The following is a 245,031-nucleotide window of genomic DNA, read 5'->3' as shown; positions in this document are numbered from 1 at the left end:
CAAATGGACTCAAGATCAGTGCAACTTCAGATCACAATATAGTTTGTTATTTTGTTCAGTGAAACTTGTTTTATAAAAACATTGTCATTGATTTGTATTGTGGTTACAGTATTATTACTGAATACTCAACCGTTTTTAGTTGTGTACTGTATGTATTTACAGTGTATTCTGGGAAAATATTACTGTAAATCTAAACACGGTAATACTTCAAAAACAACCAGACCTCCATCTTAAAGGTGCAATATGCAAAGACGTCTACTTGTTGAGTTGCCTTGATATCTGCTGACGTTAGCATGCTAACCAGCTAGCCTCAGCCCTCCTTTTCCATGATCCTGAAATGGTGCAGGCCATGATCCTTTTGCATGATTTTTTATATTTTAATTAGCCAGTGAGTTCTGCAGTACAATTACTGAAGTACTGTTGCCTACTTATGCCTACTTTACTTGAGAATTTCCATTTTCTGCTACTTCATACCTCCACTTCACTACATTTTAGAGGCAAATATTGTACTTTTTACTCCGCCACAACTATCTGATAACTTTAGTTACTAGTTACTTTGCAGATTACACGCTGCATTAGAGCTAAATTAGGACATTTTTAAATTTATTTTATCGGCAATCAGATGAACGAAAAAGAAACACTTCTGACAATTGAATAATGCAGACTTGAATAAACGATCCACCTGCAGTATACACGGTATATACATGTAAATATGATCCACTGGGGTTTGCTCTTCACCGCCTTCACCCAGAAGAGAAGCACTGCTGGTATCTTCCCTTTTTAAAAAAACAAACAAAAACCTACATACAGTATAATAGATAAACTTGAGGTTGTTCATCGTATTTATTTTAATAATCTCACAGGCCTGCAGTTCTCCGACCTCTGGCTTCTTTACAAATAGCTTCAAACATGCAATTATTCAACTGCCACCGAAAAATCTGGATCCCCTATCACTCAGGCTAATTACAGACCAATTTCTAAATTATTGTTATGAAAGAAGAAAAGTATCTTTATTTATCACATGCAGTCATACAATAAACAATGTTGTGAACCTGCTTTTGAGCCATCACTCACAGACCAGCTCCACATCAGCGGGCAGACTTGTTTCCAGTACCATCTGTCGATGTCAAACATAGTCCAACTGTTTTTGGGCCTCATCATCCTACAACTTTCCTTGCTGAATGTTTGTGCTGCCCTCTGCTGGCTGCTGGAGGCTCCAGACTGTTTGGCTTATTAAGATCTTGCCTTGTCTATTTTGCTTGGCAGGTTGGGCAGTCCATTTAGGTGCAAGGGTTTTATAGGCCGTGCTCTGTCTGATGGGTGTATCGCTCAGTGTATTGTATGTAGATACATACTGAGTCAGCCTCAGCTAGCCTGTTCTTGGCTCCTCCAGCTGCTGTTTGTCTCTTCAGCTGTCACAATTCTTGGTTGCGACACACGACCTCATGTGGTCGAGCCCATAAAATATCAGATAAAGTAAATATCTGAACATAATTAGTAAAAGTATGTGAAAAATATCTGCAGTCAGTGTTGGACTGTGAGCTGCAGCCTGAAGCTGCTTTATTGATCCTGAAGAGATTTATGACTGATCAGTGAATCAATCTGTCTGAGGATGCTAATGTCTCTTTACCTCTCTCTCTCTCTGTCTCTCTCACACACACCACTTTATTTAATCAGCTTTACTGCAAAACACACACACACACACACACACACACACACACACACACACACACACACACACACTTGACAAAACGAGTGAAAAAAAACACAAAAAGACCTTTTTCTGTGTGTGTGTGCATGCCTCTCTCTCTCTCTTTAGCTGTGTGTGTCTGTGTGTGTGTGTGTGTGTGTGTGTGTGTGTCTATGTGTGTTGGACTTGGTTCACTTCCTGTCAGAGGGAGAAGAGGGAGGGAGGGCAAACGACAGAGAGACAGATTGAAAACAGACGTTCTCTCTCTCTCCCTCTCTCTCCCTCTCCCTCTCTCCCACTCTCTCTCTCCTCCTCTCGCTCTCCCACTGTGAGTCAGTCTGTTGGTTTCCATGCGTCGCCCGTCTGGAATGAACTCAGACTAAAGACTAAAGAGGAGTGAGGGGAAGGAGAGAGGAGACCACTGAAAAAGAAAAAGAAGAAGAAAAGAAGAAGAAGAAGAAGAGGAGGAAGAAGAGGAGGAGGAAGAAGAAGAAGAGGAGGAGGAGGAGGAGGAAAGAGAAGAGGAGCAGCAGCATCAGAAGGTTTGCACAGACCAAATGTCTCATTCTTATTTTGCTGATTTGTCCGTGTCTGAGACTTTGTGTCCTCCCATCAAACCCTGCAGTAAAACTCTCAGTACCTCGGCGTACAAATACTGTGTACGCTGCAGTACAGCACACAGTATTATGAGTTAGATGTATGCAGAATGATTATTCGTTATGACTGCTGCATTACTGAAAAGAAGCTTTAATGTGCAGCTTTTTGCACAAGATTGGCTCACATTTTATAAACCGGTCACATTTTATTAGATCACTGTGTTTTGTGAAGATTTGTTGTAGTTCACTTTCAGAGAGCATAACACACCTTTCACTTCATGATCACGTTTAAAAACATCAGCTGTGATGTCATTAATCTTAAAGGTATCTGGATATTTGTTTTTACTAAAGCAGATCATTGTTGTCAGGACAGCAACTCTGTTTTTCTTGTATATTAGTTGAAATGATCACATATTTACTGTTAATAATGATTCAACAAGGCACAACACACTGAAAACTCCACTCTGATGATGAATTAAACACTTTATCTTTTCATTGTTGAAGTCAAAACAAACAGAAATATTCAAACGAGCATTCTCATACAAATTTGATCTAATCAGTGTTGATCATTGTATCAATTTTCTTTCTCACTGTGAAAACATACATACAGAGGGATTGATAATCTGATTCATACACTCACATTTCATCACAAAGTTTCACATTTAATGCAAAAGTTTTCATGTTGAGTCAATGTGGATAAATTATATAACAGTCTGATTAAATTAAATAAATCCAGACTTATTGAAGAAACACATATGTATGTACTAGTTCCGGTTTAAAGGTTTATGTATGTTTATTAAGTTTTCTATATAAAAGTATTGCATTTCACATTCGTTAGTCTGTCATGTAATAAATCACACATCTACTTATTTTATTTATACACTTTGACTCAGCATTATAGTAAAACTTTGCATTGATCAGAATCATAAATAGATGAAAAATGTACATCTAATTTTAAATTCTTAAAGTCAATCATTAAGGCAAGTCATGTTTCTCAGTGCATGTGACAGCAGGTTCACATGAACTCACAGAATAACCACTTCTGCTCTGAAACAAAGAAAGTTTGTTTTTTATTTTTATTTTAATAGTTTTGTTATTTTAAACATGTTTACAGTCTTTAAAAAAAAGCCAAAAGATTAAAAAAAAAATTAAAAAGTCTTTAATGAAAGCCAACTTTCAACAAAATATGTGAAAAGGTAGAGATCCTGCTCTTTGCTTTTATTGTGAAACACCTGCAGGAAGAGAGTTTCATGGACTTCCAGTCTGTGTGTGTGTCTTACCTGCCAACATTTAGCAGCTGTCTGAACACAGGTTCAACTGATTTCACAATTTACACTACATTTACAAAAGAAGACTTTTTTATTGATGTAAACATGTCAAATTTTGCAAAAACATTCACAGTAATCAATACAGGCTACTTCTTTGTCTCCTGTGGAGAAAGTCCCCAGACTCCCTTTGAAAATCGCTCATTTTTGTGAGCTGCTGAGCTGGAGGACACTTTATAAACATTGTGAAATGCTGTCTCTGATAAATTCTTAATTATTAGGGCCTTCTTGTAAATTCAGCAAATATTATCTATGAAGATTGTGTATAAACACTGCATCCATTTGCATGTTTATTTGTATATAGAGTAGGACCTGACAGACCTTTTTCTCGTGTTAATTGAAATGATCACATATTTAATCGTTCTTAAAACAAACTGAGAAATATTCAAACTAATATTCTTTTCAAGACCATAAACACCAAGAAAATTACAGAGCCAGAAAAAATAAGAGAGAGCTTAAAAAAGAGCTTAACAGCCACAAACACAGATTTATGTACTTTTCTTTATGAGCTGACGCTCAATAAAATTGGTAAAAGTTTGTTGTTGAAGTGAACAGTTTTGGCTCCATGAATCATGTGACTGTATATTTATTAAAACCTTTGTTTTCTGTGTCTTCCTAAAGGTAGGAGGTCACTGGCATCAGACTGTGGGAGATAGAAAAACAACTTTCAACATGCAGGAGTGACGTACAGGTGAGACACCTGTAGCTCAGCTGAGTGTGATGTCAGAGCTGCTCTGTTGTTTTCATTGTTCATTTATTTGTCATTTTACCACACAAGGTTGTCCAATGAAATGCAAGTTGTAGTCCTTTTTATGCTACACACAAACAAAAATCTATATTTTTTTTATATTGGAGTGTTAAAGAGTCCATCAGAGCTCTCGCCGGCGATGAAATGGTTGATATCCAATCCGATCCGATCCACGCTCTGGGTCAGGAGAACAGCCCGTAGAAAAAGGTCCAGTCTGGCGGTGATGACGTTTATGATGTACTGGAGACACACACACACACACACACACACACACACACACACACAAACACACACACACACACACACACACACACACACACACACACACACACACACACACACACACAGAGAACACAGTTCATCTCTTGTATCCATAAATAAGAGATGAACTGTGATTTCCATGTTTACTGAGCCCTGATTGGTTGCACACATTGGCAGCAACTCAACGTGTGACATCACAGTTTGATGTGTGTCTAGGACCCTGTTCAGACCTGGTATCAACATCCGTCCTGAGGGATCCGATCACAAGTGGTCAGCTCTAACTACAGGTGGGAATGGCACCAAGACACATTGAGGATGTATTTGAGATCTGATCACCCAGACCTCGTTTGGAGGTGGTCAAAACAAACGTGGTGAAACAGCCACAGCAAAATCTAAATAATTTATTCCTTCTTGTAAATTCGGCATTAAATGTAATACTTTAAGTTGTTTCTGTCCCTGTAAAAAGTGTCACTTTGTTGTGGCAACAGCAGCGACTTGAGGCTTACCTGCCAACACTAAGGAGCTGTCTGAACAGTTTCACCTGATTTCATCATGTTCTGTAAGTCTACAAAAATAGACATTTTCATTGATGTAAACAGGTCATCAGGTTTTATAAATGCAGTAAACAGCAACCAATACACTACATCTTTGTCGCATGTGGAGAAAGTCCCCAGACTCCCTTAAGAAAATGCTTAATTTTGTGAGTTGTTGAGCGAGGGGAAACATTATGAACATTGTGAAACACTGTCTATGACAAATTCTTAATCATTCATGCTTTCTCGTAAATTCAGCATTAAATGTAATACTTGGAGTTGTTTCGTTCCTTGTAAAAAAAGAAACACTAACTTCCTTGTCAGTTAGTCATGCATTGCTGTTCCAGCCTGTTTATGCCTTACCTGCCAACATTGAGCAGCTGTTTAAACACACAGTTTCAACTGATTTCACCATTTTCAATAAATAGGCTTAAATAGACATTGTATTGATGTGAACTGGCACATTTTTACAATAGCGTAAACAATAACCAATATAGGCTTCTTCTTTGTTGTTTGTGGAGAAAGTCCCCAGACTCCCTTAAAAAAATGCTCAATTTTGTGAGTTGTTGAGTTAGGAGAGAGTTGACTGTCTCTTTTCTTAATTTTATGGGCCTTCTTGTAAATTTCTTTATTTGTACATTTGCACCAGCGATGCCCATGTTTATTACACATCACTGACAGGCTTCGAGATGTCCACTTGTGATCGGATCACTCAGGACGGATGTTAAAACCAGGTCTGATCAGCCCCAAAGTAGTCAAATCTTTCAGTCCAGTCAACCCTGTAACTGGGAACCTGAAACTTGACTGGACCTGTCTGGCTGCCCTCATGCCTCTTACACATTGAGTTCCTTCTCTTCAGACTTTTTTTTTACTGCTGCTTGCAAGCTTATGTAAGCTGAACAGTTCCTGTGTGTGCCAGCCTGACACTGTTGCTTCAAAGGAGCCTTTAAACAACTCGAAATCCTCCACAACCTCGCGTCAGATGTTTGGTATTCAACACATGTAGAAATGGAAAACGAGACTCTGCTGGATTTACTGAAAATTCAACAGTTAGCTTAGCATTAGCCTCAGTGACTGCACACAGCTCTGCAGACCTCAGCTGCACAAAACCTCTAAATCTGAACAAAACCAGGTGACTCCTGAAGGTAACTCACATGTTGCTATTGTTAGCATGCTCAACCCTTCCATGACGTCTGCAAACGCATCACAACATGGCAGTAGATGAGTGACATAATCAGTGACATCACTGTGGTCGTGCAGCACTGAACTCAGATTCAACAGAAGCTGAGACAGCGGCGGAGCTGTGATTGGCTGAAAACTGTGATGAACTGAATTTAAAGTCGTGTTGGAAAGACTCCTCTTGGCTGCCCACAGGAAATACTTTCCTGTTTATTTTCTTCTTCGGTGGTCGACTCGCATTCCTCCCTCACCCGAGATCGGTTGGCTGAGATCCCCAAGGACACACTCGGATTGGGTGACTGGATTCAGTCTTCTCTTTTTCTTTGGAGGAAAGAGAGTGAGAGAAAAAAAGAAAAAAAAAGCCAAAATCCCCCTGTGAAAACACACACGCGCTCACACACACACACAGAGGAATGTGTTCAGGTCTGTTTGAACCATCGCAGCTTCAAATGATTTAACAGATTTAACAGACTGTTTCTGTTGAACTGACTTCAGACTTCAGAGTGTCTGAGGCATCCAGCAGTTGTCAGTGACGGATTAAAAACAGGATGGCCAAAGAGTTTTAGTTCAGAAACTCCGGATCGCTCATTTCTGATGCACAAAAGTTGCTTTTATAAATTAGACATGCAGATACTTTGACGCACTTTGATGTTTGGATCGCAGCTTTGACAAGTTTGTTTTGTGACCTTACTTCCCCTCCACTACATTTCAAATATTGAAGCAAGCACTTTTTCTCCTTTACATTTATTTGATAACCTTAGTTACCATATGGTGGCCGTTGAGAACGGGTAAAACAGTAAGACACATGAGAGTCAAAACTCAGTGCTAACATTATTTGTATTTGTGAATTCAGCTGTCTGTCATTAGGGGAAAAAAACATAATGACTGACTGCGTTGTATGTCGGCCAAACAGTGTGTAAGTCACTATCCATAACACCCATAACATAAAATACAAATTATTTTTATTCATGAACTCAAATGTCTGTCATCAAGAAGGAAACAATGGCCCTGTTTTTTTTTGTTTTGTTTTATTATAACTGTCACAATGTTCCCCGGCAGCAGCTGTTTCAATTCATGGCTCCACTCCAACATACAACAGCCATAATTCATGTAGGATCAAACTGCTGTAGCCAGTTGCAGGGTGACACCAACAAAAATTGCAGTCAGTATTTCATGTTTTATTAGGCTATAACGGATCAAAACTCTTCTATTTAGGGACCGTTACGAATTTTTCAGGACGTCTGGTCACATCTGGTAGCGCAACCGTAAGAGAAAATAGTAAATAAACTAAATAATAAACTTTTTACAACACCCTCAGGCTTACCCCCATTCAAGTGGATCAATGACCCAACACAGTGGGCAGACATCTTTGAACTAAACTCATTAAACACTGAGAGGTCTGTTTCTATGGGTATCAGGTCGCTGTTCTACTTTTACAGCATCACATCTTTGATGAATTAGCCAGCTTTAACTTTCACTATTCAACATCTAATCATAACCCAGCACAGTGGCTCTTAACATTTTAAAGCTGATACAGTCCTCAAAGTGCCAAAATGAAAAAAGTAAGATGCAGCATCACTGATGAAAGACAGACCAGCTCATCCTCTGCTGGTTAGACGGAGCGAAACTTTTAATTGTTGTTGTTGTTGTTTGTCAGGATCATCGGCCAATAATGGCGTACATCAGAGGACGAACAGGAAGTCTGAACGTGCTGCACTTCCTGTTGGGTGAGTATACCAACGTTAAAACATCCATCAGACTTTACAGGTAGACTGACACCTGTCTGTCTGTCTGTCTGTCTGCAGGTGTGTTCCTGGTTTGTCCTGAAGGGGCTGTCTGTCTGGAGCTGATGCCTTCTTCCTCTGAAGTTCTGCTTAACTCAAACGCCAACTTCACCGTGGTCAGTAAACACCTGTCTGTCTTTGCCCAGACCTTGTTGTGTCTCCACACATACCTGTCTGACGCCACGGTTACCTGTCCCGCCCGTCATTGCAGGTGTGTTCAAGTACCAGTCTGTCTCCTCAGGTGTGTTCAGGAAGGAGAGAGGTACCTGTCTGTCTCCTCAGGTGTGTTTGGGGTTGGATCAGGTACCTTTCTGTCTCTTCAGGTGTGATTAATGGAGTCAGGTACCTGTCTGTCTCTGCAGAGTTGTTCAGGTAACTGTCTGCCTCCTCAGGTGTATTCGTGAAGGAGACAGGTACCTGTCTGTCTCCTCAGGTGTGTTTGTAGTTGGCTTAGGCACCTGTCTGTTTTCCAGGTGTGTTTGGGATGGAGTCAGGTATTTGTCTTTCTTTTCTGGTGTTTTCAGGGTTGTTCAGGTACCTGTTTGTCTCGGCAGGTATATTTTAGGTTGGTTCAGGTACCTGTCTGTCTCTTCACGTGGGTTCAGGGTTGGATCATGTACCTGTCTATCTTCTCAGGTGTGTTTAGGGTTGGATTAGGTACCTCTCTGTTTCTTCAGGTGTGTTCGGGATTGGATCATTACCTGTCTGTCCTCTCAGGTATGTTTGGGGTTGCTTCAGGCACCTGTTTGTCCCCTCGGGTGTTTCTGATGCAGTCAGGGACCTACCTTACTCCTCAGGTGTGTTTGGGGTTGGTTCAGGTACTTGTCTGTCACTGTAGGTTTGTTCAGGTACCCATCTGTTTCTCCAGGTGTTCAGGGTTGGTCTGGTGTGTTCGGGATTAGATCATGTATCTGTCTATCTTCTCAGGTCTATTTGGGGTTGATTCAGGTACCTGTCTCTGTCTTTTGGCGTATTCAGGTTTGGATCAGGTACCTTTTTGTCCCCTCAGGTGTGTCTGGGTTCGGTTTAGGTACCTGTCTGTCTCAAATGGGGTTGTCTCAGGTACTTGTTGGTCCAAATGGCTTATCCAGATATCTGTATGTCTCTACAGGTGTGTTTAGGTACCTATCTGTCTCCTCAGGTGTGTTTGGGTACCTGTCTGTCTCCTCAGGTGTTCAGGGTTGGTTCAGGTACCTGTCTGTCTCTCCAGGTGTGTTCAGGCTGGAGTCAGGTGACATGGCGGTTACCTCAGGACACATCGGTGGACGGGGTTGTTGTGGAGAATCAGGGATCCAGCAGCGTCCTGCAGCTCTTTAACGCCACCTGGAAGAATTCTGGGAGATACACGTGTGAAGAGGCCTCGTCCTATCAGAGCAGAGAGATCGACATCTTCATACCTGGTCAAGGTGATGATGAAATTTCTCATATATTGATCATATCTTGTGAGACCTTTACCTCCTGATGTTTCAATCCTACTTGTCCCCCCTTCAGGTCCAGAGGAATGGTTTGTCCCACTGGGTCCAGGTGTGGTCATGAAGGAGGCAGAGGAAGATACCATCCCCTGTGTGGTGTCCGACCCACAGCTCAACGTCTCGCTGTACGAACGTCCCAGCAGGACACCTGTTACGGGGACAAAGTACGAGCCGGGCCACGGCTTCACGGGTCGTCTGAACGACACATCATACGTGTGCTTGGCCGCCCGTGGGGACGAGGAGAGAGAGTCACAGGTGTACTATGTCTTCAGCATCATCGGTGAGGGGATTATTCTGTAATAGTAGTTGCTCTTAAAGTCTGACTTTGTTTCACCTAACTGAAGGATCTGAATCATCACTCCACATGTAAAATGTTTGCTCCAGGAAAGAACATTTGGTACTACTTTAAGGCCTTTTGGGCCATTTTCAGAGAAAATATGTTGGAAATTTGCCATTTGGTTATTTACCTTTACAAAATGTCCTGCTCAAATGTAATCGAGTTTGGCAATCTTCCTGTGCAGGAATACAGAAGAGCTAAACGATGTGAAGGAAGACTCATTTTGGGCGAGGCAACAACATACAAAATATCACTGAAAATGAACACTTAATATATTTTTTTCTAAGGAAATATTCAGGTGCCTGGCTAAAAAATGCCTCTTTGTGACCTCACAATACCCTTAATATTTACCCCTTATTCACACTAACTTTAGGCATATAAAATACTGCTTCGGTGGTTCCTCTTTTTTATCTCAACCACACACCTGCCACATGCAAGTTGCCATGGTCATATTGGGGAACAGTGGTAGCCTAACCCTTATCTTATCCCAGGACTGGCAGCCCTTGCCCCTCCCCCATTACCACCACTGAGGGGCCCTTGAGCAAGGCCCTTTGAATTAAGGTTACAAAGATTTAGACCAGATTAAATTTGGTGAGTTTAACTATGAGCTTCGTTAGTTTGGATTAAACCAAATATACTACATTCTTGTCTTACATCAGACCTGTCTGTCTGTCCACCTGTCTGTCTCTCAGTTCCAAAGGTGATGGAGGTGGATCTGACGGTGTCCAGCAGCGTGTTGAAGCAGGGGGAGGCTCTGATTGTAAACTGCACTGTCAAAGACACTGAGATGGTCTACTTCTCCTGGGACTTCCCTCGCAAAGAGGTACCTGTCTCACTCTTCATCTGCCTGTCTGTCTGAACTGTGATGTCATCAAACTGTATTGCCTCAAAGGTTTTTTCAAAATAAAAACGTTAAAGTTTTCTCTTGTGTTGCTTCAGGAAATCGAGCCTCTGACCGACTTTCTGCCCAATCGGATCCGCTCCTTCCTTAACATCTCCGAGGCAACAGTGGCAGATTCTGGTAGGTCACTAAGGAAAATGTCTGCTGCTTCCTGTTTTGTTTTTTCATAATGGCAAAGTAATGAGTTACAATTATTGGTTACTATGGTAATTTTGAATCGACTGTTCTGGTTGTTTGGTTTTTGGGTAACCAGAGCGATGGGAATGTGTGTGTATGTGTTTCCTGTAGGTGCGTATGTGTGTGTGGTGAAGGAGACAACGCAGGGGCAAACTGTGGCGAAAAACATCACGGTGAGAGTACTGGGTGAGTACACACACACACACGCATGCACACACACACACACACACCCACAAACACACACTCACACACACGTTAACTATCTCTCTCTCTCTCTGCAGATCGAGGTTATGTCTACCTGTGGCCTTCAGGTGAAACCAATGTGTCATCTCTCCTTCATCACACGGTGGAGTTCAGTGTGGATATCGACGCCCACCCCGCCCCCACTGTCCTCTGGACCAAAGACAACCAGACCGTCGCCACGGACACCACCTCCATCACCACCAGACACCTGACAGGAAGCAGGTAGATCAAAGGTCATCTTTAGAGTTCAAGAGGAAACCTTCTTGTCCATCTGATTGATTGATTGATTGATTGAATGAGTGATTGATTGAATAATTGATTGATTGATGTGCAGGTATGTGAGCACACTGACGCTGGTTCGAGTCCAGATGGATCAGACTGGAAGATACACAGCGACTGCTTCCAACGATGACGACGTTGAGGAGGGCATCTTCAACCTGGAGGTCAAAGGTCAGACAGAGAGCGAGAGACAGGATGATAAACAGGCTTCACATAACATGTGTGTGTGTTAATCTTTGTGTGTGTGTGTGTGTGTGTGTGTGTGTGTGTTAACCTGTGTGTGTTTACCTGCGTGTGTGCAGCGCCCCCCAGGATCACGTCTCTGTCGGAGGTCGGCAGTAAGGCGGTGCAGTGTGTCAGTGAGGGAGCTCCGCCCCCATCTATCACCTGGTACACCTGTCAGAGCTCACACAGGTAAACACACACACACACACACACACACACAGGTAACAGGACTCATGCTGTCATAGTAACCGTGTTTGTCTCCTGCAGGTGCAATAATTTGACGGGCGGCTGGAGGAGCCTATCAGCCTCGGAGGGCAGGGCTCTGCAGGACAACATCACTGAAGTGGAGGAGAGAGGCGTTACTAAGGTAACCAGTGATGTCATCAGAATGATGTCATCAGTTAGGGGGGAGACAAAGTGTCATCATATGAAGATGATTGACAGCTGTGTGTGTGTGTCACCTGTACAGGTACGCAGTGTGTTGACTCTGCAGAGTCTCAGCGCTCTGTCAGCTGTTCGCTGTGAGGCCAAAAACTCTGCAGGACGACGAGCCAGAGACCTGCGAATACTGTCCAACTGTACGTACTAATACTGCAATACTACTATAGTACACTACTATACTGTACCACTGCAGTAATGTTCATGACATAATGTCTCTCTCTCTGACTGCCTGTCTGTCTCTCACTGTCTGCTTCTCTCTCTGTCTCTCTCTCTCTCTCTGTCTGTCTCCAGCTCTCCTGTCTCAGGTCGCAGTGTTGGCAGCAGTTCTGGTTCTGGTCATCCTCGCCGTCATCTTCCTCATCATCCTCATCCTCCTCTGGAGAAAAGTCAGTATCCAGTGTAGTACTACTGTTAATATTAACTGCAGTTTTAGTTGTACAGTCGTGGCCAGTAGTGTAGAAGTAGAACTGCAGTATTGGTTGTATTTGTGTTGTTAGAAACCTCGTTATGAAGTTCGTTGGAAGGTGATCGAGTCAGTGAGTCCTGACGGACAGCAGTACACCTACCTCGACCCCGCCCACCTGCCCTACAACTCCACCTGGGAAGTACCACGAGACAACATAGTGATAGGTAATACTCTGAGACAACATAGTACTAGGTAATACTTTGAGACAATGTAGTACTAAGTAATACTTTGAGACAACGTAGTACTAGGTAATACTTTGCTTTTTCAAAATAACTGACTCAGTCAACTTTGTTCTTGTAAGAAAACATACATTTTCTCAGTCCGTCAGCCGCACTCACCCCGTCCATCTGTCTGTCTGTCTCTCTGCCTGTCTCTCTCTCCAGGTCAGGTGTTGGGTTCAGGTGCATTTGGTCGTGTTGTCGAGGCAACAGTCTCTGGTCTGCTTCACTCTCATTCATCAACTAAAGTAGCCATCAAGATGGTGAAACGTACGTACATGTCCGTCTGTCTGTCAGTCAATCTGATTGATTATTGGTATAATCATTTCAGGCCTGAAATCATAAAAAATGAAAAACGTTGTGTTTTTCTGTGTGTGGGTTCAGCCAACAGCGGTGCAGTCCAGTCTCTGATGTCAGAGTTGAAGGTTTTGGTTCATCTCGGTCCTCACCTGAATGTCGTAAATCTGCTGGGAGCGAGCACGAGAGGAGGTGAACCCTTAAATCCTGACTTAATCCTGCTCTGAATCTAAACTAATACTGACTTAATCCTGATTTAATCCTGCTCTGAATCTAAACTAATACTGACTTAATCCTGATTTAATCCTGCTCTGAATATAAACTAATACTGACTTAATCCTGATTTAATCCTGCTCTGAATCTAAACTAATATCGATTTAATCCTGATTTAATCCTGCTCTGAATCTAAATTTAGTCCTCATCTGATACTAAAATAATCCTGTCTCAATCCTAAACTGAGTCCTAGTCTGATTCTAAGAGTGTTTTAAACTAATCCTGATTCATCCCAAACAAATCTGAACCTTCTCACTCTCTGTTTCAGTGTGTCGGTGTGACACATGACGTCAGATTTTAATCCTGCTGCTGCTCTTTGCTTACATTTCACTCCTTCAAAATAAAAGCCCTCCATGATGATAACTTTAATGCTTCATCTGAAGATGATTAGTTCAAATTTATTGTAAATTAAATGTTATGACTGTCTAGTGACCTGAGGGTACACAAACTACACACCTGACCTCAGACCAGGTGTATTGATTACAGGATTATTCCACTTGGAGGGAATCTAAAACGGGATTCAATTATCATGTTCGTGCTTCTGTCTCAGACACATGCTGTCTGCATAATAATAATAATAATAATAATAATAATAATAATAATAGAAATAATCTTTGTGTGTCTGTCTGTCCAGGTCCTGTCTATCTGATCACTGAGTTCTGTCGCCATGGAGACTTGGTGAACTACCTGCAGAGGAACAAACACACCTTCTTACAGAGCGACACGCACACCAAGAGGTCAACACAACACACACACACACACACACACACACAACATACACACATTCTGCCGTGTTGATATAAGTTGTTATCCCTCTGTATTGAGTGTGTGTCTCTCGTCCTGCAGTGACAGTGATGGAGGTTACATGGACATGAATAAGGAGGAGAACGCTCAGTACGTCGCCATGAAGGAGCTCAGCTATGCCGACATCGAGCCTGCGGTGTACGAGACGCCTTACACAGCACCAGGTAATACATGTGGTGCACTGTGTGTAAGCGCTGCCTCTCTATAATGTGAATACATTGATAATTCCATTTAATTGGAATATTTCAGTTTAAACACATCAATGAGTAACAATCACAAACAGATTATAGATTATAGATTATAGAATGAGCTGAGTCATAATGACAGATTAGTTGAAATGATCACAAACAAATTTATTACTAGGATCTGATAAATAAATGATTTCTTAGTTTATCTGTCAGTCTTAAAATGCTAGATTTATTATTTGTTATTTATAAACAAACTGTAATTTTATCCTCTAAATTAGAAATGTATTCAGTATCTCATAATTGTAATTAAAATTTTATAATAGTTTATTCGTCCTCAGGATATGACATTTAGTTATATGCATTATGGTATGTATATCTCAAGTAAGAAGTTTTCGTCTGTCAGCCTCGGTGACTCGTCCTCTCGTTCTCTCTCAGACCAGCAGGAGGCGTCGCTCCTCCTCAGTGACTCTCCTCTCCTGACTCTCCATGACCTCCTCAGCTTCTCCTTCCAGGTCTCTAAGGCCATGGACTTCCTCTCCACCAGAAACGTACGATTACTCATCAATACATCACTGATCAATTCATCATTCTCACACGACTGTTGTTGTTTCAAGAACTTGGATTAACGCTCACGTTGTGTTTCCTACAGTGCGTCCACAGAGACCTGGCGGCGAGGAACGTCCTGGTCTGTGAGGGGAAGCTGGTGAAGGTCGGTGACTTTGGTTTGGCCAGAGACCTGATGAAGGATCAGGACTACATCGCCAGAGGAAATGTCAGTATAAATTAATGAATAAAATTGTTATAATTAGCTGACAGTGTTCATCACTTTACAGACCTGGAAAATTGTAAACTCATCCTTTTAATTTGTGCTTTTAATGTTTAAGAGCTTCCTGCCAGTGAAGTGGATGTCTCCAGAGAGTATTTTCCAGAACATTTACAGCTGTCAGAGTGACGTCTGGTCCTACGGAGTCTTACTATGGGAAATTTTCTCTCTGGGTAAGCTGGTCTAAACCAGTATACATCTGCACCCACCAGTCTGTACGTCTCCATCAGTGCAGTATATTGTGTGTTTTGTCCCAGGTGGGAGCCCGTACCCTGACCTCCCCATGACCCAGGAGTTTTACTCGGCTCTGAAGAGAGGATACAGAATGAGTCGACCTGACCACGCTCCTCACAACATGTATGACACACAGGTCACCATCACATGTTTTACACATGTGAGGATGGAGTTGTTCAGATACCTTCACACAGCAGCTTTTCTTTTACATTATGACATTTGAGCCCACCTCCTTGAATCCACTAATCCGGCTAGTCAACCTTAACTCTACCAGATTAGTATACAAAAGATCACAATGTGATTGTCCCGACATATATTAGCTTTGATTTCAGTTTCCTATGGCAATCATGGGATATGGTGGGGAAGAGAACAAATCATGGTTTGAGTTACAATAGCTCTATCCCAACCTTGTCCTTTGTCTTTTACATACTTAATATCTGAATCAAAACCTATCCAAGTAGTTCTTGTAGCCTTTGCAGCATCGTAAAGGTCTGTTCTAAAGTAATTGGCGTCCAGCAGAGGGACTTGGGGTCCTTGTGGGAAAGGCAGGTGGTTCAGAAAGCTAAAGTAATAATTTCCCAGTATGGCCACATCCTGTCCTCTGAGTTCACGACGATGCCTTCGGGCCGCCGTGTTATAGCACCTATCAGGAGGACAAATAGGTATGCCAATTCCTTTATCCCATCTGTAATTAAGCTCCTGAACATGGACAGTGGCAGCCACTCTTTGTAACATTGTTACTTTGTGTCCTTGTAACTTAATGTGCCACTTATTTATCTATTATTACTTTATTCTTATTCCTCGTCTCTGTTATTTAATTGTGCCACTCCACACAATTATGTGATAGTGGCCTATGTGCCTTGGCCCCCCTGGGGATATGTACTGATACTGATCTGCATATTGTACTCCTGTTTGTCGCCTGCTGCTCGTTGTTATGCCATGGTTGTTGTTTGTGTTTTGTCTTTTTTTTACGCCAGAACTGCTTGAACTGAATTGCCCCCCGGGGACTAATAAAGTTGTCTGAACTGAACTGAACTGAAACCAAAACTGTGACTATTCCGCTACGTCAGCTTCTTAACGTAGCTCATTTAATGTCACAGATAAGCTTGTTTCTGACCGTGTTGTTGGCAACAAGCATATCTTGATTTTAGAGGTGCTCCTCTGTGAGCCTCTGTGACCTGCAGTTACCCATAATACCCTTCTCTGTAAAGGTCCGTGGACATGTTTATGTTTATCTGCAGAGAAGCACAACTTCAACACAACTCTGACGAGTTCATTAATGTCTGATATTTTGTCTCTAAACATGTCCGACTCCTCTGACAGTGTGCTCTGTCTTCAGTTTTGATCTGATGAAACAGTGTTGGGAGGAAAAACCTCAGTCCAGACCTTCTTTCTCCTCACTGGTCGTCTCCGTGGGAAACATGTTGACTGACGACTATCAAAAGGTACCAAATCAACTTATTGTGTTTAATCCTGCTGGAGTTTCTGTGAAAGAAGAAAAGATTCCCATGGTTTCAAACTCACAAAAATAACCTCCATTACAGACAGTCACATCTGTAACCGCTCAGTGTTTCCTGGAGACTCCTCTTAACAGGGTGCATGTCTCTCAGCTGTGAGCTGCTTCAGTCTGACTGTTTTTTAGTTTCTGTGTTCTTTTTAGAACCACACTCAGAACCAGAACACATTCACCTCTCTGTTCCTGCTTTGGTTCATGCAGTCAGTAACTGTTTTTCGTTGTTGTTGTGTGTCAGAGTTACCTCCAGCTGACTGAGAACTTCCTGAAAGGTGAAAATCCAGCTGTTGTCCGATCCAGGATGAGTTCATCCAGAGCTGCTGAAGATCAAACAGATATACTTACGGACACGAACGGTCAGATCCACGATAACACACAGATACTGATCAAAAAGCTAAACTCAAAAGATTTGACATTCAACTTTCTCAATGTTGTTAACAGGAAGTCCCGCCCCTCAGGAGAATGTTTACCTCTTGGAGGCGGAGCCTGTGGAGGCCGGACCCTCCCATGGCACTTACATCATCCCCATCACTGACATTACCATAGAAACCAGCAACGGCGCTGCGCTGGACGCAGTCAGGTACGAACACTGAATGGTCTTCCAATGTTATATAATGTTATGTTACGTTAAACACCATATGTTACTATTATTGACTTATTTAATGTTGTTGTCTTAGTTGTAAAAACTATATTTCCCATAATGCACTTTTCTTTATCCGGAATATTACATTATTCAGCACACTTTGTCCATGTGACTGTAAGTTTTTTTTATTTTTTTTATAACCAGCATCAGTAAGTTGTGTTGTTAAAAGCATGTTTTAGTTTTTGAATGTGCATTTCATGGTCCAGCTGCTGTTTTTATCAACAGGCCCAGTTTGGTCACTGTGTAGGCTTACAGAACCCTCTGGTGGCTGCTTCAAGTATCACATATTTAACTGAGCTTTGTGTTTTAATGGCGTCGAGGGTCAGATTACCTCACCCGCGGTCTTTTCCCTCAAAGAAAATAAAAATAATGACGATGATGTTGATTTCTCTCCTCGGCAGCCCTCAGCTGTCAGAATCTCAGGACGTAGCGGGAGCACAGGAAGTGAAAACATCAGAGGACAAACAGGAAATTGAGGCGCCTCCTGCTCCAGAGGAGGAGAGCTGCCTGTGAAGAGTTCAGCTGCCTTTCAGACCTGATGGAGGGTTTAATTAATAATGAGGTATCTGGCAGATTCATCCATCCAGGCAACGCAGAGGGCTGTAATACCCTTTGATATCTGCCACAGCTGGAGCATTCATTCATAAAAGGAGGACATCATCACCAGACAGTGCCGAGGTTCTGCTGAGCAAGGCAGTCGATAATGGGGTTATTTTACCCCCAGTGTTGACTGTAAGGCTGCCAAAGGAAATATGTTTTCTTTTAAATGTTTTTTAAAATCACGTTTGTTTCAATATTCCTGTTGAAATGGTACAGAGTTGTGTTTACAGTAAACTGCGCAGATTTATAACTATAATATTCAGTTTTATATTCTCATGTATTCATATTATTCTGTAGTGTCTGTATTATATCTGAACTATTATCTGCTTCATGTTTATTCAAACTGCTCTGAATCATCTCAGAACTAAAGCTCTTTATCTAAATAAATATCAAAATACAATTCAGTAGTTCATCTCTTTGTTTTTTTATATCAAACTCCAGTCAAGCTTCAGTTTTATTGTTTTCATCAGTGATCAAAACATTTATTTTCTCAGAAGTGGCCTTACGGAAGAGGAATGGGGCCCACATGTGAAAAAATCTATTTAAATCAGAAATCTGAGGGAGTTTTTTACTCCAAATTCTGCTTCATGAGAACAAAAATCTGAATTCTGAGAAAAGAAAAGAAAGGATCTGTCAACAGGAGGCGGTGTTTCACTCAGTTTGGGCTCCGGTGGCTCCGCCCCGACTCCGGTCCGTCTGACTGTGCCACCGCCGGACAGTGCTTTTTTTATACTTCTGTTGTAATGTGGAACTTCAGAAAAGTGCTGAATGTCAGAAAAAAATGTTTCCTCAGGCAGAAACTCAAACTGACTCACTTTAAGTTTTTCTTCCTCTTTTTTTATTTGGAAGTTCAAAAACATCAAGTTTGAATAAACTGACGATCAGCTGAAAAAAACTTGTTTAAATTTACTCCTTTAAATAATAGAAATCACAGATTCATCGGCAGGAGTGAAATGTAACAAAGTACATTTACTTGAGTTGAGGTTCTTACTGTATTTGAGTATTTCCATTTTACGTAACTTTCTGCTTCTACTCAACTACATCTGAAAGGTGAATGTACTTTTTACTCCACTTCAATACTTAATTACTAACTTGACAGGTCACAGTTTTACTTCCCCTCTAGACATCTATCTCCAGATGTGTTGATGTTGAATGTTTGTGATAAACTGAAGGATGAAGTGCTCCATTATAAGTTGAGAAAAGTCTCCTCCTTAAGTTAAATAAACTCTTTTAAAACCCCTCTAAGTTTAGCTGGACGATGCATCGCAAAGCTGGAAAAAGGCTGTTTTGAACCATGAAAGTTGTTCTTTTCTGAGATACATTGTTCTCACAGGCAGTGATGTAATGTATTCAAGTGCCTTACTTAAATACAATCTTTAGGTACTTGTACTTTAGTAAGTAAGTATTTCCATTTTCTGCTACGTTATACTTCCACTCACTACATTTTGGAGGCATAAATTGTACTTTTTATTGTACTATAGAAGAAAACTTGAAACTATTGATTGAGACCATAAACTCATCAGGAAACTGAGATTGTAAATCAAGTGATGAGTAGGGTCACTTTTTCATAAGCTTACATACAATCTGACTTGTTTTTGAAACCAGAGGAGTCACCCCCTGCTGGCCATTTGGAAGAATGCAGGTTTAAGGCACCTGCTCCATCCACATTGTTAATGGTAGGGAGCTTTGAAGTACGATGACATCAGCATCCGTCATCCTGCCTGTGAAGCTCTGATTGGCCGGTGGTTTCTCCAAACAGGTGAGCAGATGTTAATGAACAGCACACCTGTCAATCTTGACCAGAACCACAGGAAGACTTCACTTTTTGACCGGTTTCAAAATAAAATAAATCAATGTGAGTCTGATCTCGATGAAAGAAAGAGCTGATGACATCATAACGTCTGTGATGCACTTTGATTTCATTTGATTTATTTGAAGTATTTCATGATTTTTATCAGGCAGTAAGAGTCTGAAAGCAGCACGAAGCCTGCTTCACTTTCTTCTCTTGCTTCCCTCAGAACGCAGGGTGGTGTGGGTGGTGTCTTGTCAGGTGGAGGGTGGGTGGTGTGGGTGGAGTGTAGCTGCTGTTGACACAGAGGAAGTTTGGCTCCTTCAGTTTGACTTCAACAGTCACCAGAGACAGAAAGAGAAAGATGAAGATTTATTTTGTGGTGCTGTCGATCGCCCTCAGTGGCTGCTACTCTGCTAAAGGTCAGAAAAACAAACTTTATTTACCCTTAAATAACTTTTTATTAACCAGGTATCAATGCTTCTTTAAGGGTTTAGTATCTGTATTCATGTGTGAATCAAGACATGTACAGAAATTAAAGCATGCACAACATTTCACTTCATCCATGGACGATGAAGTTGTACTAATTAGTAATGATAAATGTTATTGAATATTTATCACATACGTATATATAAGCATATATATTACTGTTGTCAGATGTAAATCTCGTATCTGTGTGTCAGATGGTCATAAAGTACCATAATGAACTGACAACACAACACTTTTGTGGTTGTGGTGGTTTCTTAATGGTTATAGACGCATCAATAATAATTATAAACACTTTTTACACCTGTTAATCAACAGTAATTAACTGTTTGGCAAAAGTGACCATTTATTATCCGTTAATTACTGCTCATTAACAGTTATTGAATGTTATTTACCAGGTATCAATGCTTCTTTAAGGGTTTAGTATCTTTATTAATGTTTGAAGGAAAACAAGTAAAAAGCATGTCGCAACATTTCACAATAAAACGATTCATGAACAATAAGGTTAAAGTTGTAACTATACTAATTAGTAATGATAAATGTTAGTTAATATCAAACAACAGTTTGTAGGCATATGTCTACTGTTGTAAGATGTAAAGCTCATATCTGTGTGTCAGATGTTCATAAGTACCATTATTAACATTAATGAACTGCTAACAAACTATTTTATATCCCCATAAATCAGCTATAATTGTTAATAAAAGTTAATTAAGTAACGCTTTATAATGACCATAATTAATACATGGTAAGTGTATAGTTAATTAAATGTTAGCTAATAGTTATCGGACTGTTAACAATGAAATTTTTTGTTCATTACTTGTCAAATAATGACACTTTGGGATTGCAGCAGATCCGTCCTACAATCCCAAAGTGTCAGTTTTTGACGAGTTGGGACTGAGACTCAAAATTCAACGTTTTCTTTATCGACAATGATATGTTATGATTTCTTTCTTGTGACAAATGTACTTATTGTAAGACGCTTTGGATAAAGGCGTCTGCTCAATGCCCTAAATTTTATTAACATCTGACACACACTGTCAAATGAAGTAATTAAGTAATCTGGACGGAGCAGGGGAATATACAGAATATACAAAATATGTATTCAAATACATATAAATATAGACAAATATATGTTATGATGCAAAAAGCAACAAACAGATGAATCAGGCTCCTCTCATGAAATAAACAAGGAACATTTCTTCAACACTTTACACACAAATATAAAATCATAATTGCTGCCGCTTTATGTAATCTTCTTCCTTATCCTCCTCCTCCTTCTTCTTCTTCTTCTTCCTTATCCTCCTTCCTCTTCTCCATAATCTCCTTCTTCTGTCTTCTTCCAATCTGCCCTCTTCTTCATTTTCTTCCTCTTTTTTTCGCCATCATCATCTTCTTCTCCATCTTATTCTTTGTCGTCTTCTGCGTTTTCATGATCTTCCACATCTTCTTCTTCGCCTTCAGTTTCTTATACTTCTTCTTCCATGTCTTCATCATCATCTCCTTCATCTTCCTCCTCTTCTTCTCCCTCTTCTTCCTCCTCTCCCTCTTCTTCTTCTACTACAAGACGGTTGTGGATGTAAACATGTTGCTGTGGTGACCAGTTCCTCACCACTCCCACAGAGTTCTAACAAAGAAGAAGTGAGACAAGGAAGTAAAGGGACCCCCCAACACACACATTACCCGTAGTGTGTGTGAGTGTGTGTGTGTGTGTGTGTGTGTGTGTGTGTGTGTGTGTGTGTGTGTGTGTGTGTGTGTGTGTGGTCTCTGGTAGAAAATGTGTTTCCTGACTTTCTGAGGTTTCATCACACCGACCCCCCCGACACTGAAACCTTTTAACTGCAGGATTTTTTCCAAAACAGGACTCAGATCTGTTGATATAAAAACCTCACATCTCCGTGTTTTCAGTCGATTAGAGAATTACATTTAAAACTCTGATCATCAGTAATCATTGAAGCTATTAATCCATCAAACTCACAGAGGTTTTGTTTCTGTTTTGAATCGTTGTGTTGCAACTCTGAGACGTTTTCACATGTTGTTTTATAAACCAAACAATGAATCGCTTCTTGTGTGAACTCACCTGAACCAACACACTTCCTGCTCAGGTCTGACAAGGTTTTTCAACAGAAACTAATACAAATGCTTCAATTTTTAACCCTTAAATAAACTGTGCAGTCAGCCAAATCTATCTGTTCCTGAAAAGAGAAACGGTGGAGTTACAAGGTTTAACTCTCCAACATGAAATATTAAAACAGATTTTCTCAGTCAATATATTGTCTTCTGTTTTAAATATCTTTATATCATGATGTGACATAAATGTCGTCTGTTCTTGGTTTCATTTCATGTCATTTCCTGAACTCAACAGACTGTTCTACTTGTTCTAATACTCGTCTTCACCCACTCAGTCATTATATCAACATTACTGATGATTATTGATCAGAAAGCTCTTTGTGTTAATATTTTGTCAAAGTACCAATAGCCAGCCCTACGATATTGTTGCAATATCGATATTGAAGTAGGGCCTATTTGGTGATGTTTTAAATAAACATTAAAAGGCCAAAGAAAAAAAAAAGACAAGACCTCTTAAGTAAAGATATAAAGTACAGGCTCTAAAATGTACGTAAATGTAAGTATAAAAGTAAAAAGTGTCCCTCTGAAGGACATTTCTACCAACCATTTCTGTGCAAAACTAACTGAAGCTCACGTCATATTTATATAATTCAAAGACTATTAAACTTAAAGGTAGAATCAGTAGGATTTGTCCCAGCTGTTCCTAAACGCACCACAAAGAAAATTGATTGTTGAGTCTCATTCCCAGGAAGTCAAATAGCAACATTTTGTGTTGGTAAAGCATTGTAAATAATGATGATCGATAATTCTCCTCAAGTGCATTAAAACTTAAGTAACAAGTAAGAAAAAACATACTTGATACTTAATTATAAGCCTGTTCACTGACCCTGAAGAGTTGTTATAATGATGCTGCTGATGTGGATGTGAAATATTGAGTCATGCGCCACTAACGCAGTCGGAAAGTCTTAAATTGCTCAATGTCTTCATCATGAAGTGGTTCAAAGGCTCTGATGCTGCTCAGTGTTTCCCAGCATGCTTCAGGTGGGATCTTGATAGCTGATGGTAATGAGAGTAAAAGTTTACTCCTACTTGGGTTTTTTACTTTCTAATTTGAGGTTTACACACGCTGAAGGTGGAAGTGAATCATGTAGAGTCAAATATGAACAGAGCCTTCAGGAGCTGCAGCTTCCTGAAACATAACAACCTGTTTATGAAGCCTTTGTGTGATTTTACATTGATCAGTTGATCAATCAAAATAACGTTAATAACAATAATGTTGATTAAAGGAGCAGTTTGTAACCTTTGTATTTTGTGTGTGTGTATATATACACATATAAATAACCTCACAAAATGTAAATAAATGAAATACTCTTACTTCTGTGCTCCTTCAAAAACAGAAAAATACAACTGTACACCGTCAAAACTCAGTTGCCTTGTTAACTCATCGTTAAACCTGGTAGGAAGTCAAAAAAATTCCAAGTATCAATTTGGAAACTTTGAATGAGTCAAAATAAATTTTACAGTATCAGGCAAGTCTGCTGGACTTTCCTGAAAACATTCAAGGCGACAGCCCCATACATCTGACCCGGCCCAGGTCCAACCAGAGGAAAACCAAGAACAAGGCAAAAAAAGAAGAGTAAGAGACAAAGAAGAGCAGGAAATCAAAAAATAAAGATGACATCCAGCTAGTTTAGAGTCAATCACAGTATGAAACGTACAAAAGGGACATGTTGTGTGCAACCGTTTTAGATTCTGGATTTTGACATGAGGGAGACAGAATATTTAACTGGTTTATTTAACTTTCTTTGTTAAAAAGCAAAAAGCAAATCAGATGCAAACATTACGACATGTTGAGTTAAACATGTGGTGGATCATTTAAGATAGAAATGGACAAACAACTTCTTGTTACAGTTAAAAAAACTCTTCAACTCTCTGAACTTTGTCTTTATTTCATAAAGCAGCAGGAGCATGCTGCCAGACTGCTGACACACACACACACACACACACACACACACACACACACACACACACACACACTGCTGACTGTTTCACTTCTTGTTCTGATTGTGAAACCCAATGACACGCATCTTCAACTGTCACATGAAGCTTCACAACAAATCCGGCTGATTAAATCTAATTATTGATCAAATCAGTGATCAACCAGGGACACCTGATGAACACTGATGATCTTAATTCATTTCAAGATGACGACTCTGTTATCAGGTTGAACGGTGGTTCTTAACTCATCTTTTCAATTAACATTTTCCTGATTGCCTGAAATACGTTTGAGATCGGGGCTGACAGAGTTACAGCAGCACATGTTCATGATGTATTTCCTGTGTCTCACTACAAGAACAGACAGATCACTTTATTAAACTAAATTTGATTGCTGGAGGCTCAGATTTTGCCCGTAGGCTGCTGTTTGCTAACCGCTGCTGTAAAAGATGGAGGATTAAATCCAAAGTTAAGCATCATGAGTTCCTCCACATGTTAACAGAAGACAATTAGAGGTTTCTGTTATTCTAATAATCTTATGAACATGTTATTCATCAGGTTGAAAGCAGACATGTACAGTTGGTTTCGTGAATCTGACTTTCGAAAAACAAATGTCACAGGAAGTGATGTCGGAGATTTGAGAGATGAATAGAAAATAGAATAAAGGTCATTAAGTTTCTGTAGTTTATGGTTGCAGAGTTTATATGTCTTCGTGGATAGAAAGTGTTTATTTTATTGGGACAAATCTTAATGCGTTTCTTTACTCTGCTGTTGACTCTTTGACTTTTATTAGCGACCATATGTTTAGTATGTTAGCAGCTGTTTGGAGGCCTACACCTGCAGGTTGGCCTTCACAATGAGCGATGGTGTGTCGTGTTCATTGTTTCTCTGACTTGTTAATTAGATATGTGGTGCTATATTGAGCTAAGATCACTTTAACTGAGGTGTTAGGGCATTTTACCCTTGACTCAGTCTGAGAGGAGGTGTAATATGTATTTATCTATTTGTTATATTTTGTTCTTGTTTATTTTGGTAAATCAGTTGACGAGAATGTCTGACTATACAAGATGGAAGCAGGAAATGCTGTGTTGCAATCGTCACCCTAAAATATTATTTTTATATTTTGCAGCATATTAAATGTGTCACACCAGTTTGAGCCTGCGAGACATCTTTCTGGGCACCGCTACATAAGGAACGTGCACAGATCTGCAGCTATGTAACATGGCTGTTGTGTCGATCAAAACAAACACATCTCTAAACATCTCCATTAATTGAAAATCAGAGGAACGTGAGTGTAAAAACTGAAGTTTTGACTTCAGTCGTCTTCACTGCAGGTGACCACCATGACATCGAACCCGCTGCCATGACGATGGGCGCTGCCCAGTCAGACGCCCACTCACAGCCAAAGCTGTTGGAACTGGTCCAGAGTCAGCAGCAGGAGCAGCCGTGGAAGACGGAGGTCCTGGATCTCCTGAAAGAGCTGGTCCTAATCCAGAAGGAGCTCTCTAAGAGCCAAGTCCAGGTGGTTGAACTGCTTGGGACACTGGGAACTCAGGTGGGTCGAGTTTGGTTCAGTTTAGGTCAAGTTAAGTTAAGTTAAGTTAAATTAAGTTAAGTTAAGTTAAGTTTTATTTAGGTCATGTTTAGTTTAGCTTAATTTAGTTCAGCTTAGTTTAGGTTTAGTTTACTGTATTTCCTCAAATAAAAGCCAGATCTCAAATAATGGCCGGGAGCATTTTTGACACAAATAAATACAAGCTATTGATAAAAACAAGGGTGAATAAACTACTGTCACCGCCATTTATGTAATTAAATGTAATTTAAGAACAACTATAGCTTATAGTAATGACAAAGTACCGATAGATGGCAGTAGCTGCACCTGATGTATTGTAATGGATCAGTGCAAGTCGTTGAGTTTTCCACAACAAATTTCTGCAAATAAAAGCCTTGTTAGAAATTGAAGGGACTTTTAATTTGAAACAAATCCGTACTAACTAATTTATCTCAGGTTTATTTATTTAAATAAGATTAAGACAAGGTTTAGTTTAATTTATCTCAGGTTTATTTAGTTTAGATAGGGTTTGAAAAGGTTTAGTGAAGTTTATATGAGTAGGATTTTTAAAGTCTTACTTAAAGATCACATTTGAATTATATCATCATCTACATCTGACATCTAATCTGACTCTAACTGAGCTAACGTTCTGACGTTGTGTCCTCAGGGTTCCCAGCAGATCCAGGATCTGCAGAACGTGGCTCGTCATCAGAGTCTGCTGGTTGAAAACCACCAGGCTTTACTGCTGCAGACATCCCGCATCGCCACCCACCTGCAGGACATGAACAAGAAACCTCCGGCCCTGGATGTCACTGTTCCGGGACATTAAGATCCTCTGATTGTCCACAGGCAGCCAATGAGATCCTCCGTTTGTACTGACAGTGGGATATGTTCTGAGCCAGCCAATAAGGTTGATTTGTTCTGACTGAGCTGGCCAATGATTTACATCTTCTAGCAGCTAACCAATGAGATTGCCTGTTATTAACCAGTCAGTTAATCAATGGTAATCAGTATGCTGACATTGATGATCAAAGCATTAATACTTGTTTTTCTTGAAATAAGATTTAGAAAATTGCATTAACCAAATACATTGTTTCATGAAATCAAAAATAGAAGTGAAGAAGCATCACTGGATGAGCTAACAAGCAGCTTGTTGTAATGTCAGTGAGATATCCTTGATTTTTCATCTGTGAACTGTTTTACATCTTCTCTGTTGTATCCTCTTTCTTCTCTGATTTTAAATAAAATTATGTTATATCATCCATCCATTGTACCGTTTCTGTTTTCTTCTCTGTCTATTGTTAGTGTATCACAGCAGTAATATTCAGTATTGTGTGCGGTTTTACTCAACACTGTCCTTTTGGCTGGAGCACAACAAAGTTGAACACATAGGTCTGTCCCACTGAGTGATGAAGTAACACCATTGATTGTTTGATTGTAGTTTCTCCACTGGTCGCTGCTCTCTTAAACATTATTTTTATTTTTGTGGCAGTCATATGCTCAGTTGTATTGGAATGAAATAAAGTCAATAAAGTGAGAAAAGAAAAACAAACAAAAAAAGAAAATTGGAGCCCATTCATCTTGAGTTTAAAGATGCAATGATTTCACTTTTGCCATGTGTACCCTCACAGCAAAACACTGTTGAGCATTAAAAAAAGTTCTACAGCAAGGTGCAGAGGGCCCAGGAGCACATTGGCCATACACGCTCCAACCACTAGGTTTCAACCTAGTCCTGTTCGTTTAAACTCAATTTTTATTCAGGCTAACTGCATAGCTCCATGGATGGCCACCACTTTCACTCAGTCTTAAATGTCTCGACAACTGGTGAATGGATTGTGATGAAGTTCATTTAACACATTATTGTTCCCCTCACGATGAATAGTAATGACACTGGTGATCAATATATCCTTATCATGTGAAATGATCAGGGAAAATCAAAATGTGCCGGACGGATCATAGAGTTTGGTTCAGACATTCATTGTTTGCCAAAGTTATTCAATTAATTTACTGTTTGATTGTTTCAGAGCCTCCTGGTCCTCCATTGGTCCGTCTGAACTCTGACCTCCTACCAAACCAAACTGAGGTGGTTCTGACAGCTGGTACCCCCTTCAGCCTCAGTTGTCATGGTAACGGCTCGGTCCGATGGTCCTCTACTGCGTTCAGTCTTATGTTCGATGACAATCTGCAGGATCTGGTGCAAGTACAGAAGTCGATCCCCAGGCACACCGGGACATACCGCTGTGGGTACACCAACCGGAGCCTGGAACACCTGCACACATGGATCCACCTGTATGTCAAAGGTAAGATGAGCTGAGGTCACGACCCCTGCCAGAGTCAGACAGATTAATTCAGTTTTCTTAAAATTACCTTCATTTCCCATAATGCCCTTCTCTCAGATCCTGCTCGCCCCAGCAGCGTTTTCATCACACCTCGCAGAGCCCCTGATTTCAAGGAAGACCAGGACTCCCTATTCAGATGTCTACTGACTGACCCTTCAGTCACTAACCTCACCCTCCAATCCGAGGGCAGCAGTGGGGGAAGGCGGCAAGGCCTGCCTCGGGGCATGAATGTGACTCTTGACCCCAAGAGAGGAGCCTTGATTCGAGACCTGCAGAGGTCGTTCAACGGACGCTACTTTTGTTCAGGCTGGAAGGACGGACAGCAGTTCAAATCCGAAGCTGTTGACCTTCGGGTGGTCCCCAGTAAGACCTGTCTTACTACCTGTCTCTGTCTGTTTACCTGTCTGTCTGTACCCCGGTCTATTCACCTGTGGACCTGCCGGTGCTTCCCTAAAAAGTTCTGACTGTGACTTTCTGTAAAGTTGGTGGTGGTCCACAGTGATACCCGTCTCTCTGTTGGTCTGTCTTGGGTTATGTCCAATTCTGCTTGTCTCCCAAGTGACCTGTCTGTCTACCTATCTGTCTGCAGGGTTGCGTCATCCTCCCTCCGTGTCTGTCAGTCAGGCTGTAGTGGTCCGTCTGGAAGGAGAGAAGTTTGAGGTCACCTGTCTGAGCAGTAACCCCAACCATTTCCACAACCTCACCTGGACAGACCCGAACAAAAAGGTCAGAGATCAGAGGTCACCTCTGTGTCTTTACACCCGACAAACTGTCTGTTCTGATTTTCATTGGTTGTTTGTTTTTTCCAGAAGCTAAATGTCCCTGTTAAACGTAAACCGTTTGACAGCCGCCATTGCATGGAAAGCACTGTGACGGTCTCTGCTGTCAATCGGACACACAGTGGGACCTACACCTGCACAGCTATCAATGACGCTGGCATCGCCACGGCTACCACACAGCTCAAAGTTCTGGGTATAAACATTTGGTGACAACACAAGATAATAAACTTGTGGGATTAATATTTATTAATCTGGAATTAGATAATAATGAGAACTCAGGAATAAAATTAAGAAACAAAAATTTGTTGGAGTAACATAAAAATTCAAGGGAATAACATTACTTTAAGAGACAAAATAACTTGATCAAGTGATAGCGTGATCAAGATAATAAGTTTGGGTGAAAAATATATTTTTGTACTGGTTTCAGTTCCAAATGAGTCTCTGCATCAACATGGATAAACTGATCTTAGTGTGATATTTACTTTCTCTCCTCTTTTCCTACCAGATGGCCCCTACCTGTGGATCTACCTGCAGCCGATGCAGCATGCTAACACTAACAACAAGACCACAGAAGTCAATGAGGAACTGGTTGCTAACATTAGCAGCATGCCAATGAAGATGCAAGGAAAGCTTGAAGCTAAAATTAGCAGTGGTTCACAAGTGAACAAGGAATTAATATCGAATGTTAGCACCAATAGAATGGATGCAGAAGGGGATAGCAGTGCTAATATCAGCGGCAGCAGCACGGTCGAGGTCTACGAAGGTCGAGATGTGATGCTGACGTTTGTGATGCAGTCGTATCCTCCAATCAGGAACCAGCGCTGGATGATACCAAACGTCAACAACAACAACACAGTGTACCAAGAGAGCTACACTACTTACAGCTACAGGTTAGCATGCTAAGAGCTACAGGCTAGCATTATGAGACTTCTACCATAGATCAGGAAAAGACCTGCTACACCAACAATATCACCTTAAGGTTTGTTATTGTTGATGTTACGGTGATATTGTTTATTTAAGATTTGTCAAGCTACAGCAGCCAGACTTGTTTGTTAAGATTGCATTGTTGGTGATGTTATCAGGCCCAGCAGCTTTACACATATTCATGCCATTGTTAAAGGTGGTATTGTTGGCAATAAGGTGGTGTTTGTCATGGTTAAGGTCGGAAGCAAGTTTGCTGTTGCCGCGAGTTCGTCAGGAGGATCGAGGTCGATACTCATTCCACTTCTCCAACTCATTCTTCAGCGGCTCACAGAACATCGACCTCCGAATTTTCCGTGAGAAACTTTGAATTGTCTTTTTTTCTATTTGCTTTTTCTTCTCCTCTTCTTCATCCTCTTCTTTTTCTTCCTCTTTCTGGCAACCTGTAAATCTTTAAATCTGTCATTGATTTCATAACGGTAAGGAGAAATAATTTATTATCAGATAAAACAATGTGAAGTTTTACTTTGTTACATTTTTTTCTGCCACTGTTGTAATCTTCTGAGTTTAAGAAACAAAAAAAATGTACTTTATCTTCCAGGTTCTCCGAGTGCCGCTATCAGTTCGGAGAATGACACTCTGACCTGCAGAAGCTCTGGACATCCACTACCCACAATCCTCTGGTACACCTGCCCAGGGATCCAGGACACGTATGTACAAACCAGATTGACAGTGATAACTGCTCCCAGCACCCCCTACAGGCTGCAAAGTTCAGCAACACCCTGATGATTTATCTGTTTATCTGAAGCAAAAATACATATAATATTAAACCTTATTCATAATTTTCAAAGCAGAATTGCAAAGTGCTTTATGTGAGAAAATCAAGATAAAACATTTCTGTACAGTTAATTAAAATAAATCAGAGAGAGAATGAAATAGAATAAAATAACCAATAAAATAAGGAGAAATTAATAAACAACAAAAAACACCAAACAAAGCTCCAAAGACCCTGATCTTCACCTTCTCCTCCTCCTCTGCAGGTGTGGAGATGTCTCCACCTACCAGGTTTCCCCAGATGATGTGACCTCACAGGAGGACGAGGAGGAAGTCAGAAAACACCTGACCCTTCCTCTGTCAGCTGGTAATGATGTCACTGCAGAGTGTGTCGCTTACAACCATGTGGGAGAGTCTCGTGAAGTCTTTTATCCTCGTAAGTGTCAGAGTATGTTGTTTTTAGAAATACCTCATATATGACTAAACATGTGGTCTTGTTGTTGTTGAATAAATGTGTTGTGATGTTTTTTGGTTCTGCAGGATCACCTAAAACACTCTTCACGAAGCCTCTGATTGGAGCTTTGAGTGCTGCTGCCGTACTTCTCCTGCTTTTATTGGTTGTCTTTTACAAGTGGAGACAGGTACGTTTGTTTATTATTACAGGGGTAGTATAGAAGTATACCTGCATAATAGACCAGTGCTATATACCATGTCCTATTCTGTTTCGTCATGCCCATCACTGATGAACACTTATACAAATACACGAAATCCAAATCAATGATGTTGTGAACAAGATATTAACCGTTGGAAACAGGATAATAAAAGAGATGAGAACACATTGGAATAAAAATCACAACTGAGAACTACTGACATGTTTCTCAATTTATAGATCTGAACAACATGAGTTTTAAAATCTTGCTGTTAGAAATTGTTGATCCTGTGATAACTGGGTGAAACTTGAGGAAATAGATCTGATAGAAAAATATATCAGAGTATCATCTGCATAAATGTTTAACCTCCGTTATTTGATTCTGGTATATTATTAATATATAAACTAAAGAAAATGAAATCATGTGGAATTACCTCTTGAAATGTTCATCACATAAACACTGACGGATACGTTTCTTAACATGGATTCATTCATCATCACTGCTTCATTCTCAAACTGCTGCCATGTTTTTACTTCTTCTCTTAGAAACCCAAATATGAGATTCGTTGGAAGATCATCGAGAGCACTGATGGAAACAACTACACCTTTGTTGACCCCACCCAGCTGCCGTACAACTACAAGTGGGAGTTTCCCAGAGACAAACTCCGCCTTGGTACGAGACAGTGTCTAATTCAACATCAGATACTACAATATTAAAGTCAGTTTAACTCTAAACACTATCAGGCTTAAGCCAGGATTTTTACTGAGGTCAATAGTCATGATGTGGGACATTACCATAGTGTTTAACTTTACCTTCTCTCAGTAAAGTTTATTTAGTTTTTATTCTGCAGTGTAGTTTGACCCTGCTCTCTCTGTCAGGTGGTGTTTTGGGATCGGGGGCCTTTGGGAAAGTCGTCGAAGCAACAGCGTACGGTCTGGGAAAGGACAACGACGTCACACGGGTCGCCGTCAAGATGCTCAAACGTCCGTCAACAAATCCTCATCTTCATCATCATTACGTGTACCAAACATTATCGTTGTGATGACACAGACTTATGTTTCATGTGTTGATGAACAGCGAGCGCTCTCTCTGTGGAACGTGAAGCTCTGATGTCGGAGCTGAAGATCCTCAGCCATCTTGGTTACCATGACAACATTGTGAACCTATTGGGCGCCTGCACACAAGGAGGTGATGACGGTTTTAATTGTTAACCACAAATATATAACAATCAGTATCAAACTACAACCATGTCACAAAAGTAGGGATGTGACAATCAAACATATAAATGTGACTTCTATTTACTGCCAATAATACGAATGTGGATCAGTCCGCTGCTGAAAATAGTCCCAATATATACAACAACTGCAGTGGGCATAATCTTTCTAAATTTTAACCTTTGACCTCTCTATATCCCATCAGGCCCCATGTTGATGATCACAGAGTACTGTAGCCATGGCGACTTACTCAACTTCCTGCGGGCTCACGCTCAGGACTTCATGGAGTCCTTTCTGAGTGTTGGTGAAGTGGAGGGGGAGGCCTTCTATAAGAACATGGCCGCCCAGCATGCGCGGCTCAGGAGGTCTGAAGCTTTTTGTCTTTACATTAACTGAATAAAATGTTTAAACAGCTGCAACAAAAACACATATTTATACAATGTTTATAGTTTATATTAGGCTGATTGAAGAGAGCATGACGTCATCTTTAGCTTCAGTTCATAATGATCTGTATATTTTCTTTATTGTAAAGACAAAAATAATTAATCGATAAATGAAAATGACTTGCAGCCCTCCCTCTGTACTGATGTCACTATGTGTGTGTGTGTGTGTTGTGTGTGTTGTGTATTGCAGTGATAGTGGTATATCCTGCTCTTCAGACTATCAGGAGATGCAGCCAGTTCTGAGTCCAGGACAAACAAACCTGGGTAAATGCCTGAACACACATTGAAACTCACCTTAACTCCCCAGAACTTATCTGAACACATTCAACTGTTTTTTGTGTCCGAGGTCAAACCTGTCTAACTTCCTGTCTGACTCTCTCTCAGGTGTGCAGACAGGCAGTCTGTTTGTTGGTGACCTCATGAGGTTTTCCCACCAGGTGGCTCAGGGTCTGGACTTCCTGTCCACCAGGAATGTAAGAACACGTACATATGTTTTTCATTCTACATTCGCGAGGACCTTAACTGTCAGAGATGCATTCCCTAGCCCTACTATTTAAGTAAGTTGAAGTTGTGTGTGCAGAAAAGTCCTACAATGCAAAAGTGTTCTTGCAATGCAGGGCTATGCTAAGCCCTCGGCTATCAGTTGATCCTGGGATAACCCTTTTCACAAACAGATTGTTAACCCAGGTTTACCCTCAAGCCAGGGGCTATACCATTCACACCACACTTGTACTCGCCCTGGCTAAGGGTTGTGGTACATTCTAGAAAGTTGTGTTACTACTCTGTTTACTTTAGCACTGTTTCACACTGGCACCTCAAAGCCCCGTTTTTAAAAGATTTTCTGGGGATAACCCCACAAAGTTTGGGCTAACCTGCTCTTATTACAACCACTGATAAGGACTTAGTTCGAACGGTCTCTCTTTGTGCACCCGTCTCTGTCCTTCTCCGTCCACCTGTCTGCCTCTAAGTCACCTGTCTCTCTCTGTCTTTCCACCTGTCTGTCTGTCAGTGTATCCACAGAGATGTAGCAGCGAGGAACGTCCTGCTGACTGATCATTGTGTTGCAAAGATCTGTGACTTCGGTTTGGCCCGGGACATCCGCAACGACGACAGCTACATCGTACAGGGAAATGTTAGTGTTAAACACAAATGCAGATGCTCAGCTGTTTACTGAAACGAAGTAAACGTTAATAAACCAATAGAACAAATGTACTATCACTTCTGCTTCCTGTTTGTTTTATTTTGACATTTTCTGTGTTTTATTGTGACAGGCTCGTCTCCCTGTGAAGTGGATGGCTCCAGAGAGCATCTTTCAGTGTGTTTACACCGTCCAGAGTGACGTCTGGTCCTACGGAGTCTTACTGTGGGAGATCTTCTCTCTGGGTAACCATGGCAACACGTGACATCCAGTCATAATACAGCTCTGATTAGGACCAATATTGATTATTGATTGTGACACTGAATTTTTGAGTGGAGGTCGTCAGGTATAAATGTTGTAACGTCTCTCCAGACTACAGCGCCCATGAGTTTTAGCGACATCGTGGTGACATCACACTCAGTCAGAACAACTGAAGCTGTGATTGGATGCTTCTGACAGCAATGCACTCTGGTACTTGTAGTTGACGTCTTTTACCTCTGTGTGTGTGTCTGCCCATACAGGTAAGAGCCCCTACCCAAACGTTGTCGTGGATACCCACTTTTACAAGATGATCAAAGATGGCGGCCACATGAATCAGCCAGACTTCGCTCCAGCAGAGATGTGAGAACACAGACAGACATTTCTTTTAATGTTAACAAAGTTCTTATGAATCTAACACCTGTCCTCTCAGGTATCAGCTGATGACGCACTGCTGGAGTTTGGAGCCCACAGACAGACCAACGTTTAAAATGATTGCTCAGATCATTAACAGGCTCCTGCCCTCCACCAGTGACACGTCACCATATCACAGCGACCAGGTGAGGATGAATCAAACACCTGTTGTGTGAGCTGGGCCCTCAGCTCCGTCTGACAGGCCGATCGCTTAATTTCTCTTCCTCTCGTCAGACGTACAGGAACATCGATGAGTGCAGAGAAGAAGAGGAAGAGGAGATCACAGGAATAAACACACTGAAGAGAGGAGAAGAAGAAGAGCGCCATGACGACGGTGATGATAAGGAGGAGGAGTCAGTGATGAGGAACATCTACCAGCTGTCCTGATCCTCCCCTCCAGTCGAACTGTGTTTCAGTTTCTCATGTTGTTTCCACTGTCCGTTCAAAATGAAACCTTTATTCAAACATTCAGAGTGAACAACACGAAAACACCTCAACTGTCAACAAAGATGTTGATGAAGGTTCTCAGTCATCCAGGTCGTGGTACTTCTAAGGTGCTAATACGTAGGCAAGTGCCTTGTTTCAATTTCTTGAAGACAAAGATACAACTGTGTCAACAAAGATCAAACTTTCCTGGACCACAAACCAAACTCTGTGTCATTTTCTTTAAAAAGAAAAAAGTTATGGGGGTGCTATGCCAAAGTATTGTTTTTTTATTTACATAATCTCACACACTTTTTCTCTGTAAATTAAATCCTTAGTAAGATGTCTTTCTTATTCTAAATGTACCTTTTATTGGGCTTATTGTAAAGATAGAAATGAATCGGCGTCATAAAACCACACCTATGCAGCTGCAGCACAATATGACCTTTTATTGATTTCAGTAAAGGTCATAAATTCTACAGAGCAAATGATCTTAAAGGTTAGATTACAAATTAAAAGTCAGGTACAGAAGCAGAGACTAACACTGACCGGATCAGTCTGATCAGGTCTGAACTTTGATTTCAGCAACTTGAAGAGAAGTTTGATTTAGTTTTTTTAAACTTTACATTTCATTGTTTAATCTTTATAAATCCACGCTTTCTCCTCTGTGATTGATCTGAAGTGTGATTTTTATTTTTTGTATTTTTGCTGTCACTTTTGTAAAAAAAAAAAAAAAAATTTAAAAATAAAAATAAATTCAAACTAACAAAAGAGATTGTTTTCACATTCACCTGCTGAAGGAGACTCATCACAAGACATAAAGACGTATATACACAGAGAAGACATGTTTATCGTTTATAATCAGTTTATTATGTATGACACACACTATAATGAAGTTGTTGGCAGATTAAAGTGTTTCTGAATGTTTTTGTTATATAACTCCTGTGGACAAACATACAGAGGCTGCTGTGTAACCAGATAATGAATGGTAATGTATTAAAACACAGCTACATTAGCAGGATATATTTTCTTCCCCTGTCAACTATCTAAACATTACACAAAAATTTAATTTCAATGAATATTGGATGATTGAGTGCACATCACTTGTCACGTACGTGCAGAAGTGTTGGGGCCAATAAAGTCCAGCACCTGACAGGTTTATTGTTGCTGAACTTTGGAGTCTAATAAACAAGGAACATTTATATAGTTGAGCCTGCTTATCAAGTAGCATTAACCTTTACCGAGCGGATGAGGCAGGTAACATTTGATCCACGCATCTCTTCTCAGGTCTCAGGTCGTGGCTCAGTTCTTGACTCTGAGGAATAATCCAATCTTTTTTTGTGTATATTATAATATGAAGCCGTTTATCTCATCTGACTTGTTGCTCCATTGGCAGAAACAATGAATGATTATCAGTAACTGTATTAATCAGCGTCTGTCATGATTATGAGCCATTAGTCCTTTTCAGTTTGATAAAAGCTGATCGTGAGCCGATTAAGAGTCCAAGAGGACAAACAGTGAAGTAAACAGGTGAAGCAGAAAAGAGACAGAGGAGCTGCTCTGAAGTCTGCAGCAGGTAAACTCAAACAGGTGAGTCTGTTTCTGACAGGAAGTACAAGCTGAAGTTACCTTTCACGGTTTAAGAGAGGTACTACTTAAAAATGAAGGTCAGATTATGTTTGTTTGTGACGGTGATGTGTACAATTATCGTTCTAGTTCAGAGCGTTTGAATGTTTGGAGTGATTTAATATTCAGTCAGCTGTTGGTATTAAAAGTGAGGCAGATTTTTATGATTGTAATCGTTCTGTTCACACTGAACACGAACGGATCACAACAGGAAGTGATGAAAATGAAAAATCAAACCTCAAGAAATTATCTTTGAAAGTTTATGGATCATGGACTGATTTATTGATTGGCGTATTGATTGATTCTGTGTTGCAGCCGTCAGTATGATTCGCAAACTGTCGTCTCTGGAGATACTCCTCACCATCGTGTCGGCTCTTCTTCTTATCTGCTGTATTTCACTGAGTGTAGTATCATGGCTCGGCTTTCAGCCTGAAGGTAAACACACAGTTTTAATAAACTGATCAGGTGTCAGCAGGTGTAATTGATCGGTATGTTCTTATTGTTTGTGTGCCTAGATCCTGTCGAGCCCACAGTGCTGAGTGGTCGGATGGAGATCATAGCTCGTTTCTCTCATGAGCTGAAAAACTCCAGCAGTCTGAAGTTCAAATCTTTGGCCTTCGACATCGAAAACCAGGTGAGATCACAGGCTTTTAATTTGAAAATAACAGGTAGTTGTAACCTTAAGCAAGTGGTTACAGCTTTTATTATGAAAGGCAGCAAAGAAAGGGGCTCAGAAGTATCGATCAATGTATCAGTGTGTTTGTCGTTTGATTTAACAGAACGTTTGGACAATAGAGAGCCAAATTCACATCTCTCCGGTCTGCCCCATGGGACCTTGTTTCATAAAAACTTTGTTCGGTAGTGAATAAAGAAAGACAAATCATTTTTTGATCTTGTTTGAATTGTGCCATGAATCACACATATGATGTTTGTCAATTTAAAAGATAATTGTCCAAGTCAATAAAGTCAAAGTTTGTCATAAAAGTAATGAATTATCAGATTGTGAAAATACGTAATTATAAAGACTACACACCCAACAGTCGCATTAGTGACGTCATCTCGTTGAACCAGAACCCGTAACTTAAACACAGAACTGACCAAGTCTCCTTTCACATAGGATTTTCCTCTTTTCTAGTACCTTTTCTGAGCCGAGTCTGCGGCCATGTTGGTGTTGGTGACGAGACGATGTAGTTCACTGAGCGGTTTCACTCACAACTAGATTTTACTTTAATTACGACAAATTACAACTTCTTGAAAAATGGAAATTCAAGCAGGATCAACATTTTATTTGTCTCTCTCCGTTCACTACTGTACAGTTTTTTGTCCATGGGGTCCATCCGGGCGGGGGGGTGACTCCGGCTCTCTATATAAACTACACAGTGTGTCTGCAGGTTTCTCTGTAAAGTCACCTGATCACAGTCTGCCCTCTGATTGGTCGACAGATATCTGAGGCATACAGTCTCACCGAGCTGAGGCTTCTCTACATGACCAGCCAGGTGTTATACTTCAGGTCAGATATCTGATCAATCACACCATTACTAATCAATATACTAATCAGCAGCTGTTGGCAGCAGTATTATTTAGTGGTTGATTGATTCATTGATTAATCAGGAATTGATTCTGCCAAATGTTACTGATTATCAAATCTTTATCGATGTGTGTGTTCTCAGTCAGGCTCAGGGAATCCGTGTGGCGGTGAACTTTGACCTCTGGTTCAATCGGCCGGTCGATGCAGAGGAGGCGGAGAGGCAGCTGGTGAGGGGGATCACTGAGGCCGGGGACACGGAATTGGTGATCGCCACGTTCACTATCCAGATCACAGGTGACACTCTGAGATCACGGTTGTCTCTAGAAATTCAAACTCTGATTCAATTCATTTTAAAGGAACAGTTCACCCAAAAATTAATATTCAGTCATTACCTCCTCACCCTCATGCTGACGGAAAGTCGGGTGAAGTTTCTTGGTTTTGAACAATTGTTATTGCTCACGCTAGCTAACGCCATTAGCTAGCTAGCTAACATTAGGGCAGTATAGTATGTTGGGTGCATCCCCAAGACTGTTGATGCTGACGAAACACAGATACCATGTGATACCAACGGTGTTATACTACTCGCTGACAAACCTTGTTCTTACAGAGATAAACAAAACAAACATTTTGGACCTAACAAACATTTTGAAATTATTAATTTACAATCATAATTATGTTTTTAAGGAAAAGAGATACTTTTGCTGCATCTTTATTATATTTAAACAATGATTTGTCTACATAAAAATGTTATCAAAATGGCCTTTAATGTCACATAATGTCCAGTTCTCTTACTTATAAACAAGCCCGTTTATGTTTGCATGAAACAACCAAAGCTGAAAACAGCAGAAACTAAATATCAGAATAATTTTCTTCTTCTCCTGCAGAGAAAAAAGACCAGACAACAGCTGCACCGACGACCGCCACAACTACAGCCCGTGAGAAAACTCTCTCTATATATATGTTTTTATATATTATTATATTTATATCCACAATACAAACTTCGTCTGTCTCTATCAAAGGTCTGCTACTTAAAGAGCTTCTCCTGCCAACCAACATCAGAATTATCAGTGGTAGATGTAACTATCGTTGCTGTTTTCTTCTCATATGTAGTTACAGTCAATTATTAATCTTTATATTGTTTTTGTGTGATGTTCAGCTTTATGGACGCTGTTGAGGATCTAAATATAAAATAAAGGTGATCTAAAGCGAGATACACCAAAACACATCAGGTTAAGAGGCTCCAGTTTATTAGTTGTTGAGAAGTCTGCCATGTTTGTCTCATGTCTCACTTTGTGTCCACAGTAACGTGTAAGCCTTATCAGACGAAATGTGCAGATGGATCGAAGTGTGTTTTGAGCTACAACTTGTGTGACGGAGTAGATGACTGTCCTGATGCCTCTGATGAAGACGCTGCTACCTGTGGTCAGTCGTGTTTATATTAAAGGGGCAATACGTAAGATTTGGCCAGAATTTTTGTCCAAAAATAAACATGATCAACCGAATGTAAAGACACAACAGTGATGACATTATGTCAAAGATGTCTATGTATTGTGTTGCAGAGATGGTGACTGAAGTTAGCATGCTAACCAGTTACCTCTGGATTGTCCTGTCTCATAATACCACTTTGTGCGAGTCATTTTTCAGGGTTAGCTTATGGAAAAAAGGCCTTGTGGTCCCACTACATCATGTGACAGTTTACACAGTTTGGCCACTACAAAAGTTGTCTTTAGAGCCTGGCGCTCTTCCTGGGGGGCTTGGCAGGTAGTCAAGCTACAGCAAAGTGTATAGTGAGCAGCAGTTAGCGGTTATGCTGCCCCCTGTAGTTTTGGAGCTACCTTCACCAGGTGGCCACATCCGAACACTTACAGGAGCTGCAGGTTACAGTTTAACTGACATAAAGTGAATCAGCAGCTTTTAATAATGTATTTGTTCTTAATTGTTGTTGAACTTCCTGTGACATCATCATGATCTCCATAGCAATATGCGACGGACAGTTCGTGCTGACAGGTCCCAGCGGTTCCTTCAACTCATCAGGCACCTCAGAGAGCAGCAACAAGGACTGTCGCTGGATCATCAGGTACACACACACACACACACAAACACACACACACACACACACACACACACACACACACACACACACACACACACACACACACACACACACACAGTACCCAAAAGTCATACTTGAATAAAAGTCAAGATATTGTGTTAAAATATTAATTTGTTGAATGTGAAAGTCACCCATATGAACAGTACTTTAGTGAAAGTCTTAAAAGTGTTTGATATAAAATGTAATTAAGTACCAAAAGTAATCCTCTGGCAATAAATGGAGTAAAGTACAAGTGAAAGTAAATAATACATATATTCCCATGTATGCATATATTGAATACTATGAGTCGACAGATTATCACACTGGCCAATTATTGGATCGGATATTAAGCAGTTTCTGATTATTGATTTTTTTAATCACATTGCCAATCAAAATTATTAAATAAAAATGCATTACTTTGGCATGTAATCTCCAAAGTAACTAGTAACTAAAGTTAAAATAAATACAATGGAGTTAAAGGTACAATATTTGCCTCTACAATGGCGTGGAGTTGAAGTAGCAGAAAATGGAAATACTCAAGTTAAGCACAATGACGTCAAAATTGTATTAAGTACAGCACTTGAGTAAATGTATTTAGTTACATTACATCAATACATACAAATACACACACACTGCTGCACTTCCTCTCACGTCCACCACATGCTGCTCTGATCAAACTGTGGCTGTACTGACGTGAATGTGAGAAACTTCCAACCTCGACAGCACAGAGACTTTCACAATAAAGGTTTTAAGGCTAAAACAGGAAGTTTAAACAGAATAGTTTGCACATTAACTCTGTTGTTGTTGTTGTTGTTTTTAGGGTCGAACGAGGACTTTCTGTTCAGATCGACATCCAGTTTATAGCAGGAAACCAAGACATTCTGAGATTTTATGAAGGGGTCGGAGATGACAAAACCCTGACAGGTAAACTTCAGACACACACACACACGCACAGTCAATGTTGTAACAGATCTCAGGTGTAGCAGACTCATTAACCCATTTAAATATGATCTGCAGCTCAGATCACCCCCACCGCACCTTCCTGGATTGTGTGGATGCTGACCGACCAATCAACTGTAGAATTTTTATACAATGACTTCAGCACTCAATCAGGGTTCAGCGCCACCTACAGGGCCGCTAACACCTCCAACCTCTCAGGTACCTTTACTACACCTCAAACAGGATGTATAAAACTGTAGTCAGTGTGTTACTGTACCTGACCTATGTGTGTGTGTGTGTGTGTGTGTGTGTGTATGTTCAGACGAGCAGAAGCTGACATGTAACTTTGAGCAGGGTATGTGTTTCTGGAGGCAGCCACAGGACGACAGTGGAGAGTGGGAGCGAGTCAGGGGCTCCACGTTTCCTCCATTGACCGGCCCGAGTGTCGATCACACGCTGGGCAACAGCTCAGGTGGGTTTTACATTATAATGATATCAAAAGTGTAAGTACAGTCAAAACTGCATAAAACAAAAAGAACAACAAGAACATTAAACCAAGACAGAACATAATTATAAACAGGAAGTAGTGAAGATAAAATAAATATAAAAGTAAAAAAATAATTCTGTAATGATATGATCATTATTCACGTTGTTCTTGTTGTTTTTGTTGTAATAATATCAGTAGTATTGGTATTATAATCAGAAGCATTGATTAGTTTTTGTGTGTCTCTGTCAGGTTTCTACATCACCACACCTATGAGTCCTGGCAACTTCCCGAAGAGTTTCAGGATCCAGAGCCTCCCTCTTACTCCGACCACAGAGCCCAAGTGTCTGAGCTTCTGGTAAGCAACTGGAAAATAAAAAAATAAACAAATAGGCATGTAAATGACTGGAAAATAAACAGATTAGCATGTAAGTAACTTGAAACATAAACAAATAAGCATGTAAACAACTAGAAAACAAACAAGTACGCATGTATACAACCGAAAAGTAAACAAATAGCCATGTACACAACCACAAAATAAACAAGTAAGCAAAATAACAAGATGAGAATAAACAAATAAACCTGTGAATGAATAAATATGTAAACAGGAAGTAACCTGGCTGTTTGTAGGTATCACATGTTTGGAGAGGACGTCCACCGTCTCAATGTCCTGCTGGCCGAACCGTCTCAATCAACTGGCGGTATCGTGGTGTTCCAGAAAGATGGTAACTATGGCGACAACTGGAACTACGGCCAGGTGACCCTCTACCTGACGACAGAGGTCATGGTCAGTGACATCACACAGCAAGTCCACAAACTGATAAGCAATATGTGTAATGAGTCAGCTGTTCAGTGTGACCTCTGACCTCTGCAGGTGGTGTTTGAAGCTCTGAAGAAAGGCGGGCATTATAGGGATGACATCGCTCTGGATGACATCGCAGTGACTTCTGGTCCATGTGGCCCCGCCCCCCCTGAACCAACCAATGTACCGCCTCCAACAATCATACCAGGTAACACACAGACCACGCCCTCTATATCAGGTAACACACAGACCACGCCCTCTATACCAGGTAGCACACAGTCTGACTCTGCTCTCTCTGCTCTGATTGGTCCAGTTGACTGTGGAGGACCCTTTGACCTCTGGGAGACAAACTCCACCTTCAGCTCCCCAAATTACCCACATTCCTATGGAGAAAAGTCTAAGTGTGAGTACACCTGTCCTATACTTGTACTTATCTTTTACTCATACCTGTACATGTTCACCTGATGTTTCACCCTCACCAGTAGCCTGTGTGGTGTTTCTGTAAATACCCATAATCCTTTGCTGCTTCAGGTCTGTGGACTCTCCATGCCAACGAGGGTCAGAACATCCAGCTCCACTTCATGGACTTTGACATTGAAACGGTCTATGATGTCGTAGAGGTGCGGGATGGGGCGGAGCCAAACTCCCCCTTACTGGGTGAGGATGGGATTCACCCAGAATCCATTTCAGCTTCGTTCTCACTACATGTGTGAACGTCTGACTTCATTCCAGTTTATTCTGCTTCAGGTTTTAACTTGCTTTGTTTTCTCAGCTATCCTCACGGGTAGTGATGGCACCGCCCGCGATGTGTTCTCAAAAACCAATCAGATGGCGGTCTGGTTCTTTACGGATGACACACAATACGGCCGAGGATTCAGAGCCAACTTCACCACCGGGGTCAACCTGGGTGTACCAGGTGAGGTCAAAGGGTTGACGTTGTTGAGACAGTAAACACAAGTATTATTGATAGATTAGTATTGTTAATTATTGATTATTAATTGCACTGACGTGTCATGTCGTTTGTGAATAGCTCCATGTGCTGTCGGTCAGTTCCGGTGCCAGACAGGAAGTTGTATCTACGGTGACGGGTATTGTAACGGCGTGGTCGACTGTCCTGACGCCTCTGATGAAGCTGACTGTGGTGAGTCCGTCAGCTGGAGCTTCTCTGATGATCAATCCTGATGTCACAGATATTAATCTCAGTGTTTTCATCTGATTAGAAACTGCAGTGCACTCATCACATCATTTCACTCCTTTACATTAGCAGTGATGTGACGTATAACCTAACCTTTCCTATCGTGCACCTTTGTGTACTGCTGATGCAGTTTCTTTATCTTCAGATGGCATCGCTGTCCTTACTTCTATCCTTTCCCTTTCATCCTCTCGGAAAACAATTTAAAAAGTCTCATAACATAATATATTTCTATGTTAAACTAACGTTACCATGCGTCAAACTGGTGGTGTGGTCAGCGGACTTGATGGACTCTCAGGTGTCCGCATAGACACTGTGTGATACTCTGATTGACGTGCTAATTGACGTTGTGGGTGTGTCTGTGTGTGTTTCAGTCATGTTGCAGGGGAATAATTCCAGTCGTCTCCAGATCCAAATTGATTCCTCTCCACACACCGTATGTGCTGACACCTGGAACTCACAGCTGTCTCTCTCCACCTGCCAGTACCTGGGATACAGGTAAAGTTCACACTACAAGATTTTAGCCCCGATGGTTTTAGGAGATTGTCGACAGAAGTCCCCCGATCAGTGGCAGATCAGACAAACAACCTGAAATGTTTGGATCACGTGAACTAAATAAAGGTTCTTGTAGGAGACAGAAATATAAAGACATCTCAGTTACAGATGCAGAGTCAGACCTGGTCTTTGTTCCTGACTCTCTACAGGTTCGGGGAGGCCACACTGCTGCCAGCTCAGCCACAGGATTCACCGTTTGCAACCATCACAGTCACCAGCAACGGAACAGTGGAAACCAGTGTCAGGTACCAATGACCAGACCCAAAACCAGATCTAAAAACGCATACCGTAAACAATTAAACCAGAACTACATGCAAAAACTGAAGTCGAACTAGAACCAGTCAGAAGAACTGAGTTTAGTGACAGTCTGAGGACTAATAATGGTTGTTTTGTTTTTTACAGCGAAACCTGCAACAGTGAGGAAGTAGTTTCTCTGAGCTGTGACAACCAACGTGAGAACTGACTCTTGTTCATGTAATTTAAAGATTGCTTATGTGTTACATGCAGTGACTGATGAAGCCTCTGTGTGTTTTAGCTTGTGGTGTTCGACAGGTCGCTAATGTCAGAAGGGAGATTGACCAATCAGCAGAGAGCATACCAGGTCAAGGTAAAAGTTTAAATACGGTTTTCTGTTAATAGGAAATCGATCCGTTTTATTTTTTTTCAGACTGACTGTTGTTAGTGTTTGTTGTTACCTGTCAGGTGAGGGCAGAGTGGTGGGCGGGGTCGATGCTGTGAAGGGGGCGTGGCCGTGGACTGTGTCTCTACAGTTAAGGAGGAGACATATGTGTGGAGGCTCACTGATTGGCAGAGATTGGGTCCTGACCGCTGCACACTGCGTCTACGGGTGAGACCGTGATGACAGATCATTTATTTTTTAGCATTGAAAAGCAAGAACTCTCTTTGTTTTAACTATGTTTTTACACAATTCAGTTGTTACGCGTTTAGAAAACTGCATATAAATCAAATGATTATTATCAGTAGTATTGTGAAATATAATTTTTCAAATCTCAAATATGAAACTTAACATTTTCTTCCATTTTTATATGATCAATGGATGTAACATCTTTACCGGTGAAGTAAAAAAGTGTTTCTGTTATCAAGCTATCGTTATGTTTTAAATGTTGACCTGTGTGAAACATAAGAGGCAGACATGTTTTTGTTCCACAGGAAGAACGTCCTCAGTTGGTGGTCAGTTGTTTCCGGTCTTCACTCTCAAACTGATCAAAACTCTGTGGACGTTCAGACCCGACGAGTCGATCGCATCATCATCAACAAACAGTACAACAGACTAACTAAACAGGCTGACATCGCCTTGATGCATCTGGAGCAGCCAGTCAACTTCACCCGTCAGTAACAACAACGTTTTTTTTTTGTTTTTTTTTTACAGGTTGAGCCTCTGACTCAAACTATTGGGTGGTTCATACAGAAAAACAACATAGCAGCACGTAAAAGCATTAACACATCATCATTATGGAAGTAATTCACAATTATAAATGTGAGAGTATAGTTTTTAATAATTAACTCAAACTATATTAGTCCATTCAATGGAGCTTTTTGACAGTTCCTGTAACTGGGTGAATAGTTGTTATCTGACATTAAAGGAGACATATTCATGGCAGACTGATGGAAGAAGAGTTTATGAACACAAAAATTGATCTCTGAAGTGTTTTAAACAAGTTTTTAACTGTCCAGAGCAATTATGAATGTAGTTGTGGCACAAAAATAGTACTACCGTCTATTTTTGGTTGTAAAATGTGAGTCTTCATGTTCATAATGAAATCAGAAATCTTTGACATTTTGACATTGTATCAGGTCCTTTAAATATTTTTTTTTTAAAAGAAAATTGTCAACAGAGTAGAAATGTTTTTGTTGTAATAAATAATCTTCTAAACTTAGATTGACGCTTTCATGAAACATCCGGTCGTTATAAACAGAAGTACTGTGTTTTACAGAGACCGTCCAGCCGGTGTGTTTACCTCCTGAGGGTCAGGACTTCACAGCAGGAAGAAAATGTTTCATTGCTGGATGGGGACGGCTCGCTGAGCAGGGTTAGAAACATCAGGCCTCCACCTGTCTCTATTTCTCTCACCTGTCTCTCTCTCTCTATACTTATCTGCCTCTCTACCTGTCTCTCTGAACACTTACTTCTCTCTCTCACCTGTCTCTCTCTCTCATCTGTTTATCTCTCTCTCACCTGTCTGTCTTTCTCTCTCCTGTCTCTCTCTCACACACACCTGTCTGTGTTGCTTACTACCTGTCTCTCTCTCTCTCTCTCTCACCTGTCTGTCTCTTTCAGGTTCTTTACCTGACATTCTCCAGGAGGCCGAGGTTCCTCTGGTGGCTCAGGATCAGTGTCAGCATTGGTTACCTGAGTACAAGATCACCTCCAGCATGCTGTGTGCCGGATACACAGAGGGAGGGATCGACTCCTGCCAGGTAACGACTCATCTGGACTCTACAGTCCACCAACCATCCCACTCTGATCCAAACCAGCCTTTTAGATGAACCAAGACAGCCTGAACATATTTAGTCCTGACAGTCAGAGCGCAGGTGATAGTGAACACCTGAGTGACATCAACACACCTGATGACAGGTGTTTATTCACCATCAGCTGATTTCTGTGTAGAAAAGCCAACATCACAAACAGGAAATGTGATGATTTAGCTTCAACACTATTAAAATGATATTCTTAACATTGAAATTGTTTCCAGGGCGACTCTGGAGGTCCACTGATGTGCCTGGACGATGGACACTGGACTGTCATTGGTCAGTTACACACACACACACACACACACACACACACACACACACACACACACACACTATGATGCAGATGAGGTCAGAGGGAACAACTTATTCTCATTGTTTTCTGACAGGTGTGACATCATTTGGGTTTGGCTGTGGGCGTCCTGAGAGACCTGGAGTCTACGCCCGAGTCTCAGCCTTTACGTCCTGGATCGCTGAGGCCAGACGCTCCAACTCTTCCTCCTCCACCTCCCTCCTCTGAGACTGTTAATATATTTGATAGATTAATATTATTTTAACTGATGAAGAAGAAGTTTAAAAGCTTCCTCACTCTGATATTGAGGTCTGAGACTCTCAGTAAGCAATAACCAAATGTTATTTGATTGTTTTTCAATCATGAATTTTGAATAAAAAACTTAAAAATAGTAATAAAAAAAAAAAAAGTGTATTCATTTCTGGTACTCATGTGTTCAACAACAGACTTTATGTTTTGCTCCATAGGTCTTGAATTATACGTCTCTTTCCTGCATTCTGTGGATCCAAACCAATCTATCCATATGAGCCACACCGATTTGAGCCTGGAAAGCATTTCTGCCATTTTGAATTTTGTCCAAATTTGTTTGCTATTCCTCCTTCAAATTTTGAGCAATCGGCATCAAAATCAGCACATAACATATGTGGACCAATTAAATAAATTAAAATAAAAGTGCTTTTTCCGATTTTGTGATATTCCATATGGCTTTGAAATTAAACACTTTTAAAATTGTGTCTGAATTACACATAGACGCTCATAAATCAAAATTGGCTCCATGTACCAGTGTGTAGGTTTTGGTCTGTGGACATTGCTCTATATATCTATTTTTTATTTTAAATCCCGTCAAACCTTCAGGTTTTATTCACAGCTGAAAGCTGCCTTTATCTCGCTGCACAAACAAACAATACTTACGTTACAAAAACTGTGATATCTTCTAAACACAATAGTGCTATTCCAACCAAATTTGTTGGAGGTGTGATGTCTCAGCGACCATAACAAATGTGGTGACATTTGGCCAGTAGGTGAAGCTGTAGCAGCATCATATGTTTAAATAGCCATTATTCTCCTGTTTGTCCTGCGTCATTTTAATGCCTCTTATTGTGAGAAAGTGCTTAATAAAGCATATCCTCAGTGGCTAAACGTGTATGTCAAAACACACACACACACACACACACACACACACACACACACACACACACACACACACACACACACAAGTTTATGTCTGCTATTTAAGCTTCCCCAGCTCTCCTCTTCTCTAAAACTGTACATTGTGCTTTTATTGTTTTACCTCCATCCATACTAATAAGCACAATAGTTAATTCAACTTTAAAAAAGGTTTTATTCCATTAGAAATCAAAAGTATTGATTATATAATATGTTGTATGGTTTATATCATATATTTGCATTATTTTATGTTTGATTTTTTTAAAGTAAGAAGGTTGATGTCGAGTTATTATGAACAAACTGCTGTCGGATCAGATTTGCTCCAGCAGGGGGCGGAAATGAAGTGTAACAGACTTAAAAGTACCAGAAGAAGAAACGGGTCAAATACCCGGAAGTGATATGACAGAGCGGATCCTCGCAGGCTAACCGGTGTTAGCAGGTACGAATATAAATCATCTCGTTTTTAATGTTTTATTAGTTTAATGTTCAATAAACTGTCCGACTGATGACCTCACACTGACATGTGACGTATCAGACGGTTGACAACATGATTACAGTCCGGAGCTGACTGTTAGCCTAGCTGTTAGCAGTTAGCTGTGTGTTCGCAGTTAGCTGTTTACAGTATTAGCTCCGTCACAGAAGCTTTTAATGTTTCTGTGAAGGAACAAATCAAACTGTTTGTTACTTTTTGCAGTTTTTCTGACGGTCTCTGTCAAACTGTCAGTTCAGAACTTCCATTTAAAAACTGCTGATTTAACGCCGCAGCTGGAACATTCTAGAGCTGATACAGAGGAGGATATTAACATATTAATATATATATATAAGCATATTAACACTGCAAACAAGCACCTGTGATTTTGTGAACAACATGCACTTGAGTAAAAGTAAAATTAAAGTTAGTAAAATTAAAGTTTATTTTAATGAATAAATTGGAGGAGCTGAGGCTGTGGCAAAGTGCATTATTATTGTTACTGTAGACTGTAAACCATAACTGTAAAACTGTCATTAATTACATTTATAGATATCCTCAAAACATTAACACATAGACTAAATAAGGATTTTTTTAAAAATAAAATAAAAGGATCAAGACTATACATCGGCAATTTCAATGTCTAGCAAAACAAAGAGTTCTTCGGTTCATTTCGTTTTTAATAATTTCATGAACTTAATATAGAGTTGACTTTCATTATAATAATACCTGAAGATGGGTCTGGTTTTTGTAATTTGAGCTATCAAAACATTAACTATAAGGTCCAATTTTGGCTCTTTTAATAATTTCTTTAATAAGAAAACATAAATTATACTCTCTAATATGATCTACAGTTCTAATTTAAAACCTGTTGCCTCTGATGAATGAAGTAACCTTCAGTGTTTATAAACTATTACTGATGATGTTTAACCAACAAGGTAAGGTGGTGACAACAGGGACTGCATCAGAGCCAAAGAACTTTAACCTTATCTTTATTTTGTGTCGCAGAGCTTCAATATGAGCAGCCGAGGAGCTGGAAAACCCAGAGAGCAGGAGAAGGAGGAGGAGGAGAACTTCTACGACTGTGAGGAGACTCTGGAACCTTCAGACCGAAAAGGAGCGAGGGAGGGGAAGGAAGAGACCCGACAGGATGAAGGAGGGTCGGAGGTCTTTCACACAGAAACAGACAGACTGACTGACCGAACAGACGTCTCAGATAGTGAGGAGGGCGGGCAGGAGGAGGAGCAGAGTAAAAGGCTGCAGGAGGAGGCGTCTGGCGACAGGCTGCAGGGCGAAAAGTTGCAGGAGGACGCACAGGGAGACAGGCTGCAGGGCGACAGGTTGCAGCAGGAAGCACTGAGCGACGAGCTCCAGGATGACGGGCAGCAGGAGGAGGCACAGGGCAGCTTGTTGGAGGACGATTCAGATTCAGAGCTGAAGGAGGAGAAAATCCAGGAGGTCGAGTTTGATGATGACTACCTGAGGGAAGTGGAGAAGGATCTGACAGAGGAGGAAAAGGAGGTAACACCTTCATCTGTTCACCTGTTAATCTGAATCTGTAGTGGTGAACTATAACACAAAGTGATGCCCCTTACAAACCAGGACGATGTCCTTAAAAACTAGAATGAGGTCCTTTACAAACCACAATAACGTCTTTACATACCAAAACGACATTCATAGGAACCAGAACATTTGCAGTGACATCGTGCTCTCAGGCAGTCTTAATTTAAGGTGTAGAAAAGAGGCGTTCGGGGTTCAGATGTGATGCTAGTTTTCTTCTTTTGTTTCAGAGTCGACGGCAGCAAAGTTTAACTCTGAAGGAAAAAGGCAACAGCCAGTTCAAAGCTGGAAGTGAGTGACATCATCATCGCAGTATGTCCAGTATATAAACCTGCACAAACCGGTATAAACCTGTGTCAACATATCTTCCTGCAGACTGGTCGGAGGCAGAGCTGAGCTACAAGGAGGCGTTGGATTTATGTCCAGTTTGTTTCAGCAAAGAGAGAGCTGTGCTGTTCTCCAACAGAGCTGCTGCAAGACTGCACCTGGTAACAGACGGCTAACACCATGCTAATACAGGGATTAACAACACATGAACACTGACGCTAGTAACACATTAAGAACATACGCTGACGCTACCAACATGCTAATAGTAACATTATGTGTCTCTCTCTGTCAGGATCTGAAGGATCAGGCAATATCAGACTGCACCAGAGGTGAGTAATAACATTATTTTCTCCCTGTACAGCACTGATTGATCTGTGTATTGATTGGTTGCCTTGTTTCACAGCAATAGAGCTAAATCCTGACTATGTACGGGCGTTGCTGAGGAGGGCAGAGCTTTATGAGCAGACGGACAAGCTCGACGAGGCGCTAGACGACTACAAGAAGGTTCTCGAACTAGACCCCAACCAGGCCAACGCAAGACAGGCCTGCATGGTGAGTTCACAGACTGCTGGGACGGACGAGAACCAGACAGTCCTGCTAGTGTGTCTGCAGTGTTCACGACAAGCAACTCTTTTTGTGGCTGATATGATCATCAATCATATTTCTGTGGCAGACGCAGAAAGGAAGATAATAGAAACGAACGGAACCAGAGTTCAGAACACTTAGAGACAGATTGCTTAAAATTGCATTAAAAATGGCCTCCTTCTCAGTCACTGAGTCAGATCTGAACACACAGACATGAAACGCATATTGATCTCATTTAGTGTGACTTACACTTCTCGGATGATGTCTTTCTGTGTTGTAACATCAAGGATAAATGTCCATAAACCCACTTAGAAAAAATACAATTCGGAACTTTGTTTATGTTATGAACTTGTGTTTTTTAAGTTTTCTTTAGTATCAAAGTAATCCAGTGACGGTTGTCTGTACATCCATGGATACACTGCAGAGAGGAACTTTTAAGGGAGCCAAGTTGACAAAATGTAAACAAATGTTGGCTTAAAACACCATAGGGATCAGGATGTAGCTCGCTGTCAACTCACTGTCTCCATGGCAACATTATACTTCCTGTTTACATCCCCCAAATAAAAGACAGACAAAGAACAGTTTACAAAATAACTTATCATTGATATGAACTCTCGCTCTTTCTGTCTCTCTCTCTACCTGTCTGTCTCTCAGAGGTTACCTCAGCAGATTCATGAAAGGAATGAGAAGTTGAAGGAGGAAATGATGAGTACGTACTGCACCCGAACACACCACCTTAAAGAAACAGTACACGGTTTACTAATAGTTCAGCTCATCAACTAACCAATAATCAATAAGTATAACAAATCAGTCATATTCATAGATGAGATCAGATTTGTTCCAGTATTTTCTCAATAGAAGGCACAATTATCAAAGATCATTTCAGATTTAAGTAAAATATGTTGTTATTAATGATCTGAATCAATTCTTGCTGTGACCTTTGACCCCCTCTTCTTCAGGTAAACTGAAGGACCTGGGGAACTTGGTCCTGAGACCTTTCGGACTTTCAACCAACAACTTCCAGGTGAACCAGGACACCAACACCGGCTCCTACTCCATCAACTTTGTCCAGAGCCCAAACAACAACAACAGATGACATCACAGCCAGCACAGTGATGACATCACAGCCAGTACATTGATGACGTCACAGCCTGTACAGTAACATGTCAATTTATCTGTGTGTGTTCAGAGGAAAATAAAAGCTGATTGTCTCATGCTTCTGTTGTTTGTGAAGCTTTTTGCGGGTTAACTGCTGTTTTCTGGTACCCATGGTAACCTGGATCACTGAACTCCTCTCTACACCTGCAGCAGGTAGCATCGTGTTACAGGCCGGATCAACATACTCTGCAGATCATTTTAAACTTAAAACTTACGTCACTTCTATAATGAATAAACTGAGAATCAGAAGAATATTCAAATTTTACAACAAAAAAGTTCTGATAGAAACAAAATATATATATAACAATAAATATTTTAAGTTTGTCTTCATGAACCTACAAAGCAGAGTCTTATTCAGAAGATAAAACAGTTTGTTTTAGAGTGAAGTCTGGTGTTTGCTGCCAGCAGCTGGCTCCGCTGTACAATCATCTGCATCTAAATAACTAATTGCTAATTATTGTTTATTATCTGGTTTAACAGCACAGTTATCAACTTCATTTAAATTATTACGCAGTGTCAGAGTAAAAACAAGATGAAACAGGTTTCCTGTTGTAAAATTTGATGAAAAAATTGATTTTATAAAAAAAATAAATCTTATTTATTTATAACCTCCTTTTAGTACTTTTATTATTAATTATTGTTTGACTCACATAACCTTTGAGCATAAGTTGTACAGATTTCAGGGATATAAAGCATTTAAAGATACTCCAGGAAATGACTTCAGCCAGCAGAAATACCAATGAAGGCACTGGTGAATAATTTCAATTGCAGAGTTCAAAGGTTAATATTTAAATTTAAAATTAAAATTATGCAAAAAATAATGTTAATGTAAAGATAGTTGTCACTCAGCTTTAGAATACTGAAGACATAACTGAAACCCCTCCAACCAAACATTCATTTTTCAGTAAAGTTTTTTAACTTTACTACATGGTGGTCTGCTGACACTCTGCTGTATATACTGAATTTAGTGAGAGTTTAGTTTGATTTATTTCAGCTTGTTCTTGCATTCAATTGTCAAATTTGGTCAATAAAAATCAGTCAGCCTTTAAAATAACAAACAAATTCTTCTTCACGTGTTTTAATTGAAGTCAAACATACAGTGAACAGACTGAAGGTTCAACATTTTAATATGAACAACTAACAAAAACAGTTACTGACATAAATACATGTGTTTTCGATAACAGATGACTGGTGAGTGTATCAATGCATTACTAATCGTGTGAAAGTGTTATTGGTTAATTATAGACGATTGATCACTGAGTTCTCCTGGACATCAGCATCTCTCTGATGTTGTCTTCTGCTTCTTTCACGCTGCGTTCAAGGTACACCTTCTTCTGCTGTAGAAAAAAAAAATAAAAAAATCACACAACAGTCAGACCACTGACACCCCTGAACACACACTGCAGGTAAAACATGTCTGTGTGTATTTTTTTTGTGTATTTCAGTGTGTATTTGTACCTCGAGTTCTTTGATTTTCTCGTCAGCTGTTTTCTGTTTGTCCATCAGCTGATTGTTGATATCCTCCTTTGACTGAAGAATGAACCTGAACACACACACAAACACACAAGATCACACTGAGTGATGATGACACACCTGTATGTAGTTTTACCTAATCAAAAACAGTTTACTTCCTGTTTCTGTTGAATAGTCTTTTTTTAACATCCTGGTTGTCATGGAGACTCACATGCGTCCGACTCCCTCATACAGTCGCGTGTTGTCTGGCAGCGTTGTGATCTCAGCGTGAGTTAACTTGGTGTGTTTCTGAACCCGAGTCAGCTGATCGATCTGCAGGTCAGCCAGCTTCACCTTCTGCTGCGTGTCGATCATCTTCACCTGCAGCTCCGAAAAGGCCTATAAGAGAGAGATATCACTGTGATTAAAAACATCTTAAGCATCTTTCACCTGCAGCTTCAAGAAGACCTACAGGAGAGACGTATCACTCTGATCAAAAAACACCTCAACGTCAATCTGAAAAGGACGGTTAAACTCTTCATTGTAATTCTTTCTGTGCCTGTTTGTTAGAATAATTTAATAAAAAGGTTGACAAATATAAACTTATTTCAATTTTAATTAAAAAGCCAAATTCTTCATTTAAAGAAACATAGAGCCTGCTGTTTCGTGTCACAGATTTACAGTTAATATTGAATATAAAGACTGAATAAAAAATAAGTGGTTAAAGTAATAAGTCATCTTATAGTGATGATTCTGTTGTTTTTTCATCTTTGCGGAAGAGGACAACACGTCTTCATGTATTGTCCCCATCAGAAGAGGCGTTCAGGAAGAGTCAGCTTCCTCGGATTTAGTTTATTTCGATCAGTATCATATCTGAGCTGATTTCTGACATATTCACATTTTCATCTACAAGCTGTGAACTTCCGTTTCTGGTCAGTCAGACGATATAACACCTGTGTAACAACCAACAAACATGAACCTGCAAACAGGTGTGTCTTCTTCTCTTCAGTTCAATTTGAAAATCATGTTTAATATTTCTAAAACATTCCCAATTTAATTACTTTTGGGAATTGCCGTGTGTGTTTTTGTGTGTGTGTGCAGCGTGGGTTATCACTGTTAGCTCATCATGCTAACCGTCAGCTCCGGTGTAGCTGCAGTGCTCCTACCGGAGATTATTAAACAGCTGTTAGTTTATCTTCGCAGCTCTTCCTTTAACACAGAAAGCACATGACAGACAGATAAGATCGGTTTAGACATTAAAACACTCTGTTACCTTCTTCAGCTCCAGGTCTATGGGCGCAGCCATCTTCACTAATGAACCAGATCAGCACGCTCTGCGCATGTGCGAAGACCTACTTCTTCCTCTTCCTCCTCCTCCTCCTCCTCTTCTTCTTCTTCTTCTTCTTCGAAACCATTCGATTGTACACAACCACACACTGTTCAAAGTATGTAGAGATCATTTTTTGGCGATAATAACAAAGTAAAAAAAAACTTTTTGATTGAGGGACGGTTTGCAGCCACTTCAGGACAGTTAAAGGATAATAATAATAATAATAATAATTTCCCATCCCTCATTTATTACTCACATACCGATGAAAAGTCGGGTGAAGTTTTGTAGTCCACAAAACATTTCTGGAGCTTCACAGCAGCATTGTAATAATAATAATAATAATAATAATAATAATAATAATAAAAAACACACAAAAAAAAACTCAATACAGCTCTCCAGAGTCTCCAAGTCTCCAGAAGCCCAGATAACCCCAATTGATGTGAAAAGTAATTGTTTATAGCCTTGTTAATGCGGAAATCTGTGAAAATCTGAAGCTCCACAAATGTTTTGTGGACCAACTTTCCACCAGCATGGGGTTGAATAGATAATTTAGTAATTTTCCTTTTTTGGTGAACTTATCCTTTAAGGTTGTGATGGTGGCTAAAGTTCTGGATCCCTGCAGCTTGCTCTGCCATCTCACCAATGAGATAAGCAATTATGAAACCTAATTTTCTTAGTTTTTTATTCATTATGATCGGATGGTTATCTAGATGTGGACACTGTGTAAAGCTTTGTGTCATATTTCCGTGGAGCCACATATGGAAACGGGCGCAGAGTGAGACATCTGTATTTTAGCTCTGGAAAAGGGTGCAGAGTGAGACATTTTCCCAGCTGCCTTGTCGTGAACTATCTGTGCTCCCTTTTAGTCCCGCCCCCGGAAGCTGATCTTCATCCGCGCGCGGGATTTAATTTAAGAAGCAGCTGGCGGGCAGTACAGACCGTCTGCGCGAGAGGAGAGAGTACAAACCAACGAACAACAACAACAACACAACCTGTGTCTACCTCCCTGTCAGGATAAACAACCTTGAAGAGATTGTTTTAAACATGGCGACTCCACCGAAGAGGCCGTTCCGTCTGTCCGGCAGTCCGCAGCTCAACGACAGCTTCTCCCGCAGGCACAAGAAGATCTCCATCGAGGGGAACATCGGTGAGTTCTGACACCGAAGCGCACTGATCACCGCTGAGTTTAGTACCAGCAGAGTGTTTGGTGATCTCTTGTTTAAAACGGTTAAAAACTCTCCGTCCTGCTGCTAACGACAGTTTACTGACAGCTGGGAGCAACATGGAGGACTGTAGTTTTTAAACGGTTTCAGTTAAAAGTCCATCCCGCCTTGACGGAGCTGATTGGCGCCAAATTGAACCGGTCAGATAAACAAAACAGTCACAACATGTTTTTTTTGGCAATAATCGATCATCTGTAAAGCTTTCACTTCTGGTCAGGTTGGGTTTTTTAAATTGTTAAATGAATACATTGATGTGCTCAAACTCTATTAAATGGAAAAAGTCCAACATTGTTACTCAAGTAAAAGTAGAAAAGTAGTATCAGCTAAATATTGCGTTACTCAAAAGTAAAAGTACTCATCGTACAGTACAATGTAAGCTGTGTATGACTACATACTGTTGTATTTTGGGATTTTAACTGTATCGTGCATGAACGTGTCCAGCACTTAAATGTAGTACTTGATGTACAATAGAAGGTACAGCATGTACTGTGTGCTGACAATGGTGGAATGTAACTTAGGACATTCACTCAAGTACTGTACTCGATTACAATTTTGAGGTACTTGTATTTAACTTCAGTATTTTCACTTCCTCTTCCATTCCCCTACATTTTTGGGAAAATATTCTACGTTTGCTCCACTTCATGTATTTTATTACTTGGGTTATTAGTTACTTTGCAGATTACATTCTGCTTAGAGCCAAAGTAGCACGTTTCTAAATTAATTTAATGCATTTTATACATTATATGTTTTGTATACTTGTTTTGTTTTATGCCTACATACATTTATTGGCAGTAAATTACTTGTGATACTTAAGTACAGTTGATATCATACTTTAAGACTCTTCCTTAAGTATTATTTATATGGAAGACTTTTACCAAAGTAATATTTTAACACTATATCTTTAACTCAAGTGTGACTTTTGGATACTTATTTACAAAACAGTGTGCTGGTTTAATCTGTAACAAAACTTAATATTTTATCATATGAGTGTATTTTTACGCTGTAGCGCAAAAGCAGGTGATAGTTAAAATCCTCTGGTACAAGTACCATAAAACTGTATTTAAGTACTGAGTGTTTGTCTCTCAGCTGCCGGGAAGTCCACCTTCGTGCGTCTCCTTGAGGGGGCGTCAGAGGAGTGGGAGGTGATTCCTGAACCCATCGGGAAATGGTGCAACGTCCAGAACGACAGCGATGACGTTTACCAGGTGAATATACAGCCCCAGAACACAACTATAGCTGCAATGAATCTATTTTTGATAAAGCAATTGAAGGAAAAAAGGCAAATATTCTCTTGACTATGAAGATTTTCTGGTTTATTTACCCCTTTTATGACTGTAAAGTGATTATCATTCGGTTGTGGAGGGAAAAAAGACATTTGAGGACGTCATCTTGGGCTTTGGGAAACACTGATTGACATTTTTTTCACCATTTTCTGACATTTATAGACAATCAATCAATCAGCACAAAAATCATTACGAATTGCAGCCCAAAAACAACATGGTTTACTATGACATCATTATATTAAGAGTTTTATAAAAGAGTTCCTCTCCTTCCAGTTTAAAAGCTTTATTCATATACTTGCTTCTTCCACGACTGACGAACACACAGATGGCAGCCAGCTACCATCAGGACAAAATTGGGGTTCAGTGTCTTGCCCAGGGACATTTGATACAACTACAAAGATATCACATGTGCACCTTTCTGTCTGCAGGAGTTGAGTTCCTCTCAGAAGAGTGGAGGAAACCTGCTGCAGATGTTGTATGATAAACCGAGCCGCTGGTCCTACACCTTCCAGGTAACTACACCTGACTCTGCACATTCAAATGGTGCTGGTGAGCAATAGGAGGAGCTGTTTCACAACCACTAACCTTCCACCCGTCTGTCTTTATCCTTCTGTCTGTCAGAGTTACGCCTGTCTCAGCAGAGTTCGCTCTCAACTTCAGTCTCCGTCGGTCAAACTTCAGCAGGCTGAAAGCCCCGTTCAGTTCTACGAACGCTCTGTCTACTCAGACAGGTAACTACACACACACACACACACACACACACACACACACACCTGAGACAGGGTTAGGGTACCTAAGTTAACCTTGTGTATTGTGTGTACAGGTACGTGTTTGCATCCAACCTGTTTGAGTGTGGTAACCTGACAGAAACAGAGTGGAGTGTTTATCAGGACTGGCACACCTGGCTACTGAACCAGTTTGAACCTGACCTCGCCCTCGACGCCATCATCTACCTGAGGGCTCAGCCACAGGTACTACTGCTGCTACTAGTACTATTACTATTACTACTGTTACCACTGCTACTACTGCAACTTCTATTACTACTACTATTAATGCAGCTACTGCTATTTTTTACTACAACTGCTGTTATTACTACTATTAATACTACTACCACTGCTTATGTTTCCAATACTACTACTACTTCTGCTCTTTCTATTACTGCAACTGCCTCTTCTATTATTACTGCTACTCTTTCTACTACTACTCTTGCTGCTGCTGCTGCTTATAATCGCTACTATTACTACTACTGCTACTCTTACTACTACTCCTACTGCTAATGATACTACTACTACTCTTGTAGGGCTTTAACGGTTCTTGCTACCTCGTTACTACATGCTACTACAGTGTTAACACTTGTTATATGTCAGTGTTTCTAGTACATATGAATAGCAGCGGCGGCGGCTGCTGTGGAGGAGGGGGACAGAGGAGAGTGTATAGAGGGCTGCGTTTTATCTCTGACGTTATGTCATTTTGTGCTATGGACACTTCATATGCGAGTAAAACGAAGGAACGGAGAGGAGTGGACTCCGTCCGATAACGTTAGAGACTCAAGCTAAAAATGTTTCTTGCTACTGACGCAAATTAACTTAATGCGTACCTGATTATGTCAGCTCAACAACATTGGGTAAATGTCAACACTTGAAGCAATCAATGCTGGGCAGGATTCATAAAAGATAATCATGAATTAAGTTTATTTTATTACTGCAATATCATTAAATTTAAGTAAATTAACACTGTTTGATAATGCAAATTAATTTTAGGGAAAAAGGAGAGGTAAGAATTTATAATTAGGAGGATGAATTGATGGCAGTTAGCTCGTTGCTAGCTAACATCCAGTGGATGTAAATGGTCACCCAGTGGGTGAAGGGGGTCGCAAAATAATATTGTGTTCAATTTCATCCTAGGGGAAACACTGTATGTTGTAGCGCTGCCTTCAGGCTCACACTGTTTCTCTGTAAATTTCAGCGGTGTATGCAGCGGTTGCTCCACCGGGGCAGGGAGGAGGAGCAGGGGATTCCTCTGGAGTATCTTGAACAGCTTCACTTCAAACATGAGTCCTGGCTCTTCCACAGGAACCTCAGGTAAACGGCACTACCGAGCATGCTCACAACACAGCACAGGGAAGCCACTCAAAGGCTCGCTCCATTTGCAATTTTTACCCCTCCCCCTTTTTTTCAAGCGCCCTCTTGCCCCTCAGAACAGAGTTACGAGAGGTATTGGTTGAAATCTCTCCCAAATAAAGGAGACAGCCTTTAAAGTCCCTCGTATGTCATTACTTCTTGCCGATGGGGTTTACTGCAATGAACGCAACAAATGTTAATAACTGTATAAATAATGTGTGTTTGTGTGTGTTCAGGTTGGACTTTGAGTACTTGAATGACCTCCCTGTTCTCATTCTGGACGTCGACGACGACTTCAAGAATGATCGGATCAAACAGGAAGCCATCATTGACAAGGTTCTATTTTTACTTCACTTGTCTCTACTTTGTTCTGTTCTTTTTCAATTCTAAAGAACTTTATTCTGCAATGTTATCTGACCTGGAGTCTGTTTTCTCCTGCAGGTCAGAGAGTTTCTCACCACGCTATAGAAATTCATGCGATGTGTGCAGGGGGATTTGCTGATTGGATGACCCAGTTACATATTGTAAATGTTTCTTGTTGGATTGTCAAAATTTCTTGTGTTTTTTTTAACTCTGTTAGTCTGACCTTTTCTGGGTCAGTGAGTGTGGTGTAATGAATGCAAAACTCCACTAAAAAACAGTTTTTTGCTGCAGAGTTTTAACCTTTTACTCCACTTCATGTATATTTTTATTTTTACTCCCATTTTTGTAGATATCTATTGAAATGTTATTGGTAGCATATGTGTATGAGTGTATATGAGTGTGTGTGCGCGTGTGTGTTGTGAATACACTATGTATTTTAATGAATTACTTTGATATTTATGCTTCAGTCTGAATCATATCCTCATATATCTCAGTGCTTTTTTGTCATGACAGTGATGTGTCATTGAACTCACCATGATCCCTTCAGGGACGAACAACTGTTTTCTCTGTAAATATGACTGAATAAAGAAATGCAGACTGATTTTGTCTAAAATGTTTGATTTAACATTTGAAATGTTGTCCCACCAAACTTCATTTTAAAATAATAAAATAATCATGTACAGATCAAGCAAAATGGCCCCATAGTGGTAGTATTAACTGTATACAGGACTGTGTATACTCATGCTGACAGCATTTTGTCAGTTGATTATTATTTTCGGATTTGAACACTTGAAGACTTTCTGGCTGTTGTAGTTTTTGTTCCGTTTCTCGTCACATCAAACTTCATTCAAAAATGAGTTTTAAAACTACACAACCGAACAAACTTGTGTTGTGGAAAATTGAAGACTTTACTACAGTGTGTACATGCAACAGTATTATAAGACAGAACTGACAGTATTTTGTCAGTAGGTCTATGTTCTTTTCCTAATTGGCAACAATTTAATTGCAAATTTATTATCTGGAAAGTTTTTTGTTGCAGTGTGATATTAATCATGTCTGTCTGTTTTATATGCTTCAGTATTACTGCAATATAATATATGGTATACTGTAATACTGTCAAAGATGATGACTTAACTATTTTTTATACAAACTTAAATATAGTAGAAAAAATAGTTTGGAGCACTTTTTTAATGCAGAACTGAACAACAATAAAAATAAATCATGTTAAAGGGTAAATAAAACATTAGAGGCAAGACAGTTATTAAATATAATAAACATAACATTGAACATTTTAAATTTGATGCAGGAGATCTGAATGGTTTAAATGTTACATTTCATTTTGTATTTTGAACATCTTTTTAAACATTTGATCTGCTGTGTCACAAAAAATGAAGGTCACAGGACATTTTGTACTAACATGCAAACAGCAGCTGACAATGATTGTAGTTGAGTTCAACTTTAACGTGTTAATGTTCAACATTTAAAGTCAATGTTTTGTTGTTCATCATGAGTCAACATGATGTTTGCCTTGATGTAATTCAGCCATAAAACACATGATGTAGATCATTGATGAAAGAAAAGCACTTGGAGAAAGAATTCTAAAAAGCTTTGAAGCTGCATATTGTAATATAATTAGAATTAATTAGTAGGGTTAAACAATAATGTGTTAAAAAATACCATTGTTAATGTGTTTCATATGATTGTTTGTTTTTCTATATGTTAATGTAAAAAAGAGCTATTAAAAGCATAGAAAGCATTGAACAAGTTGCTTCCTATAAATGATTGTTAACAACAAATTATATTATTCAATTTTGACTGTTCTCTAAAAGAAGACATCCTAAATGATATCTTCATATGTTAATGTTTTACATAATTGTTTTATGTTAATGTGTTTTATATATTATTTTTTCTAAATATTTTAATTTGTTTTTATTCCCTGTTAATGTGTTTCTCATATATTATTTCTCATTTATGGACATTTTCTTATGTTTTACAGATTATATTACTTATTCGTGTATGTGTGATTTTGTTTTATATCGCAGGTGATTCGATCTATGTTATTGTTTATGTAAATATTGATTGTTATTGATGTGTTCTATGCATGTGTGTATATGTTATGTGTTTTATATATGTGGTTGCTTAATGTGTTCCATATATTATTGTTTCTTTATGTGTGTGTTAATGCATGTATATGTGTTTATATTTATAGGCTATATATTTTTCAACAAGTTTGTTGCATACACAATGTGTTTTTATGTGTTTCATTTCGCAGTATGTTTCATATGTGTTGAACACGTGTCTGTCCCTTTAGTCCCTCTGCTGTGTCCTTGTCGTGTCGCCTGGAGCTGAAACCTGCTGAGACGTTTGTTGTTTGAAACTCAGTCGGATGAATTCCAGGAGAGAAAAACTTCAGAGACTCAGCGAGAAGCTGGGACATGAAAACAAACTCAGAGGAGGAGTTTTTCACGAGTCAAAACCCTGCAGGAGGAGGTCTAGGAGAGCTTTGATCAAATGAGATGTTACACTTCCGGTTGCTGCTCGCGAATGAACTGTGTGAGGCCTCTATTGTGAAAAACTCACCGGAAGTCCTGGGCTGACAGTCTGCAGCTTCACTCATTCTGGTTTTATTAAGGTTAAGATTCTTTTATCAGACCGAAGATAGAGAGAGGGAACACGCAACCATTAACTGAAACACAAATGATTGTCAAACCAGGTAAACAAATGGGGTCAGTTGTGTAAACAGTGTCTCTCAAACACAGATAGAAGACACCAGGAGAGAGACAGACAGGCAGACAGACAGGGAGTTGGTGCAGTCACTTATTAATGTTCATGTGTCTGTCAACTACATCTTCACACTCTCCACCCATCTTTCCACCTGTCTCTCCGTCTCAGACCTCCAGTCACCCGTCAGCCTGCAAACTGTGAGTATGTTTTCACTCATTTCTAGAGAAAATCCTCTTTTCATTCTGTTTTCATTTAGTTGCAGCTACAGTAATCCTTTAAGAACTCTCACCAGACTCCATGCAAATATTTCACCTTTTTAGAGTTCACTGTAAACCACTGCTGCAGCACTTCTGCTGAGTGAGTGATAGATAGATAGATAGATAGATAGATAGATAGATAGATAAATAGATAGATAGATAGATAGCTTAAGTATCTGTCAAATAAAATACTGAGGTAGAAGATAAAAGGTAAGAGGAACATACGGTGCAGTGTTTACAGTAATAATTATTTAAAGCGCATTATTTGTGCGTTATGGAGTGTGCGTAATAAAGTCTGATGGCACCAGGAGGATTTCCTGTGCCGTTCCTTTAGACAGCGGGGTTGAATGAGTCTGTTGCTGAAGCTGCTCTTAAACTTGTCCAGAGTTTTGTGGAGGGGGTGAGAGGCATTGCCCATTATTGGCAGCAGTTTTGCCAGCATCCTGTCCTCCGCCAGGGTGACACGCTAAGAGCCAACAACAGACTCTGCCTTCTTGATGAGTTTGTTCAGTCTGTTGGCGTCCCTTGCATTGATGCCTGCACCTCAGGACATAAGGAGACGACAAACGTGCGACAAAGCTTTTTGAAGGACTGATACAGACCGTGCATTGAAATGTCTGAGGTTTGGAATAGTTTGGAAAAGGTTTTAAATGGTTGTGGACAAAGTTTGGGATAGCTTGGTGGAGGTTCGGAAAAGTTTTTGCGTTTCACTGTTTCACCTTTGAATACTTGTTTTGTATTTTTTTTTTTTTTTTTTTTTTTTTTTCATTTTTATACATTTGTCTTGTGCTCAGGTTCATTCAGTTGGAACCGGACCTCAAATCCTGAAAACACAAGACATCTGTTTGTATTATTATTATTATTGTTGTTATTATTATTATTATTATCATCATCATCGTCATTATTATTGTTATTATTGTTATTGTTATTATTAAATGAACACGTGTTGGTGGAGGAGCTAAAGACATGAACAATAAGTTTTAGAAAATATTTTAATACATTTAAATTTGCACCTAAAAATATAAGAACGACACTAAACTGAAGACATTGGACTGAAGAGATGGGCTTCGGTGATCTGCTGGAGCAGGTGAGTGACTGTGCTGTTCCTAATTATTCTGAAATTAGTTCAACTGAACACTGGTCCAGGTGGACCAGGTGTGATGCAGGTGTGTAACATGTGCTTACTGTCCCTTCTGGTTGCCATGGTGAGGTGGGCGGGTTTGGCAGGTACCAGTGGCTCCACGTGACTCTGATTAGTTTACCTGGTTTGATGATGGCGAGTCAGAACCTGCTGAACAACTTCATCTCAGGAATCCCCACCCACCACTGCAGCCTGCCGGCCAATCACAGCCTCTACAACCTGTCGCACCAACAGGTAACCTGTCTGTCTGAAATTACATGACACTACCAGGTGACCTGTCTGTCTGAGCCAGTCTGACATTACCAGGTAACCTGTCTTAAGACAAGGTAACCTGTCTGACACCTGTCTCACTACTTGGTAATCTGTCTTACTACCACGTAACCTGTTCGACGCTAGCAGGTAACCTGTCTCATGACAGGATAACCTGTCTGACACCTGTCACACTACTTGATAACCTGCCTGACACTACCATGTTACCAGTCTCACTACCAGGTAACCTGTCTTACCACCACGTTACCTACCTGACACTACCAAGTCACCTGTCTCACAACCAGGTAACCTGTCTCACAAGCAGGTAACCTGTCTGACACTACCAGGTGACCTCTCTCACTACCAGGTGACCTGTCTCACTTCCTGGTTACCTGTCTCACTACTAGGTGACCTATCTGTCTGATCTGATTAAGAAATGAATCAGCTATTACGGTGATGGCTGAATGTGATTGGTTTGGTTCATTGGCTGAATGTGATTGGTTTGGTTCTTTGGATGAACGTGATTGGTTTGGTTCTTTGGATGAACGTGATTGGTTTGGTTCTTTGGCTGAATGTGATTGGTTTGGTTCTTTGGATGAACGTGATTGGTTTGGTTCTTTGGATGAACGTGATTGGTTTGGTTCTTTGGATGAACGATTGGTTTGGTTCTTTGGATGAACGATTGGTTTGGTTCTTTGGATGAACGTGATTGGTTTGGTTCTTTGGATGAACATGATTGGTTGTTTCAGGTGGATGACGGGCAGCTGCTGAAAGCTTTCATCCCACTGGACTCTTCAGGAAATAGACTGGACCGCTGCAGGAGGTAAAAGCTTTTCTGTTTTGTTCATTCTCTCTGTGTTGCATTGTGTTGATGACTACATTTCCTCTGACATCACAGCCTGTTCCACTTGTGGTTGTTTTTTATTCAGGTATGTAGAGCCTCAGTGGCAGCTGTTAGTTGCCAACAACTCAGTTAATGTTAGCCAGCTAGAGACAGAAGGATGTTTGGACGGATGGACGTTCGACAGGTCCGAGTTCTTTGCCACCACCGTCTCTGAGGTAACTGCTCACTTCACTTCATTCATCAATGCTGAGGCTAATGAGGTGATGTTTGTTAACAGGAAGTTGTAGTGATCTTTAAGAAGGCTGAATTGATCCTTTAGGACACTTACATTCATTTCACTGTTTCTCTATCTCCCTGTCTGTCTCTCAGTGGGAGCTGGTGTGTTCTCTACGTCCTCTGAAACAGATGATTCAGACCATCTATATGGGCGGAGTTTTAGCAGGAGCCATCATCTACGGAGGCCTGTCAGATAGGTGATACTCACCAGTTCAAACTGTAAACACACATATAACCATCAACCAGTAATGATTGTAGGAATGTTTCCATGTTTAAGTTGCATCTTCTGTCCTGAGCGTCTGTTGTAGGCACACTGAAAAATCAAACCAATCAGAATCTTTCTCTCTGTCCCTCTCTTTCTCTCAGGTTCGGTCGGCGGTCGGTCCTTATTTGGTCGTACCTGCAGCTTGGTGTGCTTGGTTGTAGCTCCGCCCTCTCGCCTTCATACTCCGTCTACTGTATTTTGAGATTCCTGTCTGGGATGGCGGTGTCAGGAATCATCCTCAATGGAGTCTCACTGAGTACCTATCTACCTTTCTGTCTGTCTTAAACTTAAGGTTTAGTCTTCAACCCGATTACATGTCCTCAGAGGTCAATCTACCTGTCTGTCTATCTACCTGTCTGTCTCCAGAGGTGGAGTGGATCCCGACCAGAGAGAGGACATTAGTGGGCACGCTCACCTCCTTCTTCTTCACATTCGGTCAGATGGTCCTAGCAGGGCTTGCCTATTGGCTGAGAGACTGGAGGAAGCTGCAGTTAACTGTCTGTGCCCCCCATTTCTTGTTCTTCGCCTACAGCTGGTCAGTGTGGACTTTCAAAATAAATGTCTATATGTCTACATGTTTGTTCTAATTTTATTGCTCTCTGATTGGTCAGGTGGTACTCCGAGTCAGCTCGTTGGTTGGTTCTGAAACGTCGATCTGATGAGGCATTAAAGACTCTTCACCGAGTCGCTCGAATCAACGGAAAAGCAGAGATAATTGATAAGTTAACACTGGAGGTAACCTGTCCATTTGTTTGACTAACTACCTGTCTGTTTGTCACATACATAGAGTTTTGTGCTACCCAATCAGAAGCTGAGATCAGTCCTGTGTCACCTGCAGGTTCTACACTCTCACATGCACAAGGAGATCGAGTCGAGTCGTTCTTCATTTACAGCATACGACCTGCTGAAGACCAGAGGGATGAGACGTATCTCCATCTGTCTGGTTGCTGTCTGGTCAGAAAATACACCTGCTTCACCTGTGTTTATTCCCATTTATTCATTTACACTTATTTATTTGTTTATCTATTCAGCAACAACAAATACAGCTTCAATCTAAACCACAATAGACAACAGAAAAGATTTGAGAATCAGCAGTTTGTCTTCCTCTGCAGGTTCTCAACCAGTTTTGCGTACTATGGTTTGGCAATGGACCTGCAGAAGTTCGGGGTGAGTCACCTGATTGAAATTCAAATCACATAGTATGATCAGTATGGATGGGAAATATTATCATGGTGACAACTTTTAAGTGAGTCTAATGTAGTCACCTGTCTACCTTTGCTCTCCTCTTATTGGCTGGTAAATACGGATTTCTCTTCCTATTGGTTGTTTCAGGTGAATATCTACCTGATGCAGATCATCTTTGGAGCTGTTGATTTCCCCTTCAAACTAATAGCTCTGGCTTCGCTCACTTACCTGGGGAGGAGGGTCACTCAGGCAGCCTGTCTCTTCATGTCTGCCCTCATCATCTTCGCCAACATCTTCGTCCCCTCAGGTAACGAACACTAATCCACCGTAATACATAGAGTGCCTGCCTCCAAGGCTGCTGTGACGTCTCCGTTGTGAGAAGTGCAGGAGACCGGAGATGAAGACGTTAATGTCTCTGCGTGTTCAGTAGTTTTGTTGTTTGAAGTTTGTTTTCTCTCCTTCGTCCCCGTTTGTACGTTCAGATATCTGCTGTATTTTACTAGTTCGCTTTTAGCTCTTTCAGGAGTTGTTAAGTTAACATTTCACAGGTTTTTTGCTACATAATAAAAGCTTTTCTGTAACTAAATAATGGGGGGCTTTTATTGTGAAGAATTTATAGGAAATTAAATGTGTTTTTTAATGAATTAGTGAAGCTGCTTTTCTTCCATAATATTGTGGGAAGGAAGTATTTACAGCTGCTACTTTGACCATTATTAAAGACACACCTCCAAGCAGGTAGCCTGGAATTTCAGTCCAGGAGCTGACTGTTCAAGAACCTGCTGTCTTTGTAAATCGGGAGCTGAACACATTCAAAGCAAACCACTTTGTACACCGTCACTGCACTGATCCAAATTCTAACCTGAGCCCCGATACCCCCTGAATCCTCTCCTACCGTCCCTACCCTAGACATGCAGACCCTCAGGACCACTTTGGCATGTCTTGGGAAAGGCTTCACCTCATCTTCCTTCACCGTCGTCTACTTGTACACTGGAGAGCTCTACCCCACGATCATCAGGTGAAACTAATGGTTCAGATCCCCAGAAACCCACTGACACAAATCTTTGGTTTGGCATGTAGGAGAAAAAACACCAAGATAAAAACCAACCTAGTGCTGGATCAATCTGTAAATGTATAGATCTCATGATGTGTGTGTGTGTTCTGTGTTTTCAGGCAGACAGGAATGGGCTTCGTCTCCACCATGGCGAGAATCGGCAGCATGGCGGCCCCTGCTGTTCTCATCCTCGACGAGGTGACGTCACTTATCACAACCTCATTAACAATTCACAATATTAACGTAATTGATTAATGAATATAGGTTTTCTTCATATAATCAATGTCATCAGTGGTGTCATCGAAATGCAAAAACAGGTTAGTAATGCATGAATAATCAATAGACCAAATTCTCACGGCGGCCATTTTACAAATGTTGTACGGCTGTGTTCTAGGGTTCAAGTCATATAAATGTAGGTAATCTTAAATTGTTATCAATGTACTCTTTCCTGATTGATTAGCAACTGTAAAGACAATGGAAAGTTAAAACCGGAGGGACATCAGACCATATTTCAAATTAAAACTACAGGTTGGATAACGACTGACTAGCTTCAATTAGACAACTGCTAACATAAGCATTCAACCACATTCTAGGTATAGATTAATTCAGAAATATCAACACACATCTTGGAGACATTTGTCTAAACCTGGAAGTGAAACACACAGTATGTAATCAAATGGTAATGTTAGCTAGGAAGCTTTTGATTGCTGACATCAGCTAACGAGTTATCAAATATGTTGTTTTTTTACCTTGGAGCCGAATGACGGTCCGCCTGCTGTCATGAGCAGCTCTTTAACTTTCTGTCTAAACAAAATCAGCTCATTGAATCTCTGCATTTGTACTGAGATCAGTCCTGGTAACTAATGCTAACAGTACTGATGGACTGGCTACATTTCCCAGGTACTCCCTGCTCTGCCCAGTGTGGTGTATGGGGGGGCGGCGGTGTTGGCTGGCTGCTTTGCTTGCTTCCTGCCCGAGACATTGAATATTCCGCTTCCAGACACCATCGAGGATGTAGAGGAGAAATGGTGAGCAAGCAGCTAGCATCAGAAGCTTCATTAGCAGCTGTGTTAGCATCATTAGCATCATTAACAGCTTTAGCTTCATTAGCAATGTTGGCTTCGACCACCACTGAAATATCAGCGCATAGTGATGCTAATGCTAACTAGCTGCTGGGCTAGTTACAGTGCTGGTCTTTGTCATCTTGTACCTGATCAATGTGTAATAAATTATTAAACGTCGTTAATTGGAAATTGTCTGTGTGAAGGTCTGGAAGAAAGCCCGCCACCCAACAACAAGAGGGCGTGTCATTACATGAAGGCGGAGCCTCTGAGAGTGGGGGTGTGGTCTCAACGGAAGGCGTGGCTTTAAAAGAGCTGAAGGATGCAGAAGGGACTGGACTCAATGCCCTCTGACCAATCAGACAACACCGGACAAAGCCAATGACAGCTGGATTGACCCTTGACCAATCAGATGGCTGGACTGAAACTTGACCAATCAGAAGGCTGAAGTCGTAAATGAACCAATGAGAATCAAAGAGAGGCACACTTCAGTAGCAAAGTTTTTCTATGTTCCAGAAAATTAATTTTACCGAAAAAAATTAACACAATTTATAACATTTCATTAAATAAATGAAATCAGATATTTGATTTTTTTTAAATTTTTATTAGATGTAAATGAAGTCACATCACAGATGGTGTTATATTGTCTGAAACACCTTTTAAACCGTTTCTGTCAACATTAATCAGTAACTCGCTCTAACACACAACAGAACTGTGATTAATATCAGATTAGACGATTGTTGTAGTTTCACACTGTAAGAACCAGTTTTCAGAGATAAATATTAATTAGATCAGATGTGTATCCGTCATTGTCTCTGGTGTGGCGCTGTCTGCGGTGTCTGCATCTGCGGAGACTCTGCCATCTGCCTGTATTTTCTTATTTGGTTAGCATTAATACTGTGTACAGGATATTTCTGGACATCAGCATTCTGGAGAAAGATATGCCAACGTGCCGATGTTTGATGACCTGGGCATGACACTCAACAATCAGTTATCTTTCTCCAGAATCACTTACTGCCTCTGGTCCGTTTACAAACAAGCAACTGAATAAATCCTGCGCAGTGTGCCTTTAATACTGCTCGTCTATATTGATGTTCTGTGATGTTTGTGTGTTTGGGAATGTTGAGAGAAAGGACGCAGTGCTCAAGACTGTCTAATATAAAACTATTTTGAACAAAATATCAATAGCAGCTGTGAGGCTACTAATATAACTATACTGTAAGTACGGTTCAAACAGCAGGTGGTACCAAACTGTTTTCTGTTCATTAGATTAAACACAACTTTATTTATTTTAATTCAGGTTTTAGATGTTGACACACAGGATGTCTCACAATGGTTCATTATTTATTCTGTCTCTTAATTAATTCAACATGTTCAGACAGTTTGTTTAGAAGAAGAAACTGCTGGCAAGTTTGTGTTTTTGTGCTCAGATTATTTTCACAACTACATAAAAATACTACGCTGATACTTTGTTTTACAGGTAATCAGATTACCTGTTTACCTCTACTTTATCAATGTATTGACGATGAAATGTGCTTTGAGACAGTAAGACACTGATGACAATGAACAACAACAAAGTCAAGGATAACAATAATACACACAATTTATATAAAAATAATAGACACAATTATTCACTTTTTGAATTGTTAATAAAATCAAAATACATGATAAATGTTGCTGTTAAATACTATCAGGTTAAGAAAAGGTCTCAGTTCAGATTCTTCAGTCAGGTAAAAGTACAAATACTATAATGTATAAATACTCAATACACAAGTACTTGCTTCAAAATGTACTTAAAGATTAAAATGTTCCCTTTGGTTTTAATGGCTTTATTTTAGCATGAGATGCTTAATTTTGATGTAATAACATGCAATCAGTACTTCAAAGTAACAGGAAATGGAAATCCTGTCGTAAAGAACCTTAGAGTTATACCTGGGTACAAAACTGTAGTCAATATACTTAGTTACTTTCACTACTGGATATTCTAGATAAATTGATTTTTGTATTTTCACACAAAACAAACAGAAGGTAACCCAGAAATAAACCAAATAAACAGGTAAACTAAAATGTTTGTTGTTTATATGTAAAGTGTTCGTAGTGTTTATACATTTATATAGAAGAGTTCCTTCACAAGAGCAGATAAAAGCCCTTAAAAAGAATAAATCAACACCAGTTGATTGAAATTTCCTACAGTGCACAATAAATAAAAATGTTAAATGTTTACCTGGAGTGCACACAAAAAACACGAGTTAGGAAAAATAAGAACAAAGATATCTGTTTTTGCAAATTAACCCTTCAATGTAAATGTTTGGACCTGAACATGATGATGTCTGAGGGGACACCGCCCTCTGCTGGTCCACACATGCAGTGGATTCATCATCAAGGATCCTAACATGTTATTAATGAAGGAGTTTTCGTTCCCCAGGTGGACCAATTAGAAAGATCCTACTAACCTGACAAAATATAAATACACATTTGAATGTGTTTGCAATTTGTCATAACTCACTCTAAACCTTTTACAGCTGAGAGCATCATGACTGTAGGATGTGGTGTCTTCAGTGTTTTGTCAACCAAACAATGAATCAGTTAAGAAAATAATCAGCAGATTAATCGATTTATTAATTACTTCAACCTTTATTTAAATCTCGAAAAATCATTGGGCATACCCTCATTTCCACTGATTATTACATTTTCTTATGATAATGTGATACCTGATATGAAGGTTAGCAAGGTGCAAAGGTTGATGTGAAAACATTTGAGATGTCTAAATGAATGTGAGAATCATTAGCTATATCTTCACATGACAATCGAATAGTAATAATCAGTTGGTGTCTGACTAATATTCGGCCTGGCTGATGGTCACTGTTATGACTTTTGATCAGTATTTTTTATTTAGTGTAATAACCTTAACAACTCATAATATTAAAACATAACCTCCCATTGATTATATCCACAGTTTAGTCATATATATCCACGAACAAAAGCTCACAGTTCATTGATCTGCATTGGTTTGATGAATTCTGCCTGTCTGATTATATCAACTATGTTGATTATTTTACATCAGGTTGTTGAGTCACAGTGTTAGATAAATCATAAGGGAAATACAGAAAAATCACCAGAACTATACTTTATTATACTTGTTTTGTGTTAAACTTCACATCAGCAGCTGGTTTTCCTTTAATTTTACGGTATTAGGGACTGGTTTTTTGATCAAAATGTTTTTTTGTTTTTTTAAATTGTTAGACATTGATTTTTTTTTTTTTTTTTTTTATCTGACTGAACTTAAGCTGCTGTGAACACTGCTAGAAATATTTGTATTGATCAGCTGTTAACTGATCAGCTGCAGACTGACCACCAGGTACTGGTTGATCAGATATTGGCTGTTTTTTTGCCTCTAGTGTTTTTGTTTCTTGTAAAAACAAACGCCCCCTGGCGGCTGGCTCACGCCTCACAGACTTGGACAAAATCATCCAATCAGAGATCACGCTCGCCGTCGTTTCATTTGAGTGACAGGAACTCAGGCCAATGGCAGTGCGCCTGCGCAGCTGGCAGTGTTGTGGGAGGGCGGGGCGAGGCGCTGCTCGGCAGCATAGCGGAAGAAAATGGCGGCCGTGGCTGCAGAGCCAGGAGCTGCGGCGGTTCAGACAACAACAATAACCGCGGCTGCGGACGACGAAGGCCCATCAGAACCGGGCCTGGACGGCCAGGGACTCTCAGGATCCCTGCTGGAGACCGACGAGCCGCGGGAGTACGGCCCGGGTGTGGAGTTGGTCGTCCCCCGGGTGGAGGATGGTGGGGACGGGGAGGAGCGCCGCCATGTCAGGCCGGAGCTGGAGCCCGCGGCGGGAAAAGCGCTCTCTGATAACGCCGTTAACGATGAGCTGATTAACAGCTTCCCAGTGGATAGGGTCAGCATGGACCGGTTCTCCCCCGGAGTACCGGGAGATCCAGAGGGCGGCGGGAACGTATCGGTGCAGGCGGCGTACCGCAGCATCCTGGCGGACCCGCAGCCTTCCGCCGTCTTCCTGCACTCCTTCCCGGCTCCCCCACCCGTTACCGAGGCCGGGCTATCTTTGGCGGAACCGGCGGAACCGACCACCAACGTTACGACGGACAGGGCTGAGACCGCGGATCGAGACAGAGGATACACGGCTCTGGTTCAACCGGAGCTTAGGCCCGACCCCGCGGAGGACGCCATGTACGACAGTAACGCGGAGCGGTTGTCGGTTCTGGACAATCTGGATCCAGACATGGGGTACGGCAAAAACTCAGCCGGTACCGAGGAGATGCCGGGCCGCGGGTTGCGGGACTCCTCCCCGCCCTGCCGATCCCCGAAGAGGCGACTAATGATGGACACCGTGAAGCAAGAGAAATCCGCTGGAGAAGACTCTTCCCGGCCGGAGCCTGGATCGGAACACGGTCTCGGTGCTCCGCCCTTCGCCTCTGTGCAGGATCTGAGTCCTGGGTCCGAGGTCCGGGTCTCCTTGGACCACGTCATTGATGACGCGCTGGTGGTGTCCTTCCGGTTGGGTGAGAAAGTGTTCTCCGGGGTGCTGATGGATGTTTCCAAAAGGTAAAGTTTTGTTAAAATAAGATGTTAAGTTACTGAATTATATAGTTTTTAATCATATAAACATGGTCTAATCTGATTTTATTGAAACGTCAACAATTCGTTTAATAAATAATATTTTTTCTAATTGCCTCTTCAATCTGAACATATTGTGTTTTTCTATGTTTAATGAACTAAGTAGTTTGTAATCGCTCGTTTTATTGATGTTTTTGTCTTTCCTAATGGCTATTGTACTATAGAAACGGTAGACTATCACTCAGATACTGAATGTAGTCATATCTGAATATTTTGTGGGCCTCAAAGGGACAATATTTAGGTGATTAAAACCTCCATTTAACATGAAAGACCATAACTCCTCATGTGCATTTTGACTGCACCACGTCCAGTTTCTGTGGCAGGTGGTTCCTTACTTTTGAACAGTTGTGTATAATGTAATGTATAATATGACATTCATTATAATTCATTTGAAGATATCATTGAGATGGATATTTTCCCTATTTTTTGGCATGAGGATGATCAGAAGTATCATTTTTATCATCATTAATCTGTATTTTCTGTATTAACGTCTTGTTCTAAAAAATGTTACTGATCAAACCAACAATCCAAAAATACTCTGTTTACAATCACACAGTTGTCTCAATTGATTCATTGATTATGAAAATACCTACTGGTATTTACGTACGGGCTGATTAATTATTGATATTTCCAATTCCAGCATTATTAAATCTTCCATTGCGGTGTACATCATCAAACATTTAAACTGATTACCAAAGAAACCCTCTCTACTGCAGTTCAAAGCCTCCTTAGGTTGAGAAAAGGCTTTAGTGAGGAAAAGTAAGGACAAACCAAGTGACTAGGTGAGGGCTCAGTGGGTGAATGGGCTCAAATGTGAGAAAATATGAATGTTAACTAATATCCTATATGTATTCATATCAAATATATATACATGTGAAGTATAAAATGTCCTAATTTAATCTGTTTAACCAGAGGTTTAGTTCCAGTCAAGAGTTTTAGTTTTAAGATCAGATCTCAGGTTCTCATACCAAATCAGCCCCTTTATTTGAGTTCTCACCCGGTTTGTGTGTGTGTGTTTAGGTTTGGACCATACGGTATTCCCATCACGGTGTTTCCCAGACGGGACGACCGGAATCACCCTCCGATGCCTATGCAGTCACAGCCAGTTACCAGCGACGACCCGTCCACCAAACAAGAAGAGGTCACCACCAAACCCGCATCCTCACCCCCTCCCCATCCTCACCCCTGGACCTCCAAACAGCCACCGCTGTTCCAGGAGGGTGCACCATACCCTCCTCCTCTGTTCATCAGGGACACCTACAACCAGGCCTTACCTCAGCCACTGCCACGCAAGATCAAGCGGCCAAAGCGACGCTACCGCTGCGAGGAGCCAACCTCTATCATGAACGCCATTAAGCTCCGCCCCCGCCAGGTGCTCTGCGACAAGTGCAAAAGCGTGGTAGCATCTGGCGGGCACAGGGAGGCCCGACGGGGTCCAGTGGATCTGAGGGGTGAGGAGGCGTCCCGGCGGCGGCGACCAGCTGACGGCCCAATCTCCTCAGAGCTCAAACGGCTTAGGAGCGACGACAAAGGGGGACGTACTGCAGTAGACAGACGCTCATCATCGGGGATACGTGTGTCATCTTCATCATCATCTTCCTCTCGTCGTGTCCTGAGAGGTGTGGCTTCATCTTCATCCTCGTCGCAATCCTCATCCAACCGCATGTGTCTGAAGCTGAACTCTAAGAAGGTTCTGTCCAAAGGTTCTGCTGTCGATCGCTCCAAAGCACGGCAGGTTCTCAAGAAACTAGCGAGGAATTCTCAGCCACCGCCGACACATCGACGGCCCAAAGATCAGAACCAGAATCAAAACCAGGGTCAGACCCAGAGCCAGAACCAGGACCATACCAAGGCTGTGACCCGAGCTGCAGCCCTGCAGAACCACAACCAGAAGGTCCACTTCACCCGCCGCCAGCACCTCAGCGGCGCCACCGTCAGCTCGAGCTCCCACACGCCTCTTCCACCAAGAATGCGTCTCAAACCCCAAAGGTATCGTACCGACGATAGCCAGGTGCCCTGCTCCTCCTCCTCCTCCTCCTCCCCGACAAAACAGAGCTTACGCTCGTCGCCTCCCAAACCTGCTTTAAGCCCCACCCTCACACCCACATCTAGCACAGCCCTGCACGAAGCCCCGCCCCCGCCCTCAACCACAGCTCCTCCTCCAATGCCCGAATCCACTGCAGCCAGTGTTGCCATGGAGTCACAGGAGGTCTGTCCCCCTGAGGAGGAGGGGGCGGAGCAGGCGGAGCAGGGAGAAGGAGGAGATGATGGGCAGGTGGAGGATCCTCCTCCCCGATCCTCCTCCCTGGACTCCTCTCACTCAGAGTGCAGCTCCACAGAGACCTTTGATCTCCCTACACATGGAGAACCAACCTCCTCCTCCCCCCCTGTTCCCACTCCCCCTCCCTCCTCTTCCTCCTCCTCTTCCTCCTCCTCCTCCTCGTTAGGGCATAAGTGTCCCACCTCCTCCTACCCTGCCATCCCTCCCCCCAGAGCTGATGGCGAGGAGATGCAGGCCGCTGGCGAAGAGGAGGATGGAGGTGAAGTGAAGAGGCGTCGCAAGTCTTCCACGTCCTCCTCCTCCTCCTCGTCTTCGTCCTCCTCCTCTGTGTTCTCCAAGTTGGTGTCCAAGTGTTTGCTCCCTGATGGGCGGACAGTGTGCGTCGGCGACATTGTCTGGGCAAAGATCTACGGTTTCCCTTGGTGGCCGGCGCGTGTGCTTGGCATCACAGTGTCGCGGCGTGGTGACACGGGGCTGGCAGTGCAGCAGGAGGCACGGGTGTCCTGGTTTGGCTCCCCCACCACCTCCTTCCTGCCGCTCACCCAGCTGTCACCCTTCCTGGAGAGCTTTCAGTCACGCTTTGACAGGAAGAGGAAGGGGCCGTACCGTCGCGCCATTGCCGAGGCTGCCAGTGCAGCCAAACAGCTGACGCCTGAAGTCCGGGCGCTGCTCACTCAGTTCGAAACGTAGCATCAGCTACTGCTTTCCCACCTCCCCACCCCTTCAACACATGCCACGCCCCTTCCCCTTTGCCCGCCCACTACAGGAAGTAGGAGGAGCTTGTCGTTCCCCCTCCTCAGACTGATACCTGTCTGTCTGTCAGAGACTAATGCAGACAGATGGACAGTGCTCATGTTTCTGTTTCCTGTTCTTCCAGTTTGGAGGAGGGGGCGGATGTTCAGAGTTACTTGTCAGTGTTCAGGGGAGCTGTGGGCAGGGCTTACTTCTAGGGTTACCTTCCCGGTCTTCATAGAGGTCATCAGTTTCAGGCAGGTGTCAGTCAGCAGCAGCGTTTCCAATCGCCTCAGTGTCACAGCGTTGTCGATTAACAAAGTTCAAACCCCAGTGAAAAAAAAAAGAATTTATCAGGCTACATATGTCTAATTTACAGTGTGGTTTAAAGAGTAGGCTGTGTCAAGCAGTGAGGCTCTAATGAAAGACACTGTACAGATGTGTTCATGGGAAATGTAGGATCCAGTCTATTGTTATCTGACTTAAATCACTGGAGCCCTGCCCTGAAAACTGAGCCTGATGATTGGCTGACGGAGCTGCGAGAAATGATCAATCAGCTGTATCAAGATAATGTCACACATTTTACATCGATTAGAATCAGCGATGTATTAAAAAACACTAATTAAGATCCATATGGTAGCCCTAAGCTGACACTGGCTAAACCATGCTCAGCTGTACTGAATGCAATGAGTTGATTATTTTAAATACGATTGTTTAAAACGATTGATCAGACAAATGTCAGACATCAGAATCTCAGATTTAAATTACTCTGTAAGTCCTGAGTCAATGCTGTAGAGGGCTTCGGCTCAACATGCTTACCCCTCATTGGTCTGGCGGTGTGAAACGCTGTGACATGCTGACATGTCACTTCCTGTTGTGTTGGTTCTCCTGAACTCCCACAGACTAAAAACATTTACTTTATATTATGTTTCTATTTACTTAAAACTGTGAAACACATGGTTATCCAAACTGAGGCCAGGGGGCCCAAACAGGGTCCATATTTCTTCTGATTGATACAAACATGAAGTGTTTGGTAAGCTGGGTCAGATACTCTCACACAGTCCGCGGTTCAGTTCCCATGGCAACAGAGCTCCTACTGAAACAATGCAGACTACGAGCAAAACTGAAACAAGTTTAAATCAAGTCCCTGTATCGGATCAAGTCCCTGTAATGCTGTATGAAATCAGGTCCCTGTATCGGAGTAAGTCCCTGTAGTGCTGTATGAAACCAGGTCCCTCTATCAGATCAGGTCCCTGTAGTGCTGTATCAAATCCTTTTTGTCAGATTCCTGAGAATGTCTCCGGTCACCAGTCTGTTACAAAGCTACTCATGTTTGATCAATCAGATTTTATGATCAATTATCAAACTAAGTAATGGTCACAGATGATCAGTGTGTCATTGATTAGAGAAAGAGTCTCTTAATTTGAAGCTCAGAGATGTTTTATGCAGGTGATGTCGATGATGTCTCCATCGCTCTGTGTTTGAGACCCTGGACCTCAGTTTATTAACATTTGACTGACAGACGGACAGGTAGGACAGGTAGGACACACTGACTGTTAGACAGGACAGCTGCTCTGCTCTCATGACGATGATGATGATGAAGATGAAGGTGGATTTTCCCTCTCTGCTGTTTGTAGTGTCAGCTGTCAGACTCTTTTTACCGTCTGTTTGCAGATCAGAGATCCTGAATTTAAAACAAAAAAACTGTTGGGACAAAATAAGTGAAACACACGGACAAAAATAAAAATGAAAGAGAATCCGTCTGAGAGTCGATCTGTGTACTTGTTTTTTTCTGATGTTTTAAATCTATTAAAAAAATTGTCAAACTTCTCTTTGAATCGTCATCGTCGTCATTTAAAGCTTCATTCTTATTCTGTGGGGATTTTACCGCAGGGGTCACAGCGGTGCCTTGCTCAGCAGCACGCTGGTTGCATACCTCGGTCAGATTTTCTCACCTGCAAACAGATGTTTGGTAAACGGGTCTCCAGAGTTGTTTTTACCAAAAATATCAGCAACGTTAGAATAATGTTTCTGTTTTTGTCTTCAGACCTGTTCAGAACTCTGAAATTGAAATGTCTCGATTTTAGAGACAAACTTGATTTAATGATACTGAAGAAAAAAAAACAACTAAATTATCAGCTTGATTAAAAGTGTTAACATTTACATAATGTGTTGCTGATTTTAAGTGAAAAACATCTCTGATGGTAAGAGTGGGAAAATACTGCTCGTTATCAGCAGGTATGGGTTAAATTGCAAACTGCTGGATGTGTAGATAAGCAACTTTTTGCTGTTAAGTTCAACATATCACTTTCAAAGTGATATGTTTATGATGTGTTTTTTAAACACTAAAACATCAGTTAGCTTTAACTAATGTTAATATAATGATATATGTATCAAACATATACATCAGCAATCTGGAATTAACTGAACAGAATATTAGCGGGTTATAAGTGCAACAGCTACAGCTTCACATCCATTAATCAACAATCAGGTAGCATCAAGGAAAATATTAAAACAGTTTAAAGTTTTAGTCTCATTACAGAAAGATTAATTATCTCAGGTGAAGTTCAATTTAAAAGAGAAATGGTTTACATTAAATCTCTTTATCGCTCTCTCTGATGACATATCAGTGATGTAATTTCTTTTCCCCAGTATGGCAAAGTCATGACCCTTCATATTTTGCCTCTTAGTACTTGTTGCCCTGATTAATTTGGTTGATTATGTTAAGGCATGACGAGTGAGATTTTTATTTGCTTTGATTCGCGTCTGTGCGACCGTAGCTTCAGAATATCAGAGTTAACCAATCAGAGGCGGAGAATGGCGGGTAAAGTCTTTGCCATCCTGGAAAAAAAAACTCTGGTGACATCATCGGTGACACCTCTCTCTTTGTCTTTCTGCAGCACGACTCTGAAGAGCTGCTGATGCTGAGAATCCTGCGCTGTGATTGGCTAAGAGGCTGTGGGCGGAGCTAGAGCAACTGATGACCAATCACATGGACATAAATAATCAATAATTATTTAAGTGAAGAGTTTATATTTATAAAGAGAAGGAAGCTTATGCATCAGTTTTGTCTGATCACTGAGCGTTTCCATGGATACTAGACTCAAACCAATGACATCAGATGTTTTATTTTGCGACCTCCAATCGGCAATCAGACCATTAATCTACCAATCAATCAGCTCACAGATTAATGTTTATTGTTAAGCGATAGGTCAGGACATCTTAGCTTAGCTTAGCACAGAAACTGGCAATGGGGGTTAGCTGTTAGCCAAGCTTAGCAGAGTGTGGCAGTCGGGGGAAAATGTTAGCATAGCTCCAGTCAGTATGATTGACAGGTGGTTTTTTCACCCATCAGGTGTAGAGACAGAAATGTTCTTCAGCTTCATGTGTCAACAGGTGTATTCTGCCCCCTGCTGTGGGATATTAAAACGTTGCTATAAAGTTAATATAAATATAATAATTGTCCTTGAATATGCTTGAATAATTTCAGAGAAAACCTCACGTTGAATTTTAGCTTGAGTTTTTTTAGCAATTTAGAAATTAAACTGTTGATCATTGACGAAACATCAATGACGCATGATACCAAGAACGTTATACTATTGGCTCATTCACCTTGTTAGAAGCTGGAACCAGCTGAATTCTTACATAGATGGAGATGGACAAAACAATCATTTTGAACCCAACAATTTTTATTTTAATTATTGATTCACAATCATAATGATGTTTTTAAGCAAAAGAGTATCTATGTATTACTTCTTTTTAAATGATTGGTCCACATAAAAATGTTATCAATATGACCTTTAATGAATTTTGATGTGCCAATATGCAATTTATTTCCTGCTATAAGTATCTACTCTGACCTCATACGATCATCTCATTACGTTGCCTCAAAGTTGAAGACTATGACTGAGCCCTTATGTCCCACCACTTTTAAACCACAAAGTGACGCCCTTGTAAATCGCCTCCTGGTCATACAGACTTTCTAACTTTTTACGCAGACCTTAAAGATTCTTATCTCATCTAAATCCTGCTCCAACAGAGATCTAGATTCAGATTAATTCAATAACCAGCTGTTTTTTGTTTGTTTGTTTTTGATCTGAACAAACCCCAAATTGATGGAGTTAACCTGCTGTTGACTTTTAATGATTAATATATAAAATTGTGACAGTTTATAAAACACAGGAACCTGGTCCTGTAGAGGAAACAGGTTCAGAGTTTGAACATTTTTGTTTCTACACCCAGGAAACAACTGTCGGTTGCAACAGCTGTTCATAAGTTCAAATTTAGCCTCATACTAACGTTAGCGCCAACAAAGTGTTCTATCATAACTAAAACAGGTTGCAGCTCACAAACTAGTTACATATCGAAATTATGAAATAATTACACCCACTAACCTCCAGGTGTAGCTAATACCGCTTTTCCACCAAAATTAGCGGGTCGGCACAGGTGTTTTAAATGCAGGTCATCCAGCTAAAAATTGCCTATTAACCCCATTCCCACACCCTGCAGGCAAGGCAGCCTGTCTGTGATTTTTATCTAAAGCGTGACGTGACGTTGTACGTCACTGACGTCATATTCAATGTCACGAATGTGCCAGAAACAATTGTAACAGGAGAGAAAACAACAATAGTGAAAGAAAACGCTGTAAAACGCTGGATAAATTATTTGGAGCGTCACAACCCCGCAAATTGACTCATTTCACTATCATAATTTGAGCCATTCGGTCCAATAACTTGGAAAGTCTAGAAGAGCCGCACAATTCAGGCGATTCAGGTATTTTTATACACAGGAAGTCGAGTTTTGTTGGCTTATTTATGGCTTATTTATTTACGCGCCACAACCGAATGTTGATAATGCATCATCACTTCGCACAGCGGTATTTAGCGTGTTTACCCGGGTCTTACATTTATATCAAAGCCGAGCCGACGTGATAATAACCCGGGTGTACTGCAGAGTCAATTGACCCGGGTGTAAATGCTGAGTTTACACACTCCCATTGCACACAAAAGCATGATCTGGGTGGGTTTAGGTGGTATTTTTGACCAGTGGAAAAGGGGTATAACTGAAACGACCAACAAAGCTAACATAAGCATGCTAATGTCTGACCCATTTAGAGTAAAAGAGGTAGGCTTTAAAAGGAGTACAGTCGACATATCTTGACCCTGAAACTTGATAAATCCTGTTTAATAACGATAAAATCTGGAAGATTATATATTACATTTCAGGAAATTACACCTCAAACTATTAAATGTTATGCTAATAATGTTTGACTAAATAAGTAGCTAAATTTCACTAGTTAAGCTTGCTAAAATCAGATATTTCCCTCTGACTGTAAAGTTTATGAGTACTACTAACTCTGAACACACCGGTTTGTCCATTTATGCACACTAAAATTAAACAAATGCATACATTTACAAAGAGTTGGTTAAATCTCTGAAACTTTTTTATTTATTTTTTTTACTTTGGAAATTATACTAGCAGATGTCTCCTAGCCACAGATTTACACATCACTAGTCTTTATCAGCTGAGACATTTCTTAAGTTGAAACGGTGCAACCTGATTTAGTAAATGATTCATTCTAAGTCAGTAGTCACTGAAAACTTATATTGGCCATTTTTTGTTCAGGATTTATGAAGAGCTGCTGCAACGCAGAGTCCTGATCTGCAGTCTGAACAGGTTTAAACTGGTCTGAACTGGTTATCTGAAGGTTATTCTTGGTTTGAATCATCTGTCCGTCCTCAGGCGTTTTATTGCTCTGCTCTGAAAATGATGCAAATATGTGACGAAAATCATAGAAATTATTATTATTATTATTATTATTGTAATATTGTGTATAAACTTCAGATGATAAATGCAATAAAAAGGCTGCATGTGTGAAACCAGTTTTGTTGGATTATTGATCAGTTTTGTATTGAATTTGTTTTTTATTTTTATTAGTTGATTTAATCACGTTTTCTTGGCAGAGCTGTGTTTTGTTGTGATGGGGGAACAGGGATCCAATCAATGTGGATAACGAGAATGTTCATTAAAAATGCAAGGAATAAACACAAAGGCAAGATCAGATCGTTTATTATCTAGATAACGTATTGGGATACAGATCCAACTCAAATACCACATTCAAACGGGAGTGAATAAAGTCTTATTAACATAAGTAACATGATCATAAAGTGTCATTAACATAAAGTCACATGATCATAAAGTCTCATTAGCATAAAGTAACATGATCATAAAGTATCATTAACATAAAGTCACATGATCATAAAGTCTCATTAACAAAGTCACATGGTCATGAAGTCTTATTAACATAAAGTCACATGGTCAAAGTGTTATTAACATAAAGTGTCATTGACATAAAATCACAAAGTCTCATTAACATAAAGTCACAAAGTCTTATTAACATAAGTCACATGATCATAAAGTCTTATTAACATAAAGTCACATGGTCATAAAGTGTTATTAACATAAAGTGTCATTGACATAAAATCACAAAGTCTCATTAACATAAAGTCACAAAGTCTTATTAACATAAGTCACATGATCATAAAGTCTTATTAACATAAAGTCACATGATCATAAAGTCTTAGTAACATAAAGTCACATATCATTAAAATAAAGTCCCATTAACATAAAGTGACAAGGTCTTATTAACATAAAGTCACATGATTATAAAGTCTTAGTAACATAAAGTCACAAATCATTAACATAAAGTCACAAATCGTTAACATAAAGTGACAAGGTCTTATAAACATAAAGTCACATGATCATAAAGTCTTAGTAACATAAAGTCACAAATCATTAACATAAAGTCTCATTAACATAAAGTCACAAAGTCTTATTAATAAAGTCAAAGTCTCATTGACATAAAGTGACTGTCTTATTAACATAAGGTCACATGATCATAAAGTCTCATTAACATAAAGTCACATATCATTAACATAAAGTCACACAGTCTCATTAACATAAATTCACAAAGTCTTTTTAACATAAGTCACATGGTCATAAAGTCCTATTAACATAAAGTCACATATCATTAATATAAAGTCACACAGTCTCATTAACATAAAGTCACAGTCTCATTAAAATAAAGTCACATGATCATAAAAGTCTTATTAAAATAAAGTCACATGATCATAATGTATCATTAACAAAGACAAATGATCATAATGTCTCATTAACGTAAAGTCACATCATATTACTGACAATTAAGTCACAGATTGAGAGCAGGAAATGCTGACACTGGAACTGAACTCAGGTAGAGTAAAAACACCTGTGAACATACCGTAAGTGTTGATGGTGGTTGAGAAGAATTAATGATTATTGGACCCTTTATCTCCATCAAACAAGTGCTCAAGTGTTAGAAACAACTTTAAACAGAGTGCTGAGTGTGAATGACAGCCGTAACAACCACAGAAGCAGTCGGGGCCTCAGTGATAACCTGTAATCAGTAATCGATAATCAGTGATCATAAACTGCTGCCTCAGTGAAAGTGACACACCTGAAGAGGTGAGTACATTTCCGTCACATGGAGGTGTGTGTGTGTGTGAGAGAGAGAGAGAGAGATGGTTAATAATCTGTTGTTAATCTCTGTGGACTTTCACCTGAAAAGCACACTCTCTCTTCTTCTCTCTCTTCCTCTCTCTCTCTCTCTCTGTCTCTCTCTCTCTTCAATATTCACTGCTCGATCATCCAGCAGGAAGTCAGACAGCTGCAGGTGAAATGGAAGACGACCGTAAGGTAAACTGATCATTAAATATTGACTGATTATTTAAAGCAATCTGGTTGTTTCTGTCAGTGAAAAAATCGAGTTGCCAGCCACTGTCTCGCTGAGTTAAGACAGATGGACTGGAGGACAGGTGATGAACAGGTGAACGTTTCAGTGAAATCACCTCAGAATATTTTGTTAATTTGGTTGAAGTTTTAAGAACAAACTTGGTTCAAACTCTCAGAAATGTATTTAAATCTAGTGAAGATTCAAAAGTCTCAAACCTTGAGACTTGATTTTGGTCAAGTCAGTCAATTTTATCAATTTAGTGCCAAGTAAATAATGATGCTTTTCAATTGGAGCAGGTCTAGACCATTCTCTTAAAAGGTGTCTTAATGAGGCAGAAGATGAAACATAAAAATTTAAAAGCATCAGAGATACGTAAGTAAGTACTTACAAGCAAAACTCCAAAAAACCTTTTTGACATATACTCAATTGAAAACAGTACAAAGACAATATAATTAATGTTTTACCTCATGGACTTCATTGATTCGGAATTTGACATGTTTCAAACAAGTTGTGACAGGAGGAACAAACAACTGGGAAAAACCACCTGTTTGTTTGTAACATTCCACTGGTAAACAGTTTATTGGTAACAGGTGAAAGTATCATGATAGAGTATTAAAGTGATAAGTGACATCACTTGAGGACCTTGTGTGTCCTTGAGTGTTATTGTCTATAGGAGCCATGTGACGTTTCTTCTGGGTCACTGTGACACCATGTTTCATAGAAAAGGCACGCGTGTGTGTGTGTGTGTGTGTGTGTGTGTGTGTGTGTGTGTGTGTGTGTCTGTGTGTGTGTGTGTGTGTGTGTGTAAAACTGCTGAACAATGAATGAATTCCAAGGTTTATTGGAAAACGTGAGCCAGTAAAACTCGTGAACTCTCAGTTCTTTTACATAGATTTTACTATTAGTAGTATTTGTTAGTGTAATGTAATGTTTTTATCCTGTGTGTAAGTTTGCAAGGGACAATAAAGTTTTTTCTGATTGTGATGATGATTTTATATGAAAGTTAATCTACGTGCTGGTTTCTTAGGAGGACACCTAACATGCTTTCCCTCATTTTCTGTCTTAAATGTAACGTTACAGGGTGACTGCTCTGAATGCAACATCTCCAATGTTTTCTCAACTTGTAACGCCAATCTGATGACATTTTCTTATCAGCTAATTTATCAGCACACCCACTCTACTCACATGCACCAATTATGTGCTCTTCCTGGGGGCTTGACTGTAACGTTAGCTGTGGCTAGCTAGTTCGCTCAGTTAGCCGTGCAGTTAGTGGTCCTATTGCCTGACACTCAGTGCTGACAAATTGTTACATTTGTGACCAAATGTTATAAATGATCCATCTGAGGAGGCCATCCAAGCTGTAATTATTCGTTTCTCTTAATGTGCATTACTTCAGGATTTCGTTCTCCTATTGTTTTTTTTTTTTAATGAAAATATTTTAACCTGATTTGGGTGTGTCATTTATAATCATATTTTATGACTCCAATCCACTTTGATCCGGTATTTCTTGTTTTTATTACTTTGCGACTTGTGCTAGTGCTGCAGTTACCTTTACTAACAGGTGTGTCTGTCTGTCCAATCAGAGTCATGACTACCTGGCGGAGGAGCGGGGCCACAAGGCAGACATGGTTATCCCTCCATTGGGTGAAGGCGGAGAGAATAAACAGCCAGTAGGATTGCCGAAGGCGGGATCAGACATGATTTACACTATCGAAGATGTCCCACCCTGGTACCTGTGTATTCTACTGGGACTACAGGTACAACTGGGATTAGATGGGGATTACATTTATTTAATTCAGGTTAGACCAGGATTAGACAATGATCAGGTTTTATTTACATACATACATTTACAGGATTTATGATGGGATTAGACTGGTCTGATCCAGTTTAGAATGATTAGATTCGGATTAGACTGGTAATAGATTAGTCTGATGTGTTTTAGACTGGTTAGATTAGGTTTCAGACTAGGTTTAGACTCATCTGAGTTTGGTTTAGATTGGTTAGATTCGGCTTTAGACTGGAATTAGACTGGGATTAGATGTGTCTGATTTGGTTTAGACTGGTTAGATACAGTTTTGGACTGGGATTAGACTGGTCTGAATTTGGTTTACACTGGTTAGATTTGGTGTTAGACTGGGATTGGACTGGGTTTGTACCGGGTTAATTTGCTGGGATAAGATTGGTTTTATTTGGTTTCGACTGGTTAGATTCAGTTTTAGGTTGGGTGTAGACTGGTCTGGGATGTTTCTGGGTTTTATACGAACAGTTTTGTCATTGTTTGGGTGTGAATCATGACTCAGCATTTGCAGGTTTGGTGGATGGTTAAATAGAAGTCCTGTTTTTTTTACTTTGACCATCACAAGCGTGGAAGGATTGATATTTATGTCACCTGTTGCACTCTATCCTCAGCATTACCTGACATGTTTCAGCGGCACTATAGCAGTACCATTTCTTCTGGCTGAAGCCATGTGTGTCGGACAAGACCAGAACACCATCAGTCAGCTAATTGGGACCATTTTTTCCACCGTTGGAATCACAACTCTGATCCAGACCACAGTGGGAGTCAGGTGAGTCTGTGAGAGTCAGGCAAGACTGGGTTGGCAGGTGAGACTGGGAGTCAGGTTAGATTAATGTGTTTGTACTTTTTTGTGTTTCTGTGTGTACAGACTTCCTCTGTTCCAGGCCAGTGCATTTGCTTTCCTGGTGCCTGCACAAGCCATCCTCAGTCTGGACCGCTGGAAGTGTCCCAGTGAGGGTGAGACAGTCAGTCTGTCTGTCAATCTTCTGTAATTAAATGAAAAAAAATGATGACTATGATGATAAAGACAGTTTTTGTTTATTTCGTCTGCAGAGGAGATTTATGGGAACTGGAGTCTTCCACTCAACACCTCGCACATCTGGCAGCCACGCATCAGAGAGGTATGAGAGAGGATTTTGCTGCGGTCACTGAGATAATTAAATTGAGAACAATTTAAAACATTTTTTGTGTGTGTGTTTCAGATCCAGGGGGCTATCATCATTTCCAGTGTTGTGGAGCTTGTGATTGGTCTGTGTGGGTTGCCAGGTTTGCTGCTGGAGTACATTGGCCCGCTCACCATCACTCCGACTGTCTCACTGATTGGCTTGTCTGTTTTTAAAACAGCTGGAGACAGAGCCGGGTCCCACTGGGGCCTGTCAGCACTGTGAGAAACCTGTTTTTTCTCCTTCTTACCTGTCTCAAATACTGAATATACATGAACTACAACATTTTTGGCAGACAAACACTTATCTCTCTCTCTCTCTCTTTCTGAATCTCTGCAGGTGTATTTTCTTTATCTTGCTATTTGCTCAGTACCTGAGATCGACATCAGTTCCTGTTCCTTTTTACAGCAGAAAGAAAGGACTGACCACCACCAGAGTGCAAATCTTCAAGATGTTCCCTGTAAATACAAAAAATACAAATACACAAACGAAAACAGAACCAGGTGATAGTGTCAGTAGATGATGTTAGTCAGTCCGTCAAACTGGTATTTATGAAATTGTGTATTGTCCAGATAACAGTGTTACAAAATGTTGTATTTCTCAAAGGAGAAGCATATATAATGAATGTACTACCTTTCAGATAGGGTGTAAACCATTATAAACCCTAATAGCACACATACGTCTTGCCATCATTGGCATGAGTAACATTGGGAAGACGTTGCCGAGACGTTGACCAAATAATGTCGTCTCGCCACCTTCATGGTCGATTGTGTCAAATGATGCAAAAAGATCGAGCAAGGCTAAAATGCAGAAGGGCAAGAGTCTACAGAGAGAAGGATATCTATATGTACCTGCAGCTGAGCAGATTTTGTGATACGCAGTGCTCTAAACCCAGATTGAAATTTGTCAAAGATGTTGAAAGAGTTCAAATAGTAGGCAACCTGACAGACAACTTTTTCCAAAATCTTAGAGATAAGCGGTAGCCTGGAAGGTGGTCACATGGGTTTAGGTTAGGTGTCTTAGGTAAAGATTATACAATAGCATATTTAAAACTACATGGGACGACTTCATGGGTTCAACAGTTATTCATTACAGCCAAGATAAGGGGGTAGATTGTATCAAAACTTGCTTGAAAAAGTGTGACGGTATAATGTCCAAAGGACAATAGGTGGGATTCAGGTGCACGTCAAACAGCTGTGAACGACACTGTACCAACAATGTCAGTCTCAGATTTCAGTTCTTTAACTGAACTTCTTTAAATCTCTGAACTTTTAGAAACAAAAAGTTATTTTCAGTTTAATTTCATGTCTCTCTCAGATCATCCTCGCCATCCTGTTGGTTTGGCTTGTTTGCTACATCTTCACTCTGACCAACCTGTTGCCGACCAACCCCAATTACTACGGATACAAGGCCCGGACCGATGCCCGCGGTGACATCATTGCTTCAGCACCCTGGTTCAGAGTCCCCTACCCCTGTAAGACACAGTAGGCTACTAGGCAATCACAGGCTTCAGAGCTGATTGTCATTGATTGTCTATCCTTCAAAGAACTTCCTTTGTACTTGAACATAGGAACATGAGTTTAAAATTGGACAGAAACAGTCAGTGAGTAATCAAAGATCAGAAGTCACAGCTAGACAAGTTAAATCTTCTGTGTGGTCACAGGTGATGATGATGAGTGAAGGTGGAGAGTTATTTTCTTGAGTAAAATGGACTTCCCCTTTTCTCTGGTCTCTGACAGGCCAGTGGGGGTTGCCGGTGATAACGGTTGCCGGGGTTCTGGGAATGCTGAGTGCAACCACGGCAGGTATTGTGGAGTCCATTGGTGATTATTACGCCTGTGCTCGTTTGTCTGGAGCCACGCCCCCTCCGATCCATGCCATCAACAGGTGAGATGGAAAGTAATATTATCTTACCTGACAGACTCCGCCCACACAGGTGTTTGATGGTTTTTGTTTGTTTGTTTCAGGGGAATCTTCACGGAGGGTGTCTGCTGCATCATTGCCGGCCTTTTAGGGACAGGAAATGGCTCCACCTCCTCCAGTCCAAATATAGGCGTTCTGGGCATCACCAAGGTAACTGAGGCCCTGCCCACCTGCAACAGTTTCGTTTAATTGGAATTAACTGGGTCTGGACGAGAGCTGATTGATTACAGATTGGCTGGTGTTTTCTGATGTTTCCTGATCATGAAGGACCAGCATGCTCAGGCTTCTGCAACTAGTGCCAAAACCTGTGGAACTAGTTCCCTGGAAAAGCAACTAGTCCTCAGACCTTTAGCTAGTGCCCAGACTTTTGCAACTAGTTTCCAGCCCTATGTCCTATTTAACTATTCCCAAGGTCTCTATGACAAGTTTCAGACCTCTGCAGCTAGTTCTAAGACTTGTGTAACTAGAGTCCAGACCTCTGCAAATAGTTCCCAGCCCTCTACAACTAATCATCAGACTTTTGCAACCAGTCCCCAGGTCTCTAAAACTTGTCCCCAGGCCACTGCATCTAATCCATAGTCCCCTGCAACTAGTGCTCAGACCTCTCCAATTTGTGCTAAGACCTGTACCACTAGTGCAAGAACTCTGCAAATATTCCAAAGTCATCTGCAACTAGTCCTTAGCCCTTTGCAACTGGTCCCCAGATCTCTCCAATTAGTGCCCACACCCATGCAACTAGTCCCCTAGTCCCCAGCCATCTCTAACTAGTCCTGGGCACTAGTCCTAGCCTTGTTACCATTCCCCAGGTCTGTACAACAGGTCCCAAGGTCTCTGCAACTAGTCCTCAGACCTCCGCAACTAGTGCCCAGACCTGTGCAATTAGTACCAGACGTTTGCAACTAGTACCAAGCCATCTCAGCTAGTCCCTTAGAGCTTTGTAACCATTCCCCAGGTCTCTACAACTACAACCCACCCCTAGGCATCTGTGACTAGTCCCAGGTCAGTACAGCTATCCCACGAATCTTTTTAATTAGTGCCCAGACCTCTGCAACTAGTCCCCAGGTCTCTTCAATGAGTTCTCAGACCTCATGAGTCACGTGACCTCTAATCTGTATTCCTGACATCTGCAGAAATGTCCTCTACAGTCAGTTCATGACATGAATGTTTAAATTGTTGAGTCTGTGTGCAGGTAGGTAGCAGGCGGGTGGTGCAGTATGGAGCAGGCATCATGTTCCTGTTGGGATCAGTCGGAAAGTTCACAGCTCTCTTCGCCTCGCTGCCAGATCCGATCCTTGGAGGAATGTTCTGCACACTGTTTGGTGAGTCACAGATACAGGTAACATGTGTAAATAGAGGTGTGTTAGTGATGTAATAATAATTCAGGTGTGTTGGTGTCTTTCAGGTATGATCACAGCTGTCGGTCTCTCTAACCTGCAGCTGGTGGATTTGAACTCGTCCAGAAATCTTTTTGTTCTTGGGTTCTCGATATTCTTCGGTCTGACTCTGCCAACGTATATGGACACACACCCCAACTCCATCAAAACAGGTGTGTGTGCTTGTGTATGTGTAATGTAGATCAGCTGTTAGATGTGGCTCCTACAGATAATTTCTGTGTGTTCAGGTCTTGCAGAACTTGATCAGATTCTGACTGTTCTTCTGTCCACCGAGATGTTTGTTGGAGGTTTTCTGGCTTTTTGTCTCGACAACACAATACCAGGTAAAGCACTTACACACAAAAATACACAGACATACACAGGGACACGCTATAAACACTGTGTGTATGTGTGTGTGTCTTCAGGTTCCAGAGAAGAGCGAGGTTTAGTCCAATGGAGGTCTTCCTCCTCCTCCTCCTCTTCCTCGTATGATTTTCCTCTGGGGATGGATGCAGTCAAGCGAATTCGATGGCTCAGACGGTTTCCCATCAGCCCCACCTTCACAGGTTTCAGGGAGTCAGACAACCCATCAACAACCGAGCAGGAAGAGCAAGAGGAACCCGCTGACATCAGCCTGCCCAGTACCAAGGTGTGACTGAGCAGGAATCAAACCTGTGACTGAATTTAAATGAAATCTGCAGTCATATCAGACGTTAAAATGTTTTAGAGATTTATTTATCAGCTGATGCTGCGATAACTTTCAATCAGACGAATCAGAGAAGCTGTTGTGTTGGAGTTTAATTCAGAGATTGATTAATGTGTAGCAGTGATGATGTCACTGGGTGTGAAGTGTAGGTAGATTTTTCAGTGTTTCTCATTGACAATGTTACAGTTTAGATCAACATGACGCTTTTGCAGTTGCCATATCAGAACAAAAGATGAACAACTATGTTACAGCTTTTTTGCTTCTTTGCCTGTGGACATACAAACTGAAGGACAGGAGTGGTCTACAACTTCCATGGTACATTTCACGAACAAACATCCAATCACAGAGTTTCATATTCTGTCACATGCTCCATTAACAGCCGATCATCAGAAACTTTCAGAAGTTTCATCAAAGGAACAAGCTGCTCTTCACATGTACAAAGTCTACAGTCAACTAACTGCTCATGTTTAACAAGGCAACCAGAACTGTCCCTCAGTGTGATATCACAGCATGATGATAACCATTATAACGTTAACGGACGAGGGGGTGTACTGCACAACTGCTTTTTTGTAATGTCTTTTATTAAATTGTATTTTAACTCAGGACAACAAACAATCTGCTGTAAATTGCTCAGTGTTTTCATGACCTCACGGAACTGTGCAAGAAACTGAGATACAAGTTCTTACTTTTTATTTGTTTTTATTTACAACATCAAAAAATAAATAGTGTTTTGTTGTGTGTAAGAGTAAGCACTGTAAAAAAAATTGTGCAAAAAGTGACAAAAAACATTTTTATTGACAAATCTATTGTAGAATTTTCATTTTTATTACAATTGTTAAAGTCTAAACTTCTTTTTATCCAATTTGAAAGGACTGTAATTGTGCACATCATTTAATGTTGTGATTATTTTCTGTTCTTAATAAACAGTAATGCCAATATGCTCCTGAGCAAGTTATTTATTTATTATTACTCTTTACCTGCTCTTCATGTGTTTCACATTGTAAACTTTCAGGGAAAAATCAGTAAAAAGCACCAAACGTCTGTAAAAACTGTGTAAAAAATAAAAACAAACAACCCAAAACAATTTGAGGTGAAATAATGTCATAGTGAGAGGTGAACATTGGCTTTGAGGGCAAACAAATACATCACTATCAATAATCAATAAACACAGTGACAACAAGCAGTTTGCTGTTACATTAGCTGCTGCATCAGCTTACAGTACATGACAGTTCATTGGTATTTTTTTTAACATAATATCACCTCCTTATCTCAACATCGGGTAACTATAGCTGGTTTTATTTAAGATCAACAGATTTGTCTCTGGTGCTAATGACTTTATTGTCAATTATCAAACCTTTTGTTTTTGTTTCAAGAGCCAGAAGTGTCAAACTTTTATACATTCATCAACTGTTTCAGCTCATCAATACTTCTGAATTCTGTATTAAAAAGAGAGTAAGGATTTGTATTCAATAAAGTGCGATCAAACCCCACATGTATAATACAGCATGCTCACAAAACTCATATAGACACACATGAATAAATAAATACATGAATAAAAGGTGCCAATACAAAATACCACATAGCCTCTGAAGGATAAGGAGTTCGGTGGGTATTGGTGGTGGGTATGAAAAGAGAGAGGTAGCAGTGATGGAAGTATTGAGTCCTGCATTCAAAATCTTGCTTAAATAAAAATATGTAATCAAGACAATGTGCTGAAAGTGTTCGTATTCACTCACGCAGCCAAATGGGAGCTTTAGTCGTTACATTATTATAAATCATAATGTCAGAAAATTATTGATGTAATAACATGTAAGATACATTTTAAGGTTGCAGCTGGTTGCAGTAAAGTTCATTTGATTTACTTTTATACTGTTGGGTGGTTGAATTTAATGTATAGCGACATATTCTCATTCTAGCCTTAAACAACTTCATATCACACCAAACCATGTAATAGACCTGTGGGTCAACCTTATCACTGTCTCGTTTGGCCCTACTACCCCTGAAAACAACACCGACACATTCCTTGGTCATTAATAAACATGCAACATCCGGTCAGACTTTAAAAATAAATGCACCTCAACAATTTGGTTAGGTTTAGGAAAAGGTCATAGTTTTGCTTATAATTGCTATTTCCTGAAAACAGTCACCACAGACCAGTGTTTCTCAAACTTTTTCAGACCAAGAACCGCAATGAAAAAAACTTCAAGGACCACCTAACTTCCCAACATCACTGAAAACAATTGGCCTACTTCAGCAGTATATATCGGATTACAGCCCATTCAGATGACGGTCTTACAAAATATTCACTCATCATTGTCTCTGTTGGAGACATTGTCCTGCTTTTTCTGAGACATTAGTGAAGCACTGTCTGCCTTTAAAATAAAGATTTTAAGTCTCACAAAACCCAATGAATTGATATTTTTTTAAATAAATCATAACACCAACAAACTTATGTGGCAGTTAGCTACATTGCTGAAACCTGACAACACAGCAAAACAGCCAATTCAAATATTAATAGTCTATATACATTTTGATTAATAAATTAATTTAAATATTGACTACTTCATTTCTTATGCAGCATCCTCTCTCCCTCTTCGTAGTCTCCACTTTGTGGTCTCACTCAATACCCGACCACAACACGATCTGAATGGTTATTCATCACAAATACTAGCCTAACAACACTGAATTATCTGAATCTGCAAAGTAACTACTAACTAAATTTGTCAAATAAATACAGTGGCGTGGAAGTGTAGCAGAAAAGTACTATACTCCAGTAGGCTATCTAAAGTACCTCAAACAAATTCACCACTATGATTTTTATTTTTTCTGCAAATGTATATTGCTTCTAAATAGTCGTTATTGGTCTCCTTGATTATTAATAATCGTGTCAGGCCTAAAAAAAAACATATCGACTAGCCAACTCCAATCCAACACAAACTTTCTGGCTCTTTCTACTAAGTTCATCCTCATCCTACATCATTACCACGCCCTGCTGGTACTGCATTTTCAGACATGCATGTACTTCTGTTACTATTGCACGCTGACCTCAATCAGATTGGTGGGTCTATTATATGCTTTAGCGTGAGTCTGGGCTGTTTCATTTTCAAAGTAATAATAACTTAGTCTTCAAATAAATGTGGTGAAGTAAAAAGTTAAATGTTTTCTTTTGAAATGTAGTGGAAGAGAAGTAGGAAGTAGTACTTAACTGCAGTACTTTAGTAAATGTAACTTTCAACCACTTGTGAGGGAAATTAAATTTCAAGCTGCAGATAAACATGGCATGTCATCATACTTGTAATCATACAGTCTGTGATGTCATCATGGTGCTGTATGTGTGAAGTGGACTGATGGTGTGTGCAGGGTGAAGGGGAGGCATGGGGTGGCATACATAGGTGACATAGCAACCGTCGGCTGGAACTGCATCACTGACAAGACAGTGGGGGCAGGGTTTATCATAGAAGGGGCAAAACGGGCTGGGTTCGCACAGCGCACTGGGAACACACCATTGTTGGGGGCAGAGCTGGCTGCAGGTAGGAACACCTGGACGAACTGACCAGTTTCTGGATCCAGCAGCATCTTTCTCTGAGGCTGTGGGGGCATGTCCACATAGAAGCACTGCCCACTTTTAGGGTCTAACATTACATGACAGGGGGTGGGGCCACTGACGAGGGTCCCAGGTGCTGCATTGGAACCTGTGATGTCCATGAGTAAGTCACTACCCACCTGTGCAGGTAGAAAACCCTGAACGCTACACAGAAACGGCTGCTGCTGATGTTTCTGTTGCTCGTGTTGCTCATCTGTTGCAGGTGACACTGTGTTGCTGTTGCTCTCATGGTCGCCTGTGACCCTGGTCTGTTGAGGTGGGTAGGTCTTAATGAAGCGGTCTGGCTCGTCGGGGGTGTTTCCAGTAGACCTGCTCTGGTTCTCCTCAGACCTCCTCAGCAGATGGAGTGTGGGAGCAGGTGGAGGCTGCAGCCGGGTCTGAATGTAGCTCAGGGGGGTGTGCACGTAGCTGACCTTCCCCACGTGAGGGTGTAGGGTAGGGGGGAAAGCAGGCAGGGGGGTGGGGGTGTAGAAACAAGGGTGGAAGATCTGCTGGGAGGAGTTGGGGGCAAACTGAGAGGTCACACCCATGATGGAGGCATGTTCCTGGGCAGAGAGCAGAGGCTGGGTGCTCTCGGGGTGTCTGGAGGTCGAGGGGGGACGAGGAAGGGAGGTCGCTGCCTGGTGACTCACACCTCCCACTCTCTCTGATTGGCTGAGCTGTGAGAGGTGTTTGCTGGTGGGTGAGTTGGTTGGAGGATCTAACAACTCAACCGGCCAGGTGACATCATCCACCTTAGTTCTGTTTATTATTGGTTCACTGCCTCGTCTCTGCTGTGTGATTGGACGACTGAACGTTTTGCTCTGCTTTCTGTCCTGTGATTGGCTGAGAGATGCAGCGACCTTGGTGATGTGTCCTCCAGTGGAGCTACTGTGAACTGAAGCCTTACAGTTCCTCTTTGTTTCATCATGATCTTTGACCCCCACAGCCTGCTGATACGTAGGCGGGGGGCTTTCCTCCTGACCAATCACCTTGAAGCTTGTTGGCTTGTTGTTGTTCTCAGCATTGGAGAAGGAGAGGCTACGGATGTTTTTAACTAAACTCCTCACATCTCTCACCACATGAACTGGAGCTTTAGGAATACCTCCACCTGTCTTGCCTCCTCCCCCCTCCCTCACCCTCTGCTGGTCTGCAGGCTGGGGGAGGCTGGTTAACACTGCAGGTTTCTTCTGCAGATGGGAGGTTTTAGAGTTCTTTTGCTCCGCCTGCATCTTCTTGGACAGAATGCTCTTGATGATGCAGGAAGCCATCTTTGTTTTGGTTTCATCCAAAGACAAGGACTTCTGCAGCCGCTGCCTTGAGTTTCCTCCACCAGGTAACCCTAAAAACAACAAACAGTGTAACTACCTGGCATGTTTCTATACCAAACTGAAAACTACTATTACATTTTTTTACCAGGGATGGTGAAGGCATGCTTTCACTGGTTGGTTTGGTTAGGATTTGAGGTAGTGAGATGGTGATTGGTTAGGGTTAGGGTAAGAATATCAGTGTAAGCCAGTCAGAGGCAAAGGGGGGTGGGTGATGCCTTCATAATCCTAGCAAAGGAAAATTTGTTTGGTTTTAAATCTAAACCAGACTTTACCTTAACAAGGTATTAGAGGTCAACTGAACATTTTTATCTTATCAGCTGCTTCTGTTATTACACTTCTCCCTATAAAAAGGAGGGACGGGGCTTACTGACAAGTACAGGCAGTAGGGGGTGGAGCTTTCTGAGAAGCACAGGTATTATTACCTTGATTGGCCCCTGCAACCAGGCCCTTGTAAACCCTGTGGCTGTCGACATCACCACTGATCGTTGAGTGCGCCTGGAGAGCAGCGGGCATACTGTGCTGACGTAGCAATAGATCAGGGCGCTGACGGACCACAGGACATAGCAACTCATTGGCTGACACCTCACTGTTAGAAACTGGCCCATCCTTCAGTATCACCTGTACATGTGGACAGGTAAACAGACAGACAGGTAGGCAGACAAGTTGAGAATGGTGAACAGATAGGAGACTTACCTGCAGTTTCTCAGCTTTCTCCTTCTCGGTGTCTGTCTTCTTCTTCAGTTGAATCTGTCGTTTGGGGACCATCTTTAGCCCCTCCCCCTCGTGACTGTTCACCTGAATACAATAGATTGATCAATAAGAAGACCAAATGATTAAATTTGACTGGTAGTTAGTTTGTTTGTTACTTAGTCTGTTAGTTATAAAACTCACCAGTGTTTCCATGGTGATGTCGACACACTCAAAGCCGCTCTCTGGATCAGACTCATCGTCTGATGGGAGGATGACGGAGGGTGAGAAGTGGAGTGAAAGATCCTCCTCTGACCACTCGCTGATACTCCCCTCTTCCTCCTCCTCTTCCTCCTCCTCCTCCTCTTCCTCAGAGTGAGAGGTGGAGGAGACATCCAGGTAATTCACCTCGGACGGCCCTTTACAAGTGACCTTAGGGTTCTTCACAGAAGAGACTATTGAACATGGCGGAGTTATCTGTGTCTCTGAGTTGTGAGGAGGCAGCATGTCGACTTCGGGACAGCGGTGACTGCTGAGGAAGAACTCCCTCGCTCCTCTTTCTCCTCCTCTTCTGTTCAGTCCAGTGCTCATAGTTTATAGTTTCTGATTATTCAGAATATTTGATCTGATGGATTATTTAATACTGAGACTCCACCTGTATGCAGACGATACAGTCATTTACTATCCAGATTCCACTTGTATGCAATTGATAGTGTTATTTACTAGCCTACTCAAAATCCACCTATACGCAGATGATGCCAATATCTACTACTTTCTTCCCACAGGCCATCAATCAAATGACGTATATCCATCATTCATTATAGACTAGATTTTTACAGTTTTAAAGGCTCAGTTTTTAACATGTACATATCATCATGCACTATCAATAATAAATCCTGCTTGCTGTATATATAAACTGTATACAGCAGGCTTATTCAACTACTTTCTTTGAAGGGCCAGATTTAAAAAAAGTTAAGTGTCAGGGGCCAGAATGAGGTTGTTAAAGGAGTGCATTGCTGACAGTTGAATTGGTCTGGTATATAGACATGTATACATATAGATGCTGTACATAATAATTCTCTTTATTTATATAAATTCAGATTTTATTTCTTTGCACTATTTGTATTGTTTACAAGTAACAGTACACTTGTACATATACACAGACATTTCACTTATGTTGTTGTTCATTACTGCTTTTTTATGCATTTATATTCATTGGTAGAATGTAACTGAGTACATTAACTTAAATATTATAGTATCAAGTATTGTATTTAAATAAAATGTTGAGGTACTTGTACTGTACTTGAGTATTTAAATGTTTTGTCACCACATACTTTCACTCCATTTAATTTAGGAGGAAATCATTGTACTTTTACTCCACTACATTACGTTGATAACTTTAGTTAGTTACTTTGTATGCTGCATCAGAGACAGAAGTGATGCATTTTCTTATGAATTTATTTCATTGGTAATTGCCAAAATCGAATTGGATAATTTGTCAGGTCGTGATAGCTATTTTACAGTATATAAAGTACATTATTGCCAGAAAATTACTTTTGATACCAAACTACATTTAATATCAGACACTTTAAGTACTACTTGTATTGCTGATTTTCAGTTTTACAAAAGTAATATTTAAACAAAATATTTACTTTGACTTAAGTATGACTGTTGGGTACATTTTACAATGTATTTAACAACATTAGTTACAAGTTAATTTACAGATTAATCTGTATCTGTATTATTATAGATTGAGATACTCAACAGTATAAAGTAGTATTTTAGTAATGCTAACTCATTAATGCATCAACAATTATCAATTATAATCCATTAATGTATTAATCTGAACTGTGCCATTTAGTACTTTTACTTTCAGTACTCTTATATTTTAATGACAGTACTTATGTACTTTTACCTAAGGTCCGAATACTTTTTCACCATTGTTTATATACACTGTATATATTTATACATATACCTATTTTTTCTGGCTATTCTTTGTCTTATTTGTTCAGCTTTTGTTGTCTTTCTTCACAGCTGTTATTTACATATATTCTTGTGTATTGCGTGAAATGAAAACAATCTGATTAAAATAGCTTGTTTGTGTTCACATACTTGGCCAGTGAAGTTTATTATGATTCTGATTCTTACCTCTAAATTTCCTCAATCAAACTCAGAATCAGGATCAGGATCTGGTGAAGAACAGGGTTATCCTGGTTCTGGTTCCTGGTTAAAGATGAGGTTGGTGGTCAGATTCAAGGATTAGGTCCAGTCCAGTTTCAGGTACTGTTGGGCGATTCGGTCTCTCAGACAGGTCTGTGTGTGAGCCTGTTTGTTTCAGTTCAGTCCTCAACAGTGGCTCGGGGCAACGACACCAACTGTCCTGCAGGAGGGAGAGTGAGAGGTTGAGTGTTAGTGACAGACTGCAGGCTTAGAGAGAGAGAGAGGACGGTCAAGAGACATAAAGATAAACAGAGAGAGAGAGCCGGTATCAGACTGCAGGTTTCTATTTTAGGAGGTGATTGACAGACGAGGCTGCAGCTCGACCCCCCACCACCCCCACCACCCTGTGTGTGTGTGTGTGTGTGTGTGTCTCAACACCTCGATCACATGTAGCTGATGTTTAACCCTCCAAGTCAAAGTGTCCCTCACCTGTCACCATGACAACACTGTGGTGTTGGATGCAGAACACGGCAACAGTAGTTCCTGCCGATCATTGGCTCCTAAAGTGGGGTATGGGAACCCCCAGGGAACTTCGCGGGGTTTCCCTAGCAAAAAGCCAAATATTTTTATACCTCCACACCAGTGACAGTGCCACTGTTATGTTTTCTGTCCTTCCGTCCGTCTGTCCATCCATCAGTATGTCTGTCCATATGTACATACTACATCTCATTATTGTGAATGTGATATCTCAAGAACTGCTGGAGGGAATTTCTTCAAATTTGGCACAAATTTCCACTTGGACTTGTGGATGAACTGATTAGATTTTGGTGGTCAAAGGTCAAAGCCACTGGGACCTTATGGCATTGCATTCTCATGAACACCATATCTCAAGAGCACCCTGTGGAAATGTCTTAAAATTTGACACAGACATCCCATTGGACTCAAGGATAAACTGATTAATTAAATTTAATTAATAAACTGAATTTGGTGGTCAAAGGTCAAGGTCACTGTGACCTCACCTTTCTGGCCATTACTTAACAATTTTCTTCATCTTGTAAATCAGTGCCTCAAAAAGAAAAAAAAAAATCATATGCCTCAAAAAGTTATTTAAATGACACATTTTCAAGTAGATTATAGAGATGCCTTGAGAATATTACTTAGGAGATCTAGATGGAATAGAGCAAGTGAAATGTTTGTTGCTGCAGGAGTCAGTGCTTTCCAGGCTGTTTTAAGAAATCTTATGTATACATTTATTTGCTGCCTTAATGTGGCTACATGTACTTGGCCAATAAAGCTGATTCTGATTTCCCTCTGAACTATCGTGGAGTAGAAGAATAAAGCAGAAAAAAATCTGAAATACATATAGACATATCTCGAAATTGTACTAAAGTACAGTACTTGATTACATGTGCTTAGTTACCTTCAACCAATACATACCATTGACCGACACACTCCGATACAGTAGGTGGCGGTGTTCATCAAGTTAGTTTGCGATCCGCCAATAAATAGGAAGACGAAGAAGAAAAGCAGGAACAGCAGAAGAAGAAGAGTGTGTTTATGGGAGTAACGGACTGTTTAAAATACTCTGCTGCACTGGGAGGATTTCTGCTGGTCTGAACTGGTCAGTGAGCTCGATCAGATGCCTGGATTTGATTTAGGAGGATCGGAGGTAAATTCACGGCTTGTGTTTTCAGCAGCCTCAGCTCAAACACGGGTGTTGTGAGAAAAACTGTCACTGTGTTAATTCTGGTCTCGGATCGGTTTATTCAGCTTTTAGCATAGACGTATATGTTTATGGGTTTTTAGTGCCAGTGTAATCCACTACACGGAGTCCGGGTCAAAAAACAGATAATAAGAACTGCGTCATTCCCATTTCCGTTTATTTCTCATTATTCCGTTTGTCATCGCTGACATCTGTTAGCCTGTTAGCCTGTATGCTAACCGGCTAGAATCACCGCGACAGCTGCTTTACGGCAAACAGCTCATCGCTGAGAGCGGAAGCGGAAGAGAGAAAACAAACTGCGCATCAGAAAATCAGAGAGCAGCTGAGTGATAGATATCGATCAATAACAAATCATAAATATCAGCAACACATCTTGTCAGACAGAGGAGATATGAGCCGTGAACTGAAGATTATGTTCAGCCCGGGCCGCGTGCAGCTGGTTCAGGTAAATACTCACCTGTAAACAGCTAGAATGCTAACGGCTAACAGAGGGAGGTGCACCTGTAGCAGGTCCTGGGAATGTTTGGATTATTTAACAAGTGTCATTTAAACTGAAGTAGAGTTTATTTCTCAACATTAAGATTTAGAACATCAGCTGGAGAAATATTGATCGATTGTTTCACTGTAAATAGAACCACCCACTGTGGTGCTTCAGTTTTCTACTTACTTTTCAGTAAAGTTTAATGACCATAGACATTTCAATTTATTTTTCAAAACCTAGATATAGGTAAAAAATCTATCTCATCCTCCCTCTCGCTGTCTCACTACCTGCCTGTCTCTCCTCTCTCTGCCTGTCTCACCACTTGTCTGTCTCTCCTCTCTAAATATATAAATTAGTTAATTAATCACTACATTACTCTGATATTTGTGCACTACTTTATCTGTGAGACTCTTAACAGGAAGCACATGTTGTGCTGATGGATTAGTGATGATATTGATCGATTGATTGCACTGATATTGATGTAGTTCTGATGTAGTACTGTTTACTCCAGGACGAGGCTATGGGCCCAGCTCCAAAGGTCCTGGTTACCGGTGCCACGGGTCTTCTGGGTCGAGCCGTCTGCAGAGAGTTTCAGAACAATGGCTGGTTGGTTATCGGGACTGGATACAGGAGAGCCAGGCCCCGCCTCCTTCGCTGTGACCTCACAGATGAGGACGCCATCAGAGGACTACTGCATGAATACAAGGTACTGCACTCTGTAGTACTCCACCCTACACTGCAGTACAGGGCTACACAGTGATGTTAAAAGCAGACCGTGGAGCTGGACGAGCTAATTACATTTCACATAAATATGTTTCAGCCTGATGTAATCGTCCACTGTGCAGCAGAGAGACGTCCAGATGTTGTGGAGAGACACACTGAAGCAGCTGTGAATCTCAATGTGCATGCCACAAGCACGCTGGCCAAGGAGGCAGGTAGGTGATCCACCTGTTGTTGTTCTCATGTTCCTTTCATCATTACAATAAATACATTAAATTTTAATCTGTTGTTATTTATCAGGGTGGCTGTGTAACTAACTCTGATGTATTTACAGGGAGTTTATTAACTTCTATTATGTCAGACTGAAGTTCAGTGATAATGATTTGATGATGAAATTAATTTAATGGCGCATCATTTTACTGATAATGATTATCAGATTATCACTTAACTTTGATATATTGTCAGCAGTCCTAACATTTAATGCTAATTTAAGAACCTGATATTATTATTCACCTCTGTCTCTCTTTAACTGTGTGTGTGTGTGTGTGTGTGTGTGTGATGCAGCTGTGTGTGGGGCGTTCTTCCTCTACATCAGCACCGACTACGTGTTTGATGGGAGGAATCCTCCATACGGAGAAGACGACAGTCCCAATCCTCTCAACGTTTATGGACGCAGCAAACTGGAGGGAGAGAGAGAGACACTCAGACACTGTCCAGGTACCTGTCTGTCTGTCAACTGTCTGTTCTTACCTGTCTTTGTCTCACCTGTCTGTCTCTCACCTGCCCTTCTCTCACCTGTCTGTCTCTCACCGGCCCTTCTCTCACCTGTCTGTGTGTCAGGTGCGGTGGTGCTGCGGGTGCCGGTTCTGTTCGGGGAGGTGGAATCGGTGTCTGAGAGCGCCGTGACATCACTGTGGCTCAAAGTCCAGGAGGCGACAGAGAGCTGCACCCTGGATCACTGCCAGCAGAGGTTCCCCACCGACACACGAGACGTTGCTGCTGTCTGCAGGAAACTGTCTGAGAGAGCAAGACAGGTGCATAACTGTCTGTGTGTCTGAGAGAGAGAGACAGGTAACTGTATGACTGTCTGAGAGAGAGGGAGAGAGAGAGAGAGAGAGTCTTGCCACCTGTCTCTCCTCACCCTGCCTGTCTCACCACCTGTCTGTCTACTATCTGCCTCTCTCACCACCTATCTTTCCCTCCCCTCTGCATGACTCACCACCTGTCTCATCATATGTCCGTCTCTGCTCACTCTACCTTTCTAACTACCTGTATGTCTCTCCCCTTTTCACCTGTCTCACCACCTGACTGTCTCCCCTCTATCTGGTTCTCACCATCTACCTGTCTCACCCCTTCATCCTATTTCTGCCGCCTCTCCTCTAACCACCTGCCAGCCTCTCGTTTCTCTTCCTGTCTCACAACCTGTCTGCCTCTCTTCCAGGACCCGTCTATCAGAGGAATCTTTCACTTCTCAGCCAAAGAGCAGATGACCAAATATGAGATGGCCGTTGCGATCGCTCAGGCCTTCAACCTGCCGTCCAACCACCTCATTCCTGTAAGTGGACATTGATCAATATATTGATTGATATACCTCTATATGTAAAGTCCCATGCATTAACAGATGATCGATTATTCACTTCACCTGCCTGTGGCTTTTACTGTTGTGGCTAATCAGTGAAGTACTTGTAGTGTAAATTATTTCTAGTATGAATACATTACAGTATTTGTAGTATTTAAGTATTGTTAATGTCTGTCTGCAGCTGACGGAGCAGCTGGCGGCGTCGACTCTTCGTCCAATGAACAGCCAGTTAAACTGCTCTCGTCTGGAGCTGCTGAACCTGAGCGTTGAACCGCGACCGTTCACGACAGCCATCACCGACTGTCTGTGGCCGTTCACGCCTGATAAACGCTGGAGACAGACCGTCTTCCACTGACAGAACTCAGGTAGAGAAAGACAGACAGACAGATAGACAGACAGACAGGCAGGCGGGTAGAAAAGGAAAGCAAGTAGAAACGGATTGACTGACAGTTACAGACAGGAAGATAGAGAGAGACAGACAGGTTGACACAGACAGGCTGTTACAAACAGGCAGGTAAAGAGAGACAGACAGACAGATGGGTAGAAAATACAGACTGTTAGAGACAGGTAAATACAGACAAGACAGCCGGGTAGACGCAGACAGGTTTAGACAGACAGTTAAAAAGAGACAGGGAGACACAGAGTGGGTAGAAAGTGACAGAGAGGTAAAAACAGACCGACAGTTACAGACAGGCAGACAGAAAACAGTTTAAAAAAACAGACTTATTTACAGACAGACGGTTACAGGTACAGACAGACGGGTGGCGACAGACATGGAGAGGCAGACAGACCGCTTAGATGCAAGACACACACACACAGACAGACAGGTAGACGTTTTCACCATCTACTGTCTCTAGTTGCGTAACATTTCAGGCTCCACCCCCTGCAGTCCAATGACATCATAATAAATGTACAAGGTTTCGACCAATCCAAAGGCTCTGCTGATAAACAAGTCTTTACTTGAACCAGTCTGTCCTTCTGACCTACGTATCGCACAATCCTCTGGGCTGTTTGTTGATGCATTCAGGTGCTCTCATCAACTCGTATGTTTATTAAATGATGATCTCAGCAGGTGTCTCTCAGGTAACAAGTATCCCAAGTGGACCAATCAAAACACACATCTACTGTTCCCCTGCTGATTTACAGCTGTCATAGGCCACGGCCAACTGTGTGGGTGGAACCTGAGGTGAGACAGATGTGACAGAGAGAGACAGGTGGACTGACAGACATAAACTGATGTGCCACTATATCTACAGTATACAGTATTTGCCATATATTAACAATATATGTGTGTAGTGATTACTCATTAAACCCAGAGTTCTGTCTGCGGGTTCAAGTTAAAATCAGGTTGTTGTTGGATTTGAATCTGACGGGTTGTTGTTCCCGTGGAGACGGAGCGGTCTGTAACAGTGGGAACAAACTGAGACCAACTGAATCTACAAATATACAATATACACTTCATTGTGTGTTCGTGTGCTTGTGTGTCTGAGGAGTCGTAAATGTAATGTTTTTTTAGTTTGGGTGCGAATGAAGTGTTTTAACTACTGATGTATTTTGCAAAATTAAGGTTGTCACAGTTCAAAGAGACTTCTTGATTTCTGTTCAACAGTTCATTAAATGAAGAATTGTATTTGACTTGAGATCTACGGTATCCTACAGAGGACAAATTCCACTTGCTGGTTTCAGCATATTTAATTTAAATGCAGAAAATTACACGTGTATTCTACTGTTATTATATTATAGTTGATGTTGGCTGTTTGTTGTTGTAAATGACTCAGCTGCTCACATTAAACATCTGAAATACTGAATCTGAGTTTTTGTTTTGACTTCATTCAAATCAAACTTTTTATAATGGAGGCTCAGGAGAGACAAAACAAACTGTAGCAGGATCAGTCTGTCTGAAGTGCACAGTATGTGTTTTCTGCCACTAGAGGGCCCTAAATCAAACCAAAAAATATGTACAGGTAAGTCATGTGGGATCATGTGAGTTGTTGTCTCCATTGTTAAGCAACCACCAATGTCAATTAAAATGTCAGTTCTGTCACCTGGCCTGTGAAGACTGGGCCACAGTGGAATTCATTTTGCCTGCAGGTGGGAGAGTTGGCTTCTGGAAACCTGACAATGAATTGGAGTCGTGGAAATGACGGATCCAATTTTTTTTTCTAGTCAAAGGACAAAGTGTATTCAAGGTATTTGGTTCAAAGTACAATCTGGCAAGATCTTGAAAGTCAAAGTTTAGATAAGAGTCTAAATATTTTACTGTACTCTACATCACAACACTCACCAGCAACAGCAAATCTAATGTTGGGAGTTGTCTATTGAGAATATCTTAGAAGACCAAACAAAACAGTCGACCAAAACTAACAGTTGAAACAGATATCCTCAATGATAACCTCAAAATGGAGAATATCTACTCAAATTTAGAGACTCCTTGTACTACTTTGTTTGAAATTGGCAAGATGTCTTCAAACACACAAGAATAACGGTAAATATCGCGAGAAAATCTGGAGCAAGCTGTGGTTATGAAGCCAACACAAGGAAACAATGTTTGCTGTTGTTGGAGAATGTTTGGTTGGTGTGTGATAAGGACTTCAACATTGTTCCAAGTGAAGGCATTTCAGTCTTGAGGAAATACAAGTGTTTTTTGTTTGTTTGTTTGTTTGTTTAACTAATTTTGGTATTTCACTAATTCAGATAAGTTCAGATACTGATCTCTTTTTAAAAGAAAGGTTAACAGGAAATTAGTTTGTGGATTTCAAAGTGAATTTATCTGTTTTTTGTTTGTTTGTTTGTTTGTTTTTTTAGTAGTACTATTTGAATTAGTTAAGTGTTATGAGATTTCAGCTAGGGATGAAAATTTTAAGCAAATTCTTCAATTGACAGTCGGCAGACTTAATCGATTACTGGTTTATTCATTAATAATATAGGAAATTGTTGGAAGTTTTTCTCATTTGTATTTTTTGAATGACAAATTACTTAAGGCACTAGCCTGTATATTAAAGGGTATGGTGCCCTTTATTTTGTTTATATTTTTGCCGATTGAGGAAAAGTCATTTAATAAATTATTTAAATGATGACGCACATACATACACACACACCTTCCATGCTCATAAAGAAAACAAAACATGATGTCTAATGTCAGCCACCCAACCACAAGGCACTCTCCAGCTGTTCTGGTAGTCACTGAGGTATTTTTACCTACCTATTTATTTTTGTGAATAGGAAGCTGTATTAATACCTTAATTCCCTGAATTTGTCTTTCAAACCTGAACAAGCCATGAACAAGCCTTTTCCCGTTGGAAGGTTTATTAACGTTGGAAAGCCTTTTGGCAAGTCTATCCTGCAGCTGCAGACAAGCGACTACGTAGGAGCCATCTGCCCAGTGGAGAATGACAGAGAAACATGTAAACAAGTGCTTGGATATCTAGAAAACTAGGAGAGACTGTATTTCTTTCACTGGAGTTTGTGAACCAAAACAGAGGCTTGCAGCTGTGTGACTCATTGAACCAGAGTTCCCTATTTCAACACCTCTATGCTTCATCTGACTTCGTTTCTGACAAGTGCACAAATGCCCACAAGCCTGCAAAAGATACAAATTGTTAGACATAAAACCATAGTGTCCACTCAACTGATGTACTTGTGATCTACCCACACTCACATTGCCTTAGATAGCTTGGCAATCTGTGCAGTGAAGGACATCCTCTGTCCTTAGACCTTCGATTATAGTAAGGAAAAAATAACCTTTTCTAACAGGGCAGACAAATGTAAGAAACCTCAGAGAGAAATGCAATAGATACAGACCACAATATGATACAAGTAGACTAGATTATATAAAATATGTGATAAAATATACAGATTTAAGAAGCTTGTAAAACAGAAGTGAGATATACTTTGTTTAAAATCTTTATTATAACATGATTGTACCACAGCTTCTCCTTTTGTTACACCTTTTGTCTTTACACAGTGTTTTGTCTTGATCTCTGCTTTATATTCGTTTTTAATGATTTGCCTATTTGTATTACACAACACAAAATTAGTGAGGGATATTGGGATATTTTAGTCTTTCACTTGACTGTGTATTCTGTAACATATCTGAATTTATATTTTGTGAATATTTTTTGTCCCCGAAAATAATGCAACACATTTCATTTGACTTTTATTTCATATCCATACACATGCATACATGCGCCCATATCCCAATATCTCTAGCTAACTGTGAGATGATGAAGTTGGAAAGAAAGAACATGTTCACCTGGATTCACCTGATGTGACGGTGTGTTTGCGTCACTGTGGCAACAGGTGGGAGTCGGTGATACAGAGGTCTGGTGTAGGGCATCAGCAGCAACACGCGTAAAGAGAAACACTATTCACACTAACCATTTCCGCTACGATTTTCAAAATAAAAGCAGTTTCTTCTTTCATTTAGTCAAGTCTTCGCTTTCCCATCGCATTGCTGTATTTATTTGCCACAATGAGTCACAATATTAGTTGTTAGCCTTTATAACAATGTTTGTGTTTCCTCTAAAACGTTCTCTGTGCTGCATATAATGTCAGTTTAATGTGGAAAACATCACTGATTCAGTCACATTAAGGTAAAGCATACAAGATGGCGATGCTGGCTAAAATGTCATTGTAGCCAGATGTTCGTTAATGCCATCCAGATGTGACCTTTAAATACATTCTCCAGATTAAAAGCTGCAAGTTTAAGTGGAAACATTTTACATCCGGTGCCCGTGTGAGTAACTCCGGTGAGCTTGACACAACCTCATCCTCCGAGGCCACCGGCTCCACATCGGGTTACCGAGGAAGAACTGCGCACTGCGGCTTCTTCTCTGCCGTTGATCGGGAGGAAGAACCGGCCTGGAGGTAAGATAACTAACGGTACATGTTGATATTAGAATAATGTTTGGCCACATCAACGATACTGAACCTGCTTTTTGGCATCGATGTGTTTCGGGTGATGATCAGCTTCATGTTTTAGCTCCAACTAGGTCTCAATAGGTCCCGTTCTCTCTTTTCTGTAGAGTGAATCACCAGACTGAATTATAAAAATCCGTCATTTTGAGATTAACGCGCTTGCTGGCCAAACTGGATAGCGGATTATATTTAATCAACAGGTTTTTACGAAGGACTAGGATGCCGACATTAATTCGGCTGACATACAACACATGCTTGGGATGTATATCAGATCTATAAATTGTTTTTTACGATTTTTGATGAAACGTTTGACCATAATATGTGTGCAGGATTTACTAACATAACAGCAGGTTGGTAATGCTAATTTCTGTTGTGGTTATGCCTATAAGAAAAACAACACTGAATTGTGATTGATTGATTGATTGATTGATTGATTGATTGATTGATTGATGATTGAATAGAATTTGACGACCTGTTCATACCCTAAAGCACCTTCAGAGCAAAGACTGACACCACCGACAGGTTTGTGTTACTTAGACTGCAGCTATGCATTAATAATCATTTATGTAAACAACAGGTTATTGTTTTTGGTTAAAACATGACTTAATAGTTATAACCTCCCACAGCAGGTGTCATGGCAGGCAGAGCACAAATACTAACAGGTCTACAGGAAGAAATTACCAAGACAAAAGTACAAACTCCAGTAGTTCAACATTTATTCCATTCTGAGTTGTGTTTAACAGTATAACCTGTGTGCATATACTTTATTTTAGTATGATACTACAGTATACAGTATATTCACGCTGCAACTAGTGATTATCCAGTAATCTGCCAATTATTTTCAAAATTAAAAAGTTCCTCTTTTGACCAACAACCAACAACCAACTGTCCAAAACCCAAAATTTCATTGTGTTTTATCATTAATAACAAAAAAAAAAAATATATCAGCAAGTTGTTACATTTAAGAAGTTGGAACCAGTAAATCTTTGACAGCAAAGATAATGACCTGAAACACTCCCGAGTTGCACAAGAGCTGGGAAGACGGTCAAGGTCGACACAAATGAATGAGGTTTCTGTAAATCTGAAACTTCTCTGGAAGCTGCAACAAAGCACCGCTAAATTCCTGCTTAAAAAAACAAAGAGTAGTCCAAAAGGACAGACTTCTGGCCGCCTTAAGCCGAGTTTCAGCAGATTACCTACTGAGACTTACCTGTTTCAAGTCTGCACAGAAATATTACAGAATGCGTTGTCATTATCTAAGTAAGTGTACTTATTTAAATGTTTCGTCTTTATTAAAGTGTAACACTTTATTATGTCTGTGTAGGAGTATTATGGTGGTATTTCGTAAGAGATTCCCACGTGACTTTGTTGTGTTTCAGTGAGCAGGATGGAAGGTGTGTCAGAGTGTTTATGAGCACATGGCGTCCACGATATCCCAGCTGCAGTTCGGCCGGCTGCGTGGTCTTCGTGCTAAACTGCTGCGGCGCTACGAGCACCAGCCTTTGGTGTCGTGTCTGGCCGGTCTGTACGGCTGCCAGTGGAGACGCTATGAAAGGAACTGCACTCAGCCGGGGGACTGCTGCTGCAGCAAGGTCAGACCAACGTCCAACACCAGAGGTGCACTGGCCACATCTGGTCCACTCATTGTGCATCTCAGTTTGCAAAATGATGAAATAATGGGCTTCAAGTGAGAGTTTTAGTTTCCAATGATGATCTAAGTACTCTTCAAGAATTTTTTACAGTCTTACCAAAATAAAAGTCTGGAGAAACTAACTTATTCATCTTTTGCAAACTAGTTAATTAGCCAGATGCCTTCTGTCATCTTAAGCCAAAGGAGAAAATGAAAAACTCAACTAATGAATTCATGTATGAGAATATAAAGCATCACTGAGAGCTGGAGAACAACTGAACACGTCAATAAAACAGTGAAATATAAAGGAAGACAAGGGTAATTATATCTTATTGTTTTTTTTTTTAGATTTCTCACAGTTTGTTTGCATCAGTTTCAAGTCAAAGTCAGTTTAAGTCAGTTTTTAAACAACAGTTTAACTCAGTCATGACTGAACTGCCCACAGTCAGAGCTTTCTTACACTCACAGCCACTAGAGAGCTTTCCTGTTTAAATTCCTCTCTCAGCCTAGAGGTCAAAGACCAGTCCGCTGTTTCCAAGAAACGAGGCAATAAATGGAGAGAAAACGCTTTGTGTAAATGTGCTATTTAAAACAACTTGAGTTTCATGTTTTGTTGTTTCTGACAGTTGGAAGGCATCAGCTTCGCTCTGCTTGTGGCGGCCTTCTGCCTAACGCTGGTGTTTCTCTACTTCTGGGGACAAGCAAAGAACGACTACAATGACTTCGACTGGTGCGTTGAGTCATACCCGCAGTTTATAGTGCAATCATGTGTAATCACCTCGCTGGAGCCACAGTAGTGTTGACCCGTTCCAAGAGCAGCTGAAATCACATTAAGGCCTCATCATGTGGGCTGTGTGCTTTGAGGTGTGTTTTCCCGAGAACAGTTCAGTTAAATTAGCACAACACAGTTTAACTCACAGTAAATCTGGAGCTCTGTGGACCGTCGTCTGTTTTCCCTGCTGGTAATCCAACCTCAGCTGCAGCCGTAAAAAAGGCCTGCAGGAGAAATCAGATTTTACGAGTCTTTGTTTAAAGATGTTCACACCAGATGAGCCTTTGACTTCAACTAAAACTGGATTTAAACAATAATGAGTAGCATGCAGCCACATGACACAACAGTGAGTAGTTGTCGGTGTATGTAGAAAGTCAAACCAGGGCAGTAGCATGAGAGATGTATTCCCTTTCCCTCCTAAAAGGTCCCTGCTTGGTGAAAAGGGACTTTTGGTGGTGGCTCTTGCAGCGATTAACATTAATGATTGTTTGAGTACTTGCAGCATTTGAATTCATCCACCATTTTTAAAAATCTGCAGCTGCAAACCAGTTTGTTTTATGATAATTGTGCTTTGACACATCAACACAGAGTTGCAAAGGAAAGTGTACGACTGATGGACTGACAACAAAGTCTCTTGTAGTCACATGCAGAATCATGTGTACAAACAGCCGTTGCTTTTTTATACGTGAGCAGAATAACATGCCAAATCCTCACGGGTCTTCTGTTTTGTCTGTTGCATTGTGGTTTCCATCACTAACAGTCTTTCTGACTCGGCTCTCGATTGTGCAGGTTTAACTTTGGGAACCTGGGCTTCTGGTTTCCCTGGTCTGTGGTGCTGCTGGTCATTGCTGCAGGCTTCTTCACCTACATCACTGTACTCATGGTGAGGAAAAGACACAACACTGACACTTTCACTGATAAAAGAGCCTTTTGTGACAAATTGGATCAATGTTTGTTTCTTAAAAGTGGTTGTTTCAGTTTTGCACAGCCAGTCATTTTGTGAGGCTGGATAATATTTTCTGCGAGTGGTGGCTATTTTTGTTTGATAGGAATGTTTGACATCTTGTAAAATAGCTAATTCACTTTGCTGCAGAGAGTTAGATGAGAGGATCGATACTACAGTCATGTCTGTGCGTTATTTATGGAGCTAATCAACTGACAGTTGGGGAGAACAGCTAGCCTGGCTCCGTCCAAAGTTCAGAAATATACGTAACCATTAATATGAAGATCACTGATTTGTTTATTTAAGACAGACTCAGACTGGATGTTTCTCCCCTGCTTCCAGTCTTAATGCTAGGCTAAGCTAAGAGCCTCTCAGCTCTGGTTAAATATGTGATATGCAGATATGAAAGTGGTGTAAATTTCATCATCTTTACTCTGCAAAAACTGCTTTCCTCTGAACAAGATACAGGGATGTCTCAGTCGGTCTTGAGCACAGTAGATGTGACTGTAGTGATGTAGTCATATCTGTCTGAATACCAGGAAGAGGCTTCAGAGTGTGATATTATGAACTGCGTTGTAAATATTAGCCTGTGCTGTGACTGCTACTGCAGTTATACTATGGCTGTGTACAGTTAATCAGATGTAACGTGTGTCTTATCCTGTGCAGCTGCTGGCTGTGTGTTTGTTGTCAGAGGGCCAGAAACTCCATTTACACTGGAGTCACAAGGTAAATAAAGGATTATTATTATTACACTCTCCTTGTCTCACCTGCAAGTCCAGTTTTTATATCGACTGCAGAATCAACATGTTTATTTAAAGGTCAAAATGTTATGTGTCGCTGTCAGATCGGGATCCTGGTGAGCCTGATGTTCTCCATCGTAGCCACGGCCGTCCTGTCTGACCTGTGGAGTAAAGAATGGAAGACTTTACTACTTTCCTTCCAGGTGACTCTCCTCCTCCTCCTCCTCCTCCTCCTCCTCCTCCATCAGTCTTCATTTGTTCTCAGTGTGGTTCACAGTCCTGACACCTGTTTTTGTTTCATAACCTGACCAGGTGACGGCACCTTATTTACATTTGGGTGGAGTGTTGCTGATGACGGCGCTGGCTTGGCCGATAGCTTTGCATTTCTTTCGTATGAACAGCAGAGGTGAGGTGCACATGTTTGATTTGAATGAAAGTTTCGCCAGTGTCAAAAAAATAAATAAATAAAGCCCTCTCTAGACTACAGAAATGATGAAACATTTTGGGAAATATGCTTATTTGATTTCTTGATGAGAGAAGATGAGAAGATCTGTTTTCTAAATATGAAACTGGTGTCAGCAAACGCTTAGTTTGACAAAAAGAATGGAAACAAGGGAACAGCTAGCTTCGCTCAGTCCAAAGGTAAAGCCACATGCCAGCAGCTATAAAACTCACTTATTAACAGGTTATGTCTTATTTAACCTTTACAAAAGTTGTGTAAAAATCTTCGTTCTTTTTTTTTGCCCAGACCTAACAGTGAATTTTAATTTTTACACTTGCTCTTGTCTTGTAACTTTAAAATTAACAAGGGTCTTTCCCAGAATACCAAACTAGACCCTTAAGAAGCAATTACTGAACCTGTCTCACTCTTTTAAAATTAAATTTGACCTGTTTTGAAGATAACACTGGTAAATAACTGTATCTACATGTGTCAGACTCTTGAATTTAATGCTTCTAAGGACCTTTTTAAGATTATTTTAACCAACTTTGCGACAGTTTTTTGGACAAATCTTATTTTTCTTATGCAAGCATTGCAGGTAAGTGTGGTTATTAGAGTGAGGTAATCTACATTTTGCCAACAGGTTAGTAAGTGGAAATATAAAGTAAAAAGACAATATTAGGTTCAGTGGTAGGTTAAAATATTTTTAACAACACACATGTGGACTCACGCAGAAGAGATTCTGACATGAAGAAATAAAGACAGATGAATGAAATATGGTTAAATGTTAAAAAACACTTTTTAGGACCTGCAGACACCCTGATCCAGATAATGTGACTCGATTAATAAGATATTAACAAGTAAACTTGCATTTGAACTAAGAGCGAGTGTGGTTTGTGTTTCAGTAAGGCGGGGCCTGATCATGGGGGTCTACCTCAGCGTCCTGTCTGCTCTCTACTTGGTGCCCCTCGGTTTGTATTCTCCTTGCATCAAAAAGGAGGGGACCCTGGGCCCTGCACCGGCCCTCATCGGCCACAGAGGAGCCCCCATGGTGAGCAATAGTCCGATGAGACACTTAACACTGTAAGAGAAGCACAACTATGGTCATTAATTCTCTTGTAATTGTCTTGTTGAGCTGTTTTTCCATGATGTTTTACTGACGGCAGTATGCGACACTGGCACCCTGATCTAGTCCAGACTCGAGTCTTCTGAAGAAAATCAGGAATGCAAAGAAAATTACTACAATAATGAATATTTCTTAAATCAATCTGGAAAAGTTTTTTTATCTTTTTACACCAGCAAAATGTCCTGGTAGGGCAGCAGAATAAGTTTCCTGCGTTCTGCGATACTGTGTGTTCCTGGTGTTTGGATACAGGAACCCTCTCACATCCTGTTGTTTGTAGTCCGGTCACGATGCTTCCCTTCAGCTCTATACACTGTAAACAGTGCTGACAAAATGTTTACACTTCTTAGTGCGTATCCCCTACATGTACTGAGCACAGATATAAGTTGCAACACCATCATGTGAACGTACAGATGACGTATTGATTCATCATCGTGTGTAACTCCACTTGCAGCTGGCTCCAGAAAACACACTGATGTCGTTTCAGAAGGCTGTGGAAACAGGAAGTGGAGGTCTGGAGACTGATGTCACCATCAGGTCAGTCAGCAGCTCACTGCATAAAAAATGTACATGTATATTATATATGTGTGGTCGATCCACTTTTCCAAACTGAGACTTGGTTTCTTTATCGGAGACATTAAGATTTCTCTGTTACATTGTCCGCTCTTGTCACTACTGTTGTCATGTCTTGGTTGCAGCTCTGATGGAGTTCCCTTCCTGATGCACGACCACACCCTCCAACGGACCACCAACGTCCACGAGGTTTTCCCCAACCGGACCGACAACCCGGCTGCCATATTCACCTGGGCTGAACTGGAGAGCCTGAACGCCGGGGCCTGGTTCCTCTCAGTGAGTTCCTCACAGTAGAGTTTATCTCAGTCTGCTCTGTTTTGGTGGTTATTACTGTTTATTCCACAGCCACAGAAGATATAATAAAGTTGTTTTCACATGCTGAACAGTAGGACTGAAACATTCATCTTTGAATCAATCAATTCGTTGATTGACAGAAAATGAATCTGCAGTTTGAACAATAAAGTAATGTTTTAAGTCTTTTTTTCCAGGCAAAGATACCAAACAAACTTCCAGCATCTTGGTTAAATTATAATGTGTTGGTTTTTGACTGTCGGTCAGGCAAAACAGGCTATTTTTAAGGCTTAGCTTCGGGAAATTTAGGTATTTTTTAGAATTTTTTGACATTTTATTGACCAAAAGTTTCATCAATAAATCAAGACAATAACTGTTTAATGCATCATAATCTAATGTAATTATTAGCTGAAGCCCAACAGTGTTATTCTCCGCAAGATGATCGAACTGGCTCGGTAATAGTTAAAAGGTGGAGTTCACCTTTAAAATCAAACTGGAAAAAAAGCAAAAACTATTTTTAATGTGTGCGTGTGAATACTTGACTTGAGTTAGAGTTTCATGACGTAGAAATTGACTTAAAGAGACAACCGTGAAGAAGATGTGCACACTGTACACGTTTAAATACAACTTCAGACACACAATCAAACGACTTAACATGTAAAAAATATACAAAACAGGCAGAATGGTAAACAAACATACACAGTGGCATCACATCAGCTGGTAGATGAGGAACATATTGAGCAGCGCGTTATGTCACAGTATTAATTAGATATTGATGGTCGTCCCCTCCAGCACGATCCGTTCGGTACGGTCGGTTCTCTGGGAGCGGACGAGCGACGGGAGGCTGGAACGCAGCCTGTGTGCAGCCTGCGGACCTTCCTCCAGCTGGCAGCTCAGAAAGACAAACTGGTGATCTTTGACCTTTACCGTCCACCCAGAGGTCACCCGTACAGAGACACCTGGATCCAACGCACGCTGGAGGTCATCCAGAACGAGTCTTCCATTCACTCCTCGCAGGTGAGGCTGTGGGATGGTTGATGGAGCATGTCAGGTATAGAAAACATTACAATAAAAATCTAAACCAGAAATCCCAGTCCCCCCATGATGACACTTCAGGTACAGTCTGATTGACCACTTCCTGTCCACTCACATGTGTGTTTCTGTGTGTGTTTCTCCAGGTGCTGTGGCTGCCGTCAGACCTGCGGGCTCTCGTCCACGAGATGGATCCTGAGCTCCAGCAGACGTCAGGCAGTCGGCTCCCCCTAGAGGAGCTCCAGAGGAACCACATCGTCAAACTCAACCTGCACTACAGCTCCATGTCCACTGAGCTCGTCAGGTCAGTGTGTGTCTGCGTGTGTGTGTGTATCAAAGACTGTTTATTTTGTGACGCATCATGACTTTTCCTCCTCTTTGTGTGCAGGGAGTACGCTGCAGTGAACATCACCACCAACCTGTATGTGATCAGCCAGCCGTGGCTCTACTCTCTGGCCTGGTGCAGTGGAGTCCACTCGGTCACCACCAACGCTCCACAGCTCCTCAGCACCATGAGGTCGCCCCTCTTCCTCATGGTAACTATAACTATAGTTTAATTTATTACCTTTGTATTCACCTGTACGTGTAAACAGTGCGTATGAAACACTGACCTCTCTGCTCCCTCGTTATCTGTCTGTGTCTCAGAGTCCAGACGAGTATAACCTGATGTGGATTCTCACTGACCTGTTGTCCCTCCTGCTGATCTTCATCATCTTCATCTTTCACTGGTGAGTCACACACGCGCAGTCAAAAACTAAGCAGTTAGCAGGAAGATGCTAGCTGTCTGCAGGTGTGGCAGTGACCCGAGCAGGCAGCTGGATCTGTGTGAAACAGGAGTCACGTGTTGTGTTCTCTGGCAGGTGGAGAGAGCGAGGACTGGCTTTCTGCTCGGGCAGCAAAATCGCACTGGACAATGGCACTTACAGCAAGTTTAAAACAGGTGAGCTGCTGTGAAGAAGTGTGATGAAAGGTTGCATCAGACAGTTCATCCTTCAAATATTCCTTTGATTTGGTCTCTTGCTTTGGTCCCAGGTAAACGACTACAAACGGTGTCAGTGCTGCAGTGTTTTTCTTTTGTTTCATACCTACGCACCAAGTTTTTTTTATGGGTGTCTACGTACTTGTCAACCTCCGGTCGTTAAAAATAGGGAGGATTAAAAAAAACAAAACCCTGAGATTTGGAGACTGTGTTTCCTACAGTGTGCTGTCTCTTAACCAATTAAGACTAGATGCAACGTTTGCTTCTCTCCCTTTAGAGCCTGAAGCGACGTGTTACACAGCATTTTTTGTAAAATACTTTAATTTGCACTTTTAATTCTTAGTAAATAATGCAGAATAAGTTGCTCCTCTTGCGTGAATCTGTCGCATAAACTAATCTTCATTCATTCATTGTTCGCCCCTCTGCTGCCCGCTTGCGTTTGTTAGCCTCTCGATGGTGATTGTCGTCGGTGCGACTCCTGTGATTGACAGAAAAATCAACGCTGCAGATTTAGCAGAATGCACGCCCCTTTCCTTTAAAACTTTCTGTAAGAAATAGGAATTCTTCTTTCCAGGAAGGGGAGGACAAGGTGTAGCAGAACAGTAGACCACATGCTGTACAATACCAGAGACAAGTTGTGATAACTAAAGGGGGAAAGGGTGTAAATATTTGTCATAAATTAGGAGAAATGCAGGAGAATTGTGACCCTGGGAGCAAAGTGGACGAGGGTAATGAAAAACTGGGAGTCTCTTGGGAAAGTTGGGGAGGGTTGGCAAGTATGAGTATCTGGTTCAGTCTTCTTGTTGGCATCCTGGACTTTTACGACTGTCCTCTTCCTTAATACTGTCACATGAGATGTGACTGTTTTTGTATTTCATCGTATTTTAATGCTGAAGCTTTTCCTTCTTCGGTGGCGTCCATTACTGTCTTCACGTGTCTGAAATCAAACAATCTTTTGCTTTTCCGTCTCCCATCACAGAGATGAGTGACATCTGGTCGGTCTCCAGTGCGAACTCCCAAGCGGAGAGGACACTCAACCTGGCGACTGTGACTGAACACTGACCATCTGCCAACCTGGCAACCCTGAGCCTCATACTGCCAACCTGTAAGATCTCACCATAATACTGTGTCAAATGCACTTTAATGAAATAAAAGTGATGGAAACATTTCTTCACTTTGTTAGCAGCTGTTTTATCACAGACGATTTTCTAAGTCGAATGTTTGTAAAAGTGATTTTTAACACAGAAATGAAAGATTTAGCTTTTTGGAGGACCACTTTTATATCTATTAAATTACATTCAGCGACTGGTTAGCTTAGCATAGTGCAAACAAATGAAATGCACCATTGCACAAATAAAATTAGATTTCTCTGGTTTCAACATCATTGGAAACATTTGGCACAGTGCAAATACACAACTGAACAAAATATGACAAAGGTCTGGTTGTTTGTAGACATTTTAATGCAAAAATGTTACATATATCCTCAAATGACACTTATAACGTATATTGTTTGTTTTATCGGTACAAAAACTGATTATTGCATATTTTTCCAACCAAAAATCTCCATGTATAGAATAAACTGCATCGTAAGAGCCAATAAAAAGATCCCTCTAAGATTTAAGTTCATAATCTGGCATATCAAAATTAAAGAATATTTTCAAACATTATTTACGTCTTTATTTACGCTCCTCTGTCTCCGTCTACAGCAGCTCTTATTTAAGAGAAATTAACGTCTCTGTTCTCTTTGCAAAATGTCATTTATTCATGTCTACATCAGGAAATGTGGATGAAACAACTCCTCCTTAATATAAACAAAGATTTATGATTATGACCTGACGCTTAAAAATCAACACTAATGGTTCAGTACGTTTAGAAAATAAGACATAAAATCAGTCACTGTCTACTTTACCTGCTCATCTAAAGCTAACTACTGTGGATCAACATACACAGAGGTGGTGTTTGAACTTTGTGGCACACATTCGGACATCCATGACTAACAATGCAATTAAAAAAAAAGGTTATGTTTAAATACGTTTAAATCCAGATTAACTCACAACAGTTCACAGCACTGGAGTTTCTTCTTCATACGCTCAAGTTTGACTGCATGAACTGACAAACAAACAAACTGATGACATGAAAGAAAACAAAAAGAAGACTAACGGTCATTTAACGAGTGATGGGTTTCTTTTGGTGTCTATTTTTTAAGAGATTTGATCTAAAACACTCAGAAGAGACTATAATTGATGCTGGATTGGTGGACTGATAACAAAGCTACTTACAAGAAAAACAAATGAACAAATCTGTTTTGGTCATCAGCGACAGTGAGAGATCAGATTGTGTTTGTAAACCAAACTAAAGTCTAGGATATTGTTTTGATGTCTTGATGCTGGCAATTAAAAAAAAAAAAAAAATGGGGCGATAAATTCTGTCTCAAAAAGTCTAATAATTGTATTGAAAGCTCCAAACTTTACAGCTCAAAGACAATAAACCGGGAGCCTCCCTGATCAAACAGTTTACAGTGTTTTTAATGCTTATTGAAAGAAATCCAAATTGCCGATGGTGGGAAAAGATCATTTAAAGGCAATATGTGAGATTTAAGACAGGGCCGATACATAACAACATGAATGAAAACGTTGGCATTACAGTGTCACAGTTAACCACCGATGAACTGCCTTGAAAACACTTTGTAGGACAATTTAAAGAACGCACAGTCCGTGTATGAGATAAGTTTGTATCCACGCTGTGAGTGAGTGAAGTGCATTGATTGACCGTAATCGATGAGTTTCCAGCCGCCTGCTCACTTGCTGTTGCCTCGGGACGTTCGCTGTTTGGTCATGGTCGTCAGCATCTGGCTGATGTAAGAGGTCAGCAGGTCGTCCATTTTGTAGCCCTGAAAGGTCGAGGTCAAAGGTCAGACAGCCTGTACTAAATTACTAATTATTTCACTGGATCACTGCAGAGATTTTAAGGCCTTGGCTACATATATGACTACTTTTCTGATTGGATATTTTACCACTATGTTTTAAAAAAGAAAAATCTCTGTCCACATGACCTTCATTTTACAAAAGATCTCTGTCTACACAGAAGACAAATATTTTTAAATATGAGGATAATGGTGCGTTCAGTGTCTCACCAGTGAGGTCTCACACAGCAGTTTGCTGCCTCGGACCAGGTTTCCGATGGTGATGTGGAAATACGTGTTTCCACTGCTCCAGTTGGAGATCTTAGTGAAGGGGTGAGTGGTGAGGATGTCCTGCAGGAAATAAAACAAGTCAGATGAGCTCAGATACAGTACTGAACATATACACTACGGGTAATGAAGTCCTTCATTTTTTTGACAAATTGAGCAGGAGAAGCCAGATTACAAAACTCAGACCCCAACACAGTTTTAACCCAGACTGTTGACAAACTACACAACTGATTTCAGACGAGGAATACTCAACAGATTATCTTGGACCGGAGTAAATGATTGCAATATTCAACAAAACCACATGAGATGTGGACGCACCTTAGACTTGGGATCAATGAGACTGACTCCATGTTTGTTGATCGCTATCAGGAGGGTTTCTGGGTAGTTTGGATCAGTTGTTTGCTGCAGAACAAAGAACAAAAAGTTAAAGAAAACTGTGGAAAAAAGTGGTGAAAAGTACATTTATACATTTTGGTTCAATTTTGAGGAACTTGAGGTAGAAATTCTATTTTCTGCTTCTTTATACTCCTACTCTGCTACAGTTCTCCACTACATTGCTTTGAAAGTGTTGGTTACCAGTATTAATACAAAACATAAATCAACTAATAAATGATAATAGTTTATTATAGATTAAACTACCCAGCAGTACATAAAGTAGTTCAAATTAGCTCCGTCTTTACCAGCTGCAACATTAATGCATCAATAATTATAATCCAGTGATAGAATATTCTTTATTTTGAAACTGACCTGCGTGAAGATTATTTTTAATTTAATGCTACTAGTTTTGTACCTTTTTATGGAAGTACAACCCTGAATGCTTGACTTTTGCTGCTTGAATTGAGTACTTCTTTCACCACTTACAGTAAAAAGAAAAAAAGAAAACAATATAACAACATAAAAATATGCAGCAGCAGCAAACGTGTTTACCTTGACTTCAAAAAAGGCAGAGCCGAACGTGGGCCACTTGTAAATGATCTTGAGGAAGGATTGTTTTGCTTCTTCTCGAGTTTTTCCTGAGTGCTTGTTGAACAGCGTCATGATGGACTGAGAGGGAGAAACAAGAAGATATAAACACGTCACTCTGAAGGTTGGTTCAATATTAGAATGTATCCTTGTTTGTTGGACTGTTCTGCCATGAACCCTTGGTTGTATTTAGGTTTTTTGCTGCTCACCCTCTTCCAGTCTTCGGGGGACAGATGTCTGATCTGGTCCTGAGGGACGAGCTCCTTCAGGATCTTGGGAATATTCTGGAAGTTTGATTTATCCTCCTCAAACTTCACCCTGTAGATCAGCGCTGCCAGCTGGTGCACCTCCTCCTTCGGACACTTGTGGTAGCCTCGCAGATACTTGGGCAGCTCCTGTAGAGAGAAGACGAGATACAGTATTGTCAGAGTTGTATTAGTACTTTTACTTAAAGGATCTGAATGCTGACACTCACTTGGTAGTAGTGGAAGATGGAGTCAGCCATGGAGTCTTTCCCTGGCATGGTGTTCGTCCACAGCTTCTTCATGAAGAACACCTGATACGTCAGTGAAGGAACCACACCTACACACCCAACAGATAACAGTTAGAGGAAGATAAACCAGTGAGAAATATAAAACACATGCGCTTTAAAGAAAAGATCATCTTCTGTACCGTCTTTCACATGTCTGGCTTTCTTGATCCAGTCGGTCAGGTGCCTCACAAAGTCGAAGAAGAAGTCGCCGTCAGGAACACTGATGACCTGGAGAGCCAGAAAATCAGCATGTTACCATGTTTATGTGTGAGATGAGTGTTAAAAACATCAACAAAACAATCAGCAGAAGTCTGTACATGACTATCACTACATAAAATATCTTGTTTTATTTGTCATCTTGTGGTGGCCGAAGGTATTAAATCTATATTTAGTAGAAAGAGGTCGTCACCTTGTCTGTGATCTTCACAAACAGACTGAAGCCTTCGGAGGATTTGAGCAGAAGACGTCCGGAGATGTTGTGGCAGAAATCTTTGGCCTTGGTGCTCGACTCCACTTCAAACACCTGCGAACACAAACAGCTGCTTGATGAAAATACTGCGAGAGCCAAATGAGTCAGAGTGTAAAACCGTGAGGAAAATGTGTATTTATATGGCAAATATGTTTAACAGTAGCAGGTTTACAGAAGGGCCAAATATAAAATGTTGATGATGTCTCACCCAACATTTTTTGTTGTTGCTGTTTTTTTTTGTAATTTAAATCTGATTACCGATAAAATTAAATTATCTTAACATTGCTTTCATTTGACTCTGATGCAGCATGTAATCTGCAAAGTAACTAGTAACTAAAGTTATTAATGTTAGTGGAGTGGAAGTATTAAGTAGCAGAAAATGGAAACATGAGTGAGAGTTGAACTTCATTTATAAAAAAAAAAAATTCTTCCTTTAAAAGTCAAATGTTCTCAATTTAACTGCTTAACATGTAAAACCAGGATGTTGTTAATGACGAGCGATATAGACCGAACCATTAACTTTCCCGTTATTAAAAATTATTTATATTTCAGTCGTCACTGACCTCGTCTGAGTCGTCGGGGAAATAAACTTTGTGGAAGATCTGAGTGGTTTTGTGCTGGATGGCCTCCACCTCCACCAGGTGAGGAGGGTACTTCCTCGATCCATTTCTACAAACGAATAACAGAGATTAGAGAAGAAACTGAGCATGACAGAAGAAGAAGCGCGTGTGTGTGCATGCGTGTGTGATACCGTAAGGCTTTCTGCAGCCGCTGCATGCAGTCTGGAGCCAGCGGATAATGTTTCTTGGCCTGGAGGAACTTCTGGACGTGAGGCAGCAGGATGTTACTGGGAGGAAACAAACCAGTGCAGAGCCACAGCAGCTCCCAGCCCTTCTCCTCACTGTACCTGCACACACACACACACACACACACACACACATACACACCAATTATGTCAGAAAAACCAAACTTTGACCACCATGTTGTTTAAATCCTGTTTGTGTGTGTGTTTCGGGCGTACTTTATGTGATTATCAGTGAGCTGTTTGAGGATCTGACAGAAGATCTCGTCTTTGAGCGGCTCGGCCTTCAGCGCTCCTTCAAAGATCAGATCCGTGAGCTCGTTGACTGAACGGACCCGTTTGGACGGGTAGTCGCCCATGTACTTCATCACAGGTGCAGCTGAAGTCAAGGACAACAGGGACGAGTATCTGATGTTGGAGCAGAAAATCTATCGGACCTGATATTGGCAGCTACAGTGCAGGAGATATGGTTGTTTGGCAATAACCCCTTAAACACATTCAGAAAACACACACACGCACACACACACTATCCATTAAAGGATATCCATGAAGGCGAGGCAGGCCTCCTGGCAGAGCTCCTCGTGAGCCAGGACTTTCTTCAGCAGAGGCTGTTTGAGAGGCTCCCTGGTGCAGCTCCACAGACGCTCCTTCCCTCTGGACTTGGAGATCATCACCCTGCTCAGAGTGCTCTTAGGAGGAGGCCTGTAGAAGATGAAACACAGATTAGGTTGTAATCACGCTGGCAAGGCAATGATACACTTCACATACATGAGTAAAGGATCATGAAACACACCTGAAGTAGTCGTAGGAGAACTCCTCCAGTGTGTAGGCTTTAGTTTTATCCTCCTTGTCAGAAGGGTTCATGTTGGACAAACCGATGGATTCTCTCCTCTGATCAGGAGTCATGGTCACAAGAGCCTGAGAGGGAGGAGGAGAGTGAAGGAGGGATTGAAGAGTTATGAGACAAAGAATGTCCACAGATTTTTTTCTGTTCAAGGTAGAAACACAATATATCTACCGTCGAAACTGTCCAAACATGGCCAAAAAATTTGGTTTCACATATTATACATACAGCAGCCCTGAGGGGCAAGGGGGGCAAACTTTTTCTCAAAATTCTGACTTTTTCCCCCTCTAATTTTCTCTCAAAATTCTGACTTTTCAAACTAACTTTTTCAAAATGTTCTATTCTAACTATTCTTTTAAAATTTAGACTTTTTTCCCCTCCAATTTTCTCATAAAAGTTTTACTTTTTCGCTATATTTTTTTTATTCAAAATTCTGACTTTTGTTCTAAACTTTTCCTCAATATTCTGACTTTTTTCTCCCCAAATTTTTATGAAAATTCAAACTTTTCCCTCAATTTTTTTTCAAAGATTTTCTTTCTCTTCCCATAAATTTTTTCTCAAAATTCTGACTTTTCACCCCTCAAATTTCTGTCAAATTTCTGACTTTTTCCCTCAAATTTTCTCTTAAAATTGTGATTTTTTTCACCAAATTTTAATCTAAAATTCAGATTAAAAATAAAAAATAAAGTCTGAATTTTGAGAAAAAATTTTGAGGAAATTTTTTTTTTTTCAATGTTTTTGTGGGGGGAGTCAGAAATTTGAGAAAAAGTTTGGAAAAAAGGCAGAATTTTAGAGAAAAAAATCACAATTTTAAGAGAAAATTTGAGGGAAAAAAGTCACAATTTTATTGGAACATTTGAGGGAAAAAAGTTACAATTTTACGAGAAAAGTTTGAGAAAGTTAGACTTAAAAGTCAGAATTTTGGAGGAAAATTTAAGGGAAAAAGTCAGAATTTTGAGAAAAAGTTTTAAACAAAAGTCAGAATTTTGAAAAATTTGAGGTAAAAAAGTTATAAATTTGAGAAAGAATTTGTAAAAACAGAAACTTGAGAAAAAGTTTAGAAAAAGTCAGAATTTTGAGAAAAAGTTAGAAGAAAAGGTCAGAATTTTAGAGAGAAAATTGGAAAAAAAAATCACAATTTAAAGAGAACATTTGAGGGAAATCAGAATTTTAAGATATTTTTTTTTTAAAAAGTCTGAGTTTAGAGAAAAAAATGGCAAAAAAGTCAGAACTTTAAGAGAAAATTTGAAATAAAAGTCAGAATTTTGAAAAAAAATGAGGGAAAAGTTAGAATTTTCAGAAAAATTTGAGGGAAAAAAAGTTAGAATTTTGAGAAAAAGTCTAAATTTGAGGAGAATCTTTTCGCGGGGGTCAGAAATTTGAGAATTTTTTTGGAAAAAAGGCACAATTTTAAGAGAAATTTTGAGGGGAAAAAAGTCACAATTGTAAGAGAAAAGTTTGAAAAAAGTTAGTCTGAAAAGTCAGAATTTTAAGATATTTTTTTAAAAAAGTCTGAGTTTAGAGAAAAAAATGGCAAAAAAGTCAGAACTTTAAGAGAAAATTTGAAATAAAAGTCAGAATTTTGAAAAAAAATGAGGGAAAAGTTAGAATTTTCAGAAAAATTTGAGGGAAAAAAGTCACAATTGTAAGAGAAAAGTTTGAAAAAAGTTAGTCTGAAAAGTCAGAATTTTGAGAGAAAGTTTGAAAAAAGTCAAAATTTTGAGAAAAAAATGGTAGATTTTTCTAAAAAAAAAAAAAGTCTAAATGATTTGACAAGCCAAATATCAGTTTTACACTGAATTAAAGCTCATATTATTTTAGGATTGTTAGTTGATGACTGTTGTTGTCTAACTCACCACTAAGTCGTACTGAGGTCGGGTGATTGTGGGCAGTACATAGACGCAGTCAGCAGGGAAGTCCCCTCTCTGTTTGGTCCTGTCGTTGATGCCGTGAGCCCAGCCGGAGTTCATCACGTGCTCTCCGTCATGTTCGTCTAGGATGATCAGATCCCCCTTAGAGAAACTCAGGAATGTGGAGTCGACTCCTGCTGCAAGATGAATATCACAGACATTTTAAAAAGAAAAAAAAGGACATTTATGGTTCAGTTTAATGCTCTTAAACAAAGAAAAATATCAAAGCATGTTTCTTTTTTAAAATCATCGTCGGGTCTTACCGGGGTTGGGACAGTCCAGCAGTCCCACCACATACTTGGACCTCTTCCTCAGACCCTCGAGGAAGGCCACCACCAGATCTCGGATGTCCTCGGCGTTGTTTGAGGTGAACGTGTACTCGTCTCCTTTCATGGTGGCCAAAGTAAAACTCTGGCCCTGGAGTTTACCCCCTCTGGAAGAGGAAATTCTACTTTAACCCAAGACTGTTCACCATGTATGACAAAGAAAACTACCAAACTCTTCCCTTTAATTAAGGAGAAATATGTGGACCATAATTAAAATAATTATTCTGTTGTTTTTGTTGATGTCAGCTTTCCTTTACTTTTGTACTCCACATCCAGCACACTCTCACAGGACAGTAAAACATGTCTGGGTGTTTTCCCCTCAGGTTAGTACCTGCTACTGGACACAGCAGTGATCTCTGGGAACGAGAGCTCCAGAAGGACCTGCTCCTGCTCATCTACAAAGTAAACTCCAGTCCAGTTCACCGCCACGATCACGTCATTCTTGGGCAGACTCGGTCCTGTGGACAGACAGAGTCATATATCCATGAAAACACCCACAGTTACCTACAGCAGACACAGTGAGACTGCTTTCTGCTTTCATGTTACCAACCTGAGAATTTGAAGGCCTCGTAGAAGCGTGAGAAGAGTAAAGGCCACTTTAAACGAGCAAAATCCACCACGTCCTCCTTCACCCTCTGCATGTTCAGCCTCCTTTTGGTGTGTAATCCCTGAACAGAAGGGTGTGATTAGTTACTGTCGCACAAGCTGCTCAGAAAGCAGCAGAGAGGAGTCAGTTCTGATACCTTTTTGTGGGCGTTGATGATCAGCTGGACCCACTTCTCTGCAGTCTTAGTGGAGGTGATTTCTCTGTCGGGGATGTAGGACGGGATGAGGCCGAGCAGGCGGTCCTGGAGGATCTCAGAGCCGTAGTCCACATAGTACTGCTGAGAGGCCAGCTCGGCCAGGTCCTCCTCCTGAAGAACAGACACAGGCCAAAGAGACGATCATGGATCTGATGACTGACAACTTTCTGTTTCTTTACAGACTTCTTGTGCAGAAAAATCAGCCATTTATTCACTAGATTCTGGTTGACATGAGTCAGTTTCTATGAAAATGTTTACGACCTTTTTAAGTAAAACATCTAGAATATGGGAGAAATATTCATATAGATCACGTGGAAGAACCTAAACTGCACATATTTTACCCTCAGAAGGGTTTTATTGAGCTAATTTAATGTTTAATGTTCAATATTTTCTCGTACTATGCTAATTTGAAATTTTTGCTTTTTAAGGAAGATTTTCACCACAACTTTAAATATCTTTGTGAGGTACTGGATCCAAATTTAGATTTTAAGAAAGTTGTTAAATAAATTATAAATACGGTTAAAACCATTCAGTATGCTATGATCCTTTGTCCTATTGCATTATATGTTTTTTTTCAATTTCATATGTACATAATGTTTTTATTGTTTTTATAATATGTAACTGTACATTTGTCTTGTTTTCTGTTTATGCTTCCTGACTTGCAGTATTTGCTTTTGTCTTGTACTTTGCCTGTAAGGCAAATTCCTTGTTTGTGAAAATGCATTCTGCAATAAATATGATTTTAGTTCTGATTCAGATTTTGAGGGAAGACAGGAAGCTATTAATGAAAAAGCACCTTCATATTTATAGACTACTGGTGGTCTTTTCACTCTTAACAGCTTGAAAGAGGAGATCCAAACACTGACTTGCTTCTTTCTTTTTAATATAGATTTCTTCTTTATTCAGACGTGACATTTCAGCGTGCGTCTTCATCAGGAGCCAAATCGGAATAACGTGATAATGTGTTAAAAATGACTTTCTTTACATTCAAACAGTTTTAAAGATTACTTTTCTCCCTTGTGGCTTCATTTCAATACGACAGGCGAGATGTTGGAGGAAGAGAGAGAGTGGATGACATGCAGCAAAGGGATCCTGTAGGATAACTGCATCATTCAGTAATCTGTCCACCAGCTGTCTCACCGAGACTTTGTCCCTGTAGCACAACCTTTCCAGTCTAAGCTTTAAAAGGCATTGAGAACTACACTTGAGATGTTTTTATATAAATTCAGTTGAACTTTTATCATTTAGATTTGATACATAATGTTGGAAATTACACTGGAGTTTGTTTTATTGCTTCTTCTTTTGGTTGCTTTGTTCTGATTTAACCACAAGATGGAGCCATGACCTGCAAAGCAAAGAAGGGGAACAACACAGCTGATACAGATGACGACTTTTATTCTATAAAATGCTGTTTGAATAAAGAAGTCTATAAAAAGAGAAAGTCTGTGTTCAGTCCTCCTCCTTTAATAACTTTCACAATATGTTTGTGTTGTTTCAAACCTTTTAATCTTTGGAAATTACCAATCCAGGAATCCTGCATAGAGATATTTTTTGTCCTCTCCTCAGAGTTTTCTGTGCGACTTGCACTTTAAAGACTTTAAACTCGCTGAGCTGACTCGTCATTCTCACTATTAAAGGCAGATGTTCATCTTTATTGGAAACTTGGATTGGAGGCATCATTGATTTCCACAAAGTTATCTGCTCTATAAACTCTAAAGTGGTTATTTTCATTAAAGCGTGCAGAGAACGTGACATGCACACCAACACCAGCTGGAAAATTCAGTGTCTTCATTTTGATCATCGATCTCCTCTATTAACAAATCAATGAACTACCTTCAGACACACCTGCTGCATGTTAAACCAAACACAGCAGCTCACCCTCTCACAGCGGTACTCTCCAAATTTCACCCCTCGGACGATCTGCTGGTAGATGAGGTTGGTGGCGACGTAGTCTTCGGCCGGGTTGTGCCAGGGGTTGAAGATCTCCTTCCTGAAGAACAGCCTCCAGGGGGCGTTCCTCTCCTGGGCGCCCTGCTCCTTCGCATACTGCTCACACTGAGAGACGGCGTCCATGACGTGGTCGCTCCCGCTGCCCAGTGACGACACCTGAACAAAGCATCAAACAGAGAACATCTATCAGACCACACTGACTTTTAATAAGTCAACATATAAGCTGTTTCAATGAGTTTTAAATCTTAAGTGTGTGAAGGAACATGTGGTTTTTACTTTGTCGAACAGGGCGATGTACAGCGAGAACCCGAATCGATCTCTCAGGTTGATCTTGTCTGCCAGAGCGTTGCAGAGCTCGCTGGCTGTGGTGGCCGAGTCTGCCAGGAGAGTCTTAGTGGTGCCGTCCATAAACGTTACCGGTAACATGATGGGCTTCTTAGATTTAGTGGCCTGAGGAGCAAAACACTAAAGTTCAAGTACTTAATTCCACAGCGATTTATTTTAATGTCCTACAAATGTCACTTTTAAGCAGGTGTGTAACACTGTAAAATTTAATCTGAGGACCTTCAACCCTTAACTGATGCAAACTGTAAGGGCACGCAATGAATTTTTTACACATCTCTGCATCACAAGCTGATTAAAAGATGGAAAAACAACACCTGCACGTCCTCACAAACAAACATTCAAGGCACTGGACAAAAAGCCATCAAGTTACCATCATTGTCACATCATTCAGAAGTAAAATCTCCCAACTTTTGACTGTTTTATGTGTCTTGTTGGTGTTTGTTTAGTGTACAAGATGATCAACAAAAGGGTTCATAACACAAAGTTCAGTTAATTGGAGGAAAATGAGGACAACCATCAGAGGTGGTGTTAGTCAGTGTGAAGTTATATGAGAGAGTGCTGATTTTAAATTCATGGTGAAATCGCGGCTAAAATAGATCCAATCATGAACTGATCCCAGCATAAAAGCAAATGTTTAATCTCATATAATGTGGTTGTTTTGTTGTTTCTAATATTGTTCTTGTATTGTGAATATGTATTGGACCTTGATACACATCGATGGCTTAACTACTTAAAAATGGTTCATTAAAAAATGTGTTTAAAGTCTCCTAACAGGTTCAGTCAGACACAAAAACATTACATTTTTTTGAGTAAACTGAATTTAATGCTTTTTAAGACTTCTCAGGACCTGCTGATAAAAAGACCAGATAGCATGTTCAGCACCTGTAACTCCAACCAAGATGGCGGCTGGGTCCTCGTGCGGTTGACAAACGTCCTCCTCAACCTTTCCTCACAATATGGAGCATAACCAGGAGGACCGTTAACTAGAAATGTCCTTAAGTACTGAAACACAGAGGACGGAGAATTAGGAATTTCATCAAATCACAAACATGACGAAGCATGAAAATACCAAACAGATTCAGCTGGAAATCCCAGCTGACCAATAAAAAACTGGTGTCTTTTTCTGAATGAGGGGATAAAGGCCATCTGAAACATTAACTGCAAAATGTTATACTTCAAAAAATTAACAATCACATTAAAATCATAAGCATTTGCATCAAAAGATGAAATTTATTCCCAATCAGGGCTGCAGCTAACGAATATTTTAAGTTTTGATCAATCTGCTGCTAACTTTTCTTAATTAATCAATTACTCATTTAGTCGATAAAATTGAGAAAATTGTGTAAAAGTCTGAGACGACGTCTTCAGACATCTTGTTTTCTCTGAACAACAAAATATAATCAGTTTACTGTTTCACAACACAAAGAAACGGAGCAAATCCTCACGATAACGAGCCGAAACCAGGAGATGTAGTTTTAAATCTTTGTCGATCGAGTAATATTTTGGGATGGATTTTTCCTTTAAGAGCTTCACTTCTCTTCACGCCTTTAGTGTTTTTTAGGAATTGATCCGTCCCGTCTGCACACTCGATTGGATTCTAATGAATCTTTTGTACAGAGAAACAAAGGAGAAACAAAAAACAGAAGAACAAAAGAAAGTATTTATTTCCTCGGCTCTCTTCAGTCTGGATTTCTCTGTGTGACATAGCCGCTTTTATAGCTTGTATTATGTTTTGTTTTTTAAAAAATATTTTTTCACAGCATGAATTGCTTTTGATTATTGGGATAAATGAAGACGAGACAATAAAAAAAAAAGAATTATAGTCAATAAAGCAACAGCCGGACGCGCTCTGATGCTTCTAGACAACAAACACCACCTGAACTCTTTGGACTCAATCCCATCTCAGTAAAAGATTATTGCAGAGAATAAGAGACAAGGACAATTCTGGGTCAGACCTGACAAATCAGGAGGTCGTGGATGAATTGCAGTATTCAAAGCTTTAGTATCATCGTATACTGAGTGGTCTCTCAACGTAACAAAGTGATTTAGAGGTTTCTTACTTTGACAAACTTCTCTGAGGGGGCGAAGCAGCCGACGCAGAGCGACAGCAGGATCCAGCCGCGGGCGTGGCTGCTCTTGGACGGATTCTGAGTGAGCTGCTTGCAGATCTGACAGTAGATCTCATCCCTGAGACGGAGAGAGAGACAGCAGCTGAACAAAACCAGGTCCACAACATGGTAAACCAGAGTTAGCTGATGTCAAATGTTATGCTAGTAGGAGCTGATGTAGCCTCCAGATAATGCTGATAATGACTTTTGATTTTAACAACCTGACGGCCTTTTCTTAAGCTCAATCCTCAGGAAAAAACTTCAGTTGCTCACCTGAGGGCGGGCCGTAAGATGCCGTTGCCGATGATGAAGTGAAGTTTCTCCAGGTTGGAGGTGGGTCGGTCCTCCAGCATGCTGTTCCCCGCGAGGCCGTAGTCGCCTTCAGTCAGCCGCCGGGTCACCTGACGCAGACGATGAAGAGAAACAACTCTTTAACTGAACTTCTCCGCTCTGAAATGAATTATCCAGTCCATTAACGGGTCCCTCTGCTTCTTAAGAATGGTGTTCAAATCAACCACATGTGTAACGACGGGTGAAGATTGATAAATGACCCACTTTTTGTAGACTAGACGGGACAAAGAACCTTTATAGTAACTTAAGACCTATGTGTCAACCGAAGGAACCGGGGACTTTGGTGTTTTAAAGGGTTGTTTCTGATCAACTAACATGTTAAAACACCAAAGACACACAACAACACAAACAAGGAAGTGTGAGACCAATATCTCCCGTGTTCTGAGAGGTACAACGACTATTTTTGTCAAAGGGTTTGGTTGCGTTGAAGCGATACAACAGCTTCAGTTCTTGATGGAAAGGGCTGTCTGACGGCGAGGTAAAGCTGGGAAAATACTCTAAATATAACACACAGCTTAAACAGCACAGTCTGGTGTTAACTTTAGAATAAGTTTCTGGTTTGTTTCTCACCTCCTCAGTGATCTTCGATTTCCTCTTCAGAGTCAGAGACACAAGTTTGTGTCTGACGCTGTTCCTCTTCTGGGTGTCGATGGAGCTGTTCTGTAAAGACAAACATGGACATTTCATTGAACACATCACAGACTTGAGCATCAGTAACGCTCAACGATCATGTAAAGCTCAGGTGAGACCCTTCAGCTTCGGCTCACCTCTCCTTCCACCTGCAGCTCCTGCAGCTCCCTCTTGTAGGTCCTCTTGCCGAGGGTTTCGTAGATTTTGGTCATGACTGGAATCTTTTCGCTGCCGTCGTTTATCACCATCTGACATTTTGGCTCCGGGAGGTCTCCCATGAACCTTAACACAGTTATCCACACTGCTAACGCAGCCTGGAGGACGGGACAGGATTTTAAAATAAGCAGTGAAGACGAAAAGCAAATAATTGTTTCGCCCCAAAGTTTGAGCTAAAAGTGGTGGATCTGCAGTCCCAACCAACACAAAAACAGATATTACTCAGTGGATGGCTGAAAGGCGACGAGGGCTTTGGTTTCTCACCAGCTGGTCTCCTTCGTCCTCGTGAAACAGCAGAGGTTGTTTCAGCGGCCGTCTGATGTAGGTGTGAGTGGAAACACCCTGGAAGTAGGTGGCGGCAAACTTGGAGAACTTGTACTCGGACAAATCCTCGTCTTCCTCATCAGGTAACGGCGGAGCCTCATTCAGCACCTCCTCTTCAGCCTCCTCACCGCGAGGAATGTTCTCCAAGTCCTGAACGAGATAAACACGCTTGATAAAGTAAATGTGGAATTGAAATAGAAACAGTAGACAGACAAAGTTAGCAAGCGGCTAATGAAAAAGCTGAACATTCAGCGGCTGTAGAGATGTTTTTCTCAGGAATCAGTGGAGACCAAACAAAGTTCAGAGAGAAAAGGAGAGTTAAGAGACGCAGCTTCAGTGTGTTTTACAATATTGCTTTACAGCAGCAACTTTTTCCCTTGGTGGCCACAAAGGAAACACATACTGTTTGTTTGTTAAGATGCAAAATGGTACAAGCATCCCGAGTTCCCTTAATTGACTGACTTCCTGTGCAAAGTTTGACTCTGCCGTGCTCAGATTATGAAGAATAATAATAAGGGATCCCGTTTGCAGAGCATTTACCTCAGCAGGTGCAGCATAAACAGCAGTTTATATTATATTATATATATTTATTATTAATTTTTCAGGTCATTAACTGAAGTACTGAACAAATAAAAACTTTCACCAGATGATGGCGCTACAGGAAAGTCGGGGATCACCAAAGTCATAGAATTTATCTCTCAGGGGACGTGAATGTCCGAACAACTGACATACAGTAAACGAAGATGGACGACATGACGCCCCCTGGTGTCATAACCCTGTCCCCCTCCATGTTAACAGATGGGACGCATGTTCATGTTTGTTTATTTTCCTGGTGAGTTTAGTTTAAAATTAGTTATTTGATGCTATTAAAAAAAAGGGGTGGGACGTCATGATCGACAGCTGAACTTCAGGCAGATGTTTGGGCGGGAACTCCTGAACTCCTACAGCTCGAGGAGAAATCACCGGATTACGAGAATGGATTGGACCGAGTGACAGATCTCATCCTCTTCCATCTCTAGAGCCATGCTGCCAACACGGCTCAAAATTAAATCTAATCAGAACAAAAACTGGTTCGTGCAGCTTTATTGCACTATAGAAACAGTAAACACATACTTCGAAACCAGCTGGCGCTTGTCCGTCCTGGTTGGGCAGCGGCCCCGAGTTCCCCAGGAAACCGAACATGCGGTCGACCATGTCGGAGTGATCCACGGGCTGCTCCTTCTCCCTCTCCATCTGCTCCAGCAGCTCCTTCTTCCTCCTCGCCTCCTCCTTCTCCTCCCTCTCCCTCTCCTCCTGCTGCTGGGCCAGTTGGACGAGCCTCTCCTGGTGTTTCCTCTCGGCCTCTGCCTTGGCCCGCCGAGCCGTCATCTGGTTCCGCAGCTTCTCCTCCTCGGCGAGGCGCTGCCGCTCGGCCTCCTGTCGATGCTGCAGCTGTGAGGGGAGAGTGGAAACAGAGCGAGAGGGTTCACAGAGGCAGGGAGGGGGTGATCATCACGAGCATGTTATTTTACTTAAAACTACAGCAGAGGAACTGAAGGGAAACATTAGAGGTTACTTTTCGATATTATAAGTCTTAAGAATGCAGGTCTAGATATATAAAGAGCATAAAATATAAAATATTCTTTAAAGCTCAACAGAACTTTTATATCTATTCAGTATTTAAAGGCTCTTCCAGTGAGTGCTACAGCAGAATTAACGTAAACTTCTACAAGCTAACATGACAAGCGGCCGATAAAACACAAATTAACAGACGACATTGACAACATGTAGCAGCAGCCGCCTCCGGTCCGTCCTCGAAGCGGCTCGGCTTCTAAAGAGCTCATCCACTTAACTTCTTTGTTGTCGGGTCAGTAGGACTGTAGACTCACTCGGGATTATTGTTTGATAGCTCTCTGAAAGCTATTTGTATCTTATCAAGTCGATAACAAACTGAGATTAAGCAAACATTTACAGAACAAGTTATTTATTTAACATTGTCTTTCAGAACAGGAAGAGAGAGAAGAAACGTGCAACAGCAGCAGATGAAACGGCATTTTTTACTAAAAACAAAAAGCTCACAAACATTTCCATATTGAACAAACAGACATCCAACCAAACATTCAAACAAGTAATTTAAAAAAAATGTATAAAAATATGTAAAAGAAGGTTTTCATGGTGACATAGTTTGGCTTGGATCACAGGCCAGTTGGGATGCACCGTGTTTACACGTCTCAGTGTGCTTCGAACAAACCCTCTCTCAGATGGGGGAATCAGAATCAAGGAGACGGCTGACAGACAATCTTTACATTTATACCCGCTTTACACAGTGACTGGCCACCAGGGCAGAGATGTAAAAGTAGGCAGGGTCTGAACTTCAAATACATCTGTGTCTGCTCACCTGAGTGCAACACCAAGAGGGCGGGAGGTAGAAAAGGCAATAAAGTCACAACTTGTAACATGTTAAAGGTCCCACACTGCTCATTCTCAAACTTTTATTTGTAGAAAATGTTTACATGCTTTAATGTTTAAAAAACACATTCTTTTTTCAAACTATCTGCTGTAGCACCTCTATTCATCCTCTGTCTGAATCTGATTGGTCGTCTCTGACAGGCCTGAGCCTGTGCTGAGGGCCTGGCTGTGCAGTTGTGACACTTTATGAAGGCACAGTCTGTGCGTGTTTCTTCGTGGACTGAGTTTTTTGATACTTTCACAGTATATATAAAGCACCTGGAATTTCTTTATCATAAAAAAGCAAAGAAAATCTCACTTTCTACAATATGGGACCTTTAACTAATGAGGTTTAGAAATTGTTTTGCTTTTGGAGACAAAGTATGGAAGTGAGGACTTTTTCTGGTGATCCATTTTTGAAGTTTGACGTATTATTTTCTCTCCTGTGTTTATGACTTCTGGTGGGAAAAAAGTTTTGCCAGGATAATCTTTCTCAGTTCCTTAATTTATTTTTCTATCTGTGAAAGCATGTGCAAATGTTTTTTTTCATGTGTGAAACCGAGTGAAAATCTTTTTCCAAGAGAATTTTTTTTTCTGTGGGTTTGACCGAGAAAAATATTTTTCTGTGTGAAACTGTAGGTTTTAGTAAGTTTTTTTCTCATTCTTGTGAAATATTCTTTTTCCAGTGTTTCACACATAGACAAAACAAAAAAATAATGGCAAATTTTTTTTCATGTGTAGTACTTTTTTTTCCCACAAGATTTTTTTTTTCTTGTATGTGGGGAACCGAGAGTAAAAAAAATATTTCCCACATGAAAAAAAAATGATAATGGCGCAGGTTTTTTCATGTGTGAAACCTAGTGAAAACACGTTTTGCGTGTGAAAAAACTTTTTTCTTGTTAAAAAAACTGTTTTTTTTTTTGAGAAAATTTTTTTTTTCTTTTGAGAAAAACTTTTTTTTCTTGTGAAAAAACTTTTTTTCTTTTGAGAAAAACTTTTTTTTTCTTTTGAGAATTTTTTTTTTTTTTTTTCACGAGAAAGATTTTGGCAAAAAAAACCCAACAAAAAAACAAAAACATGTTTTTTCTCTTGAAAAAAAAATTTTTATAGAAAGAAGAGCCTGGCAATGTTTTTTTCCCACCAGATCACAATTCATAAACACAGGAGCGAAGATAATTTAGATTGGACAAAAAACGTCTCACGTGCCCCTTCTCTTCTCTGTAGAAAAGCTATAGACTTTCTCCTGTTTCCAGTCTTTCTGCTGTTGTGCTGCTTTTCCACCTGCACAGCACAGACCGATTACAGCTCACTGAAGTGGAGTTTAAAATGACATAGCTTTTCTTTTTACTTCAAATTTCACGCTATAGACTGAGATGGACGTACGAGGCAGAGGGTCAATGCACAATGTCACGATATCATTGTATGTCCCAACTGTATACATACAGTTACTTAATAGGGCACCTGCAGTGCAAAATATGCAGTCTGGAACACAACTTAACTCTCAACAAGAAAAGCAAATTTCACAAAATGTCAAACTATTCTTTTAAGGTCAGCTAACCATAAATAATTGCACAAGTTGTTGGTGTTGGACAAGAAAAACCTCCTAAAGTATCTAACCATGGCGCTACATAAACAAATATATTAAGGCTTCACAGTTTCTTTAAGCAAAATAAATATGTGACATGTACGTTATTCTTCACGTCAGCCCTCAGCACCAGTGGTCCCCTCCTTCTGGCTGGTCAGCAACATGATTTAAGTAGCAGTAGTAAATATAATGACTGTTGTTTACCTCTGCCCTGAGCCTCTGGCAGAGGCGTCTGGCTATCATGCCCCTGGTGTAGGCCTGAAGGGTCAACACGGCACGAAGACGCCGCCAAAATGTCCGCCGGATCAGGAAGCCGCGGCAACGGGCTTGGATGAGTTTTACACGAAGGCGCGTCGTCTGGTAGCTTCTGTAGTACTTCCTCGACCTGTAGACCGCCTGGAGGCGCAAGAAGCCAGACTTCATCTGAAGGAGAGAAGAGTGGAGTCATGTCAGTGTGCTGTGAAGGAGACAGTGGACCTGCGCAGCTCATATGAACAAGAGAAAATGGGGATTTTGCAGAAGAAACATAACGCATACTTTCAGGTTCAACGCATACTACAAAACTATGCATCAAAGGTGCAAAGAACTCACAATTTGGTAATTCTTCCTGCACTGATAACCCCTCCAGACCTTCTGGATAAAGGTCACAGCACTCTTCAGTCTGAGAAAGTTTGTCCTACAAAGAAACAGGAAGTGGAACATGGAGGTTCACTCATCAAACACAGGCCTAAATAGTCAGAACAGGAACAACAAAGAACATGCAGAGCGCCCGAAGTCCTGAAAGATTTATATTTTTTACAAACACTTTTTTTTTTTTTACCTCTCTTTGAGTCCACGCACGGCCTTCTGGATGAGGATGACCTTGTCGGTGAGCCCCTTGTCCCTCTCGATCTCCAGCTGCATGTCGTGGTGGTCCTGACAACGGAGACAAACCGGCAAATAAATAAGAGGTATATATTCATCCAGACTGGATTACCAAAGTGGGTAATAGTCCACAGGATATCTCTCTCATTTGCAGCCCTGTAAGTAATGACAATCCAACCGTCCAGATTTTGAATCCTAGATATTAAACATGTTTGATATTTATGGGGGCAGCCGCGAGGAGTCTGGATCTGTACAGCCCTCACATTCACAGATAACCTGGGCCGACCTTTGGGACCGACCAAACTCTCCGCCCAGATTTCTCCTCCGATTGTCAGGAGGGGCTGTTAAATTTACCCAGCCTAAGACAACTCAGCCCTCCAGGAATCAGCAAGATAACTCAACACACACACACACACACACAAAAAACAACCTTTAAGAAAATCTTGGTCTTTCCGATCTGCCAGTCATCATGTTTCCCCAGACGGGCCAGGACGATCCGCTGGCAGGTCCCTCGGAGGTCTTCCTGGAAGGAGAAATAACCACGTCTAAGTGACGACCCCTGGACCAGTAATGAGTTTTTGTAAGGCTCATCAGATACTGTATGATGTCAAAAACTGATATGGTCCGCATCAGGGAAATTAAAGTTACAGTCTCATGGTGGACAAAATACATTCAGCTTTTTAATTCGGTTAAAGCTTTAAAGTGTTTCTCTGAACTTTATAGAAGCTGTTTTCGCTTGCTGAGGATGTTTCCACCAACACAAATATATTTTCATTTGCATCAGCAAAAATCTAAGCAAGCCAAGTAGAAAAACGAGTCTTTGGGTGAACTGGCTGTTTAATAATATTACTGGAAGCCCCTGAAATCAGGTGAAATCAGGACTAAAAATGACAACAGATAAAGAAACAGTGGTTGTGTTGTGGACCTGTATGTGCGCAGGTTTGATGCCGGGCATGAGGACTCGGTAACGCTCCACAAACTCAGCAAACGTGTATCTGATTGGGTAACCGGCCCGCCTGATCCTGATGGTCTCCATCATGCCGGAGTATCGCAGCTGACGGATACACAGCTCTCTGTCGAATATCTGAGGAAGAAAGTAGAGACACAGACGTGCATCAGTAAAAGCAGAGCAATAACAGCAGCATGCCCTGCTTCAGAGGGCAGCGTGACATTTTACAAAAGCTGAGGCAAAAAGAAAGTCAGTGTGCTCGAGTTTAAACGAGACTACAGATTATCAAGGTCGATCTGAACAGGTGTTTATACTTTGTTGTTCTGTGAAATAATTCCACATTTTGGGATATTTCACTTTCTTGCAGAGAGTTAAATGAGAAGATTGATGCCACTTTTGTGTCCGTGCGGTAAATGAGAAGCTAAAGGAGGCTAACAGGCGAACTTCTTACACACAAACTCATAAAAACTGGTCTCACCATGGGTTTTTTGAGCTCGTTGGGTTTTATACAGCGAATGAAGAACGGCTGACAAACACTGAGAGTCCTCATCAACATCTCCAGAGAGCGTTTGAACTGACTGCTCAGAGTGGGAGAGCGCTTCCTCGTCTCAACGCCCTGCAAACACACACAAGGTAGAAATACATAAAAATATGTTTCAACGATGCAAACGAGCAATTGTCTATGACACAAAGAAATGCTGATATACAGTATTTAGTCTGAACCGATCAAAAGAGGTAAAACCAAATGAAACAAAAGGTAACTGGTTTACAGATTTCTGTTAAGAAACTATTAAACGTGGCCAAATGATTTTTAGACACATATCAAGACAAAACGTCTCTTTCTCAGCAGAGATTGATCACTTAATTCAACGAAGAGAAGCTGCTGAAAACAGAATCAATCACTATGAAGGAGCGTCTGCTGTAGGAATACTAAACAGAAAGATTCAATCCAAGAAAACTTTAAAAAATTAAGCTTCGAGATTTGTTCGATTAATAACAACAAATCACTTGACAAGTTTCAAAAGTTCCCTCAGGACGCAAAAACATTTAGATATGAAACACTGATTAGATATTTAAATCTAAGTAGTTTTAATTTTTTTCCCTGTTATTCATCAAACCAGAAAAAAACCAAAAAAAAGTCTCAACGACCTGTCAGCAGTGTCGAGTATGACTAATATCCCAGTGTTTATAATTTATTACAATTGCTTTTTCTTCTGCAGAATTAAAAACACAAACCAGCCTCACACTGTTTGAGACACGCAGGATTTAATTTTTGTCACAATTAAAGGGAAACTTTACACAAATTTACACATTAAAGTGTGTGTATGAACAGGGCACACATTCTCTCCTCAAGTAGAAGTGTAAAAAATAGACTCTGCTAAAAGTAGAAGTACTGATTCAACTTCTGTACTCTAGTAAAAGTAATAAAGTACAGGCTCTGAGATGTACTCAAAGTATAGAAGTAAAAAGTTTCCCTCCAAAGAACATTTCTGGTCAAAGCTAACTGAAGCTCACGTTACATTAACATAATTTAAAGACTATTAAACCTAAAGGTTGAACCAGTAGGATTTGTCCCAGCTGTTCCTAAACGCACCACAAAGATAGTTGATTGTTGAGTCTCATTCTCAGGACGTCAAATAGCCACATTTTGTGTTGGTAGAGCGTCCCGAGCAGCAACAAAGTGAGAAAATAAGAAAATCCAAGCAGAGGGCTGCAGGGTCTCTTCTCGTTACATCTTTGACTTTGTTTCGTCGCGCTACGTCTGCCGTGCATGATGAGCACTGACAGGTTGAAATCAGCAATACAATGATGCAAAAATAAAAAGAATCGATAATTCCCCCTTAAATGCATTCAAACTAAAGCAATGAGCCTGTTTTGAAAATGTAACGAGTAGATATTTGTGATAAAATTTAGAGAGGAAAAGTAAAAAGCTGTCAGAAAAATAAATGTTCAAGTAGTACTACACACGCTTTAATGTGTAAAATTGGCGGAGTCACCCTTTAATGGTATCTTGACAAACAGCAGACACAGACAACACAAGCACAGGGTGCACACAAACACACACGACTGCTACTGAACACAACAGGAACAGGAAACAGCACAAAGTCTCTGACAGCTGTCGGCACTGAAATCCTCTCAGTGACGCCAAACAGAAACATGCTAGAGGACTGAACGCGTGTCAGAGAGTTTGCGTTAAGCTAAATCTTATCCAATAAACACACTTTCCCCTCTGGTTTCTGCTACAACAAACTGCACACCTGTCAGATAAAAAGAAGAGTTTTAAGGAAGGGGGTGGGTTTACTTCACATTACGAGAACACACACAGGGTTTCTGAGTGACCACATGTTGCGAGAGGCCGTTGATTACCTTGGGAGTAGGGGTGCTGGGCTGCTGATAGCCACACAGAAACTGATGTGAGAGGAAGAGACAGAGGAAACAGAGAAGAGACAGCAGAGTGAGACGAGGGGTGGGACATGAGTAAAAGGCCGACACCGCGGGGAGAAAAGCTGAAGGGAGGCAAAAGTCATCAGTGACATTATCGCTTGGAGACAGCAACACCTTCGAAGTCACAGCACAAGGAGGTGAAAATTATTAGCGTTACGAGTATTCGTGCAAAGTAAAAGATCTGAAGTTGTCTCACCATGGCGACGTCGGCCTGGAAGATCTGCTTGATGAACTTGTTCTTGGACGAGTGGACGAGCTGGATGATGTCGGTGTGGAGGCTGTCCCGGTTTTTCTCCAGGAAGCCTGGAGGAGGGACGGAGAGAGAGAGACTTGGTTGTCTTTTAGTTCTGGTCCAGGTTGTGTTCATACTGGCTTTTTCACCAGCAAACCAAGAGCTGTGTGTTAATGTAATTCCTCATTGACTCGTTCAGCGTCCTCTGAGGAACGACTGGCAGCTACACGTGTGGTTTAGATGTGACAACCTGCAGGAGAAGCGACTGTTTGTTTGAAAACAACAATGTCCGCTCCTCAAGAGGTCAGTGCAGCTGCTACAGCCTCAGTTATATCAGAACTGGGGAGTTTATTTCACCGAGACAGTGAAGGCTTTTTCTCTGCTGGACGTAGCGCTCTCCTACTGTTGATTTGACTGGTTAAAGTTAGCCTGAATATCCCTGAATAACAGATATCTGGGCCTAGACTTCCTCTTCTGGGCGCTTGTGATTGTTTATAGTCCAATTAGCAGCTTCAGCTTCACTCAGTGTTCATAGGATCAATGTTAAACAGGTGGAACAGCTTTTAGTTTCTGTGCTCCTCACCTGAGGAACAAGCTTCCTGAATACGTGCGGTCTGCTCATTTAAATCAGGGCATAACAGACTACTGTTTATCGGTAACTTCTTTTTAGTCTGTAACTATTTATTTGCTTGATTTTGGTTTTGTTTATATTGTTTTTAACACAGTTTTAATGTATGTTTCATGTACTTCTATGCCTCTGTAAAACACATTTTACATTCATATGCAGACGTGTTAATCGAGGTAATATGTTGGTGCATTATGTCGTTGGTGTTCAGGTCTGCTTCTCACATCTCATCTGACCTTTATTTTACCAGAATCCTCTCCTGAGAGTCTGAGCCAAACATAATGAATCACAAGGAGTGAGACAAGAAGGAGCCTTAAATAAATCGTGAAACAGAACGAACCTCTGGTCTCGTAATGCACCACACCGGCAAAGTGTTGGATGCCAAACTGGGTTTCGTAGCTGTTTTTGGGAGGGATGTAGTTGGCGTTGAGCTTGTGCTGCGAGTTGAGCTTGTAAAGCATCGTAGCATCAGTTCCCTTTTAAAAGACAAAGAAACAGGCATCATTTATAAAGAACAGCTACATAAATCTGTTAACTATATCATAGTTATAGATGTTAGAAGTTAAAATACTTCAATATATCTTGTAAAATGACCAACATGAGCCCAGCACATCAGCATGACCAAACACCGTCCATCGTATCGTACCTTCGGGAACTTGCTCTCTTCATCGATGAGGGAGATGATGTTCATGGGTTTGTTGGCGATCATGTCCAGAGCGTCCTGGTTGTCCGTGAACTCGATGTGCTGCCAGCTGATGTCCTCCAGGTTGTACTCCTCCTGCTCCAGTTTGAAGACGTGCCGGACGAAGAACTGCTGCAGGTTCTCGTTGGCGAAGTTGATGCAAAGCTGCTCGAAGCTACAGAGAAGGAAAATCAGTAGACGAGAGAAGGATTTAACAACAATGACAGCAGAAACTACAGTTCAAACAAGATTTTCCTCGTCAGATGAATGAACCAATAATGACGGTTTCTGATCTAATGACCGAGAATAAATCACCTGTTGACGATGAAGTTCTCAAAACCAAAGATGTCGAGCAGCCCGATCGACCTGCGTATTAAGTTACTCTCGCAGGACGGAGGTCTGAAGATGGCAGCATTGATCTTATCAACAATCCAGACAAACAGCCGCCCGTAGATCCCCTGAAGAAGAAACTCATGTTCAGTAAGAGTACAGATCTTCAGTTTTTAATGGTATGCCTACAGTAGGCCCGGGCGATGTCCAACATTTCATATCACGATGTCGTCCAGCCCAAATATTGAGATAGACGGTGTTATCGTCTCACGGCAAAGACGGCATATAGCCTCATTCAAATCCTTTGGCTAGTAGTTTTCTCAAGTTTTAAACCAAAAATATTGCTAAACCGGCGAGCTGGTGTTCTTCTTAGAGACTAAGTCATCCATGTCTGTATGTGAAAGCTGTGCGCATGCCAAAATAGGTTAAAAACAAAATGAATACAAGGTGTTTCTTGATTGTAATAAATAAAATCTGGCCGTGGAACAAACAAAGATTGTATGAAAACAAGTTCAATTTATTTCAAAATCTGAAAAAAATTGAGTTTTTGCAGTGTTGAATATTTGAGTCATTTTAGGCAAATATGTCAACATTTATCTGGTTCCATGTTGGATGTTTTCTGTATTTGTGGTTAAAGCTCAGCACCTTTACGAAGGCGTCTCTGACATCCAGGCCTTGTTCCACACTGAGAGGCGTGGCGACACTTTCACCGCGAGTGATCAGGGTTCGTGTGGTTAAACACACCATCACGTCCTTCGGCTCCACCTGCAGAGCACAAGGAACAGTGGAAACATTAAGAAACAAAGAACACCAGTGATGGACACAGAAGTGGTGAAAATGGACAGTTTAAAGCAGCTTCATGTCTTTCTCTCTTGTAAGACTGAAGACCAAAGTGCTGCATCACCCTGCATGCCAATGAACCCATTATGCAGATATACTGTCGAATATCAAGCAGGCGATTACGTTTTCTGATATTTATTCATTTGGTTTTTCATTCCCAAAACTAGTGTGTTAACCTCTAGTAACACACACATATTAACACACCTCCATGAGTGAAGCAGCAGTGACCAGGTCAGGAGATCTCACCACCACGCAGGCGTCCAGGTTGTCATAAGTACGAGCTGCGGAAAATAATTGTAATGTAATATAATTTTATGTTTTTCACAGACATAATAAAAGAAAAAATCATTGAATCATTAAGCTGCTTGTATTTTGGTTCGTCGTACCCTCGAAGCGCAGGTTGCCCATGTGCAGGATGGCAGCCAGCAGCTTGGAGATCTCCCAGTTCTCAGTCTCAGTGAACATGAGGACCTTCATGGCCGACAGGATGCTGGAGTAATCGTTCAGGTCGTCGCGACCGTCACACGCCGTACAGCTCCCCTGCGAGATAAAACACACCGAGATCTTTATCTTCGCTGTTTTTCTTACGTTCAAAAGATGTGTGTCCTATCTGTGATGGAATAAAATGTTCCAGCGTGTTTTGAGAGCATTTTCCATCGACAGACGCACCACGGTGAGGTAGGAGTAGTCTGTGGCGAGGCCCAGGCCCAGCTTGGCCTTCATCTCTGGAGCCATCCCTCTTAGCATACAGTAAAAGATGTGGTAGTTCCTCTCATCTGGATTCTGGAGGAAAGAAATAAGTTAAATCAAGTGGCTTGTTAAACATTATGCTGTAGTTGTATGCATATCAAAGTGTTTACTAATGTATTTGTCAACATCCATACGTGTTGACTGCTGTATAAACAATAATAACAAACGACAATATAATAAAACAGAAACAACTCATCAGTGAGCCGCTCGTTGTGTTTGATCGGGACAGAGTTGTGTTCACTATGGTCTCACCTGTCGACACACACGGGACTTCTCCAGCAGGTACTGCTCGATCTTGGCTCCTTCGATGGCTCCTCGCTTGTTGAAGTGGATGTCGATATACTTCCCGAAGCGACTGGAGTTGTCGTTACGAATGGTCTTGGCGTTGCCGAAGGCTGAATTCATTGTACAGTGAGGTGATGGGAACAAGCAGGAGGTCAGAACAAGAAAAAGCTTGGTGGTTCACAGTGACTGACATTTAGATGTTCGTGTTCATACGAGGCGATATTTTGTGCAAAAACACTGCAGCTGTCTGACCTTCGAGGATGGGCGTGGCCTCCAGGACTTGCTGCTCGATCCAGGAGTGTTGACCACTGATGGCTGCGAGGAACTGCAGGATCAGCTTTGTGCTCTCTGTCTTCCCAGCTCCAGACTCACCGCTGCAACACACACAGGACTGTTACACACTCGTACAACACACACAGGACTGTTACACACTTGTACAACAAACACAGGACTGTTACACACTCATACAACACAGACGCACACACTCTCTCTGTCTCGGTTCTCTTTCTGCGGATCTGTGAAACTACAACGTCTTTCATAATGTTTTTATTTCATAATTTTGACTTTCTATATCATGATTTTGATTTTTAAATCTGAGAATTTTGACTTTTTTATGCCATAATTTGATTTTTAATCTCATAATAATCTCATACTTTGGATGTTGTATATCATAACTTTGACCTTTCATCTGAGAATTTTGACTTTCTATATCATAATTTTGATTTTTAATCTCCTAATTTCGCTTTTTATCTCATCATTTTGACTTTTGAGCTAATAATTTAGATTTTTAAGCCCATCATTTTGATTTTTTTATCTCATAATTCTGATTTAAAATGGGATTTTTTAATAATTTTTTTCACTGGTGGAAATGGGCTTCCACAGAAACTAAACATACAGATTTTACTTGTGTTAGTTCATTAATATTGCATTTCATATATTTTTTATTCACATATTTCCTGTTTCTGTGACTTCTTGTTGTTGTGCTTCACTTTGAGCCCATCTTCACTGCATGTTCACACACACCTGATGATGCAGCACTGGTCCTTGTTGTTCCGCTGCATGTTGAAGTAACAGTTGTCCGCGATGGCGAATATGTGCGGCGGCAACTCGCCTATCTTCTTATTGGTGTAGAGGCGGATTTGGTCGGGAGTGTAGATCGGCAGGAGCTGGTAGGGATTCACTGCCACCAGGATTGAGCCTGTGTACGTCTGCAGGAACACAAAACCAGGAGAGTGAACACCAAAAACATTTACATTAACTATCATGCATCTTGGAGACAGAACATCTAAATATGTTTACAAATCAACAAGTATAATTGCAGATATGATCTTTATGTTGACAGCGTTTGTCTTCTATTTGATTCATTGGTATTTCTTGTGTCAATTTTTACTCTAATAATTGTAATTTTCATTTAACTGATTGGGGTAAACTTGAGGAACTTGATCACATGAAACTGTAACTCTTGGAGTAAATTTAAACCTTCTAAAATCATCATAGTGATGTATTATCGTGGGTATAATAAATCAAATTTGTTTAAAAAGCAAAAAAAAGTTCCTGAGTAAACAAGTAAGAATTAAAATCAGTCATTAATAAAGCAAGAAAAGGTTGTAAAGTATAGAAACCATGAGAAGCCATGAATGAAACCATCATTTTACGTTAATGTTAAAATCAAGACAATGACTGAAAATGCCTCGCAGAACCGTGTTAGCGTATTTTTGGTTTTCAGTTTCTTTCTTATACTCACCCTTCCACCACAATTCGTCTATAGAGAAAGAAAACAAAACTATTATATAAATAACTTGGAGGCACTCTCAAAGGAATACACACAAGTTCAAGTTTTAGGAGCTTGACCCTTTGGTCACTTGAGCTGTTAAGCACCAACTACTAGACGATATCCAGCGTAAACCATTTTAAGCCTGCTTGGTGTTTATATAAAGTTCTTACACAGGTGTGACCAGCAGCAGCGTGCCGCAGATCAGCTCAGTTAAGTGGGACTTTGTCACTGAGATACGTGGATGGTATTATTATTACAACTGATATTAAACAGGCGATAGTTCAGGCAGAAATCCCTCTGACCTGCTCACTTTGTCGCTTTGTTTTTCAGGAGCATCTCACCAAGATCAGAAGTTACACATCTGAAATGTGTCCAAGTCTTCAAGAATCAAATCTATTTTTAAGCACATTGAGTCTACGCCTGTTGCATGAAATGTTTTATATAAATAAACTTGACTTGATCTGTCAAATGTTAGCAAAGTGTGAAAAAACACACACTAAAGGATATTTACTTTACATTTAGAGTTCATCTTTGAAACGATGCCCCTTCACAGTGTTCAAAAGTCATACATCCGAACTATTGAACACCCAAAGTTAACAGATGCACACACAAATCTTCAGGACAGAGCTAATTAATCTCAGTTTCAACAGTTCACACCGACCATGTCAACAACATAACTAACGTTTAGCCTACTGGTTGCTTGGATGAAGGCCAGTAGGTCGAAACGCTATCTTGTTTGTTGACATGGCTGCAGTAAATTGGTGAATATTTACCAGAAAATATAAGAAAAATTCAACATTTATAAAAAATCTTGGACAATTTTTCAATTTATCCAAATATTTGCAAATTAATTTTCTCTCAATCAAATAATCGGCTGATTGTTGCGGCTCTAATTATGAGATACAGAATTGTTTCTTTAGGAAACACATGTAGAAATCGTTGTAACCACCCCGTCAAAGGTAAACCAGAGGCAGGTGAGGTCATTGTGTTAACTGCTTTATTTAAAGTAACAAATAAACTCAACTGCAGGGTGTTGGAGGTACAAGTAAACAGATTAACCTGAGGACTTAACTGAGTTGTGGTTACTTCAGGTTACTCCCTCCATGTAAAGTCTCTTTATGCTGCTCTGTAGGTGACTGTAAACATTCGTGTGCTCCGTGTGGGTAAGAGCTCGGGGGTACTTACGTAGATGACGCGCTCATTGTAGCGGATGAGCAGGTTGCGGAGGATGCCGGCTTCGTTGAGGTCGCCCAGACGGATCATGTCCTCCACCCCGTGGATGGAGGTCGGGTGCATGGGTTTGATGTTGGTGGCATTCTGAGGGGAAATCGAGTGTTCCTGTGTGAGAGGGAAGAAGTCAGAGAAGATGAGAGGGATGGTGGTCTAGTTTATTATAACTTTTAGTCTTTTTGGCCATTATTTATTGGCTATGATAACGTTGTACTGCGATGTGGGAGCTCATGAGTCTAACAGCTCGAAAACACGAGCATTCAGATGTTAAGACAGGCGGTAAACAGTTTATCCAGATCTAAACCACTCTGTGTGAAAGTAAAAACGTGAGCACACCTGAAATGTTGTTAATAATCCCACATTGCTGAAGGACATGGCAGTAAAGTACAAGCGGACCTGCGCAGACACAGAAAACCTCAGGACGAGGAGTCAGAAGACGTTCACTCATGCTCGTCTCGTTGCAGTACCACTGTCTTTGGTTCAAACCTTTATTCTTTAACTATAATTTAATTACATTGTCTTACAATTTTTACACATATACAGTGGGGTCCAAAAGTCTGAGACCACATGGACAAGCTCAAATATTGTCATGTAAACCTGGAAATAATCAGATATTTGAGGATTTAGACAGTAAATGAAGGTTTCAGAAGTCACATTGTTATTCCAAGCAAAGAGGTTTGTGTTTCGTGACATCATGGCTATGATCAGGGTTTCTGAGCGGTCAGTGAATGTTACTCCAAACTGCACCTAAGTCAGCAGATCAATACATTACGCTTCGTTCCCCGAGAGACAGAAGAGGAACTTCATCAAAGACACAGACAGTTTGCTGAATATACGTTTAAGTTTTTCAATGATTCAACTGTTCAACACTCAAACTGTTGAGCTGAAGTTAAAAATAGTATTAAATTTGAAACAAATCAAAATAAAAGCATCTTGACTAACGTGACGATGTCAGTGTAGCATATGATGAAGATAAAGATGGATTTTAGGCTCGTGACACAGATCATATCTTATTGGGTCTAGTGATGATAATATGGTTCTCATCCTCAAATCAAAATTTCAAAAAGCAGCAGTGTACTTCCCGTTGTGCTGTTCACTCACCCTGCCTTCATCATCCAGAACCTGGATCGGTCCAGAGTCGCACAGTTTGACCACGGCTCCCACGGGGACGTCAAACTCTCGGCCCGTTTTAAGGTCCAGCCACACATAGTCCCCCTGCACCAGGTTAAATATAGACAATTTTACCAAGAGTTAGCATTAGAAGTGGAAGTGAATAAAGTAACAGTTGTAATGAATGTTTCATTTCAAGTCCCTGTGAGACTGAAACCTTTAAAACTTGCTGTTTTAAACTTATATATCTGCCTAAATGACTGTGACTTTGACTGTCGTCTTACTCACACAAGGTCCATCAAACTAACGAAAAAACAAACATGAACCCGTCTTAACAGCAGCCAGGAGTGAGTCTGTGTTAGCTTCAGGTCACTTGCTCTCTTATTACCTGACTGTTTTTGTGCCGCTGGTTATTTCATTATAAAAAGGAAACATCACAGTTGCATCACACAGCCACAGTTGCCTACTTTCTCCACTGCCAACTCTCTGAATGGGAGGATTAAGTCTGAAAAAAGGCTTAAACCTGAGAACCACCTTCAGTCCAGTGTGGGCGTGATGTAACCTCTGACCTCTGTAACACTGAGAAAGGCTACATTAAGAGGTGCAGCTGTAATACTTATTTGTAATAAAGTGACAAGCAAGCCAAATGTGTCACTGCAGCAGTTATTCCCATGTAAATCATATAATGTGGGTTCTGACCTCACCAATGGTTTAATAGCAGCTGACTGGAAAGTGAGCGCCACTGTTTCAGAAACTATCACCATCCATACTAACACATCAACGCTATTTCTATTAAAACACTCAGCAGTCGCTTTTTCCCTCGCACATGAAATAATAATGATGCTACAGTACACACACTGATGAGGCCCAATCAGAAAGAGAACGTGGCTATTTGAGAGTATTGGGCCGATGACTGATGCCATCGTCCATCGCTGATGGCTGTCAGTCATTGACTACTGAGCCTTGACCACCGTAACACTGTGATTTAAAAGCCCCCTTCACCATAGAACACAATAAAGTAGCGTGTCTCCTCAGAGTTGCTGTAAAGAGGAGTTGTTGTAAAAAACTGAAACTAATTTTTTACTCGTTTCTAGTTTTGTGTCTTAACATATTTTTCAATCAGGTGAAAATGCTCCTAAAAATTACTTAATCATAGCTGACACAACATCGACCCTGATATACGTGGCTTATATGCTCTTAGCTCCTTAGACATTAACTGTTTCCTCTGACAGTTGATGACAAAGTGTCAGGGATCACCTGAGGTAACTTACATGCTACTTTCTAAAAACAGCCACAGACTTCCTGTTTGTTTAGACGCTAATCATAAAGAAAACACTGCAGCACACATCTCAGTATTCACCCCGACCGTCTGTGACCTTAAAGATGCTATTTTTGTTTCCGTTTAACGACATCCAGATGTCACCCGGTGAATGAGATTCATAGCGGAGGCTCTGAGCTGAGATTAAAACAGTGCGGCGTCTCTGAGTCGTGCCCCGCAGGACTCCGGGGACAGAAAGGCACCAGGATCTAGTTATCGAGTAGAAACTATTGATGGCCTGATATGAAGTAAACCACGTCAGACTGTGTGAGGAGACGACGTCTGCTATATTTAGTCTGCTGGGACTCTGAAGCGCCACTGAAATGTGAAACAACAGTGCATGAATTTTATTTTCTCACTTGATTCGTACTGCATATGTTTACTTTTTACACAAACCACTTCTAGGGCAGAAATCTAAAAAAACCTGGGCGATCAGTCCAAATGACTCGTCTTTTTTCAGGTGAACTGACCCTTTAACACACGCGTTTATGTTTAACACCCTGCTTTTGCTTTATAATTGATCTATTGTAATTTAATTTGCTGTATCTGACTTTGCTCTTGCAAGAATCTCGTTTATTTATCGACTTCCATCTAATCTTTCACTGATATTATAATTGCCTTCTTCTTATCTGGGCTCTAAGAAGGCTTTTCATGAGCGGTGTCACCTACAAGGGTAAAGCTTAAAGAGCGAACAGAGAGGGGAATCTGCAAGAGGAAAATAAAAGAGAAACTTTCCGCCCTCGATCCTCAGACACCCTCGAAACAGGCAGACACAAAGCAGGTGTCAGTGTGCGAATGAATGTTGACTGTAAAACTAATCTAAAGCGGTGCGCGAGAGGGAATGAACAGCCTGTAACACGATAACCAAAATGGATTTGACCGTTCGCTGACCCCGGCCTGAAACAGTGATTGTTCAATAACAGCTTAGCAACAGCTCTGCGCGTCTACACATTTTCGTCAGAAAGATACTGAAGAGTTTGGAGCGTGGTGTCACCTTTCCGAAAACCCAAAACACAAAACTAATGTTTCTTCTAACTGAATTATAAATCTAACCCTATGGGACTATCTATCTAGCTGTTAACTTGCAACACACAAATAATGTTGCCCCGTGTTTTCATCATCAGCTGGTGAGGATGACTTTTTTCCAGGGACATAAAGCTTTAGCTTCACCTTTTAGCATGATATCATGTACAGTATACAACCATCAAGCTCTTGGTTTTAAACGTTTCAGATGGAAAAATAAAAAAGTCGGCAGCAGACATTTTTAAACCCTCTGAGTTCGGTTTGTTAGCTTGCTACAGTTGATATAATCTGCCCGCAACAGTTGTCATTTCAGCCCACAAACTCCACAGTTGCAGGTAGAAATTAGACACAACAATTACTAAGGGAAGCAGCAAGTGTAGACTGTAGATATTCAAAGACTGAGGTGAGAGGAGAAGAAGTATAAAATGAAAGCAGCTACTGATGCCCAGCGTGACCTACCTGCTGCAGAATGACCATGGTTCAGCTTCAGGTCGATACCAGGACATCAGAAGTCACCATGTGTTGCCTCTGCAGGGGAGAAAAGTCAAAGACATTCAATAGAGAGAGCAAAAAGCTTCTTCAAAATGAATTACTCATAAGTGTATATACACATTTAAGACACTGACAACAATCTGAAATCTACTTAGAATAAATAGACGCATTTCTCTCATTTAACTTGAAGCTGCATCTACAGCATTGATTATGTGGACACTGGAGCAGCAACACAACATTTGACTGAGTTTCTGTAAACATGCCAGCAAACAGCTGCCTAGAAAACATCCGGCAGGTACGGAGCAACATTAGCAATAACTTGGACTTTTGTTTCTAGTCTTCTTTAAGCTCCGTTTTTGGTCTCCACCACCGCCAGAGGAAAATATCTGGATATTTATCTGCCAAATTCTCCAATCTGTCCAAAAGCTAGCTGCTAACTTTGTCAGTTCACTGTCCTTCATTGTTTTTATTTGTTTATTATGTTTTTGTTTTTTTTTATCTTTTATTCTATTAATCTGTTTATAATTCCTCTATTATTTCTAACTATTTTTATTATTATTATTATTATTATATGCAGTGGAATTTTTACTTCACAAATTAAGGACATGGCGAGATTAAGATCACATACGTCCTCCATAATTATTACCAACTACTAGAGGTCCCCAGGTGACACTAGTCCTGTGCAAAATGCAAATAGGGCTCAGGAGACTAAAACATTGACCTAAAACATCAAAAGACATTTGATCAACTGTACAGTACATGTATACATCTTTACACAATGACTGGTCGAGAGAAATAAAATGGTGTGTGAATACAGGGGAGCCAATAATGCATCAATGACATGTGGATGTGTTTGCTGTCTATATGAGCCTGAAATTAACCATGAGGTTCAGCCGGACGTTGGAGACCAGTGAGGGAAAGGGCGGGGGCACTGAGGGGTTAAAGGGTCGGGTGGTGGCTGTTGAAGGCTTACTTGGATTCCTGGGGCTAATCCCATCTCTTAAGTACGTGCCGTAGTTGTTGCAGTTATGACTGCTGAATGAAGATACCCATGTAAATGGGGGAAGGGCTAAGTGCATTAATGATCCATTAGCGGTTTGATAAGCAGATTAACATTTAGTTGGATGTTCCTCGCTGCAAACCACAGGAATCTGCATGTAAGACAAAATGTATATATCCAAAAAGTCCGCAGATTAATCGAACAAGAACAGGAAGTAAACCTTTTGGAAAGCAGCAACATGCAGTTCATTTCCAACCAAGTGTATCCAAACTGTACGCAGCAAGTCACAATGTGCTCAGCTGATGACAAGACAGAGCTTCTTATCCAGAGCTACAGGGTGCTAATCTGGCAACTGTCTCAAACACAGACCTATAGATCTGTAATTACATTTACAGTCGGACTGTATCCACGGCCCCATTTCACAACTTACAAACCACGTGAGTCTACAACCCTACTGAAGATCGTCTGCAAGTGAAGTGAACAGCGTGCAGGAGGTTTTTACTGATTTTGTCTTCTCCTATGCACCTGTCGATCCACAGGTGTGCAAAAGCTGTACTGTGTGCCAACGCACAAACTAAAATGCACTGTGAAAGATAAAAAGCATGATGATTTTTAAAATGATTTTCAACCAGAGTATCCGTCAGCAGTACTCCTACGCCTGCTCTGAATAAAGTGTGTCATGACATAAATATTGTTCAGATTTTGCACACAAAAACACAGCTGAGGCTGATGTGAATGTAATTTTACAGCTTTTTGGTCAAAAACCAAAGGATTTAAATTAAACTATTGACCTGATGATGGTGGTAGATGAAAAACCAGAGGATCATCAAAGTTATTTGGACACACCTTCTGTCTTTACAAAAAGTTCATGCTAATCCATCCGGTAGTTGTTGAGATGTATTGTTAATTCTTTCAGTCAGTACAGCGTTTGATGCTGATCCATTTGTAGATGTTGAGCTAGTTCATCTCTCTCTTCATTTCTCTGCCTGCTGTCTTTCACTGATCGTTAACTCTTTAATTATTGTTGTCAATAATTGTATTGGTTAGCATGAAAAGGTTAGCAACAAATACATCTCTTCAAGCGCTGAACCCACAGCAGTTCAACACTTCAACTCAAAACTCAAAACTCAAAACCTCGACTCTCCGTCGTCGCAGCTCACGAGAGCCCAACTCAACCTGCTCAGAGGTTTTCATCTAATGGCCAAAAGCAATCTTGCTAATGCCTTGGCTGCTAATCTGTGTGTGTGTTGCCTTTAATGCTATTGTAACAGGCACATGTACTGTATGTATATGAGTTGTGACTCACATGGCAGTGATTCAGAGGCACAGAGAGGCGTGAAACGTTCATCGTCCACCAACAAACTTTAATGTTTCCACGTCGTCCATGAGTCTCTGCAAGGAAACAACACAGAAGTCAATCTTGACTTTATAATATCAACGCTATTGAGGCAGAATTTAGTGCATCTGAGATATTTGTGCTGTAATAAAGAATTTACATTTGAGTTTGATGAAATTTTATACTTACGTCACTTAAGAGTCACTTAAAAGGCATATATAGAACTTTGAACTGATTTTTTCCTACAGCTATAGGTAGCAGCTTCTTGTCAGACACAGATTTTGTTCCACTTATTTCTTTACTAAATAACAACAGAAACTGTTTGGGAGATAAATTGTTTTGACTTTACATGTAGCTGCGTTCTGACGTTGCTGTTTTGAGTGATTTTAGCCAATTTTTCCAACAGTTGTGCTTCTTAAGGTCTTTCTTTAACAAATATTAAACATTGTAGATTTGTGACTATGGAGCTGTTTTTCCCCCCCCAACTCCTCACAGACCGTTTTAACCTCGCCATTAATAGTATTTTAAGCAAATATCTGTCTCTTCTTATTACACCTTCAGAAAAATAAAACAAATAAAGCACGGTTACGTCGGTTACTTTTGCTTTCATACCTTTTCCAAAGCAGTACTAAAAAGTTGAGTCAACAAACGATTCACACTCTCCCCAATATATTTGACGACTATGTAAACGTTAACTTTGCAGAGACTTAAATGACTTGATTGATCCTAATCTCATGTCTGTCTGTTAAACACAGACTGTAAAAGTGAAGTGCATCAAACCTGCACTCTTTCTAATGACCAGCAGGGGGCGACTCCACTGGTTGCAAAAAGGCGTCCGATTGTATAAGCTTATGAAAAAAATGACCCTACAAAAAGCTTTCTAATTAGTTTATTGTCTCAATCTCTAGTTTCAAGTCTTCTACAATCCAGCATGATGTTGATTCTGTACATTATGTTTCCATTTAGAGTAAAATAGATGATAAAGCAGGTTATGTTTTATTAAAGTAAACGCTCCCAGGCTCCACCCTCTCGTCCAAATATGGTCACTTCTGGCTCAAGCTGGCGACGGCCATAACTCCAAACTGGAGGCTTTAAATGGTCGTCCACAAACCATTGGGGGACGTCAAAAAGTTAAAAAAGGTTCATGTTAAATGCCACTAAAAGGGACAACTGCACCATCTGCAGTCATAATTTTTACGTGCATTGATACTAATAGCAAAGGATCATGGGAAAACCTCAAAGCTACGGAGGATGTGTCACAAGGTAACAAGTCTGTGAGTGTTGACCAACTAGAAAAGCACATTGTAGTTAAACTGGTTTTATTTGGGTTTAATATTATTTCTCCTGACTTATCCTCAGTAAGAAAACATCTCTCCAGTACAGCTAGCTAACATGAATGTGATGCCGTCTTTCCAGACAGAACGTTCGCTGTTTGTCCACAAGAGATGTCGATTCTACTCTCTTTGTTATAAAATGCAGATGTGAAATTAACCAGCTCCAGGAGGTTCATTTAGGGAAGAAGACACATCACACAGGTCACATTAGCTTAGCATAAAGACTGGAAACCGCTAGCCTGGCTAACAGAACAATAATCGCCTCTAAAACTCACAAATTAACACGTCAAAACTCTGTGAACTGAACTGAATACTGAAAATGACGTGTTCTTTTTGGTTTTTAAAGGGTCACCTGTTTCCTCCTGATTCCAGTCTTAATGCTGAACTAAGCTAAACATCTGCTGGCTGTAACTTCATATCAAACACAGAGACAAGAGAGTGGCATCAATCTTCTCAACTAACTGTGTGCAAAAAAGCAAATATGCGCAAATTATTCCTTTAACCAAACTCCAGCAGCCTTACGAGGGGTTATCTGTGAGGAGAATGACAGCAGATGTAATATTAAGCTCATGGTGGGTCATCTCATTCTTAAAAAAATGATAATAACTGGCAGCAGTGGACCCGATTTTAGTATTAATTATCGGTGGATGAAATGCTGCGGCTCAGAGGGGAGAGGCAGTGGTGCTGAACTGGTGCTTTGTTTGAAGCTAATTCACATTTTTCTGAGCTCAACTGCAGTAACAGAGAGGCCCAGGCCAAACTAGGAAGTGTGTCACAATACAGGGTTCATTATATGGTCAGCATTATGTAAAATCACTGATTCCATTGTGCAACCTCAAGACATTTTTAGCAAACGCTACTGACGGTTTAAGGATATTTTTGGTCATATTCTCAGCTGTTACATCACGTCTGTAACGTTTCTTGATTTGGTACGTATAAAGTTTATTCCGACTCCCTCGTCTTTACTTCAGGTCCGTTTAATAAGGTTTCAGGAGTGTTTAAGTGCATCTCAAGCTCACAAAAAAGCTAAAAAACTGGAAACCTTCTGTCAAACAATGTTTTGGGCAATCAACAGAAAAATAATCAGCAACTACTTGAATGATCTGTTAGTCGATTCAGTCATTTTTCAAACAAAAATAGAGAAAAATCGACCATTATTCTCTGGTTTCAGCTGCTCAAATGAGATGATCATCGTCATAATTGACTGTAAACTAAATATACTTTTGTTCGAACAAAACAAGACACCTAAAGACATCACCCTGGGCTCTGGGAAGTTGCAATGGGTATTTTTTTTTACAATTTTGTTATTTTATAAACCTGAGAATAACCGTTCGTTGCAGTTCTACTCAAGTTAGGATCCTCAAATATATTTTTTCCTGTTCTGTTCCGTTGACAGTTTTGACATGTTCACCATATTTTACTGTCTCCTTCTGATTCCTACCTTTTACTCTACTTAATATAATCATTTTTATTGACTCATACATGTACTGTATGTCCCTTCTGTCTGCTTCAGGAGACACTTTAAACTGCCGTGTTATCTGGCAAAAGGAAATCTCTAATGGAATATAAATTAGAAGTAAAGAAACCATTCAGACACACACACAGGCTACAGCCTACTGTACTGTACGTACTTGAGGGTACATAATGGCTCCTTTAAGTGCTGGCACAGGACGAGGAGCAGTAAGAGGCTTTGGCCTAAAGCTACAGCAGAGCAGCAACACTGTGGCCTGACTGTAGCCTAAGCCCTCGGCCCCGACCCACGTTTACCTGCCCCACTTACCCCTAAACACACTTCTTCCTCCTCCTGCTCTTCTCTGCTTGGGTTTTGTTTTCAGTGTTGTGTTTCCTGAGGAGGCGTGAGGAGGCCCAGGGTTGACAGGATGGCTGATCAAGATGATGGAGGACTAGTGACGAAGCTGGAGGATGGTCTCTCTGCTCCAGTCTGTGTGCGTCACTCCACCTTCTTCGTTAAAAATCTTCCCCACAGCCTTCACCTACGTCGTTCGTCCCCTTGTGGTCCCTGGCCTCCTGTACGTGGTCCAGTGCTCGCAGGCAAGTTACAGTTTGATGTCTGGGTCAGTGACGGGGCGCTCCAGACTCTCGCTGTGTCTCATTCATGGCTGCTTATCCTGATTAGCTGGGAGGTGGAGCCTGTTGGTGGCAGATACAGAGACCAGCTGGGTGGTGGAGAGGGAGGTGACCGAGGTCATGATTTCCAAGTTGTTGCTCGTTACCACGTACTAACAAATTGTTACGGGTCAGTCCGCAGATAATACCAGAGAAAACTTTCTCACTTACTTTCAGTGGCACCTCGTGTTTTTACTTGTCCAGGTTATCTTTAGTGTCTTAAAGATTTCTGCCTCCACTATAAAAAGATGCCCATGGTGCCTCCATCATTAGAAAATAACAATCAAATGCTTGATAGCAACCTCTGAATCCAGAAGCAGCACTTTTGCTAATTAAAGACACTTAAAATGTTGCTTCTACTTATCATCCTGAAGTAAATTCTAGGGATGGGCGACACCAAACTGTTTCTTTTCGGTTATTATCCGACTACAAAGTTCAATAAAATGATGACAAACACAGAGTAGGTTTTCCTGTTTTATTTCAAAGTCATGCCACAAGTTGACATTAAATACAAAAGAAAAAATAATAATTTCAGATCGTAGCTATAAAATAACCACAGTGTAACCGAGAACCAAATCCAACGAACACGCATTGATAAAGGAAAACGAAAGCTCACGCTGAAAATAACACACAGACGAGCACACGGTACAGAACATACAGCACAGCTCTCTGAAACCTAGCTATCAGTAAACATACCAGTTTGGAACGCAGGGTAAAGTGGATATATAAAATTAACAAGGTTATAAAATACTGATAAAAGGTACTTGTTATAAAGACCGTAGCATCTTCTAGAAGTGTCACCATGCAGTAGGTATTCCAGTCTCCAGTTAATAAACATCAGCAGAAAAATACAAGAAGAATCACAAGCTCATTCCTTGAGTGGACAAGACTCGACCTCGGATAAAAATGTCAATGACAAGAATGCAGAAGGTTGTCCGGTGACCAAATTCAGCACGGTCTACAAAATACTGTCATCGAGTTAAACAACACCTGGTGTTACTCTTTCTTGAGCTCCATCACCAGTGTCTCGTAACATCAGACACATGCAGCGGTATCTATAAGATCAGCAGGCAAGCAAACCTCAGCTGCGATCGTGTCATTGTTCTGACTAGAAGTGACAAACAGGGGAAAGCCTCTTAAATAATCACAAAAAAAAAACCACTCAGAATACCTTAGATTTTCAGTTTTGTCTATAACGTCTTCCTAGTCCCGTGATACACTGTATGCTACAGGTGTCCTACCTTTTCTTAGAGATTTTAGGGAAGTATATGATCCTGTCACAGCTTAAACAAGGTGAGCATACGGTACCTCGGCCTCCTTTTAGCAATTCGGTGGGAGAACAACCTGGAGAAGTGGCCTCGGATAACATGCGGTCGCATTTTTTGCTACTTTGTGGGAGAATTTTGCTTCAACAGAATGTGAAGTGATGAAACAGTGACTTTAAAGTCCAACATCACTCTGTAGGGGGAACAGACACACATCTGTTGAGCGGGACGACTGACTGGATTGGACGAGTTGGACCAGAGTACATTTCAGTCTGGGTCAGCTGGTGTTGACAGTCTGCAGATAATATCATACAGTTCGTGATATGATAAGAATTCTGGTCTGACTCTAAACTCAGATCCAGACGCTCACCCATTTACATTTACATGTTTTTGACGGGGTTTACAATGCAAATCCGGTGGCAAGGATGTTTTGATAGGGCCAGGCTGGTGTAACCAACAGACTGATGAGCTTTCCAACCATTGTATCCGTGTTTTCAATTGAGCTGCCCCAAAGTAACTGTAGTTAAAAACATCTTAGAAATTAGGCTTCGTATAACGTGCTTATATTCCGGACCGATACTATCATGGTACTTCGATGCCACTTTAATGTAGAAACCGATTGAATGAATAAAAAATGGGCAGTCTTTTACTCCCTAATACTCATCCCTAATGTAACTGCACATTGCAGACCGCGAGACTGTGATTGGTCCGTTTGGTAGCAACATAACCAGCTTCTCCTCCAGTGCTAAGCAGGGGTGCTGATACAGGGGGATTGTGGCTTACACTTTCCCCAGTAAACACACCGACCTCTTCAGTCGTTGCATGTTTCTCCTGGCTGGCCGGCTGTTGCTCTTCTTGGGTCATGCTCCTCCTCTGGAGGGAGCGGACAGGCTGGATGTCCAAAGTGCGGGCTGCCCCTCCATGAGAGTCCCGCGTCCAAGCCCGTGTTGTATGGAGGAGCAGCCCTCCATGTGGACACTCTGCCTGTCCACACTGCCTACCCCAGAGACACAGCTAAGAGCGCTGTGAGTTAACAGGGGTACGGTTGTATCACCACCAGCAGCAACACAGACATGCCATCACATGTGATAATGCTTGCAGCAGCGTAGGCCACTTGCATAGGTAACAGCGTGGGCTTTAGTCAACTGAAGTACAATATAAAACAACTGGCAAGTTCCTTCAACATAAATTTGGTCGTTGTTTAAATTTTTCAGCTTGGTCAGCTGGTTTCGTTTGTTCGCTGCTCTGCTATCGGCGTATAAAGTTCACAATGTGCTTCACGTTCGTCACACAAAGGCCATTTTTGATTCATTAAATCTAAATACGCTATGCAATTATGCACCTTTTCACCTTGTGCTGCACACAGATGCTGGTCACATCCATGTTTGTTTGGGTACGAGCTAACTGTCTGCTGGTGGTGGCTTCATATCGACTGTACACACACAACAGTTGGATCGATCTTCTCGTCCAGCTCTTGGCCAAAAAAACAGTTAGTGTCCTTCTTTCTGACAGGCTCCGTTTCAAAATTGCTTTCCCCAAATTTCTAAGAAAACTGAAGACACCTGTAGCATACCGCTAACTCTCACAGGCTCAGTGAAGGAATAACAGGAAGTCACTCCCATAATTCACACAAGGTATGAATAAGGTGAATAATTCACTTGATTCCTCTTAAGTATTCTCGCTGATAACTAGAGGTATTGAAGAACATCTCCGTCTTGAAATAAAAGTCTAGAATATACTTTATATCATCCATCAAAACATGGATCCCATAGTAATAATAACTGATAAATCAAGTTGCTGCTACTTTTATATACATACTGTTCACTGCAGGTTACTGGATACAAAATATTAGAAAACTGGATACTGTTTTTTTAACGCATGCAAGTGTGCAACATAAGCCTTCTACTCCACACAGTATGTTTATCAAAGTAGCAACAGCGGATTATGTTTTCACGACACACTCTGAGAAACAAAAATATATATTCTGTGGTTTGTAATGGTGCGAGCAGATTTGAAGCGGTTTTGCTACATGCACTGGCATTTTTGGATTTCGTACAAAAGTCACAACCGTTTTGCGCAGTTCAGCTTCATTCGAATGGTTTCATGTTCCTAAAACCTGCTTTGGCATGGCCGTGCGGAAAATATGTACAGAAAACCGATTTAAGCTTTACAGCAACTGTCAAAAAAAACCAGTCAAGGTCCGTAAACTCCAACCAAGCCTGGTTAGTCTAGTAGCTGGAGTGTTTGTGTGTATATGTTTGTGTGTGTGTGTGTGTGTGTGTGTGTGGTTAACAGTGAAAGCCGTAACACTTTTGGCAAAAATCACAATGTGCGACAATGAGAATCACTTCATGACAAAGACAGAAACAATTTAAAAAAAGGACATGAAGGGGGAACAAAGGAAGTATAAAAAAACTCAAAGTTCACCTGTCTCACATTTGTCCAACAGTTACATGGCAAACATCTTCACACATCATCATCATCATCACCCAAAGCTTCATTTTCAACAGATCAGTCATCTTCTTGGCACTGCTGTGGCACATGAGCAGAAGCTTGAAGAGGAACAGTTAACAGTGATTTTGGCTCCTCGCTCACTGCTTCTGTGGGACTTTTAGTGACTCTGAAGCCCAAATGCTTCCATATATCAAAGCTGTCAGGTTGTGTGTTAGCCGTTATATTTCTGTGCCACCTCCATAGAAATAAAAAAATAGGAAGCCATAAAATAACACGACTGAGGTCGCGTGAGACCTCAAAGTGAAATATGGTTCTGGCATCCGGATTATTTCATCTATAATGTAAACAAAACCCAATAACATGGCACACTCATGAATACTAATTCACTCCTTGTCAGCCTTAATTTGACTTAACAGGTAAACACAGCATCAGTTCATTTACACATTTTGTACAAATCAAAGAATATTTCAAACAAATGGTTTTAATTGTGCTCACGGATCAATTAATTAGCTCCTAATGTCGACCTCAAGCTCACCAGTTGCTACATAGTTATCTGATTACTGTTCAGCACACAGCTTCATCTGTGAAACACGGATGCAACAGCTTGTAGCCAATGGAAATATCTTCGCTATGCTCGCTTCTCATTGGAGGCTTCTTAACACTGTTTAAGGTTTCTTTGTTGACCTCCTCAGCTACGGCACATCCAACCTCATCATATTTTGTTTCTTGAGCCGTCGCTTTGACCCCTGCATAATGAAAACTAAAGTACAATCCATCACACAAATTTACATGGAGAGTAAGGAGCAGTTTTTCGATTAAAAAAGAAACCTAGTGCTATAAATAAAGGTTGAACTGTAGGCACTGTTATACAGCTGAGATAATGGCACAGATATCACTTCAAACACTGACTGAAATCAGGAAATAAGTTTGAAATGGCATTCATGAATGTACCACGTAGCATTTATTAGCCTAAAGTCACTTCTGATTAATATGTCTATGATAAAATCCTTATTGGGTCCTTGACAGTCTGTAAATTGTGATGTAAAATGTCCATGTTTTATTATATATAAAGCAATTAATTATCTTAAAGTTTTGTGTAATGAATGAATTTCCACAATCATTCAAGACTCTTCTCACCGTCTGGATGAAACCGGCTAAAAATCATCATTCAAATTCATTAGAAATGTGATTCTGCCAGGTGAGCCTTTTTTTGTTTGTGTTCATTTTTCATTAAAACTTTAAATGGAAATAATAGAAACATTTCATTTAATCTACATTGTTGGACAGAATTCAGGGAAAATTTGATAAATAAGTTAATTTGTGTTTTATGAGACGCTGCTGCACTTGATCACTATTATCATTATGATTCAAATACAGCTCGATGTCTGTCTGATTTTCAGTATCCATCGTCTTATTACAGTAGTTGCAGATCAATTAGGAGGCAATTTAACCATTTTTCAGATTCTCTACATTTCTAGGACATACATCCTGGGACACAGAAGGACCATATTTGGGCTTCCCACCATGAGCGTGATGTCAGAGGAAAGTTGCCGCTGTGAATATGGTCTATTTTATTAACATAAAAAATATTTCAAGTGACCAGGAGAGGATTATTTTCATACAGATGTCGAAAGAGTCTTTGAGGATTTTGGTAATTCCTTCAGAACAACACTAAGTTTTGTTAATTGACCTTCGTTTTAAAGTTTATTTTCCAGAAAGCTGGACGCTGATTGCAGCTCCGTGACTCAAACAGTAAAACATGAGATGACTCAAACTGGAGCTAGTGTCGCCTCCTCCTTTGTGTTCTGTCAATTTCATGAAATCCAAGACGCATCCGACGCCTTTGGCACCAAAAATCTCTCACTTCAACTCTTCCTTTCACCCTCAGTTCACCATTACACGCTGATTTTGAACATATTCTTGTATAATGTGCAGCCACACATGGCCACTACGAGGCTGGTTAGGACTTAGTGTCTTACGCAAGGACACTTCAACAGTTCTCAGAGAGGGAGGAGGAGGGCGTCTTTCTTTTCCCACCTGGTCTGTAAATAAAAACCAGCAGCTATCCAGGCACATGCTCACATCCGACACTGCTTGGCACTACAGTTTCTTACACTGTCTTACGTTTCCTAAATTGTTACGTTCCCCAACACTCATGTTCTGCCCCGCTGTCAGACTGAAAACTATATAAAAAGAGCACATAGAAGATAAATAGCACCTAAATAGTTCAACAACTGCTGCTAATGTTCACCGATGCTAGAGGCATTATGAATGCATCACTGTAGTACAAGACATAACTGTTTCAAACCTGTTGATATGATCAGACTGACATGAGGTGCATTAGTGTAGACATGCTGACTGCTCAAAACTAGCATTTCCAAGACTTTTTGAGAAAGAATAAATATATATAGTAACAATTGAACAGTACAATACAAGGCCATGAACATATTGGAAAATAACCCATGCAAGACACATTTATAAAGATGCTGTACACAAAGGTGTGTGATCGATTGAATGCCGTGTGTGACAGTTCAAGTAATGGAAAAAGGCGCTGAAAAATCAGGAGAATGGACTTGATAGTTTGAGAGAACTGTCTTACATTCAAAGGAAATGTCTTGATAATGAAAATGTAACTTACATTTTTAATTCTTCTTATGAAACACGGGGAGAAATAAAAAAAAGACTGAGACATACCAAAAGTCAGTAAAACCTGGAATGAATAGTCTCTGCAATGATATTGCACTTCTGAAAAAAAGCGAAACACAAGTTGTGATTTTTCTGTCGGGGCTTCTGTCAACGAGACGCCTCGGCGCTAAAAGGTCAAACCGGATGGCCACATGATCGATGCAAGAAATGCCATCGGAGATAAATTACATTGTACCAGTGTTGGTTCAATATGCAAAAGCCATCTGAAATCACTACTTCATCAAATGTCCCATGTTGTTTTCCTGCTGTGGAGGCAAAGCCAGGACCAAGGCGATGGCACAGGTTGTTTGGCAGGATGTCTCCTCGGCGCTCCCTCCTCGCTCGTTCATCCTTGAGGGTCTTTTTTCCCGCTTTGAAATTAAATAAAGTGCAAGGTGTGTGTTCCCCTGAAGGGATCTTTATCCTGTCGGTTCACACCTTTCCTCGGAAATCATTTTCTTCCAGGTACAACGCTGATTAGCAGATTTACATTCACCCCCAAACACTCACCATTCAGAGCAAGGCTGGCGGGAAACACACACACACTCTCTCTCTCTCTCTCACACACACACACTCTCTCTCTCTCTCTCTCTCTCACACACAAACACACACACTCTCTCTCTCTCTCACACACGCACACACGCCTGTTCTGTGCCATCAGCAGAAGCACAGCTGCTGTCTCTCAGGGTCACGTGGCATGAGTCTGTGGCCCGGGCCAACAGACTCAAGTCAGAGGAAGCGTCAGGCAGTGGTGTTGCCGTTAAGAGATGATGTGGCACAGGGGGTGGTGGTTTGTAGCTAGGCTTGGGCCAGGCCAGGCCGGGCCGGGGGGGCCGGGCCAGGGCGGTCCGAAAGGGACTAAGAGAGCGGAGGGTCTGGCTCATCTTTGGTCCCATAAAGCACTTGATTATGTCAGGGTGAATCTTTGCACTCCGCTGGGCTGGGAAGTTGTACACGTGGGTGGAGGGGGATCAGAGAGGGAGGGGAGCTCTATCAAAAGCACCGGCTGCTAAGCTACGACCGGTAACATGTGCAGCACAGGCAAAGAGTTCAGTTTAGTTTTTGTTTTTTTTAAGCCATGCAGTTTTTAGATCGTCCATAGCAACCGGCAGAAAGCGTCTCGGGGAGTCTGAAATGGTGCTAGTGATGGAAGACGGGAGGCAAGATTTCACACATGAGCGCGCTCACAGAACAACACAGAAAAGCTCTGAGTCGAGGGAGAGAATAGCTGCTGTTGGCTATCGTTTGTAAAGTCCACAGTAAAAAGAGACAGACAGTGCTGCATGCGCTCCAAAGCACCGGCAAACTGGTGAAGACTTGAGGTGTCTGGGTGAGCCGACCGGGCGGGACGAGTTATCCACACATATAAAAGAGTATACATCATGTCAGTATATAGGAGAGAGAAACCGAAACTATGACGGAAAGCAGGGTGTGATGGAGAGTTAACGAATGGAGGCTGTGCTAACGCTGAGGACAGGGAAGAGAAAGAGTATTTAATATGACCCCCCCCTCGCCTCCTCAAGGTGGAGAGACGGACTCGACCTTAAGGCAATGCATAGCCCTTGGAAACATTGGCACATGCATGGAGAGTGCAGAGATGTCTGCATATGTACGAGAGCGTGAGAGTGTATGCAGAAAGAAAACAAGACGTTTGTAAGATCAGGATCGGACGGATTGATTTGATCAAACTGTAGCTCAGTAGCTGATGCAGATTCTGGCTACAGAACCTATTTTAAAGGGACAGTTCACCCCGAAAACATTTATCCTTCTACATGTGGTGCTATTAATCCATCTAGATAGTTTTAGTGTGAGTTGGAGAGTTTAGGAGATGTCTGCCTTCTCTTGAATGTAACAGAACTGGATGGCACTCAGCTTGTTCTGCTCCAAAAGCTCAACAGCAATGTCTCTCTCCAGGAATCTTGAACTGGTTACTCGAGGTAATCAACAGACCTTGTTGTGAGCAGTTTGTTGTCAGAACTTTTTTCTTTCTGCTGAGCTTCACCTGACAACAGTATGGCTGAGCTCTAACATTAGCTAGCTTAGTTAGCTAGCCTCTCACCCACGAGTATTTGCAGAGACATTATAGAGAACTAAACTATTTAAAGCATTTTAAATAGAAAAGTCTGTAACGCCGGAGATGGTGGTTGTATGACACATATCAGATATAACATAAAGACATCAGCCGATCGAGTTGTTGCACTGACGCGAGCGCACAGTTGAGATTCACAAGGGAAGAGGACAATATCACGCTACTGCACAGAATAACCAAGACAGGCGAGGTTATTCAAAGACTAGACATTGAACTCGCTTTCCTTTAAGTGCTCTGGTGGGATGTGCTGACGGCATCACGCTGCGTCACTCTGGATTGAGCTGTGAAGTAAGTCAGCGTCGTGAAACTGTGCGTATGTGTCGTAGAAGTATAACCTGTGGGGAAACACTGCATTTTAAACCATGGAGTTATGGCTCTATCCCCATTCACTTGGATAGAGGCCTTATCTTGTTAGCCCGAATTAACTGCATGGGGACGTTGCCAAGATGGCTGTCCAGTTGCCTAATAGGACTTTGGTAATTGCACAATTCCTTTTGCTCGGTGATACGATTGGAGTTGAAAGAAAATAGTTCCTTGATGAGGCCGACTAATGTTAGAGCTCAGCGGTGATACGGCTGTCAGGTGTAGTATGGTAGAAAGAAAATAGCTCCAACATGAAGCTGCTCACAAAAAGGTCTGTGGATTATCTTGAGTAACCTGTCATGATTTCGGGAAAGAGACTTTGCTGTTGAGTTTTTTTCAAACATGTTTTTTTGGCGCTTTGGTGCCGACACTGACCTTTTTTAGCTGATTGGTAATCGGTGAAACGTCCCCAATCTACATTCAGACAACAAGCGTAAAAGCTTAGTGCTGCCTCAGATCTTCGTTTACTGCTTGTAAAAAGGGTTTTCTCACTCACATCAAAGAATTACACCAAAATTCATTCATTGGATTAAAGAACTGTCCTGTGGATTATCAGGAGTAACCAGGTCATGATTTATGTAAAGAGACATCGTTGTTAAGACCAAAACGATCCAGATGGATAAACAGCATTACAGGTGAGAGGAAACATATGTATTTTTTAGTTTGGGTTGCACTGTCCCTTTAAGAACACATTTCTGATGCAAACCCTAAATAAAGGACTAATTTGGCAGGAATGTGTTCAAATGCGAGCCCCTAATATAGTCTGTGGACACCTTCCATCCAGACATGAAGGTAAAGGCCTTAAAAAAAACCCACGTGAGAAAGCTGAAATGAAATGCCGAAGCAAAAAAGGGAAACGATAAGAGACGAAGAGAGCGAAAGCGGCTGAAGACACAGTGAGCTCCTGTGATGGTCTGAACGGTGAACGTGAACGGCGGGCACGATGGAACGCCACCTTGAGAGTTGATCGTTATAATTGTACAAACGATCGCCTCAGATGTTGTTGAGCATGGTCGAGGTGATGAGGCGCACAGTGAGCGTGCCCGGGAGGTCGTTGTCCTGGCGGCTGCCCTTGTCGCGGAGGTGAAGCGTGTGCTGCTCCTGCCGCTCGTTTGGGTCGCTGAACAGGATCACCTGACCCAGGAAGGTGTCCACGATCATGTTCTTGTTGTAGATCTGTTCGCCGCTCGTGGGAGGAAGGCAGACATCCGAAAAATCGAAATGAGGGGGGGAGGGGGGAGGAGGAGCAGGAAAAGAGAGGAGAGAAAAGAGAAAAGGCAATAAGCAGTCACAAAAGAGAAAACTACAGGAGGAAATACACGAGGGACAGAAGTTAGAGAGCGAAGATGAATGAGGAAGAAGAAGAAGTGCTGATGTACTGAAGTTTGAAGCAATAACTGAAAAATAATAAACCTGACTTACAGCGCACTCTTCAATGAGAATTAACTTATAAAACACTTTATATCTGATTAAAAAAAATATAGAAGATCTAAAAATAGATGAGTGTGAAACTTTTTCTGAAAAAAGGAACAAAACTCTGCTTTCAGTGATTATGAGATCATTTAACCAACACTGGATGTACAGAGATAAGATTTGCAACAACGGGTTTATCCTTCTTCACGGTCAGGTTGCACTGATCTGATCTATCACATGGTGTCGACATTGACATTTTTAAACCGATCAGGCATCGACACGTCCACCTCTACTTTAAACACGGTTATCTGAAGCCTCTGTCTGCTCCATCCTCGCCTCCAAAGCTTCAAAAGTCAACTCAACGAGTGAGCGAGTTGAGGGTTGAGCTTATGTTTGTCACAGCTCCGTCCTCCCAGGACTGCATTTATTATTACATCACACAAAAGTGCCCTCTGGAAAGGCTGTTTTTTCTGCCAGCACACACTATTAACACAATTAAATATCATGGAGTGGCTTTATTTCTCGCTTTTCATCAATCTTTTTCGGTGGTGCCGACACAAAGTCCCCTCTACACACAAAAAACATGATACTGAGCCTGTTGCTATGAAGTTAATGTACTGGACTGATGCAACAAACCTAAGAAGCATGTTGGTGATCTGCCTCATGTTGGCTTACACGTATTTTAATCTGTTCGACACAGAGAGCTGAAAACATTTTACGCTCTGGGGAAGGAGTATCGAATTCAGCGTTAGTGTCCGGGTAGAAAAAGGACATTTGGTGCATCACTTCAACAGAGCAGCACACTTCTGCCTCCTTCCACTGAGATACAGAGGTGATGCAATTTCACAGGTCTGATTGAGTAAATTCAACATCACATTACCGACAATAATTCCCTAACAAGTACACCGGCTCGCACATATTGCCTGATATTGAGCCTGTAAGCGATTGGTTATGGATGTTCAGCAGATTTCCCTTAGCGGCCCGGCTCTCATGTGATGCAGTCACACACTCAGAGATGACGAAGGGGAACTGGATGGAAAAGGCAGGTGAGAAATATGGTGATAGGGTTCAAAATAAAATAAAAAAAGACAGCTTTAAAAGTGTACAGCTGTGTGTGATAATGAGTTTTGCATCATGCTGAGACAAAGACAACCTGTCGCCAAACTTTCCCCTGAGAGGAACTCAAGAGCTCGACCTGCACCAAAGGAACTGATGATTATGTTCAGCTCCAGGAGTAAAAAAGTACTTTGGAAAGGTCCGACATCTTTAAAGGTGAAGTCTGCGGTTTCTGAAACATCTATGATTGGTCAAACACAGAGCTATATTGTTTCTTGTCTTTCCTTTGCTGGAGTTTGTACGATACTGTACATAACAATGCCAAATAACTAACTCTCCTCAATCTCTTCTATTCTGCTCTTCATTTCTGCATCTAGATTTCACGTGTCATCAAAATCATGTGACTACAAACAACGTGTTGGTCTTCACAGTTCTTCAGATGAGGTGGAAACTCAAACAGGAATGTGTAAAAGTAAGACTTTTCTTTCCCAGTTTAATATGTTTAGTTTAGTTGCACAGTTCGTGGACCTTTTGGGTCAAATGGGGCTATCAGCCTCTGCAGCCTCACTCAAACACAACAAACATGAAAGAAAAAACATAAAGCAGCAACAACCCAATGATCCAGACACCACACAGCCACCGGAGAGCAGGACAGGACCAGGACAATGAAGAAGGAAAGCTCTGATTGTGTCCTGCATCAGGAACTAAACAGTAGTGCAGAGATGTGCGCCTGTTACACAGATAATCAATGTGTTTTCCCTGTCCTGTTTACTGCTGCCATTTTAAAAACACACCGCACATTCTGGTCATCAATTTAAGCTCTCGAGGAGATGGAGGGTTAAAGAGACGGTTCACAGAAATTACAGACACACTGCTCCGTGGATCTCTGAGGCTGGTGTCTTTAAACCTAAACAAAACTATCCGCCAGGCTCGACGACACTGGAGGTCGCTGTGAACAGATGACTGTCTGGTCTTTTGATGCCTGACAGCCACCACTCACATGCTGGGGTAGTTCTCAGCGTTCAGGCCGCAGAGTGACAGCTCACCTCGATGTGGATGCCCTCCTTGGGTTTCTTGCGGTAAAACAGGCCTTTGATGTCGAAGCTTGGGCACCGTGTGTCCTTGTGAACTGGTGAACGAACCCTCTCTCCTTCACAGTTGATGATCACGTAGGGATCTACAGCTGAGGGAGGAGAACGTTTTGAGATCAGGAGCTGATCACACAGTGGGATGGATTTGTCTGCGTACATCTACCTCAGATAATAAATGTATAATTTCGTTATCAGTTCATCTTCAGGTGGTAAGTTCAATAAATTTCTTGCAAACCATAAAGTCTTATCAACACTGGACTTGAAAAGAAAACAAACATCACCTGAACTAATTTTATTATCACAGCGTTTTAGATCTTTGTCAAGGTCTTTGTTTTTCTTAAGTTGTATTAATTAATCTGACAATCGTTTTCTCGATCAGTAGATTTATATAGTTCCTGTCCTGCAGGTCAGATTGACGTCTACAAGTTGCTTGTTTCCTGCAGCCAACTGTTGAAAACTTGATGATTATCAATTTTCAATCATATAAAACAAAGAAAAGCAGCAAATTCTCACCCTTGAGAAGCTAGAAACAAGTAATATTTGGCAAAATAAAGAAAAATGAGTCGATCAACATTCATCATAAAGTGTCTAAAAAGATTGAGAAGCTCCGTTCTGCTAATGACGTCAAACCTAAATGAGTCATAATTCATCAAAAATGATTATTTGTCTTATGAACAAGTGTCTGATCAAACACTGCAGACTGTCACTTTATTAACAATGTTCCAGTTAAACGTTCCCTGTTTACTTTAATTGGAAGTGCTCAGTACAGAGTTTTGTTAATTACAAGAAGAACTCATTGGCCTTAATTTGTACGGATGTCAGGGAGGGGCTGCTGGCGCCCTCCGATTGGTGTTTTTCCCCCTGAGCTTTGGTAATATATGTAAAGTCTATGGTTGGGAAGCTGTTTGTCTACATTAATTTCACCTGATTGAAGTCTGGGGACTGAAATGTTAATAAGTGATTGACGGAGTGCAAACCAATCTCTTCAACTACACCTGAACTACAATATCATAGTCACACTCTGCTGGAAATTATCTAATTTTACTGAAGTACTAGTACTTTGCTTGAAAGGTAACTCCACCAATTTTACACATGACAGTGTTTACAGGCCCGGGGGGAGTACGACTGCATATGTGGAAAAAGTAGTATAAAGCCTTTTGTGGCTCCAGAGGAAGCCTCATGTAATCTGATAAATTGCCTCCAGTGTTGGCACTCAGTGGCTCCATTGCATTGTGGGTAATGTAGGCTCCAGGTTTTGGAAAGGAAGAAGAATGTGTGGGGGAAAAAAAGCCAAAATCTCTGGTTGTGTTGTATCGATTTTCATCACTTATTGTTAAATTGTACGAAATGAGCCTAACAGTGATAGACCAGTGGACTGCTTTTCGAAACCTGGCATCTACATTACCCACAATGCAGTGCAGCCACTGAGTGTCATGATAGGAGGCAATTTTTCAGATATGCATTTGTACCCCACAAGACCTGTGAACGCACTTTAATGTGTAAAATTGGTGGAGTTACCCTTTAAAGCCACTATGTGGAGGATATCAACATTCCTGACCTTGGTGCCACCCGGTGGACACTGTGGCAGTCACCACGAGGATCTGACCCGGTAATACACAATGAATAATCTGACAGCACTGCAAGGACTGCATCAGTTTTCATTAGGATTGTCTCATTTCTACGTTATTATGACATCAGAATTATGAGCTATAATTAATCTACACATAGTGGCTTTAAAGTTGGGTAAAGTGTAAAAGTTAAAGGTTTGTGCACACAGGAGCTATAAGGGGGTAAAGACTGTTTACTGCAGACTACAGCTACATAAGCGACTACAGTTTCAGCAGATGGTGCTGTGGTACCTCGTGCTTTGCTCAGAAGTCTTTCCTTACTGGGATTGAGGCAGTGAAGCTCTGTGGGTGTTCACACGAGTTTACAACACAAGAACGTAAACAACAACGTGCAAAAACAATGCACCAAGTCGAGCCGGGATACAGCTCTGTGCACACTGGTCCTACCTCCATTGGAGTCCTGTCCCTGCAGACCCTCAGCGTTCAGTACATGGACCTGAGTGACCAGCTGAGGGTAGCCACACATCCCCGTCCAACATGTCTGAGGAGGCTCGTCCAGAGTCAGCTCTCTGGGAGACAAAGAGTGGACGTGACTGTTAGAGAACTGAAGAAGCCAACTGGAGTGAAGTGCTTTACTTTAATCTATCCTGCATTAGACCTTCCAGCCAGTGTTTCTTGAACAGTATACACGAGAGCCAAATTAGTATGCAGTGACACAAACTAAACTACACAACAAAGTCCTTGTCCTGGGAACTAAAATAAGAGCAGAACTTGAAAGTCTGCCGTCTTCTGGGAAATGAAGTCAGAAGAGCAGCTAGCAGAAAGTGGGAGTTGGTCGATGGCTCCGCAGATAAAGGTTCGCAGTGTTTAAAGGTTGCCTTAAAACAATATTCAGGTGCCCATTTAAAATGTTTTTGTAGTATTCCCGCCGTTCAAACTGGCCATCAGAGCTGCAACGATTAATCTATTAATCATTTTTCATCAACGATTTTGCTAAAACCATCACAGCCCACGGCGTCATTCGACCATCCACCCTGACCGCCTGGACGGCCCCAGAGAGGAAGAGAGTCGGAAGAGAGTCAGAGTGCTAATCCAGCGTGGTTCAAGGCTGCTCCTGGCTAATGTCCGGTCACAGGAAAGGGAAACAGACAAATAGGACTTGTGTCTCCCCCACAACAACTCAGATGAAGCTGCTGAACTCGACAGGTGGACCGCGTTTGTAGCCGACGGAGTGCAGGACTACAGCTGGACGAGGAGAGGTGGACTCTGTGTTTATAACATCGATGCTTGGTGCTCACACACAGTCAAAGTCGATGGACAGTGTTTGCTAGATGTCTGACTTTTGATATGAAGATGCTGACCACATTCTCATCACTGTCTTGTTGCTGATGTTTAAATTCACCTTGACGCAGATTCAAAGGATGCACAATGTGTTAATGTATATTTCTATATTAGTACCTGTAGGTACAATCTGTAATTTGTGTAGCCTGAAGAAAAAAAAATCTAAATCATCTGATTCCAGCTTCTTAACCCTGATATTTCTACTTTCTTTCCTCCTCTCTGACAGTGAACTGAAATACCTTTTGGTTGTGGACGAAGCAACATTTGAGGACGTCATCTTCGGCTTTGAGAAACACTGAATGACATTTTTCCACCATTTTCTGACATTTGACTTTATCATGACAGCTTCTAACCATGTGAATAACTCTCTCATCGCTGTCACTCTCGGTGCTGCTCTTCAGTAGATTTAAACTGTTAGACTTCTTGTGTTCAGTGGTGAGATATCAGATTTACTTGCAGTCTGAAGGCACATCAGTGAAGACACGGAGCAGGAAGTCGCCCTGCTGCCCGGGGTCAAAGGTTGTGGGAATGATGACGTAACGGCCCTCCTTCAGCTCCTTCCTGAGGAAGACGCAGCGGGAGTTGATGTAGATGGAGCCCGCTACTTTCTGCTGGGCTGAGTGCATACGGTACTTCCGATTAAGCTCCACCTGCAAGATGAGAAGAGGTTCAAGACAGGAATCTGTCTGTCTGAGGTATTTGTGCCTCGTGTGTGTGTTTTCTGTGTGTGTTCCTACCCGGTGAATGTCAAAGCCTATGGCGAGGTTTTCCCCTTTGCCCTCTTTGGGTGTGGCCCTCTTTTCTTTTTGCTGTAAGCAGATCAGCACCTCGTCTTCCACCTTCTTCACATCAAAAACGTACTGTGGAGAGAGAGACCCCACGTCACACTCCAGCCCGGGTCACACATCTCTCTATAAACACACATGAACACAAGCACTAACCTGGGGGTTCTGCAGGAAGGTGGCCTTGTGATTGATGCAGCCTCCGGACCGGTTGCGAAGGGGGTCCTGGCGGTGGACCCAGGAGCCCCTCATCACCTCCTCCTCCCAGGTTTTGTGGATGCTCAGGTAGGAGGTGTTGATGAGGCGGCACAGGATCAGGTCCGTGAAGTACTGGCAGAAGTCGTCGAACGTCATCCTGCAGGAGGGCAGGAACAGGAGAGAAGAGAGCAGAGAGAGTGGATACCAACGAGAGGGAGAAGCTTGAAAGGAGAAAACCTTTGACAGGTTCAAAAATAGAGGAAATGAGACCAGGAACAAAGAAAAGGGTCACATGTTAAAGGGAGGTAAGGATTTCTGGTGCTGACATGGGATGAGATTAAATGTTGACAGATATGGGTTTTTAAAAAACTGTAGCATAACTTTCATTCGACCATTTTAATGCCAACAAACGCCCGAAATCTACAGACGGTCAGTGTTTCACCCAGGACTTTAAAACAAGAGTTAGACCTTCTGCAAATGACTCTTTTGTTTCTTGCTGTTTAATGAGCAGATCAGTACCACTCTCATGTCTACCACTCTCAATATGATGCTAAGCTAAGCTAACTGGAGGAAACCTGATTTTCATTTGTCTGATAGAGTGCATATTTCTCAAAACTGGTACAATCAGCCCAAAGTGTCGGTCAGTTCAGGTGAGAGGGTTCCCATACACAACAGTATTAATCAATTATTCAATAACCTGTACTCATTCAAATGTAACTTTCATTTCTACCAGGCCAGCACCGCATCAATAAATGGGTCTAAGATGAGGAGAAAAAAACAAAATTGCTTGCACTTAAACGGTTCTCACCAGAACTCGCCGTCGTCCTGCACGGTGACGCCGAGCTTTTCTCTCTCGCTCTTGCTCACCTTGTTCCACTCCTCCGAACTGCAGCGAGCAAAGAAATCAGAATAAAACACAAACCAATTAACGGCGAGATATTTAGCTGTGAGTCTTTCAACAATCAAAGTAATTGTGAATTTAAATTCTCTGTGTCAAGCTCTGATGAATAAATGATGAATGTGTCCGTCCCTCGTGGGCACCATCGTGTTAAAATCTCTGCATGTGTATTTGTTGGTGTGAATCATCGCTAAACATCAAGGTCCGATTTGTATTCACTGCTCAGGGGAAACAAGCACATTTACTGGATGCATTAGCTCTGTGTTTATGTCCTAGTATTTATGATTCACTGACAACGTCCACATCTCAACAGCCTGTCAGGCTCCATTTACAGTAACGGGTTTTAACAAACATATGAATAAATTATTCAGCGAGTGATTGAGGAAGAAGAGAGATGACTCACATCTCTTTAATAACATCTTTCTCTCTTTCTGGCCTGATCAATAATTCAGACTCCATTATGATCCTGCTTTACCACCTCCCTGTTTGTTTCACAGAGTCCGGTAGCTAACAATTTAAAGACAGAAATGTCGAGGGGGCAACTTTATCTCGGCCTTACCAATTCCCTTGTGTCGGGTTGCAGAAATGGGATGAAACGCTCTTGTCAGGGGAGAAATAACAGCTTTGTCTTCCTGATTGAAAGGCCACTTTTGCAAACCGGTCATTTCGATTCACCTAGACATATGAATTGAAGGGTTACTCAGCTCAATTTTGGCCCGTCTGTGATGATATCTGAGCCGCGCCGCCGTTGATATTGCCCTCTAAAAACAAGCTCCAACAGGGCCGAATGCAGCCATTCGTCTTTGCTCCGTGGCCCATTAGCTTGATTGCATATCCATTTTTCATTGTCTACATGACATTTCTCATTGTGCAGCTTTCTTGTCTAGGTTGTGGGCATTAAATATGGGCCAGTCTTTGTTCAGTTGTTTGTTGTTTACTCATTTATCACACACAAGCTCTCAGAGATTTTAAGGAGAGGAAGGGGACCAGTGCACATTTTAAAAATTAAATTAGCGAAATCAGTTAAATTGGTCCAGGTCGCAGTAAGGTCATGTAGGGAAGGAAGGACAAATGCATCGTTTGTGTTGTGCTGGAAATGTTCCACGTCTGACTCATCTAGATCACCGGGCGAAATTGGGACAGATGGATGATGGCGGCTCAATGAGCCTCAGTGGCCCTGTTCAGACCCGGTATTAACATCTGTCCTGAGCGATCCGATCACAAGTGGACAGCTGTAAGTACAGGTGGAAATGCCCCCAAGATGCTTTGAGGAAGCAGTGTCACAGTGATTGAGATCCAATCACTGTGACCACATTTCGAGGTGGTTTTGACCGCATGTGACCAATATTTAATTAATTTTTTTTGCAGTGTGTATGCACACGTGTCCCTCAACATACAATCCTCTGCAAACAAGAAGAAGCCACAACAACAGATCTGATTCCATGTGGTTCACTTTAAAGCAGATTACATGTTTGGGCCAATGTTAGCAGCAGATGCTTGTGAAAACACAGATCCGAACGAATGTCCCCAGAACACCTCAACCAGTCGTGATTTTGAGAACGAGAAACTTTAAAAACTTTGTGTAACGGCTACGGCAAATTCTAAAACATTATTAATTCAGCGTAAGTTGTTTCTTAAGATCTTATCCTGCTGGGGGTGGAGATGCAGCTCCTCACATGATCTCATGCGGAAACATTAATACTTTGTCGTGAGAAAAAAACTAAAGCAGCATGGGAAAACACTTGGGGGACGCGGTCGTGCATGCTTCCAGGATATCTCTCTCACCGGCTTTCGTGAAAGTACTGATGTAATGATAATTGTGATCGTCTAGATTTTAAATTCGGGTGGCCCAGTGAGTCTACGAGCAGGTCGTTAAAACTGGATCTGTGAAGCCTTCATTTCACATTACCTGATAATCTGGGCTGAGCATCGTTACCGATGATCTTGGACCAGATTTATCCTCCGATTGTCAGTAGGGGGACGAATTGCGTACACTTATTTATCATTTATGAAAGAAAACAACATTTTATTGACTGTTAACATGTCAAATTTGACAAATACATTAAACAGTAACCAAAGTAGGCTACTGCTTTGTTGAATGTGGAGAAAGTCGCCAGACTTCCTTAAAAAACGCTGCAATTTTGTTAATTGTTGCGTTAGGAGAGACTTTATAAACTTTGTCAAAAACTGTTGACGATAAATTCTTAATCATTTGGGCCTTCTTGTAAATTCGGCAAATGTCAGGTGTGTTAAAAACTTAATTTTCTGTTTGTCACATTCATGTATGTGTTCACTCAAGATACACGTTAAAGCCAGATGTGAACTGACGGGCTCAGAGCTGTCCACTTGTAATCGTATCACCGGTAATAACAGGCCCTCAGTGAGCCTCAATAAGAGGAGATGAGCTGCAGTGGTCTTCCCGTGCCTGTAGGTGGCAGTATTGTAGTTACCTGTCACTCCAGGGGCCGCTCCACTCCTTCTCTCCCCAGGGGTTCCTCATCCGGATCATATGCAGCTTCTCCGATTTGAAGAAGGCCAGCAGTCCGTGACCTAGCCGCACTTTCCGTACGTCTGTCACAGCGTAGGCGTGACCTTTGACCAGGCCACAGTCCAGCCGTGCCTCCATGTCCTCGATCGTGGTCGCCTGCAAAAACAGCAAAAACAGGCCGGTTGAAAACAGATGCTTTTGTGGATCTCTAGAAATATGTAAAAGAGGGAGGCTGGCACAGTTCCCTGGGAAATTATAAACAGGTAGGTGTTTAGTAAAAGGCAAACAGGGACACTGTTGCGGTTTGCAGTAGAAACACAAAAAAGCTCTGCTTCTGAGGGAAATGAAAACAGAACGGAGATATTTGCGCCTTTATTACAGAGAGTAGAGAGATGATGGGAAAACCAAAGACAGGGAGATGCAACAAAAGTCGCCGGCAGGACCAAAAACGTAGGTACTGGGAGCACATTTGGAGGAGGGTGTATTTCGGCGAGTGTATGTGACGGAGCAAATGTGATGCGACACTTTAAATTTGACCGAGGCACCATTTGTGGAGAGGAGAGAGTCATTAGGCGGCGTTGTTAGAAAATTGGTTCTTCGATCTAATAATTATGTGTTCAGTGCACTTGGATTTTCTTGTGACACATTACTCTGCAAATTCCAGACATAATTATCCTCACAACAGCCGAGAGCCTGAATAACATGGTACACAGAGAGCCAAACAGACGGACAGGACAACAGATCTAAAACACTGGTTTGTTCAAATGAAAGCTGTTGGAAGGAATACTGATCCCACTGCCCATAAAAGACCAGGGAGTCATGGTGGTGTAGTGAAGCCCTGGCTGGGATTACACTCTGATTATATCACACAATCAACGTAATTTATAGCCCCAAGATACCTTGCATGAGAGAGTTAACGGTGTGTGTCAGGTGTCTTCCCTCTTTTGTCAGAGGTTTGGGGAAAATAAATAATGTGCTCAATCTAAAATTGGTCCAGAATCCAAAAGTAAATTGATGTAAACACTCTACTCTTTACCTTTACTGTCCGTTATCAGCCACATTACACCATTTCAAGCTCTGTGACTGGATGTTTCTTGCCAAAATGCGCCTTGGGAGTCATGTTTAATTTCTAGATCGAAGACTTTATGTACACAATCTTTGAGGTTAGTCTGAAAAGTGAAGCCGATGCGGAAGTGTCTTAAACCTGCATTCTTTCTAATGCCCAGCAGGAGGCGACGCAAGTGGTTTAAAAAAGAAGTCTGCCTGTGTGTAAGAGAAATGAGTAGCATATGATAAAACGACCTTACTCCTCACTTGATTTATTACCTCAGTAAACAGTTTACGGTCTCAATCAAGTCGTCTTCAACACAGCTTGAAGTTTATTTGCCCCACTTGGTCCCAATTTGGTCCCATTTAGAATAAAATAGAAGATAAAGCAGGGTATGCTTTAGGGCTACCTTGTGATTGGCAAGTCACCACCATATGTTTGATCCCGACTTCCACTCTCTCATCCATAAATGGTCACTTCTGACTCCATAAAACCAAGATGGCGACCCTCAAGCAAAAGCCCAGGAAGAACGGCAGGCTTTGAATTTTCAAACGATTACGTCATGTGTTGCACTTGGAGGCAAAGACTTTTCCCCATAAGCTTACAATGTGAAAGAAGTGGCTGTAAAATGGTGGCTAATTGTTTTAGCATCACACAACCCTTGCAAAATGACTCATCACGTTCATAATTTGATGCCATTTGGTCCGATAGCATTCAATTTAGCCAGGCGCTAAACCGGATGTCAGCTGGTCCAAAAAACTCCTCCTTCTTGTATCTTCTTAAGTCCTCTTAAAAAACGGGTCTCTCTTTTTTATTTCGACACAAATGCATGCATATTAGATTCAAGGTAGGTTTTCCAAGGGTTGTTTTCAGGTCAGGTCCATATTTTGGACTTCATCTTCATGCATTTCCCTCGTGTTAATTCCCGCCTTTTCCCCCCTTAGTCTTTCCACAAGAGATGAAAATGAAATGAGAGAAACAGCAGACCGGCCTCGGGTCTCCCAGAGGGTTGGTGTTGAATTCACACATCCTACAATAACAATTCAAGATTGAGAAGTACAAGCCAAAGTAATAAGAACAATGGATAAAAGTGGAAAATTCATTTTTGTATGGCGCTGGTAATGTTCGCTGAGCTCTCATTACTCTCGCAGTTGAATAATAGACCCTCCAGTGTAAAAACTCATGCATATAAAAGAGCCATGTCATTTAAAAATTGAACTGCACCTGACTCTGAATCACAATAAGGGATTGTGAATTAGCTGTTGCTGGAGCAGGACGTCAGGGAATAAGATTGGCGTGAAGCATCAGACTAAAGGCCAAACTGTGAAATTCATACAACAGCATACGCTTGTTTTCTTAACAAGCCGATGTGAGTTCAGAAGCAGAGCGGCGAAAACCTCTGCAGGCGAGTCAAAGGTTTCTCTGCCTCAGATTCTAAAGCAATAATGTAAAACTGAGATTTTAATACGGTACTATAAAACAGTTTTCAAATGTTTTTGCTCATGCCGACTGCTTCCAGTTGTCTCAGCTGATCAAAAACAAACAATACAGGGATTTTCCAGAGAAGTTTGTGATTCAGATGCAGGGAATGTTTGAGGAAGCAAAACAGCTTTGTGTTTGGAGAGGATCGGTTTTTAAGTCACACTGGCTGCTCAATCACACGCTCAAGGAAAGATCAACAAGCCGCATTCTGATCAAAAGTGATCCAGTCACACAGTATCAATATGCCGTCTGTATCCATAAGGATCTAAGGATAGATGACATCATATGCAACACAGGTTGTGATACTCTTCGTGGAAAGTGTGTGTGTTTGGCAACACAACTGATTTGACTTGTATCTGGATATCTTATCTAGATATGGAAACATGCATGTTGATAATGCAGGTGTAGCGACCAGATCAGCCAGAATACATCTAGAGGTGGTCTGCTTTGCACTGTGATCCAGATATTTTGAGACTCTTCAAGCATTAATATCATTTGATATTCACTGAGAACTATTCAACAGTTCTTCTGAACACTGTTGGGCCTTGGCAGAGGTATGCACTCTACTGAGACAGGTGTGAATATAGTCCGGACAGTGTGACGGCAAATGTTAGAAGGTCACTTAACTTTTCCTGCTATCCCAAGCTCCCCATCGAAAAGCTGTGAACGACTGTAAACCCATTTAATCTCTCAAAAATCTTTACCTGCATCGTTTTATTCCACGAGATTCACCCACATCGAGTTCCAGGCACACAACGACTGTTAAAGTCCTTCTTGTACACCCACTTTCTCCATCTTCCACACAAAAGTGCTTTGGTTTGTAGAAAATGTCAGCCTCACCACACACTGAGTGGGTTCAATGGCCTCCCCTTGAACCCTTTTTCACTTAAATGTACCATTAATGCATGTGCCTCAGTGTAACAAGAACCCATAACCGTACCCAGGCTTTGTGCAAATATTCTGGAGAGGATAAGGAATGCACATTGTCATCAAAACAGACAAATCAGAAGTGCGCGCTGTTCATTTGTGTGTACCTCACGTAATCTCACATAAATTACTGCGAGACACTGAAGAGCGTTTGAAAAGAATTTATGCAGAGATTTGGCACTAAAGGAGGCTGCTGTCTTTGCAGCGAGACACAGGCAGCGAGTGTCTGCACAAAGTCAGACACCACAGACAGAGTTTATTCATGTCTGGGTTTTCAAATCATAGCAGAAAATGCTCCAATTACGAAAGGGCTCCGGGGCACGAGAGGTCAGCTTTGGTGGATTAGACAATTTCCAGAGAAAAGGTATTGAAATGCTGCAAAGTGTGCGAGCATGGTTTGTTAAAATGTCAAGATGTTACGTAGATGGATTTGAAACAGACATTTGTGTTCTGCTGCTCTGGATGAATTGTTTTAACTCTGGTGGTCATCGGGACAGAATTTCAATTTAACGAAGGTGGTGAGGATGAAGATCAGGGCGTTCTTCAGTAGATGTTTCAGGTATCTGTACTGACATACTGACATATTTGTACTTTCCAACCTACATTTGAACACAAATTCACTTACACTTTCAGAACAGGCTCCTTACTTTAGTTTAAATGCATTTGAGGGGAATTATTGATTATTTTTTATTTTTGCATCATTGCACGCTGCCTTCCCAACATCACAAGACTTAATCAGACGGAGAGGGAGAGTGGAATGGGGTTGAAAAGGCGTGTTGGTGACCCTGCAGCCCTCTGCCTGGATTTTCTTATTTTCTCACTTTGTTGCTGTTCGGGATGCTTTACCAACCCAAAATCTGACGTCCTGGAAATGAGACTCAACAATCAACTATCTTTGTGGTGCATTCAGGAACAGCTAGGACAAATCCTACCGATGCTACCTTTAAGTTTAATAGTCTTTATATTAATATGACATGGGCTTCAGTTAGCTTTGCATAGAAATGGCCCGTAGAAACGTCCTTCAGAGGGATAGTTTTTTTATCTCTACTTCTACTTGAGTGTGTACTTTTGCCACCTCTGGTTAAGATTATATCGAATGCTAACTTTACCAAACTTGCTAACACTGGCATGTTACCATCATCATTGTAAGCATGTTAGCATGCTGACATTAGCATTAGCCCAAAAAGGGAAAAGTTCAATGCTTCTTTTGTACCACATTTCATATGTAACAATTGAGAATAAAACTGATTTTTAAAGGAAAAACTGAAGGAATCTTGAGCTAAGCAGTGAGGTACGATCAGCCCTTAGCTTACCCTGATGGAGCAGCTGATGAGACCGTCTCTGTTGTGGACTTTGAGAACCCTTTCAAACAGCTGGTTTCGGGCCACCTCGTCCGTCGCCATCTGACCCTCCAGCAGGTCCACCGGCTCTGAAACACCACCTGTGAAATCCACCAGCGCGTCGGCAGTGTTTCCCCCATCCAAAGCCTCGTAGCAGCCATAAACCCTGCAGGAAGTGGAGGAGAGCCGGTTTATATTCACAAGACTGCAACGATAAGTTCAAGAAAACAATCTGCATGTTAATGGAAATTCATCGTCATGTCATCTTTTGTCTGAATGCTGATAAAGACAGTCTGTTCAGTGCACGTTGACTTTGTTTGAGCTTGAGACTGTTGGACATGAATGGTGTTTTTCAAAGTTTCCACTTATGTAGGCAGAAGTTTAAGTCATTAAATTCAATACTCAAGTTTTTGGGTGTCTGTGACCCTTCTCTCAAACTGGATCTGTGTATCTGCTGGCTCTGGTACTAACTTGGCGTAGGCCTTCTCCACCAGGGCGCTCCAGAACTCGTTGCTGTCGTTGGAGTGGCAGTAGACCAGCTGGTTGTCCACCGTCGGTAGCCGGTCGTCAATCACCACGTCCACCCACTCACCGAAGCGCCAGAAGCGAAAGTGGAAAATCCCCGCGTACGAGTCTGGCTTCTCCGTGTCCCACTCCTGCTCCTTCCAGTCGGGAATGACCTGGAGGAGGAAGAGGAGGATGGAGGAGGAGGAGGAGCAGAGGGGCAGGTAAGCCAAACAAACAACCGCTGGTCCATGGAGCATAAAAAATGTCATGGTGGAGTGGGCTGCCGGAGTGAGCCGGCGTCCCCTCATGTCTGCTGATGCATTTAGGATTAGGGGACGAATTTATCACCTTGGCTCTCCCAGTCATAAATCCAGCTGTAATAGGACATGGGTGAGAGCTAATAACTGTTTGACTGCACTGTGTGTGTGTGTGTGTGTGTGTGTGTGTGTGTGCGCGCGTGTGTGTGTGTGTGTGTGTGTGCGCGTGTGTGTGCGTGTGTGTGTGTGTGTGTGTTTCAGCTGCCTGCATTTTCTATGGTCCAGTGAAACCCCTATAGCCCAGCCTCCATTTTGTGAACTGTGGTTATTATTTTGACAAGAGGTGAGAAACAAAACATACAACACAGTCACACAAAGTCTCAGAACACACAGCTGTCTGTAAATGGACCCACTGCTGAAAAATAAGTCTACCAAAGGTACATAATAGATGGCTGAAACATAATAACACTCATTAACTGTACCTTTATAAAATTACTCACCAAGATTACTTTTAAGTTGCTGAACTGACTGCATGCATTTACTTTATATTCCTGTCATGTCCTTTCCTCATGTAGCTGAAAATGTGTATAAAGTTTATTTTATCTCAAGAAAGGCTCATCATCTGATAGCTGTGCCAGCTTAAAGGGACAATTCACCCGTGATTTGCAGATATCAGCTGTAGAGATGTCTGTCTTCTCTCAAATTTAATGGATCTAGATGACACTCAAAACACACACACAAAAACATAAACAGCAATGTCCCTTTCCTGAAATCATGACCCGGTTACTCAAGATAATCCACAGAACTCGCTGTGAGCAGTTTCACGAAGGAACTATTTTCTTTCTCCAACTGTTTCACTGCACGGAAGGACGATTTAATCTACTTATGGACGAGGTGCTTGCCCTCGTGACAGCGCAGGAGGTGAACTTGAACCTCTCGAGCATGGTGTCAACTTCAGTGGACAGACGCTGTCTTTGAGAGCCGTTTCTAACAATTTAAGTTGGAGAACCATGTCCCAATCACAAGATGGTGGACCCCCAAAGCCTTGTCCACAATTCAATTTATTTTTGTAATTTTTTGAGATATGGCATCATAAATTCAAAATGGTGGAGGGTAGAAGAAATGCAACAAGTACCTCTGGAACGACTGTTAAATTATCTTATTCTAAGAAAACCAGACATGTAAAAATAAAAGTTTTTTACAACTAAAAAAGAAAAAGGTGTTGATGTACAAAATATATTTTGTGGTATAAAAACACAGACAGAAACCATATATACCAGATATTGTTATATTTCTGTTTGGTCTGCTAACATTAGCATTCATTCGGTTCCCACAGTGTCCGTCCACCTGATGAATGTAAGCTGATCCTTTTTTAATCTCCATTACCTCCAGAGAAACAGTGTCTGCGTCTCGTTGCTAAATGTTAGTCCATCTGTCTTCTGGTGCTGAGCAGGTCGTGGTTTAATTTCCTGCATTATGTCATGTTGTGATTTCTCTTTAAAATTTATGAAGTGTTGCCCTCCCACTGTGACTCAGTGTCGTAACAGAGCACCCAACCTAGAGGCGACCTGGGAAAGGGCGCCTGTGAAACCTTCTCCGGTGTGAATGTGGCATGCGGTAAAAACTGCAAATGATGCAGTGAGCGACACCACATGTGAATCCACTGACAGTGTTCCAGCGGGTGTCCTTGGAGATGTCAAGGTGCGCTAACTGAACAGCAGTTCCTGTCAAACCTCTCTACAGGAGGTGACACTCTGCTGATGGAGAGAATCTGGCCTCTCCAGAGGACCGGCTCTGCGAGGCAGCAACAGCTCCTTTTAAAGGAGGAGGAGGAGGGGGAGGGAAAAAAACAAAGCACTGCACCACAGAAACCTCAGAGTCATTTTGTAATCCTTCGGGAGGCAATCTCCCCTGCACTCCACCCTGCTACTGCTTACTCTCTGACTCTGCACTGTGGATAGAGAGAGAACAAGGGCTCCATCTATCAGCTTTCATCTGGGCCAAGTGTCGCTATGCAGCAACTGAACTCTGGTAGGTAAGTGACCTGACGACCGACCAGAAACACAAGCAGAAGGCACTTTGGCTTCTCTCAATAAGGGGAATAAAGAGGCTTTCCCCTTCAGCTGATGGAGCGCACATCTGACATACAAGTGGGAAACTTCCTCTGACAAAACATTTTCACATCATTCAGCCAAACCTCTACTTGGTTAGTGAGTCAGTCCTTTCAGAAATTCTTAAAGTTTCAACCACAACAATTACAGTAAAACATAGAGGCTGTTCACATTTGGTCTTTCTATGTGTCTTGAATGATCCAATCACAAGAGGACGGCTATAAGCCTGTCAATTTTTTACACGAACAAAGATATATCTGTATGGATAAAGTTTGCCGAATTAACAAGCAGGCCAAAACAGTTAAGAATGTGTTGTGGACAGTGTTAAACAAACTGTATAAAGTCTCTTCTAATGCAACAAGTCTCAAAATGGAGTGTTTTTTTAAGGGAGTCTGGGAACCTTCTCCATGGACGACGAAGAAGTTGCCTTTATAAGTTACCACTTACTGTACTTGTAAAAATTTGACATGTTTATTGTTAGGTACAGGTTAGGTGTTGTCTTCTTTCATGAATTTAGTATAAATGGTTAAAATCAGGTGTCTTCAAACAGCTGTTGGGAGGTAAGAAGCCCTTTGGACACAAAGACAAACCGGCTGGAACAAATTTTTTTTATTTAAAGCCGAATTTACAAGAATTACCCTGCTTATCCGTCCTGATGCTAACAACTCATATTCAGCAGAGATGGTGTGATACATGCTGATGCTTCTTGGTCCTTCACCTGCCGCTCACGTCTCACAAAGCAGTGTCACACTGTGATGTTTTTGACCTGAAATCGTGCTAGAAATAATAATCTTACTAACTTTGTTGTGGTTAACAACAGACGATGAAAACCACAAAGCAATGGAGCAGAAAGATAAAAAAAAAAAAAACAATATGATAAAACAGAACTGGTATTTGTTTACTGGCTCCAAACTGTTGAAGCTTCCACATGAAATACAATCATAGCAATCGTTTCCTGTAGATCATACCAGTGTTTATATATCCCATTACAGTTTTCCAGTTATTGTACCTTGATATTTATTCATTTGCTACTCCAAAACAGTGACCCTTGATAAATATTTGCTGGTGTGTCCTCACTCTGAAATCAAAGATCCTTTCTTTGTCTGAATAGGATCTTGATTGCACAGCAGGTCATGTCAGGTATTAGAGTCAAGGATCTGTAACCAAGCAGAAACATGAGCCAAACAAATGTGTGACAAACAGAACTAAGCGGGGATCCCTGAGGGCAAACCCTGCGCCGTGGTTGCAAATGTCATTAGATCTTGTTGCTTAGCACCTCTGCTCTTCTGTACTTCTGTGTCGGACCCACCCTCTGCTATCGATGCTACGCAGACATGTACACATGCATAATGCACAAGCCTGCAGGCGAGAGCGCAGCGTAAGAGCAGGAAGAGGACACAGAGAAAGTGAAGAGGCTTAGTTTCGACAGAGCTGTCAATCTAATCCAGCCTTACAGTCAGAATCGACCTGTCAGCCCGCTGTGTCGAGCCGTCCAAACATGTCTACAGAGTTGGAGCTCCCCTTCCGGCCAGACAACCAGCTGACGGAGGTGATGCGCCTGCGGGTTCAGTCTCTGCAGCAGCGAGGCCAGAAGAGGCAGGACGGCGAACGCCTGCTGCTGCCGAACGAGGCCGTGTATCGACTGGACTTCCCCAAACAGTCCCTCAGGTTCTCCCACTGGACGGTGCAGCTGGCCCAGGCGGGACGCCTCACCATCACGGCCACCTCGCAGCTCTGGACGCCTGACCTCACCAACCTGATGACACGTCAGCTGCTGGAGCCCGCGGGGGCTTTCTGGAGGTCGCCCAACGATGCTGTCGATTCCGCTGTCCAGTGCTACGAGGCTGACGCACATGAGTTCGGCGAGAGGATCGCCGAGCAGGCGAAGGTGAGGAAGGTGATGTACTTCCTGTTTGCGTTTGCAGACGGCTGCAGCCCTGAGACTGTGGACAGCTCCATCACCTTCACGACGGATAGTTGAGACTTTACAGCTAAAATATTGGAGCTATACCTTCGTGAAACTCTTCTTTTGTGCTTGTTTTGTGTTTAGTTGAAGAAGAAAAGTTCATTTTAGGTTAAACTTGCATTTTTCATGTATGGATTACTTCCACTAATCAACTGACAATCGTTAAGGACAACACTTCACTCTCCATCCTTCTCTTGGACTCATTTACAAAGAAACTTGCTTCTGTTATTGAACTTCTAGATCACAAAAAGTGCTTGTTTGTATCTTTGTATCCTTTGATGTTGAGCTTAAAAACAGCGAAGTTCAAATAAATCCGACAATTCAAAAAGCTGTATCTGTATTCTCTTAATTAATGCCCGAACACGTCTCGTGTGTTGAGCCAACCTCTCCTCCTGTTTGACAAACAGCCCGCCCTGACGGGTTTAGCAGAAACGAGTCCCACATGAGATAATGGATAGAGACAGCGTGTATTTGTGTGTATGGGCTTGAGTATTCCCCAGTGGACGGGGGAACAGGTTCCTGCTGCCTCATCCGTCTCCGTCTTGCATGGTGACCCTGACAAACAAGAGAGAGAGGGGAGGCATGTGGATTTCATCTCTCAGCCTCCTCCTCCTCCTCCTCCTCCTCCTCGTCCTCCTGCAGGCTTTACACTGCGAACACTAACTGTGACTGTGAACGAGAAGACGCGTGTCAAATGAGGTGTGAGAGAAAAGAAAATAACGGAGATGTCAGGAGGTATTAGACTCGTTTCTTTCTTTGGTACAAAGCGTGTAACTAACTCGTCACCAGAACCGTCTATTTTTCTACAAACCTCCGTTTTTTTCTCTCTCCGGGTAAGAAGTCTGCACGTTCTCTGGAGTCTCAATTAAATCGATCTCGCCTCGAGCCTTGAATGCATAAATATAAATTATTATTGAGTGTCCTCATTGGTATGTGTCCTTTTGTTCACTGTTGCCTGTTATCCTTTGACAAGGAGTTAAACAAATGGACTGTGTTTGGGGGAAAATTAGCTCATCTTATTATGAGGTGATGATAAACAAAGATACCGCGATCGAAGAAAGGTAAGAGCTCCAGCTGAATGAAAGGCACTTTAAAGTCCGGCGAGTTTTGCAGGTAATTAACATGTACAAAAGCAATACAAAATAACAATGTTTTGTCTCTGCACTCAGGCTTTCACTGGGGATTAGTGTCTGCTCCGGTGAGACTTGGACCATTCCTCGTTTTGCTTTCACAGGAAGTGAATCTGGTGGCCAACGGGAGACGGTGAACAGACGAACATCTCTGCACAAAGGCTGCTTTAACTAACGGACTTCCACTAATTGTTCAGATCTAACAAACAGACTTCAGATAGCGGACGAACTTGACCGGCTCCCGACTCCCTAATCACAAACTGTGGTCCAATTTCAAACTACAAACCGACAACATGCAGCAAATCAAACTACAGGCACCGAGGTTCGGTTCCAGCCTGCAGGCCCATCAGGAGTTCTCCCTCGCTTTGGATTCAGAATAATAATTATTTTAATCAAGGCTGCAAAATCAGAGAAAAGCGTTTGGTTCTTTGCAACCGCTGAATATCCAAAGATTTTAACTGATATTTAACTGGTATGAAATTTGCCATTTCACCTATTATTTTCAGTCATTGTCATATGAGGAGAAGATGTATATACGACCAGAGGAAGTTAATTACCATCTGGTGTTTTAAGCGAATCACCTGCTAACCCCGGTATATAAATGACATTTGCCTCCACGCTCTAAAGAAGACCACAAGGCCGAAACATTAGCATGTTGTTGGACACGGCCAGAATAAATTGGTGAAATTGAGATTAGTCAACTCTGTCCTGAACCTGAAGAAGTGTGTGTGTGAGCCTTCATCCCTTTAGATATTCAGCAGCTGCAACATATTACTTTGTTTTAGCGCCACAATATCACATCCTCTCAAAGATTAAACATTTCCTTCTTTATTTCACATTTTAAGTAAAAGTTTGACATTTTGGAAAATAAGCGTATTTGCTTTCTGTTGGAGAGTGAGAAAGAAGATCAATAGTCTCCTGTAGTAAAAAAAAATACTCAAAAGTCATACTAAGTAACTGAAACTCACCCTTAAGATTAGTTCTTGTGTATAATTCTTAAAGTATCTGATATTAAATCTATTCACAGATAAAAAAATTTTTTTTAAAAAGGTCAATTATACTTTGTATTTTTACTTTATATATTGCTAATAAAATAAATTAATTAACCTAAAAATGTGCTACTTTGGCTTTGACGTGTTATAAAAACAGGAAAGTAACTAGTAACTAATAAATTAGTTACTATCAAAACATCAAATTAATGTAGTGAGGTAAAAAGTACAATACTTGTCTGTGGAGTGGAAGTATAAAGTCACAGAAAATGTAAATGCTCAAGTCCAAGTACCTCAAAATTGTACTTCAGTACAGTACTTGAGTAAATGTACTTTGTTACATTCCATCACTGCTGTCATTCAAGTGTCAGTCTTTGAGAATGAGACACAACAACAACATCCATTGATTTCTCCATGGGCAGATTTTCACCACAAATCCCAAATCCTTGATGTAAACATTAAAATGATTGTGAGTGAAACATCTCTGACTGAATCGATACTGAATCTAACCAGAGATCCAATCGGATCGGGACCTTGTGAATCAGAATCAGATCGATTTGGGGATTCAGTGGCTCTGCTGCTGTCTGTAACCTGAAATTTAACAGCGGATATGAAAATGGGTATTGATCTTCTCATCTAACACTCCACTAGAAAGCGAATGAGTGTAATTCCCAAAATGTCAAACTACTCCACTTTACAGAAGGCCGAGCCAACAGCACTCTGATTCACCAGAGTGCACCTGACATTTGATATCAAAATGTCTCATTCCAAACCCAAAAGAGGAATTGACCCGGAGGACAGACAGTTCGCCGAGTTAAATGCAACAGCTTCCTGTCTGGTCTCGTCTACAGTCTCAAGGGGCACGAAGCCATTTCCCAAAATGTTTAATATTTCTGTAACCTGAGCCGGACGTCCATCACCCACACCTCAGGTCACATGGACAAGCTATGAGCGGTGGTAACTTTCATCAACAAAGAGTGCTTCCTGCTTCAGAGAACCAGAATGAAATAATCAACCACAAACTGTCGAGGAAACAAAATAAAATAAAAATAAAGTAAAATAACTTGAAAACATGCAGCTCATTCGATATGGAGTTATTTGATATTGTGTGAGACCAGAGTGTCTGCAGGTATCAGATGCAGATGTTTTTAAGTTTTTCTAATTTATTTTTTATTTCTCAATTATTTTATAAAAGACCTTTATAAAACCAAGAATAAAAAGTATCTTTCAATTTACAATCAATTGATTCTACGTGTTTCAGTCACAAACAGGATCATCATGTAATTCAATCAAGTAAGTTTAGATAAAGAGCTTGTGGTTAATAAATACTCACAAATGCAAATTTAAGACTATTAAGTGACTTTGAAGATGTGCAGAACAGACACCACGAGTGTGATTGAGTGTTTGAACAGAGCTCGAGGAGCAGAGAGCAAACAGAGGGAGGACAGCGTGTTAGCAGGCCTGTATGTACACACCCTGTGTGAGCAGACTGTCACAACCCAGCGTCTCGCTACGACAGGCCGAGGCATCTTGTTTCAAATCCCATTAAACCTCAGTAATCACTTTGTTTCCTCTGTCAAGATGGACGCCAAAGAACATTTCAGAATAATCCTGACACCCGAAACTTCGGAGCGCAGTAGAGTTTAAATATTATTGTCTAATCTTCTGTTAACACAACACCACAAGTTTTGCACTGAAGTTAGTGATTTGTTTTGCCAATGTCCATGCAGGAGTTTAAATATTTATTCTGATCAGTGTGTAAAGAGCTCGCAAGACACAAAAAATCAGGCCAGATTGTGATGGTGTGGCGTTTCAGTTTTGTTGTTTCCTGTTTATTTTGAAGGTTTCTCTGTCGTGTGTCTGTACAGTGACCTTTTCCTGCCTGGGTTTCATTTGTTAATGAGTCCTTGTGTGTTCTCTCACTTGTTGTCAGTTTGCACTGTCGAGGTTACGTTCAAATGCAGACGCAGAACGGAGGACAAAAGTAAACTTTAATAAACTTACTGATGGTGGTAAAGGAGGCAGGCAGGGCAACAGAAAGTAACTAAAGACAAGTCCAACAAAGATTAATCCAAATGAGAGAGTCCAACCTAAGCTCAAAGGTTATATAAGTCAATAAACAATAATAAATAATAAAAGTACTGAAATTATTATTATCATAATCAACGGTCGACTTCTCTCTAATTTAACTACAAAATACAAAGCTAAAAAACAACTTTCCTGCTGTTGATCTTAGTTGCTAACGTAAGTCATGAAGAGGCGTCAGTGTTGAATCGAGACCAGTTAACATATGTAAAGATAAAACCAACATATAAATATTCCAGCATGTATTTAATGAAGTGCCTGCTTGAAATGGTTTTAATCTCTCTGTCCATTTGTGCGTCTGTCCATTCACTCTCTGTGCATTCATTCATCCACAGTTGGCCTCTCTCCTCTGAGCCCTTGCTAGCATTGAAAGCTTCCTCTGCTGGTTAGCGATGTGAAATGAAAAAAGCTGCTAATAAAAACACATTCACTACCCGCAGAAGCCAGGACATCCATCTCGCCTTAGTGCTTCCAGCCGGTCCTGGGAGACTCTCCTTTAGCCTCCACCAATCAGGCTTCGACTGACTGATGGAGTCTGCTGAGACCGGGGAGGCGGTGTGTTGCTGTAATGAGTCCTCTGGTGTTTACTTCTTATCATAATGGTTCCTAATGGACACTAAACACTAAATGTGGAATAATTACAATTGAGTACATTGAAAAAGCATTTTGGGAGGGAAGCAATGTCTTTTCCAATTATCTCCCAATTAGAAGTGGTCCTGTTTGTTAAAGTGTTTCCTCTTTTTAAAAACTTGCTCAAAAATTGGTTTCATCAACGGCTGGTGGTCGGGTTGACGTGGCGAATCAGCAGCAGACTGCAGCAACTATTTTCATAATCGATTCTTCAGTTTGAGTTTTGTTTTAAGGGGAAAAAAAGCCAAAATTCTCTGATTCCAGCTTCCTAAATGTGAATATTCCTGGTTTCTTTCCTCCTCAATGACAATAAACTGAATAGCTTTGTCTTGTGAGCATCAGAGTCGCAGCATTTTGTGTTATACGTGAAAAATTGATACCATGTTCATGCCTGTGAACTAGATACGAAGCTGTGGTCAGGTGTGCTTAGCCTAGCTTAGCATAATGACTGAAAGCAGGTGGAAACAGCTAGCCTGGCTCCGTCCAAAGTTTAAAAATGTGTCCACCGACGCTCTCAAGCTCAGAGATCAGTTAGTCGTATCTAGTTGATTTAATAAATAATTTAAGAGACAGACAAATTGTGATTTTACAATGTTACCACATCACCAGTCTTAATGCTAAGCTATGCTAACCGCATCCTGACTCAAGCTAAGAACCGAACACACAGACGTGAGGTTGGTATCGTTCTACTCTTCTCACTCTGGAAGGAAAAAAATGAGCATATTTCCCAAAGTGTTTAACTTTTTCTGTAGATGACGAGTTTGTCTGCACATAGACCGAGACAAAGAAAAGAAGAAGAAATCCACAACAGACACAAACTCATACATTATATACACACGCTTACCTTTTGCCATAGAGACTCTCTGGAGGCCAAGCTGGAGCAGGCAGCTACGAACCAGCAGTTACCCAGCTGTCCCTGATGTAAATCGTGTGCGCTGATGCCATCAACAAACAGGTGAGGGTCTTCACACAGCTCCTACACAACCAAACACACACAGAGAAGAGTTTAGTGTTTACCCTCCTGCAGCTGTTTATACATTTAATGTTTTTTTTATCATATCATTTTGGCTATATGTGTATATTACAGACAGACAGCTGTTGTGCATATTATGAACCATTAAAACCAGTTAAAATTAATCATTCAACCCATTTTATCAGACTTTCATTCTGAGGTACTGGATGAGTTTTTGTCCTTTATACTATTTCTCACTAGATAAGACAATTTAGCTGTATTTTGGCCCGTATGCAAATGCATGCTTTTTCCCCTGTGTCCTATAGAGGGCTTTGCCTCATAACAAGACTTAACCTTCAACCCCTAACAGCAACAGTGTTTTTGTAAACAAACTGGCATTTAAAGGGCTAAAATCCTAAAAAAAAAATCATATTAGGAAGCTTTTATCAGGACTGATGCTTGAAAAGATGCTAAGTTAAAAATAATATTAATATATAGTATTTTTAAGGCAATTGTTGACATGGAACATTTTTTTTGTACTACATGTGGTCTGAGTTATCTTTTCATTATTTTATACAGTTGCATGACAGTTAAAGGTCCTACTTGTGAGAGAAGTTTTGAGTCTCATTCCCAACTCGTCAGATACTGATGCTTTGGGATTATAGGACGGGTCGGCCACCATCCCTATGCGTCTTTGTTTGACGAGTTGGGAATGAGTTAAAAAATCTACTTTTCTTACAAACAGGTCCTTTAAAGTGAAGATGAAGCTCTCAGTTGAACCCAAGAGTAGGACTGTAGGTGCTCATACTAGTAATTTTATCTTTCTGTGAACGTATTCTTCGCAGAGTAAAAAAGCCTCTGAAAGTCGGTTTATGGTTTATAAACAGTGTGTACGGTCGGCGGGACAAGACAGAGAAGAGCGTAAATGGGTTATCGAGGCAAATTCATGAATCAGAAAGAGACCATCTGTCCTTATGCACCCACGTATCATATTCATGATCTTCTACTCGAGTGTGGGAGGGCTGCGTGCTTCTATGAAATCACATTTCCCGTAGCTGCTGCGCTGAGGTCCATTTTCTGCCACAATGTGTACAGACAGTCCTCTATTACCGCTAACAACACGGCGCTAAATGAGCTGCTCGCGATTCTTCTCTCTCGCATGTGTGCTGGACTCGCACATCTATCCGCATCCATACACACTGTACACACACAGCATCAGGCTTCCTGCGGTTCCTGTGATAAAGTGTGGGATGAATACTACGTGCTGCGAGTCGACACTCGACATTTACAGAGAGACACGCTGTCCTCCACTCTTTTGTCTGCACACAATGGCCACGCTTCAGCGCTAACGTGTGATAAACAAAAGGAGGGATGCCAAAACTGAGAATTATTCACATTGCTGAAAAAGAACAAAATATCTCAAAATATATACAGTACAAAACAATAGTACATATTAAAGTTGCACTGAAATTATGTTTTTTTCTGTGTAATCAGTTTAAATACAGTATCTCCATGATGTTTGTTCTGTTTTTTATTCATTTGGTCAAAATTGTAACTGTCATAAAGGACAAATCGAAGTTTTGTTGAGTTTTCTGCAGTAATAGCACAAAAAATGACAACATTCGTTCTTCAGGGGGCGTAAATGTTTTATTCCAACTGAAGTTTAATTGGTGCCACATCTGTGTGGGCGAGCACTAAAAGTAATTGATTACATTACTTCATAAATCACAATCGGCACAGGCAGTTAAGCAGCTCTATTCTGTGTTTGAATCTCAGGGTAATATAAAAGCCGCTGATGTTACAGAAGTCGTTGCTGTGAGTTTTCACAGTCTCACTGTTTGCCAGCATTAGGGATGCAAGTATTTTAGATTTTGATTGTACGATTATTGTATGAGGATAAATCAGGGTTTCACAGTTTAATGATTATAATGCATTCAGTTATTTGAAAACACTACGGACAGCAAGCGGACAGACAGACGACCCAAAAACATAATTCCTCCAGCCACAGCTATCGCCGACACGGAGGCAGGAAAATAATGTACCATTTTTTTGAGAGTGAGAACAGAAACACTCAGTGTAGCTGAGACTTCACGGTTAAAAAGCCATGACATTTTAAATCAGTTAATACTGAAATTGGTTAACTGCCACATCCCCAGCCATCACCACACCTGGATCCATGAGATAGAGACAGCTGACGTCATTTACCACCATTCATTTTCCAAAAAGCAGGACGAACAGTATTGAACTACAGGAGCTGCCGATATCTCAGCAGGTGTTGAAAACACATGAATAAAAATCGAAGTCTCGTGGGGATGACAAATGTTTGATATTTTAAATGGACAGACAACTTCAATAACTAACAGTATATAGCCAGTTTTTGTTCAAAAAAGAGGAAATACTGTCCTGTATCAAACATCGAGGGCTTTACAGAGTTATAACATGCCTCCGTTATCATCGCAGCACAGAAGTTAACAGCTTGTCTCCTAGCAACATCAGTCAACCACGGAAAACGCCTACCCAGAGGCCTGAAGCTGAAACACTGTTTGAACATTAAGTCAAAAAATTTGCTGTATCTTTTGTTGAGAAATGGAAAAATTTGCGTAACTAACATTTTTGTTTATACGAGGTTAATGTCACATCACAACCTCTTGATTTTACGATAAATAGCATCATTTCAGTGACTGGCCAGTATCTGATTTTTAATACACAGGTTAACACCAGCCCGATATAAAATACAGAACAACTTAATTTTTACTACAGCCTGCAGAGCTGCGCTGGCAGTGGCCGGGGTGTAAACAGTCTGTCTGTTTTCTGCTGTCTGCTTTATGGGACCGGCGGGTCGATGGGCACCTCGGCCATTACTCAACAGGCAGCGGAAAGCACAGCACCACTTAACAGCTCTTTATCTTTACACACTCAGCTGGGGTTAGGAAAGTAAAAGAGGGAGAACGAGGGAAGAAAGACAGATGTTACTCGTCATGTAACAGACACACAGCGGCTAAATACTGGACAGTCAGGGTCCGTTTGACCACCTCAGCTGGTGAATGTTTACATTTCTCAAGTTTATAGCATCTGGATGTGATTTAAAGAGGTCATATTATGCTTTTTGGGTTTTTGCCTTTCCTTTATTGTGTTATGTCATGAAAAGATCTGCAAAGTGACAAAGTCAGCAGCGTTACATACAGCTGCTACTGCTGTAATGGCGTTATTTTTGATCACACTACCTTGCTCAGAATGAACCGCCCTACTCTGCCTCTGATAGGCTACATCCTGCCTGTTGAGTAATGCACATGTGCAATTCTCACCAAAGATTGAGCAGAGGTGAGATGTCTCACTCTGAAGCTAAAACAGAGTGTTCAAGACACAGTGTGAAAAGGGATGCTGCAGTAATGCACGATATGAGAAAAAAATTACCAACATATATCTGCCTCAGCACATTGGTTCTGGTTTTCCAGGGCTACTACCTGTATGAAATGTTTCATATGGCCAGCAGGGGGCGACTCCACTGGTTTAAAAAATACAATTGTCCAATTGTATGTAAGCTAATGAGAAAATGACCGAACTTCCTGCTAGTTTTTCTTACCTCAGTAAACAGTTTCCTAATCAGTTTATGGTCTCAATCGCTACTTTCAAGTGTTCTTCAATACAGAACGATGTTAATTTTGTAAGTTTTGGTCTTGATAAGAAGATGGCTATGCTTTAGGTTGTGGCTATACCTCAACAAACAATCAGTTTTATTTTCCATTAATCTGATGTTTCTTTTCTTGATCGATCCATTTGTTGTTTGTTCTATAAAATGTCAGAAAATTGTGAAAAATGTCCAACAGTGTTTGTCAAATCCTTCAAATGTCTTTTTTTGTCCACAACCCAAAGATATTCAGTTTACTGTTACTGAGGAGAAAAGAAATATAAAGAGACATAAAGAAAATATTAACATTTAAGAGGGTGGAATCAGAGGATATTGGCTTATTTTTCTTAAAAAAAAACCTTAAAATCAATTAATTGACTTTTAAAATACTTGACAACTAAGCAGTTAATCATTTTTTACAAACCAAAAACATAAACGGCAAGAACGAAAAAACAAATATTCACAAATCCGAACAGACTTGACCACACGAAAGTGTTAAAAAGATACTGAATACCGTCAGAGCGCCTCAGTGGATCAATGGTTAGAGAGCCAATAAAGCTCAATATTGCTGCATATTGTTTGTCCTCTGAGAGCTCTGGTTTCCTCCCACAGTCCAAACACAAGCAGGCTAAGAGAACTGGAGATGCAAAATATTTCTCACAGGTGTGAAAGTGAGTGTGAATGTGTTCGTCTGTATGTGTTAGCCCTGTGATACCCCGGCAGCCCGTCCAATACAGTCCCTCATCCTGGTTTAAACAAACATCGGCAACAGAACCAACCTTCAAAAGTCATGTGTGTGTATAATTAATGCAGACCACAGCATATACACACTATGGTGTATGTTCAAAGGTGGGAAACAAACGCACACACACACACTTACACACACAGGACACAACCAAGGTCAGTAATTTGCTGACTCTGCAAAGCTGATTGCTGCAAAAGCAAACTTTTAATCAGAAGCAGAGGCCACTGCAGTGCTCCCTGGAGACCTCTGCTCTCCACCAGCAGCCCCTCTCACCTTACACGGACCAGCACTGAAGCACTTCCTGTCTCAAATGTGTGTTGGTAAGGGCGAGTCGGCACAACTACGCGAAGCGATGTTTGGATGTTGTTCCCGCGGACCGTTGTCTGACGGGTGCCTCAGTTAAGATCTCTAATCACGTTTTTTTACCTCCGTCCGCAACAGCATTGATTGGTGGAGTCTGAGCAGCGGCGAGGGCTCCCTGTGGTGGCCTGCCATCCAGGGATCGGCTCAGGTGGAGGAGTAATAGAGTATCGATCCCCACCCGGCCCTGCAGACACTGAAGTAATGTGAATATTGTGGCTGAGCACAGCCTAATCATTTACCCTGCTACTGAGAACCTTTCAACCAGCTTCATGGCCCTCCTCAGCATCATCCATCAGCCTGTGAGAGGAACCATCAGCCACACAGGCAAACACACAACCAAACACACAATCAGGCACACAGGCAAACACACAACAAGCCACAAGTGCAAAAAGACAGAGTAACGCTTTGTTTGTGTCTTTGAGGCCCGACAAATAAAGCATATAGCATTTCCAAAGATTGAACATTTTAAAGTTTGCATTGCTTTGGGATCAGTTGACTGGCAAGATACTGTCAGCAGAAATGTGTATCACGTCACAGCCGTGCTCAACTGCGAGGACCAGCTCATCAAAACTCTGCTCCAGAGCATCACTAGTCAAAACCTCCACAGGCTTCCCCTAAGGACAATGACGGCATGCTAATTCAGCAGACAAACGGAGCTTACATTATATTTCTGAGCAGTTAAGACTTGGAATGGACGAACCTTTTATCACAATATGGTCATTTTACATATTGCGGTATTGTGATGTAGCACATTTTCAGGATAAAGAATCCAGTGACTCAAAAGATCTTTAAAGCACGTTAATTGGTTAAGATGACGTTGTAGCGATGATACCACAGCAGTCCTGATCGCTGATTTTGAGTTTTAGGGATGTGGTGATCCAACATTTCCCTGCCTCCTTCCTCCAACAGTGTGTTTACCAATACAATCATTCTCATACAGGTGCTTTAAAATTTAAATCTGTACACCTAAATGATTGGATCTTCAGGGATATTTTTTATACATAAGGTAGCCTGAGGCCAGGGACTGCTGTGGCATTAAAAACAGAGTTGACAGCCCGCTGTGACTGACTGAATTTACCTGATAGTCAAAACCCTGACGTTTCTAATAATGATATATAGAACGGAGAACGGCCATGATGCTTTAGGAAACTCTCTGCCAGTTGAAAAATTTCCATTGTCTCACAGCATGTACCGTCATATCGCCCCACCCTCGCCCAGTCAGGACATAAATAAACACAGATCAGTGGAGGAGATGTGGGGAGAGGGAGAGGAGAAGGGCAGCAGGAGGAAGACAGACAGGCTGCGAGACAATGTGAGACAGACAGAGAGGGGGAGCATTTTATTAGAGCTTGCTCTTTAAGCTCGCACGCTCTGCCACTGGGACTTCATTGCAGCCATAAATATCGCCTAGATGCATCTGAGCAAGGATAACACCGAGCAAAACAACCTCTGGGGGGGATTTTAAGCCTGTGAACCTTCACCCGGCCTCTGATGACACGACCTCTTCAACATTTACACTCACACTGTGAGCAAACTGACTGACTGTTGGGTCAAAAAGGGCTAAATGATTGTGGAAAGTATCTAATTGCGATTATTTCGACTGCAATATTATTGCTCTTTATTCTCTGTTTGGGCGGCGGTGGCTCGGGAGGCAGAGCTGGTCGCCCAATCATCAGAAGGCTCCCCTGACTGCACGTCAAAGTATCCTTGAGCAAGATGCGCAGGTCGGCACCTTGCATGGCAGCCTCTGCCATCAGTGTAAGAATGTGTGTGTGTGTGTGTGTGTGTGAATGGTTGAATATGACAAGTGTTGGAAAGAGTTTTGAGCAGTCAGGTTAAAATCATTATTATAATGTGATTTTGGCAAGAATCTGTAGGAAATAAAGATGTTTTCTTAAGAGGTGCAATAAATAAGAATTGCTGTCCTGTGGAATTAATACTCTAAACAAACAGGTGTAGCGTATCACCAGAGTGACCGCTAACTGCTGCCAACTGCTTCGACTGTTAGCTACTGTAGTAAGCTTAATTAGCTATGTAGCGACAAGTCTGGACTCTCTGCTTTAGAGCAGGATGGGCTCGGGCTAGCTGGTTAGCATGCGAACTTCACTAATTGTCTCTGCAACACAATACATAGACGTTATAATGTCTATATAATGAAACATTTGACTATTTTGAAAGTGTTTCAACTAAAATTCTTGCACCTTTAAGTCTGTAGGCTGTGATCTGCAGGCCAGGACACACCGAAAGCATAATATTTATGCTTTAGACATGTCCTGCATAGTATTTGTGATTTCAAAATTGCATTAGGCAATATTGCAATTTCGACCTTAATGTAACGATTAGATTCATCAACCACAAATAATCATCATCAACACCAATGGAACATGCATGTTTGTTCTATCACCACTGCTTTGAAGACATGTCTTCACATGTTCTTTCAAATAAAAAACTTTTTTTTTTTTTGTATTTCACAGAAGCTTTTTCGCCTCATTTTCATTCATTTGGGGACATGAGAGCGCAGCAAAGTCTTGTTAAGATGGAGGCTTCTTGCTTCAAACCAAAAATGGAGATTTTCCGGCACTAAACATAATTACCAGAAGCCCTGAGAGTGGTGGTTAAGAAGAAAGCTCTCTTCCTGCATCAAAGAACTGAGGGAATTGCTGCCTCTCCATGCTTCTTGTTGATAAAACACCAGCAGGGAACAGTCAGGATCCTCTAGATAAATCAAAATCTAATCTTGTACAAAGTATTCATCCTCTTTTTGTATTCATTTATATTCTCCAAATGATCAACCATAAAATGTTTCTCAATCAAAATGAATCTCTTCCTACATCACTGCACTTTGTCTCTATTGGAAACACGAAAAGCAGAAAAGTAAACCTGTCAGGGTTTTGTCTCTTTATTTTGTAGTTTTGTATCTTAATAATACAGCTGTACAAAATACAAAATGTTGTTTCCTTAATTGTTATGTTAGTTAAATGTATTAGGATTCAAAGCACTTCCACACTATACTCAGCTGTTGTGCTTTAGTACATTCATTTGCTGTAAACTCATAATGTTGTCACATTAAACTGCAGTTCACTGTTTGACGCTTTATGTTCCTCTGAACAGAAATTCTCAGTCCTGCTGTGTGTTGAGCTCTGTTGTAAGGACTCTGCAGGACTCTGCTGCCCACCAGCGCTAACAGCTAACTAGCCCTCCTCCTGACCATTTCAACTCAGATTTGTTGTTCACAGTTTAGGTCAAAAACTTGCAGCGATCCAAAATCCTGCTGACTTCTGTATTATTACCACGTTTTCCAAACTTTTTTGCTCATGGGCACTGAACTGCAACATGGCAGCATTATCTATCGTAACCACAATAGACCCTCATTCTAACGCTAAAACATACAAATAGAAATAGACAACTAAGCATAGTTCAATATCCAAAATGTACAACATCTATTGTATTAACTTCAGTTCTAACAGACCATCCAGTCATTTCAACACACTGACCAAAAAACAACATCGGAACATTATCAGGAAACAAAAACAGGTTACGTTCCCAGTCGAAGGTGAGTTTACTGCATCTATTCGGACTTTAAAATGGCGTAATCTTAGTAGGTCTGACGCTGAGCAGCCAGCCAGCGATAGTGAGTAGCGCTGACACATTGCCGCACTGTGGAAAGAGAGATAACTATGGTAGAAGCATGAGAACACGCGCTCCATTGTAGTCAGCATCTGCTCGAGTGATAGTTGTACATACTACATGTACATGTAGGAGGAGAAGATCCCTCTTTGTCCCAAACACATTTTCTATCAATCCCAGGAGGACAGGAAACTGGGAACATTGTTGCTCACTTCAATATAAAATTTTGGACTGGTACAGAACGAACCGACCTGTTCTGTCAGTGCAGTTTTGGAGATTGTGTGACTTCAGCCGCTGGAGGGTTTGGGAAAGTTTTTGTGAACATTTTGTCATCTTTTCCTCTCACATCAAGTCAAAGCAGTGAGCTGGCTTTAAATCATTCAGCAGCTGTTTAATAAATTGATATAGTCCAGTGGCTACTGTTCTCCATTAATATATTATCAAGTGACCCAGTTTCACATGAATTAGTGTATTTAAAATATCGCACAAATTCAACAAGGAGACTAAAGGCTGCCTGAATTCACACAAAAACAAATGGACTACAGGTTTCAGAATGCCTGGAGACTCAACTTTAAATCTCTCTGCACCATTTTACAGAATTAAAAACGTATTTGATTGATGAGGAAAATAATCGACAATGAAAATAATCGTTAGGTGCAGGTCCAGACTTTTTGTCTATCGGAAAACTGCCATGTTTCAGAAGCTGCAGACGTCTTTTAGGGATCCATTGAGATGATTTACCAGTTTGGATGATCTGTTTTTTTAAAGCGTCCAGTCGCAGCTACATATCACACTGCTGCTGACAGGCTTTTAAAACGGAGAACATTTTCTTTTGAAGCTGTAAAAAACCCTGAAATTTATGTCTACATTTGGATATTTATAGAAATCTTACACCACTGCACTACAACTTTCTGACGCTTATGTACAGCTGAAATACCGCTATATGGGTCGCTCCCAGAATCCCATTAATGACTACATCACGTAAGTCCTTCAGGACCATCAACAGCCACCAGGGCAACGGCGGCATCCATCATTTGCTAGGGTGGACAGTTTTGACAAGTACGACCTGAAGGATCACAAATGCTCAATTGCAGCCCTGGGAAATATTCCAACAAGTTTACAACATGCAAGCTACAATTTGTAATTTGACATATTTTCGCTCACTTTCACATCAAAACAAACACCTTCTTGGATGTGAGTGCCCCGAAGGACTTCCTAATTTATCTGTAATTTGTGTGGTACAATAATTTGTGAACATGTTGCTGTCACCATTCTGAATCTGATAATTGTTTGTGTGAAACGGGCCCCAGTATCTCTAGGAATCGCCAAAATATTGGACAATTCTGCAGAATTTAAATTAACATTCAGTCCCAGTTTAGGAGGTTGTAGAGGCTTTATGTAGTGAAGCAGAAAGAAAGGGTGTGGAGGTCAACGGTAGTGTGTCTGACATTCAAACAAGAGATGAGACTGATTGAAAAAAACCTGCCAAGTGGAATGAATTGGAATAAATCAGCAATCCAGCGACAGAAGAAAAGCTCAAAACAACGGTACAAAGTACGGCATGACCCTGCTGTTGCCTGATGTTATCTCTAAAAGAAAACAGCAACAACAACAAATTAAAATGGAAGTTTTGCACTAAATAATGATACAATGCACTTTTAAAACTTGGAAAGTTAGAACTGAAGGTCCGTCTGTAATATAAATCGGGTTCTGCATTTATTCTAAATTCTTATTACAGCGTTTGTTTTGTGATTTCCTGTTTTATGTTGAAAGCCTCTCCTTCGGTGTCATGTTTCCTTTCCACTTCCTGTCTTTGTCTCTTTCCCCGCTCTTCTTCTATGTACCCCTGTGTTTCATTTGTTAATTGTCTGTCTGTATGTCAGTGTTTTTCCTTCACTCTTTGTTGGTTCGTCTGAATTCCTATTTTGTTCCTGGTGTGTACTCTGTGTTTTTGTATTACTCAAGTTTTTCTTGGATTCTCCTTTGCCTCTAACCTGCCTGTCTCTGTCTCTTGCGTTTGGGTCCTTTTTTTGATCAAACCCAACAGGTTCAAACAAACAATACTTGATTTACGGAAAAAGAGTATCTAGGTTAACTGAAATGTTGCCCTATATATGGGATTATATATTGTTTCAACACCAATTAAGAAAACTGTGTTCAATAATACTGAAAAAATCAGTATCAGATGTGTTCTTATCCAAGTTTTGTGACGTATTGAACTGTGTGTGGAGTTTGAGGGACTCAGATCTTTAACCTTGACTGTGCAGAAACGCACCGTACACTGAGTGTGTATGTGATTGTGATATATTAATTGAGCTTTTGTCAAGAACTTCATTAAATTTTGATTGTTCTGAACATTTCATTCTCTCAAACCCACTCAGTCCCTAAGTAGTTTTATGTTTAACTTCATTATCATGCACTCTCCCCTGAATGAAGCTGCATTGACAATGAGCTTTCAGTTACCATCAGGAGGAAGAAATTCAGTATGTGTCTGAGGTTTTTAGTGAATTTGTATTAGTGGGATGACAGCAGAGTGTTGGTGAAACGTAATTAGTCTTTTCTCCGTCGTTGGAGCTGTTTGGTTAGTTCCATTCAGCTTTTGTTATTAACGACCTGGTCAGAACAAAAAGTGCTGCAGCTAAATCCATCCGTGTGTCTTTTCAAAATACTTGTTCCTCGATCCTTGGTGAGGTACTCACTACTGACCTGCAGCTAGCGAGCTTAACACCAACTTGCAAGCCAGGACATGTCAGCAGTGGTCGATCATAAGCTTGTTGGCATTTTGTTCTCTGGATTGTACATCGCTTCAGTCGATGAAAATATCTATTTGGCTCTCCAAGCTAACCAGCTTGCTACTACTTACTAACTGTCAGCTAGAAAGGTCATTAGCTTCCAAGGTAACGGACAATTCATTAAAAAGACTAAAAATCAAATCCAGTATTTTTAAACCTGCCCTATATTTACATGTTTTTGTTTGTTTCTGATTAATTTTTAGCAAAAGTTTTGGAACAGGTCCAGCAGATCGCCTCAGCTGGCAGCCGTGACAAGGCTGCAGCATAATCCTTTGGGGAAACTCCGACCGTCAAACGTACGTCTACTGAAAGTGCTTGTTTGTGCCACTGACGGGCTGAGGTTGTCATTATAAGTCTCTCACAACATTACGGAAATGTTTTGACTTATAATAAGATCCCTTTTGTAACCAGAAACACGAGTCTTGCTCTTAAATCATGCGAGGTGAGTTGTGACAGTTGTTGCCTGATCTAGATTGTCAAAACCAGTTAAATATTCCGCCATGACTTTGGAAATAAATTCTCGCTGGCAGTTCCTCTGTTCAGGAGGCGAGATTTCAGAGGAAGACTTCTCCGTGAAGGAGGCTTGTGTTTCTGGTTACAAAACGGATCTTACTCTTTAACACAAAGGTTTGTTTGTAGGAATCATTTCTACAGAATAACAACCTCAGTCTGTCAGTAGCAAAAACAAGCACTTTAAGTCAGGCTTCGAGTTATGATCCGTGACTGGAAACTTGTTTTTTTAGCCTGTTTATATCATTAACGAGAATAATACTGATTACATTATAAAATGCTTGTTGGTGATGTTTTAGCGACCCCCACAGATATGTGATTTTACTGCTTTCATGGGAGCTCAGCTAACATTTCCCGTGTAAGTCAAACCCTGCTTGTAGTGGATGTAGGAGACAGTAGGAGTTGCCCCAAAGAAAGCTGAGGCGACGTACTGAGCAAAACTTTTGATAAGCTACACTTCATAACATGTAAATTCAGGGCGCAGGTTTAAAAATACTGGAATTCCCCTTATAAGCTACATTAGCCTCGTGCATTTTGGTTTCTGTATGTGAGTCCTTTGCCTCAAAGGTCAGTCAGCACTGACGAGACGGCCGAAGGCACAAAGTCGCAAGTCAAAGTTCGTTAAAGTTGAATTTAGCTGTTGTTGATTTCACAAAGTGTTGCTGTTTCAAATGCTGTTGTGAGCAGGACTTAACACTCTGTAAGAGCCAAACCTAAAGACATGCAGTGAACCCCGACGTCTTCACAGAACCATTATCTCCTCACACATCGCATCTCACTGTACATGTATGTGCTTCTAACAGTGGCCTCTACAAGATGACCAAATCAAATATGACTTAGTTGTGTTGTTAAATAAATATGTGAAGAATTCAAGTCCGAGTCAGCAGCCTTTGTGTGCAGTAATTGAATAAAAATCTTTTAAAACTGCTGAGTCAGAAGAGGCCTGTTTAGCGTTCCTCTCCTCCCGTCAGCGAGGACACAAATTGTGTCCTGACGAATATGAAAAGGACGCTCCTCCTGCTTTTTCTCCTCTTGACTTCTTCCAGTTTTCAGTCTGCATGACTGACATCAGCACAGACCAAAACATATAATCTGTGTGACCCAGTTTCCATGGCAATGCACGCTGGCTGTCGCTGCAGCGGCACACAGGCAGAAGGAGGTTACTCCATCCAGAGCCTCAGCCTGCTGTGTGAGGGGGATAACAGTGGCAGGGGAGTCGGCTCACTAAATCCTGAGGCTCTGCATCTGATATCATCTGCCACTGAAACATACATACAGCACCGGCTTATACAAGAAGACTAAAGAGTGGAGTGGAGCGACGACTGACGACTACTGACAAACTATTATTTGGTAAATTATTTAGTTAACAGAAGCCATCAAACTCTCTTTCCGGAGGGACATTCGGCACTGACAGCTGAGAGTTTTTAAGGTGCAGGAACTGCTCCAGATCTACTGTACACCCAGTTTTTTAAAAGTACCTCATCATATTGAAGCACAGAGTTTGGTAAACTGTGTCTCACTGGTTGACCAGGACCAGAGGTTTCGTTTATGCAGTCAATGGTCCAATCCTGTCATTTTAAGTGTCTCATATTCAGATAACATCCAGATGACCGATCACATTTGATTAGGCCTTGTTTGCATGCAGGTAAACCTTTAAAACAAAAGAGGTTTGAAAGCAACGGCCGACATGTAATCTTGGAAACAATCGGCTGTCATCTGATGACCATTTTGCTTTTTGTTGGCTTTTATTTAAAGCAAGAAAATGTAACTTCCTGGAGAAAGACAGTTGATTGCCGAGTCTAATCCCCAGGCCTTTAATTACTGACGCTGGCTGCAGCCCCAAAGAGTCAGTATTTGACAAACTGGGGACGAGACTCAACAATCAACTATCTTGCTCCAGGAAGTTACATTTTGTTGCTTTAATTAATAGCATTTACACGAAGATACCTCATTAATCGACCCTCCACTTTAACTCCATTCTCACGTCTCAAGTCGCTAGACTGTAAATATGACTGGCACACGGAAGAGGAAGTCTTGACCTGAATTTCCGTTATCCATTACCTGGATAATCGCTGGCTACACTGGAAGCCCCAAAACATTGACAGTTGCCCCCAGAGGCTAAATCATCATCCGAATGTCAAGTGGCATTTACATGTTTAACACTAAGCTAGCTGGAGATCTGACATATACAATCCATGAAAATCAAAGTTGTCCTTTTCCATTCTGCTAAACCACATCAGAAGAACTAAATGAATAAATAAATGTTTTTTTTTCTCTTACCTGCCGTGTTGTTTATCCAAATAGATTGTTATGGTGTGAGTTGCACAGTTTTATATATATATACATATATATATATATTAGAAAAACTCTACAGAATGCATTTAGGCTTGGACGAGAGGCTAGCTAACTAAGCTAACAAAGCTAGCTAACGTTACAGCTCAGCCACCATCAATGTTTACATCTCGCTCTGAGCAAGATTCCTTCTGTGGAAATGAAAACAGTTCCCACATGAAACTGCCCAGCACAAGGTCAGTGGATTATCTTGAGTAACTGGGTCATCATTTCTGTTAAGTTTCTTAAATATATTTTTGGGGGATTTGAGCACTCGAGCGCCGTCTAGTTCCATTTTATTCAAGAGACGACGGACATCTCGACGGCCGACGTCTCCAAGTCTGGGCATCACACACCAAAACAATCTAGATGGATAAATAACACTGCAGGTAAGAGGATAAATACACATTTTTGATTTTGAAATGAAATGTCCCTTTAAATGCAAAACATTAGCACAAATTAGCATTTTGTCTCAGCTGCTTGAGAACCCAAACATTACAGTTTCCCGCATTATAACTGTGTCATGAACTAACCTCCAGACTAAACTACTGTATTCATTTTCTAACTTTAGGGGCCTGAAAGTCGTCACAAAGCTCTATCAGCCATCAGCAGCCTCAAACCATCAATATCTATCAGTTCTTATCAGCTGAAAGTCTTCCGCTGCACACAGCGACTTACCCGAGGCCTCTTCCAGACTACACGCCCGATCCTGTTGCCCTGGTAGAAGAGCGAGTCGTCGGTGGCGGGGAAGCGGGGGTCCTCAAAGAGTAGACCACTCTGCAAGCACTGTCTCTTCAGGGTGGAGTACTGCTGCCCCTCGAAGGCCTTCACTGAAGTGAACATCCTGCAGCCCTGGAGGACACAACCAGGAGGGGGGACACCAGTGAGACCGGAGCTGTTCAGCACATACCACACACACAGACACACCATATCACCAACACTGTATTTCATCACAAAAACTGGTTTCCCTCCTACAAGTTACTTCCCGTGGCATTTCTGAATCCAATCTTCCCCCCGACACTTCGCTCTTCTGCTCACTCACACACACTCAGCTGACTGACAGCAGAATCCAGCAGACTTTAATACCTTAACAGTGAAAGCTCTCTGTGGAAACAGGAAGTCGATGTGCGCCGCTGCCTTGAGCACAGCCTGGATTCACTGGGTCAAAATGATTAATCTGTCAATTCACTGATATCCTCCGGGGCCTAATTATCACTGCTCTGCATTAAAGGAGCCATGGACACATTGATCAGGGCGTACAGCGGGGACTGGTGAGTCAGCGTGGAGGCAAACTGAGACCGAGATATTGAAGAGATGATCGATACAGAAGCATTAGATGAACACAAACCTTTACACCTTTCACCTAAATTACATTTTATAATTTGGGCTGCTTTACAGTAAAGTGATGTTAAACTCGCTGAGTTTACCCGATTGTTGTACTTGTTACACCTGAAGCTCTCACTGAACAGCTGGTGGTTGAGTTGCATCGTGGGTAATGTAGGCACCAGCGTAAATTAAATCGCCAGAAGTAAAAGGCTCATGTTGGGTCACCACCACAAAGCTGCCTATTACACTGTACTGTACTCACTGTACTATAAACTGATTAATCTACAAGTTGTGAAGTTAGAGTTAGAATAGTTTGTACTTTCTTTAACAAAGATATAAAGCTAGAAATTTAAAGATCAAGACGACGTGATCACTTGGCATGACGTGGCCAAAACATTATTCTCAGCTCTGATGACTTGTGATAGACAGTTGGTCTTGATTTATGAACAATCAACGATCAATTATTCAGAAACATCTATTGTTAAAAGAAGAAAATGCTCATTAGTTGCAGGTGACTGTGTGTTCACACTGTGAGCGCCGTAATCAACGAGCCTCAACGTGTGGACAGTCGATATGTTTTCAGAGGAGAAAAAATTATTCATGGCTGAACTTCTCATGGTCATCAATTGGAATACCATTTCATTTCATAATCAATACTTCTGCAAGCCGGAACTATTGACAATGGATCAGAGATTTATTACAGGCACTCAAAGTCTCTCAGGTCAGTGAACGCCTCAACGACGATGTTACGGGCATGGCTGCTCTCGTTACCGGCTCACTAAATATACTGTTTGTGTTTCTTGGCGGGGTCGGTGATATGACGTTACCAACGCCAGAAATCTGTCGGCTACGGCTCCAACTAATGATTAATCTGGTGACAAATAATTTAAATTGATTGATCGAGTAATTTATTAATTTCCAAAAGTTACCAACTTTCAAAAACCCTAAAACTATCGAGTTTGACTCGCATGTAGAAAGTTAATAGTGTGTAGTCTTCATTTTGTATTCTTCATTAGCAGTAGTATTTGCATCCTGTATTTCTATTATTTTATTGTGTATTTTTCTACTCTGTCTTGCTTTTGTCCTGTTTTTAATTTCTTAATTGATCACTCAACCGCTGCTGTAACAGGTGGATTTCCCCAGTGAGGGATAAATAAAGTCATATCTTATCTTGTGACCTCTTACAATGAAGCAATGTCTACTTCCTTGTTCTCATCACAGATTTATAGGCTTTGCAGACAGATCTTCCTTCATATTTCTTTCTGAAAATACAGTTATTACATAGAAAAAACTGTTTAAAATTGACTGAGCCAATGTCCGAGTACGTTCTGTGATTATCTGGCATTTCAGTCAAAAATAAAGTTGGCTGTAAAATTCCCCTGGAGGGCAGCAGGTCTGTATTGATCTGCATGTAATTGTGGATTTGTCAAGCTCTGATCTCTACCACTGCTCAGGATTTAAAATGTCCTCAACCTCATCTTCACCCCTCAAATTATGCATTCAAAGCAGGCAAATCTCATCCGGAACAATTAATAACATCTGTGAGTCCTGAGACTTTTGTTCTCAACACACCCGACCTGCGTGAGCAGTCGGTTCATGTTCACGTCAGAGCTGTTCACTGTTCGCTTTACTGACGGTCTTACTGTGATTAAGAGGAATCCTGTTAAAGCTCCTTAAACAGGTTACTGTGACATTGAAACACGACTGTGAGTTAAAGCAACTCGTTTACTAAATGATACTCAATCACTCCCTGCGTGTGCGCCTGGAAATACATGTATTTTAGACAGTGAAAGACTTTTACTCTCAAACTACTGAGCACAGATCAACTGAATGAAAGCAAAAATGACACTATATGACGTAAAAAACTGATAAAGAGGAAAAAAGTATTTGTTTACTATGTGTGCCACCATACTGCTGTGATGTCATCTGTGTTTATGTCGGTGAACTCGGGCTACATGCATCTTGCCCGAGTTTCCGACTTGGATGGCCACTCCGAGTACAAAAGTACCATTAATCGGCTGTTTCCACTCATGTGGCTGCATGTCGGGGGCGTAACTCACATTCAGCGCTAATGCTATTGGCTACAATAACAACTTCCTCCCTACCTGACCATTTTTACTGGAAATATGTAAACATGCAGAAGCTAACGTCACTCTGCCTTCTGCTTCAGCTCCATTTTAAAGCCTTTATCAGCCGATACCGACGATGTGCAGATATTATCGTTTATCCCGACTGTTGTTTGCTCAAACGTTTAAAAAGAACCTCCGACCTCTTGTAGTCGCGCTCATGGACCAATTATTAACCAAATACATGTCTTCTGTGCTTTGTGAAGGAATGACACAGACCATCTCAAATATAAATTTGCCCATTTGATGCACTGCAACAGAAAACAACAACAACAATGCATCTATGATAGATAAAGTTTTAAATTTAACACATTCTGAATGCAAAAGAAACAGAAGCATCCTCAAACTGCTCGAGGCGATTTAAACGGCCTCTGCGCTGCAGCGGGGAGGCGGAGGAGAGATGTTCAGATGTCGTAGGAGGCGTCGTTTCTCCTGAGCTTTCCAAACTCGTGTTGAGCTCTCAGATGAAATGTTCCACTGATGTTTGTTAGCCGGCTAAGGACAGGAATGTGTTCAGAGAGAATGGCACTCAAATGAACCCGTGTCGATGCGTGTCGCTTAAACCTGGAGTTAACATGTTGTCTTTATCTGGAAGTTTTATCTGGATGAGGTGAAAGGCGCGTTGATCCAAGTGTAGAAACCTGATCGACCAGAACACATCTGGAGCTGGTCTGGTTCACACTGCAGCTGGATCTCGGTATAAAGATAAAATTGGGTTTAGAAAAATGTTGGGGTTTTTTCCATAAGTAATCAAAGCGATACATTTGAGAGTCGATTAAGTGTCTTCTGGGTTTCTTACATTCTGAATTTCTTTGGGTTTTCAACTGTTGGTTGGACCAAATAGAAAAATAGGAATATGTCGTACAGAGGTTGTGTCCTCGCCACAGCAACCCAGGGTTCAAATCCAACCTGTCGCCCTTCACTGCGTTTCATCCCGCCTCTCTTTCATCTCATTTCCTGTCACTCTTCAAGTTTTTCCTTCAGATTAAACCATGAAAAGTCAAAATAATAATAATAATAAAGAAACAGAAATATGTCAACTTGGGCTTTGATAACTTGTGTTCTTTTTTTCACTATTTTCTGACACATTATAGACCAAACTATCGTCAGTTAATCAAGAAAGTAATGCGTCGATTCATCAAGAATAATCGTTAGTTGCAGCCCTGGTAAGATTAAAGCAATCTAAGTTAAACTCTTTACAGAGACGGTAATTACTCTAATCTAATTAATTAGCAATCTGTCACAGAGCCGAATCAAGTAACACAGCACGCAACAACAGAAACCTGAAGAAAATATAAATCTGATGAATCTAATAACGAATGAATCTAAAATTCATTATCTGTTCCAACCTGCCTACAGCGAAGTAATAAAAAAAACCAAATCCAGTTTAAGTCTCTTGATGCCACATTAGCTGCACGATCAAATAAAGTATTTTTTAATTGGTCTGAGTCGACCTCTTCACCTTCCAGCGGTGCTCAATGACATCTCGTGTGTGGGGAAAATGAAGTTAACGGAAAATGGATGGACGCCAAATCAGAAGGACAACTTGAAATCCGACTACTGTAGCTTTCAAACATCATTAACCTGACGACATTCAGAGCTAACTTTTCCTGACATTCAGGGCGATCCGAGTCATTCAGGAGCCTCGTGTTGAATCCAAACGGAGCGGCATTTATTACAGCTACATTTCACGCTTAAACGTGGTAATTTTACACATTCAAAACTGGTGGAGAAGGTCTTAATCCGTGTTGTTAACTCGATAATCTTTGACCTGAATTAAAGACAATTTACAGTAACTTCAATTCAGAGGCATTAACAAGCGAGCTGACTCTTGAGTGAGTGATAAAGTAAATTCCTCGGGGAGTGAGGAGGTCGCAGTTGGAAGCTAAATCTGACAGATGGCCTGGTGTCTTGGCTCGTGACTCCAGTGGGGAAAACCATGCTGTCATCTGGCCTCTGCGGACGGCCAACAGAATTACCTGCAGAGAACGAATCCTGAGAAGCTGCTGCACAGGAGTCCGTCACTGCTGTGGCACAACAACAAACACGGCTCTGACTTCAAGCTGAGATGACTTTATGATAAACACAGTCAGCACTGCTAACGAGGCTAACTCAGGGGCAGCAAAACAAGCGACAAACACAACATTAGGACGATTATTTACATTTCTGATTATTCTGTCGATTGTTTTTATGGAACAATGTGTCAAAAAATGTGAAAAATGCTCATCACAATTCCCCAGAGCCCAAACTGACGTCTTCAATTAGCTTCCTTTGTCCAACCAACAGTCCAAAACCCACAGACTCTTCATTTACTGTCATAAATGACGAAGACAAGCAGAAAATCCTCACATTTAGAAGCTGGAACCAGTAAAATACTTGTCATTTTTGCTTGAAAAATGACTGAAAGGATTATTTCCATTATCCACAAGCTACTTATTTGCAATCACGATCCGCGATGTAAATTGCAATATTTATTTTTCAATTTTAAAATACGCCTGCAAAGATTAGTCAATAACAGATTAACCGTTTCAGTCATTTTTCAAGCGAAAATGTCAAACATTTAACAGGTTCCAGCTTCTAAATGTGAGGATCTTCTGCTCGAGTTAATGTGAGGATTTGATAATTAATAGTCTTTGGGTTTTGAAACTGTTGGATTGAAATAAAAAACAATGTGATCACGTCACTTTGGGATCATTGTGACAAGCATTTATTTCCCACATTTTTTTGAGTTTTCATTGACTAAACACTTAATCGATCAATCGTGAAAAAAAAAACAGCAGATTAACCAATAAAGTAAATAATCATTGGTTGCAGCCCTATTGTGAAATTCCCAGTAGACTATAGCCAGATTTAAAATAGCCTCCACTCGCACAATTAAAACACAATTTGTTGCCTAAGAATTGTTCCGATATTGACTTTTCTTTCCATTATTGCCTCTTTTTAGCTCCACTTTGGTCTCCACCAACTACAGACTAAACTGCCAACTGCCGAGATACCACCGAGCACGTCTGTGTCGCGTTCCAACGGCAACATGGCCGCCAGGCTGATCACAGCTGTTCAAAACAATGCTAATGGTTCCACCCGGCGTGTCAAGTAGCGCCGAGCCCATTGAGCCAGGCAGGAAGTCACACACTGGAACAGCAAAGTGCATCCAGTCAATTTTCAAAATAAAGCACCCCGTGCAGACTCAGGATGCACAGTTGGAAATATAAACAATAAACTCAATGAAAGCAGACAAAAAAAGAAACAATTTCACTACATAGCCTACTAAACCATAGCAGAAGGAAAAAATCAAGGAAGAGCTACGATTCTGAAACGTTCGGGTCGGGTATGATGCCACATGGAGGACCGAACAAAGCCGTGTTGCACTCGTGAGTTCATGAAGACGCGACCGGTGGAAACAAGGAGTTAATGCTCCACTATTTGCTTACTTGTTCAGCTACCTGCTGAAAAATTAGCTTAAAACAGGAGCTTCATACCCATTTATCTGATTAAACAATATTCTGTTTAATTCTCCCTCGTGCAGGTTTTTTTCTGTATTTCCTGAATAACTGACGAGGCTTTGTCCTCCCGTTCTGCACTGTCGTTCCTGTTATGATTAATTCATTTAGAACCAATTATTTTTCAATTGTGTACACGTCGTACAAGCATCATGCAGCATCTTCGGATGTCATGCATCTCTGCTCGAATTGAACGTTACCCACGCTTGACGTCTCCGCTCTGTGTGATGTACATACTACTGAGTTCGCCTGTTGAATCATTAAAGAAATCCCACCACCAGCTGCTGCATTTCTCATTTGCATGCCAGACTTATCTGAGCGTATACGATGTGATAAACGCCTCCAGTTCACACAAAGTCATGCATACGTTTCTGAGCCGTGTCAACATCTCTGAGCTGTGACAGTTTCTGCGCACACTGAGAGAAAGAGGGACGTTCAATGACATCACCTGATATCAGTTTGATTCTTAAAACGAGAACTGTGAAAGCGCAAAACTCTCACTGCGGGCACAGATGTGTTTAATGTGGAAATAAATTCTGCCGGACTGCAGACAGATGTTCGGGAAGACGTGATCAGTGATGATATAAGACTTCGGCTCTGCTACAAGTGGGGAGGCAAAACAGATGGCAAAGTATTGAAAGGAATAAGGTGGAAACTCAATAAAGAACGGCCTTCGCCACAGGAAGAACAACTGCAACCCACCACAAGAGATAGGAGGGATTCTATTAGACGTAAAGTGGCTGAAAGTGGCCGGCTTGTTTACGACATTTCTGAGATAATGGACAATAAAGACAGAAGAGCGACGAGATGGCTGGGAGAGTGACAGTGCTGGCAAAGCGGCGTTCTCATTATCCAAATTCAAGTAATTTAAAAAGAGTGACAGCGGCACCTAAAAGTTACAGATCATTACTGTCCTGATTATGTTTAAATTGAAGTGCGGAAACGCGCCGAAACATGAGAAATAATGTGTCGCAGAGGAGGAAAACATCTGCAGAGGACAAAATGACAGTTTAAAGAATTCATGACTGAAAGATGATGCGGTCCCCGCCGAACAATTGAGTCATGATTCAGAAATGACAGCTCCTGCAGCGGAGGGAGAGCGAGGTGAAAAGCTGGAGGGGGGGAAGCCGTTCAATCAATGATCAATACTCTGAGGAGGAAACAAAGCGCCCCTTCCAACAGATGGGAACACTGTGGAGAGAATAATACAGCGTGTGATGCAGCGTTTTAATCACCGGCTACATTTGAACTCCAACGTGTTGCTGGAGGATAACAAATAATTCATAAAGCTGACTCGCTCCTCATTTCTGGCTGTGCTGGAGCTTGTCCTCCAGTGCTCCACTGATTGTTTACTGAACAGTGTCAGGAGCCATGTAATCTTGTGAAGTTTGAGATTTTAGCAGCGAGGCCAGAGCAGCTCTGACAAACCAATCCCAGTCCAGCTCTATGATCTCGCTGCAAATCGAAGTAATACACCTGAAGAAATGGCTGAATATGAGCATCAGTCCGGACTGCAAATAGCTCCTGCTTCATTCTGCCATGCTAGCCTTACTGAGCAGGAGTTACTGCTGGTCAGCAGATGTCAACATTCATCTCATTCTGCTGCTGTAACACGGTCTGTACAGCGCGCTGGCAAAAGTACCACAGTGTCACAGAGTTTTGATGGCAGAAATCTGAAAAAACACGACAAGCTAAAATGATGTATGGCTAACAAGCACAATCTGTAACAAATGCTTACTGTGGTGATATGACAGTATTGGTGCAGCGAGCAGCATCATGTAGGTGTAGAGAAACCCAAATATGTGACAGAGGAACTCCAGCTGTAATCAAGAGTGAGCCCAAAGTGAAATATGGCGTCGCTGTAGGTTCAGGGGAACTTTTCAACTTAAAGAAAACAAAGCTAACCACTCAGCCTCCTGTTTGATTTGTGGAAAAGAATCACCAGCTACACAGGCTTTTATTCTGGGAATGATCAGCAATACCCAAAAAATATTTGGAAATACAGTAGGGCGGCAACCAGCGATTACTTTAATTAATCTGTCGATGAGTTTCTTGATTATTCGACTAATGTTTGGTCTTTAAAATGTCAGAAAATGGTGAAAAATGTCGATCAGTGTTTCCCAAAGCCCACAATGACGTCTTCAAATGTCTTGTTTTGTCCACAACTCAAACACATTCAGTTTACTGTCATAAAGAAGTAAATAAACCAGATTGTTTTTCTTGGAAAATTACTCAAACAGATTAATCTAATAGTTGACCACTAATCGATAAAAGATTCTTTAGGTTTAACTTTAAGAAATGATGACAACTCCATGTGACAGTAAATAATGTTTATCCAACAGTCGACAGGAGCATCAAAGACTCGGCTCAGGATGGTTAAACGATCGACGATGCACATGTCCAAAGGTTCCTGGTGAAGCTCTTTCTCCTTTCATTAGTCGCTCCTCAACATTGTTTGCAAACCATAAATATAAATCATGAGCCATGTTTTCCTCTTCGTTTGTCCCTTGGTGCCACTGGTCAGCAGGTGTCACCGATTGTTACCATGGAAACAAGGCTCTTAGTTCAGAGTTAGCCTGGGGGGGTCTGGTGGCTAACTTTTTAGGTTTAAAAATAAGTCTGTCGTTATCGTAATGAATTGTTCTAACTTGTAATAATTGGGAAAATTAAGACCCGCCGAACACGACAGACCAGTCTAAAATATCTTTGTTGAACCAGACCCAGTTCTTGATTGGCTGAACCAACCTGATGTGGCTAATCAGGTGAGATTTGTGCCGCACTCAGTTTAGCAGTGATGTTCTGGTTTTGTCTTGTCTTATAAATCCAGCACAGCCCGTTCTTCAGGGCCAAGACGAGCCAAACTGACGTCAAAGAACCAGCAGCGATGAAGGCTGACTGCTGCCCAAAAAGCTTAACTTGAACACGGCACAAAGATACAGCCAACACCCACCTAGCTCGTACGCTCTGCCCTCGTATGAGAGGAAATACCTCTCCAACGCACCAGGTGGCAGTAGTCTGTAATTTAAAAAGAGGAACCTGAAGATTCAGGACTGCAGATATACAAACTGCTGTTATGATAATATTTTTATATGTTACCATTCTCGCTACTATAGCCACTTCTAATCAAAAATATGCCTGATATAAAGTTGCATAGAGCTGGCAAAGAGGCGGAGGAGAAAAATAAGATTGTTGTTTTGTTTTACCTGCTTGTAAAACTAACCTAAATCTTTTATTCACACTGTGATTCGCCTTTTAAATTCTCTGTAGATGTTTTTATTGTTTATTTCTATTTTATTTATAAAAGAAAATTGTGTCTACATGTTACTGGATGTTTTAGTATGTGCACAAGCTGTGCCCCCGGTGGGATTAATAAAGCTGTCTGAATCTGAATCTGATGTCTTTCACCATCGGGCTCCGCCACAGATGCTACATGCTTAGTTGCCCGAGAAGCCGCCAATTAACTTACACTTAAGTCTTTACATTTATCATATAATACATGATATCATTACTTTAGAGAAAACAGTTATTGTTTTGATCCTTCAGTTGAAGTTCAAGGAAATCTGTTCAAATGATGTGTTTTTTAAGAAGTTCAATAACTACACGATGTTTCCAACGTCAATGAGCGATCCTGTTAAACAGTCGCGTTTTCAACATTGACCAAAATAATCGTGGTTATGATTCTGGCCATAATGGAGCAGCCCTGTTGAGGAGTCTGCGCCACTGACACTGACTTATCGCCAGTGACATAGCACCATGGACAGCATCTATCTAACACCCACACACAGCAAAAACTGAGCAGCACCACGGACAGCTCCTGCGCTACACCGCCGAAGCAGCCAACCCTCCTCCTGACCAATCAATCGGCCAGGAGAAGAGTCAAATCTCCTCGCATGTAGGGAGGCAGCATCGCCGGAGAATAACAGCCTACACTTAAACAATTTCCTCCACACACACACACACACACACACACACACACACTCTCCCCGGCATCACAGAGGGGGAGCCTGTTACTTTAACTGTTTTATTCTGGGTATGATGTTGCCATGTTGTTGCTACTACCTCGAGGCTACTGAGTTTCTCTGGAGTGACCGTTTCAATACTGATGCACAGCAGCAGTGTGCAGGCACGAGTCAACTCGTGAAGACCGAGAATAAACAACTGATGCATCCATCTGTAGACACACAGCGGCTAAACAGACCGATGCAAATATTTAGAGATGAAGTACGTGAATGTTAGAGGTGATGGGAAATGTGATTTTTCCCCAAGATTAGATTATAACTGTGCATCACCTCATTAACGTGCCCAGCAGGCAGCAGCAGACTCTGGCAGTGTTCTGGTCAGAGTTTAGGGAGGAGTGTGTTCAGGGGTTGGTGGTGGTGGTGTTGGTGGTGGTGGGGGAGTGACTGATTGAGTCTGCTTCTGCTGACAGACTGATTACACCCAGAGAAGTGAACAGTGAGCAGTAATGCACCAGTATACCAGTGCGAGAGAGAGAGAGACAGAGTGGGAGAAAAGAGAGAGAGAAGGGAGGGAGGGAGGGAGGGGTGCGCCAGACCATCCCTCATCCATCCTCCACCCCCCCTCCCGCATCAGGGAGGAGGGCTATCCCAGCTTCCCATCCTCCCAGCATCGTGATCTCCTCTCTGCAGTATCTTCTCCTGCTGCCAGCCACTATGGGCTTGGCCATGACATACGACACTTGCACTGAAAGTCACTTTCCTCTGCTTTACGAGCGCACTCGGCCTGATTTCTTCGACTTTAATTCCTGTTACCACAAATGCATCTGAATGGCGTCGATACCGGCGATCAGATCTCTGGATATCAAGAATATGAGGCGCTCATTAGCGGAGTTACACTGAATCTCAACAGCAGTGCTGCATCGACTTCTCCTGCGGTTCAGTCATGTGGGATGTTGTTTTTTCTTCTTTTAATTAACAACAATGCTCATATTAAAGTGAGACTATCAGGTTTCAACATGCAACATGAAGTGCTCTGTTGTTCAGGGGACCCAAATTTGATAAGAATTGATTTTAAAGATCTCTTATCTTAGTATTAAACTGGACTGTGCACCGCTCCAGCTTGGATACGTGGAGCTAAAAGCAGCAAGAATCAAATCTGTGATTGAACGAGCCACCGTTCAAAGTTCTCTGACAATTCGAGAGTGATTTCAAACCCCTTTACCACCTGCTGGGAGTCCCGAGACTGCACTTTTCACACCATTTTACCTGGCAAGCGGCCTAAACGAAGGCTTTCTCGCGGGCATAGACTATTAATGTGCATTCATTCCCCTCTTGGTGCTCTGCAGAACAATACACTTCTTGAAATTATTAATTTATTGCTCCTCATGCAGAGGAAAACAGGCTCCACGGCATCAGAGGGAGGCAGCGGCGCAGGCAGGGGCGTCCAAAACGTGACGGAAAAACACAAAACAAGTCTGTTTGATGTCAGCTGAGGACAAAACTTGCAAGAGGAGGCGTTATCGATCAGCAATGCTGCTGTTCAGTCAGACTGATGTTTGTTTTTCTGTCACCAAACTACGAGCTTGAGGAGATCACTGCTCTTGAACGCTCCACTGATGTTATTCTCAGACAGAGATGGCTCCCATGCAGATGTACAGCAGCAACTGTGGCTTTATCTTAGTTGTGTATCTGTTGTGAAAACACAACCATGATGTTAAATGATGCTCCATCTTTGGCATACCCAATCACAGCTCGTGCGTTCTCCTGTGCATGGAGACAAGCTCAGCAGCGCGCGCACAGAAACAGTAAACAGCGGCTCTCATGTCACATGTATGACGCTATTTTTGCGCAAAGTAAGAAGCCCATTTCACACCACGGTGCTCTGATAAATATCCCCTCTCACCCCCACCTTCACCTCACGTTATCGTGCTCAGCAACCCCGGACAGCGAGGCCGTGTAAATCACAAGGCTACGGTAAGTAAGTAATAGGATCTCGGATCTCCTGAGACATAACAAGCGGCTTCGTGCGGCTCGCCGACCGCCGCCTCTCCATCTCCGGCATCCCTTCAAAGCACCTGCCTGCCCTGCCTGCCTGCCTGCCGGGGGAAGCAGTGCGAACCGGTTTCACGGCGAGGTTACCTGAAGTGAGGCCTCTCCCGTGGCAACGTGGTTCTCTCTCGGGTCCTCCTCCGGGGGTCCAGCCGGTCCGGCTCTCGCTCTCCTGGGGCTGCTGGGATTCCTCACCACGCTCTCCTCCTGGTCCGCTGGCGGAGCTCCTCTCTCCTCTCCTCACCCGAGCAGCGTCAAGCTCCCGTGGCGCGCACGGCACCAAAACAGGAAGTCGGGCACTCGTGGCTTCAAAATAAAATCATCGCGTTTATGAAACTTGGATGTTGGCGGGTGTCTTTCAATTATTAGCCTATTGCATTTTTTGTGATTAAAATAATTAAATTACGAATTCATTCATAATGAGCAACCGACAAATAACTCACCTGACTGAGATTTTCTCAGGTCTGACTGCTAGCTTCTTCAAGCTAATTGCTTTAATGTTTTCCATCCAAACACTGAACATTTTTGATTCACTTCTCTTCTGTCTCCGGCAAAAAAGCAACAAACGGCTCAAAACATAAATGTAACCAAGCTCAAACAACTTAACATAAAACAGTGATGTAGTTTGTAGTCCTAAAAACCGGAAATCAGTTCGCATGTGTGTACTTCCGGTTCCCTTGTCTCAAAGTCCAGTTTTTTAAATTGGTTTTCGGTTTGATGCTTAAAATAAAGTCTGTGGTTACCACAGGCTTAAGATTTTTACACGTTTTGTTCTGATACATAAATAACATCATTACACGTCCCACGATTTCATTATAAAGCGCTAACGTGTCTTAAAAACGACAGTTGCTAACAAGTAGCTAAATGAGATTAATCTACTCACTAGTGCAGTGTCTTTACAGCCGACTTAAGTTACTTAAGTAACTATTAAACACTAACTTTAAAACGTTTAGATTAATCAGTTAATAGAAAACGTGTATTGTAATTGTAGTAAGAGGCTAAGAGGTGGTGGTGACGTTTAAATCATGAGACCGCAATGTAGCGCCGAAGCCACGCCTCTTCCGGTTTGCCCACTGGCAGCTTATTTCAGAAAAACTTTATGGTGGCGAATGGAGAAAGACAAATAGTTTGTTGATCCTGTTTGAATTGTGTCATGAATCCCACATGATGTTTGTCAATTTAAAAGATAATCTTCGGATTTTGTGTGCTGATGTCAGTGTTTTCTTTGATTAATAATCATCCTTTTGGCAAACACACTAACAAACCCATTAATACGTTTTATTTTGAAGGTATGAACAGGAAGTGTTAATAATGATCAGATACCTGACAGTGGTCCTCGAGCTCAACCGCGAGAGGAGGTTGCGCGCGGACAGGAGGGGGTATGAGCAGGAGGGATGTAGGCGAGGGGGGGGGTGCTGCAGACTGAGCATGCGCACAGCTAACAGGCCTGCTGTAATCCCCTTTGTCACAAATAACTAGAGGATGCAATATGCTGTAATTAAGAAAAAACTATCCACCTAATTACAGCCTTATCGTTTCAGCGCTGCCTATATGTAACACATGAGAAGATGTAACTGGGAAATAAACACTGACACTTTTATTTTTAATTCTGTTTGAGAAATAAAATTCACAAATATCAGCAAAAACAACACGTACAGGGAGCTTTTGGGAATGGGACAATAAGCACTGATCAAATACTGCATGAGGATATTAATATAATTTGATTTTATATTAACCTTTATCAGGTATACCTATTAAGTTAAAGGGCATGTAGCAAAACATTAATTTTCCACTGACAGTAACAAAAAGCTTAAACCTATTTAACATTTTGCAAAAGTTCATGCTGCACAAACGGACAGTTAATATATGAATTATCATTTGCACTCGACCCTAATGCTGAGAATACTGACGTCAGAGTTACCAGTGGGAACTGAACTACTAACATTTACAGTGTCGTGCCTTGCTCAGCTGACCGAGCTCAGGATCAACTTGGTCGTGCTGTGAAGAACTTCTGACTCTGCCAAGCACACAACTTTTCCGAAATTGCAGTTTTGATAAATCTTCTCAGAGATGCTCAGGACAAACCTCATTTTTAAAATAATTATACCTTTTTAAATATTAGTTTGAGTGAGAGTAAAGTATTAGTATTAGTAGTCATATGTTTCTGTCAACCCATCAGTGGTGGAAAAAGTATTCAGTTTATTCACTTAAGTATAAATACCACATGAAAAAAGTCATACTTGAGTATAAAGTAAAGATATTGTATTAAAGCATTACTTTGGTAAAAGTGAAAGTCCCCCATACATGATCTAATCTGATAAATTGCCTCCAGTGATGTCACTCAGTGGCTAAATTGCATTGTGGGTAATGTAGGCGCCAGAATTGAAAAGCAGTCCACCGGTCTAAGATTACACTGTTGGACTCATTATGGACAGTTTAAAAACACATAATCAAAATCGATCCAGCAGAACCAGATATCACCTGTTTCACTCCACACATTCTTCTTCCTTTTCATAACCTGGGGCCTACATTACCATTAATCTTTAAATTTATATAAATATTTTAAATTAAGTATGTGATCACAAGTGTGCTATGTTTTTGTTTTTTGCAACCAGTTAAGAACCCAATCATTTCAGCAGAACTCAGTCTCAAAATCATTTTCATCACATATGGCCTTTCTTCACCAAATATTTAGTTTAGAGTGGACAACAAAAAGCCTGTAAAACAGTCAAATTTAAAGAAATAAAAATACACCAATGCATACATGTGTTGCTTGATGTGATATTGAACAGTTCTGAAATGAAAATGCAATCCATTAAACTGCATCACATCAATCATACAGGAGGTGGACATTACTGAATGTTTTGTTGCTGCAGACCAATATATTGATAAATGTGAATCTGTGTAATGATATCAACTAACAACAAGTGAATCCTTCAGACAGAAAATCTATATTCATGGCTTTCTTATGACCTCAACATTGACCTTTTCTGTAGAGTCGACTCAAACATACAGCGAGGCAAATTTCTTCTATGTTGCATAAAAAAGAAAAATATCAGAGACAGTGAGAGGAAGAGAAATCAGTTTTATTGAACACTTACACTTCAAAGCATTTCTTTGGTGCCATCTACTGGTCAGCCACCAATAATGTCCCTCCTGTCTCCATGAAGAGGAGGATCATTTAACACATGAATAAACTATTATCTTTAATAAAGATGCACTGCTTCTCTACAGCTCTGTGGGTGGAGCATGGCGATGTAACTCCAGGATTAGTGAGGTAGGAGCCCTAAATCTTAAACTGTCATGGTGACAACAGACGATACATCATTGTTTCTTCAATATAATTTAAGTTTCAGCGAGGTTTTAGTGAGATCTGGACAACTTCCCTATGGACTGTCATAATATTCAAGGTTGCCTGAAGATAAAGCCTAAAGCTAACACTAATCCTAATCTAATGCTAAACTAATGACTCTAATGGTCTCCCCACTTTTCCTGAGGTTGAAATTTTCAGTTTAGAGTGATATCTGTTCAACAGCCGCATGAACTGCCACGAGATCGGGTACAGATATTCAAGATCTCCAAAGGATGAATCCTAATCCTAATGCTAACGCTAATCTATCAGTAATCTCCTGATTCTTTGTTTAAAACCACCATCAGCTCAAAGTTGTCTCTTATTCAGTGAAATATCTTAAGGAAGCAAAAGAATTGGCACAAAAGTTCATATAGACAATCGTGGTCCTCAGAGGATGAATCCTCCTAACTCTGGTGATCTTTTGACTCATCCTCTAGTCAGGACCTGACCATGAGGTTGAATCATTTTGGTTTTGAGTGATATGTGGCCACTAATCAAACGTAGATTGCCACGAGATCCAGTACAGATATTCAAGGTCTCCTGAAGATGAATTGGCACAAAACTTTATGCAGATATTCATGGTCCTCAGAGGATGAACCCTATTGACTTGAGGGTCTTCTCACTTTTCTTCTTGTCAGGAAGTCTAAGTTGAGGTTTTGAGTGAGATCTGGACAACCACTGCATGGATAGCCATGAATTTAATGCAGATATTCACAGTCTCAAGAGGATAAAACCTAATGCTAATCCACCAGTAATCTTCTGACTTTCTTTCTTCCTGTCACTCTCTAGTGCAAAAGTTTCCCCTATTCAGTTATATACTGTATGTCAATGTAGTAGATAAATTGGCACACAATTTTGTGGACATTCATGGTACACAGAGGATGAACCCTACTGGTTCTGCTAGTCAGCGGGTCACCATTAGGTTGCCATTTTCAAATTTTGCTTGAAATCTGGACAACCACCACATGGATTGCCATGACATTTTGAACAGACATTCCTGGTTCCCAGATGATGAACCCTTTTAATGTTAATGATCTTCTGGCTTTTCCAGGCTTGAATTGAAGATTTGAGTGACATTTGAAACACTACCAGATGGCTTGCCAGGTGATTTGGTACAGATATTCAAGGTCTCCAGAGGATCTATCCTAATAACTGGAGTGATCTTCTCACTTTTCTTCTAGTCAGGAGGTTAACTTTAGGTTGACATTTTCAAATATGCATGAGATCTGGACAGCTACCATATGGATTTACATGAGATTTGGAATAAATATTCAAGTTACCCAGAGGATGGATCCCATCTACTTTAGCAATCTTCTCAAATTGTCTTCTAGTTAGGAGGGTTTTCTGCTCAATTGATACTTAAGCTCAAAATGGATTGTAAATCCATTTTACAAATGAGGCCCCAAATTTTTATAGGGGAGAATTATGAAAAAAATTCTTCATGTGAGTCTTTATATTCATCTTGGGGTAAACAGGTAGGGGCATTAATAATTTAGTACATTTATGATGTATAAAGTACATTCCCACCATTAGAAATAGCACCACAGAAGAAGTCAAGATGGTTGAATACTTCACTGACGGCGCTCTTAGTCTCTGAGGGTAACAGCTAATGTGGTTACCGTTCACCTCTGAACCACCTGCTGCTGGAAATAGCCGTTCATTTAATTAATGGGATGAGGAACAGAATTGTGCAAGAGGGAGAAGGGCCGAGCTGACCGTTCACAATAATGTAAAAGGCCCCCCATGATCAGCTACATGTGTTTGGCGTCCTCACTGCACAGACTTTCAGTGGGTTTATAGACTTTCTCTGGGCCACAATGAGCTCTTGATTTACTGACTGATCTTCGTTTCAGCCCTCACAAGCTTTGGTAAGTGACCAAAACAAGAAGACTGCAAATGTTTCTCTGCAGGATCGCCTCTCTCAGGACCGGTGGACTACATCTGAACAGTTCAATTTTCTCTCAACAGTATGCCTCCTACAAACTCCAAGCTGTTGATCGCTACACAGCAGATTGTTCATTTTCTACACTGTTGTATTCTTCGACTTTAATCACGACTTTTATCTCAATCCAGGATTTGTTAAGAGATAAAATGGTCAACATTTCAGCTTTTTATCTTATAATTTCTACTGTTTAACTCATAATCATGACTTTATCTCATCATTATGATTTTTTTTTTTAAATCAAGGCTAGGTGCACATAAAACATCAGCTTCCATAAAAATGCTGTAAAGCAACAATTTGCTGCCAGTTAGCGGTCTTCCCCCGTTTCCTGTCTTCTTGTTGGGAAAAAAAGAAGTGTGATATTGCAAAACTGCAAACTGTTCAGTAAGAATGGGAAATGGCTTCAATGCAGCAATATCATTCTACATAACTTATTTATTAGAAACGTGACTCTCCTACTTTCCGGCAGCATCCAGTATACAGCTGTAAAACTTTAATACTTTCATCAGTACTTTAATAAACGTTAATCATTTCATTTATATGCAGACAAACAAAAACAAAAAGACAGACTCTGGGGAATTGTTTTCCAGAGCTAGAATGAATGACAGGCCTGCGTGTTGTTTTATAATAAGGTGCTGTTTATTTAATCATTTCATTATTCACATCTCATGGTACACTCTCCTATACCTTTGAATTGTAGTATTTACCATGTGTAATACTGACCTCAGCCTCTTCCCCCAGGCTTCCTGCAGAAAAGAGAGCTGTCACAGACGTGATCTGAGCTCCCGTCACACTCCAACCTCACCTCTGTCCCTGGGTACATCTGATAGAGGGAAATGGATTCTGGATTATAGCAATATGCTAATTTTCTTTCCCCTCACATTCTCCTTTTTTACCCAGGGACAGAGGCTTGACGGGGTTTGGAGTTTCTGTCTGGTTCAGTCCTGCAAACTGTGAAGTGCTTATCTGGCTCTTTATACAAACTGAATGTCCGGATTAAGTGTTTGATCACTTTAACTATGACTGCAGAGAGTCACGACAGCTTCGGGGCCCCCGCGACAATCCAGCTAGCTGGTTAAAGCAGCAGTGAAGAGGTTCAGATGGTCTGGGGTTTGACGTGGATTAAAACTGGATCTGAAATATCTGCAGTCCAAAGTTCCTCAGCTTTTTCCTGTCAGCATGCCTTTTAGACTCGCACAAGCATCATTGAGCAGGAGCGTAGTTGTAGTAGCTGCCCAGACGACCACCATGGCATCAAAAACATCTGGACATCTGTCATCTGGACAGCACGTAAACCCCCCTTCAACTAAAAACAGGTATAACCACTTGGTGAAGACTCCCACTGCAACTTTTTTTTTCTTTGTACAACTTTAAGGCAGGAAGTTCCACTTATTTTTTTAAATAGGTAGGTCTCAGTCTTAGATTCATGCCTCCCTGCACAAGATTGGATTTTTTCTTTTTTAAATAGAGGACGGGGAGCCTGGAAGTATCCTAGTGTCCATCAGGCCTGATCCACTGAAAGTCAACACGAGTCGTCCCGACGTGCCGTGCTATGCCATGTAGATGAAGGTGTTAATATCGGTCTCATCTCGCTTTATGTACTTATGATCTATCAGCCATTCGATCTGCTCCTTGATCATCTTCTTCTGTGGTAAAAACATGTTCTTTAGGATCTCCACCAGCTCCGTCTGCAGCTGGGCGTTGTTGATGCGCTTCCTCATCTTCATGATCTGGATGATGGCCTCCTGGGAAACATGAGAAACAGAACAGTGTGAAAACACGTAAGACGGATGGGTCGGACAAACATCGCCACAGGTGTCAGCTGAAGCTCCATGATGGGAGATGGAAGGTGAAACCGTTTATTCACAGCAGGTGGTGTTACATAACCAGCGGCATCTTCACCGGCCTGCTGCGAGCTCCTTTCCATACCTGTGTTCTCAGTATCCTGAGCTGGACGATGCCCTCGTTCTCCTCCTCTCTCATTCGCTCTGTGGTGAGCTGCAGCCGACCAATCAGGTTGATCTTCCCCCTTTTCTGAACCTTGGAGTTTTTTCTGTAAAATTCATTAAAAAAAACACAAACAATGAGTCAATGCACAGTAGAGGTCTACAGTTTCTTTTCAATATACACAAAAATAAAGTGTTAAAGTGAAAATTTGTGAGCCAGGCTATCTTCTCATTCAACTCGTAGCATGTTTCCTTACATGAGAGAAAACTCCTGGTTGACGTAGAATAGTGTTCCCTCTGCGAAGTCTTTGGGTGAAGACACCACCGGGTCGTACGACAACACCTGCCGCTTGAGTTTGGGAAACGCCACCAGGGACTGGGAGAGTGAGGAATGATTAATGATTCAGAGGGAAGCAGCGAAAAAATAATTAGATTAATGAATCTGATAAAGAACAAGGTACCTCAAATATCAAACTCAAAACTAACAGCACTGCAATGACTACATCTCTGATTCACGAAAAATTTACCCAGAGAGTGCGTCGCAGCTCGGCGTCCGGCAGCTCAGTGGCTAACTTGAGGTTTTCAAAGCTGATCCTCTCTCTGGGCCTCTGGTTCCAGGCAAACAGCACTGCCAGCTGGAAGGTGGTCACCTCCAGGTCATATTGGCCCACTTCGTTCTTAAAGGTTATCTGGAGAAGTGACAGTTTGTTGGGTCCCATTCCACAGCTACAACAAGCTACTCACTAAAAATTCACAACAATGAAAGACTGACAGGCATGTGAAGCCACTCGTATATCTTTCCAAGTTATGTGTAGCATGATAGTGTGTTTCTCTGTACAGATCTGTTAAACTCACTATGCCGTTGGACATGAGGTGGTGCCAGTGAAGCTTCCTGCCGCTGTGGTTCTTCTTATAGAAGTCTTCTACCTCTGGTATCAAATCTTCCAGCTCTGTGGGGAGAGAGACAAAAACCTTCTCGCTGCTCCTCGACCACGCTCCAGCATTCAGGATCTTTATGTTGACTGAGTCGGCTGCAGAGGAACACACAAAAACGTCTTAGTCACTGACTGACACCAACAGTTAGCATGTCTTTAGTTCATGTCATGTTTTGTCAACAAATCCCTGTCAAGTCATTTATTCAGTAAAAAATATTTACTGGTTCCAGCTGCTCACATGTGCAGGCTGTAACGTCTGCTCCGTATATATGAAGTGTGTGAGTGGGGTTAACATCTTCTTCTCACCTGGTAACGCGAGCTTGTTGTGTTTATGCATTTCTTTGAACGACTGGTTGAGGTCCTCCGACACCTTGATGTCCTGGAACATCCTGGCCAGCTTGTTGACATAATCAGCTGGCATCCCTACTTCCTGTCAGGAAACATGACATCACAGGAAGACAGTTTAGATGTGAAGAAAAACTATCTGTAATGCAAAATAAAAACAACTTTTCGCATCAGTAGAAATTGAGGACAGCTGAATTACCCTGAGCCATTCCACCATGTTCTCCTCTATCTCGCTGTCTGCAGAGATGTCCAGGATGAGTCGGCGGGTCAGGTGGGCTTTGTGGTAGCGCATGAACACGTCTTTGTTCTGGACGTACTTCAGCACTAACAGCTGCAGAAAGTACACAGAAGATCACCAACGCCTACATTAAAAGTCAAGTTAGGCTTTTTTGTCTGCTTCAAGTGCAGCAGGTTTTTTCTGGACTTTTTTCTGAAGAAATCTTCCTTTAGTTTTTGTGTACTGAACAAGATCGACACACACTGTTCAACTCTGAGTATTGTTCTTTTGAAAAGATTTAACTCTGCGTAAACTCACCACTTCTTTCAGCTTGGCCTCGATCTCCTCAGACGTGAGCTTCTTGCTCAGCGGGGTCTTCCTCAGGAGCATGTCACAGTAGTTGGCCAGCAGCTCTGGACACTTAGACTCTGGTTGAGTTTTCAGACCGACCCTGTAGACACAGGTGAGGAAAAATAACGCAGTCAGACATTTACTGCCTTTATCATTTTAAAGTAAAAAACTGGATTTCACACAGGAAGCATCTCTCACCCTTTCTGTTTCAGGGGAAGTTCTAATTTAAATATAGTGGCGTCGTTCACAACAGCTTTATACGCCTGTAAAGAAAAACAGGACGTCAGTCAGTTTAAGAACGTCTTCTGTCAGGTTTCCTACAATGACAGCGTGTTGTTAAAGGACATGTTAGGAAAATTTGAGCTCACTTTGTCTCTCGCTGTCAGGAAGCGCGGGTCGTCCTGAAAGGCTTCTTTCACCAGTCGACTGAAGCGGTTAAACAAGGTGAGCAGCTGCTCCACATATTTCTCTGAGTCCTGCAACAAAGAACAGATGATGCAACTAACTTTGGTGAGAACAAGGTTGTCAGAAACCCCTGAAAGTAAGACTTAATAAAATGGAATTATTCATTGACATCAGGACGACTTGACCGTTAACACCCCCACTCTGATCAGTATACACTCACAGAGGTGATCGTCTCCGCTGAGGCCACCATATCAGCCAGGCCAGCGCTCATGATATGCTCCTCCAGGTCCTTCAGCATTGGCTCGATGCCGCTGGGCACTTTGTCCATGAGAGAGAACATCAGATGGAGCTCTGTGATGGATAGAAAAACAACATTATCACTTTTATTGTGTAAATTATGAGATTCAGTTCACAGTAAAGTAGTGGTCACTGTAATCAAACCTAAAAAAGACACGAAAAGTGCAAAAACAAGCTGATTCTGGTGCCACATGAAAGTAATGTTCATCGTTTTAATATTTCACAGATTAAATGGAACCAAAAGATACTAAATAAAGAAGATAATCATTAGCTGATGCAGAGTAACTCGGTATTCTGATTTGACCTCAGATATTGAATAATAAGCTTCTGTTTGGGAGCTAGCAGAAGATGGGCTACTTTAAAATCCATTACTGTGGACGCCATTTATCCATTTGTTCAATCAAACCGCAAGAGCGCGTGCCCACACACACACACACACACACACACACACACACACACACACACACACACACACACACACACACACACACACACACACACATAGATGTATTAAAAAGTAATGATGGGTGGTTTAAGCAGACCAGATACCGAGCAGACGTCTCAATTATAGAAAAAAAAAGCTCTTCAATATATATAAAATCTAATCATCTCCTAATATAATGTATTATTGTATCTTACATTTTAATCATCCACATTACAGAAGTTCATTTTAGGACGTCTGAGTGGATTTTGATGACCTCTCAATTTTAAACTGTTGTAATGCACTCATGGATGCAGAGACAACCATCACTGGATGACTGGATGAGGAGTGCCTTTCTTCTTATAAGTGGATTTACGTCCTGTTAAGCGAGGATATTCCCCAACTGTCCTAACTGTATCATCACACACTGATTCAAGAGGAGAGGTGACAGCACACACGGATGTTGTACAGGCGTTCAGAAGCTGGACAAGAAGGTTTGGTCAGGGCTATTTCCTGGTGCAAACCTGAGCTGGCTGAGCCTTTGGTGGGAGCGGTCCTGCCGTACTCACTCTCTGTCTCATTTCGTTTGATCATGCCTGGACACTCGGCTAAGATGGTCTCCTTGAAAGATGTAACCAGTGCATTGACGCAGCACTCCATTAACTGGGAAGATAAACAGAGGGAAAACAATACAGAGACACACATGAGGTATGTGTAGAGCATCAAAAAATACAACACTTCGGGAAATGTGTTCTGTTTTCTTGTTTCAGGAGTGAGATGAGAAGATCGATATCAATCTCAAGTCTGATTTGTTTGAGCTGTTCACAAACAGAAATGTCAAAAACAACAATGTTGTAACTATTTCCTGATGAACAACTGTTTATCCATTCATCTCCTGCTACAGCTCAGGTTGTCAGATACAGGCTGTGAGCACAGGTTTTGTTCTGTCTGTAAAGACATGATCACATCACAACATCTCAACGTATCAAACCTGGCAACCTCAACATGACTACAATACAGGGAGCTGCGTACTGTCACTACGCTTGACTGTTTAGTGTTCACCAACAAATAGTTCCCGCAAGTTACTCCCTCTAAAATCATAAATTAAAATGTCTTTTTACAGTTTGTGTACAGATTAAACAAACAAAACATAATGTATTCCACTGTACAGACATGAGACTGATATCTGTCTTCTAATCAAACAGTAGGCAAGAAATAAATATTTCACTAAATGTTAAACTTTTCTTTTTATATAAAAGAAATACATACAAGTTGCTATTTAAGTACAAACAAATGTATGTAAACATTTCTGTTATGTGTGGAAATATGTGTAAAATGGTGTGAAATAGCATAAATACAACACAATATGTGGAGTAATCCTGCTGACGAAACCAATCAACCATCAAACAGGGACGGAACAAAACATAAGCTCCTTGGCGGAGGTGATAAATAACATACCATAAATGTGGGAGGTGAAGCAACTGATGTGTTAAATTTATAAAACTGCAAAAGAAAACAACGGAGCTGCACCACGGTGTGAAAAATAGTGGACAACACTGACTCCAAAGCTGTTTTACTACTAACTTAACTGTAGAATTGTTTAATGTATGTGAGATTAATATGAAAGCAGAATATCAAACAGTATGATTACTGGTATTGCAGTATAATAATTTGATATACCAACAAAATACTACATTATACATGTGTGTAATACTCACAGCTTGAACAGAGTTACAGTCACGTCTCGTCTCCAGATATCTCAGTGCACGTTTCTCCTCTTCCCTCAGCTTTGAATCAGCCTGGTGAAAGTGCACACCAATACATACACATATATTTATCACATTTTTTCACATGAAACACTCAACAGCATCTCGAAAAGCATTACATTCACAATATACAGTATTTGTTTCGGCTGTGGATCAAACTTCAGAAGACAGGCAAATGCTCAGAGTAAGTAGTTCAGGAGATTTGAAACCTCTCAGTGTCGATGGCGCTGACATTTTTAAGGCTGAAGATGAACCTAAAAGGATGTCAAAACATTGTGATCCCAACACCCACAGTGTTTGGACTCACAGAAATATGCATGAAACTGATCCTCTGCCAACAATCAGGCCAGGATGCCTCCTCGAAGAAGGACATTTTCCAATTTCATCTGAAGAATAATCTGTTTTTAGGATTATTTTGATGGTTTTACTGTGGAAAAGTCCTCCAGAAGAAGGTCTCTGGAGGAGCTGAGCCCTCTTTGAAGTTTTACTGACTCGCATAAAGTAATAAAGTTTGATCAAACTGTGACTGGGACTGAACATTTCTGGCCCTTGCTGCGCGTTATCTGACAAAATGCTTCAGTTCTGTTTGAGTAAGAGAGACAGTGTGAAGAAGACGGGCATGAGATCAGCGGTTCACGCTGGCTGTCTGACTGTTTTCTCTTTTGATTCATCCAACTGGTTTATTGCCAACATCATCAGAACAGGCAACAGGAGCCTCGATAGAAGTCTGAAGTTTCTGCTTCATGTTGTGAAATCAGACTGCAGGACAGCAGCTATTATCTTTGTTATGAGGAGATCTTTGGGTTGTTTTCTTTCAGTGTGAGCAGAGAGCATGCTGGGAGCAGCGAATACAAACTCCAGAGTGCTTGGATCGGAGTGATTACACAGAGCAGAAATTGTTGTGATCTCAGCACTTCAGACCTTCCATGTTATCAACTGACTAGCACTAAACAATTATTAAAAATGTGTTTTAATCTCAACTTGACGTCATTGTTTTCCCCCATTTTTGCAACAGAAATTGTCTTGAAAACAACATCAATCAAATAACATGTTTAAAGTAAGATATTCCTCACATTTCCTGCTATTATGCCTCTTAAAATGTCAGTTTCAGGTCCATGAATGATGAGCTTAGCATTGGCTCAAGACTCTACCCTCTGGTTGTCAGTTGTAGTTGACGCACAGTGGCCCAAAAAGCATTAATACACATAATCATTAGAAACGGAGCAGCTGTAGAACAGTGACACATTCTGAGCATCATAAACAACATAAAGTGACTCCTTATGTGGTCAGAGTTTGATCCTGTTTGTCCGATCAAAATTGGAAAGTAGGGCTGCAACTAATGACTTTTTTCAATGTCAAGTGTTTTTTCGATTAATCAATTAAATGTTCGGTCTGCAAAACTCCTGAAAATGGTGAAAAGTGATGACCAGTGTTTCCCAAAATGACATTCTCAAATGTCTTGTTTTGCCAACAACACTCAAATAAAATAATAAAATCTCAAATAAACTAATTGATTAATCGTTGCAGCTCTACTTCTTAGCGCTCCTGAAAACTTGGATTAGGAGCACATGTTCCTGTCAGCCACGACTAAATAAGCAATAATCGATATCAAAACATCTTATTACTGTATTTATCAGGAGTTAAATACTCAATATTCCTGTTATCAGATTATGTTTGACAGCGACTAAACAACCCACAACTTTTATGTTGCGTTTATGTTTTCCAACTGAGACCTGTCAACTTCAAACTAGAGCTGCAACGATTAGTCGATCAAAAGAAAACTAATCAACTATTTTGATAATCAGTTAATCATTTCAAACATTTGTTGGTTCCAGCTTCTTAAATCATGACAGTAGATGAAGAATGTTTGGGTTTTGGAAACTTATTATTAAAATAAAAACTTATTATCTTTAAAATAAACTGCAGATTAATCAATAATATTTGTTAGTTGCCGTCTACTTCAAACACTCAGAAGAAAAAAATACAGAAATCTCTTGTGAGAAATAACCAAAACTGTTCTAACTTTGGTTTCCATGTCCTTTACTACATCCTCGACTCATACTCACATATTTCATGTAGTTCTGGACTCCGTTCTGCTGAAGGTAGGCGGGTGCCTGTGTTCTGTAGAACCTCTCAGTCGAGTCCATATACGCCTTCTCAAAGTTGTCCCTGTAGATCTGCAGCTTGTCGTCAGGGTTGGAGCACAGGTTCACTGCTCAGACAGAAAAAGAAAAAAAAACACACACCATTATTTTTCAGAGATCTTTTATTGATTTGTTTGGGAAGAGCGTTCACTCAGGACAGATTTTAATCAATACAAATTTTGTAACAAACTGAATGTCTATCTTCTCTATCTCGGGAATCTTTATTTATGGTGAACATGATTTGAACTTGCCTAATCTTAACCTGCAAAAAGCCACAAGGATAAAGTCAAGTTGTTAAAATTCAAATCGAATGTTAAATCCAGAGAATCGTGACAACCCTATTTTTAAGCAACATTTTTATTGTGCCACTACAACGACGCCTGTGCACACTGCGTCAACAAAAATACTAACAGTATGTATAAACACTGTTTATTGTTATTGAGATCTTACCGTAGAAGTAAAAGTAATCTTGGTACCACTGCCATGTTTGCTGCCAAGGTAACTAGTTCCTTGTTAAATGCGTTTGCCGGATTGATAGTGATGGCAGAGAAAGAGAGAGGAGATGTGGAGAAAGGGGGATGACACGCAACAAAGGTTGGGCTGTTTTTCGATTACATGGAGTGCTTCTCAAATCACTCAGCCACAAGGTCGGCCATCTTGTGAAAGTACTTTTCGGATGAAGGACACAAAATGTTATTAATTAAATGTCCTTCACTTCCTACTAATAAACATCACAGCATTTACGCTAGCTGGAAGGACTATGGTGGAGGAGAAGACTGCAAGAGCTAGAGCCATTTTTCAGGTAATGATAAAAATTGGGAATTTAACGACGACTGCAGTGATCATTTTATACATGATGACTTTTATATTTTTAGAGCCACATATCTTAAATGCCACATGTCAGTACAGTCCGTTGGAGGCTACTCTGATAAAGATAATTAAAATGTATTCAACCAAAAATGAATCTTGTAACCGAAAAGATTTTGGTTCAGCTAGAAATAATCCCTCATGAATGTGATCACAGAATACACTCATGGTCCTGCAAGACTTTGTAGAGTGCAGATATGTGAACAGTAAGACGACCTGTGTTACTGTGTTTCTCACCGTAGGACTCTCGCACTCCGATGACCAGCTGGGAGTCGAAGGCCTCTCCCAGCCTCTCAGCGTGGACGAGCTTCATGGCACTGTCCTGTAGCCTGTTCTTAATGTTAGAGAAGATGGACTCGTTCCATGTGTCCAGCATCAGCTGAGGTCACCACAGTGAGAACAGAGACAGGGACAAATAATCAGAATGTAGTTTTACTCACAATAATGAGACAACATGATTATTTGGGTTTCGTAGTTTCTCCACTCCTGCTCGTCCTCACCTTGCGGACGATGCTGTCCTCCACGTTGGACTTCTTGTTGCTTCCCTGTTTGCCCATCAGAGTGATCTCCAGCTGACAGAAAGGCTTAGGCAGAATGTCGCACTGTGTGAAGAACTTCCTCCACTCCACTATGTAGGCCTTCAGCAACGCCGTGTCATCCTGGTGACTTAGCACCCGCTGAGAACAAAGAACAAAGTTCATGATGGAGATGGTGACAGCATCAGTTTCTTGTCTGCTTTGTAAAATAATGTCAAAGATGCTGAAACAAAAATCTCATTCTGGTCCTCGTCTTACTGCTTGTGCTTGTTTAATGAAATCTAGGATGTCCTCTTTGAGGGCCTGGTGGATCTTAGCTGGACCTTTGTCATCCCACAGGCATACAGCATGGACGTCTCTGTGGGAAAAAAAAGAGGAGAAACAATGTTGACAGAATTATCTTTCTTCACCTTTTTCCTGTTTGCCTTCGATATTGGTGTCAAAAGTGAAAGCCCATCTATTAAAGTAAACTTACGAGAAGAGGTCAAACCACTGTTGTTTGGTGACGGACTCCTGCCGAAGCAGCTTCAGCACTATGGGACGCATCAGGTCCCATTTATCCTCAAATTGAAGGGAGCCTTTGTTCTGGAAGCGGACAAGAAGTAAAGTTCATGATTCAAACTGATCAAGATTTTTTACCTTCATAAGGATCAAAACATAAACAACACCGAAGCAATAAAATATTACGCTTAGTTACAATTTGACATTACAAATTTATATTTATTCTGTACGAATTTACACTTGTTACTCCAGTGATTCAGTGCTGGACTTTCAGAAAGATTTGGGGGCCTCATAAAAACAGAAAAGATCAAAAATGATGCAGCAGAGGCTGAGACATGCTGGCCGAGCCCCAAAACACAACATTTCCAATAAAATCAGCCGACCAACAGAATCTGTTCATTAGACCCTCCATGCCTGATGTGCTGTTTACGTGCGATTCTGACGACACATCATCACTTCTACTTTTTGTGTCCTGCAGATTAAATTCTAAGAATATATTGATGAATAAAGATAAACTAATGAACAGAATGAATAATTGACCAATGGGGAAGTAACCAAGAGAAGAGATGTAACTGTGAAATAAACTAAACAATATACAAAATGTAATACAAAATATAAAGCAGCTATGATATGGGAGAATGTAAATATGGACAAAATGAATAGTAGGGCTGAAACTAATGATTTCTTCCTTTTTTGATCAATCAGCAATTATTTCACGATTACTTGATTAACTGTTCAGGTCTAAAACAAAGTGAAAAATGCACATCGCAATTTCCAAGAACCCAAAGTGACGTTTTCTGTCCAACCAACAGTTCAAAACCCAAAGACTCTTCATTTACTATCAGAAATTACAAAAAAAAAGAGCAAATCCTCACATTTAAGAAGCTCGAACCAACAACTGTTTGACATTAAAAAAGATAATCGATTATCTTACAATAGTTGGCGGTTAATACTCTTTTGATCTACAAATCAATTAATTGACTGATTGTTTCAGCTCTATGTCATTACAAACAGTATCAGTACAACAAAACATCCAACCAGATACTGCAAACACTATTGAAACGCATGTCCAGATAAATAAAGACAAACTCATGTACAGAATGGTAGTGATCAAGAGACGGGATGTAACTATGATATATACAAAATAAACTAAACTATATACAAAATGTGAGGCAGCTATGATGTCAGTATGTAACATGTACTGTATGAACCTAAGAAACAGTGTGTACATATACATGTAAGTATAGTACATCCTGTACTCTATACGTATCATATACCATAGTATGAAACTGGAACTCAGCACAGGTCTTTCATACTCGACATCAGCAGTTTGATTTACGTTATGTACATGTAGTTTCCTAATCCAAGCTGTGGTAACCCCAAAGCACTCTGGTTAAGTTCTTATTCAGTCAGTTGTCAACTATTTTGATATTATTTTTCTGGTTTCTTTCCTCCTCTATGACAGTAAACTGAATATTGTGGTCTGTCCAGTGATGGAGAAAATAATCTATAGATTATTCAACAATGTAAATAATCAGTAGATGCAGCCCTACATTATAGTGAAAATATCTTCACAAGCTGAGTGTTATTATCCAAGATAAGTAACTACTTCCCATTTAAAAGCACTGGATGTCTGCTGAATTTAAGGGTTTAATGTGTGTGTCAACTCTGGATGGGACAAAAACATTTTTTATAGCAGATTGCGATAAACACAGATTGTGGTGAATTTTCATTGTTGGGATAAGGGTATTCTCACATGAACGACTTGAAAAACCTGTCTAGTTCGCTGACTTACAGTCCTACATTAGTTTCCTTATTTATTTTGAATTATCTAAGCCTGTCACTATGTCTGCAGGCACAGCTTGCAAATTGTATCCCCACAAAAACAAGTTAAATCGGATGTGTGTAAACACTACGGATTCAAAACTAAGGAAAGACAGGGAGATGAGGGTACCACCATGTATTTATCATTTATTTGAGCAGGAAGACTTCATGATTTACTTTGATGATTGTTTTTCACTTTAAAAACATGTGTTTCCTCTCTGTGATACAATCAAAATATGTTTCCAGACAAAATGTAAGGTTAAAGTGATTCCAATATATTTTAGCACAATATCATGAATCGCAATTATGCTGAACAGGATAATGGTAACACTACATTTTCATATCGTCCCATGCCTTCCTTGGTACAATTGCTTCACAGGCTGAGAGGTGTTACCCAAGATTAGTAACCAGTTCCCCTTTAATGCACTGGGTGTTTGCTGAATTTGTGTCAGCAGGTTTTTGTGTAAAGTATACATGATTGCTCCAAAACATACAAAACTGGCATATTAAATCATGTTCTGCCTGAGTACATGAAGGTGACAGGATTTTTGAAGAGTGTGAGATTGTCATCATGTTGGTATTGTACAGGAACAGAACAAAACAGAGATGGGATTGCAATCAATGCATGAGCTAACATCATATTAGATGCATACACACACAGGTTTTATTTCTCCTTGCAAAAGTCTTGTATTGTGACTGCAATGCCATATTTCTGTGAGCTCTTGTCTGCTAGCTATGAAAGCTCCCCTGTCCCTCTGCTTGACGATATGAAGTATGACTGAATCAAACACAGTGCTATAGCTTCTTGTCAAGCTAAGCTTGATTAGCAAGACAGCAGGTGAGGATTAACGTTCACTCAATGCACAGAAACTACTACGACAGTTGCTTCTGGCAGCCTTTAGCATGTATTTCAAGGGGCTGGTCAGCTGCAGATTCCTGTTTCACTGACTGACAGATGATATGAGATTTGTAGCCAGCGCACACACAGATAGTAGTCATATTTTAGTGCAGGTTAAGCTAACGATGTATCCCGGACACGTTACGCGTCCCTGTGTTTCTCCGTCTCCCTCGTATCTGCCTCTTTCCTTCATATTTAGCTGTGTTGTAGCTTGTCTATTTAGCCAGCTAAATCACTGATAAGTAGCTAATGTTAGCCAGATGTAACTTAACAGCTCCCAGCTGAAGTCAACGCTGACAGCACGGTCGAGTTCGGCCGCTGGGTGCTGTTCGTTAAGGTCGGAGCTAAGCGCTAACTTCACACTGACAAAGTGACAAGCAGTTTAGCCAGCGTTAAATAGAAATAATTGAATTGAAGTGGGTCCTACCTTTAGCAAATTAGACGTCGCCATGTTCCCTCAACTTATCCTCTCGTGAAATCTCGCGTGAACTAGACGGAGGATGAAGATTAACCTTATCACATCACAGACTGTCAGCAGTGTTTGAGGTGATTGTACACAGTAAATACATTAATAATACAAGTATTTAGTAGATAAAGCTACTGTTTTTGTTTTGTTTATTTCCTTTTTCTGAATTAACTTTAAACCTTCAGTCTACTGAATACACATTTAATTATCATCACTTATTTAGTACAGAATTTAATTTAAAATGTCACTTTCTTTTATTTTTGATATCATGTAGCTTACAGTTGAGGGTTTTTTTTCATTGTCTCACTATGGTCTTGTACACACTCATTTAATTAATATTTATTTCTTATTAGGCTAATATCTTTATTTCTAAATGTTCTCCCACATTATTCAAACAGACATAGACATTTGCTCAGCAACTGTACTGAAATACAAATTGGAGGTACTTGTACTTCACTGGAATATTTTATTTTACTTTATACTTCTGATGCAGTGATACACTATTAAATTATCCAGTAGCCTAGTATATAAAGTATTTTAAATTAGTTCCACATTGATGCAGACTACAATACTCAATCAAATGTATTTGTTTGTGGTGAAAGCATAAAGATATATAATATAATATAATATAATATAATATAATATAATATAATATAATATAATATAATATAATATGATAGGGGTGTCGCAATTTCATGATATTCACAATATTACGATATTAAAAAATGGAAATATTGATATTGTGTTAATAATACACATATAATAACATCTTCATCTGGTTCCCTCTTTGCTAGTAATTGAGTAGTTGATAGTAATTGTTCTTTTTATAATTTTTTTTTATGGTTACAGGCTTTCTCCACCTCCCTACACGTAACTTATTTGCCAAAATAAGACACAAAATACACAGTGAACGAAGTTCTTTGAATGACACCACTCTGCATTATGAGTACGTACTTTTGACACTTTGAGTAGTACATTTTGCTCATAGTACTTCTGTACTTTTAGAAGCAAGTAAAACATTGTGAATGCAGGACTTATTTTGGACTCTGGTATTTCCACTTTTACTTCAGTAAAGGATCTGAATATTTCTTCCATAACTCCAAACAGAAACCTCATAACCTTCATCTGTTATGTTTCTGTTTGCTGTTTCAGAAGATTTTCCACCTAGAACAAAAAAATCTGAAGCAGTAACACATTTTAATTTTCTTAACCTTTGAAATAGTCAGATTTAAAGATCCTGGTTTTTGGAACAAAATACGTGTTGTTTAAGCTAAATATATCACTGTCAGCCAAAACACACCCTGATATGTCAGGCTGCAAATAAGTCAAGGTTGTGGTGAACAGGCTAGAGAGAGTAAACGGGGAGTGAAACTGCAGGAGAGAAGATAACATGTGCAGCTTCAAGGACACTACTGTGTCTAACAGTCAGTATGATGTTTGTTATCATTCTTTCTCTGTCTGAACATCTCGGTCGAATGTTTTCTCACACAAGCAACAATGATTTTAACCTTCATTTAAAGACAATAAAGGCAGTTTTGAAAACAGAGGAGGCTTCATGGCAGATAACAAACATTTTTAAAGGTTAGAATATGGGAAAGTTTGGAGATATTAAAGGAGACCTTTTATGCTTATTTGTTTTTCCTTTTCTTCAGTTTTTAAATAGGTTCTTGTGCATGTAAAAGATCTTAAAAATTAAAGAGGCCAAAGTCTGCACCAACAGAAGTTCTTCTCTCCCACAGAAAACACTGCTCCTGAAATGCCTCTTCAGTCGTCCTGTCTTCAGTCCTTTGGCTTCTTGGCATCACACTACGTTACAATGTCACACATTCACACACAGTGTCAAATTCTTTATAAGCTTTAATAGGTTGATGGTGAAGAAGTACTTGGACCCTGAAGTAGCCTGGCAGTATCAATATCACAATTTTAACCCTCATGCAACTGTTGATACATATTGTGTTTTTTAAACTTTCATTTTTGGATCATTTTGACTGTATTAATTCATATTGCGAACATTTTGACAAAGGTGTCTGTTATTTTTTTAATTTCAGCCTCAGCTCATAAAGTATGTCCATAACACACAGTGTGTGTTAGACTGTGTGTTAAAACTGCCATTACAGCATAAAATCATGCATCCCATGTTATCAGGCTTTCATTCTGTGATCCTGGATGAGATTTTGTAATTTTTTAGATAGGGCAAAGTACCTGTATTTTTGGCCCCAGGACTGATGTTGGTAGAACAATGTAACAAAGTGAAAGTTGAAAATAATATTAATATATTGTATTTTTATGGCAGTTTTTGACATGTAACATGTAAATGTGGTCTGAGTAACATTTAAAAAAAACTTTTATCAGTTGCATAAGGGTTAAAATGTTCGAATAAAAGAAAGTCCTGCCTTCAAAATCTCACTGTTAAGTTAAAGTGTTAGCAGCAAAATATACGACAACAATGAAAGCAAGAGGACATTATGAGAGAAGGAACCATTCCACTTCCCTTTCACAGGGAAGATTTTGTACCTTTTGACTTCACTACAATACCATAAAAAATGACTTTTACAGACAAAGCATTAGAAACTGTTGTGTTGCTGTAAATTAAACTACCCATCACATCCCATCATGTACAGGAACTCAAACATTTACTTTCTTCCTCTGTTGGGGAGTAAAATCTGTCTTGATTCTCATCAGCACCAGAGCAAGTTTGACTGCACGGTGCGGACGTCGCTTAGCTTTAATCTGACCAATCAGAGCACAGTGGGCGGTCCTAGTAGACAACACGATGCTAGATTGATTCACTCAGGGTGGGAAGTTGCCCCGCGTGTGTGCGGTAATGTGGTGCGGCTCTGACAGGCAGGTTCATCGCAGTTGGAGAGTTTCCCCACTCCTGCCATGACTGACGAAGAACACGTATGTACACAGCTTTTATTTCTAATTCATTAGTATAGTGCTTGTAGTGACGTTACGCTTGTATTTAGCTATTGTAGTTTAAGGAAGCCCCGGTGAATGGCGCTGTCAACCGCGCGTACACCAAACTGCATTTGAAAAGTGACACTTCGATTTTGCTGTGAGTCGTACCAGTCGTTAATACATGTCTACACATACTTTACACCATAATGTCAATTATTATACTCTACTTGCAAATTCGGGATATATTAGATGTCCTTAGTGAGGGTTTATCATAGTTGAACATTCCCAAAACGTGCTCAACTGGTCATCCTGAAGCGTCACGCCTCTAATGTAAACTCGTTCTGTAAGTGAGATAATAGAAAGCACAGTGCTGTAACTTATGCCGAATTACCACATGACTGATGAAGTTTGCTTGAGGTCTCCCTTCGTATCACTACGTATACTTCAGAGCCTAAAAACAAGCCTTTTCTTTTCAATTTTTGACTGATATTTTGTGAAGACAGAACTGAATGGCAAATCAGGTGGAACCTGGGGACCATAATTCTGGTGAGAATCCTGTGAGTCTCTTGAGACGCATCACATTCCTGTGCAGATTTAATGCCATGTTCTGCCTGGGTAGTCTGATGAAGACAGTAAGCGTGAAAGACACTAAGTCTTTAATTTCTTCCCAGGGTTTTCATCTGTAGTTTTTTTTTCTTTCTCTCTAGGTTTAGCTGTCAAAGACATGGAAGGACATGAGGAGGAGAGACTGTGTGGGAAATGGAGGGTTGCCTGTGGTTTGTACAGTTACAACCTGAGGGACGTCTTCACATGGTGAGCACTGATCCGGCTGTTTTAGAAGAAGACAGGTCAACAATTTTACAGAAGACATTTTGATAGGTTACAGTAGGAGAAACACAGGTGTGAATAATGAAATTAATCACAATTCAGCTGCCTTAGTGTCAGTGAGCTGGTATTGTTGAATATAAAATAGCCATAGTTATCAACACTTGTGATTTTTCCCAATCTGGCAAGTCAAGATGCTGAGAAAGACTGACAGCACAGGGTCCAGAGACCCACCATGTATTTATTAAGTTGCAGTTATGTTAATTAAAGAGTATCGTCAAATGCTTCACATCCCTAAAATCTTTACAGCCTTGGCTAAAAGGTTATGTAGGTAAATAAGGCATGGATAAATAATAAAAAGTAATGAAATGATGTCATGAATTAAAGAGAATATAAAAATCAGACATTTTTCAGCATATTTTATGAAATAAAAACACAAATCATGTCGACCAAAAAGTTTCTAAATGCAGATACGTGAACAAAATACTTATTTACAATCCACAACTACAACTATGTACATGTTAGTTTTTGGAAATGCTCATTTTTATCAGTACAAAGGCGTTTTTGATAGTTCTCTGCTACAGAAATATTTCCCCAGTGACTACCTTGGTATTTTTGCTTATTGTGATGTTACTGTATGTATCCTCAAATGCTCAATATGCTCACAAATACACTATAATCAGAACTGCAAAATACAGTATGCTCAGAATTATTATTTCTCTTCATCTCTGACATCTTTCAACCTGCTCCTTTTCTGCCACTCACTGGCGCCACCGCGTTTTGCACTGCACATAACTAAAATAATAAAGTCATCACATTTATACAATGTGACAAGGCAGGACAGACTCTTGGCTTTCTGCTACAAAGAGAATTAATGCTCTCAGTATATGGCTTTAGTTTCAGATTGATTTAAACAGGATCATGTAAACAACGATCTCCTGCGGCCAGTTGAAGGCCACCCGTGGGAGGTCCGTTTTCATAGGGTAAAGGCAACATACTCCCAAACAGCCTGGGTCTACTGATTGTGTGAAGACAACTGAGCCATCATAGAGAGCTCATGAACACTGAAATGTAGATTGACTTGTAAATCAGGCTCAGCACCTCCAGGGGGCGCTGTTGTGTTGAATTGCATGTCATTGACACATGATGCTCTTGCCAACTCTCCAGGCGTCTGCTGAAGACCATCGTCATGGGGCAGGTGTTGTCCCTGCTGATCTGTGGGACAGCAGTGAGCTGTCAGTACCTGGCCGACGCTGGGGTGGAGACGCCCATGCTGCAGAGCTTCCTGAACTACGCCCTGCTGCTGCTCGTCTACACGACCATCCTCAGCACCCGCAAAGGTCAGGAAAACTGGACTTATATATGTTGTCAATGAATCAAAACCTGGAGATAAATAAAGGTTTCATTCAAATTTTAACAATCAGATTCTTAGTACATTAGTAAATTTGATTATAGCAGGTTTAAATTTCATGGCAATTTGTCATAAAATCACACAAAGAATGTCTCAGAGATGTTGTGATTTTTTTCTACTCTGACATAAACCTTTTTGGTTTCCTCAGGTGACAGGAACATCCTTCAGATTTTAAAAACCAAGTGGTGGAAATATTTGGTGATGGGTGTGGCAGATGTGGAGGCAAACTATGCAGTTGTAAAGGCCTACCAGTTTACCACCCTGACAAGTATACAGGTAAGAGAAAAATAGCATTATCTTAACAAAAGTAAAAACCTCTTTATCAAGATATAATCACTAAAACATGCCAAACCAAACATAAAGTACTCAACTCTGCCCCACAGAGCCAAAACGCAGCAACTACATATTTGTC

At 41.0% G+C, this 245,031-nt stretch overlaps 17 protein-coding genes across 30 annotated transcripts in view; 12 read left to right on the top strand and 5 right to left on the bottom strand.

Moving 5' to 3' along the window:
- The first annotated feature begins 2,024 nt into the window (after positions 1–2,024).
- Positions 2,025–18,657, top strand: LOC311270028 (platelet-derived growth factor receptor beta-like). Of its 3 annotated transcripts, XM_084374645.1 has the most exons (28): positions 2,026–2,232; positions 4,233–4,302; positions 7,990–8,059; positions 8,138–8,232; positions 9,327–9,522; positions 9,608–9,868; positions 10,618–10,748; positions 10,865–10,946; positions 11,115–11,189; positions 11,285–11,468; positions 11,581–11,696; positions 11,828–11,939; positions 12,018–12,117; positions 12,220–12,328; positions 12,483–12,577; positions 12,689–12,821; positions 13,041–13,145; positions 13,260–13,364; positions 14,080–14,182; positions 14,292–14,413; positions 14,873–14,985; positions 15,087–15,209; positions 15,322–15,433; positions 15,518–15,617; positions 16,834–16,939; positions 17,246–17,363; positions 17,449–17,587; positions 18,052–18,657. In XM_084374645.1, the coding sequence occupies exons 3-28, from the start codon at positions 8,005–8,007 to the stop codon at positions 18,161–18,163; spliced, it is 3,102 nt and encodes a 1,033-aa protein (XP_084230771.1). In that variant the 5' UTR covers positions 2,026–2,232; positions 4,233–4,302; positions 7,990–8,004; the 3' UTR covers positions 18,164–18,657. The 3 variants fall into 3 exon arrangements, with proteins under 3 accessions (XP_084230772.1, XP_084230771.1, XP_084230773.1); XM_084374646.1 differs by lacking the exon at positions 4,233–4,302 and having other exon boundaries at positions 2,025–2,232; XM_084374647.1 differs by lacking the exons at positions 2,026–2,232; positions 4,233–4,302 and adding an exon at positions 4,887–4,907.
- A 1,720-nt stretch (positions 18,658–20,377) lies between these two features.
- csf1rb (colony stimulating factor 1 receptor, b) lies at positions 20,378–36,215 on the top strand. The gene is made up of 21 exons (XM_084374655.1): positions 20,378–20,461; positions 28,164–28,439; positions 28,536–28,841; positions 29,068–29,204; positions 29,288–29,450; positions 29,763–30,147; positions 30,419–30,534; positions 30,780–30,888; positions 31,219–31,388; positions 31,493–31,593; positions 32,148–32,274; positions 32,481–32,585; positions 32,680–32,790; positions 33,022–33,181; positions 33,450–33,523; positions 33,644–33,732; positions 34,269–34,391; positions 34,531–34,642; positions 34,919–35,018; positions 35,089–35,215; positions 35,304–36,215. Exons 1-21 carry the CDS (start codon positions 20,404–20,406, stop codon positions 35,454–35,456), a joined length of 3,102 nt encoding a protein of 1,033 aa, XP_084230781.1. The 5' UTR covers positions 20,378–20,403; the 3' UTR covers positions 35,457–36,215.
- A 1,226-nt stretch (positions 36,216–37,441) lies between these two features.
- Positions 37,442–47,720, top strand: tmprss15 (transmembrane serine protease 15; the record flags this gene model as incomplete). The annotated part of the gene is made up of 27 exons (XM_084373017.1): positions 37,442–37,553; positions 37,634–37,752; positions 38,561–38,628; positions 38,789–38,940; positions 39,531–39,581; positions 39,949–40,068; positions 40,624–40,723; positions 41,559–41,662; positions 41,756–41,896; positions 42,000–42,149; positions 42,414–42,519; positions 42,792–42,948; positions 43,036–43,171; positions 43,277–43,366; positions 43,495–43,620; positions 43,736–43,879; positions 43,994–44,104; positions 44,530–44,653; positions 44,860–44,955; positions 45,113–45,162; positions 45,246–45,317; positions 45,413–45,557; positions 45,881–46,059; positions 46,666–46,761; positions 47,010–47,149; positions 47,425–47,479; positions 47,590–47,720. 27 exons carry the CDS (start codon positions 37,442–37,444, stop codon positions 47,718–47,720), a joined length of 3,075 nt encoding a protein of 1,024 aa, XP_084229143.1.
- Positions 47,721–48,994: 1,274 nt separating this feature from the next.
- ttc1 (tetratricopeptide repeat domain 1) lies at positions 48,995–52,816 on the top strand. The gene is made up of 8 exons (XM_084373352.1): positions 48,995–49,098; positions 50,137–50,649; positions 50,919–50,979; positions 51,064–51,176; positions 51,308–51,344; positions 51,419–51,567; positions 52,255–52,309; positions 52,560–52,816. Exons 2-8 carry the CDS (start codon positions 50,146–50,148, stop codon positions 52,694–52,696), a joined length of 1,056 nt encoding a protein of 351 aa, XP_084229478.1. The 5' UTR covers positions 48,995–49,098; positions 50,137–50,145; the 3' UTR covers positions 52,697–52,816.
- Positions 52,817–53,820: 1,004 nt separating this feature from the next.
- Positions 53,821–55,591, bottom strand: pfdn1 (prefoldin subunit 1). Its single transcript, XM_084373574.1, has 4 exons — positions 55,484–55,591; positions 54,443–54,609; positions 54,217–54,301; positions 53,821–54,095 (listed from the first exon to the last, which is right to left on the bottom strand). The coding sequence occupies exons 1-4, from the start codon at positions 55,514–55,516 to the stop codon at positions 54,012–54,014; spliced, it is 369 nt and encodes a 122-aa protein (XP_084229700.1). The 5' UTR covers positions 55,517–55,591; the 3' UTR covers positions 53,821–54,011.
- An 838-nt stretch (positions 55,592–56,429) lies between these two features.
- Positions 56,430–61,130, top strand: LOC311269185 (deoxycytidine kinase 2-like). The gene is made up of 8 exons (XM_084373216.1): positions 56,430–56,687; positions 57,850–57,968; positions 58,475–58,558; positions 58,668–58,777; positions 58,870–59,017; positions 60,012–60,127; positions 60,403–60,502; positions 60,608–61,130. Exons 1-8 carry the CDS (start codon positions 56,585–56,587, stop codon positions 60,632–60,634), a joined length of 807 nt encoding a protein of 268 aa, XP_084229342.1. The 5' UTR covers positions 56,430–56,584; the 3' UTR covers positions 60,635–61,130.
- A 2,040-nt stretch (positions 61,131–63,170) lies between these two features.
- oatx (organic anion transporter X) lies at positions 63,171–70,668 on the top strand. 5 transcript variants are annotated; one of them, XM_084374256.1, is made up of 18 exons: positions 63,194–63,242; positions 63,422–63,450; positions 64,305–64,353; positions 64,537–64,597; positions 64,721–64,885; positions 65,650–65,723; positions 65,830–65,959; positions 66,114–66,217; positions 66,387–66,541; positions 66,652–66,820; positions 66,897–67,020; positions 67,124–67,239; positions 67,398–67,452; positions 67,618–67,777; positions 68,377–68,485; positions 68,641–68,719; positions 69,422–69,549; positions 69,789–70,668. In XM_084374256.1, exons 4-18 carry the CDS (start codon positions 64,571–64,573, stop codon positions 69,934–69,936), a joined length of 1,743 nt encoding a protein of 580 aa, XP_084230382.1. In that variant the 5' UTR covers positions 63,194–63,242; positions 63,422–63,450; positions 64,305–64,353; positions 64,537–64,570; the 3' UTR covers positions 69,937–70,668. The 5 variants fall into 5 exon arrangements, with proteins under 5 accessions (XP_084230379.1, XP_084230378.1, XP_084230380.1 ...); XM_084374253.1 differs by having other exon boundaries at positions 63,171–63,450; XM_084374255.1 differs by lacking the exon at positions 64,305–64,353 and having other exon boundaries at positions 63,189–63,242.
- Positions 70,669–72,467: 1,799 nt separating this feature from the next.
- Positions 72,468–79,070, top strand: pwwp2a (PWWP domain containing 2A). The gene is made up of 2 exons (XM_084374550.1): positions 72,468–74,155; positions 75,248–79,070. Exons 1-2 carry the CDS (start codon positions 73,185–73,187, stop codon positions 77,196–77,198), a joined length of 2,922 nt encoding a protein of 973 aa, XP_084230676.1. The 5' UTR covers positions 72,468–73,184; the 3' UTR covers positions 77,199–79,070.
- A 7,638-nt stretch (positions 79,071–86,708) lies between these two features.
- Positions 86,709–91,923, top strand: slc23a1 (solute carrier family 23 member 1; the record flags this gene model as incomplete). Its single annotated transcript, XM_084372935.1, has 13 exons — positions 86,709–86,768; positions 87,421–87,578; positions 87,678–87,766; positions 87,863–87,930; positions 88,012–88,193; positions 88,312–88,432; positions 89,290–89,446; positions 89,712–89,859; positions 89,940–90,045; positions 91,085–91,214; positions 91,298–91,441; positions 91,517–91,612; positions 91,694–91,923. 13 exons carry the CDS (start codon positions 86,709–86,711, stop codon positions 91,921–91,923), a joined length of 1,689 nt encoding a protein of 562 aa, XP_084229061.1.
- Positions 91,924–91,938: 15 nt separating this feature from the next.
- LOC311268952 (uncharacterized protein) lies at positions 91,939–100,212 on the bottom strand. Of its 2 annotated transcripts, XM_084372934.1 has the most exons (6): positions 100,174–100,212; positions 99,724–99,955; positions 97,780–98,230; positions 97,582–97,683; positions 97,311–97,506; positions 91,940–96,899 (listed from the first exon to the last, which is right to left on the bottom strand). In XM_084372934.1, exons 3-6 carry the CDS (start codon positions 98,164–98,166, stop codon positions 95,293–95,295), a joined length of 2,292 nt encoding a protein of 763 aa, XP_084229060.1. In that variant the 5' UTR covers positions 98,167–98,230; positions 99,724–99,955; positions 100,174–100,212; the 3' UTR covers positions 91,940–95,292. The 2 variants fall into 2 exon arrangements, with proteins under 2 accessions (XP_084229059.1, XP_084229060.1); XM_084372933.1 differs by having other exon boundaries at positions 91,939–96,899; positions 97,311–97,683.
- A 1,070-nt stretch (positions 100,213–101,282) lies between these two features.
- Positions 101,283–106,046, top strand: mat2b (methionine adenosyltransferase 2 non-catalytic beta subunit methionine). 2 transcript variants are annotated; one of them, XM_084374174.1, is made up of 7 exons: positions 101,283–101,404; positions 102,451–102,645; positions 102,760–102,874; positions 103,224–103,376; positions 103,500–103,693; positions 104,101–104,214; positions 104,420–106,046. In XM_084374174.1, the coding sequence occupies exons 1-7, from the start codon at positions 101,375–101,377 to the stop codon at positions 104,591–104,593; spliced, it is 975 nt and encodes a 324-aa protein (XP_084230300.1). In that variant the 5' UTR covers positions 101,283–101,374; the 3' UTR covers positions 104,594–106,046. The 2 variants fall into 2 exon arrangements, with proteins under 2 accessions (XP_084230300.1, XP_084230299.1); XM_084374173.1 differs by lacking the exon at positions 101,283–101,404 and adding an exon at positions 101,451–101,903.
- Positions 106,047–109,015: 2,969 nt separating this feature from the next.
- Positions 109,016–118,846, top strand: gdpd4b (glycerophosphodiester phosphodiesterase domain containing 4b). The gene is made up of 16 exons (XM_084372837.1): positions 109,016–109,104; positions 110,535–110,747; positions 111,412–111,515; positions 112,347–112,440; positions 113,167–113,226; positions 113,345–113,443; positions 113,553–113,646; positions 114,585–114,730; positions 115,257–115,339; positions 115,501–115,651; positions 116,459–116,683; positions 116,845–117,002; positions 117,087–117,234; positions 117,344–117,426; positions 117,559–117,638; positions 118,657–118,846. Exons 2-16 carry the CDS (start codon positions 110,574–110,576, stop codon positions 118,737–118,739), a joined length of 1,782 nt encoding a protein of 593 aa, XP_084228963.1. The 5' UTR covers positions 109,016–109,104; positions 110,535–110,573; the 3' UTR covers positions 118,740–118,846.
- A 90-nt stretch (positions 118,847–118,936) lies between these two features.
- myo7ab (myosin VIIAb) lies at positions 118,937–158,096 on the bottom strand. 4 transcript variants are annotated; one of them, XM_084372831.1, is made up of 50 exons: positions 157,852–158,096; positions 154,708–154,793; positions 152,369–152,437; positions 149,560–149,673; positions 148,414–148,566; positions 146,478–146,662; positions 145,707–145,828; positions 145,422–145,564; positions 145,089–145,202; positions 144,806–144,959; positions 144,624–144,700; positions 144,225–144,344; positions 143,565–143,707; positions 143,214–143,424; positions 142,908–143,043; positions 141,907–142,013; positions 141,633–141,674; positions 139,744–139,881; positions 139,242–139,400; positions 138,747–138,839; positions 138,273–138,367; positions 138,044–138,128; positions 137,657–137,875; positions 134,554–134,871; positions 133,381–133,590; positions 133,038–133,214; positions 132,841–132,930; positions 132,193–132,320; positions 131,872–131,998; positions 130,694–130,813; positions 129,743–129,916; positions 129,395–129,622; positions 127,457–127,627; positions 127,264–127,381; positions 127,045–127,171; positions 126,651–126,820; positions 126,334–126,524; positions 124,427–124,551; positions 124,178–124,335; positions 123,853–124,006; positions 123,583–123,738; positions 123,395–123,500; positions 122,772–122,885; positions 122,503–122,590; positions 122,306–122,412; positions 122,040–122,225; positions 121,795–121,911; positions 121,186–121,269; positions 120,811–120,930; positions 118,937–120,567 (listed from the first exon to the last, which is right to left on the bottom strand). In XM_084372831.1, the coding sequence occupies exons 3-50, from the start codon at positions 152,384–152,386 to the stop codon at positions 120,475–120,477; spliced, it is 6,585 nt and encodes a 2,194-aa protein (XP_084228957.1). In that variant the 5' UTR covers positions 152,387–152,437; positions 154,708–154,793; positions 157,852–158,096; the 3' UTR covers positions 118,937–120,474. The 4 variants fall into 4 exon arrangements, with proteins under 4 accessions (XP_084228957.1, XP_084228958.1, XP_084228959.1 ...); XM_084372832.1 differs by having other exon boundaries at positions 126,334–126,521; XM_084372833.1 differs by lacking the exon at positions 141,633–141,674.
- A 563-nt stretch (positions 158,097–158,659) lies between these two features.
- On the bottom strand, positions 158,660–220,786 carry capn5b (calpain 5b). Its single transcript, XM_084372836.1, has 14 exons — positions 220,713–220,786; positions 220,360–220,575; positions 207,988–208,161; positions 193,206–193,337; positions 183,158–183,366; positions 182,660–182,852; positions 177,852–178,045; positions 175,312–175,389; positions 174,465–174,660; positions 174,261–174,383; positions 173,977–174,173; positions 172,630–172,751; positions 170,570–170,706; positions 158,660–168,230 (listed from the first exon to the last, which is right to left on the bottom strand). The coding sequence occupies exons 3-14, from the start codon at positions 208,150–208,152 to the stop codon at positions 168,048–168,050; spliced, it is 1,929 nt and encodes a 642-aa protein (XP_084228962.1). The 5' UTR covers positions 208,153–208,161; positions 220,360–220,575; positions 220,713–220,786; the 3' UTR covers positions 158,660–168,047.
- ompb (olfactory marker protein b) lies at positions 186,732–187,844 on the top strand. The gene has a single exon (XM_084372804.1). The coding sequence runs from the start codon at positions 187,060–187,062 to the stop codon at positions 187,540–187,542; it is 483 nt and encodes a 160-aa protein (XP_084228930.1). The 5' UTR covers positions 186,732–187,059; the 3' UTR covers positions 187,543–187,844.
- Positions 220,787–226,180: 5,394 nt separating the features above from the next.
- On the bottom strand, positions 226,181–239,527 carry cul5b (cullin 5b). Of its 2 annotated transcripts, none has more exons than XM_084373815.1 (19): positions 239,444–239,527; positions 236,269–236,378; positions 236,052–236,151; positions 235,758–235,934; positions 235,495–235,636; positions 234,313–234,458; positions 232,199–232,279; positions 231,005–231,143; positions 229,983–230,113; positions 229,726–229,833; positions 229,556–229,620; positions 229,325–229,457; positions 228,989–229,120; positions 228,751–228,874; positions 228,365–228,540; positions 228,037–228,198; positions 227,767–227,885; positions 227,493–227,616; positions 226,181–227,308 (listed from the first exon to the last, which is right to left on the bottom strand). In XM_084373815.1, the coding sequence occupies exons 1-19, from the start codon at positions 239,465–239,467 to the stop codon at positions 227,114–227,116; spliced, it is 2,388 nt and encodes a 795-aa protein (XP_084229941.1). In that variant the 5' UTR covers positions 239,468–239,527; the 3' UTR covers positions 226,181–227,113. The 2 variants fall into 2 exon arrangements, with proteins under 2 accessions (XP_084229941.1, XP_084229942.1); XM_084373816.1 differs by having other exon boundaries at positions 231,050–231,143.
- Positions 239,528–242,267: 2,740 nt separating this feature from the next.
- The window catches only part of slc35f2 (solute carrier family 35 member F2), a 6,264-nt gene continuing 3,500 nt past the window's right edge, over positions 242,268–245,031 (top strand). The window contains exons 1-5 of one of the 2 annotated variants that reach the window (XM_084373645.1): positions 242,268–242,383; positions 242,887–242,929; positions 243,091–243,196; positions 244,376–244,548; positions 244,768–244,895. In XM_084373645.1, the coding sequence (XP_084229771.1) occupies positions 242,893–242,929; positions 243,091–243,196; positions 244,376–244,548; positions 244,768–244,895 (444 nt within the window). In that variant the 5' untranslated portion in view covers positions 242,268–242,383; positions 242,887–242,892. The remainder of the gene's footprint in view (positions 242,384–242,886; positions 242,930–243,090; positions 243,197–244,375; positions 244,549–244,767; positions 244,896–245,031) is intronic. The other variant, XM_084373646.1, reaches the window with a different exon arrangement.

Source organism: Pagrus pagrus, assembly GCF_965226575.1.
Source record: "Pagrus pagrus genome assembly, chromosome: 14".
NCBI lineage: Eukaryota > Metazoa > Chordata > Actinopteri > Spariformes > Sparidae > Pagrus > Pagrus pagrus.
This window is presented reverse-complemented; position numbering and strand designations above follow the sequence as displayed.

Excerpts from the sequence above, each read along its gene's own strand:
- capn5b (XM_084372836.1), bottom strand. The coding sequence starts at position 208,152 with ATGTTCACTTCAGTGAAGGCCTTCGAGGGGCAGCAGTACTCCACCCTG. Across the intron at positions 183,367-193,205 it reads GAGAGTCTCTATGGCAAAAG|GTCATTCCCGACTGGAAGGA; the intron begins GTAAGCGTGTGT and ends TTCCTCCTCCAG. Across the intron at positions 182,853-183,157 it reads GTGGAGAAGGCCTACGCCAA|GGTTTATGGCTGCTACGAGG; the intron begins GTTAGTACCAGA and ends CACTTCCTGCAG.
- pfdn1 (XM_084373574.1), bottom strand. The coding sequence starts at position 55,516 with ATGGCTGCGCCCATAGACCTGGAGCTGAAGAAG. Across the intron at positions 54,610-55,483 it reads TAGACCTGGAGCTGAAGAAG|GCCTTTTCGGAGCTGCAGGT; the intron begins GTAACAGAGTGT and ends TCTCTCTTATAG. Across the intron at positions 54,302-54,442 it reads TATGAGGGAGTCGGACGCAT|GTTCATTCTTCAGTCAAAGG; the intron begins GTGAGTCTCCAT and ends GTGTGTGTTCAG.
- oatx (XM_084374252.1), top strand. The coding sequence starts at position 64,571 with ATGGGCTTCGGTGATCTGCTGGAGCAG. Across the intron at positions 64,886-65,649 it reads ACAACCTGTCGCACCAACAG|GTGGATGACGGGCAGCTGCT; the intron begins GTAACCTGTCTG and ends TGGTTGTTTCAG. Across the intron at positions 68,486-68,640 it reads CTCTACCCCACGATCATCAG|GCAGACAGGAATGGGCTTCG; the intron begins GTGAAACTAATG and ends CTGTGTTTTCAG.
- pwwp2a (XM_084374550.1), top strand. The coding sequence starts at position 73,185 with ATGGCGGCCGTGGCTGCAGAGCCAGGAGCTGCGGCGGTTCAGACAACA. Across the intron at positions 74,156-75,247 it reads CTGATGGATGTTTCCAAAAG|GTTTGGACCATACGGTATTC; the intron begins GTAAAGTTTTGT and ends GTGTGTGTTTAG.
- gdpd4b (XM_084372837.1), top strand. The coding sequence starts at position 110,574 with ATGGCGTCCACGATATCCCAGCTGCAGTTCGGCCGGCTGCGTGGTCTT. Across the intron at positions 110,748-111,411 it reads GGGACTGCTGCTGCAGCAAG|TTGGAAGGCATCAGCTTCGC; the intron begins GTCAGACCAACG and ends TGTTTCTGACAG. Across the intron at positions 117,639-118,656 it reads TTACAGCAAGTTTAAAACAG|AGATGAGTGACATCTGGTCG; the intron begins GTGAGCTGCTGT and ends CTCCCATCACAG.
- csf1rb (XM_084374655.1), top strand. The coding sequence starts at position 20,404 with ATGAAGATTTATTTTGTGGTGCTGTCGATCGCCCTCAGTGGCTGCTAC. Across the intron at positions 28,440-28,535 it reads GATCCACCTGTATGTCAAAG|ATCCTGCTCGCCCCAGCAGC; the intron begins GTAAGATGAGCT and ends CCCTTCTCTCAG. Across the intron at positions 31,594-32,147 it reads TCTTTTACAAGTGGAGACAG|AAACCCAAATATGAGATTCG; the intron begins GTACGTTTGTTT and ends TTCTTCTCTTAG.
- LOC311269185 (XM_084373216.1), top strand. The coding sequence starts at position 56,585 with ATGGCGACTCCACCGAAGAGGCCGTTCCGTCTGTCCGGCAGTCCGCAG. Across the intron at positions 58,559-58,667 it reads GCTGGTCCTACACCTTCCAG|AGTTACGCCTGTCTCAGCAG; the intron begins GTAACTACACCT and ends TCTGTCTGTCAG. Across the intron at positions 60,128-60,402 it reads CTCTTCCACAGGAACCTCAG|GTTGGACTTTGAGTACTTGA; the intron begins GTAAACGGCACT and ends GTGTGTGTTCAG.
- ttc1 (XM_084373352.1), top strand. The coding sequence starts at position 50,146 with ATGAGCAGCCGAGGAGCTGGAAAACCCAGAGAGCAGGAGAAGGAGGAG. Across the intron at positions 51,177-51,307 it reads CTGCTGCAAGACTGCACCTG|GATCTGAAGGATCAGGCAAT; the intron begins GTAACAGACGGC and ends TCTCTCTGTCAG. Across the intron at positions 51,568-52,254 it reads ACGCAAGACAGGCCTGCATG|AGGTTACCTCAGCAGATTCA; the intron begins GTGAGTTCACAG and ends TCTGTCTCTCAG.
- mat2b (XM_084374173.1), top strand. The coding sequence starts at position 101,850 with ATGAGCCGTGAACTGAAGATTATGTTCAGCCCGGGCCGCGTGCAGCTG. Across the intron at positions 102,875-103,223 it reads CACGCTGGCCAAGGAGGCAG|CTGTGTGTGGGGCGTTCTTC; the intron begins GTAGGTGATCCA and ends TGTGTGATGCAG. Across the intron at positions 103,694-104,100 it reads TGTCTGAGAGAGCAAGACAG|GACCCGTCTATCAGAGGAAT; the intron begins GTGCATAACTGT and ends CCTCTCTTCCAG.
- ompb (XM_084372804.1), top strand. The coding sequence starts at position 187,060 with ATGTCTACAGAGTTGGAGCTCCCCTTCCGGCCAGACAACCAGCTGACG.
- cul5b (XM_084373815.1), bottom strand. The coding sequence starts at position 239,467 with ATGGCGACGTCTAATTTGCTAAAG. Across the intron at positions 235,637-235,757 it reads AGGACAGCATCGTCCGCAAG|CTGATGCTGGACACATGGAA; the intron begins GTGAGGACGAGC and ends TGGTGACCTCAG. Across the intron at positions 227,617-227,766 it reads AACCAGGAGTTTTCTCTCAT|AAAAAACTCCAAGGTTCAGA; the intron begins GTAAGGAAACAT and ends TGAATTTTACAG.
- LOC311270028 (XM_084374646.1), top strand. The coding sequence starts at position 8,005 with ATGGCGTACATCAGAGGACGAACAGGAAGTCTGAACGTGCTGCACTTC. Across the intron at positions 13,146-13,259 it reads AGCCATCAAGATGGTGAAAC|CCAACAGCGGTGCAGTCCAG; the intron begins GTACGTACATGT and ends GTGTGGGTTCAG. Across the intron at positions 17,588-18,051 it reads GCTGCGCTGGACGCAGTCAG|CCCTCAGCTGTCAGAATCTC; the intron begins GTACGAACACTG and ends TCTCCTCGGCAG.
- myo7ab (XM_084372831.1), bottom strand. Across the intron at positions 142,014-142,907 it reads GGTGCATTACGAGACCAGAG|GCTTCCTGGAGAAAAACCGG; the intron begins GTTCGTTCTGTT and ends TCCCTCCTCCAG. Across the intron at positions 138,840-139,241 it reads TCAAACCTGCGCACATACAG|GAAGACCTCCGAGGGACCTG; the intron begins GTCCACAACACA and ends TTCTCCTTCCAG.
- LOC311268952 (XM_084372933.1), bottom strand. The coding sequence starts at position 98,166 with ATGAGCACTGGACTGAACAGAAGAGGAGGAGAAAGAGGAGCGAGGGAG. Across the intron at positions 97,684-97,779 it reads ACATCACCATGGAAACACTG|GTGAACAGTCACGAGGGGGA; the intron begins GTGAGTTTTATA and ends TATTGTATTCAG. Across the intron at positions 96,900-97,310 it reads GGTTGCAGGGGCCAATCAAG|GGTTACCTGGTGGAGGAAAC; the intron begins GTAATAATACCT and ends TGTTGTTTTTAG.